At 48.3% G+C, this 280,623-nt stretch overlaps 7 protein-coding genes across 16 annotated transcripts; 3 read left to right on the forward strand and 4 right to left on the reverse strand.

Annotated features, from left to right (window-relative positions):
* Positions 1 to 21,230: 21,230 nt before the first annotated feature.
* Positions 21,231 to 66,094, forward strand: LOC149365030 (alkaline phosphatase-like). 2 transcript variants are annotated; one of them, XM_089575105.1, is made up of 8 exons: positions 21,232 to 21,744; positions 51,689 to 51,969; positions 52,337 to 52,511; positions 53,293 to 53,465; positions 54,591 to 54,765; positions 56,012 to 56,143; positions 61,521 to 61,811; positions 63,462 to 66,094. In XM_089575105.1, the coding sequence occupies exons 1-8, from the start codon at positions 21,687 to 21,689 to the stop codon at positions 63,752 to 63,754; spliced, it is 1,578 nt and encodes a 525-aa protein (XP_089431231.1). In that variant the 5' UTR covers positions 21,232 to 21,686; the 3' UTR covers positions 63,755 to 66,094. The 2 variants fall into 2 exon arrangements, with proteins under 2 accessions (XP_089431232.1, XP_089431231.1); XM_089575106.1 differs by lacking the exon at positions 56,012 to 56,143 and having other exon boundaries at positions 21,231 to 21,744.
* A 2,424-nt stretch (positions 66,095 to 68,518) lies between these two features.
* LOC149365031 (uncharacterized) lies at positions 68,519 to 188,494 on the reverse strand. 9 transcript variants are annotated; one of them, XM_089575115.1, is made up of 21 exons: positions 188,333 to 188,494; positions 182,266 to 182,327; positions 164,945 to 165,193; positions 162,360 to 162,617; positions 158,349 to 158,519; positions 156,815 to 157,030; positions 152,708 to 152,965; positions 151,208 to 151,378; positions 150,022 to 150,237; positions 109,641 to 109,955; positions 107,931 to 108,080; positions 106,670 to 106,785; positions 106,094 to 106,230; positions 100,937 to 100,976; positions 95,845 to 95,976; positions 92,998 to 93,117; positions 89,944 to 90,030; positions 88,951 to 89,058; positions 86,477 to 86,660; positions 80,691 to 80,990; positions 68,519 to 68,758 (listed from the first exon to the last, which is right to left on the reverse strand). In XM_089575115.1, exons 3-21 carry the CDS (start codon positions 165,083 to 165,085, stop codon positions 68,624 to 68,626), a joined length of 3,255 nt encoding a protein of 1,084 aa, XP_089431241.1. In that variant the 5' UTR covers positions 165,086 to 165,193; positions 182,266 to 182,327; positions 188,333 to 188,494; the 3' UTR covers positions 68,519 to 68,623. The 9 variants fall into 9 exon arrangements, with proteins under 9 accessions (XP_089431241.1, XP_089431237.1, XP_089431242.1 ...); XM_089575111.1 differs by lacking the exons at positions 182,266 to 182,327; positions 188,333 to 188,494 and adding exons at positions 166,100 to 166,214; positions 187,430 to 187,921; XM_089575116.1 differs by lacking the exon at positions 188,333 to 188,494 and adding an exon at positions 187,430 to 187,921.
* Positions 122,586 to 132,814, forward strand: LOC149365032 (monocarboxylate transporter 9-like). The gene is made up of 4 exons (XM_089570236.1): positions 122,586 to 122,816; positions 124,175 to 124,318; positions 126,369 to 127,439; positions 132,594 to 132,814. Exons 1-4 carry the CDS (start codon positions 122,627 to 122,629, stop codon positions 132,812 to 132,814), a joined length of 1,626 nt encoding a protein of 541 aa, XP_089426362.1. The 5' UTR covers positions 122,586 to 122,626.
* Positions 170,066 to 172,573, reverse strand: LOC149365033 (uncharacterized). Its single transcript, XM_089568775.1, has one exon. The coding sequence runs from the start codon at positions 172,571 to 172,573 to the stop codon at positions 170,066 to 170,068; it is 2,508 nt and encodes an 835-aa protein (XP_089424901.1).
* Positions 175,965 to 203,045, forward strand: LOC149365034 (uncharacterized). The gene is made up of 12 exons (XM_089568776.1): positions 175,965 to 176,089; positions 178,356 to 178,484; positions 179,832 to 179,885; positions 182,445 to 182,528; positions 185,440 to 185,528; positions 186,413 to 187,010; positions 191,090 to 191,258; positions 194,155 to 194,297; positions 196,176 to 196,305; positions 199,135 to 199,293; positions 199,847 to 199,978; positions 202,113 to 203,045. The coding sequence occupies exons 1-12, from the start codon at positions 175,965 to 175,967 to the stop codon at positions 202,293 to 202,295; spliced, it is 1,995 nt and encodes a 664-aa protein (XP_089424902.1). The 3' UTR covers positions 202,296 to 203,045.
* A 1,432-nt stretch (positions 203,046 to 204,477) lies between these two features.
* LOC149365035 (uncharacterized) lies at positions 204,478 to 225,811 on the reverse strand. Its single transcript, XM_089568777.1, has 10 exons — positions 225,725 to 225,811; positions 221,919 to 222,004; positions 217,759 to 217,827; positions 216,076 to 216,189; positions 214,728 to 214,900; positions 213,782 to 213,906; positions 212,130 to 212,211; positions 208,495 to 208,644; positions 205,953 to 206,048; positions 204,478 to 204,675 (listed from the first exon to the last, which is right to left on the reverse strand). The coding sequence occupies exons 1-10, from the start codon at positions 225,757 to 225,759 to the stop codon at positions 204,478 to 204,480; spliced, it is 1,128 nt and encodes a 375-aa protein (XP_089424903.1). The 5' UTR covers positions 225,760 to 225,811.
* A 26,897-nt stretch (positions 225,812 to 252,708) lies between these two features.
* On the reverse strand, positions 252,709 to 271,841 carry LOC149365036 (uncharacterized). Its single transcript, XM_089570237.1, has 7 exons — positions 271,820 to 271,841; positions 269,786 to 269,851; positions 267,148 to 267,281; positions 264,847 to 265,284; positions 260,587 to 260,670; positions 259,563 to 259,748; positions 252,709 to 253,198 (listed from the first exon to the last, which is right to left on the reverse strand). The coding sequence occupies exons 1-7, from the start codon at positions 271,839 to 271,841 to the stop codon at positions 252,965 to 252,967; spliced, it is 1,164 nt and encodes a 387-aa protein (XP_089426363.1). The 3' UTR covers positions 252,709 to 252,964.
* Between the last annotated feature and the right edge of the window lie 8,782 nt (positions 271,842 to 280,623).

The raw sequence follows: 280,623 nt of genomic DNA on the forward strand, positions 1-280,623 counted from the left end.
GTACACTTTTTAGGTGCCATTAAACATAGCCCGGTAGTGAATGTTGGCTGAACATTGGGCCATCTGCTCAAGCCAAGCCATTTTGCTGGATGGCTGGCTTTACGTCAGAGCTGAAGGTTGGCTTGACCTTTGAGGCCATCTTTAAGCTTAGCGGCATGGCATGAGACCATGGCCTGATCAATTGCCGACATAGTTTCGCCAATCTAGTGGGCTGCCGACCAGCAACAACTGAACGGCCGATGGTTGGCAGCCGGCCAGTGCCGCTTGGGTAAGCTCTACAAATTTTAAAAGTTGTATGCTATTGATATGTACGTCTGCTGATGCGTCCACTGAATCAAATTCCTTCTGGTAGACTGCGAAAGCTATGCAATTTAACCACATTATAACGAAGTCGACGGGGTCCCGCGATTTCTTCGCTATAGCGGTACGTAACCTTGTTTGCAACTGTCGCATACATTCGCATGCCTACGGGCTTACGTGGCACTGTATGTAGCAAGAATAACATAGCCAGCGTTTAGTGTACCTGCGATGTGCGCTGCGGGAACGTTTACGCGCACCGAGCGTCCACAACGTGGTCGAATATTTGTACACTAACCGGATATTTCAACCTTGCCAACGCGCGCCGCTGCCTGCTTGAAAACCTAGAAGACTGATCTCGTAGAAATAATGCTGTAGAGGAGAGGGAGAGACCTATTCAGAATGACCTTTTATAGGTGCTAAAGCCCATGTGGGCTGCTGTGAAAGAGAGCGCGCGGTGGCGATTTCTTCTGGAGTACCGAATCTGACCGGCTTCGCCGCACAGCTCACGTGCACGTGGAACAGGGCACTTCTCCACATGTCAGGACTGTCTTGTGACGAATGCGAATGCACACCAGACCGAGAACTGTGATGACGCTTGCCTTCAGGGATCAACCAAAATTGTTTTGCGCTTTCGCTTTCCGCCGCTTGGCCCTGCGGAACCAGCGGGAGATCAATTCCGTCAAACACACCAAGCGCACTGCCAAATAGTTCAAACACACGAGCATGCTGAGAAAACGGAAAGAAACCTGCACATGAAACAAGAGGAACACCGCACGCTCTCAGTGAGCCGTGTGCAGCGAGGAGATTTGAGATAACGGGGAAACTGCCAAGGTAGACATGTAGACTAGTAGCGTAGCTTGCATTGAAGTCCGTACCAAAAACATGGCGACTTATGGTTCGGAGCCCAATGACCCAATGTTGGCGGAGCCAGCCCCAGCCATCTTCGAAGAGTGTGGACAACTTAACAATGACGTCATAATGAAAAAAAAAACAGACCTAACGTCATAACCACGTGATGTTTGGCGCGAAGAAAAAATCGAACGACTCGAGTTTCAGCGCCACGCACAATATAAAGACGAATAAAAAAAGACACGACGAGCGCTTAATTTCAAGGCGTTAGCGTACAACAGGCCCAAGTCTTTGTTTTTTTGCTCGAGAGGTACATTCAGGTAAAAGTATAGTTATAGCTCCTTGTTTCAGAGCCGTTCTTGAGCACCCGAGTTTGCGAGCAATGGGTTGTGACAGAACTGTGTGCATTGAGTTTAGCTCGCATAAAAGGAGACACCAGTGCAAATTTTTAGCTAGATTCATAATTTATTAGTTGAAAACCACAACACACAAGGCTCGGAATAGTGTCGCAAGAAGTGGCTGAACTTACGCACGAGACAACTGAATTGAACTTCGCACGCGCAGAGAACGAGCTAGTTGCCCCGCTCTACTTTCCCGGTGAAACTAGGACTGCCTTTTAGAACACATGGAGAGCAGACATTTTCACAACAATGCAGAGTTATATGCTGACCGGATGAAACAAAATCAGCTCTAAGACCCCACCCACAACTCCCAAATTGGTCACTCCATCGTATAGGTCGACACCCTACCTTCGGGGAAACCAGGAAAAAAAAAAGTAGAGGTTGCAATGTCGCATATAGGTCGCCCAACGAAAGCTGAGGGAGCCGCCGCGGTGGCTCAATGGTTATGGCGTTCAGTTGCCGACCCGAAAGACGCGGGTTCGATCCCGGTCGCGGCAGTCGCATTTCGATGGAGGCGAAATGCTAGAGGCCTGCGTACTGTGCGATGTCAGTGCACACAAAAGAACCCCATGTGGCCTAAATTATCCGGAGCCCTCCACTACGGCATCCCTCATAGCCTAAGTCCTTTTGGGATGTAAGCCCAATAAAACCAAACCGAAAGCTCTGAGCTGCCAACATGCAGTTAAGGTGACCGGCACAGAGAATCACGCATCGCTGATGCAGCGGCACCTTAATTCTGTTATGCACCACCAGAGTGCGCCCAGTGGAAAGTAATGGTAGAGTTAAGCATATACAGTAACTCTTAAGTAATGGAGCATCAGAACGCGCGGGAGACAACGCGAGATGAAACCGCCTTCTTTTCTATTCGGCAGACAGCCAAAATGTCTCAGCGTCACAGGTGTCTTACATTAATAGAACATCCTCCTCTGAACGAAGGGCCCCCATAACCTCTCCAGTGACCAACGCTTTTCCCAGACGAAGAGTCCTCTTGTCGAAACGTTGGCTAAGCACCTTGAGGCTCCCCCATCTCTTGCTCAGTATTTTGTGTTTGCATGAATGGCAGCAATTTATTGTGTTCGTAATATCTTCAGCCCATCCAAAAAATTATATTCTTAAAATTCTCTAAAATTCGTGATGATTCCCTTTAGTTCCACGTTTAGACCAAAATATCCCTGAAAACACTCGGAGTGCGGTTATCATTGTGTAACGCGAGATTCAGCGATAGCTGTGGAGGTATTTTTATCTCGCGATATTTTCAGGTAAAGAATTTGTGAGCGGCATGCTATATGCACAGTTACGGACCATTCCTTTTATTTTTCAAACATAATCGCTCTTCAAGTAGCGCTTGTTCCCAGTGTTTGATAGTCACGAAGGAATGAATCCTTCTGAACTGAGAAGGGGCAGGAGATATGTTCGAAGTGTTGGAAGTGACGTCATGAGCAACGTCATTGCAACCCTCTCCCACGATGATCACCCTCCGTTACCAAGAACGGGAATCGCCAGCCGCATGGGTGGTTGCCATGGTTACGGTCCTCCGATTACGCCATCTATTACTACCACCACCACCACGAGGGGAAATTTCTCGAATGGAACACCACTGCTCATGGCCGCTCCTCCGCAACAACCACGTTGCGGTTCGCGGCCGTTATTAATGGCTTCTGGGCAAGATGGCCGCCAGAACCATGCGACTTCAGCCACGCTATTCTCGCTTTCTCCCAGACCGCGGTATCGTTAATTTCCACGAACTAGAGGGGGCGTGTCAGTGGGTCCACATGGCGGTGTTACAGATGCCTCTTTCTGGGGCTGGCTTAGGTAGAGTTGTGCTTATTTTGAAATTTCGCGATGAACTCGCGCTTGTTAGTGGGTGGCGGCAGCCTCATGACGTGATCGAAGGAGCCTAGTTTCTCGAGGGACGAAAGGAATGAAATAGAAAAGCACGAATTCGCTTTCTGTCAGGCCGGCGTGAAAGCAGAGCAGTAGACGGCCGACCCGCGCTTTGGAAATAGATTTAAAATTAGTGATGTCGACGATGAAGGCTCTCGTACAAATGGTTACCAAGAAATACTATAGTCGGATACAACTTAAGTGTGCAGTGAAGCTCCGCCCATATTCAGCCTTCGCGCACAGAATTCCTCCACGACGAAAAAGTAGTCCGCTGCTTAAACGTTTCTTGTTACGTTAACAAGAAGCTTATGACAAGAAAAAAAATTATGACCTCTAGAATTTTTATTCACGAATTGTTTGATATAGTCAAACATTAAAAAGCTGATTTCGTTTACAGTTGCGATTGGCCAGCGGAGTAATACAAGACGCCGCGGACCGCGGCCCAGTGTTAGCAACTGCTGTTTTTTAAAGTTGTATCCAAGGGCGTCCGCAGAATTTTTTGCAGGGGGGGGGGTGCCCATTGGTTGTTGGCGCCGGAGGGGGGGGGGGGGGGGGGCATGTTCGTAGCAAAAAGGCACTATTTGCGGTATGAATTTATTTATTTATATATAAATAAAAAATAAGTGAAATACACACATGAAATAAAAATTACAAACAGCAAATTAAAGTGTGGCTAGGAGAGATACATTGCAGTTTATCAACGAAGAAACAATTAAAATTAATAAAAAATCCAAAAATATACTGTCACTTCGTGGAGAAGAGTGCTCAGTATTGCTGCATACGGGTTCTCGACTCACCCGGATTGATGACCAGCACACAGCACAATATGGTCACAAACACGCAACTACAGTCACTCAGTCAGTCTTCCTTGAACAGCAACTGTAGACTCCACGGATTTTTCTGGGCGAATTGCGTGATTACACGGGTGATAAATTCATTTCTGTGCTTCATTACACGCTCTCGGTGCACACTCGTCACACACATTGATTGGAAAAACGGTTGAACGCGCACGTTGAAAACAAAAGATGTCTATACATACAACGAAAACTTATTTACAAGATAAATGCACGCTCGCAGCTTCATACACCTCGCTCCATCTTGCTCGCGCATCCGCACAGTCGAGCAACCGCACGCACACTGCTCGCCGCTCGTAGTTTTCTCGTCCACTGTCTTGGTTGTTCTCAGCTTCGTTGACAAACGGCCACTAAAAACACCGAAGCACAAATACAGAGGCGCGCACACGTGCAAGGGCTTACTTCCGTGCGACTTCCAAGGGGAAGGGACACTCGCCACTCCGGTAGGAAAATTTGTTTTGTGTGTTTTTATGGGGTTCAGAGCCCCAAAACGACTCAGGTTATGAGGAACGGAGTAGTACAGAGCTCCGGATAATGTCGACCACCTGGGTCTCTTTACCGGGCACTGACCTCGCACAGTACACGGGCGCTGTTGTCATTTGAGGCCCAGCCAGAGGTGACAGGCGAGCCAGGCAGGCGCCATCGGGCTGCGTTGACCAAAGGCGCTGGTTTTCGGAGAAGACGCAAGGGACGCTGGTGTGGGGGCGCCTCTGGAGACTGCGTCGCCGTGAACAAAAGATGCTAATCTCCTTTGCCGAAGATTCTGATAGCGGCGCTTCTACCGCACTGCGCTCTCCCGTGGATCGGAGGCACAGCGAGCGGCGGCGGCGCCAACTGATCGCCCGCTTGCCCATGAGCAGCCCGACAAAGCGGGGGTGGACACGGCTGATTTGTCTTTCCCTCCTGAAGAATTCATCGGTGGCCGGCATAACGAAGGCGAAAACAAGATGCGCTGTGCACTGTCTGCCTCCGTGTCGCTATCTGTCTAGAGATCAAAGAAACAGGCACCCATTTCAAGACGGCTTGAAACACATGCTCGCCGGTGCCGCTGTATGTCTGCAACAGGTCGGCCTTCAACAGAGCTAACGATGGCGTGGTTTGAAAACGGCATAAAGACGCGTGCCCGGACGCGGCATTTCGCAGATGTGACCCAAAGCGTGGAAGCGGAGCTGCTTTTACCCTTTTGGCTGAGCCCACCACGGCCCCTGGCGTGCGGCCATCACTCACGGTTCGAGGGAGTGATTTTCCAGGGGGGTGCAGCCGCCCCCCACTTGCCCCCCCCCCTCCGGACGCCCATGGTTGTATCCTACTATAGTAGCGCATTTTTTTTTCATTTACTTGCGTGGAAAAAAAATCTGAGAAGCCTGCAACTCTGTCACTTGAATTTTAGCTGATAAACCTGCACCCTTTTGAATTTTTCATGCTAATAAATGTTAACAACGTGTAACTTTGAGTGTTTATGTAGATTTAAAATCGCGTATACAGGTGGAAAGCGAAAACAATGAGGTCCGTTCAGCGCACCATTTTGTCGGGAAAATCAACCGGGCCTTTTGCTTTCAGTTAATTTTAAGCAGTGAATGGAATGCACGTAATCAATGTAAGACCATTACGACACAACTATTTTCGCCAAATTCTATTTCATTCGTATCATCCGCCCAGCTGGCTGGTTGATTCCAGTGGCAGTGAGGACATAGGGCAATAAGAAAGAGCAAAAAGAATCAGAACGAACTGGAATTCGAATTAAATCATATCGCCTCTCGCTCTCCGTGGACGACAAAGCGCCATATCACCAGACACGCATGACGTAATAAGGCCGGCAATTATAGAAACAGTCCGGTGCAAAATTCTTGCTCTTGAAATGCTCCCGTTAGTCACGTGTACCTAGCGGTGTTTGTTAAAGGGGCAGTCTACTGTCGCATACGAATATAAAAATGCTGCAGTGTATTATATTAGAACTCGCCTCATGGTGGCAATAACAAGCGTGGAACTCGTGGTTTAGGCAGGAATTTGTTTCCAAACAGCAAGAAGAAAAAAAATTCTGCTCTCAGTGGATGGTAGCGACACGCTATGTCCTCTCGTTGCGGCTAACATGGCAGACTCCTGAAATAAATGTGCTGCATTTCGTGATTATGTCCCAGCATCGTACATGCAGTTATTTTTGTCCATATAATTTAAGGCAGTGTACTTTTCACTCTTGCAATAAATTGCAGTGAATTTTATCGTTTAACCTTGCTTGATCACTCTTAAATGTTCTCGAAAAAAAAAATTCCACAGCCGACGCTGCCACTATTCTTAGCGGCACTGCCATCAGCAAAAGTGGTTGCTGACATCTGTGATAGATATTCAGAACCACCTTAGTGCTCTCAACTGAGCTTCAATAAAGCTTATGCATTCCGGTTAACATGTCACGCTTATATATTGCCATGTTGTTGTGAATTTCGTGAAAATCGACAATTGGAAAGGCTTTTTCTGCCTTTTCCTTCCTTCGTTGCACGGACGCTCGATAGTCACGACAACTACTACGCTCAGGCCGGGAACCTTTAACAGCTAGCTCTGAAAAATAAAGTCCATCTAAGTGATTGTCTGTGTTTTGTCAAACATGTGGACGTGAACCGATTCAAGTGGTTATGAACAGTTATCTAGTTGGTCCAGGAGCTAGAACGGAACCGTTTTCGCCGAATAAATTAGTTAATAGCACCGAAACTTTTTGTTTCGACACCCTGCCTCAAATTTTAAAGCAAAGACAGCTGCATGGCTTGCGCCGAGTGCATTGCCGCCACAGTGATCACATGCCACTTTTTCTTTGAGCCTCAGTGAGCTTTGCATAAAAAGAGAAAACTTTATTAAGCGTCCAAGCTAAGTCCTTATCTGTTGCTGAACGTTGGTCGGCAAGTTCCTTTAATCTTCGTAGGCCTAATTAATATACGTGAGCCATAAGCCGAAGAGCATTTTGAGATAGCTCGGGGATGATGCATAGATGACTAATTAAGCCGCGTGGATTCCCACAGGCTTGCCGAACTTGCTATCGCTGTTCCCCGCGCATCGAGACAAAGCGGCATTTCGTGATGCAGCTATGGGCCAAGTGAGGCGTGATTTCGCTTTCCCCAGAACGTGCAGCCTATAGCTGGCGCACGCGGAGTCCCATTTGAACGCTGGCACGCCGCGAACTCCTCGCATGTTCCCAAGGTGAAGCTGCAGAGTCATTCGATACTCCGCTAAAGCACGCACAAGAGGTTCGCAGGTACGCTGGGGCTGCGAACGCATGCGTACTACAACAATCGATCGTTGTCCGAGACTGCCAAAGCACGCCGTTCGCAGGGAAGGCGTAATCATCTCGGGCACCGCGCTCGTAATGTCGTGTGGACGCAGGGGTCTCGGCCAAGGTCGCAGTAGGAACGGTCTTGCTACAATGCCGCGTGGCTGCGCGTGCCACGTTGAGCGAGCGTAAATGCTGGCTGCGTATTACAGTGTGTACCTTCTGCGTCGGGTCCCGTGCTCTCGAGCCATCTTTCAAGAACGTGGCCACGGCCCTCAAGTGAACGCGGCCAGCGCTCCGCGCGGCTCGGGGACCTGCGCGAGCCGATAGAGATTCGTGATCGGCGCATTCACGCGCTCGCACATATAATCCGCGCTGTTGTTTCTACCCGCGCTTATATGGCGCGCCTCGCAGTCGTGACCCCTCCCTCCCCCTGGGGGTCAAATGTCACGAGGCGCGCGGGTCATCGACGTGCGCTTGGGTATCGAACGGCTCGTGTCGTCGTTACACAGTACTCGAACTTGTGCAAGGCCGCGAGTGTTTGTAGCTGGCTCTGTTCGAAAACAAAAGAATGGGTCACACGTGTCCGAGCTTTGAACAGACAGGCGTTTTCAGCGACAGGATAGAGATGCGTATGTCCTTAACCTACGCAGCCTGTCTGTGTGTACGGCCAGCTTTGGACTTGATTTCGGACAATGGCGTCATAGCAGAGGACGCTAGATCCGTTGATTTCATCGCAGACAAACACTGATATGTGACGTAAGGAAAGTGTAGTGGTGCTGCTGTCGCCGGGTCGAAGGAACAGATCGGGAATTCACGTAAACAAAACTTTGCATAGTAGTTTGATTTCACCGTGCAGCTGTGAGGTCGCCTCTTCGTTAAATGAAAGATCGTTTCATAGCGGATCTATTTTTAGGATATGTGCGTACTGGAGTCGCTCACCCTGGGCAGGGATACCGGGAGGGTGTGCGGCCCACAGAAATAAATGTAGAGAACGCTTTGCAAAATAGTATCCTAATTTCACAGGGCACATGTAAAGGCAGCCGTTCGTTAACATTTGCGAGTATTTTTTTGAGGTGGATGAAAAGTATTCAACATATTTCGAAATTCACATATTGTTAAAACACAACCAATATTGCGTGCTGTGATGCCGGACGTACCCGCCTGTCCGCCATAGTAGCTAGGCGCTCATTCAACTGCCGGTATTTCTATCAAAATCGGAACAGGTTCTTAACTGTGTACTCCGACGTGCTTCTGAGTGCGCTACATTTGCTAACAAATATAGTCGTCTATACTAGACAGCCTAGACAGCTCTATACATGGAAGGCCCCTGGCGCCGACAATACGTTCGGCAGCCTCCGGCGTCCACAAGCGCACACTATGCTTTCAAGCATGGTGCTGCAGATGCACGCACAAAAAAAAAAAAAAAACACAGTGAAGAATAGTATAAGGTGTGGGGCTTGATGTATGCAGGGAAATTCGGAGGGGCCTGAACACGACACACCCCTGTCCCAGTCCTGGAGCGAGATCAATCGGCTCCGTCTCGACCGAGGATCGAGTACGTACGAGGTCTTTGACCAATAGGCATATTCCAAGGTCAATTGAAATAGGTCGCGAAGCCGGAGCCTGAACCAGAACCAAGGGCTAGCGACATCAAATTAGTGGTGGAACTAAAGCGCCAAAATGAAATGAGTGGACAAACACGACTAGAAGAGGAAAATAATTTGGACATATTTTGTGTTTCAAAAGCATTCGAAAACAATTGCAGTGATTCCTTTTTAAAATGTTTTAGTTGTGTGCATTTTGTTAGAAAGTATAGCGCTTGCTATGTAAAAATTTTTATGACAGCGTTCGCTCAGAGCAGCGGCAATGGCAGCGGGACGATGCCAAGGTTGACGGTGCTCTGATGTCATATCCTTGTCATATCTTTTGACCATTCTGCTTGCTTTTGTTTGGAACTCGATTCTGCTAGCCCTACTTTTTCCTCGTTGCTTGTTGCTCGAGTTCTTGGTGTGCATCGTTCGTGTACAGTTTCCGCTTTTCCCTTTTGCCAGCGCTTCTGTGTAGTTTCGTTCGGTTGGGTGCGGTTCTGTCGCTTTTGCCCCAAAAGGGCATCGTCTGTGGCCATCGGGCCCCCGTACGCAAAAAAGAGGTGTGCGGTTGCACGATGTGCGAGCGATAACCTGTCTGGCGGCGTCACATTTCATCGCTTCAGCGCTACACCTGCGACATTCAGCGCGACACCTGAGGCGAGGACGAAGGAAAAAGGCACAACGAGAACTGACTACCTAAAAATAGCGTTGGTGGTCGGCACTCGTCGTGTCTTCTTTCTTCGTTCTCGTGTCGGGTGTCGCGCTCAAGCGTCGCGGCGTTCAGCAGTTTATTTTTCCCGCCAAGCAGCACGTGACGCTGACGTCACGAATATGACGTCACTAAAACACTTGACTTCAACGTCGCGTTTTTGTTTTAATTATGACGTCACTTTTTAGTTGTCCAAGCATTTCGAAGACTGCGCTGGCTGCGCACCATGAGTCGCCATGTTTTGAACGTATGGGCTTCTATGCAGCCTATATATATGCTACCATATTCCTTCTGCCCTTGGTCGTTGCAGAAGGTTTTCAGGAACGACTGGAGTCAGATTTGAAGGATCATCCGGCAGGGGAGAGTAATATCATTATCGTTAACAGTATTTAATGCTCAGTCCATACTGTTCTTCAAGCTGTGACTTGCAATAACTAATCTGAATGCTGACAAAATTAAGACAGGTTTAACGTGGCCACGGCTTGGGAACGGGGTTGGCGCTTGTACGATCATGCAGTTGTACCTATAAAATTCACGGATAAATGCGTTTAGAAGAAGACAGCGCATAAGGAAATAAATTGATTACGCTTGGCAAAAACACAAAAAGCGTTTAAATAAGAAAATCAACATTGAGCGCTAATTTAAGCGCAAAGCTCGTCGTTATTCTGTCTACGTGCAGAAAAAAAAAATAAAGTGAGAGACGAGAGAGAGGGTGGTACGGTGGAATAAACTTCTCAGGAATTTCGGCAGTGGTTCTGAGGGTGGTGGCCGTAGCGGTGGTGGTGCTGGTAGTCGTGGTTTTAAATGCAGACGGCATTATAGCCTTACATTGACCCTGCTTCCATTTTCTCCGCCTCTGTATCACAGGTCAGAAGAAATCTATATATATTCCACCACTGCCACAGAAGGTCACTATCCTCCAAAAGTTTCAAGAGTAGCCTTCCTTTCATGTCTTGTGACATTACAGCAGTAACTCCTTGCCTATCTCACACAGATAACCTATTGTTAATTGATGTCATTTTTTCATAATTGATGTCATTTTTTCAACTGAACTCGCCTTAGACGCCTTATCATGTAAAACTGCTCCTCGCAAGTAACACCACTCTATTTTAGCAGCATACGCTTCTTTGCTCGACGTCCGGCACCTTGTACCAGGGCTACATGTATCTCTCGTTGGATATAGAGGCTGCGCGTTCCTCAAGCTCCATTAAAAAAAAATAGAAAAGCAACGAAGCGCGACGTCGCCAGAGGCGAGGCCGGGTCGATAATGATCGGCACTTGTTTTGCCAGAACTGGTCGATGGAAAAGAGCAGAGTGTTGTTTTCAGAAAAAGGTCCTCCAGCCGTGTCTCGCATAGCACCCAGAGGCGCGATTAATATCACCCGTCGCCGTCTGTGCAAGGATGGGAGCCGGAATTACTTAAACGGGCGCGCCAGTCACGCACCGTGCAAACATGCGAGCTATACCAGAACCGCGTCACGGAAAGCGAGAGAGTGAAAGATGTACAGTCTAGCGCGATTTGAAGGTTATCGCGCGAGCGTCGACCAGCCTAGCCCTTTAGGCACCTAGCGGCCGACTTCGGAACAGGAAAAATCATGATTTCGCACTCTCCTCTTCCTCGTTCGCTGTTCCGTGCAACATGCTTCACCCCCGCGGCGAGATGACCACCCTTTCTCTCTATTCTAAGCTTTCCATTGGTTGTGATAAAGTGTGGACTTGTTTACCTCTCGTATCTTGCGAGCGATAACAAAATTTGTGGGAAAGATCTGGTAAAGCCAGTGCTTGGCACTTCTTGATTTGAACGACTTTGAAGTTAGAAAAATATAAAAAGGCAATATCGCCTCGTCATATTATCTTTGTCCACCAATAACATTCCGCGAAACATTTTTTCATGAGGGATATATAACTGCTGCAATGATCGATGCGATCCCAGACCACTTGTCGCAAGGAAAATGCCACGACGACTTACGTTAGAGGAGCGCCACGAAATTGTTTCATTGGGAAAGTTCATGTCCCAGCGAGAGTTATCCCGTAAGGTGAACCGTCCTCAGAAGACAGTCAACCGCATTCTTCGAGTGTTTCACCGGGAAAACCGCTTGGAAGATACCCCGCATCAAAGAAGACCCGGAAGAACAACTGCGGAGGAAGACGCGCTGATAATAGCTGCCGCCGTCCACGATCCATTCACGACCGCCAAGAAAATCAAAGAAGAACTTGGCCTTCGCCTAAGCCTTTTGTCTATCCGAAAGAGACTTAACGCTGCGGGTCTTAAAAGCCGCGTGGCTGCGAGAAAGCCACTTTTGACCAGCGGACATCGCAGGAAGCGTTTGGAATTTGCACATCGGCACGAAGCATGGAGCGCTGAGGAATGGCAACAGGTCATATTTAGGGACGAATCGACATTCTCTACCTGCTGGAACCAGCGACTTCGTGTTTGGAGAGTCGATGGCTGCCGGTGAGATTTACTTTTCTTGCATATCATTCCACAAGAACAGCGGTTTTAGGCCGACTCTTTAGTTTTATCAGTGAAGTCATCATCACCACCCATATTACGCCCACAGAAGGGTGAAGGCCTCTCCCGCAGTTAACTATGTCCTTTGCCAGCTGCGGCCACCGTATCCCCGCAAACTTCTTAACCTCATCCTTCAGGGACGTGAAGTTTCTTGGAGTAAACATAGACTGAGCAGCCGCACAAGCATCACCAAGCGCGGTTATTTATTCTCGGCTCGCTTCAATCAACTTCTTTTGCGGGTCCCGTTTGCTCCCTGAACGACTCTGTTTCTCTCTTCTAGTAAATTTAGCTGTGATTTTCTTTTGCAGAGCTCATTGCATCGTCTTTGATTTAAGGTGCAGCGCAGTAGTGGTGTGGTAACCACGTAAGAGAAAGACAGGCGTTATCATGGGAGGAGGCCGACAGGTCTATACAGGAGGAGTATGTGACCAGAGTTAGTTATGATGAGGGGCAGCGCGGAGAGTATACGGCTAGAGCAGAGGAATATGGCACGCTTCGTGTGTGGCGGCTGCTGTGAAATCCACCGCCCGAGGAGAGGCTTTAAGACCGGCATACTGTAGCGGAGTTTCAGTCGAAGTGCGAGTGTGCAAAACTAAAATAAGTGGTCTCTAGCTAGAAAATATGCATGTCGCTCTGAAATTTTTTACCTCAGTGTATCGCGAGCTGAAAATACCTTAGCAGCTAGCGCTCAGTCTCTCATTATATTGTGGTAACTGCCCTGTGCGTAATTCTGGTTATTAAATTCTAATCATCACTTTTATTGCAGCTATGAAGCTGAAAACGTCCGCGATGTCGGAGCAAGCGGGCGTGTCTCGGTCAATGTCTGGGGTGCAATAACTTACGCTGGTCTGGGTCCCCTCTTCCGCATCCCAGGGAGGCTCACGGCCGAAGTCTACAACGAGATCATCGACGCTGTTCTCCTTCCTTCCGCCGTGAACGGACCTTTGCCTGATGGATGTTTTTATTTCCAACACGACGGCTGCCCTGTTCACACTGCATCCTCAGTGCAAGAAAATCTCACCAAGTCTGCAGTTGCGCATCTCCTCTGGCCACCAGAAAGCGCCGATCTGAACATAATCGAAAATGTTTGGGGTTTAATGAAGGCACGGCTGGCTCGCTCGAACTTAACGCAGACACTCTGTGGGCAGCCGTTGAGAGGGATTGGAATGTCCTCCGACAGGACCAAGAACTTGCAGTTTCTGTTCGCTCCTATCCCGAAAAGGATAAAAGACGTGAAAGAAAGAATGGGCGCCGCGTTGAAGTATTAGGACCGAGGTCAAAGCGCTAAGCCTGTGATATTGCATAAGATGCATTAGTCTCGTTTGGAAGCCAATAAAGAAAGATTGAAATGAATTTGAGTCTAATCAACATTAATGGGTAAGCATCGATGACACAGCCATTTTCAGTGGTAGTTCATTGCTTAGCCCTCTCCGTATACGATGCCACTGATATCGAAAGTTAAGTGATTCTGTACACAACCATCACTGAAATTCGCAGCACCATTTAGAGTCCATAGTAGCCCGAACACACATCGGAACGGTTAGCGTTTATCGACATTCAAACGCCTTAGTGACTCTATCGTTCCTCGTCTGTCTCTTACTTATGACCCGCAGCTCCGGCTTGGCTGCCGCACACATTCTAATTTCGACCGCGTTGTCTGACCTCAGCCTCAGGGACCAGCTTGCACATGTGAATCCTTTCATCGATGATGATTTCGCTCTGCTTCGCACGTGTGTAACTGCAGAGCTTTGAAGGAAACAGCATAATTAAGACTATTTTTCTTATTTATGCACAAAATCTATCCATATTTAGCGCAGTTATGCAAATTTTTATGCTGCGTCCTTTCATATTCCGGTCGCTCATTGCGACAGTGATAATAAGATGGATCGGGCTGTAGTCAGAAATTCAAGAAAATCGTGATGCGCTCGACGACGTTATGCGCTCATGAGTTCTCGACGAACGCACATCTTCATTTTTAAAAAGTTTAGGGCATACCTGGCTACAATACTTCGTCATAGGGCAAATGGCGACGCGAAAGCAATGAAAAATAATAGAGATACCGCGCATTTTTTGCCCAAACTGGCGCTTTTACTTGCCGCGTGCTTCCACGTTTATCTTGTTTGGAGCCTTCGAAAAGAAAATAAAAAAAAACTGATAGCCCAGAGGAGGGAGTGACAGCTGCTGAAGGAACAGCAAAAAGAGTGAGGGAAGCTGGCCTGATACCTCCCTCGCTTCGGCAGAGAATTCTGGGCCATGGCGCTGTTCATGTTCTCGGCCGACGCTCGCGCGATAACCTTCAAATCGCGCTCGACTGTACGTGTGCGAAGCAGGTTGAGGAAGAACACGCATCCCTGTAGTGCCGATGTGTTCGAGCAAAGTGGGCACTCCCTGTTCTTGCAGGTAACGCTTGAAACCGCGTTCTACCATTTAAGATGCATCTTTATTATTTTTTTTCTGCGTTTATAAACAGCCATTCGGCACGCAGCGTTCGTTTACACTCCCGTGGCGTGTTATTGGAGAACTAAAAGCAAGCAGGAAAGGTCGACGACCGGAAACAGCTGGTAGAGGTACGCGTATAGGTTTTGCGGGAATTGTCAAGGAGCAAGAACAATAGTAACAGAAAGAATATTTATGGAGAGAGGAATATTGTGCAGGTGGCAGCAGCTTTCGGGCAGCGTTGAAATGAAGCATAGCCTGTCGTAACAAACTTGTTCCCTTTAAAACCTCCGCTTCATTCGACGTTTCTACAGGCTCAAAAGCTGTTTTTGCCGTATCTCTGCAGTTTTATTGAAGAGCAGCGGCAGTTGGGAACGCTTCGTTCCTCATGGTTTTGGGTCAACAGTGGGCTGCTGCATCAGCGCAGATGGAGTACCGTGTTTGCCCCGTTTTACGCCGTCGTCATTTGTTTGCATAGTGCTGAACATAAAAAGGTGGGCTGGCGGAGGGTATTTGAGTTAGAAAGAGACTCGAAATGCTGAGACCTAAGAGCAGCTGGAAAAGGAGGCTTTGCCAAAAGAGGGTGCACCACACAACGACGCAAGGTGCACTTACGGCTGTTATTCCTTCTGAATATAGATTCTGCGTTGCACACGCTCGAAGAAAATGAAAACTACCGATACAGACATATAAACACTGATAGATAATTGGTCTTGAGTTGTTTTTTCATAACACATATATGTATCAGGCTATTCTACAATAAGGAGCAATTTCGAGCAATAAACAGTTTTGAACACAGTTTGCGTCCCTGATTTTTTGTTTGTTTTGGCGTAGCAGTTAATGCCCGAAAATCCAAAACCGACTCGCCCAAAAGCTTGTCTTTATAATGTTAGAAACTGCACTTGAGAGGTGTCACTTCTTAGAGCGACACAGAGGTCTGGAGCAAGCGGAGAAATGAGATTCTGGGCGCAGTGTTCGAAGGAACCTACGTGTGCTTCCGACCACTTGGATGCATTGTGGGCAACGCAGTCTACCACGGGGGACCTGATCGGCATAATTTACTCTCCATTGCAGAGAGCGTGCATGACTCCGTGCGGCGTCTGAGAAGCAACGGACTGAGATGAAGTGAAACGAAGCGATATTAATAGAGAGAACACGCAATGCTGACGTGAAAAAGGAGGGAGATCGGAGATCACTGCGCTGCACAGCTAAGCAGTAGAGTGCAGTTGGCGGCTAACTTCACGCCTTGCCTCTTCTTTCTTTCTTTCTTTCTTTCTTTCTTTCTTTCTTTCTTTCTTTCTTTCTTTCTTTCTTTCTTTCTTTCTTTCTTTCTTTCTTTCTTTCTTTCTTTCTTTCTTTCTTTCTTTCTTTCTTTCTTTCTTTCTTTCTTTCTTTCTTTCTCTTTCTTTCTCTTTCTTTCTTTCTTTCTTTCTTTCTTTCTTTTTTATTTCTCTCTCTCTCCCTTTCTTTCTTTCTTTTTTTCTTTCTATACAAATCCCCTGTTCGCACACGCAGACTGCTGCAAAAAAGGAAAGACCTCAGGACGGGGTTGGCAAAAGCAATGCTGGCCTGTACCTTTGTGTATCGTACAGGCGTGGAGTTACGGCACACGAGACATCCGTTTTCGTGTCATCTTGTGAAAATTTTTTAATAAAAGATTCCGTGAATGTGGATGTTGGCAGTACTGGTGTAATTGGTGTATGCAAAAAATAATCAACACCACCCACAAGGCAGTGTGTCAAGAGAGTTGGGTTGCAGCAGTCAACCAGCATCACATGTGTTGGTTATGTGACTGCATATAAAACACCATTTTCTTATGCTCCAAACTCTTTGTTCGGTATTTAAAATGAGTGTTAAATTTTACTCAAGCAAAAACTTGGGGTGTCCGTGCAGAGCAGCGCGTATTCATAGGCTTTCATTAATGCAGACGGTTGATCTAGACTATCAAGCATGTTTACGTCGAACTGGTCCGGTAATCTCGGCGACGCGTTCTAATCTTCGTGCAGTAGATAGCCCGTCTGCCAAACGTGGGGCGGCACGGACGGGAACTTATTGGAAATGCATGTTTCTGCACTTGTTAAACCTGCCGATATTTATCTTATCCCGTTAAAGCATATAAGAGACGTGCCACGCTGCTGGCATGCCCATAGCAACAACGTCTTAAGCGAAGCGGCCTACTGTTCATTATCGTGCAATGTTTCGGGCTCTGCGGCTCGCACAAAGCTTTACATATGCATAACCGGTGAGTGGGATAAAGCCTGCGGACAGATTATGATGCGCACTGCTTCTCTTCAGGCACGCTCCATGTTGCACTGCCGTCTTCTTAATGCGACGCTTTGTGTGAAGCGGTTGGCTATAACGTCGAAGTTCGTTGTCAGACTTATACTGCATGTATAGGAGAGGTGCCCTGTATGCGCATGAGACAGGTGTCATATGCACATAGGACACCTGTCCTCTAAACACTGTGTACATTAATGGGAGACCTGAATTTCCTTTGCATGGCGATGGTACCGGGAACAGAGTCGTCTATCTTACTGCAGAAAAAGAGGAGAAGACAGCAGCAGAAGAAAGAGAGAGAGAGAGTATGGCGCTGCACCACTTTCGATAATTGCCGGTCTTGAGCGAAGAGAAGGCGGCGATAACAATCTCTTCCGGACACGCGTGCGCGCGCGCGTGCGGCGTCTCTCGGCGGTCCGGTTTTCCCAGGCATCCGTCGCGCTGCAGCGCTCTCAGCGCGTGCTCCGTCCAGGCCTGACCCCGCCTTCCAAGGGTGAACAGCGAGGGACGACCGTCGCGATAGCGGGTGCGACAGCCGCTGCCCACCTGACGGAATAATGACTGTGCGTGCATAGTACTCCAGCAGGACCCGGTTATCCCACCCTTTGCGCTACGCTCCAGTTCGCAGATAATCGAATGATGCGGGCCTTTAATTACTTCCCGAAAAAACAACTCTAGGGGGTTGAAAACGAAATCTCTACTTACTGTCCAGATGTGTGGGACGCTGAGTATACTATATGAGAGCCGCACTGTGGGTCCTAGAAGCAAACCCAACGGCCTGGGCTGGGCAGCGTCACTGGCAACAACTCTCTAAGCGCAGCGCTGGAAACACAGAACACACCCTATCGCTTTCTGAACCCTTTCAACAATTTGTCAAAGAAGTAAAAATGAAAGAAAAGTTACAACCGCTGACATGCCCTGCACACAGTATGCAAACCGTGCAAAAAAAAAAAATCTGACGTCAAACGCACGCCGCCAGCTCACTTCTACCGACAGGAAAGACTCACTTGACGTAGAATTGCACGTAGAATTGCACAAGTGCCCTTGCTTTGTACAGTCGCAGCCCTATGCACAAAGAACGATGCACTGCGCCAGTGCACGGCAGGTACGCCAGTACGCCACCTCGCAGTTTCACAACTCCTGTTCAGTCACTCGCTGCCTCTACTGGTAAAAAGCAAATGGCTAGCGCGACGACCAGTTCTTATAAAGAATCTCACTAGAATATATTTTCTCGCTTATCTCGTACAATTGTAGAATCATCTAAACTGATAGAAAGAAATGGCCGTTCGCGCCAAAAGAAACGAAACAGGTCTGTTCTTTGACGAACACACGGTAGCAGGGCCGGGCAGGGTGACGCTAGACTGACGACGAATCTTTAATCGCAGCAAAGGACCCCACAGCGAAAAACTACGCTTGCGCAAAGTGGTTATTTGAATTCCATAAAGCAAGAAAGAAAAAATAAATAAACACACAGACATGCAAATAAACTAACAAAAAGGCTACGACCTCACAACGGCCTGCCAGTGTACAAGTCGCCTTTTCTAGCTTATTATTATGATTTCTATACGTGGAACCTGTTAATAAAGCCGTCTTGCTTCTTTTGTTTGCTTGGTTGTGCGTGTTCCTTCGCTCTGAGGTCTATTGCTGTCAGGAAAAATTTGTTGTTAGACGAACATCGTACTGTGCATTGGTGCTCCCTCTGATAACGTGTGTTTTCCTTTTTTTTCGCTCTTAGTTTCTTTGTAAAGTTGTTCGTTTCGCTTCTTCTTAGCGAGCCGACAGAAGGCGGTGACTTCGCTCACTTTACATGTCAAGAGCGTGGTGAAATTCTTTCATCAGCGCCCTAATTGCCGCCCTCTTCCTCGACCGTAGTAATAAGATCATCTGCTTCCTGCCATAATTCTTCACGAAAGTTTGCCCTCACGAGTCTCGTTTCGGGTGCATGAGTAGCCACTTTACCGGAGCTACTGCGTTTTCCGGCGCGGAATTAAAGCGCGACCCGTGCACATTTCGCTATTTCTGTACGCAGCTCTTGCCTGAAAGGAAGACGGGCCGCCGAAACGTGCGCACTCACTGAGCACGACCCCGGTTCTGGCGCTGCTCGGCTACTCACTGCAGGAAGCGGGCCACGCCCACCGAAACATGTCACGGAACTTCCTCGCCTCACCCAACGTGCGCACACGCGCGCGCCCTGTGGAAACCGTGCTCGCAAGCGCTACCGCCGACTACCGCACGTGCATGCATGCGCTTTCATGCGACCAACGAGGAGGGAACGAATGGCTTCCTTCATTTTATTTCCCATCCCGATTGAAAGAAACCGTTGAGTCTCAGCGCACTGAACACGCAAGCGCGCGTAACACACAGGAAAAGTCGGCAAGTGAGTAGCCGCGTAATAACGGGAAAGCAAGAAGAGCTGTCGGAGCCCTCCTTCGCAAATAAACAGCCGGCGAGCCTGAAAGGAAACAACGAGATCGCGTCGTCTCTGCTGTTCGCGGCGCCCTTTCTTCTTTTTCTTCGGCCGCTGCCTTTGGCGAGAACGATTACCGCCACAACAGGGAAAGTGGAGTGACGGTCCTTTAATCCTTTCCTGTCGTCTGCTGTCCGTTCCTCGTGATGGCTTTGGTGAGTGTATGCTGGAGGCTAGTGTTAGATTTGCGAGAGAGAGCTGCATGACTTTGCACCGTACTTTTAAAGCTATGGGTCGTGTTCTAACCGGAAACAGTAGGTTTGGCTAGCTACTGACTGAGCTGTACCTTATTACCATTGTTGCTCAAAGTATACTCCTCGTCAAAATTCTTTAGGCCATAGTAGGATGTTCGATTTTATGGGCGTCCCAAACGACTCAGGGCTATAAGGAACGCTGTAGTGGACGGCTCCAGATGATTTCGACCACCCGGGGTTATTTAATGCGCAGTGATATTGTACCCAAGCAAACCAAAAACCTCTCAGAGACGTCTAGCTAGACGTCGCTGAGAGGTTTTTGGTTTGCTGGGACAGTACATGGGCCTCTAGCATTTCGCCTGCATCGAAATGTGACCGCCACGGCCGGCATTGAACCCGGCGTCTTTCGGGTCAGCATCCGGGCGCGCTAATCACTGAGCCACCGCGCTGGCACAGAACAATGCGAATGAGGGTTGAGGGGGGAGTCTCTTGCCGTCGTCTGGGCGAAGGACACGAGTTTGTTCACAGCCGCGTAGTGGAGCATTCAAGGCATCCGTCGAGACGTACATTTCAGTGAGGCAAGAAGACGCCTTGTCCTAACCTTTGAATTATTTTGGTCTTGAAAGGTACCGTAAGTGCTTAACTGCGTGGCTCAAAAGCAGACCATTTGGCCAAAAACTTTTGACCAAGACTGCACCCATAAGTACAGATATATTTAGATTTCGGCTGAATTTCGATGAAGGCGAAATTCTAGAGGCCCGTGTACTGTGCGATGTCAGTGCACGTTAAAGAGCCCCAGGTGGCCGAAATTTCCGGAGTCCTTCACTACGGCGTCCCTCATAGGCTGAGTTGCTTTGGGACGTTAAACCCCAATAAACCAAACCAAACATTATCTTATACTTAAATTGCTGGCTAAAGCTACAGGTGCCTTCAGATCAAAGACGGTGCTCGCTTGCGTAGCTATAGCTTAGGCGGGTCTTCCTGTCTTTTATCTTAGAGCTAATCTTAGACGCTGCTTCACAACTATGAATTTTTATACGCTAGGCTTCATCATGAGAGAGATAGCTTGGCTAGCCGCCCCCAGTTAGTGGCAAAAATAAGCATGCCGTAAACCATAGCGTTGTTAGAGCTGTGTGGGGCGCCTTGCTCGCAGTATCTCCGAGCGAAGGACGCAGACTGCAAGGAGTACACTGAATTAAAAGACAAGCCGTCACATCAGTGACATCGCTACGCCTTTCCTCCTCTCTCTGCCGGCACCTTTCTTCACCCGCTTTCGTGCGGCACTTTCAGCCGGGAAATGGTGAGAGACAAATTCGCGAAAAGGGAAAGGATATGGCGAGGAGACAAAGCGGGGCTGTAGTAGCCTACTTTTTTCCGGTGCGCCGGCGAGAGGCGTGTGTGCAGGGGTGCGCGCACGTTCTGTCTCTCCCTCTTCCTTCTCCCTCTCGTCACCTTGCGCGTCCTCTCTCCTCCCTTCCCGACCGCGTGCCAACCCGCACGAGCTTCTGCTTCTCGCCCCGCTCGTCGTCGGCAAAGCGGCGGCGGCGAAAGGTAGCTGGCACGTGCGCAAGAGGCAGTGCTTTCGCTGCCCGGCCGTGGACGCCAGACGTATCAATCACTCGCGTTCATCGCACGAGAGCTCACGGACCCGGCGTGAGTGGCTGTTCGTGCCAAGGCGCTCGTCTTTAGCGCTCAACGATTATCGTGTCACGGTGTCATGGAGCGGACCTTGGTCCTCGGTTCGACCCCCCAGCTCCCCGCTGCGCGCGTGACAGACGTTGCCGCGATTGGTGGCGAGAGTAAGCGTACCTGTGTCCCGTGACGAGTCGGCGACAGATTCATACGCGCTGTTCTCTTCCGATGAACCGAGCGTCGGTGGAGGTGTGGTTGCTGCGACAGCTTTGGATAGAAGGAGCGCACTTGGCCACTGAGGAAGACTGCGAGAAAGCGGCAGCATGAAGATCATCGGCGCTGTGTGTTTCGCCGCTTGCATCTGCGCGGCGGCGGGCTTCGGTGAGTGTTTGTTTTGATCGCCTTTTTTACGGCGTCAAGGCGTTTTGCTTTGTGACTTTGCTGGGTTAGGGCCAACTCAGGCCCTAAGCCGAAAGCTACGAGAAAACTTCCTTACTGCGTTTCCAGCAGAGAAGAAAAAGGTTCGACTTTGCTATCAAGTGATTTTCTTTTTAAGCTCGGGCTTTCATATTCGTACGACTTTTTTTGATGAAAGGAGGGAAGGCCCTTGCATACGCTCCTGTTATCTAACAATCATGTACTCAGTTTCCAAACTGTTCTATACGTTTTCTTGTGAGTTCGTTCTTATCACAAATGCGCCCGTAGTTTACGGAATTAACCCTTCTTCTATGGCGCGGAATTTCAGTAGCGAGCGAGCGCGATAATTGGTTGGAAAGGGTGTAGGTCCTATTTCGTGCTGCTGCCTACACGTGATGAGAAAGAGAGCGAAATAAAGGAGGATGTAAGCTGATTACCAAAGCCTGCAAGTGGTGTGGGCAGACGGTAGGCGGACACCGAATATTTCTTCGTGTACTTGCTTTAAACACTTTCTTCGGGCGTATTGTTCGACCACATTGATCTGAAGTGATTCATTCCTTCTGTTTCCGCTGCGATGCGCTGAGTTTCTGTAACGAGTAGTAGAACGGATCGTGAGTTAATTACGATAGGACGCCACTTATCGTAGAACTCCAAGGCTATGCCGATGCCGCCCGTGTGAAGTAGATTTACAGAGAAACGAGCAGCAACCAATTAGAAGGGAAGATATACAGAGGCGCCGAAGGGTGGAAACCAGAGATTTGCGGATCGAGGGGGTAGGACAACCCGATGGATGAAAGATTACCTGTGAGATGTTAGCTATTTGGACCGGTTGGTACGTTTTCTAAGCAGAAAAAGTGCAACGAACAGTGGAAAACCGAAGTGAAGACAATACAATCGCTGATGTGCTCATCGCCTTTATGTTTTAATTTTTGTCCCGTTCGTAGCGTTTAATCTACCACCCCGTAGTATTTAGCCGTGAAAGAAAATACGTATCGTTAGGGGTTCGCGTTTTGTTCAGATCACCAATCCGAACTCTCGATGGACTCGAGTAATTAAGACCCAATGGAAGCTTCGTTGTCTGAAGCCATAGGGATGACTACAGCTGCTTCCTGTCGTGGCCGGCTACATGCGTGCGCAGTGAGGGCCTTGACCGCCTCCCTTTGGCGTGCCGTTCTGCTGCTGACAGTTGTACGTACTAGGCGCTGTTACTTGGGAAAATACTGCAGCTGCGGGGAGCTCAGTGCTCGCGTCACATGCACTTACACGTACATTTCGTGCCGTTGAGTAGCCGAGCTGAATGGAGTCATCTTTCTGTGGCGCCGCGGAAAGCGCGCGGAGAGAGTTGAAACTAAAATGCACGCAACGTGACCCTTCGTTATGTATAGTGGAGACGGGGAGCTGCGTTCTCGCGCGTTGTTATGACACGCACTGTTGGAAGCGAAACATGCACTGTTTGGAAGGGTTTTAAGCGGCTTTGATTTCAGAAGCGATATTAAAAAAAAAAAAAACTGTGCTAAGATGACTGACACAGAAAATAAACAAAGGCGGACGCAGTGCGGTATCGCAACAAAAACTTAGAAGAGGCTTATGGAAGAAAGCGCTCACTGTGACGGGCGACTTTCTTCGTTTTCTGTTCATCATTTGCTCGGCAGCGTTCAGTACAAGGCTGGCTTCTTTCCTTCTCTCGCTCTCCACAGCGACCGTGTTACAGCCCACGGCGTTATAGTCACCGCTGCTTGCGTCTTTGCAACGTGCTTTTCTTGGCGCCGTTTCATTGGAGAAAAAAGAAAGCCCGGGAAAAAAAAAAAGAGAATGCGCGAGCAGTGACCACTTGGAGCCGGCGAGGAGAACTAAATATAACCGAAACTAACAACCCGCCGCCCTTCGCTCCTCGGGCCACGCGTAAACCTGTCGACAGCTGCTGTTAGAATGTCGACCGTGCACTTCGCTCGGGCGTCGGATAACGCGTGATTCACGCCGCTCACTTCGAGCTTTGCGCTTGGCAGTGGACGCGCCGCGAAAGCTCTCGTCGACTCGCAGATCGGCTCTGCTACTGCGGCGCCACTGAATTTTCTTCCACGCAGCACTGTACCGCAGCTGTTCTATGCCCCTACTTGTGCTGGGAACTTTCCTTATTTCTTTTTTTTTTCATTTCCGAGCGATCACGTGTTTGAGCGGCTTTGTGGTTAGAGAGGTAAGGCTTTTTAAAACTATCGGTTGTGGTCGAGTTCGCAGCGTACTGAAAGGCTCCCCCAGTGACGTCCAATCGTTTTGGTTGAGCGTCAACCGTGGCCACTTTGTTTCAGCGTATTTGCTCCTCATTGAGCCAGACTCTTGGCCGCCCTCCGCTATTATTTCCTTCTCGTGGTACCCACTCTGACACTATAATAGACCCCCTGTTGTAAGTTCTTTGCGTTACATACGCTGCCCATGTCCATTTCTTCTTGATTAGCTTCAGCTAAAATATGCTCGCGTTTCCCATCTAACCCAGGCTACCTTTTCTTTGTGTTGCTGCTATCGTTTTTCTTCCTATCGCCCAGCTGCGGTGAACGAAGCGCGATTTCAGGCTTTTTCGTTAGCCTCCAAGCAGTGCCCCATGCGTGGGTGCTAATAAGTTGCTTCGTTTCTGCAGTTTCCCAGGACATGAGTAACCTGCTGTTCGCGATTTGGTAGTGATAGTCAGGCCCAATCTCACCCTTTATTATTTCTCTTGCTGGTTTCTGTCCCAACCTGGAGTTTCCACGATTACTTGGCTTAAATAGTAGACTTCATAACTAATCCTGGTACCCTTATTATGACCTTATTGCGTTTCTCAGACGTTGCGAATTTGAGATTCCTTTAATGTATCTCCATTATTAAGCAGAAAAAGACCACCTTCTTCAACTCATGCTCTAAGTCCGGGGTAGGATCCGTTACTGTGCTTAAGTCGCTACGCGCTAAAGGCATTTGACCCGAAGGTCTTTACCGTAAAGGCCTTGACCACGAAGACTTTCACCCTAAAGGCCTTTTATCTAAGGGCCTTTGGCCTAAAACAGTTGACCTAAAGACCTTTACCACGAGGACCTTTCACCTAAAGGCCCTTACCCTGAATGCATTTACCTTGAAGGCCTCACCCAAGTCTACCCTTCAAGGCCTTCACCCAGGCGAAGGCCTGCCAGGTAGGTTGCCCACAACCCGGTGGGCACGTGAGCCGTGGGCCTCAGAGCAGGCTTCTGGGACGTGCGTATGCCCGAAATAGGAGAATGCGCCTAGTAATGCTGTCGCACCACAAATTTAACCGCCCTCCCCACGCTACTGCCCTGTGCTCTAGAATCAGCGAGAAAACAATTACTTCCCTCTTATTACTTTGAAATCACTGTTGCGCATTGCGCACAATGAAAGAATCCAGACAATCGGTGAGGCTCTTCACTACTTTTCCTGAAGTGGTGTCACATGACGAAGGATGTAAAAACAGCTGCGAAAGACGCGGTACATTTTATCGCTTGCTGAGGCACTGAATGCTCGAGTGATTTCATTTGGATTGGCCCCGCACCCTTATCGCTTCTGTTGCACCGCTCGAAGTCATTTCCTCGACACCTTGTCTGCGATTCACTGCTTCAGATAGCGCGGACATAAAAAAAAAAGGAATAAAGGAACACAATGCCGGCGCTCTTCCTTGGTCTTTGTTTGCTCTTGTGCTGTCTGGCGTGACAGATATGTGCACGTACCAACCAGTCCGACACATTTGTTTGCCTTTTCAGCCGGCGAAGGGCTCAGTGAGTTTGCTGAATGCAAACATGGTGGAAATTTCGCTAGCTTTCGCCGCCAATCGCCGGATGAGTGAACAATCATGTCAAGAAGTTCGGCTGCAGGGCAACCGGAGTGTACAAACACTGGCGGGCGCTGCGCTCAACGCAGCGAGAGACCCGAGTCGGAACAGAGTTAAGCGAGCAGCATGCGACACTAATTGTAAAAAAAATAAAAAATCTCGCGAAAGTGTAGTTCACTTTTATTTGTTCTGTGATAACCACTCCCCCCCCCCCCCCCCCTCCAAAAAAAAATCATAATGAAATCGGGTGACAGCAGCGGCTCGGCTAAAGACATAATGAAAAAAAAAACGATGATGAATTGAGAATAATTTTTATGAAATTGTTTTATTTTAACAGAGATCGATAATAAAAACTGACCAAGAGTTGAAGAAGAGGGAATGTTTTAAATGCAAAACAAAGGGCAACCTATCTTATTTCATATTTCATACCATCAACAGCAAAGTCCTGCTGATAAATGGAGACTAGTTTGTTGCCCCCGATGGTGTGCGGGCGTGCACAAAAAAAAAAAAAAAAAGCTTAGAAGGCTGGAATTAGGCAAACAGCTTTTCTAAGCCGCTTTCTGTAAGACAACTACTACCGTTCGCAATGCAAGCGGCATAATTGCATGTCTAATTTATCTTTTACTTTTCTGTTCTTTGAATATTTTCTGCGGCTTTCATTCTGAGTTTTCCGCAGTCCTTCCCAACGAAGAGCAGCATGTTGGGGGTTCAGAACGCTGCCTCTCGAGGAAGAGTTCATGTGATCTCTTCCCCGCCAATACCATCAAATAACGTTCGCACTTTGAGTAAACTAGTTTGATATTTATCCCGAAATAGTTCTATTTTATATTTTAAGAAAAACATGAGGCATTCTAGCTTTGTCACCGCATTTACACAGGCGACGCTGGGATCTTCAGGTTGCTACGGTTTCGAAGTTAAGTGAAATGAACCGGCAGTGGAAAACCCGAATGCCAAGTGCGTCAATTCTTCACGCGGAAAAACCACGTCGCGAGCATAGGGGAAGTCAAACAACGTTTGCTTTACGATAGCAACGCCCAGCCAGTCTTGCTTGGGCAGATACCAACCGTGCATTCACCGAACACGTGCCGTTGACAATGACTGTGCATGCGCAGGCGTGGCTCTGAGGTGGCAAACACGGCCGTCGCCTGATCTCCGGACGTTTCAACTCGGCATTCATTCGTTTGCGTAACTCTGCTGACGTTATGTTTGTGCTTGAGACCATCGCCTGCGAGATTACTTCTTTCGCAATATACTGCTTTAGCGCATTCCACTTCAGCTTTATCTTGTCTCAGGCGCTATCTGCATACCGTTGCCTGTAGCGTATAACGAGATTATAGCGCGTTGTTCAGCAGTGATCGATTGATGCGTATGTGGATAAGGGCCATATTTTAACGTGCGATACTTAGAACTATGCTTTCAGATATATTAATTTTCATATGTAACAGTGCTCAAGCTTCAACGCATTGTTCCTATCGCCCGCCCACATCCCCGAGCTCTTGTCTCTACTCGGAGTAGCCGGATTACCAGTGAGCTCAGGCCGACAAGCCGAAACACGTTTAAAGCCGGCGTCTGCGTCGTTAGCCTTGCGCGAAAATCTACTAAAAAATCCTCAGAAGAAACTTAAGTGGGCCACCTAGGTCATGTGGCCTTGTGACGTTATCACAAACTGTCTACCGTATTGTGAGCAAACTGCCCACCGTGGCAGGTGGTAGTTAAATCAATGATTGACCGCGAGAAGTTGCTTGGCGATAGCAGTCTGGGCCCCACAAGGTCCACCGGATGGCAACACCTGCCATCGCCAGTGCCGCACGCTTAATCGCTGCATCACTGCGCGAGGAGTGGTATGAGAACTCCCAGCGATCTATGAATGTGAAGTCGAGAATGACCATTTACGCATATGATGAGCACAGACCCGTTAACGCTACCGCGTTATACACTTAAGGTGGAGCTTAAATCATAACGTCATAATGACTCCATTATGACGTTATTCTTTCTGACCACCGGGGATTTTTTATGCGTGGTTGTTAATTTTGCGCAAGATATACGTCTACATTTATTAAAAGTGCAAAACCTTTTTCTTTTGTTTCTTTACACGGACCTGAAAGGAGAGGTTGGTACCTGGTAGCAGCGGCCGCTACACCTTTTTAGACAGGAAGAAATCACTAGAAATGACTGCGTAAAGCTCAACGAAACACAGCTTCAGCACAATCTCACAGGGCGCATGTCACTTTGCAGCAATGTTACGCAAGTAGAAATGGGTCGACATACGAAAGTAGGTTTGAAAACAAGTGAGAATGCTGGCCTTTACCTGTGGTGAAAAAAAACTACTACCAAGTCGCAAGCTTTTCTCTGTGCTTAGAAGCGAACTGAAATCGGCGGCCATATCTGCCCCGCCACTGTAGTGTGCAGTATAGGCTCTTAATGTGAGCAATAAGTGCGCTGGTTATGGATAATGCATGTCTTTTGAGAGAAAAATCTGCCTCATGACATTTTTTTTCAAACTTTTTTTTTTTTCGGACGGCCGAAGAAAGATAATGTTTACATCACGGGAGCGCGCAAAATTGGCCTCGGACAAGTACGTACCAGCGCTTTTTCTGGCTGATTTATACACGTCCCTCATGTTTGCAGTATAGCAGTTTTTCACAATGTAGGGGACGAGTATAACGTCATGCAGCCTATACACGTTCGCGTTACGGACGGGTACAAACAGCTTGTGGCTTTCAACGAATCAGTCAGCTGAAGATCAGTGCTCGGCCGTGTCTATCGTCCCTTTGTTCATGTCCGAATATTTGCGTTTCGGTAATGTCGGCTAAGCGGTAACTAACCCGATCAACCACCTTAGTGAATTTAAGTCTACAAGTTTTAAATCGGTGTTTAACGTGCCGAAGCGACATATCGTATTTGAGGGGCGCTCTTGTGGACGGCTCCTGAGTAATTAAGATCACATGCGGTTTTTTAAGGTGCGCTGCCTTCTCACAGCACACTGGCGCTTTGGTACGCGGGTGGGGTCGAACCCATGACCTTGGGGATCAGCAGCTGAACGCCAAAGCCACTGATCCGTAACGGCAGGTCAGTCTAACTATAATGTTACCGCACGCGCTGCAGATGGAAGTACTGATGTCTTTGTTCATTTGTTTCTATTAATGTTTGAACAGCTGAGATAACTACCATTGTATATTCGATATACCAGAGACCGCTTATCCTATAGACCACGAACTCTGATCCGACCGGGCGCTCTTCTTAAGCCACCATGATTACGCGGGAGTGTGAGGTGGATGGAGGCCTTGTCCCAAAGGAACAGGAAATTGTCGCCTTTGAGCATATTGAGCTGCGTCCGAAGTGGTCACGCTTGCAAAACTACTTGCGCTTGAATGCGTACTAGCGATTATCATTAAATCCTTGTGGGAGCCTACAAAATGTCGCTTTTTAGCACGGCACAGAGAAAAAGTGAAATAATAAAGCATCGTTTTGCACTTTCGAGGTCATGCGTGCAGAGTTCTGCGTATTGCAGCAGTTGGGCTGGCCTGTCAAACCGGTCTGTCTTTTCCCCTTGTTCGCAATTTCACTTATCGACGGAGGCTGGCGCCGTGCAGAGAGAGCAGCGCATTGTCTATCGCGCGAGCATCTTCATTCATTTCTTATGCCAGGATCGTCCGCGACAAACTGCGACCCTCCGGCACCGGTGGCTGGAAGCACGCTCTTCTGTTTTGCAGCCTCCCAACAGAAAGTAATGGAAAATTGTCAGGGCTTATATAACCACGGCGCCGACCGACTTAGTCTGCACTCGACCTTTCGTCTGTGCCAAGAGACTACTTCATAAATTTCGCGTGATTAGATCTCGGCTTCGGACGCCTTCGGTGCCAGCCGGGATGGTCTCTGTGGTTATACCTCTTATTTTTTTTTGCCAACCTGCGCTCGCATACTTCGATTACAACTAGGTCGATGTCACATTAATAGTCGTGAACGAAATGTGTCGAGTGTTGCGATCTGCATGGTAAAGCAGCTTTTCGCAACAAGCGTACAGGACAGGTGATATTCCACATTCCGAAGTCCTCCTGGTCTTCAGGTTGATTACAGCCCTAATGTCCATAAAAAAGGAAGCTCGAAACACAATCCGATTGCAAGGGGATGTTGTGTGTTGGGTTCGTTCCTTTTTCTGTAGATAAGGAGCCTAATAGTGCAAAAGTGCGATTTCCGTCGCTTTTACAGAGCACGCATCCAGGCTGAAGGGAGAGGGCGGGAATGGGGGGGGGGGGGAGGCTACGGGCCTCGCTTGCAGCATGGCTTATAACCACACGACCTCGGGATACAAAAGAACGCTTAGGGAACAGGTTTTATCATACTCGTCTCGAGCAAATCAACTGGAAAGGTGCGGGCGGCCACATTTGCCACCTCTGGCTACTAGAAAACACAAAGAAAACGCAATCGTGACACCGTATCGATCTCAGAGCAATAGTGAGGGTTGAACGCTCCAACTCGCTTAGCCTGGAAATTGCCACTTCGCTTCAGTTTCCTCTGATGCATCATTCTTCTGTTGTTTCGACAAGCTCATGACACTTAAACAGCTGCTTCGAACCCGGAATAAAAGGTTTAAGCCAATACCCTTGTCTGCATAGCTGCACTGCGTGACGCAGAAGAAACAAATATGCTGATGGCCCAGTAAACTCGTTATACAATAAAACTGCTCCGTTGAAACGTCGGACGGCGTTACAACGTGCGCTTGGCGTGTCACCGGGCGGTAATGCAAAGTTCGGAAGAGTGTCGTCAGATGGTGCACAATTTTTTTTTTTTTTTTATTATGAGAGCTGATGACCTCAAGGTAAATTCTACTGCCACCAGCGTCCGGGGCCGTATACCTTTCTCTTTCAGATGCAACGAATTCGATCCAGATGAGTGAGGTGGTTTTATATTTAAATAGCTTATTTTTTCACTTTTTTACCAGACCTGGAGAACAGCATGTGGGCTTAGATGAAACCAAGGTTGTGCTGAAAGCTATCCCCCGCTTTCCAAGCGCTACGCGACGCGAGCGCGCGCCACGCGTAAATATATTCGTCGCGAGCGCGTGACCTGCATAAGGAGCTGCAGCGCGGCCTTTAGTCCCATTGTTTCTCAGCGGCGCGCGTGGCTGAGCGCGTGCGACCCTCAGCTTCTTAATTTGCGCGCCTCCGGCGTGCACATATACGGCCGCCGATAGTACACGTACCGCGCATGCAGTCTTTGGAGACTTCGAAGACTGTAGAAAGATTTACCAAGGTCACTCGTTTCTCTCCGTTTCCACCGGTCGGTCTAATTCACTAGTTTAAGAGCGTACGTTGTTGGGCTAGTCGGTCAATCATGGTGAATACAAGGGGGGGTACTGCGCACAAAAAGACAAGGACAACAAAGACAACAATCTGCGCTTGTTGTGTTATCTTCTTGTCCTTGTCTTTTTGTGCGCAGTACCCCCCCTTCTAATTCACTAGCTCTGTCATTTTACTACGGTTGGTGAAAATGCCGACGTTATCTCTGAGTGCAGCCCCCACTTTTTAGAAGCACCACATCCCGACAGTAGACCATTAGATAAGGAGTTGTCTATCCACCAACCCAATAGCAGACTCCCTCGTCCATTCAGCCCGCTCATCCTCCACCCTCCAAAAGCACTACCAAACCTGCCATCCAGAAACTACACCTATACCACCAACGCGCCTACCTCCACCCTACGCAGGGTTCCCTTTCACTTGAGGAGTGAAAGCCAGCTGTTCCCTCCTCCCCACCTCTGGCCATCCTTTACTCACCTCCCCAACCTACTTCCGCCCACCCAGAAAAAGCATTCATAAGAGCAAAAGCATCAAAGTAATCATCTAGGGTACATACAACTGTATTATCGCAGCTTCTTTGCATCAGGATTCGCGATCGTCCTTTCAAACTTTTTTTCTTATGGGCTGAAAGCCTACCGGTAATAATTTAGTACCAAGTGCCCATTTTATTAACTTTCCGAATCCTTTCTTAAGCGTGCTAGAAGAATATGTTTTACATCATCATCGGAAATCGCATGCTTCTTGCAAATTGAAACGTGGCAACGCCTATATTGACTGATAAATTTACTCTTGGTCGACGAAAAGGGTTAGTTTCTTTCCGGTACGGTTCATCGAGTGGAGTTGCCATCTTTCCGTGCAGAGCATTCAGTGCTTGGTCCGTCCCATGCCGTGACAGCGATTCGTTTCGGGAGGCGCGTCGCATCCGTCAACCGGTAAGACGGCGTCGGCATAGATTCTTCGGCTACGTCCGTATCGCTTTCTCCGCCGGCGACGAGCTCCGCGATGTCTTCATCCTCCTGTCTGTACTGCCTCCGCTTCGGAGGTTAGGCTTCCGCGACCCATCGAGCTGGCTCAGTGGCTATGGTGTTCGCGGGTTAGATCCAGGCCGCACTTCGCAAAGCATGCTGCAAGCCAAAGTGGCTGAACATTCGGAGCTCACCACTACGGTAGGCTCTCGCATCGGTGCCCTAGTCGTTTGAGCATCCGCCTCGCATTCAGGGGCTGAGGGATCCGATCCCCAGTGCCGCCGGGAATATGCCCATCGGTTTGCAATGTGTATGCAAGCTTTCCCCTGCGCTGGTGCTCGGATTCTCTGCGGCGGAATGCTTACAAAAATGAGTCTCCGAGCGCACCTTCTGCAGCCCACAAATGCACTTTTTGATCAAACTGCAGTTGGGCCATTAGAATATAATGATCATCACCGCTATGGTATTCCTGTGCAACTTAAAACTCTGATAATTATTTATTCCACGACACGAGGTAGCTTATGCGGATGACATCGAAAAACAGCGATTTCGTAGGAGGCAGTTTCTAAGCAGGGAGGGAGTGTTCTATTTGTTGGATCTACACACGCTCACAGGGCCTCGATCCCGAACGCAGAAATGGCAGTACCGAAGTAACTGTGCCAAATCTAGTATTCAGCGCGCACGGAGCACTGATGCCCTCAGCTAGGCATTCGTAGTAAAAAAGTTTTATCACCGGGAAGTTGAGATCTCAGGCTATCTATAATAATAATAAAAAAAGATTGACAGGGCAGGAGTACGCTTATGTTCATTTGAAATGAAAGGAAACGGCTCTATGGACCGGCGCCAGCGGCTATCGTAACCACGACGTACTCATTGCGCCCAACCACGACGTGACTCATTACGCAATTGCGCACGGACTCTTTTATGCTTTAGTTTTGCGTAATAGTCTACATCCTTCTGTATGCCTCTAAAAAGATGCTTAAGGCCAAGAACAACTGCCCCTGGCAGGAGACCATAACAGAGGACATGCAAGGCCCTGAACGTACATCCACTTCTATTTAAATATGCGCGAAATGTATACGGTTATAGACTCTCATTCTACTACAGGCCGCCGCGGTGGCTCAGTGGTTATGGTGCTCGGCTGCTGACCCGAAAGACGCGGGTTCGATCTCGGCCGCGGCGGTTGAATTTCTTTGGAGGAGAAATTCTAGAGGCCCGTGTACTGTGCGATGTCAGTGCACGTTAAAGAACCCCAGGTGGTCGAAATTTCCGGAGCCCTCCACTACGGCGTCTCTCATAGCCTTAGTCGCTTTGGGACGTTAAACCCCATAAACCAACCAACCAACCAATCATTATACTACAAACAAAGAGACAAATGGAGTGAAAGTCGGTGTCGTGGTGTTCACAACGCCGAACAACCTAACAAGATATTGCGCACAAGCTAACCTGCCAAGGCAGCAGGCGAGAAATTCCGGCAGGAACCATGGTAAAGAAGAGAGAAAAAAAAGTCACTATTGCCACATTCTTGCATATCTCAACCTTGAAATAAAAGCTACAGGGCAAATGGGCACTTGTGTAAAATGGCAATGCACGAGACCAAGTCAAGCTTGCTAAAAAGTTCCCCGCGTAGACATTTCGTCAGCCATTCACCGCGCCGCACTTTCTACGCGTTCCTGTATCGCAGGTAAATAGCGATAAAAAAGTGCAGGCAAGATATCTGAGGCTTTTGTTGTACGTACTGAGGGCACGTGCATTTCTTACCCGAAGAGAACTTGCTACAGCTTCTGAGAGTGAAGTTTTCATCTGTCTTTTTTATTGTACTTGGGTATTTATTCCTTCAAGTCTGTTTCAGTACAAGTGATCACGAGATCAGCGCATTGCTTCTGTTCTGCTTTTCCGCCCCTGCGTCGTTTCTTTAGTGACGCTAGGTCTGCACCTATCGTGCATGGTCAAATGTTTAGGGGAATCCCCCAAGGTGGAGTAGATTTGTAATAAGGAAGTAATTGCTCATTGACGTCCACGCAGACGTCAATGAGCAATTACTTCCTTATTGCCTATCGTGCATCTTTATTTTCACAAACCAGAGCTTAAACGAAGCCGGAATTAGGCGTTTTGCTTTCGCTCTAATGCTTAGTATTTCGCAGGAGATGAGTATAGTGGCGAAAAGAAGGAGCCGCTTGCAAAACACGGCTGCAAAAAAATTGTTCTGCTCTTGGCGATATCAGGCAGTGTATTCTAATTAAAGCACCGACCGATAACTTTGGAACGTCTTTAAAAGAAAGGGGCCCCCACCTCACGGCCTTCAATTGTACACATATTTGGTGTTTTATGTCGCCCATCTTCTTTCGGGAACCACCGCTTACCCGTAACTTGACGGCTCACCATGCATACCAAGGAGACTGCTTTCAAAAGGAATTCGGCTATAAAAATACTGGATGAAAAAAATGAATATATTTTTTATACTGAAGTCTGCCACCGTCGGTGCAAACGTGTTCAAGGTTGCAGCGCACGTTACCTGCGGGTTTCACTCTCAGATGTGGTGGGTAGCTGCCTTTTACAGAATTGAATAATTGTCAATGCTGTCGCGAAAGACATCGCGTAGGCGGCGCCCGACTGCTCTGAGAATCTCCCGCGTAGCTTTCCCAGTAGAGAGCCGTCGCCAAATCTCCTCGCCCTAAAAGAGTCTGCCGCGGTGGGAACGACTTCCGCATGACGGCGCCGGATTTCCGCGACACACAATCTTACTCGCGAAGGCCGAAGACGTACGTCATCTCGATGTCTGCATAATACGCCATCGGTATGTCCCCTGGCGCAGCAGCTCCGAGTGACGTATCGGTGCGCCGGCAGCGGCTGTGCTGTTCTACTAACGGGACAGAGATTCCTCGCCGCTTGCGCAGTTGGTTGGCAGTCCTTGCCCGTGTGTTGTTGCTGCTGCTGCTGCTGCGGCGGCGGCGGCGACGCGACCGCGTTGTTGACCCTATTCCGATCGGGTGACCCCGCCGGCGCGCCTCGCAAAGACGCCGCCGCCGCTGCTGCGCCTTGTTTTCTGCGGCTCGACAGATTGCGACGTTACGAAAGCGCTTTCTCGACGTCGTCGCACCCGGCCGAACAAAACGGTCGCGCCTACGGTCCGTCGCGAGTACCGCCAGGAAGCCGACCGTCGCCATCGCAAACGACGCGCCTTTTGTTGTTGCCTCTGAAAGGGAGAACTCCTCGGGGCCGGCGACGCACGCACAAGATGTTTGCGCGAAAGCGAACGAGGCGGTGCCCCCGGTTTTGTTTGGGAATCAAGAGGACCACACGCGCGCGCATGCTGGCGTCGCGCGGATGTATATGGGTGGCGCGCCGACCGTGAGCACACAATCAGGCTCTCGATCGGGCACCGGACGCGCTGCGCTGTCTCGCTCGGTTTGTCCTGGCTTGTGGCTGCGCGGCCTCATGTTGCAACGGTGTTACGAAGTTCTCTTGTGCTATAAGCCGTGGCTTTCTTCCTTTCTTTCTTTCCTTCTTTCTTTCTTTCCTTCTCTCTTTCTTCCTTACTTTCTTCCCTTCTTTCTGTCTCTTTCTTCCTCTTTCTTTCTGTCTCTCTCTCTCTTTTCTTCTTCCTCTTCGTTTCCTTGTTTGTTTGCGTGGTCCGTCGCTGGCGGCCCACTTCTCGTCGACAATCTATTCACCTGCAGAAGGTGTGGAGCTGCAGTCTGTGGGAGACCGCTTCATAGAATGCGACACTATACAAAAGCGCTGGCTCTTGTCGAAATCACTAATAGTGCTGCTGGTGCTGAACGTTAATGCCATTCTTGTTAACGAACCATCGGCAGTGAACGAAGGAAATGACCGTGGGTGTGAATGTCGGCAACACCTCTTCCGCCGTCGTCAGTGTCACGCCATCTGATAACGTTGATGGGCAAGCATAAAGGTGCTCTGTGCGTGTTGCAGTGGGTATCTAGCTGTACATAGTGAGATAAAATTTTAACCACCAAAGGCCTAATCATTATTAGAGGAACTTGCTCCAGCAGAGGAGAGGGCAATAGGATCGTGCATTCTCGATGTTGGACACGCCAGTGCATGCTTCACAACCGGTGCTGCGCACCACGCACTGTACGCGCCATGTGAGCGATTCGCTCGGACATGTTTTCTGATAAGATTGAAACATAGAGAACATGCCAGAAAACTCCGATAGTTGCGCCGACCATGTATCGAATGTTCGAAATGTTGAGTATATTCCAACTGCCCCGCCGCGGTGGCTCAGTGGTTACGGCGCTCGGCTGCTGACCCGAAAGACGTGGGTTCAATCCCGGCCGCGGCGGCCGAATTTCGATGAAGGCGAAATTCTAGATGCCCGTGTACTGTGCGATGTCAGTGCACGTTAAGGAACCCCAGGTGGTCGAAATGTCCGGAGCCCTTCACTACGGCGTCCCTCATAGCCTGAGTTGCTTTGGGACGTCAAACCCCAATAAAGCGATAAACCAAACCAGTATATTCCACCTCAGATGTTTTAACCCAGGAACAGTGAGGCAAACTTCGTGACTGGGAAGGTATGAAACCATTCAAAAGCTTCCTGATCCTTCAACGGGGGTAACTGCAGCAGGGATGTATTCCACAGTTTCTGGAATCGCCGTCGTCTTCACACAAGCAATAGCATGTCTGTCATGAGAGCAAGTTCAGTGGCTTCACCCTCTCCTTAATCACGTGGTTCGGATGTTTGTCCCCTGAAAATGTCGTGTGAGGTCACGTGGTCCAGGGCACAGGAACGCAGGACTCAAGAGGGCGATGACTGTTGGAGGTTGGAATTACTGCTGCAAGGGAGGAACACCTGTCCTTGTGGCTAGCGGAGAACGCTTAGAATTGGACCCTGCTAAAGTTTCTTGAAGAGAATAGGCTCCACGACCTAGTTTAGCTTATCAACAACCTCTTCTCATGCCACGTGACAAGTCTTCGAATTAAAAAAAAAACAACATACCTGGACCTCTCGTGCATTACGTTGTGACTGCGCCAAGGAACAAGCGAACCCCACGCTGGTGCAGGATTTTCGTTTTAATGCGGTCGTTTTATCGGAGTGGTTACTGACCGCGGACGGCTTAATTATCAGTACTAGAGAAGCGCCGTTAGTGCTATTTTCAGAAATTCTACGTTATGTTTTCGTTTAGCAAGGCTATTTAGATTACGCCTGGAAGCGTAAAGCTTGTTGCTGGGCTCGTTGGCGCTGCAAGCTCGGATGATTTTTTGAACAGGCGCGTGGAAAACGAAAATACGAGGAGGAATTAACCACTTTAGTTTGGATGCATACTAAACATCCAGGTGCCATAGTTAGCTCTTGTGACCATCTTATGGTTATCGTTCCTCTTCTTTTCGCCATGTCCCTGCCGCACAAATAATTTTCGTACTAGAATAGTCATGCTGCAGTGCATGGCGAATTTATCGTTGTGTACGAGCAGTGATCGTGATCATGACAGCTGCAGGTAAAAAGCGCGTGACAACGTCACAAGGATTTCTGCTCTTGTTAGAAACACAGCAAAGCAAAAAGTAATGGCTGTCCGTCTGCGCCAACGTTGTCTGCGCTAAGCGGAAGTGGCACTTCACGGACAGTGGACACAATTGGGTCGCTGCACAAGGGCACAAAGAAAGAGCCAGGGGAACCGGTAATCGCGAGAAAGTTTTGGGACACGTTTTGTTGGCTTCGCCGTCTCGTGGCTGCTCACTGGAGCATGTCGGCTTCACTCAAACGTGGAAGGCTCCTGGAAGGCTTTCAATGGCCGGCGATTGCGATTTGACAGTCAATTGTACCGTGGTTCAGGGTGTATAGGTGGGTGAATAGTGGAATGTGGTTTTCTGTGGTATGCTCTTGTTGTAGTTGGCTTATTTTGGAATGTACTGTGGCTTAATTCGCTGTTTTCTTTTTTTCTTCGGGACTGCAGGTGTACATGCGCGGATACGGACGCTCTCAAAATTTACTAAAACTATGGCGGCCATTTTGTCAGGTTAGGCACAAACTGTCAACCGCGGCGGGGGTCAATTACTTTGATAACAATAACGATGGTAGTTGTGTAGCTTGTTGCCTAAATTTTGCCAACTGACTTCTTAATTAAAACAGTCTTGTGGCTAGTTCCAGTGATGAGTACGCAGCCCCGGACAAGACGACGCCATTTTAGCTTTTGAAACGCAGGAAAAGTCGTTCTCTAAAGTCCTGTTCTGCGAGGAAATCCCCTGCTTGTTTCTGCACAATACCAAACTGACATCCGCCTTGGTTGTCAGTTTGTTCGTGAAAGCACTTTCTGAAATTACTAAAAAAATTGTGGATGAAGTAGAATTCTACTTTATCCACATTATTTTTACGAATTTTTTAAAAAATGCACGGTGAAACACTCGGTATAGCACACAATCGTGTGTGCGTGTGTTTGAAACTTCATATCTGACTCTAGGAGTTTCACATCTGTCAAAGTAGCAGGAATAACCACAGCTCATTTTTTACTCAAGTGCACATTGCTCTCGAAAGAAAGAGAAAACACTGGGCGCATGCAAACAATTGCAAACATCGTTCTACGCAGTTGTATGTTGTAACTACCGTAAAGCGAAGACGCACGCTGAGGTCACTCGACTATAGTTCACTTACGCTGTTTTAAAACTGCGCTTGCTGATGTCTAGTTTCTTAGTGTTTCGTAGCGTATTTTCATCCCACCTCATAGAATAAACAGGCTATAAACAGGATCTTCTCCGATGAAGTGTGCAATAACTTTCGCGAGAACGCCGACACGTAGGGGGCAAATGCGTCACGGGGTTACGCGCTAAAGGCGGCTTTTTGTTTTAACCTATCCGCTTACCCAGCCAAGCACGCGAAGCGAAACCGAACAGCTGCTGACACAGTGCGGCGGGCAGGGTTTCGCAGGCGCTTGTTTGTTCGCTTAGCGCCTCGCCCATGCTCGTGGCACCCCGCACGTAAGCACGCCGCTGCCTGCTACACTGGTAACACGCGTATTCCGCGGCCGTACGAGGAACAGCAGTCTGCGAGAAGCCACGCAGCAATGCAGAAACGCTCGCCAACGCGACGCGAAGCGTGGCGGAACCCGTGGTGTTTCTCGTTCACCGTCCACTTCACCTCGCACAGAGTTGGTTCATGGTGAAAGTAACATGAAGACGGCGCGAGCAAAGGGGACAGAAAAGACACACTGGTCCTGTCGTTTGTGTCTCTTCTGTCCCCGGTGGTCGCGCCGTCTTCATATTACTTTCACAGCGAGAACGTGCGTGACAAGGTATGCGCTTTTCAACAGACTGAATGTACACGTAATCGTAATTCTAGAAACAGAACAGTAAAAGAGCTGTTGACTGCTAGCCACACAAACTGTTAGTCTCGCAGAGTGGGCCGGCCGTTTCTGTGCCCCAGCGACGCCTATTCAAAGAAACGCAATGCCAAGAGTGATAGAAAACGACATACGAATGAAAATGAAAATACACTGACAAATGACTGTTTCAGGTACATTTTCAAGATGACGAATTGCTTCCGCCATATTTACCTATTTTGTTTCTTTTGTTTTATGCGCTTTGTTCTTGCCACGTATGTCACGGCTGGTGCCCAGTACTCCTCTTTACTCATAATACATGGTAGTTCCGGTACCTGTCCTGTCGGTTGTCTCGTTTCTTTTTTTTTTGTTGTCTATTCGCGCAGACTCACTCCGCAAAGCTGTAAGTACGCATACAAAATTAGAAAAAAAAAAGTCAGAAAACAATACGACAAAAAATCAGCTGGTCACATTTTCACCCCAGGTGGTTGATGAGACGCGGGTAAACGCGGTAAAAGTGAAAACGTGCACGATTTTGTTTGTGCGGTGTACGTTATTTACTTTGTGGTAACATCATGCATCGCTTTCCAGAAGTGGTGATACATATATAAAAGGAGCGATACTTTTTGTGTTGAGTAAAACGTGCCGCTTCGAGCTACTACTTGGGCTACTACTTGTATAGCCTCCCGCCACACACGCACACGCACACGCACACGCGCGCGCGCGCGCGCACACACACACACACACACACACACACACACACACACACACGCACACGCACACGCACACGCACACGCGCACGCGCACGCGCACGCGCACGCGCACGCGCACGCGCACACGCGCACGCGCACGCGCACGCGCACGCGCACGCGCACGCGCACGCGCACGCGCACACGCACACGCGCACGCGCACACGCACACGCACACGCACGCACACACACACACACTTATTTTTTAAAACAAGAGTTTCGAAAGCTAATTTAATTTTAGTAACACATTTGTCATGTGGTGCATACGTCTGACTACCCCGTTTTATACGACGTCCTTTCTAGTTCAAGTAGCCTTCGTTTCTAGTAGCCTTCGGCGACCTTGAAATGAATGCGCACTTCCATGAATACGCGGCGAGCACCGAGCCAGCAGCGGGTCGAGCCTCCGCAGCAGCCGACGCGCAGTCTTTTCCGTCTTCCTCCAGAGCTACTCGTGTTTTATTAATACGTCTCTGTTCACTCTTAAACACTTCCTCGATCCAATGGAGCGAACGGGAGCGTACGTTATTGGAGCACGCGTAACATGCACGCGGCACTATTTGCATAGCTCGTAGCGCGCTTCAGCATACTCGACGGGCGTCTGCATTTCCAGGTTGGCGCGACGAAATGGGCGTGCCGCGATACGGGGGCGACTTTGCTTCATATTTGCGCTCCGGTCGACTGACGCCCGTTCACTGCTCTTGGATCGAAATCGGGGATCTGGGCGATCTTATCGAGTTTGTCCCATTTTCTCGCTCGGCGTCTGCTTCCATGCTTCTATTGTGGCCGCGGAAAAGCTCAAGGGCCTTCCATTACGTCGTTTTCACCCCGCTGTGGGAGTATAGAGCTATAGACGAGATGTTGATTAGCTCAACCTGCGCGATCCAGCCGGCTACCATTGTGTTTATTCCTCGTCGTTCTCGAGGCGTTTTTTACTTTTCCGGTCCCGTCTACTTGCAGACACGTACAAGCGCAAAAAAACACGGACAAAGAAGAGACTTGGACAACACGAGCGCTCGTGTTGTCCAAGTCTCTTCTCTGTCCGTGTTTTTTTGCGCTTGTACGTGTCTGCTATGAACCAACTAGCCCAAAAGTCTGTGCTCCCGTCTACTTGGAGCGGAAAAAGAGGGGCATATTTTTTGTCACTGAGAAGTGGTTTAGGCATAATGGGAACTGTGCAGAGGCAGAACGCTCGGCATCTGGTGATCGCAACGGAATCCGTTCAATGAAAGCGTATGCAGATACATTAATTCGCTCATTAGAAGAAAAGATTGGCTCTTCCTGTCGCGTCGTTTTCTCTTCTGACTTGCAGGATTACGCAGAATTAGAATAGAATTAGTGGCAAAATATCCGTATAACAGAAATATTTGCAACAGTATGATCGGCAGCACGCTGTACTAGCGTTATTGGCTGGTCCCGCGCTGCCTAGGTGTCCCCACTTGACTGCGACGGGCACAGTCTTAGGAGTAGAAAGGGTATGTCGGATCACATTACTCTGGATCGCATGGCTCTGGTATTGTCACAACATGCGGCACATGAGCTCATTACCACCGATGGCGTTTGGACGAGGCCCTGGTGTAAATTTGGACAGATGGCGTTCGAGAACATTGACATCAGGTGTCACTACTACTGGTCCTGCACACATTTTCAAGACGGGTACAATGGTTATTCAAGCATTGCTGTGTTCCCCGCCAGGAAAAACATGTCTGGAGCTAAGGGCAGATCCCACTCGTAGGTGCGGAAAGGGTCAGCCGGACGGCAAACAGGTTCATTTACAGCCACTCATAAACAGTATATATGATAAAAGCTTCTTGTATAAAAAACTTTTGCAACCTATTCTCTCCCGAGTCTCCGTAATCCCGCAAGTCCAAAGATGCGATTACGACGATGGAAAGAAGAGCCGATCTTTAACTGTTCAGCAGAAGTCGAATTGCCACGGTGTCCTGTACAACGCTGTACAACACTTTTTAAAAGATAATGAAATTTTCACAGGAGTTACATACAACACAAGAAAAGCAAAGGCCACAAAGTGGAAATATGCACCAATGAAAAAAATTGGAGGGCACACTTAAGCAGCTCACTGGGTTGTGAGCAAACTTACCACCGTGGAAGGTGGCAGTTAAATTAATGATTGGTCGCGAGAGTTGCTCGGGAAGAGCAACCTGGGTCGCACAAGCCCCACCGGTGGCAGCACCTGCCACCGCAGCGTAGTGGAGCATCGCTCAATCGCTGCACCACTGCTCCAGGGATCTACGAAAATAAAGTTGAGGATGACCAGTTGCGCATACATAGGCGTTAACCCATTACTGCTATTGCGTCATATACCCGTAAGCCGGAGCCTAAGTTGCTTTGCTACCGCACTGCGTGGTTTTGGTGTTCCAACAACAGCAAAAAAATCATCGCATCGACTTCAGCGTTTAAATCGCATTTATTTTGATGTAAAGCTTGTACTCATGGATCGCTACAGACACGAGCGTAGATTATAATTTTTATTTGTTGAATTTTTGGCTTACAGTGCAAGAGTAATCCACGGGGCTGCAGGCAAAAGGCGTTACGAAACACCTAAGGCCTGTCCTCCTAAAAAGAAAAATTCCAAGCGTCTGACAGCGGCAGCTTTTAACAAAAAGAAAGACTAGAATGTCAAACAACACTGGACACAATAATAATAATAATAATAATAATAAAACCAAAAAATTTCCGTACATGATGGTGCAGTGCGATCACAACAGCATACGAAACAATAGGCAGTGTTAAAAAAACTAGCATGCTATGCACGACTCGTTTAAACATGCAGTCACTTTGAGTCTCCAACACCATGGTGAGTAGCTTAATTTTAGTTAGACTTCCAAACAAAATTAAGACACTTTTTAAAGCAATTTTTGTTGTGAGTATACTACTTATTTTGCTTGCTTATCTCGGTTACAGCTCATCATCACGGAGATTAGTGGATAATAGGAAACTATAATCGCGTCCGCATTGATGGCAATTGCACTTGCCGTCGGCGAATGAACGGCCAAAACAGTCGTTGTACGCCTTTCGTAAGTTATTTCATCATGGCGCAGAATTTGGCTTTGTATACTGCTGGAGGTAGACCGAGATGGACAGTCTGGATACCATTGAGACGGAGCATAAATATCACAAGTTTAAGAATAACTACCCTGTTGACATGACTATGACATTCAACTAATAATAACGAGCACCCTTTGGAAAGCTCTTGCACAAAATCTCAAGGTAGAGAATCTGATGTTCATGATCTTGAGAAGAAAATGAAGTAGTAAGAAGAAAAACTTTGCATTCTTAGAATTGCTTCGGCATGTTGGAAGCTGAAATAAGGCCACGTTTTCCTCTCTTTCAGCGAAGGATACTGCGGCTAACCACATGACGTTGGTTGTCCATGCATAACCCGTTCAGGCCGGTCTCCAAGACATGGACAACTTTTCAGCCGTGTGCTGCCTCGCAGTTGCACTATGCAGTTGCACTGCCTCGCAGTTGCAGTTGCACACACTATGCTTGGGCTCAGAACAAAGCTAATGAATCCGTGTGCTTCCTGCACTGATACGCGTTCCGAGAACAGCAAGAGACGAGCAGAGTGGCCGTTCCTATGCTTTCCTCTTTCTGCCTGGTCGAACAAAATGATGCAATTTCTCTCAACCACAAAGTACCACATCTTCCGGTTTCGCCTCCTGGCCCGTCTCTAAGCTGTTTACACTGCGCTTGTTGTTCAAAAACATCTCATAATGAATCCTAAAAGGTAACGCACGTACGCACAGCTGTTATTAATTGAGCCACACAACATTTTTTATTTAACGGCGTAGCCGCTCAGCCATCGCAACGGGAGCGATAGCGAGGCGTCATCAATTGCTCAACCGTTTCTTTTTTCAGACGTCAGCAGCATCACTATGCAGGCAAATCGCTCGATGTGATAGCTAGAACGCCAGCCTCTCTGGCGATGAACAAAAAAAAAAAAATCCTCAAGGAGAGGACGGCATCACTTTGCGATACTCTTGATAGCCACTCAAAATGAGAGAATGTAACGAGAGAGAGAGAGAGAGAGAGAAACGTTTTTCCAACAAAAAGGCAGCGCAACCTTTCAGCCAACTTACTGGTTCCAGACAAGAGTTTCATTAATGTGATTCAAAGGGCGTATATGAAGTCTGAAAATTGCTGGCATTGTCAACGCAGGGGGGACACAATTTTAACGAAGGGGCAAACAAGACCAAGGACAGCCACCGTGGCGGCAGTCTAAAGAAAGACATTCTTTTGCTGCAAGGAGAAAGTGCAGATAATATCTCCCCAGCACAGCGCGGGTGTCAAGAAGGGCGTCCTCTTGGCGCGCTGACCTTGTTAGCATCTATGGCGGAGCCGCCTGACGGGGCATTATCAGATCCACGGCTTCTTGCGAAGCCAACAAGGACAACGGTATCAGACGGCTCGTTCTAAGACCAGCTTCGAGGACCGCGTGGACGCAGGGCTTGAACTCCGGTTCTCCGTTAAAACGGGTTCGTGTCCTGTTGTGCAGACCACTCTACGAATTAACGATGGGGCAAGTCAGGTATTGGCAAAGAAGGCCAGAACAGGCTTCGCACTGACCCCGAACGTCACCATTGGATGGAGAAAGAACAGGCAGCACACATAAGCAACGACATGTCCCAAACGCGGTGATAACACAGTCACCATATCTGGAAGTGCCTAGCCTTCGAAAACTTCAGACATCGTCATATGCAAGACTTTGCTTAGTGGAAGAAAAACCTGTAACATTGTTTGAACTTTAATGCGATAATATTAGATCTCGCGTCACACCAAAACCGCTTCGCCGTATGTGCAGCCGCCGTGGTGGCCCAGTGGTTATAACGCTCAGCTGTTGTCCCGAAAGACGCGGGCTCGATTCTGGCCGTAGCGGTCGCATTTCGATGCAGGCGAAATGCTAGAGGCCCGTGTACTGTGCGGTGTCAGTGCAAGTTAAAGAACCCCAGGTGGTCGAAATTTCCAGAGCCCTTCACTATACGGCGTCCTTCATAGCCTGAGTCGCTTTGGAACTTTAAAGCCCTATAAACCATAAACCGAAACCCTTGGTCAGATGTTGGGAAATTCCCTGGTTCCGAAATGGGACACTAGTTGGCCTATCCCCTACATTTAAGATGGCGAAGAAATCCGGACAAGGGCAGGTTATGGCTAGAAAAATTGTATATAACGGCAGCACGGTGGCGCGAGCGCCATTCGAAAGCCGCTCTCGGTCGAGAGAGGACGTGTCGCAGCGAGTTCAAGTCAGTTTGAACTCAAAGGATTGCTCAACTGGTCCCATAGTTCGTTTTTTTTTTTTTCATGGAGGTGTCACTCAGCCATTAAAGTGAGGGTCGGATATGCCCGCGATCAGAGCGCTCGCCGCCCTCGTTTTCTCCTGGAAACTGGCAGAGTAAGCTGTTAACTTTTTCATCGCACCCCGTAACACAGGATTGCGCATGCAAGCCCAGTGCACGCATAACAACGGAACCACGTAACGTATATTACGCGTTGTGCCGGCGATACGGATCTGGGCTGCACGCCCTTCGGCGCTGTTCCGGAAATCCGGAGATATTATGCGCGCTCCTTAAGAGCCGAGGCAGTATTGCACTCAATATGCGTTGTGTCAAGCAGGCTCTGAAGGAAGCGGGCCACCACACGCACTGGCCCTTATTATTTGTCATGGACGCTGGCGTTGCTTCGAGCAAGTTATTGGCGCACTTTGACGGGGAATGAAAGTGAAGGCGCGTGCTCAGTCGGAGGCGACAAAGGCGCTGCCGGTGTCTGTATGCGGCGGGGCCCGCGTGGCTGCCTTCCCGCTTGCCAGCGCTGCGGCGCACGTGGCCGCGAGCGTAGAATGTCAGCGACGCGCAGCCGAGCGTGCACGCCGAGGCTGGCGTTGACCGACATTCGAGCTCGTTCTCGCCCAGCTTATTACGAGCGACTTTCTCCGCCGGCGACGGGAGAGTGCAATTTCGCCGTTGGCTGCGCACGAGTGTGTTTACCCCTTCTCTCTCGTTCTGCGTGTCGCGTTAATTTTATTGAAGCGGGGCCCCGTGCGATTCACGCCAGTTTGGCGGGGAGCGAGACGAGGCATCCGGGCTGTCGGCGGGTACTGAGGGTGGTCGGAATTTTATGCATAGACCGCGAGGTGAACGCCGATGGACTTCCGTTGTTGTGCTTTTTGTTGGATCAACTGCTAGGTAGTGCGCTTGCGACTGCGTCATAACAGGACCAAGCAAGAAAATATAAGGCAAAGAATAAAAATAAAGATACGTGGTTTGGTTTGGTTTGGTTTATGGGGTTTAACGCCCAAAGCGACTCAGGCTATGAGAGACGCCGTAGTGGAGGGCTCCGGAAATTTCGACCACCTGGGGTTCTTTAACGTGCACTGACATCGCACAGTACAGGGGCCTCTAGAATTTCTCCTCCAAAGAAATTCTAGCCGCCGCGGCCGGGATCGAACCCGCGTCTTTTGGGACAGCAGCCGAGCACCATAACCGCTGAGCCACCGCGGCGTATTGCCCTTGGCATCAAGGGGACTCCGGATGAGGTAAAAAAAAAGAAACAAATAATCACTGTAATGGTAATGTGGTAAAACGGATTTCAACGACACTCAGGGTGATGCGAAATGCCAACGATGAGGGCCGGTGCTGTTCTCCTCATTGGTGGTGAAGGGTGGTGCACGAGGACGGCGGCGACGGCGGAATTTCGCCGCATAAGCCATGCTGAGTTACCCGCGCGAAAGGAAACTCGGCACAAGCCGGAATTAATCAGATGCATTTCTTCCGTTGAAACACCGTCCATCTTGTATATTTGCACCATTACGACAGATTTTTTGCCTTTCTTCAATCTGCCATATCTTGGACTCGCTACACTTTCCTCACGTCGTCGGATTGAGTGTTTGAACTTCTTGCACACGTTAATTTATTCAGCGAGACTTGAGACACGGGACAACTGCCTACATTTTTTAAGTTATCATTATTAAGGAGCTACCACGAACTAAACATTTAACCTTTTAGCCCTTGTACTGGCTTGTCCAAATAATATTTTTTCCCCGACCGCTATAAAAATTTGGAACTCCCTTCCTTGCCCTTGTCGTGTTCTGCTTTCGAAGTAATATTTATACTCTGCGATTTGTAGCTGACATGTTTTTACTGTGCACTTTTTTTCGCTTTCTTTATCTCATATGCTGCTGATTGCTGCCATTTGTGTGGGTATTTTTTTATCCCCTCCTGCCATAGCCTCAAGCGAGATGTAAAATTATGTAAAATAAATGGGCCACTTTCATGTCGTTAAATGGCGCTGTATTATTTCATTACGATCGTGCTTCAGTTCTCCAGCCAGAATAGAGTGGTAGGCTAGCCTTGACCACATCTTTTCCTCAAAGCCCTGGGATCAGTTGCCCGCTGCGAAAATCCCACTAACCGTTGCCATTCGGGTTAGTGGAAGCCGCTTTTCGATGGAGGCGATATGGGACAACGTGACTGTGCATGCACTTTATTGCGAAGTAAAGGAGCCTCAGGCGATCGAAACTATGATCCAGAACACTCCGCGACGGCACGCTCATAGCACACTTTCTTTTAGGCACCTGAAAACTAATTTACTGAAGACTCTGTGCATTTTAGAATTGACACAGAGTGAAGGCAACGATGGAAGGAGGGACAGTGCATTGAAATTTCTGCAACGCTCTACTCGCAACTAAACAGGCGCATGTACAAACTAGCTTAATTTGCCTCCTTTTGACAACCCCTTGATCTTGGACTGTACCTGTATATTCGTACTTTTGTTTTGTGTATTTGTCTGCTGTTCGCAGGATCGTTGGTAGCCAGAAACGTAAAACTGGCATAGAGCAATCCCTACTCGTATGTTAAAATTACCAAATTACTTCTGCTGCACACTCTGCAAGGTGTCCAGCCTTTTGGTGCACTTGTTAGTGTAAGTAAAAGTATTTTTCTGAGAGGTACCGCTTAGCCCTGCGCTGAGGAACGTTGTTTCTTAGATAAACGTTTCAAGGAATCAGCCCGGCACGGTGGAGTTCAATCCAAGTCAGGGCGCAATCACAGTGAGCATTCTCCCGAACGCTGTCATACGGCTGCAGAAAAAAATAAAAAAGAACTGTCACATTATGAGGGCTCTGATGGACGAAAAATTGGTCCAGGTCAGCGGCTAGAAACCTGAACCACCGCCACATCGGGGTAGTCGATCTGCCAGACTGTTTCCTGAAAAGCACTTTAGTTAAACGGATTGGAGTACTTTACTGTTCGCTTACAGATAAGCTGCTTTCAAATTCCCTCTGTCGCGTGGCAATCGTAGCCACTTTTCTTTATGCCTCAAACAAGGTCGGTTTACTTAATAGACCCGGTACAGGTGGTTCTCGTAGAATGCGTCAGTTTTTTTTTTTTTTACTGAGCTGTGAATTCGGCCTTTGATGCAGAGAATACAAGAACACTTATCGATCAAGAACTTTTGCTTTCATGGAGGACCAGCCCATTTCAAAGGACCAAGGCAGCTGGTCGCATACTCCGCCCGACCATCAAAGCGCAAATGATCCTACTGCATTCTATCGGGTCAAGCTGGAGGACTCTGATGTGCGTTTGCTAAACATGAGGCGGCTCCTCTTGCCCGACTCACTCGGCGACAGAGGGACACCGAGAGAGCAAAACCACGAGCGCGAGTTCAGCAGCAGAAACGCGGAAAGTGCTTCCCCGCTTGTCTGTCGTGCGCATTAAGGCACGACGACGCAAACTAAGTGGTCGCGGTCGTGCTGACGTTTTCCTTTTTTTTTTCTTCCTCTTTTGTGCCTCGCTGTCGCTTTAATTCGGAATTCCTTTTCTTATTCGTGTCTCGGGGACATTTTTGTCAATGACAAATTTGTGCCGCTCGCGGCAGTGCGTGCCACGGGTACAAAACATGCCCAGGCAGAACGTGCTTCTGCTTTCCTGCCTTTGGTGGTTTCCTTTTCTTTCATCTCGCAATCGCGGAAGCACTTCGTTCTTTCTTTTTCTCCTCCTTTCCATCCATAGCGACGCGCATGTATACTTTTGCGGCCGAGGAAGTAATTCTGAAACGCGGTCGCGATAACCTACCGGTTCCCGCTCGTTGCCTCCTGAGTGCGCTACGAGTGTGGTGGCGACAGGACGTGTCTCCATCTCCAAACACCGGAACGCGCGCTTGATGAAGCCTTGCGTCTTGTTGCTTGCTCAGGCGAAAATAGTTGCGCCGGCTGCGCATCAATGCACGCGATATCACGCAGGTACCGACGAGCAACAGGAACAATGACAACGACAGCAAACTGGCGATTATCGGTGGAGTACAATGAATAGGGCGTGAACATTGCGCGGATAATTATACTGTGTAATGTTTGCCTTCGAAGGGAAGGGCGGATTATTCAGACGCGTTATGGGGACGTTGCTAGGAACATGGATCATGACCGTGAACTGTTCAAGAAGTTTAGTGTAGCTGTACTGAGGGCATTAGGCAGTGAGTCAAGTGGGCTAGGACACTAGTCTTCAGTCCAATCGCCGTTAGCTATTTTTCTGCAAGCATGCAATGTTTTCTGTAGTGCCCGAGAGCGTCTGCGTCATCGGCTCAGTGCAGACCACAGCAATGTACGACCACTTTTATTCATGAACCCCGTCTTGTCGTTCTTCGATGCTCATGGCTCTCACTTGCAATGCAGCTAACGTCCCTCATTTACGCAGTACAACCGTTTCCTAGATTGCGCTAAAAATCTGTTGCGGAAGTTATATGGCGGCTCTACAGACAGAATAAAAATGAACCAAACTGAACTCAAACAACCAATGATCGGAGGCCAGGGAGGAACAAGAAAACAGTTATGACAAAGAAGGATTGAGGGTGGTTAGTAGGTTACGCTGTCCTCATTAGTGGGCTCATTAGTGGGCTCACTAACGAAGCAGCGAAAGGTAGTGAATTTACGCCTGGTTGGCGAGGTCACACGTCAGAGAAAACGGAGTGACCTCCGACGTCAATTTTGAAGCATCGCTGCTTGCCAGCCGACGGAATAGGCCGACAAGAATGCCGATAAGAGGGACGCATAGATCAACGGCACGTTTGGAAAATGGGGACTGCTACGTCCATATGAATTTTTTTTTCAAATGAGGCGTAAGTTGAGCCTTTAAATCTGAGTCCCCATTCAGGCAGCCAGTTTTCAGTTTCCTTTTTTTTTTTTCTGTAAATAACCGGCGCAGATAGCTGGCCCCCAGAAGGAAAACGATAGGCGCCTCATGAACGGCAGGACTCTTGCCTCTGTTCTCAGCAAAATATGTGACCAAGCTTGTTTTTATTAGTTGCTCTTTTGCATCCTCTTCTAAATTTAATCGCACGCTTTAATCGCGACGAGCTCGACGTCTTCCTGCTGGCAAGATTTTGTCTTTTCCTTACGGCGGGAAGAAACTGTGGCGCCCGCAGTCGCACAGAGACACCTCAGTTTTCGCCAAGCCTGCACCCTTGTCTCGGTGTTCCTGGATGCGTGGCAAGCCGTTCCGGTTGCGTCCGAAGCGTGAAACAGGACGGAACAAGCAGGTGTCTCTCGTCGCGGCACGTCTTTACCTTACGACCGGGTTAAAAACTTTTTCTTTCTTTTTTTTTCGCGTCTAAACGCCCGGAGAAACGGCACGCGGATATTCGCGAAGCGACCAAGCAGGAAAATGTTGCGGAGTAACAAGCAACAACGGTGGCCGTACAAGGTGGGGACGGTCGACTAGCGACTTTTCAGCGCTGTTGTTGATCTTTGCTTCGGAGGAAGTGTGGAAACACTGAAACACTTACGGTATTACCTGTCTATTTGCCTTTTATGCGGAACGTATTGAGACACGAACCGCTTTTTTTCCCGCGTCGTTCATAGAATGTACTGTAGCCTCCAGCGGGCCTTGACGGCTCGGCGGGTGGATCACGGGGGAAAAAAATTGGCCACTTTTTTAATTGTTTACAATAGAGAAATCTACACACGAATTGAACAGTGTTTTGCCGCGGAGATGAATATATAGCACCCCCACCGTGGTGGCTCAGTGGTTACGGCGCTCGGCTGCTGACCCGAAAGACGCGGGTTCGATCCCGGCTGCGGCGGCTGAATTTCGATGAAGGCGAAATTATAGAGGCCCGTGTGCTGTGCGATGTCAGTGCACGTTAAAGAACCCCAGGTGGTCGAAATTTCCGGAGCCCTTCACTACGGCGTCTCTCATAGCCTCAGTCGCTTTGGGACGTTAAACCCCACAAACCAAACCATGAATATATAGCAGCGTGAAATTCTCTACTGATCTGCAGTTTAACTCCAAGAAAGTGCTGCACGGAAAAGGTGCTTCAGTGTCTGTTCAAGTTCTGTGGGAGTACTATGTCTGCATTAACGTTGTATGTGAAGAAAAAGGGCAACAGTAAGACAGAACACAGGGTCAGGAAAGGTAAACACAACCGCTGATAGCGCTTGTGCGGTGCTGTGTTGATAGCGAACCAACTACCTCGAACACAAACAATTCTGCGATCACAGCACAATTTCTCCAACCAGCATGGACGCTTTTTTGTGGTTTCATACTTCTGCGGCGCCTATATATCTTTCGATCAGAGTGAAATACTTAGCAGTTGACAGTCCATCGAAGTGTCCATTGTTTGTGTCTCTCCTGTCTATGTCCCGCCGTTGAAGCTGCGCAAAAAATGCCAGTTGTTCTGGCAGGCGCAAAAATTGACTGTGATAAAGCAGTTAACCGAGCGGTAAACATTGTAATTGATTTTAATTTATCGAAATTGATTACGTAGTTAGTCGATCTATCATGTTTACTTGTTTTTTGTCTCTTCCATGCAGCGAACCCGACGGCGACGTCGTCAGAGAGTCCTCCCGTCCCCGACGGAGAGGACGATCCAGAGTTCTGGCGGCAGACGGGCCAGGACAGCGTCTCGCGCCTCCTGTCGTCGCCCGTGGTGGACGCGCCGGCGAAAAACGTGATCGTGTTCGTGGGGGACGGGATGGGCATTTCGACGGTGACTGCTTCGCGCATCTACCGCGCCCAGCAGCGGGACAGCGAGCAACCTGGCGAAGAGGGCAGCCTTTCCTTTGAGCGCTTCCCTTACACGGCGCTCCTTAAGGTATACACACGGAGTCTTGAAAGCGATGACACAGAATCGCGGATAGAGTGCCGCAGAGCTTGTAGGTTTTACCGAACTCGCATACTTTTCGCTCTTCCACGGGGCAATGAAATGAGAGCAGTAGTTCCATGCATCAAATGTTCTAGTTCATATTCCACACCCTATACTCTTCACTGAACTCTGGTTCTCCGTGCTCTTCACTACACCATTCCACTCTACACTCCCCGTTTCACTTCACTTCACTCCGCGTTTTGCTCTGCACTGCACACAACGGTTCACATGGAACTGTGAAAGACGGCGACGAGTCGTAGCCTTGGTTTACCGGAGGCACACATAGGTTTGACCTTGCTTTTTTCTCCTTGCGCAGACGTACGCGGTGGACCGGCAGGTGACGGACAGCGCGGCGTCGGCGACAGCGCTCTTTTGTGGCGCCAAGACCAAGATGGCGATGCTGGGCCTGTCGGCCAGGGCCAACGTGTCCGAGTGCGACTCGGCCGCTGGCAACGAGTTGCACTCCTTTATCAAGAGGGCCCAGGACAGGGGTAACGGTCGCACATACATACTAGACACGTCTCTGTTTCCATTCTTCGGCGTAGCGGTTTTTGGGGACAATAACCCATGCATTTCCTGTTTACGAGTCATCAGCAGTCTTCAAAAATGGTGGCACGAAAAACCAGCGCACTAGCTTGGGCTTTCTCTTGACTAAGATTCGTACCGAGCTTCCTCGCACGCACCAACATGACACTGTCTGAAGTGGTGAATCGGAGGGCAGGGAGAAACTGTCTTAAAATTGAGTTCAAACAAAGAACTCGAGAGCATGCTTCGCAGCAAGCGCGGACACTAAATGCCGCCCCCTCCCTTCCAAATCGCTGTACTTGCACCCAGTGCTTGTCTGAAGTTCGAGCTCAAAGTCGTGAAATTTTGTTGGCGGACTGGCTCACTTTGCCCCACTCAGTGTTCCCGCACCGAACAAAGAGCTCTGATTAAGCACGTCTGTACTTCCTCTGAACACCTAATGCGTGACATGACGTTTCGTGGAAAAGTTCTCTCTCGCTCTGAACGAAACGCCGCTTTTCTTGGTCTTTTCTTGCCGTTCCTTCGTTACCTGTCGAATGGGAAGCTGTGGATGTCGCCTAGAAAATGCAACGAAGGAAGGGCATGGGCCCGATTCAGAACTTTGTCCGTACGTCACGGAATTAGTCGATGTCGAAATTAGCTGCTGGCTTCCGTCAGAAAATTGCGACTGGCCAGCGCAGCACCGCTAACGAGGCCTCGACTGTTCCTCAAGTAATTTAACGGAGGGGGGCGCCCTTTTGCTTGCAGGCATGGCCACTGGCTTGGTTACCACCACGCGGGTGACGCACGCCACCCCGGCAGCCCTGTACGCGCACGCGGCTCACCGCGACTGGGAGATGGACTCCAAGATGCCCAAGCGCACACGCTGCAAGGACATCGCCCGCCAACTCGTCGAGGACGAGCCCGGAAAGAACCTTAATGTAAGCATTAGAAAGATGGGATGCGCTCATGAGACAATCCCAAGAAAGAAGACGGGACGGGCCCATTCCGTCTTCTTTCTTGTGATTGTCTCATGTGCGCATCCCATCTTTCTAAAGCAATATGAACCAACTTGCCCAACAACGCATTCTGCTTAATGTAAGCAGACGTGGTGGTACGATTCTGCCTCTGGAGCAGTAAAGATACGAGGCCTTTCTTCACGTACAGCGAGAGGCGCGCAGGGACTTCTGTACTGTGCAGACGTATGTATGGCGACCTGCTGCACTACGGTCCCGAGCACGGGTGGGATGAGCCCCTCGCCCCCGTTCCCTCGATTCACCCCTTTCACCCCAGTCCTTAAGTTATGGATCAGGGTGACTGCCCACAGCTAGTCAGTTACCGCAGTCTTCCTTTCTTCATAATTTACTCCAACCTATGGGCATCGAAACGCGGAAATTTTCAGGGGTTCATGGCGTCATATTAGTTGTTTGTTTGTGGCACCGGAAAACTGTTACTCCAGAACGCCGGAATCACATTATAATCTTGTGAGCAATCAGCATGCATATTTTCTATGTTTGCCTGGTGGCCAATGAAAATGTCCCACTTGTGGATATGAGATTCTGGTTTCTGGAGGGGGAAGAGCTCTGTAAAGCCACTGCTGCCACTTCTTCCTATAGCAGCTGAATCCGCGATTTACTGACTAAGTGTGGCACATCACCAAATACCCGAGGGGACACACAAATCTGGTCAGCTTCGCAGACGACGTTAAGTAACGGCTGAAAGAGCAGGAAGCGCATTTGTACCAGTGTGCTAGGCCCTTGGTTTGCAAACCGAGTAGGATGCGAGCAGAATGCGAGCACAGTGAAATACTCGTACTACTCGTACTTCGCATACTCTTTGGAAATTAGTTGAGGGCTGTGGGATTCCGTACTGTTCTTTGATCAACTGCATTGCGTTTTGAGGTCATTGTGGACGTTAGAAATATAGCGAAGTCTGACCGGGAGGTATCCGCCTTGTCTACAGCAGTATATAAAAGGTCATTTTAGAATTTTTACGCGCTGCTGACTCTGTTGTATCCTGTGCGTTGAAGAATTGCTTAGGATAGCCTGGTCCTGTGTTGCCCTCAGGTAATTCTGGGTGGCGGCCTGGCATACTTCAAGGACAAGCAGCGAGGTGGCGGCAAACGGAGCGATGGCCTCGATCTTGTCGACCAGTGGAAGAAGGACAAGAAGAATCGGAAGTTTGTCGGCTCTCGAGAGGAACTCTTGGCCATCGACACCAACAAGACCGAGTACCTGCTGGGTAAGGCAGCGCTGTCGAAACCCTACATAGCTGTGGTCATTACAGCGCCTACCTGCATCGGATACGGTTAAATGCGGCTTTTCCAAGCCGCCGCGGTGGCTCAGTTGTTGTGGCACTTGGCTACTGACCGGAAAGACGCGGGTTCGATCCCGGTCGCGGCGGCCGAATTTCGATGGAGACGAAATTCTAGAGGCCCGTGTACTGTGCGTTGTCAGTGCATGTTAAAGAATCCCAGGTGGTCGAAATTATCCGGAGCCCTTCGCTACGGCATCCCTCATAGCCTGAATCGCTTTGGAACGTTGAACCCCCTTAAACCGTAAGCCGCGGTCTTTTGCATTCACCTTGTTTAGAATGAGAACTGTTATGGACCCGTTTATGCAGGGCATGCAATATAAGCGTGATGATCTTGAGCAAATCATTTGTATGCAGCAATGGCGGATCCAGGTGGGGCGTGGATGGTGGATTTTTTAGGTGCGGTGGGTGTTGTTCTTCGAGTGGAGGCAATTACAACGCGTTTTGTGCACCTTGGAATCTCCCAAGAAGACTCTACAGCAGTTATTTGTAAGATGCAGAAAACAGCAGTGATTTGTAGCATGTTGAATCAACAAAAGTGTCAGAATCGGTTTTATCAGGTACATTAAAATAAGGTACTTATGAGGGAGAGTAGAAGAGCTCTGCGCATGTTAGCATATTGTACGAGATTCACTGTCCTGCTAGTGAAATCTCTCTCACAGCTTATGGGCAGTTATTGTCATATGGAATCGTGCACCGGTGCTGGTGACGTATTGTTGCTGATAATTTTAATGAGGGGTGAGAGTGAATAAATTTGCGAAGCACGTCTTTTATGTCAGAAATATTTCTTGTTAATAAATTTAAAAGAAATTAAAAACGTCAAATAAATGTTGCACTCAAAATGACGCAGGCACACAATTAAGAAACTGATAAAATGATGCAATATTAAAGGTACGAAAGGCTCACCGACATGCACTCGTTCCCACATCGCTCAGGAAGACAAGCGTCGACTCAAAAGCGGTTCGGTTGCTTCGTCTTCTGTACCCTGTGTACCTGAGAAACGGCGTTTAGGCAGCAACTGATCGAAACATTTCTTACGTGGGTATGCTACAACACAGTGCTAACTCGACTTCGATTATAATGGTCTGAAGTCTTAGAATGATCTGGAGAGCGCTCGAAGTGTGTGCAACGGCTTGCTGCCATGTCGCTGTCTCGTTCACATGCACCGGCGCAGGCCTTTTCTCGGGAGATCACATGTCGTACGAGCTGTACCGCCAGGAGAAGCAGCCCTCGCTGGTCGACATGGTGGTCATCGCCATTGAGATCCTGCGCAGGCGCGGCGACGGCTTCGCGCTCATGGTCGAAGGTGAGCGTCGATTAGCCTCTGTCGGCGCGCCTCCAGCATGCTGTGTGTGTGTGTGTTGCTTCCACGGTTTCGTATTCCAATGAACACAGGGCAGGGAAGATGGAATTAATGCGAGGTGAACATGGAGCAAGGGAAAATCCTCAATTCGTTAGTTAACGTTTCGACTAAATGACTTCAGTTTACCTGACAATAAATTCTATTGTCGAAACTTTGGCTAGCGGCCCGAGGCCTCTCTCCTGCCACCTCATTATGTGTTTTCACTTCTGAAAAAAAAAAAAAAAACTCCGTATACTTTAATGGTTTTGTCTTTTTTGTTTCCTGCTGAGCAGGACTGAGTCTCAACTAAGAGAATTTGCTATAGCCGCTTGCCGGTGTGCATCAACAGCATGAGTAAGGTCTTTCGCGCTTTTGATTCTTGTGCATACATTTATTACGACGCAATAATCCCTCTTAGGGAAACCGTGCGTCATGTCTCCTCTGAAAGTCAGAAGCGTCTGCTGAACAGGTGGTGAACATTAACATTTTTTTTCTTCTTTCGAATACATTCCGTAATGTTTGCCTGAAGGAATGCAGCTGCCCGTCTGTGAATACTGTCGGCCTCGTGAAGGTTGTGGGTATCATGCAAGCATCGAAAAATTATAGCTAGAGTTTCCTTCCGCGGATCCCTTTGAGGAAACGGCAGCTTCGACATTTCTCTGCTGAAATGAACATAGCGAGCGTGTCTTGAGCACCATATTTCAAGGCGGCTGTGGAAAATGTACTGAAGTGTACTCCTTATACCCAACAATTCTAGACAAAAACATTTTTTAACGAGAAACCGTTTATGAACGCATTCTTTTTTCATATAATTTAAGATTTCACTATGAGAATCAATACATTCTCAGATAACACAACGGCAGTCATGTATTTTTTTCTGTTAACGCTTTTGCTATCGTCAAAGGCGTTCCCCATTGGTTTTATATGGTAGTTTTAACTGTTCAATACGATCGATGCCCGCCGCGGTGGCTCAGTGGTTACGGCGCTCGGCTGCTGGCCCGAAAGACGCGGGTTCGATCCCGGCCACGGCGGCCGAATTTAGATGGAAGCGAAATTCTAGTGGCCCGTGTACTGTGCGATGTCAGTGCACGTTACTGAACCCCAGGTGGTCGAAATTTCCGGAGCCCTTCACTACGGCGTCCCTCATAGCCTGAGTCGCTTCGGGACGTTAAATTCCAATAAACCGATAAACCAATACGATCGATGGAAGCACTTTAAAAGGAATATTTGTCTACATATGAGAAAGATGGACCGTTGCCTTCAATATTTCAATAGCAGTGTCTTACAATTTTTCAGCTTTCAAAATTTTCGTCCCAGAATGTTGGACAAGTTTCTTCCCTAACGATTGCGCAACTTTTCTGAAATTAATGATCGTCGCCAGGAAGCACTCGCTTCGCAAAACAGCACTCGAAGCGGGCACCACACACAGCTGTGAACGTGAGATCGTTCCAACTTTTTCGATATTAAACTCAAGTCTGTTGCTTCCGCAGTTGCTTACTATTGCTAATGCTAAGCTTCTGCTCAGTGAGGATGGTCCCATCGCCTTCAGCCGGAAAGTCAAACACCATGCAGCGAAAGGGATGAATAAAACCGCTTACGGTGCGAGGCCCTGGGAAGAGAACCGGAAGCAAGCGATCATTCTCGTGGCGTGTGTTTTCGGATCTAGTCGCCTAACGGAGATCAGAGCGAGTGAAGAAACACTCGCTTTCTCTACTGCCGTATGTTTGTGTATGTTTTGGTCTGCGCGGCTTTGTAAACACCGACGGGCACACTTCAACGGAATGGGCATGCGGCTATACAGACGGGCCCATTGTTACTCGCTTTGGATGGACGAGCCTTCCCTTGTGTGCACGTGTATAGTCCGTGGCTGCTGTTTGCGCTGCCGGTGAGGCCGCGCAGAACAGGGCCGGCCATTACACGATGCGAAGGAACCTAGCGCTCGCGGAAATTACCCGGAAGGAGGCGGAGACGATAGCGTCGCTCGTCTGGGCATCTGCGGTCACTGTACTACACGCGCCTTGGGCCATGAAGGCGCTGAATTCGGAGGTGGACGCCGACGCGCTGAATGTTTTCGGAACGACCTTACGGAAAGCTGCTTGGAGAGTGTCGCTTTTGTGTGGTACAGTCTCTGAAGAGCTGCAAAGGGACCATGCGACTGCAGTGGCACAGTAGTAAAAGTGGCCGCTTTCCTGGCCCTTCTTTGAAACTCTGCTACTGCTTTCTAATGGAGTGCATATTGTTACCGCGCAAAACGACGCAGGACGAAGAGAGGAAAGCACAGGACAAGACGTGGAACTTCAAGTAAAGTTTACTACAGGAAAACCACATTTATACAGGAACCGTAATCACACCTGATAAACAGCCGAAACCATCAAATAACACAGGCACGTGGGCGCGCGTGGCACAAGTTAGCATCTAGATAGTTTAACTCTTTCTTAGATAAAGGTACCGAAGTGGAGCTGATGCAACGGTCATTTTCTTTTTTTATGCAGTAGGCTTCCGCCTACTGCATAAAAACCATCAACCACCAACTAGCCCGCCTTCACTTGTTACATGTGCTACTGCTTTCCTTTTTTCTTTTTTAGATTCCGCCTGCCCAACTCTTTCTACCGGAAAAATTCTACAGGCAACAACAGCGTATCCGTGTTTCTTGCTTTAGTATCACTTTCTGTCGACTCACGAAGGTTGTGAAACGAAAATGTCCGAAACACAGGGAGAGCGGATAGAATAGGTGAAGAATCGGCAGGCTGTCCTGAACGCAGTTTACATGGCGAAAGTGTGGATTTAAAAAGAGAATGCTCCTTATCGCTCCATTGTGCTTCCAGTCTGCGAGGGGCATGAGTGACTCTGAACAGACTCGCGTTGAGCTGAGGCATCTAAAGATCGGGAACACGAAGATGAGAAGCCGTCTGGGCTACTTTCGATATTTGCGCCGACTGCTTTCTTGCCCCGTTGCTGTCTCGTGTGACTGCACTGTTATGCCGTTAAAGAAGAGCTGTACAGTATCATGCTCTATATGCAAGTTCACTGCGTGCGGTAGCCACATGGCCACCTATCTAGTCTTTGCTTGTTATTAATGTATGCACCGATTGGTTTCGACGCGCTTTTGTTTTTTATTTTGTTTTACAAAGAAATATAACACGACACATGTTGCTTGTGCCATGGTGTATTCATCGGTTGCGTCTTTACATCTGTCAGAACCAACCTTGCGGCAGGTAAAGATCGCAGTAAGTCTTTTAGCAACCCATTCTTCGGTTGTCAAGGCATGCTCTGAGAATAATCTGAAGCACAGGAACTAGTAGCTAGCGACGTTTAGCGGCTGTATGCCGATGACCTGTATTCAGATATGGAGCAAAGCGCCTAATTGCCAAAGACACGCTGATGATACTGGAGGACTAGCGTCGCCCCCTTGCATTTAGAGAGGGCACTTGTTACGTGTCGCGTTCGGTGAACCACGTGTTCAGTGTCACGCAAAATAATTACAGCTCGGGTGATAGGCATATGAACTTAGTCGGATCAGCTGGACACATGAATATAGGCAACAGAAAAAAGAACAGCATAAGACTGAACTAGCAACTGAAGGACTTCTACGGAGCGACAGAACATGTGAAGGGTGTTGAAACCCATTAAAAAAAATCATGGCGGTTATTTAGTGTCAATTCAGTAGGTGAAGTCCCTTCGAAGCGCGCTACATGGTATATATTCGAGATTGTCAACTGCATTTTCAGTGAGCGGTATGAAAGAAAAGTTGACGTACAGGTGCCCCAAAAGTAATACGGAGCACGCGAGCGGTGGCCGAAATGGAAAAAACTGCTTGCCAGCGCGCTCTATCAGCAGATGCGCGGCAAAGAGCGAAGGGGCGTCGGCACATCCGGCTGGCCCACCTCGATAACTTGATGCTCGCGTTATCGCCTCAACGAGCGAAGCTGCGCTGCTACCATCCCTGCCCGCCAGGGGCGCTTTCAATACATCATGCAAGCGTTTGTTGTTTTTCCGCGCCGTGTAGAAAGTGGCGTTCGACAGGTTGAACTTTTTGCTTTTTAAGGAATGCCACCATTTTCAGCCTGCGAGACCGCCGTGGTCCACTCTTCGCTTCGCGGCGAGTTTGTGACAGTGAAAACTGAGCAAACTTCACGAAGGACACAAAAAGGGAAGACGAGACACAGACGCTGATATAACTATGGAACGTCTTACCCTGATCGTCTTCCCTTTCTGTGTTCGTCATGAAGTTCGCGCTGCTTTTATAGTGATGAACAAGCTCATCATGTGTTCGTCGAGTTTGTGCGCGAGCTATAGAATACTTCGGCCGTCGGTTTGGCAAGTGTGATCAACTTTTTCTTGGTTCAAGGAAGTGCATGAAAGAAAGAATAACATTCATGTGTTGCCTTCGTTGTTTTCATTATAAAGATAGGGGCTCAACAGTATAGCAACTGAACTAATTAAGGATCACTTCCCTTGGCACAAATTTGCTTTCTTAGAATGGAGGAAAAAAAGACAAACAAAAAGCGAGCTTGTCTCTGATTTAGTCGTCCCCTATCGGCTATATTTTGCAGACATGCAAAGGAGAAAACGGCATCAGGGTGGAAGCGATTAAAAAAACTACATCAAAAGGCACTTTTCATGCAAACTAAAAGTTTAATGACGGGCGAAGCTCCCGCTCACATTAATGACATCGACCATGCGTCGAGGAAGAGACTCGAATATTGAGTCGACGTATCCGGGTTGCTCTCGAAGGTTGTCCAGTGTAAGAAAGTGAATTAGTGTGGAAGAAAATGGTCTTGAATTTATCAGACAGCACATGCATGCTATTGTATTTTTTTTTGTTCGTCATGCGTTCCATAGAGCGAAGCAAAGTTGTCACCGCATTTTCCAAAACGTTGCTCGAGTGCTTATACTCGTGAGCGCACAAACTCGCAGCCATGTGTAGCACAAACTTCGGCTGCTCCACAGACAAAGATAATGCAGATCCTGACGAAGCATAAAGCGCACGGTGCCGATGGCAAACATTTCTGCGCGGCCCGGACGAACAACAAACCATGAGGTATTGAAAGCGCCACTGGCGGGCAGGGATGGTAGCAGCGCAGCTTCGCTCGTTGAGGCGATAACGCGAGCATCAAGTTATCGAGGTGGGCCAGCCGGATGTGCCGACGCCCCTTCGCTCTTTGCCGCGCATCTGCTGATAGAGCGCGCTGGCATGCAGTTTTTTCCATTTCGGCCACCGCTCGCGTGCTCCGTATTACTTTTGGGGCACCTGTACAAGCGTCAGCATGTAAACCGGACTGTTGCTTCGTAAATCAAAACGCTCCGCTAACCTCCGCCCACCGCGGACCGGCGCTCGCAGGCGGCCGCATCGACCACGGCCACCACGAGAACCGGGCGGCGCTGGCGCTGCGCGAGACGGCGGAGCTGAGCGACGCAGTGGCCGCCGCCCTCGAGATGGTGGACCTGCAGGAGACGCTGGTGCTGGTCACGGCGGACCACTCGCACTCGTTCACGCTCAACGGATACCCGGCCAGGGGCAACCCCATCCTGGGCGTCGCCGGACTGTCCGAGAAGGACGGCCTGCCCTACACCACCCTTTCCTACGCCAACGGGCCCTCGACTACCAAGCGCAGGGCTGATGCGAACACAGGTGTGGACACCGTGCTTCGTGAGGAGTGTGGAGTGGCGGGGCAGAATCTGCCGCTGTTTGGTCTAGGCACATGATCTTTATTCTGCAGTGACTGTAGGGCGAATACTTTTTTTTTCGTCCTTAGTTTCTGTTCATTCTCTGCTATGCTGCGCGTGGAAAGGCAAGGGTAGTAGCAAACAGTTGGCCTCAGAGAGGGCTGATTGTTGCATTTCTTGGGAGCTGTTCTGTTTTCTCAAACGCAAAATGACGAGAAAATATGTAGGCACGAAGGTATACTTGGTTGCTCATTTTCACATGCAATGGTCCCTTGTTTACACGCATGCACATGCATGGAGATACTTTCTTTAATGTCAGTTGTGGGTTACCAGCGGTTAGTGCAGAGTCATGGGTAGTTGACAGGTGCAGTTCTCGGTACTTTTTAGTGGTGCATTGGGTAAGATCATGTCACTTCTTCTTAGCTGCTGAAAGCAACGACTTCCCACCTCATTCATTCACTCTGAAGGCTTGTTAGCACAATTTCTGCACATGCCACAGTGGTTTCATATGTAACTTCACCTGAAGCTCCGGCATACTGGAAACCAGGGAAATAAGAGGGAACAAATGAATATGAAACCGGTGTTTTAGTTCCGCATGCGCAGTTGCCTGTAGGTTCACAACTACACTTCTTGGGCTACTGAAATGTTCGCGACTTGTCAAACTTCAGTATTACTTGATGCTGGGCTAGTTGGCCACTCATTCTTTAAAAATTAAAAACTGTAGGTCCCAATGGAGAGCGAACGTTGTCCATTGGGACAAATAGTCCGTTTTCCATCCTTGCAGCCAACGGTTGGTGTCAGTAAGACTGAAGTGGACGTGCTTGTTGCATCTCCCGAGTTCTAGCTATTAGGTGGCCGCGGTGGCGCAGTTATGCTGATCGGCTGTTGACTCGAAAGACGCGGGTTCGATCCCGGCCGCGGCGGCCACATTCATATTGAGGCGAAATGTTTAGAGGTCCCTGTACTGCGCGATTTCGGTGCACGTTAAAGAACCCGAGCTGGCCGAAATAACCCGGAGCCCTCCACTACGGTGTCCCTCATAGCCTGAGCCGCTATGGGACGTTAAAGACCACAAAACAAAACCAATTCTTGTTAGCCATGGACCTACTGTTATGTGTTCCCTGGCTCCCCCGAGCCCCTGGCCATATCCGATGTCAGCGGAAGGCGCTATAACATACAAACAACAAATAGCGGCACACTGCAAGAACACGAAAAACCGCACTATATTTCCTCAGCCGCGAACGTCACTCAGCACGAAACAAGCTCACAACCTCTGTGAAGTTCAGACTAACACACTCTTCACACACTTATGCTCTGTGCCTTCGGAAGGCGAGAAGCAGCTCACTACCAATTGTCTGAAGATCAGGGAAGACACTGAACGCCCGGTAACGCTGCCATCACAACCCTGTATTTTCCATACCCTCCTCCTGTCACCCGCAGGAGTGCTCGCCTTTATTCGTATAAGGACGATCACTAATACTATAGAATCTTAATTAAGGATGAACACTAATGGACGAAAAAGGCGCAAACGCTCTTTTTCGTGAGATCCTTATTCCCGTCTCAAATGACGTTCTCTTCCTCCCCGGCCTCACATTCGCCCCTCGGTATTTCGCAGAGGCTGTCGACTACCAGCAGGTGAGCGCCGTGCCCCTGCGACTGGAGACCCACGCGGGCGAGGACGTGGCGCTGTACGCCGCTGGCCCCATGGCACACGCGGTGCACGGTGTGCTCGAGCAGCACGCCGTGTCCCACTTCCTGGACTACGCCGCCTGCCTCGGAGACGGCGCCCTGCTCCTGTCGCGGTGCCTCGAACAGAGGGCCTCCGCGGCAGCACCACTGACGACGCAATCTGCCCGCGTAGTAGCTACGCTCCTGGCGCTGGCAGCGTCCCTAGCGGTGCTTCTTTAGGGACGGTATCTGCAACACACAGAGGCTGGGTACAAGTTCATTCAATGAAGCTACATTGAGGGTGCACTGGATACTCAGTGAGGGGCACTAAAAGGTACATTCTTGTTGAAAAGTTATTATGCCACATGGCTTGCCTTTCAAGGGTGTAAAAGAGAACTTAGTGTACCACTGAGCTCTGAATCGCTCTAAGGTGGGGAAAACCCTCGTCCTGACCAGCCAGTACAATTTTGTCTTCAGTGGGTGTTGTGAGTGCTGTATTCTGTGGCTTCATGATTTTTGACCAGAGCCGCACCTTTAAAGTCACTGTCGTAACCACAGGTACGCTAGATCGCATTCTTTTTAGACATAATGAATCAAATGCACGCAAACTGCGCAGAGAGTGAGAACCAGGCTTGTAATCAATACAACGAATTCCGGGACCTAATCTGCAGTCGTCTGATGCCACTTTAGCTATTTTGCAAAGAACCATTCTTCCATTTTATTCCCGAAGAACAGAACTGTTGTACAAAAACACAACTCAAGGGGAAATGTTATGGTGCACTTCATTTTGTACACTGCTGGTCGTGGCCCATAAAAAGGTTCTCACTCCCTGGAACTTTTAGAGCTTCAGGATTGGCACAGTACAAATGCCTATGTGGGTAGTAAAGCTCCATGCACTTCGCATGTTTTACTGAAGGCTATAAGAGGGCCACTAGTCTCCATAACATTACACGTGCATCCTATGCACTTTTTGCGCCATTCCAGCTGAACTGTAAACAGTGTAAATTTTTGAAATCGTCAAAATGCACCTATCAACCGGCTTGACTGTGCACTCATACATGGTAATGCGCAGCGCCTGTTATGTTCTGTTTCAATAAAATTGTGCTTGTTTGGTTTCAAGGCGGTAATGAATTTTTTTTTCTCGTTTTAGAACGTTGCTAAACGTCAAGCCATTCGATTTAATGTGTTGTAAAACTGCGGAATGGTACAACTGAATTATCAATGCTCATTCCCATTAACATGCTGGCTGACTCGGTCGTTCGCGTTGAAGACGCTACTAAAAAAATAAACTTGAAAAAGGCTGCAAAATTCAAATGTAAGAGTAAAAGAGAGTCGTGTGCATGTTCTAGCCTGAAGACATAAAAAATTTAAAAATGAAAAATGTGGCAGCTGAAGTTACTAAGAGCACCGTACAATAAACTCGTGCCTCCTTTGTTGCAGGGATTCCGTTCTGTGTGATATGATATGACTTATGCAGATTACCGTAGCAGCTTTGGACACCTTATGATACTATCACTGCAGTCCTTCAGTGCACAACTATCACTGCAGTCCTTCAGTACACAAACAGCGCTCGCAGTGAGTGAGTGAAAAAAAAAAGTTTACGGCGACGCAGTTATAGAAATGAAATCGTCAAACTGATCGTGATACAAGCTCTTTGCTGCCCTCGTAACGTCGCGGCTATCAAGTGGATGGTGGCTGCAGTAACTTCTGTTTTGTAAATGAACGAGAATTAGGCCGAATGTGAGTATGTTTGTGAAAGCGTAAGGCTTCGAAATGGCTGGTTACTTTCTGTATATGTAAAAACCAAAACAGCAACTACGGACGCTAACAAAGACAGGCAGGCTAGTTGTTGGCTTGTACTGGAATGCATATTGTGACCTCGCCTTGTACTGTCTCCTCTTCCCTACGTCCCTGTTTGTGCGTTTACAGTATGCGTATTGTGGATGCTACGCAGAACCACCTGGCGCTGTTAAGGCACACTACTTTGAGCAGTTTTGTTTTGTCCCTTTGGCATGTTACGAGCAAGTGCTTTGCTGTTGTCATGTGTGGATGTATGTTCACAAAACTAGTGAAATGTCATAAACTTTGCTATTCATGCTATTCCAGCTTATTACATGGTTAATGTTTCGATTTCACGAAGGCTCTCTTTAATTTAGGCATTGTTTCTTTCTTCTAATGGCTCATTAGAAAACAAAGGCGTGGAGTATTTAGAATTCACCCTTCCTCGCACCCGAGCTCAGTGCTGCCATATTTATGCAAGCACACTCATCTGTAATTAACCAGCTGATATCACACGCTGGCCTCGTGTAGATGGGGAAAGCGAGCAATGTGTTGCTTTCTAGAGGCGAGGTTGAGTGGTTTATGAAGAACATGTGCGTGTTTCATTCGGTACTGAGCATGTATGGCATTGTGCGTTTTGTTGAGCCTGTGTACATATTTGCTACCTTCAGAAATTTTGTCTTTCACGTATGCGTAAATCCGGCGAGCGAGTTATCTTTTACAAGACACATTAAGCTTGTTGGGCCGAATGTCTTCCGCCAGAACCTCCACGAAATAAAATATTCTACGCTGTTGTCGAAACTGCCTTGGCTTTTCAGGAAACTGTTTCGTCAGTGCACTTGGTGAGTTGCACCTCGAGCAAGTGTTGCAAGCAGTATTTTGCGATGTCATTATTCTAGCCATCATTATTAAAGTACAAAAATAAAATAAAAAATCAAGTTTCTTTGCAGCTATTTGGTGGTTGAGCTTTAAGTAGCTGCCTAATGAAAGTACACAAGACTTAATGACACTTCGCCGCCGCGGTGGCTCAGTGGTTATGGTGCTCGGCTGCTGACCCGAAAGACACGGGTTCGATCCCGGCCGTGGCGGTTGAATTTCTTTGGAGGAGAAATTCTAGAGGCCCGTGTACTGTGCGATGTCAGTGCACGTTAAAGAACCCCAGGTGGTCGAAATTTCCGGAGCCCTCCACTACGGCGTCTCTCATAGCCTTAGTCGCTTTGGGAAGTTAAAGCCCATAAACCAAACCAAACCAAACTTAATGAATTTTCCTGCCATCAGTGACATATGTTATGTGGGAAAAATTAAATTCGCTCCCTTCGTTCTAATCGGTAGCTCCGGTTGACATGTGGAAACTAGTATCCTCTATGTTGCATGTTAATTTCAGTCATGGATCTCCTCCGCCGAATTCTGAGGCATTCGTACGGTCTTGTAATGGTGGTTGCCGTGGTATTTGTTCCTTATGTTCTTTTTGAAGAAGAACTCGTAAATAACTGATTCTTCTATGACACAGGGAAGCCTATCAATTATCTCAATTTATGACAAAGCTGCCGCGGTGGTTCAGTGGTAATGGTGCTCGGCTGATGACCCAAAAGGCGCGGGTGCGATCCCGGCCGCGGCTGTCGCGTTTCGATGGAGGCGAAATACTACAGGCCCGTGTACTGTGCGATGTTAGTGCACGTTAAAGAACCCCAGACGGTCGAAATTTCCGGAGCCCTTCACTACGGCATCCCTCATAGCTTGAGCCGCTTTGGGACGTTAAACCCCATAAAACCTATCATTTTACGACGCTTATCACGAGGCGTCGCCCGTGTTGCACTGAGCGTGTGCCGATTATGGCTTCAGGCCTGTAGAAATGCCACAACAAGGGCGCAATATTGCGGCTCGAGGTTTTAAATGCAGCCATCGCAAATCAATGGAGGAAGCCAACAGTCACCCAAACGATAGAAAACACGGGGGAATTCTTCTATTCACGCGATAGCGTTAGAGGCCTTGCTGTCCAGAAAATCAGGAGTCGGCGTTGGTAGCGAAAAATCACGAGCATGGCTCCGGCAGATGGTCCCCAGAGGAGGAGCAACCTAGGAGGCAGGTGGGCCACCTAGGTTACGTGGCCTTGTGACGTCATCACAGTCTGCCCACCGGATAGTGAGCGAACTGCCGACCGTGGCAGGTGATTGACGATTGATCGCTAGGAGCATGCACCTGCCGCCGCAGGGCAGGGGAGCATCGCCAGGAGGGGTATGAGCACTCCCAGGGATCTATGAATGGTGTAGAATGACCTGAGGCATATATGGGAATTAGCCCTCTGCACTAACGTGTCATACCCTTCAGGCGGAGCTTGAAGTGTTACCTCCAGTTTTTGTTTCATTTGTGATGTCGATCAGTGTCAAATTATTCGCGTGATTATTCCACTGCTTAAAAATACGCAAGAAAAAAAACAAGCACACGCCGCCGGCGAGATCCGAATCCACGACCTCCCGATTTCACGGATTTGGATCCCACTGGCGGCACGTGGTTGTTTTTCTTCTACTTACTTATGAATTATCTTCGCGTTATGAAATAGTTACTCGATTTGACATTGATGAACACAAATAGAAACATTCCCTTCTGGTTTTGTACGTCAGAAAATAATTTCCCTATTCTTGTCTTCGCAAATTATGCAGCCTTCGACACGCTCACTGAAGCTTAACTGCACGCTGTAGTAAATAAAATTGTTTTATGCAAGGTATTTTTCAGGCGTGAGTGTGTTCAGGAAAGCTGCTGTTGATTTTCCCTTGTACAAAATTCAAAACAGCTTGCTTATGCGATGCTTGACAGCAAACAGCTGGATTTACAGAAATTGATATTCAGGTACCGCTCGTTACTTCACGGAAGGGAATGAAACCATGTCCACCTTTGGTATTTCTCATTCGCTTAACTCTGTAGAGTAGGCTCACATTTTCTTTGCATAACTGGTTCTTCAAAAATGAAATTACCTTGGCCAATCTCCCCGCGTGGGCATGTGCCATGTTTACTATGGAGAAGAAGACAGCAGGTCTTGAAGTTTTTGTTTTTTGCGTCTGCCTCTGCCTGAGCTAAAGCTGGATATGTGCCCTCCAGACGGGTCCCTTACCAAGTACTGCGCTGACTGTGCCGTGCGTATTTTAAAAGAAGTCCACCTAGGAACTTTATTTCATGCAAGCTCTCATGTTTTTCACGTGTTACGAGCTAAGATTATCACACCTGAAGTCACGTTTTTCGTTTTTTACTATAACGTCTTTAGCGGTATGAGACGAAAAATGAAGACACGAAAGACGAAGTCATGCCTGACTTCAGCTGTTGCTTTCTCGAGGATCAAAAGCCGCGGGCCATGTCACTGGAGGCCCACTCCGGGAATTCGTAGATGTTGAAGACCAAGGAGCCGATCGTGTGAATGGCAGCGATCTCGAACGTCACGCAGATAAGGTTCATGAAGAAGCCCGGGCCTATCTGTGTACAGAACGATATAGTGAGGAAATGCAGTGTAACTGTAGTATCACGACCTGAACGAAGCCTATAGTATATTCAGTAAAATAATACTGTGAAATCCGCGACGTCACGCTGCTATTTGGTGAGCTAATGGGCCGTTTGTTAGCAATTATTTGGCTGCATGCAGTCTTTTCTTGCAGACCACACTCCACATTATAACACTTGAAGAAATAAGGCTTTTAATGAGGAAGAAGTAAGCCATTTCACAAGGTTACCAGATTCATATGTCATGTGGCTAACCAGGCTGTACAAAGATGCCCTGACACAGCACATTTGTCCTTGTAATATTAACAGCTTCAATCGCCTGTTTTAAGCTCAGAAAGATCGAATAACGCACTCTTTCTCATAGGAGTTGCTCGCGTGTCTTTCGGGCCCAATTCCTGCAGGCGCTGGCGAAATATTAAGCTTCGTTGTAACGTGCAGGCATTGGAAACTTCGGATAAAAGTCGTCAATTTCCAGGATTTCATCACTGGTGACTCCTTGAAGGCAGAAATGTATACAACTAGGAGATCAGGAAAAAAGATTACAGCGCAATCGATTGGGATAATGTGGTAATTTCTGAATGCTTAAGGACCACAAAGCCGCGCTGAAGTACGCAGGGGCTTGTACAAAATTCAAAACTGCTTGCTTATGTGATTCAGTCATTCTTGCACAGAACTTTGAGGCTGTTCTGCCGCTAAGATTGGTTTTCGCACGGATTTATTTTTTGGCGGGAGTCCTGCATCCCTGGCAGCTTCCCTAAGCACCGCTGGTATCCGATAAATGTACAAAGAGGTCCGCTACCGGATGTTCGGATGTCCAATGGGTGCAGTTTGATCCCGAATAAGAACTGCGGACATCCCTGGGACCATCTAGTGCGAAAAAAAAAAGGTGGCCGTATGAACGTCCAACGTACATGGTGAATTTCAAAGGGGCGGATAAGGCTACTTTCACATCGTATCTTTTTGCCACGTGTCTTAGGCCATGTGATAAGCGGTGGACGTAGGGAATGACCGCATGCTTTTTCAAGTTCCCTTCAGCGGGGGGTGAACTGCCTTTGACCCGTTTCATTAACTTTATGCAGGACTGAACAACGACACTATCAGGATAGCCGGCGCTTACTAATCTGGAAACTCGGGCTTTGAAACTATCATTGAGAACATGTAGAAACGATTTCGCCAGGCTGGATCTGTATACGGACGTAGAAGCATAGCATTTGTTAGCGCTAAAGTTTGGAATATCATCCCATTCAGCATTAAGTCCATCTCGAACATTGCACCTGCTCTAAAAAAGTACAGCTATCAGAACAATACATCCCCCTCACTGTTGAATTGATTATTTTTTGCATTATATTAATTATTTGTTTTGTATGTTCAGCCTTGTTCAACTGCCGAGATTTATAACATGTTTGTAATGGATCCGAAACTAGCCACTGGCTAAGGATCCAGATGCCTCATTCACCGTGAACTTTGTATATTTTTTCTGTGTAATAAGCTCTTACTTACATACTTACATGAAATAGCTATTCCATTCTTCAAAAAAACCCCTACTCAGTTACAGCTCTGAACATTCGAAACTGGTGAAGAATGGAATAGCTATTTCATGTCTCAGATCCAGGCTGGCGAAATCGTGTTTACGTGTTCTCACTGATAGTTTCAAAGCCCAAGTTTCCAGATCAGTAAGCGCCGGCTACCCTGATAATGTCATTGTTCAGTCCTGCATAAAGTACATGGTGAAACTCGCAACCATCCTTTAAAACGTATTACTCAGCACGCATTCACAATAACAGGCAGAGTAGGCACTGACACAGCCATTCCAGTCTGGTTTTGACAGGATTGGAAGTTACATTCCTTGCGATCCGATGTTCTACGGTGGAAACAACGCGGCGCATTTAAGTTCGGAAAAAATATCGTTTTTACTGAGATAAATATTTATCCTCCCTAAACATGCCCATACGTTTAAGGAACTGAACATTTCACATGACCACATAAAAATTGTTCGAGAAAAAAAACTGACGGTTGATTTCCGTAGTTTATCCAAACGCGAATTAAGTGCGCTAACACTTCGGTTTTCACTTCGGTTCCGGTGTTTGGATCAATTATTGATTATTGGAAGTTGTTCGAATAGCGATAATAGGGAAATGGCCATATAGGCAGAATTGGTCATTACCTACTTTACATTTATAGACCCTTGGGAATCCTCATACCTCTCCTGGCGCAGTGGTTAAGCGATGCTCAACTGCCCTGCTTGTGAGACCCCGCCATCTGAGCCACCTGCCGTGATGGGCAGTATATGCATATATACACCCTCGTCATGACACGTCGCTATAGAGGAGGATGGCGCTGGTGAACGCTGTCAAGGTTCTGTCACACTGCCCATAAATACCTTCGAAAGCAGAATACCGCACAGTCGTCGCAGGAACTCAGTTGGTAGAGCACTGGACGCGAAATTCGGAGGTCGTGGGTTCGGATCGCACCGGCGGCATGTGGTTGTTTTTCTTGTGATTTTTAATAAATTATCTTAAAATAATTACCCTATTAATGTCCTACTGATGAACACCACAAATTTTAAAAAATCCCGTATGCTCCTTGCGCTCAGTGGCGGCTTGCGTCATGCATGTCATAACGAGCCCCTCTTATCCCTTCCCTTCCCTTGTTCCTACATGACCGATTTGTAAGTGCGCGCGACCTCCTGGTTTGTTTTGTGCAGTATGCGAAGGTAGTTTGTGTGCCGATTTTTGCATGAAAATTGACAGGTTGAAGTCCTTCCTAGGCTACTAGCGGAACCATTTTTTCGATTATTGCTACCCATGAAATTTGAATCCTCAGTGCATGTCGCACGAGGTGGAATTAGAGTAAACTAATGGCTTGTTTGGCAGTTGAAATTACTGTGAATGTCTTGGAAGCCTGCCGTTGTGAAATGCGCAGCACAGTGTGTATGCGAAACGAGTTAACTCGATCCTACCAGAACTGTGACGTGGCATATCGACGTCCTGACCTCTTGACTAGATGGACCGTTGCACACAGCAGATGCTGTCTGGTGTGCTTGTTGTGCTGCACATCCTCGGTGGTTATTATTGCGAAAGCAATACTGCTCGCAGTTTGAGCCCTTTAGCGTCGTCCCGGCGGTGTAACCACGTTTGACCTTTAGCATGACCTCCGCTGTGACGTCACGCCAGACGGAGAGAGACAGAGCCCCAACTCGTCTCGTCGCGGTCGTCCCAGCGTAACCACGGTGCGGCGAGCAGCAGCTGCGCGCCGCTGCCGCGAGGAGGCGCTCGCTATGATGACGTCACGCCAGACGGAGATATATCGGGCTCCGATCCGGCTCGTCGCAGTCGTCCCGGCGTAACCACGCTGTGCGTTTCAGCCAGGCCATGTCGTCCGACATGCACAAGGCAAGGCTGCAACGATTCACTCAAGCTAGGAAACGACGGCGGGCTGAAGAAACGGATGAAGTTGCTTTCGCAATTTCCGGGCTTAACCAAGCTGAGCCTCTGCTAATTTCTGTGTAAGACTTCGGTCTATCCGTTGGGCCTGTAACCATTGCAGGGCTCCGCGTTCTCAGACGTGAGTCGCAGACGGTCACCTGGAGCCCGTAGGCAAATCAGGTAGTTTGCGTAATGATCGTCCGTATGCTGCGTTTTGCTTGTTCCGGACTTCTTTGTGGCGACTCGTTACCATCTCGTTCGACACGGTCTTGGGTTTCATGTGAGAAGATGGGACTGGAAGTAGAGCCCTTGTTTGTCGGCTCATTAGCCGTTGAACCGGAGGCTTCAGTTGGTTGTCTCTGGGTGTGTTGCGACATTACAGTATAGCGCTTCGCTGAAGCTGACCTCACTGCGGCAACACTTCCAGTAGCCTCTTAGCTTCTTGAAAGCACGTTTCACCATACCATTTGATCGCGGCTGGTATGGGCTTGGAAATACTGAACGTGCAGGCTGGCCAGGAAGTCGCTGAATTCCGTACTGCTTACTTTCTGCGGTAGTCCATGCGTAGCAAATATGTCAGTGCATGCCGAAATGATAGTTGACGCAGTGCTCGTACGCAGCTCTTTCATTTCGAAAAAAAAAATAGTAGTCTACCACGATGAGGGAATGGCAATCTTCATGATGAAAAAGATCTACTCTCAACATTGAACAGGCCAGTGTCGCAATTTCACCGGTTATATTGGGACAAAACATTACTTCTCGGGCTCTGGTCTTCATTTTCTCTTGGCCTCTGTGCGCCGCATGAAGCAGGTTCACAACTTCCCTTCTTTTTGCCTTCAGTACAACAAGCTTGTTACTACTCAAGACCAACACTTCCTCGACGTGAATTTGTTCCCGGTGATTTAAGAACACCCTCAGCTCTTCAAGTACTTCATTTTTCGAGGCCCACCAGGACGTGCTGGCATAGTCATGCAGGGTCATTGTCATTTGCTTCGAGTATGGATTTCAGCTTGTAGAGGGATATTGGGAGGTATGTGAGGGCATTCACATAAAACTGCCCTTCTTCCTCCTTGAGTGTCAGCCGGCTGGGAAAACGTGACAGTGCATCTCCTATCAATGACGTTCTGCCTCGCTTGAACTGCGCTGTAATTGGATACTTTGATGTGCTAGGAGGTTTTTTGAAAATGGCCCCGAGTGGTCTGTGGTCCGACTCCACTGTGACGTCAGGCTGTCCGATATAATCGTGAAATTTCTTGCGGCTGTGAGCGATGGCTAATGCCCCTTTCTCAATTTGCGCACACTTTTATTGCTCGTCAGTGAGGGTTCGGGACTAGCACACAACTGGGTGTCCTTCTTGCAGTAGGACTGCTTCCACCCCGTGCTGGCTGGCATCCACGGACAATGTCACTGCCTTTAATTGCTTGAAGTAGGCCATGGAAGGGGGCTTCAGTCAGTGCTTGTCGCAGCGTTTCAAAGCTCTTCTGTTGGCGCTCAGTGCACTCCCAAGCGATTTCCTTGCGTAGCAGATCTCTCAGTGAGCTCTAATCGACCACATGCTCAGAAAGAACCTTGATAGAAAGTTTGACTACCAGGAACATTTGAAATAGCTTGCAGTTCGTCAGAATAAGGACAACTAGAATATCTTGCACGCGTTGGGGATCGATCTGAAGGCCTTGGGGTGTCGGAGCATGTCCCAGGTACCGCACTGCTTGCTGCAGGAAGCAGCATTTTTTCTTCACGTTCGACTTCAGGTTCATTCATCTGCAGCGTCCCAGCAAGATGGCGATGCTTTAGTCATGCTCCTCTTGCGTGGTGCCCCGTATTAGAACGCCATCCCTGACCACAGACACACTGTTCAGTCACTCCAAAACCACCAAAACTATGTGCGCGGCGTGCTGGAACTCTTCCGGAGCCGTCTAAATACGAAGGGTATTCGCAGGAATCTGTATCGAACATAAGATGTACACATTGTACATAAGTACGAGCTCTTGCGGTCCAAATTGGTTTGCCAAAATCCAGACGAAGCGTCTAGAGTCGAGAAGAGCTTCGCGTTGCTCAAGCCTGGCGTGTTTAGTACAGCCATCAACACAGGCATAGGAAACCGTTCGCGAAGCAGGGCTTTGTTCAATTCTGTTGAATAAAGGGAGTAAAGGCATTAGTAAACCTCGTCTTGCACCATGCGGTCCAATCCAGCTTTGACGCGATCCCTTGAAACGACAGGCATTCGCCTCGGAGGTCTCACTGCCGGTTGTGCTCCCGGTTTGAGCTTATTTTCATATTGGAGACCATAAAGGTTCCTTAGTAGAGCAGAGTGTTGGGCCAGTTGGTGCAGCGACGTATTCAGGAAAACTTCGCGCAGATTGACACAGGACGGGAGGGAGAAACACGCACACACACACACTAGCGCAAAGGTTCCCTAAGCCATGAACCACATCAGCAAATGATACAGCCGCTTCGTATAGTTCACAACTAACAGTAGCGATCCTCATAATAAGACAGTTTTTCAGACACGGATCTACTCAGTGATCGGTACGTCCATGCCACTCCCAGCGAAAGAAGGTGTGCACGTACGGCCGTGATATTTAAGTTTCAGCGCTATCTGCTCGCGAGCACGTCGTGTATGGCCAAGAAACGTGTTCAGCACGGCGCTGCATTTCCCTGTCGGGTCACCCGCTTTAGCATACTCTTTGCGGTGACAGAGCAGTCAGCTCCACTCTCACTTTTTCAACTGACAGGTTTGCCGTCAATCTAAACTTACGCGGACCATATATTTTCGCTCGACAGAGCTGGAATCTAAACTATTTGTAGAAAATGCATATTAGTCATCACTGTCGGCTTGATTATGCAATACGCATTTTTGGTCTGGCTCTCTGTTCCACTGCTCAGCCTGTTTCAGGCACGCTTTGGCGAAGTGGTCGTAACCGCCGCAATTCGTACAGCGTTTGCCCCCTCCCCTCATTACCCGCAGGGAATACGTGGTTGTTGTTTGTACCGAATCCACACATGGCGCAAACGGGCGTCGCACCGACGCGGTTAACGGCCGGTGGATGGCTTGAACCCTTCACACTTATCTTTCCACAGTATGTACGCTTGGCCTTGTTTTTAAGCACGGCACGTCGCAGCGGCTTTTTGTATGAAGGGTTGTCCGAGATCAATTTCTGCTGCAGAATCTTGTCTTTGATGCCTAGGATGATCGAACTTGAAAGCACGCGGTCTTCCAGAGTGCCAAGCTTGCAACGACCTGCCAACAGTCTCAGCTTGGTGAGTCATTCATTGAAAGTTTTGTCTTCTCTCTGGTCGCTTCTCTTTATCAAGCAGGACGTCAACGGCAGTGCGTTCGTCATCTGAACCAAATTGGAATGTTGCAGGCTTTTCATGCCTCTTCACCAATGGTCACCAAAAACGTGGCTGCTTGTACTGCTTTCGACTTGTCCGTGAGCATGATAGCAGCAGCGAAATGTTTAAATTAACTTCTCCAAACTCGCAATTTGGGCTACACATCCCCTCTAGTATCCAATGGCTTCGGCGGAGGACGGAGCGACGAAGCCATGGCGCTTTCAGGCTGGAAGGCATTGCGAGAGCTGCGTGCCCACACTTCCGTTGGCGGGCTTCAAAACGCTTCCATGCAAACAGACAGTGGAACAGTGGCGCTGGTCCTGTCGTGTAAGTTTCTCTTTTGCGCCCGTATTTCGAGCCGTTTTCTTTGTAAGTCTTGAACCAACTAAACCAAACTACAGTTCTTCTTGAACAAAAAGGCTTTACTGACAAACTTCTGGGTGTTTATAGACCCTACGCGATGGCGACACAGCTTCCGGTGTCGCTCAGTCGCTACAGATGGCTGTGCCATTGCGACTCTCATTACATCGCCAATGTTCCTTTATGTTCGGCTTCATGTTCTCCTCGGTTCTGGCGCTAAGATCACCTGAAGTGCGCCGACAACAAGAACTAAAAAAAATTTCATGCTTAAAAATGCTACTATGCTCTGCAATCTCAGTGATAGTGAAAGAACCGCAGGTAGTAGTCGAAATTAACCCAGAGTCTTCCACTATGGCTTCGCTCGTAGCCCGTGTTCAGCTCTGCGAACCCTGCACACCGTACCATAACATTCCATGTAACCTTCTCCTTTGTTCCGTCCTACACTGCGCTGTCACGTGCGACACGCAGCGGTGGCTCATGGCTGCTGATCCCAAACTCTCAGTCTAATCCCGGCGACCGCATTTCGATGGGGGCGAAAGAAAAAAACGCCCGATGTCTCAGTGCGATGTCAGAGCACGTTAACATTTCCGCGCCGAATGTGACGAATTCACGACACACCGTTTGCACTCCGTCTACCGGTTACTATATTGAGCTTGCACACAATGTTTGGTGTCAATATCTTCTCAGAGGCCAAATGTTTGGCGTCGCTGTGAGGAAGCTGTGCGAAGAAAAAAAGGGCGGGAATTCGCGACTTGAAGCCAGCGTCCCAGACGTCCCAGTCTAATTGCTGACAACTTCTGCGGAAATTAAAATTGTGAAGATATTTGTCGGACAAAAATTATCTACTGTCGTTGGGTTGGCCGTTCACTCAACTCGGACTAGAAGCAGGAAATGGGCCAAAATGCTCACTTTTTACAATTCACCACATACCGATTTCTTACAATGAAGCGCTAAGAAATTATTAATATTGCCTAGGGATACGTGCGAAGATTACCTAGCATAATGAGGAGCTTATGTTTTTTACTTTAATTGCTTCATAACTCGGGCATTAAAAGATTGAACACTATGTGGTTTAATCCGGAGCCCTTCACTACGGCGACTCTCATCGCCCATTTGCAGCTATGGGAAATTGAACCCCATGCACCACTGCGAAGTTCAGATGTGTACTGAGAGTACGAGGATTACTCCAGCTTTCTTTTCGGGATATTCACAACATTTGCATTTTTTAAGCGAGAGTTTAGCGATAGCGTGTCGCAGAAAAAGCGGCGTTGACCGGAGTGGAAAATTGGCTGTGGTTTAGCACTGGTTAAACCTGGAAGATTGCGAAAGCAACACCTGCGCGTGGCCATATATTGTTGCGTGAGCTACATTGCCCACGTTCTCGCAGTTTCGCGTGCTCTTGCACGACCATGCTGTGCATGCTCGAGGAGCAAGTGACGTCAATACGTACAGCTGGCGTGCCTCGCCGCAAGCGCTCGCCTTCCTTTCCTTAAAACGATCGGAGTGTAAAACGTTAACGCCAACGCCAATGAACACAATGATCGCCGATGGCCTTTGAATTCAGCGCCGCGTTTCTGGCAAGGTTAACGTCTGCAGCTCAATGTCTGCAGCTCACATCTCTTTCTCATCAGCCCACGTACCTATAAGCACGATTCAGGCGTCCACTGACCCTGGGAGCCATTACGCGTGCTTCCTTCCCATAAAGTGATCAGACGTGGTCAACGCCAAAGCCAATGAACACAACGAACGCCGACGGCCTATGGCTTCAGCGCCCCGTTTCTGGCGCAACGTTGCCAACGCATGCAGCGCACACCTGTCATTACCGCCACTTAGCTTAAAACATGGCTTATTCACCAAAATGAAGAATTGTCTGGCAAGAAGTTAGCAGATGCATTTAATGACTTTTTTGTGGAACTGAAAAGAAATGATTATGATGAAATGGCTTTGAATTACATAAGAAACAGGTGTGATCCACGGTGCACTTTAAGTCCTGTTACAGAGGCTGAAGTAGTGTCAGTATTTCTGGCATTAAATAACAGCGAAGTAGCGATGCTGACGGTATTAAGATTAAACCTGTGAAACATGTCCTCGGCATAATTGCACCCTATATCACACACATATTTAACCTTTGTCTAGCAAATGGCGTGTTTCCACAGAAGATGCTGACTGCAAAGGTAACAGTTGTCTACAAAAAGGGAGACAAAAATGACTTTGCAAACTATAGGCCATTGTCAATATTGCCTGTTTTCTCCAAAGGGTTTGAAAAAATAATTTTGTCCCGGATAAATAACTTCTGTAATAAGCATAATATAGTAACACCTTCACAGTTTGGATTTCGCAAAAATATGTCTACGGAACTTGCTTTGTGAGAACAAAAAGAACTCATTTTAAACTCTTTTGATGACAAATGCTTAGCTTTAGGAATATATGTAGATTTTTCAAAGGCCTTTGATCATCTTAACCACATGTTACTGCTTAAAAAGCTTCAAGTATATGGTTTCCGTGGCCAATCCTTAATACTTTTGAGCAGTTATCTTAAACATCGACAGCAGTATGTAGAATTAAGCGGTCACCGATCAGATGTCAAAGCTATCTTATCTGGTGTGTCCCAAGGCAGCATCTTGGGCCCATTCCTTTTTGATATATATGTGAATGACATAACACAAATAGACAAAGAAACAAAAAATGTAATATATGCAGACGACACCACCTTGCTTTTTTCCGGGTCATGCGCCTCATCTATGATTGCAAAAGCAAACACAACGCTTACTCAACTTGAAAAGTGGACAAGATTTAACGCCCTCAAGATTAATACCTCAAAAACTAAAGCCATTATTTTCCGCCTCAAGAACAAGAACATCCAAAATAATGATGGTATATTTCTTGATAATTTTAAAATAGATGTTGATAGCTCTTTGAAAATACTAGGTGTATTTTTCACTGAGAAAATGACTTGGGACGAGCCCACAAATTACATAGCATCTAAACTATCCCGTGTCATAGGAACAGTTTACGCTCACAAAAACATTCTCCCTGTAAATGTAAAAATGCTTCTGTATAATTCATTGTTCTGCTCGCATCTAAATTACTGTCACTTGGTATGGGGAAATACATCTTTCAGAAACCTCCGAAGATTACTTACCCGACAAAAAAGAATTCCTAGAATAGTATATAATGTAGCATATGACCACCCATCCAAACCACTTTTTGAGAAAGGGGACATAATGCCAATTAATGATTTATATGCATACTGCTTACTCTCTAAATACAAAACCGAAAATAAGAACAATACTCCTTTCATTGCCACACTGGTTTCATTATGCAAAAAACACGCATCGTACAAAACAAGAAGCAACGAAATATGGCACATTTATGCATACAGAACAGGTTATGGCAAACAGATGCTTAGGTATAGTCTACCTCACTATCTCAGCCTCTGCCATACCCACAACATGACTGTTGAGCACTAAAAAAAAAAGAGTTGCAAAAGTTTGTTTCAAATATATGTAACCGGGTGTAACTTTTGAATTTTAATTTCTGTAATTTTCTATATTTTTTTGTGGTTGTGATTTCGTAACTTCTGAACTGTAATTCCTGTAATTGTGTTTAAATTTATGTGATTAGAATTTTGCAATTTGTAATTTTTATGTAATTTTGTCTTTACGTTTGGTTTTGTACGCGTTACAAAGTGTTACAGTTGTGTCAAAAAATAGGTTCTGTTCATGCTTCCTTTATTTCTTTAGAATTACTGCTGGGTTTTTCTTTCTTTTTTTTTAAGCTTTGCTGGTATGCTGTTATGCTGTCTGCATATTCTTCCTGTACAACTTCTATTTTTGGTGAGGCGAGAGCTCGTCAAGCTACATCCCTAGCTTTTTCTCTCTGCCTCCCTCATCCTTGTGATGGAAAATAAAGGCATTATTATTAAAATATTATTATTAGGTGTCCACTGTTCCAAGAGGGCAGTTATGCGCCTTCCCTCTGGTTCAGGTGTCCACCGAGATGTGGGCACCTCGCCCTCACCTCACGCTACGCATAACAGAGCTACACTACTGCCAGTTTTCTACACACCACAAACCACGCAGATGGCGATGCGCAATCGCTAATGCGCATCAGAGAGGGAGAAAGAGAGAGAGGAAGACTGTTGGCGAGGCGATGGAGAGCGCGCGGCGGCGGCTGCGGCACCGGCGGCGGCCCCGGCCCGCCAGTTGTGCGCCGTGTGGCGTCTCCCGCTGGTCGCGCATGCGCAGCTTGGCCTTTCCAGAGCTCCACGAAATGGCTCGGCGACTAGCGTAGTGTTGCTTTCGCAACAAAATCGGCGAGCGAATAATCCAGGATAGGTCGGCTGGCATGGCAGCGCGGCGCAATTGATTGTTGTAGTGGTGCCAGCATGCGGCGGCCGCCGGAACCGAGACGCACCGCGAAGCGCCACTGGGCCAAAGCTCTAGCAGCCCCAGGAGCGGAGCCGCTGCTCGGCGTCGTCAGCATTCGCGCCGAGCTTGCGCAGTGACCTTGACAGAACGAATCAGTTTTCTCTGTTGGAAGCATCGCAACCAGACGCAGCCCGTGTTTGCAGCGCATTCTTTGTTTTCGCCTCGCACTGTTTTGAGTTATATAATTTTATGTTGTAGATCTGCGTTTTACTCCTGCTCTTAATACATGCAATTGTGATGCCCACTACATCTACAAACTATCGCGTCATACCCTTAATGTGAAGCTCGAGTGTCCCCCGAATTTTTCCTCTAGCGCCGAGGAGTAATCCGCCAGAAAGCGCGCGTGCGCAGACGCACCATATCTCCCGGAGACATGCGTCCCACGTGGTAGACGATGGCATTCGGTGGCGTCGAGGCGGGCAGCATGAATGCGAACGAGCATCCGATTGTGGTGGGGATGCCGAAGTAGAGCGGGTGCACACGCCGATGCATGGCTCCCTCGAGCACCACGGGCAACATGAACTTGGAGATGGCAGCGTTGCTTGTGAACTCGGTCATCACCGAGGCCGTGATGCACAGAAGCATGACCATCACAGTGTCCGGCACCGCGTCGAGGGCCTCCATGCCGACCACCATCAAGTCAGTGAGGCCAGACTTCTGCGCCACACCACGCCGCGGATGGCTGGTTAGCAGTTTTGCAGAAACGCTGTTGCTCAGCTTAGCCCGCAGCACCCTTCTCGGCAAACCGCACAAAATGCGTTTGAGCCACTGCTTTTACAGCGACTACTGTTAAGGCCACGTTTCGCTCTCATGCGGCGCAGTCGTCATTGGCGTTGTTGCATATGATGTTACAACAACGCGGCAAGTTTATACGGATAGAAGAATAAGCAACCGCGCGTCGCGCGGTGCGCCGTGCAGGGAGTGATGGAAGCCTACATAACACCCGTATCCCACCACTCTCGCCCACATCCGCCCACTCCCCTCCATACTCGAGGGGTCATATACATCTCACACCGCCTTGGGACAGAACGGTCTCATGATGCTGTCACATGACTCTAAATCACCGCTTGGCCGAGCTATGGCATGGGCACGGGCGTGGCGGCGGAGTACGGATGACGTCTGCTTCCATATTGCGCGTTACCACGCAGCCTTCATGCTTCAGCGGAGGCTACGCTCAAGTTTGGCTCTTCTGTAACAGCGACCGTGAATTTACCTTGCGCCGCCGTATATTGGGAACAACGACGGTTCCAGTCTTTTCGGTTTTCATCAATGGTACAAAAGCACTATTAGCCTCCTACCCCGCAAAATCCGCCTGTTTGCGTGATGAGACACGAAAGGAAAGGCGCACAACTGGCTCCCTGGGCCAGTGGACACCTCAATCGCGCTTTGGGGTAGGTGGCGGTGGTGACCGAGAGACGCGTGCTGCATGCGTTGGTGTTGACAACCTTCTGACAGAAACGTGGCCACCGCCCTTCGCTGGGATCAATAGCGTTTGCGTTAACAACGCTGTAGACTGTTGGAAAGGAACGACATTTAACTGGCTTCTGTGGTCAGTGGACACCTCAATCGCGCTTTGAAATACGTGACGATGGTGTCCACCTCCGAAAGCGTGCTTGCGCACATCATTCCGTGTCTAGTGCTAAACCGCCAGCCAATATTTTATTGTGAAAGCAATACTATACTCCGTCTCACAAGCTGTTTGCAGCACTACGAAAGGTACAGCTCTCTCGTCCAATCAGGATGGCGCGCACTACATTAGTGTGTTCCTACGCGCCTGTGGTTCGATCCACCTGATGTCCAGGTGGCTTCTTTCTACTATAGCAGGTGGCGCTTGATGTCTTTTTATTCTTTTTTTGGTTTGTTTTTGGACAGGCGGACGCCCGTTCAAAAGGGACTAGCCCCACTTTTTTTTTTTGTCGCAACCTGTTCTCATCAGTTCCTCTGTTGTCGCGTCGCAGTAAATTTCAGTAATCATGTCATGTGCATATAAATTTATTTACTCCAGCGTGCCGAGGCAGCCGAGTGTCGATGGTGGCGAAATGCAAAACAAGCCCATGTGCTACGCGAGAGGCAACGCCGCGTTCAACAACACTCGGCCCGCGTTCAACGTCTCCGTTGTCCACTTGTAAAGCGTTCGCTCGCTCACCTGCGTGAGTTTTGCCGTCCTCTTGATGAGCGCATTTGTACTCCAACTGCCCCCGCACTCGACGCGAAGCGCTTCAAGAACATTTAAAGCCACCTGCTTCGCCTGCTTGGGGAAACAGCGCACTGTCGGTGTAGAGCACACAGGAGACACAACAGACTCGACCGACGCCATGTTGGAAAGTGGCGACGGATCACTACCTCGCAGCAGGCCTCCGCAGAGCTGTGTCCGTACGGGCTTTGTCTGGTAATTTCACCAGTGATTGAAACACTCCCTACCATTTAAATATACCTGTCCAAATCATGTTTTTAGTTGCAATGCTTATTGTTTTGATTAATAGTCATACACTCCTCAAATATTCGAGGGACTATTTTCTGCGTTTCTGCAGCCCTGATTGGACGAGAGAGCTCTACCTTCCGTAGTACTGCAAACATCTTGTGAGACGAAGTATAGTTGCATTTTCAGCCCGTCGCGTAGCGAGGCCCGTAGCTACCATATTAGGATATTGGATTGGATTGGATTTGATTGCATTGGATGGGATTGGATTGGAATGGATTGGATTGTATAACCGATGCATCACCACAAGTCTAACCACAGGCACCACCACCAGCTACACTACCAGCTGAACCATGGCGTAGCTACAGATATTGCTTTCGCAATTACCGTGCTTAACCAAGCTAATCCACAGCCATTTTTTTTTTTTTTTGCGTACACACTTCACGGAGCACAAGAATGTCTCGTGCAGTTTAATAACATTTAGACTTTGCCAAGGCGAACTTAGCTTCGGAGGTTAAATTATTTTGAGCTTACTGTATGGCGGGATTGGAAGTAGTTATATCTGGGGACAAGCTTTGTTAGAGATTTCCTTGTTTACCTAGCGTTTGCTTAGCAATTCGCGGTCAAATGCCATTGCAGCCGCTTTTGGAAAGTGAGTTCTGTTTCAAAATTACATGAAATAGCCACCTGGCTGACACACACTTTAGAAACAAATCTAACGCCAGCCAAACTTTCAAAATTTCGCCCATCTTCTTTGGGTCCTGAATTTACATCTACAGGAATGTAGCTTTCTCATATTCTGATAGATTAACATACGTCACATATTTGACAGGCATGCAAAATATTTGTTGTTGGTGTTTTAATTCCTTTGAAAATCTAGCGAAATGGCTTTCTTTAAGCCTGGACATACATGTTGGCGGGAAGATATACTTCTGAATCTAAGGCCGGCGCTTTAAAGGGTATGAAAAGTAAGCTAGTTTGTTGACGAGAATGTAAACGTGAGGGGATTGGACGTACTATCGCGATGGAGAGAAGCACAAACAACGTGGAGCCTACGCGCTCCCCTGTTCGAATTTTTTTGGTCGCTATTTTACCTGGGTGGTAAGAAAAAGACCTTAGAGTCGTCCTAGAATGCATGGACGGCTCTAGCATCGTTTTTCTATCACAGAAGTAAAAGCGTGATGAAAAGAAATGCTAACCGCGGAGCGCCTAGGCTCCGCTCTGGTCGCATTTCTTTCCATCGCGATAATACGTGTATGTTAATGCGTCAGAATCTCAGAAATCTATATTTCTTTACAATAAATTCAGGCCTCAAATAAGGTCGCAGGAATCTTGAAAATCGGGCTTGGCTAAGATTCTTTGCTTAAGTGCGCTGTCATTTGGCTGGCTGTTTCATGCAATGGTAGTTAAAAAAGAAACTATATCGGAGCTAGCGTTCAGCCATTACGACATTGAATCCTCCCAATTAAGACACGGTTTATAACGAAATAATTGGCACAACGAAGGGAAAGGTATTTCCCTTGGAAGCTTCCATAGAAGCCCATATATTTGATATGTAGTTTTACGAGCTAATTTTCTCCTTCGAAGGGGTATAACGAACCTCCATTGATCCCACTGGCCACTTCGCGCTGAGTATGCCAATTTTTGGCGGAGGCCAACGATTCCATGCCGATTAAATGGGGCAAATCGAAATCACCGCGCTTAATTTTCTCTGTCTATAACCCTACAAAACAAACAGAAAAATTCAGGGGGCACTTCGTTGATCTAAGGTGCGGTGAGGAGAAAGCCTTAAGCGCGGTGTTGCTGCTTGAGTCACTGATGTAATGTTAAGCTTCGCCTCTAAGAGTGGAACGCTGCCAGGGAGTCCACAGAACGCCATCGCTCGTTCGGCACTACGCTACAGTGCTCTAGAATAACGAAAAAAGGTAAAAGAATGTTTGCTGCCCCGGCATCTACTATCACAGCTGGAAGCACCTGAGCTGGGGCAGCGAAATAAAGGATAGCAGGCAGTTTGTAGAAGTGAAAGGAAAGGGGTGAGGAGACAGTAGAAAGCACAGGGACTGTCAATAAATATTTTACATATCTACATGACCTTGCTCGTCGGTAAATTGGTTTTTGAGGAAAAGAAATGTATCTGTCTCGCATATCTCGGTGGACACCTGAACTTCGTCTTAAAGGAAGGGAGGAAGATGGGAGTGAACGAGACACCGTATCACTAGACGCGCCTTTGTTCATTCCAAACCATCGCGCTGGCATGGCGGAGTGGTTACCGTGCTCGTCTCGCACTCCGGAGACCCTGGTTCGATTCCCCAACTCGACCAATTTCCTACTCGGTTTTATTTTTTTATCTGGTCAGACTAGAAAGGTTAATTAGGTTAATTGGTCAATTAACAAATTAACTAAACTCAGTCCAACTTGGAGCATCAGTATACCATCCCTTTAATGGGTAGCATGGTTACTAGCCAAAGTACAATTGGCCCAGTTTGAACTTCGCGCACTGTCACGTCACGACCATTCCGACCAATTGAAAAGCGTGGCATTTCTGTCGACAACTACTGCTTACAACGATGAGGCATTAAAGGCTTCCGCCTTAAAACATCCCGCTCCAAACAGACCTGCATGGAGCATCTGGCCGGGCAATCCGTGAGCTTCAGCGCGTGGTTTGACGCTGGCGCGCCCCTCTCGCCGAGAATTGGATGCGCGGCCCGCCGCGCCTTGCTGCAGTTTCGGCATAGAGTTGCCAAGGCCAGTGCAGTTCCCCAGTTTCCCAAAGTTATCGCTGCGCGCGTCATATTACGAGTACGTTCTGTTTCTCTGGTTCCAGGGGCCGTTGAGTCTCAGTTTTCGTAGCAGGGCATGATGGTTAAAACCTTTTGGCCTTGCGTGACGAAATAATCGTCGCGCGCCCTCTTTTACAAGAGACCGTAACGGCTTTAGCACCTATAAAACGGAGCTAAATATTCTAAACGAGTCTCTCCCTTTCCTCTATAATATTACTTCACAAAACACCGTTTTATAGCGGTTAAACCCCATGCTGGCCACGGAAGAAACAGGCGCACGTTGGCAAAGTTGACATCTTCGGCTCTAGAGGCTCGTGTACTGTGCGATGTCAGTGCACGTTAAAGGACCCCAGGTGGTCGAAATTTCCGGAGCCCTTCACTACGGCGTCCCTCATAGCCTCAGTCGCTTTGGGACGTTAAATCCCCCAAAACCATGAAAAGCCTCTAGATACGTAGTGGGAACGCAAAAGTTCGCTCGTGAAGCGAAGCACAAAACGAAAACATCTTGCGCTTGTGCCGAGATAAGAGCAAAACCTTATGGGACAAGTTGCATTCTGAGTCGATACCGAAGCGCCCCCCACGTGGTCGGTCCGCGAACAACCGAGTGTGGAGAGACGGAGAGAAGAGGCGGAAGGGAGAGGAAGAGGAGAGAGCAAGTGCGTCATATCATTTCGTCGTTATTATTGGTTACCACATCATTGAGACATAAGCGGGATTACAGACTTGCAAATTAAATAATTAGATAGTAGCAACAAACTGCGCGGATACCGATTACCATCCTGTACGTGCATGTTTTTCATTCTTTATGAGGGATCGAAGCGCGGACCCTTTTCGATATTTTTTTCTTCGAAACATGAGGACAAAAATCCTCAATCCTCGTAAAGCACCCCTCGAATGAATTGAAACACAGCAGTGCACAGTGTGGCGATGCATGTGTGTCGTACCCTCGAGGCGTCGGCAATGGTCATGCCCCCGCAGATGAGCAGCACGACGCCCCAGTTGACGTGGTTGCACACGTCTTCCCAGCTGATGATGGCCTGCTCGGCCTGGCCGATCACGTTGCTCTCCCGGGGGATGATGAAGAGCAGCACCAGCATCACCACCATGGGCACGGAGGAACGGATCATCCTGGGCAGCGCCCGTTGTTCATTTGTAGCGCATACCGAAGGGTTACTGAGACACGGTTCACGTGACCTTCTCTGTCATCTGCGCTGAGAGTGCAGGCACATACGACACGGAGTGACGCGAACTAGAAGCGCGACGCTTGAAACGCGCGTGCGAAGGGCAAAATTTGTTGAGCCACGGCGCCGCAGGTAATCGCTTTTTGGAAATTCTAAGAAGTGATTTGTATATCACTAATCGCCCGCTGTAAATCTCTATTTGCAACTATGCGCCTAACATTAATAGTTCGACAGTTAACTATGAGAAATTAGCCTACGAGCTCAGTTGTTAACATGATTCACGTGTTTTCTTATTCCCGGAAACTCTGTTATTACAATGCTGCCGAAACCATGTCTACACCTAAAAAAGCCTAGTTTTAAATAGTGTTTAACATTCACCAAAGCAGCTTCTATCTTGTCAAAATATTCCATCAAGAGGTCTATTACGTCGTAAAACGAACATCCTAGAGAAAACAAAAATCTGGACGGACGATAATGCGTGCTGTGAACGTTACAAGGGCACAAAAAGGAACTAACAAGTTCGAGTTTCAGAAATGAAGAGCACTGGCGTGCCATACCGAAAAGTAATTAGTTGAGGTGGCTCTGTGTCTTGAACGTGGTTCCAATCAGAAATTGCTCGCTGCAGAATTTAGTTTTAAAACGTATTTTCTTTTCATGCATAGCACTTAATTCCACGGCAGTGATCTGAGCGTAGTCACGTTTGTGTAAGATTTAGAGTCCAGAAGGCCATGTAGGTCTTGATTATAAAATATTTAATGAAATAAACATAGGCGAAGCATTCTTCGTCGTAGTGATAGTTTGGGAAGAATCAATTTTGATTTCACAGCTGTAATACTCGTAGTACAGTTGGCGTGATCAGGTCTAAATGCTATTCCGCTTACATCGAATGAGGGGTGAGAGGCATTCGAGGCTGGGGTCCTGCATAGCGCCTGCATATGCTAATGTCAGAGTAGTGTTCTGTATATTTGTAATCTACGAGATTTTGATATATTAGCGAAATTTCATCTAACAACGACTGCGATTAGTGTTTCTGATTGAGCAATGGTCATCTTGTTTACGACAAGTTAAACGATGTAAGAACTTGTAGGCACTTGTACATTTTAGTAGGGTGAGGCGGATTAGACTCGAATGAGCAAGAAGTCGGAGGTAAGTTAGTGACAACCGCATTGCATTTCGTCTTTTCCAATTAGGGCCCATTAACCATTTATCGCACCACATGGTTATGGAGCATGATAGGCCTGAAGTAAATGAGTAGTCTTAGTACTTATTTCTCCATAAATTACACAATCAGCAATAGGGTCATCGCGGGACAGACGCGAAACTGAAGGTCTTTAATACAGGCTGGGAACAATTGAGGGCTGTACAAAGACCCTTGTTTTGCATTAGAGTTGACGCGAAGCGGGGAAGAATTCAGTTCGTCTGGCGCTAATAAGTAAACTCCGCATTCATGAGCGCACATTGCGACCCTAGTTAAGTGTGCTCAATTTAAGTTGCAGTCGACGCCGCTCATCAGTTGTTAGGCTGTATGTCGGGTGAAAGGTCGTAAGAGAGAATGCACCATGCCGGTCTTACATCCCTTGCTAATATCCTCGTTGAACCCAACGTAAGCTGCCATGAGCGATGTCTTTTTCACTGATTAGAAAAAAAAAAGGAATGCTTCACTCGTGCAGTCTGATTATAGTCGGAAATCACAGAATACCTGCCACGTTTGCATTTAGTAACCCATTCACGAATTGCGCCGCAAAAGATGGCGCTCTGAGCAGCTCTCCAAAATAGTCACTTTGTATAAGTTTCTAACTTTATCGAACTTTTTGTATCTTTTTGACAGCTTTTTGCTCACGATGACCGAATGAGTGCAAAGCTTCTTGTGCTTGACATGAAATTATTTGCAATTTTGATTCATATACGTTTTGCATCAATTTGAAATGAACGGCGACTCAACGACAACGGCACAAGACCAAGAAAAAGACAACGCGCAATAATTTGTCGTTCGCCGCCGTTAAATTCATCATGCACCAACTCGCTCCGCAGGACGTTACTCTGAAGCTTCTACCTGAGTACACTGATACGCGGCAAAAGGAGTCATTGCTTGCTTCTGAAGAGTTGCGGATCCTAAAAGAATAGACGGAGATGAGCTGCTAGACTTAGGTCTGCAAAATTTTTTGCCTGCATTAAAAAAAAAGGTAAGGCTGCAATACGCTGCCATATAGGAAATTCACACATGCAGTTGAGCGTACGAGCTGTATGGAAAGATGTCACTCCAGCCCGGCATGAAGTGCGGTTTTTGTGAGAACATGAGCAGGATCATCAGCGTCATCAGGAATGTCACCACCGACTCGGAGAAGCTGCAGGTGTAGCAAGAAAACAAGAAAGGATACCATTAATCATGATTCCTTAAATGAACAAATGCTGCTAAAACTCTGCTGCTTCGTTTCACCGTCAGCGCACACACGCGGGGCGGAGGGGATGAGAGGGTAATGCGCACTACCATGGCCTCTCAGTGCATATTAGCGCGGTCATGGTGGTAGGAGGTGAATATCCAACCGCTGGCGAGTGAGTTTGTGAGAACAGATAGACAGGCAGGCACAGACAGACAATCACAGGCAGAGGAACAGGCACAAAGATACAGGCAGGGTGACGCCGGAATTGGGACAGGCAGGTACAGCCAGACAAGCATGGACAGACAGGTACTGGCAGACAAGAAAAGCGCAGACAAAGAGACAGGCAAGCGGGCACAGGCAGAGTGACAAGCAGGCATAGACAGACAAACACGGACATACAGGTACAGGGATAGGCATGAAGGCAGGCAGAGACGGACGGACGAACGGGCGAGCGTGCGGGCGGGCACAGAACGACAGGCACCGACAGCGAGATAGGCAGGCAGGCATAGACAACAGACAGGAAGCAAGGACAGATCAGGCACAGAGAGGGAGGCAGACAAACAGGCAAGCACGGACACAGCGGCACGGAGAGATAGGTAGGCAGGCACAGACAGAAAAACCTACACATATAATGCAGTTATGCGATTATTTTGACTGCTTGTCGTCATTTCGGGAATAAAAAAGTAAATAAGCAAATAAATAAGCAAAACAATGGGCAACTTCCCATTATATTAGGGTTATGACATTTGACCTGGCGAATAACTACCAGCATGTAGTCTTCGAATCAACAATTGCATTTTCCGTTTTTCTCCTAACTGCGTAAAGATTCGGGCGAATTTCGGAACTCACGTGATGTGGCCGAGTTCTTCACAACGCTTGACAATTTCCTTCATGATCCGCTCCGCGTTCTCCTCGCTTACGTTTGCAGCCTTGCCGCTGAAATCGAACACATGGAACACCAGTTATCGGTTTACTTCGCGCTACGTTGACAGCAAATCATTAACATAAAATGACTCGCTGCATGGACTCGAGGGGCGCAGGTATTAAACGACGATCTCAAATCGACGAACTGCTCGTTCACATAAACCTCGCTGTAGTGAGTGAAGCCATAGTCAAGCTCGGCGCAACTATAGCAGAATCAGTGTCGAGCAGGGCACTGCGAGCACGCCACGGCGTCGTCCGACGTCAGAACTCACATCTGCCGCTGTCTTGGAGGCGCAACGGCGTCAGCACAAAGGACGTTCCCATTTCTGTTGTACCTTTCCGCCAGCCCGAATGCTTATGAGAGAATTCAGCCCGTTAGGACCACTCGAGTCGCGTTCATGCAAACGTCATGCAAAGGTGAAGAGAGACACCGGTGCTCGTGCGCCAAGCTTGCATCCTGTTACATTACCTGGATGAAAAAGACTTAAAACGATTTTTATGGAGGTTCCGACGACAGTGCGTAGCGTAATCTAGATCTTGGTTTTAGACTAAGTGCGGTATTCCCAATTACTTTCCATTCTTGATCGGACGCCGAAATTTAGCGACCAGTTTTTTTCGCTTAATTTGCTGAGTGCTTGGCATGAACAATGGCTCGAAATGACACGGTACACACTTCTTAATAAGTAAAGGTAAAAGCAAATGCAATGCTGTGGATCACAGTACCAGTACCGAAAAAATAAAACACGTTCGATAGATAATGAACAAAGTACTGCAGACTTCATGCGTTTTTACGCAGTCATACAAACGTAAACGCTAAGTAGCGAAGGAGTAATGCAGAAAAGAAAAAAAAGATTAAGAACGATCAATAGGTTGATTCGGAGGGAATGCGACACCATTCTTCTTTCGCTCGCCAGTCTATTCCAGGTCTCATTCTATTCCAATTATGATTCTGTTCCAGGTCTGAGTCCATTGTATTTCACTCACTATACTCCAGTTCTGACTACGCAACTCAGCAAAATGTGCTACATTGTTACCGCACCGGTGACCTAGTGGTTGAGCATCCGCCTCGCCCACAAGTGATAGAATGGGTACAAGCGTCCCCTGGCCTGGTGCTAGGCTTAATTAGGGTGAAATGCATGCGAAATGGGTCTTTGGCCCCACCTTGAGCATTACGAAAATACCTTCTGCCATGGCGCTCTTCGGCCGCAGATGCCCTCGCGACATAAAAATTGAGTATCATCACATTTTCAGTTCGCGCCAAGTTCTTTTACGTTGTTTCACAACATCGCACCGAACACGAACAAAAGCGCTCCCTTTTGCCCGTGTTTGGTGTGCACAGTGGTGGGGCTTGTGAGGCCCAACAATCCTCATTTTTGCACGTCGAGTACTTCGAGAGGCTGTATATTTTGGACTTAGGCCTGCTGTTGTGTGAGTCCTTTTCTTCCTAGTCATTTTCGCTTATGGTGAGTCCTTCTTCGTCCGGCATTTCCCTCCTCTCCTATACAAGTGGAGAGCGGGAGTTTGGTTTGATTTGGTTTGTGGGGTTTAACGTCCCAAAGCGACTCAGGCTACGAGGGACGCCGTAGTGGAGGGCTCCGGAAATTTCGACCACCTGGGGTTCTTTCCCGTGCACTGACATCGCACAGTACACGGGCCTCTAGAATTTCTCCTCCAAAGAAATTCCACCGCCGCGGCCGGGATCGAACCCGCGTCTTTCGGGTCAGCAGCCGAGCACCATAACCACTGAGCCACCGCGGCGGGAGAGGGGGAATTGGGCAAGGGAGAGGGGATTGGTTGACAGGTGGCAGGCGGAGAGGCGAATCCTCCTAACGTAGGCGCCGACGCTGCCGGACAGTTTTCGCTTTCATGGTCCTCCTAATTCTATGGTATTAAAAATCGCAGGATGGTTACGAGTGTGTAACGAAATGTATGAGCGTCAGCTGTGGTGCGACAGCAAATAATCTTTCACGGAAATGTTCAGTTTTTTTTTGTTTTTTTTTCTCACAAAGTAAGACAGCCGGTGGTGAATCTGGATTTGCCCAGGGTTGCAGTGATATTGATGTAACGAACTTTTATGGCGCAAGAGCAGCTTTTGCCAAATAGCCCCATATGGCACAAGATATTCGCGACTTTACAACGTGGGGCGAAAGACTCCCAAGCACTTCACTCCACATAAATCGAGCGCCAAGCCATGGGAAAGCTGGTACACACTATCACCAGTGGGTTCCTGGCGAAACGTGGATGGAACTCCGCACGTTACCGCTTGCGAAGCGGATGCTCAAACCACTAGACCTCCGCTGCGGTCCAACTGCTGTGATATCATGCAGTCGGTTGTGGACCAACCATCTTCCGCAGCCGAGACGGGCGCCGTAGCTACTAGGTACAGGTGCATTAATGCAGCTTCTGTTGGTAGTGTGGCGACACCCGCTGTCTAATCGGGAGACTCCGTTTTATTTCACATCCATAGCGCCGACCCCATACAATGGAAAGAGGGAGCTTCGAAAATTTGATTATAAATGAGACTTCGATGTCTGAAAAAAGTATTCGATGCTATAGTGCGCCAAAGACACGCAAATGCTGATTTTAGCCAAAATATTTTGATGTGCAGAAATAAGCCAATGCTCCAAAATAGAGGAGAGGTCTCGAGCCTACCAAATTAAACTGCATCGAGGCATTAGGCCACCCGCACCTTATCTGCCTCTTCCCCTCTCTCCCTCCTCTCTCTTAAAACAGAGAGGAAGATTTTGATTTCTTCACTTTGCCACCTGCCAACTGAGAGAGGTGGCAGGTGGCGCTGCGGACACCGACGCTGGCGCCGACGGCGCGAAACTGAGGAACGAGCTATTCGCTCTAAAATTTTAGACTGCGCGGCCACACGTAATCTTAACCTCTGGCAGAAAGTTCCCTGGCTCTCAACTGCTCGTGCTCGGGCAGCCTTTGAGAATGTAAGTGCTGAGGCGGCTCGTCAGTGAAACTTACAGGGCCTCTTGAAGAAGAAATCGCAGGTATAGCCAGGTAACAATGAGAAGGGCGAACATAATGGGGATGTTGTACACCATCCAAGTGACGAACGTCGGCTCGTGCGCTGTAGGGAAATGTCTGCAACGAAATGTCGAAAGCATGGTGACGGCAGCGCCCGCCTTCGCAAAACATTGAATGCAGGAACGCATTTAACATCTACAATGTGGGGTCCCCGTGTTCGTCCGTCCTTCCGTCTGGCAGTTCGCAATAGCATCGCTGATCAGCTGAAAGTTGCGAAGGTGATGGGCTTCGCGGAAAGGAAAGGCGCGTTAACTGCCAGGAAGTTATGACGGGATGAAAGGGCGTGGTAGCAGCTCAAGTAGTGCCCTGTCGCGATATATTCTACTGGCCATGAGACTTCGTAATTCTATGGTTCGGTAGTGATTCATCATTACGTTTTCAGAAACTTCAGCTATAATCGAAGCAAAGGGAAACACAATGCAAAGACATTTCCAGGATAACAGTGGACTTTTCACTCATTCAGCGGAACAGTTCTTCTGTAAGAAATCTTTACAGCGTTGTTTGACCTCTAGAAGCCGCCTTTGTCGGTAGCTAGGCGATGTGACATGAGCACGGCGCCATGTATTGCGGTCCAAAGAAGGCTGGGAGGGCAGCCGTGAGCCATTTCACTACATTGCCGCAGAGCAGATTCGGTACTGAGCTCTCACGCGAAAGAGCCGATCGACTGCTCAGATAGGTTGTAATTAACTCTGAACTCCTGAGCCACTAGCTTTCAAGCGCTACCGAATATTTTAGCCCCTCGCAATTACCTTGCCGTTTGTAAAACTTGGAAAACTGCTTTTATGTAGCTGACTTGCAAGTTTACAGTTAATGGAAAGGAACTGTACTGTTGAACTCATGAGAGCAAGCCTGACCTCTCGAAACCAATCTCGGGCGACGTGCGGTATTTTTTTTTCAGTGGTATTTCTTTTCATTTCTAGCACAGACACGACCACCCTATGGCAACTCTACCCTGGAGTGCACCGTCCGATGAATTCGGCCAAAATAGCGGAATTTCTACTGCAGGCCCGTACCATGATGTAGAGTACACTTCTCATAAGCCACGGATCCGCAGAGTCATACACACAGGCTACTGTCGTTATTTTCCACGCCTAGGAAGTCTGGAGAAACGCTTCTGGTTACACAGCTGCCACCACGAGCTACGTGGCGCTGAACACCCAAAATAGTCTGTTAGGGAAAAAGGGCAAAGAGATGTCACGATAATGAAGCATGGGGCATAATGGGGGTGCAATAAGTATGAAGTACTGAAAGGTATTTGGAAAGGAATAACGGTGCAGTGGCTCACTTTCGGTAATGCGCTTTTGTGCCTGAGGGAAGAAGTTCAGACGGGATGAGAAATAAATCAGAGAGCTGTTGGAAGATTAGCGCTAGGTGCCCACGGAGAAATCACAAAAGAGGCAGTACAGGGGGATATCGGCTGGGAATCGTTCGAAGCACGGGAAGCTCAGAGTAAAATATTGTATGAAAAACTCCTGAGCAAATTAGACGATAACAGGTGGGCAGATAAGGTATTTAAATACTTACACGGAAAGAGCGTTGACTGAGAGTGGCGGAAAATGACTAGGGAACTAACGAGTAATGTACTCAGAACATAAGGATAGAGGAATAACGAGCTTTAAACGATAGGCAAAAACGGAGAAAGTAAAAACTGGATTAATTCAGTGGAAGAGAAGCAGAGCGTAGAACTATCTCGAGATTGGAAAAGGCAGATCAGTAAGGAATCGTTCTATGATAATTCAAGAGGCAGTGCCCAACTCTTTGAAGCTAAATCATCTCATGGCCTCATCGGCGGTCGTCGACGGAATTTCGTCTAATGGGACAAGTAAGCCTTTCGCTTTAAAACATCCAGAGGGAACTAAGACTGCTTACGTGCTGTGAAGGTGAAATTATTGTGTCATAGTGAGCGTTCGACCTCGACGCAGGTTGCGCAGTGAGGAATGTAACGAAGACGCGCGTCCGAGCGCTGATTCCACAAACGCTGAATCCACAAAGGTCTGAGTGAAACACTCGGACACACGGTTCGAAAACCTGTCGCGAGCTAGCCTCCAACCTGATTAAGAGACGTATGCTATATGTAACAAGCAGTCGTGACACCACCCGCAAAGGTGTACAACGAATGACTGCGTCCAATTTTTATACGAAAATTGATTTTTGAGGAAAGGAAATGGCGCAGATACTGCCCCACATCTCGGTGGGCACCTCAACCATGCCTTAATGGAAGAGGGAAAGTGTCTGAGAAGGCATACAACTGAAAGAGCGTATGCCGTCGGTTCGAATCCCTGTCGCAAGCTTGCCTCTAACTTGACTGTCACGCCACCCGGGACGCTGTGCGAAAAACGTTTGCTCACAATTTTGATGCGAATGTAGTCGGAAATACTGACGCTACATTGAGGTCGGCTAGTGGCGGGTGTATATAGAGGAAACGACATGTATATGAGTATCCGAAATGCCAGTGCTCGGCTTGCTCTGTGCGTCCTACGGCCGCTAGATGACGTCACCCTAAACGCAGTATTAAACAGCGCGCTTGCAAAAGAAACACAGAACACAGCATTCGTGTTGTCCGTCTTCCTTGTCCCGTCTTTAGGGCTGTTTCTCAAGACAAATAAGGGCAATCAACAAAAGACAAAAGCACGTTGAATGTTTTGCTTGATGTTTCGGCAGTACGCGGAGTGGACAAACATTTGCGCGGGTGCACTGTTGTCCGCTTGCGGCACTCGAAGCAAGTGGGACACACATGGGTTCCGCTGTCCTACAACCTCGAAACACGGCAGCAGCAGCACTCACTTTTCCATCAGGGTAGTGAGCACCATGTTGGGCGGCGTGCCGATCAGGCTTCCCGTGCCGCCGATGTTGGAGGAGTACGCGATGGCCAGCAGCATCAACTTGCGCACGCGTTTCGCAGTGTCCTCGTCCAGCCTGCGAGCGACACTAGTTGCAATCTGTGCCCCGGTGCGCACACCATGTGCTCCAGAAAGGACTGTGCTACAATGCTTGGCAGTTTGGAAACTAACTACTCTTGCCACAACCATAAATCTGCGCAAGTAATTAGCGCAACTACACCCTTACAGATCAATCACAAAGACACATTTAGTCTCCGCGCGGTCACTAGGTGGCGCAGTTAGTCGCATTATGACGTCTAGGGGGCACGAGCCACCGCCCAATTTAAAGGGTTCAGCCCTATCCGTCCATCCGATGACGCAGGTACCTGTATTTTATTTTTTAACCCTTTTTAGCTTGAATGTTTCACTTTCAATGGTTCCGTTAAGCGCTAGCAGCTGTGAGCGGAATATGACAATCAGGGAAAATAGACTTGGTATTTTAGAGCAGCGTGAGGAGGATTCTGCTGATGTTTGGCGCGCTGTGTGATGGCTTCGGCTATAAATTTATGCTGTCTTCCCATAATAAAATCAATTTTAGTTTTATTAGCTCGAAGACTGCTTTCGGGATATTACATAAGGGTGACGTATACGTGAGTTGAGCAGACAAGAGTGGGAAAAGGAGAGGCTCGTTATTGCATACATATTAAAGCAGTCACTGAAACCAAGGGAGGCATAGGGAAATGTTTATGTTCTTTCTTTCTAAATTTGGGGTGTTCATCAATGGGGAATTAGTAGTGTATCTCATGAATGAAAGATAACTGATTAGAAAGTAAAAAAAAGCACATGCTGCCAATGGGATCAGAACCCACGACCTTCGTATGTTACGTATGGTGTCCTACCAACTGAGCTATGGCATTGTACGTAATTGAAGTCGTAAACACACACACGCACGCACGCACGCGCACGCACACACACACACGCACACACACACACACACACCCTCGCACTCACTCACTCTCTCTCTCACACACACACACACACGCACACACACACACACACACACACACACACACACACACACACACACACACACACACACACACACACACACACACACACACACACACACACACACACACACACACACACACACACACACGCACGCACGCACGCACGCGCGCACGCACGCACGCACACGCGCATTCACGCACTCTCGCACCCACACTCGCACTCGCACTCGCAATATATTTAAATATTGCAGAGCATCTCAAATGAAACACCCGACATACACCAGTTGGTAGTCAGCGCTGTCTTTGTGCGTTCATCTTCGTTGCGTTACTGGAAAGCCAAAACTTTAATGTAGTATCCATTTAAAGGAGGATAAATTAATGGTCGGGAAAGTTTTGGTGAGAATTCAAATATAGTTCTTTTGACTGGGCGTAATCTCCAGCTTCTGTCTAACGCGTCTTTGAATCTTGTAAAGCTGTAGACCTTAGAAATTTCAGTGTGCGCTAGGTCTCACCTCTGCTAAACTCCACACGAACACTCAGACTGCGTCCAGAGCAAGTCTTTACGCTCAAACAAACTTGTTTCGAAGGAATACAGGAGCGTAAAGCACGCCTTACGATACAAAATCGAGAGCTACTTGTGGAACCATGGACAGCGCCACGAAGCGGAGGACGCTACCGGAAGTCTGCGTGACGTATTTCGTATAGCGGCACACCCATTCCGTTAATTCGTCGCCTCCAGCAGCTAAGAGACGTCTTCTTGCGGGAACACTTGTCTTCCTGAATAGGTGACTCGGAAATACTGGCGCTTGAGAAACCAACGGCAGCTCCAATCTTTGAGATCGGACAGAAACGCAAGAGCCGACCCTCGGGGAACGTGGGGCGAATGACCAGTCCTTTCATTTTCCTGACAAACCTGCCGCGGTGTCTCAATGGGTATGACGTGCTGCTACTGACCCTAAGTAAGTGGAATCGAATTCCAACTGCACCACCCATGGAGGAAAAAAAACTTAGGAGGGAGCGTGACGTCACGCGGCCAGCGTTCGCAAGCCGAGTGTTTACGAAGCCGTTTTCTCCCTCAGTTTTTCGCTCTCCGAGTCTGTCCTTTATGTTTTGATTCTGGTATGTTTTAGTGTGCGCGTATGTGTGACCTGCGGCGCGGGCGTCTACAGCAAGGAGGTTGGTCTACACTCAGTCTGCCGCGCTAATCTGCGCATGCGCGCGCGCAGCGGGGCTAGATTTTACCGCACGTTATCACGTGGTGTGATCACGGGGGGGACACACTCTTTTTTCTTACTATATCTTTACTTGTCCAGACTAGGCTTCAAGGTTGTCGCCGGCCGCTCCCTCCTCAGTTTTTTTTTCATAGCACCACCTGCGCTTCGATGGAGACGAAATGGGAAAGACGGCTGCGGGCTGTGCGATGTCAGTGCACGTAAAGAACTCCAGGTGGTCGAATACGGAGCCCTCCACTGAGGCGCCTGTCATAACTCATGCGCTGCTTTGAAAGGACGTGAAACCCCGCACACCTTCATTTTCCTGGTGAGAACGACAGCTGATAGGCCAAGCTGGTACAACGCGCAGGTTTTCGCAGAAGCTGCCGGGCATAGTTTTTCAGTATTACTTGTCGGAAAAAAGAGGAAGCGGTGCCTATGCTGGTCCCTCTAAGAACGATACAGTTGCTGTGGAAGTACCGCGAAGTGCGCACTTCGTACACAGGTGTTGGTAGTGCTTGACCGAGAGCGAGAACTCGGCAACGCAGTTCTACTTTTGCCTATGTTTAGCTGATTGTTAATGTATCTAGCGATATATATTAAAAGGCAGAAATATTACCAGGGGCACTGAGGAACTTACATGCGAGTAGTGCGAAATCATTGTAGTTCTATTATATATATATATATATATATATATATATATATATATATATATATATATATATATATATATATATATATATATATATATATATATATATATATATCGTAATAATTTTAGTTGGTGCAGTTTTAAGTACTAGCACTGACTATTACTGGTTAATATTTCGAATTTTCCCGCCTTTGATGATGTCACATCCTTTCGACCAATCGCAAGTTTTGTAATAACGCAGCTACTTTTTGGGCAACGCCGGGTTTTCGTGTCGATGAGCCATTTGATGCTTTCGCGTCAACAGGATTCCTGCAGTGAGACGACTGAAATTTTCGAGCAGTTTCTCATGAAAGGCTGCATTATGTAGGAACAACTTGAAAGTTTTCACATGAAGATGAGGAGCTGTGCTACTGAGCTCAGGGATAATAGATTTAATTCATAGGCGTTGCAGGGATTCACCGAATTTCATGGTAGTAACCGTTTGGTATTAGACGTGCCTTGAAACTAACGAAGGGATACCTTGAGAGAGCAACATAATCAAAATTTCTGGTAATATATTATCCAATGCGGGTGAAATAAAGCGTTAACAGCTTTTGGCATTCCCACGGCAGATGGGTCGAAATGCGGGCCAGTTGGTACATTGTAAACGGAGAAAAAACCAGTCACACAAGACGACGGACAAGAAGAGTGTACACACCACAACGACTGGACTAACAACTGAAGTTTATTGGAAAATACATGGTCCGAGCAAGGCCAGGAGAGCATGCGCAACAGCATCATCACTAATCACTGCGCAAAAGAGACAAAGACAAGAAATCTAAACTATCGTGGACGACCTAAAAAAGCAAATTCTTTTTCAAGTAGGCGCACCGAAGTTATGCTCTTCTTGTCCGTCGTCTTGTGTGACTGGTTTTTTCTCCGTCCACGGCAGATGAACGTATGTAGCTCTAGTTTTTATCTGGGTGAGTGTATGCAACCCCACGAACGCACGAACGCCGGTTACTTTTTGCACACGCGGTATGCACATGCGCATCTTGCTTGCTCTCGCTGGAAGACAGTTGTTCCAAAGGTACAGTACATTTAAAACGAGGCCTGCCTGCTTCAGCAACATGTGCTATCGTGGGCAAAAGTAACTGACACCCCTCCAAGTTCCGAACAGTGCTGCACTGCATGCGGGCGCCATCTGACGGCGCACTATTTTTGTCCCCGATAGTACATTCCCGTTGGAATCTGACGCGATTGCGTCCATGCCGAACCACGTGATTACAAAATGTTCGGCCAGTCGTCTGCTCTAACCAAAATGCCTGTGCACCGCCAGATTCTTTCCGTACAACACAGTGGTAGGGTTTTAACGTAGCTACGCCGAGTCAACAGGGGAAGGCATGTGTTTAGCCCGGTTGGCTCATGGTTTTCCTTTGCTGGGTCGTCGGCACGTCTGGTTAAGCTGATCTGATCTGTTCGCGCCGCAGATGGAAGTTGATGTTGACGACGATGTGAAATAAAGAGTGCGAGAGTGTTGCGTTTTAACACGAGGTGTAACACGAGGTTTTAACACGAGGGCTGCGGAGATAGCGTAGGACTCTCGTGCAGTGGACAGCGAAGATGATCTGTTCGTGCAGCCTCGGGTTCGAAACCCAGTCGCGGCAACATTTGTTTTATTTCTGCACCCTGAAGGGCAGGGGCGCCAAAAGATTCTTGGTTGGGTTCGACCCTGTGAAGTAAGGCTTTCGCACAAAAATTTGCGAAGGGCGTGCTTTTCTGGTCTCGTCTAGAGAGCACTGCATCTTATCGAGATGTGGCCTTCGCCGCACGGGCAGAAAGCATAGCGTGAAACACACTTGCAAGATAGCTAAGTTGCACTGTGGCGTAAGCGCGTGATTTTCGTGGTAGCTACTGCCTGTCAAGAACGCGTACATGGCAAGGAACTTTGCATGCCACTCGGAATTGCCATTATCGAACTCGCCGCATTGGACTCAGAAATACACGCCAAGGTCTGAGCACTTAACTAAACTGCTAGGACTAACTGCGCCGCCATCGTGATTAATGATCGATAATCGACACAATGAAATCGGCTTTCGCGCCAACATATTATATACGCGGGCAGAAAATGCCTCTGATAATTTACAGCACAGATGAGCTCTCATGATAAAATAAATGTTAAAGATTCATGCACTGTTTATTTACCCGTGCTCCATACGGACGAAGCCGCTGACACGTGTTCGACCTGCGAAAAGAAAATTAGAGATACACCGGCAGACCTTCCTCTTCTCCACTCGAAAAAATGACAATGTTAACTGCAACTTCCAGTACCACGTGGTACCACAAGAAGAGATATGCAGAAATGACGCTTAAATTTATGTGGAACAGGAGCACTGCAGGAAGGAATGACCGCCTTCAACTGCTTTGAAAACCGCAGCGTTGTGCAATAGAGTGTGTAAGAAATGTCAAGAGGCTACAAAATGTATACGCAATGCTTGTGTTTAGAACGGAAGTTTAGTATGGCATTTTGGCGCAGCGTTGTGTGCTAGGTTGCAGACTGCGAAATCGACATAGCGTGTGAGTGAAAAGTCGGAGTGTACAATTAAGCTCCGCCTTAAGGGCATGACGCGATAGCATTAATGGGTTAATGCATGCGGAATTGTTCATAATCTACTTTGCATTCAAAAATTCCTGGGAGTCCCCATGCAACTCGCGGCGCCATGGTGCAGCGGTTGAGCGATACGCCACTGCCGTATACGATGGCGGGTGCTGCTTAGGTGGAGCTCGTGAGATCCAGGTTTCCCCTCCCGAGCAAACTCTCGTGACTAATCATTAACTTCCACCTGCCACAGTGGGCTGGTTGTGATGACGCCACAAGGTCACGTGACCTAGGAGGCGCACTTGGTTGCTTCTGCTGGAATTTCTTCGCTCACAGCGCCGACGACGTCGACAGATTTTCTGCAATACGGGGACCTTAACGCTATCGCGTTAAAATCATAAGCAGAGCCCGAGTTCGCGGGAAGTACGACGTCACGCGATGGGGACTGGGTTATCGGGCGTAAGCTGGGAATCCAGGAATGCATTGTCAGTAGATATCTGTTGAACATGCCATATTGGTCACCACAGTGCAACTTGAATGTACAGCCTTTGTCAAAAGTTTGGAGCCCAGGGGGTTTTCTTTTGAGCCACACTGTGTCGTTCTTAATGGATCTCTAGCGCTCCAAGTTTCCTGAACATGAGAAGATTTCTGGTACTGCCTCCTGCAATAGGTAGGACTTCCATGAATGCTCCTGGAGACCCAATATAAAGCTTAGAAGTGAACCCCCTGGGCTCTAAACTTTTGACAAAGACTGTACATATGGCGTTGCAGCCAAGAATTTCGCCTTGTTGGGCGGATCTTAGGGGCTGTTGGCGCCAATCCTTTTTCTGTATAATGTACGCTGGTATCAAACAAACGAGGAGGGTTGCGATGCAAAGACGCCTGCGGCTGGCCAATGCATTCGTAACCAGTCGAATCCTGTATTCGGCACCGTACCTCCACCTGCGCAAATGCGATGAGAACGCTTTCGAAGTGATTCTCCGAAAAATCTATAAGAGAGCTCTCGACCTCCCAATTGCAACATCCAACCAACGTCTCCTCGGCCTGGGGATGACGAACACCTTTGGGGAGCTGCGCGAGGCTCATCTCAGCAATCAGTACTTGCGGTTAAGCAAAACACGTGCGGGTAGACGCCTACTGACCCGCCTCCACATAAATTACAGAACCCAAGAGGAGAAGCGGGTATCCATACCCGAGGCCTGGCGCTTCGCACTAAAGGTTCGCCCCCTCCCCAATAACATGACAAAAGATGCCCATGATGGCCGCCGCCTCGCGCGAGCAGAGGCCATTTCCAAGCAGTATGGTGCTCGACCAGGGGTATTTTACACGGACGCGGCAGGTCCACACCATGGGGGTTGGTACACGGCTGCCGTTGTCCACCAAAACAACCCAGTTCAGGGCCTCACCTTCCGTGCCCCCAACATTACATTCGCGGAGGAAGTTGCTATCGCACTTGCAGCTGCGGATCCAGCGTCCCGAGTCATTATCACCGACTCAAGAGAAGCTTGCCGCAATTTTGAACAGGGCCAAATTCCAGATCGTGCTTTCCAAATTTTACACAGATGTGAGTACCGGGATTTCCCAACCCGGCGCACCATCATCTGGGCCCCAGCACATGCGGGGATAGAGGGAAATAAGGTAGCGGACACTACCGCCCGCGCGCTTGACCACCGGGCATCGCCTCTTTCGCCGCCTGATCCGGCTACTGATTTTAATCCGGCTATTACTTTTTGGGAGATCTCTCTCCTGTATCAAAACGCTCACGGCCGATACCCACCCCCCTGTAAAGGCCTCAAGAAGGCAGAGGAGCGTTGGCTACTTCGCCTCTACACCAACACGGTACTGTGCCCGGCAGTGCTCAAACATTTCAATTCGGCTTTTTCGGGCGAGTGTCCACACTGTGGGGAAGTGTTTGCGGACACGTGTCACATGGTGTGGGCATGCCCTGCCAATCCTGCTTTCCCACCCCACCCCCACCCCACCCGAGAGGACTGGGAGGCTGCCCTGCTCGGCTGCTCAACTCTCCAGGACCAACGAGCCCTGGTGGCAAGAGCCCGGGCAGCCGCGGCGGCCACAGGGGTCCCGGACTAGGGATCCCTCCTAGTGATTGTGAGGGCCGGGCCCTTCAGGCACGGTCCAAGCAATACCTCTGTATATAGTATAAATAAATGTTTTACACCACCACCACCACCGTTGAAGGACGGGATTTCTCTCTTCGTATTCGATGATATAGAAAGTTGCTTACTCGAATAAAACCTAGAGTACTAGCAGTATAAGAGGAAAGGACTGTAAAAGAAAGCGATGGGCGAGTTGTCGCTACTAAAGGGACATTGAGGAGAACAAGTAGAAAGTTGCGACAGTTGGAAGCTGTTCATGGTATATAAATGAGCGCAAAAGTAACGAAGACAAGCAAGAAGACCACAGGAGAGGCGGCGTCCTGTGGTAATCTTTCTGTGTCTTCGTTACTTTTGCGCCCACTTATATCTGGGCCCCAGCACATGCAGGGATAGAGGAAAATAAGGTAACGGACGCTACCGCCCGCGCGCTTAACCACCGGGCATCGCTTCTCTCGCTACCTGATCCGGCTACTGATTTCAATCCGGCTATTACTTTTCGGGAGATCACTCGCCTGTATCAAACCGCTCACGGCCGATACCCACCCCCCTGTAAAGGCCTCAAGAAGACGGAGGAGCGTTGCCTACTTCGCCTCTACACCAACATGGTACTGTGCCCGGCAGTGCTGAAACATTTTGAATTCGGCCTTTTCGGGCGAGTGTCCACACTGTGGGGAAGTGTTTGCGGACACGTGTCACATGGTGCGGGCATGCCCTACCAATCCTGCTTTCCCACCCCACCCCAACCTCGCCCGAGAGGACTGGGAGGCTGCCCTGCTCGGCTGCTTAGCTCTCCAGGACCAACGATCCCTGGTGACAAGAGCCCGGGCCACCGCGAAGGCCACAGGGGTCACGGACTAGGGATTACTCCTAGTGATTGTGAGGGCCGGGCCCTTCAGGCCCGGTCCAAGCAATACCTCTCTTGTAAATAATACAAATAAATGTTTTACACCACAACCGCCACCACTTATTCGGCATGAATATTGAGGAGAAATTGAAGTTGACTTGTATTGATTAGGTACGAGCGCGTAACCACGAAAAGACCACTCTTATGAAACAAAGCTCCTGGAAGGCAGAAAAATGGCTGAGGCTTAACTTGGTTAAGCCTGGAGAATGCGAAGCATCATCGTGTCGCGTAATTTGGAGGCGCACAACCACAGCGACGGCGCGAGGTGGGCCCCCATTTCTCCACTGTCGTGACGTCATCGTGTCACGTGGTGTGACGTCATGTATCACGTGATTTGGAGGCGCACAACCACAGCGACGGCGCGAGGTGGGCCCCCGTTTCTCCACTGTCGTGACGTCACCGTGTCACGTGGTGTGACGTCATGTATCACGTGATTTGGAGGCGCACAACCACAGCGACGGCGCGAGGTGGCCCCCCGTTTCTCCACTGTCGTGACGTCATCGTGTCACGTGGTGTGACGTCATGTATCACGTGATTTGGAGGCGCACAACCACAGCAACGGCGCGAGGTGGGCCCCCGTTTCTCTACTGTCGTGACGTCATCGTGTCACGTGGTGCGACGTCATGTATCACGTGATTTGGAGGCGCATAACCACGGTGAAGGGCTGAAGTGGTAGCTAAAGTAGTATGCTTCGCATAAAACTCTAAGGGGACGCTTAAGCTCTGCCTTAAGGGTATGACGCGACAGCGTTAAGGAGTGCCACGGTGGCTCAGTGGTTAAGACGCTTGGCTACTGAGCCAGAGTTCCCGGGTTCGAACCCGACCGCGCCAGCCGCGTTTCGATGGAAGCGAAACGCGAAGGCGCCCGTGTGCTGTGCGATGTCGCTGGCCGTTAAAGATCCCCAGGTGGTCAAAATTATTCCGGAGGATCCTGCACCACGGCACCTCTTTCTTCTTTCACTCCAACTTTCCTCCTTTCCCTTACGGCACGGTTCAGGTGTCCACCGAGATGTGAGGCAATTACTACGCCATTTCCTTTCCTCATAAACCAGTTTTCATTAAATGTCTACATACGCGAAATCGGTCATACCCAACTTTACAGTCATATGTATCTGGAAGTCCTCATACCACTCCTTGCGCAATGGTACAGCGGTTAAGGAATGCGTCAATACCCTGCGATGGCAGGTGCTGTCACCGGTCCCACTGTTTGGAACAGCCACCTGCTGGGTATTAGCGCATTGCTCAGCCACTGCATCGCTGCACCAGAAGGATTATGAAGACTTCCCGCGATCTATGACTGTAAAGTAGAGAATGACCAGTAATGCCCATATGAACATGTACGCAGAACCTAGGCGTCAGAGAAGTAGTACTTGCACTATAGTGATCTCTGACGCTCTCTCTCTCTCTATGTTTTGGTGAAAGGAAGAACAGTGTCCATGTCTCCAAAGTTATACGCAAAGAGGACGCAGGCCACCAAAGGTACTCATTAACACTATCGCGTGATGTCGTTGAGGCGTAGCTTAAGTATCCCCCCCCCCAAGTTTTTGGCCACGCCAACTTGGGCAGCATTCTTTCCAGTATGGCAGGGGAACCTGGCAGTTTTCTATCAAGACATAAGACGACTGACGCCGGTTAATACTGAGAAAGGATCCCACACGAAAGCCTTAAAAAAAAAAAAGGAGGACCGCAGACCTCGTGAAGGTGTCAGGTTGTGCGTGTCGCCTTTGGCGTAAATGCGCGTACCTTTCCGTGCTGAGGAGGCTGTTTCCCGCATGTGGTCCACGACGGTCATGACGACGGGACATACGATGGACGTGGCGGCAGTGTTCGGGATCCACATGGACATGAACATGGTGATGAACATGAAGCCGAACATCAGCCTGCGCTCGTAGGGGCACAGAGTTAGATCTCGCGCATATTATGACATGTACTAACTGTAATCGTTCGTGCAGAAGCCCGGGCATTGCAGTAGAGTCTTTTCTTATAATATTAATTGTCGTGGAAAACGAGTTATGCACTCTATTTGTCGGCTGCAACCAGAATGAACCCAAAATATAATTACGCATGCACTATGAGAAGCGTCTTACAGTCACTGGTTTAGGACGGAAAAAAGGGCGCTTTGTAAATTTCCGGTGGTTTAAGGAAAAGTACGGGTGCTTATAATTGATTTTGGGCTAACTGCGAACGCGAGAGCGCGAGCACGTGTTAACAGGCTCGAGCATCGTTTGGCGCGGAGAGCATGCCAGGTTTTGTTGTTCACGTTTCACAACATGCGTGCTCGATGAGCCACCGGCGAAAGGGAATGCGCTCTGCGCTCACCTATCGTTGCTGGTGCCAACCATGCGCAGTGCGTTGAGGGCTATTCGCTGGTCCAGATGCGTTACCTCCACGGCGGCCGCGAACACCAGGGAGCTGAAGATCACTACACCGATGTTCTGCGCAGATGCGAAGGGTGCAGTGCGATGTCCTGGACATGACTCACACTTTTGTGTTTCTACAAACGCATTCGCAGTTACAGAGACGGGAAAGCACCGAGGGACCACCGATTCAAAGCGCATTCCCTATGGTCGACGCTTTCAGTTGCTAACCGGTGGTGGCAAGCAGCTCTAAAATACAGCGGAGATACCGCGTCGCCAGGAATGAGACCGAGGGGCGCCTGCTTCGACATGGGACGGATGCCTGCGGCGCCCTTTCCAGTCGCTCAGATGAAATGAAAGACTAAATTATTTATTTATAAAGGGAGGCTCGAGGCCGTTTGTTGGGGAATTGGTTTGTTAAGGAAAGGAAAATAAGGGACCTATTAGATACATAGGGGGACGGCTCTGCCTTCCTGGCTTTACCGAGGGCCTGACATTTTGGACTGTAGCATCGAGGCTAACTTGATTGATTATAGCTGATCGCGCCTTTTAGTCAATCCGGTTAGAGTGGTAGGCAACGCTGCAGGGCACCCAGTCACTGCGAATCATGCGGCAAAACGCGGCGTCACCACAATATCCACAAAGCGGCCATTTTTTCCCATTGGTCAAGGGGGGGCGGTGCAAATGGGAGATATTTGAGACATTTAACATAGCGCATACCGCCGCCACCACCGCTTACCGCGTACGGGTTACCGCGCACCACCAGTGCGCACGCACTGATTGGCCTAGAGGCGGCAGGCGTGTGTGCAGTTGGCTGGGAAGTGGCGCCATGCGGCGCCCTCAGGAAGATCGGCGCATGCGCATTGCCGGCGTGTGGCACACAGTAGGCGGTAGAGGTGGCAGTACATGCTGCGTTGGAAAATCCCATTAGGGACTTTTAGTGACTATTGGGGACTTTTAGCATGGCACGTCCCGCCTGAACTACCGCGTACCTCGCGACGCCATTGCGCACCCGCTCACAGTTTCCGATGCGACAGGCGTCCGCGCAGCGTCATGCATTCTCTAACGAGGGGACCAAAACAAAAGGTCCGCCATGGCAGGGCGCCAGCGCGTTTATTTCACGCCGATAGTGACGGCCTTCTGGCAAGTGGAAGAGAAGGGAGGTGCCTGGGGACGCCTCTCGATCTGGGCGGAGCCCGAAGACGTAAACCAAAGTGGCTTACGTTGAAGTAGTTCTTGGCGGTGTCATCGGCGTCGAGCGTGCCCGTGAGAGGGAAGATGACCATGGGCAGCAATGCAGTGACTGGAAGCGGCAGGGCTTCGGTGGCCCAGTACGTGGCCATCATCAGCATGCAGTAGCCGCACCAGCTCGGCTGCACACCGGACATGACGCGCAAGAGTTGACGTCATCGTAGAAGCGGAGGAGGCAGTGACGAAGTGCCGAGAGACGTCTTGCCATCTACTCATCACAAATGCCTTTGAAAGTTTTAACCTGGCGCATTACACTAACGCGTACGGCGAGAGACGATGGGGTTCGGTCTTGGTTGTCGGCGGCACGACATTCTGTGAACTGATGCGAAAGCGCACCGCGCACCCATTAACGCGGCCTTGTAGCGAAGCACGAACAGTTTCTGGCGAAAAGTGGACGTTCAGGGGCGCAAATGGGACGCTGCCAATTTAAACATTTGCGTAAGTATATTCTCGTGTAAGGCCAGCTCCCCCTCCATTTCGCAGGAAGTAATTTTCGCGGGAAAAAAATGCGAAGAGCAGCTCCGTTTCACGAATGTGAAATGCGTATGTGAACGCGCGGCGCGTTCAGCGGTTAGCTACCGGACGGGGACAGCTGCCGCCAACTCACGGTATACAACCATGCCGACGGCGCGTCGTTCCGTTCATAGTCTGGCTGGAATCGTTTTCACACGAAAGCTTCGCCATGTTTGCAGCAATGCTTTCCCTCCGGTCGTCGTATCATCCCGTTTTTCGATGCCTATGTTTACGTATAATTCCCACGTCTCGTGCTATCTGTGGTAAATTATGTGCCACTTTAACACTTTAGTGACACTTTCTTCTAAAAGCTGCACCCCGTTAAGATCTTTAAAAAGAAACCTCGGCCCTTATACGAGTGTCCACCGTACACGGTGTATATGCAGAGGTTGGTGGATCTATGGAAAAAAATTGCCACTGGCTTAGCTCGGCTATGCCAGGATATACGTAGCGAAAGCTCACGGCGGCGTATTCACGGCGTTTTTAGCCAGTCGTTCGGCGCGTTGTTCCTGTTTCCTGGGCGATTCGTTTCCTCTTCTTCCCGTTCCGATGTCGATTTCAGGCCTCCTTCTGCTTAGCAGACTTGTCACCGTCCATACTGCAGCCTCAAGTGTGGTTGCGGCGCATGCGAACTTTCCTTTTCAATCCTCCGACATGTTGTCAGGCATGCGACACTGCTGGCGAAGCGAGCGGGGGCGTGCGCAACGACGAGGCAAGGGGCGGCTCCGCGGCGAGGCGCGTGGTGTGACGTCATGCCAGATGGCGCGGTGAGCGCCAGCTGCGGCGGTTGCTAGGCAACGGCTCATGGTTGGTCTCTGTGCCTCCACGGAGCACCGCCACAGCGAAATCGCGAGTTCGTGGCCAATGTAGCTTTCGCTACAAAAATTTTAAGAGTGCCAAAACGGTGTGTATATAGTACTACTCAGCACTATAATCAATATCGTTAAATTTTTTTTAGCAGAAAGATCAGGAAATTTATCATTTTCCTCACATTATATTTCATTTACTGCTTGGACAAATCAATGTCACATAAACAAAGTGGTGCCCATCCTCGACTCGACTACAATAATTGGTTCTATGTCCGCCTTGGCACAGTAGTCTGCGCCACGTGAGAGCCCTGAGCTCTCCGCTCAGTGATCCGAGCCACACAGTGCTCGATTCGAGCATACCTTGGAGCGGTAGTAGAGGGGAAGCGGCAGCAAGAGGACGGGCACCACCAGGACGAAGGCGATGCGTGCGCGCGTCAGCCGCTCCCGGTGGTCGTGCTGCAGAGCTCGCGCCATGGCGTTCATGGAGGTACGCAGCACGGCTTTGCCTGCCTTGGCCGTGTACAGCAACGCCCTGGGCGCTGAGCTCTCGACGGGGCCGCTGGTGACTGGGCCGCTCCCTATGGGGCCGCTTCCTATCGGACCGCTGCCGACCGAGGTGGGCAGCGCTGGCGATGTAGGGCCTACTGGCGGCGGCACCGGAGGACTCGTCGAGCCCTGCGTGGTGGATGGTGAGACCATGCGAAGTGTTGCAGGCCGATATTCGGTCTAATGGCTATGGTTGAGGACTAGTTGATGAGTCTTCCGTGATCGAAATCTATGAGCGTTACTGAAAGGTGACTCAGCGATGAGGTACAGCGTGGGAGGAACCGGGCACAAGTGATCTGGTTTACGGTTTACGGGGGTTTACCGTCCCAAAGCGACTCAGGCTATGAGGGACGCCGTAGAGAAGGGCTTCGGAAATTTCGACCGCCTGGGGTTCTTTAACGTGCACTGACATCGCACAGTACTCGGACCTCTAGAAATTTGCCTCCATCGAAATGTGACCGCCGCGGCCGGGATCGACCCCGCATATTTTCGGTCAGCAGCCGAGCGCCATAACCACTGAGCCACCGCGGCGGGGCCCGGACACAAGTGAGAGACACGGCTCGTCCATGTCTAGCTTGTGTCCTGTTTCTCACGCGCTGTATCTCATCGCTATGTCACACCAACTAGCCCAAAAATAGATACAGAGAGGGGGGAAAGACAGGGACGTTAACCAGAAAGGTTTCCATTGGGCTATCCTGCACTGGGGAAGCGAATAAGGGGATTAAAGAGGGAAAAGAGAAGGACCGGGAAACACAGTCACAATCTGTCAATCAAGGCAGTCTCTCGCAAAAAAACAAAACAGTGCCTTGTAAGTCTTGATGGCAGTCGACTATTGTGGCCACGGACCGAGGATCTTGGCCTCTGTGAAAGGGCGAGGATCAAGGCGTTCCAGAGCACAACGCTGCTTACGCCTTTCATTCACAAAGATAGGGCACTCACACAGGAGATGACAACTAGCCCAAACCGCCACCTTAGCTGGTAAGGCTCCGCTATGGTTCCAACAGCTCCAAGACAACAAAGACACAGGCAAGAAGGGACGGCACATGGGCTGTGTCGACAGCAGCAGTAGCATAGTAGTAGTAGTAGTGTCTTTGTTCCCTCGGCGTTGTATTGTACGTTTAAGCTAAGGTTTGGAGTGTGGCGAGAGGCTCCAGCGCGGCGGTGGTCTATCCCGGCATTCGCGCCACAATGCCGAAAGGTCGCGATCATAGACGAAAGAATAAGAGAAAAAATGACAGACGATTACGATAGTCGGTAATGCGAAATTGAGCGCAGCTCTTCATACGCCACCTGCCAGCGGTGGCAGGTGGCAGGTCACCCTCGGGCTAGTCAGCCTCCGGTATCTTTCCGTGGTTGTCCATTCTTCCGCTCTCGCCATGGCAGGAGGCGTTTCGCTCTGCTACTGCCCAAACTACTGCCAGCCAACATGCTAACTGTCGCACGCCGTAACACGCCACCTGACACCGCTGGCAGGTGGTTCGTAACGCTGCTCATGGTCTCCGAGATCACGCGCGCACTAGAAACGAGCGTGGGCAGGTGATCTCGGAGGCCATGCACTGCTAGTCACCCTTTGGGGTCTTCCCGTGGCAGCCACCTTCCATATAGCGTTTCGCTCTGCTGCTAGAACAAGCGATTATGCTGACGACGCCGACGACAACGCGGAACGCAGGAACGGGCGCCTAAAAGCTGTGCTCTAAAATATGGCGATCGATTTGCGTAGTCAGGTCAAATCCTAATAAGGTGCGCTAGCGTTGTGTGGCCACTGCTTTGGGTATCACAAAATGAACAAGGGAGGGGAAAACCTCAGGTTGCTTGAGCTTGGGTAGTATGTCGTCCGCCTGCCACCTATCGGGCTACCGCGTTGGCTCAGTGGTTATGGTGCTCGACTGCTGACCCGAAAGACTATAACACTCAATGTATGCGCAGGGCTCCCATCGGAATACTCGCATTTTTTTGCTGTTAAGGTATTTGCTGTCGTCAAAAACGTTCCCCATTGGTTTTGTAAGGCAGTCTTAACTACTCGTAGCGAGCAATAAAAAAACTTAAAGTAATCTGCCCTACAATTCTTTTTAAAACGCGATTAACCTCGGCATTGTGGTCCAACAAATTTTGACTATATCACGCCAAAATACACGCGCTTTCGAGGAGCATGCAGGCAAAGCAACGCCTCCAGTGCACGTAACTAGTCGAAATACCCAAAATTTTGTTGAGGTACACCACCATTAAGGGTAATCACGTTTTCGAAATTCTAAAAACTGATATGACTATCCCTAACGACCGGTTACAAATCCCTAATTGCAACCAGGTGCCTTAGGTTTTTAACTGTAATAGTTAAATGGTAAACATCAGAAATTAGTTAAGCGGGTAACTAGATAACATTATTCACCTGTTTTCTGATGTCCTAGAACGCCGGTATTATTGTGCCGCAGAAGCCGCTTTCATACCTCAAAAAGCCTGTTTTCAAAAATTTTCGTTCACCTTTGTTGAAACACCTGGTATATACATATATACACACAGACACGCCTTTGCAGGTTGTCCGCATCCCGATTGGTAGGTGTACAGCCTGCCACAAAGTAGGCTTGAGAAAAACAAACAAACACACAACAGCTATACGCTGGGAGTGACCACTAGCGCACTAAAAAGGCAGATATGAGAGGAGGAGGAGGAGAATCAGCCCGAAAACAGCTGCGCGCGGAAGGAGCCTTCCTGCTCCGGCAACGCAGCGTTTTCCAACAGCGCTAACTTCTGCGGATGTCCACGTGTCACGCAATATAGCATACTTCAGAACAGCTACTGTGTTCTGATTAGTTTTGCGGCAGACAGTTTTTTTACTGCGGCTCGCACGAAAGCGCCCTGTCGGATGTCTTGAGGCGGCATGCATTTCTACACAGCGTGAAGCCGGGCCGAGGAAGCAGGGGGATGAGGGACGGAGGATACGAGCGCCGACTCCCTGCGACTCGCAGTTCACTCACCCATTTCAGCATGCTTGAATGTAGCGTTGAAGAATCGCAGTGAGCAAAAGCAACGATCGGTGGCGAAAGGCCTTCCGCTTCTTCTTCTCAAGATGGGTCAGTGGAGATCGTGGCGCACGTGCCAGCTGACTCTTTCTTCTTTTTTTCGTCGCCATTCACTGCGGTGCGTGCTGCTACTAGTGGACAGCGGGAAGGTAGCGGATAGGGACAGGGGCAAAGAGCCACCCCCACGTTTAGACCCAGCAACAGGAATGTGCGCTCCGTCATACAAGACTGCTTTGCGGAATCCTAATCTTTACCTCTATTTCTTCGTTTTTTAGAGCCCATGATCACAATTCGTATCTTTTCTGACCTGCCCTCTTCCTTTTAAACCTGAAGTAGCATGCTAGGCCCATAACCATGCAAACCTCTCTTTTATTCATTAAAGTCTCTCTTTCTTCCTTTTAAACATTTCCCTCATTTAGTCGATCATCTGCGTGAAAAAAATTGAAGTTTTAAATAAACCTTCCTCCCGTTTTCAGTTTGATTATTCTAAAATGTATTCTAGCTGTGTCAAATAAAATCAAAATGTATTTCTCTTCGTACAGGGTACAAAAATGGAACAGCTGCAAAGAGCTACCGCTACCAGCTTCTTGCGAGGCTACTGCCCCAACTTATGGAAACAGCACGGGCACGATTTGAAAAGTCTGAATCCCCCCCCCCCCAAAAAAAAAAAGAAAGCACAAATGCATTTTGCAAGAAAAGAAACAGCGCTGGCAATTTCACACCAACAGAACGAAAATGAATACACTGATTGCAAAGTGTTGGCTCACTATATTCACACTGTTGCAATAATGGCATAAAAAAAACAGATTTTTCGAACATTTTTAGGCAGCCTAGAGATTTCAACAGACTCATGAACATAACTGGCAGATTATAAGTTAATGATTGAAGGGCATAGTTGTGCTGGATTGGTATGTGCGAGAACAGCTTTCTTCAATGTGGAGATATTGTGGTATAAATGATTGCTGTTTTTCACAGCTGTGCAACACGATGCAGTAAGTCGTTAATAGTAATAACAGTCAACCTTAATAACTCCTTATTTTTTGTGACATCTCCACTCGAGTTTTGGTGAACTACATTCGGTGGGTATGTGAGATTTCCGAATTGACGACAAAAACAAAACAAAAAAAACCACAGAGCTGACTGCAGACAATTTTGTCCAATGGAGACCCGCTCTGGAGGTGCTCTACTGAGGATTGGGGCTAAAAATCACGACGCTCCGTGGTTCAAAGAAAGGCGTAAGTTTTATGGTTTAAAAACCACTTATTTTACGAGCTAGCAGCTGTTTCCTTGCTAAGAGTTTATTCTCTTAATACTGGTTTATCGCCTAATTTTAGAGTAATTATAATCAGCATTGTGTTTGAAGAACTCCCTACGTGTTTTTGTAACGCGCATTTTTCGAAGCAAGCTCTGAATCGCGCACTGCAACTTCCTGTTTTTGCGTCAGGAGGGAAGCCTCGCCGCATGTTTCACAGCATGCATACCTTCATCGCTGCGACACATTCAGCAAAAAAAAAGAGAGAGATACATTGCCGTGCAGCTGTAGATGAAGGCAGCACTGAACTCAAAGCCAATTCTATAATTTAAGCTCGAGCTCTGCGTCAATAATTTTCTTGTTTTGATTCTCCATTGCCGACAGAGATTTCCTATGCCTGCGCGCTGTTACAGGTGTGCTGTTTGAATATGTCCTCGAAGAGGAAAAATAAAATCATTTCGGGCTCTGCTCACTGCCTCTGCAGTTTTCCTGTTTACCTTTCTCAGAGAGCTGTTGTGGTATGTTCCCTTTGAAGCTTTCTTTTCCTTTATGTCGCAGTAAAGAGAGGCCTCGTGTTTGGCATGGCTGACAGTCTGTTTATTTCCTTAATTTTAGCCTCGCTCGGCAATAATTGCGGTGGATGGATGATGCCACAGCCGGCAGCAGTGTTGGCGCAGAGACGGCAACCCAGCAGCGGCAGACGGAAGAGATCCCAGCCGCTGGTCGCTGCCGGATTCCGGGGAATGAGCCAGAAAAGGTGATACTCGGCTGAGACCTCTCACTTCCGGCGTTTGTCGACTGCCCGTCGAGCCAGGTAGGAATTACGGCTCGATTTGCTGCCAGGACACCGGTGTGATGAGAGAGATCTCGACCCGCTGTCATCAAAGCGAATGTCACAGATGAGCAATAGCAGGATGCGCGCTCGCTTGCAGAAAAAAAAAAGTGCTTCGGCCCGTCGGATTTTTTTTAGATAAGCAAGGTAAATGGACAGGCCGACTGCCTCGGACATGAAACAGAATGCCTTTATTCCGGCATACAACGGAACCAAGGCCACGGGTGAAAAGGCGAGGCGCTGGATGGTGCAACGCGCTTTAATAGCCACCTTATCAAAGGGCAAGGGGAGAGCGTGAACGAGGTGATGTCGGTCACGCGGTTTTTGTAACACTTGTCCGCCATACAAAACGGCCGCAGCTTTTAGTGCAGACGTTTCCCGCCGCAGCAGTCGAACCTAGTCACGTGGAACTCAACGTAATCTGCCGCTACCGAAGGCAAGGAATTTTCACTACCCGCTTTGTCTTTTCTCTTTAATATGTCTTTGACATTTGGCTAGTTGCACGACTCACTCGTTGAAAACGCTATTCTTGCTTGACTATACTGCGGTTATGTGCTCACCACAATCTCCTTTTAGTGAGTTGACCGGTATGAATGAAAAAACACAGGTTCCCCAAGACAGGTTCCTACGATAATACAGTCGTGCGTCGTTAATATCGACAAGTTGGATCCCGTGCGAATGTGTCCCTAAATCGATTCCTTCGTATTAACGAATCATGAAGGAAAACAAAGAAATATACTCAATCGGAAAAGACACTTTGCCATTGACGTCTTCTTCTGGGCACAATGTGAGCACGGAAACTAGGCAAAATCCTGCGAATTTCCAAGGCATTACTATCATCTGTCTTCTCTCTTAAATGACGTGGTGCATTTTGAAATACCTAGTGGTGTATGAGACATGTCACGGCGCCTCATGGCGTGGTCACGTATCTCCAACTACGAATGGTCGCATACATCGAACACTTACAGTAGTGAACAAAAAACTGTGATGTTTCAGTTTTTCGATGCAAAAGTCTTTTACCGCACTAGAACTTGCGCGAGACCTTTAGGGGAACGCAATGTCAAAATGTTTGACAGTGGAACCAATATTTATCGCCATTTAAGCCGCAGTTTGTTCGAAATGCAAATTTATTGAAGATGTGCTTTCAAGACTCCAATTTCAAGAACGTCTTTTCGCAATTACCTAAACACGTCAGTACTTCACATGCAAGCGTTCTGCGTTGGTCACTGGTTAACAACGTCGAGGCATGCCTGTGTTTCCCCACAACGAAAACAGCGCAAACTTCACATAGGACGCAGAAAGGGGAGACGAGACACAGGCGTTGACTAACAACTGAAATTTTATTGCGCTGACACATCGGTATACTCGAGGCATCAAAAACAACAAGAAGGATAAGACATGAATCACAGACAATCGCAGCAGGAAACGAGCAGGAAGTCATGGCTGCAGAGCTATCGAAAGGAAACGAAATTCCTTATCCAGAAGTGCCACGGATGGGGTGCTGACACAGCGGTCTTTTAGGCTCGCGATTTTTTTGGCTTCGCGTGATTTGATCACTGCACATGCTCAGCGCGCTCGTGTCATTCCAGTGAGGGGTGCATTTACCATCGCGGCAATGAATTCGATGGCCTGAGATTCGTGTGCTTGCATTGCAGTTGTGTTCTGACAGTCTTTTGTTAAAGGGCAGCTGCAGCACTTTTTTGAGAATTTCGCGATACTCAAGGATTCAGATCTATGTAGGCTGTAGGTAAAGCATGTCAAATGTTTTTGCACTAGCATTTAAAATAGTGACGTAATCGACGATTGAAATTTGCGCTTCTCCTCAATGCATTAGAGGAGTGCAGAAAAACTCAGCGTGACGCCACGGAAGGTATGATTTCAAATTACCGCTGTCGATAGCGACACCCTGCCCTGACGCGTTAGACGATGCAAAACAACTCTCGGTAGGGTTCACCGTTGGTGGCATTGGTTTTTTTTTTCCTTCAAAGCGGGCGCTTGTGCGTTGGAAATGTACCGATACCTTCAATGACGTCATCATGCGCCCCCCTCCACTTGGAGTTGTGCGCTGCGGAGAAGCTCGAAGGGCGTCCGGATTTTAATCGGCGATTACGTCACTATTTCAAGTGCTAGCCCAAAAAGACTTCGCGTACTTTACCTGCAAGTTTCACACATTCGACCCTCTTAAGCTCGCTGATTTCTAAAACCTATGAAGTTTCCCTTTAAGGCATCTGCCGGTTTGTCCTACGTAAGCATGACCACAAGACAAGAGAATTGAGTAGATTACGCATTGAGCACAGGAAACAAACCGATCACGATGATTCGTACTACAGCCAACGTATCTGCGACCCATCTGATTTACACGCTTGCACAGGCTTGACAGACGATCTGGGGCTGAAAATACTACGTGCGAAAATACTTACGTGCGAAATCGTTGAAGCTGCCTACATCTCAGGGCTTAAGGAAGGTTGCGTAAGCACCCCTTCTATCTCACTATCGGAAAAAGAAATCACCTTTCTCTCTGGTTTCATCTGATTTTATCTGGTTTTTAGGGGCACACATCACGTGCTGGATTTTCGTTCTAGCCATGTTAATGGTTGGCGCTCACCCTTCGCATCGCTAACCTTTCCACCGTCTTCTGGTCTCCTCATGCTTTTAGCAAAATTCGCGCCTTCAACCCTGTTTTTTTTAATTTTCCATCTTTTTTGTCATTCGCGCACACTCAACCCTGTTTTTTCCCATTTGCCCTTTTTTTCCGCATGTCATTCATTCTTCATTTCATGGAACTCATTGTATAGTGTGATTCTTGTTATCTTTTGATGCCGTGTACATCGTGTGGGTCCCAGTTCGATCGAGCACCGCCTTGTTTACTCCCCCTGGTGGGCTTTTACCCGGTGTGTGTAGATAAGTGGTGGTTCAGTTTTTGTTCAATTAAAAGTTGGAAGTTCAGCCCTCTGTACTATCCTCTCCTCCTTCCTGTTTTGTGTTCGCGCTGCTGATACATATGAGTTTTTGAAGCTCTCGCGGAGAATGTCATTGTCGACAATGTGGTGGGTCAAACCTCCTAATGAATCTCTACATCTTCAAAACTGGCAAAGCCACTGACTAGACTAACGTGAAATCTATTCATAGCTGGTAGTGTTTTATCTGAGACATGCGGTCGCGGATAATAGTCGTTTGAATAGTCTCGGATGGTTATGTTACGTGCGCCTCGCGCTCCGCCCATCGCTGATGCAAATATGTGGTAATAGATGATGCACAAAATATGTCACTTGAAAATGACAGCAAGTTAATAATTTAAATAAGACGGAAAACGAGCGCATTGGGAAGCGCCCGGGGCGAAAATGAAAAACGAACTGAAGGCAAACAGTTACGCCCCCAATAACCCCGGATGGATTTAAAGGGCATTATTCCCTCAAAATATACTGACAAAAACAAATAGGTATTTCATTTGCGGGGTGTTTTGAATTGATAGGGAAAATTTAATTTTCAACATACAGTACTGGATAAAAAGATATGATCATATCTTTTCGTCTACTACTGTATGTACTCAGATCATGAAAAATTGCCGAATACGACTTTCCACGCAGCAAAAGCTCCAAAGAGAATTCATTCACGACCATTCATGCGATTTCGCAAAAAGATAAGCGCGTCGACCGGGCAACTTGGTAATGCAAAGCATAAAACCACACAAAAAAAGGCCACCATTCAGGCATCCACTCTTTTGCACTGCCTTTTCGCTGGTTTGCAGCCTTAAAAATATAAGACACGAATGATCTCATTACAGGAGACAGGATTTTGTTCACACCGCTGTCCATAGTAACGCGACAAAAAATAATGGGCTTCAAAGCATCATGTGCATTTTCACCCCCAACGTTGCCCGGACAGGAAGTTGCCATGCTAAAGAGGCGAAAATAGATTGAAAAAATTTTGTTCTTGGGAAAATTTTCCGTAATTCGAGTCTTCCATAATTTCAGCACTGAAATGCAGTTGCTATTACTCCTCCTGCCGGTATAATATGCCTGGTTCTATCAGAACAAGACAAGGTCCTTTCGCATACACCATGATTTCGTAACATGTCTTGGCCATTCGACAATCGCTTTAAAAACATGAACTGCACCGTGGATTCACTAAATAGAATCTCTTCATGCCTGCAGCTATTTCACGTCGTTCTTTGTCGGATGATTTCTTGGGCGCGCACACGTCCATCCTGAGGTGATTCTTTCTGGACTTCTGAACCTCTCCCAGATCTTGGCATGCACAGTCTTGCACGATTTAGTTGCTATCGCGTTCGTTTCGGCCAAAACAGATCAATAATTTTTTTCTGGAGTGGTGGTCAGTGTCGCTTCACCTGCAATAAAAATGACAGCACAGGAGAGAGCAAGCTTCGGCTGGCTAAACTCAAGTAACCCCTCCCTGACTTCTTGCGAAAATGAACCACATCAGAACTGTTCAGTCCGAACAGCTTCATTCTAAAGTGTTCATTTCAAAATCGCATTAGGCTGTACTTTTTTAGGCTTTAAAGCGCTTTGCATGTCTTTCCTTTTCTGTCGTCCTTGTCCTTTTGAGCGCTTTCACTGTCAAGATGGAAAACCAACTCGTCCACTCAATTCCATTATTCTGTACACTAGCTCCGGCGCGCATGCACCGAATGCAGCAAATCCTACGGCGGCAGCGCAAGGTGTACAATTGACACAAGCACGGAGCTGCCTGGAACCGGGAGTTTATTGCGCTTTCATAACCGCGCTGGCTGCATGAGGCGTCCGCGATCCCAACAATTTCTCTTGGATAGTGCTATTCTGTGAGAAATATTGTGGTAATAAAGGATGGGAGTGCGGAAGGGGAATCTCGAACAAACCGAAGGTGTCTGATGTTCCCAAACATAATTCGAAGTGGACTCGCTCAACCAGATGGCAACGGAGCAGCGGGAAAACCGATACGGCACGCCGCCGACATCCGATAGCGTAGCGGCCGGATTCTGAACTGCGTGCGCAAGCCGAGCGTGCTTGGGCGTGTCGACGTCTTCTCTGCCGGGCTGCCGCAGTACGCTGAAGGAGGTCCGTAACTACGCCAGTTGGACACGACCAAGGGGCGGCAAACAAGCAGTAGGAGCGCGCCACAACATGGTTCCTCACACGAGGGGCAAGAAGGAAAGCGCCTGCTCCCTCCGTTTTGTACGGCACGCCTCGCAACCGCCACAAATTAGGACCTTTCCGATTTGCGCTCCCTGAGCGTCGCCACAGTGCTCGCTGGACTGTTGTGTGGGCCTGGCACTGTAAAATTAAACATAGAATGCCTGTAAAGGTTATGCTTTATTTTAAAACGCGTCAAAACAAACCACACACTTCGAGTTTCGTGCAAATTGCTGTTACGACACAACTCTTCAGCGAGACCCACTCCAGATTCCTGTCGGATTCCTTTCAAGCGGAATTCCCTGTACTGCAAAGTCAGTCAGCAAAGTTAAGCGCTTTAAAGCAGCAGCTAGTCTTAAATGACCTGTGGTACATGGACTGATATTCTTTAGAGGGTGCTTGGAGTCTCTAAATCTCATTCCATGCCGACGGTTCCCTCACTATACTATGTGCAACTCCTGGCGTAGCACCTAACATTTCGCAAGCTCGCCACCTGAGTACATTCTCGAGTAGCGGTGTGAGCGTTGCTGCGCACATGGATTTGGTCTTCCACATGGCAAATTTGTTTTGTTACAGGATATTTCCTGAACACATATAGAACACCTGCGCAGTGTTTTTTATTTATCTGTGAATACGATGTTTTGTGGATCATGTGCCTTATATGTTTCTCTTCTCTTGATCCTGCATGTGTGATCGTTTACGCATCCTTGATCTTTCTTTTTTTATTTGTATTTTTTCACCAGGAAATTTTCCTCGCACACGTGCTTCTGGGGCTACACATATTTCCTAGAAACAGTTGAAAGAGCTTTTTGCCGCGTTTGCGCTTGATGGTGTGTGTGGCGATGAGGCGCCGCTGCTTCAAACTGAATCTACGTGTAGGATTCTTAACGGATTTGCGCGTCCTAAAGCTTCACTCTTGGCTACTAGCCACCTCGCAATTGAAAGCTCCAAGTCAATGTCGACCGCCTTCGGTTCTCTAACATAGGCTTCAGAATTTCTGCTCGCGGACTCTTTTTCATTTCGCCTACATCGCGATCGGTAACCACAGCCACACTCGAACTCGCGGGCTAGTAGTGTCCATCAGCCGAACACTGTATCCTCTGATCTCACTGAAATTTCTTAAGCCAGTTCATAGACTGTCTGTTGAAATTGTCGTTGCGGTTATCGACTGTTGTGACGCAACAGAGATGCCTCGCTTCTGAGGAAGCGCCAAAATAAAAGGCTATGGAATGTGTCTCCCTAATAGTAACCACAAGCAAGCTTATTGGGTGTTTGATTCATTTGGCCATCAGTACCTAGCTTTATAAAAGATCATCATATGCCAGACCGAGACAGATGGGTAAACCCAAGAGATCGAAATTATGTGCTTAAAAAGAATTCAAAAGAATTCAGTCAGTATGTGCCATGCAGGTATGGCAGTTTCTAAGCAAGTACACTATTCGCGTTCCCATAGGTAGTGTTGATGGAGGCACCATTACTATAAAAAAATAACGCGACAAATCAGACGGGAACAGTTGGAAATGTTAAAGCTTCGCCATAGGCTAGTAACCTGTTCTTGCAAAGTCTCACTCATGCTTGACTTAGCTTCTGTAGCAGAATGCGTCGGCGACTGCGACAGGATCCTGCTGCTCGCGGCGGCCCTGTTACTTACCGGTGCCTTCCGGCGTTGTTATTTTTTTATACGGCTTTCTCTGTACCGGCAGCAGATGGTGCTGAGCTAGGGGCCTTAAAATGCAATCGTCTGCGTCCTACTTTCCGCAACGAGGACAGCGAAATACAACGACTGAGACACACAGGCTTAGAAGATCCACAAGGAACCAAGTGCGACAAACATTTCACGCCCACATGTGATTTGCCAGTGAGGTTTGAATGTGTTCAACTTGGTCCGCTTAAAGCACAACGTAAACAAATACACCGTAGCTTGTTTCCGGAGAGATGCAAGAAAAAAAAAAAAGCAAAGAAAAGATTGTTGCTCGTGCGTGTCATTTTTTTACGCGCGCTCTTCTTGCCATTGATAAAAAAGAACTATTGTTCCTACCATCTTTTATTCCTTCCTGCCCAACATATAACCCCTAGGGATGTCCAACACAAATACCCGCGCAGATAACGTAGCTCTATCTCTGTGTGGGCCTCGCCACATATATGACAAGACTGGTTCTTTGGATCTCTGTTTCCATCCCGCCACAGAAATTTTAACTTCAATTAATTATAAAGAAAAAAAAACTGCCGACGATTACGTTACTTCCTAATGCGAAATCTGAGCGCAGCACATCAGCTGTTTCAGCTCTTCGATAGATTGAGGCAAAGAATTCGAGCAAGACATGTGTGTACAATTACGGACAACTTGTTATTTTTCACACATATTCTTCCTCAAGAAACACTCCGCTAACAGTTCTTGACTGTCATGAAGGAAGCTTTGTGAACGGAGAAATATATGGATATATGCTCGACTTGTTGCATCAATGCGTGGTTCTCAAAGAAGAGGTCTATGCAAGTATTTCGCGAGGTTGTCACAGCCGTAGCAGGCACTCGTGCAGGTCTGAGGAAGAGCCCGGCCACTGCCGAGGAGGATGCCTCCGGCCTTGGTGCAGGACCGCTGCTGGGGCGTCCCCCTGGTGGCCGCATTCTCCGCCTTCCTCGTGTTCCTTGCCTCGTCCAGCTCGGGTGTGCTGTACGTGTTCTTCATGGATGAGTTTGGTGTGAACCACGAAATGGCCGCCTGGCCCCAGTCCACATACGTGGTGGTCTCGTACTCCATAGGTGAGAGGCCGCATCGACTCCTGCCCCTCAAGTTGGATTAGGTTGCGACGAGGTGTCACTTGCGATGATTCTATATCGCCCTACCTTCAGCAGTGGGGAGCAGCAAGGCGTCAGAGGGAGCAATGAATATATGGAGTAACTGCAGGCACTCAGGAAAGCCTCTGACCTGCACTAGGCTAAATTCTACGCATAATTATGGTGATGATGATGATATTGGAGCTGTAGGAGGATGACAAGAAATGCCATTAATTCTCATCGCAGTATTATGGGGGCGTCTTCTTGCGCACTTTGGTAGATCTTAATTCTCTTAAAGGGGCACTGTTGGAGCTCTAGCGCAACTAGCTTTCTATTTTTGCACCTCCGTCGAATGATAAAAAATCAGTACATAAAAAAAAAAACTGCGGGGTTCCTTAGTGTAATTATGGATACATATTGTGCCAGGGCAAGAAATAGGCCCTTTTGAACAATTGCGCGTTTCGTACGAACATGCATTCACTATTGCTTAATATCGTCAGTGCCACTGTCTGTGACGTAGCAGTCTTGGAAGAAAAGACAGTAGAACTTCTTGCTAATTCTGTACACGTGGTCTAACCACCGCATGTATTTTTTGCTTTGTTCCAGGGAAATAAGTTGCCAAAGAACACTTCGAATTTTTAATGGATGCACTAGAATCTCAGTTCGGCACCCGGAATGCCTGCAGGCTTGCACGATGATCAGAATAGTGAGTGAGGTGAAACAAAATATGCGATAACAGAAAGAACATTTAGGGATACAGGGATACTGCGCACCCTGCTTTTACACTGCCGGCACGTCAGTAAGGCTATTTTCAGCTCACAAACCTGCAAAAATGCAGACAGAGGTTCAGCCGCTCGAGACTTTTTAGCCCGGGAGAGTGAAAGCGCCAAAACTGAATTAAACAAAGAAATCAGCTTCGAGCCAGGATTGAGGGTTTGAGGTCAAAATGATGTTGGGTTCGCTATTGGTTGACTCCGGCATTCTAAGGATAAAGAGTATACTCTCACCAAAAACAGAGCTTATATAAGTCAGCAAAGGCAAAAACAAATCCCCCCCCCCCCCCCCCCCCCCCTGGCCGATTTCGCAAGTAAACTGCGTGCGTCGACATCGAATTTTAGGCGTGGCAACCAGGGGCTATTCTTTGCTAAGTACTTCAAAGCGGCAAAACGTTTTATTTATTTATTTATTTATTTATTTATTTATTTATTTATTTATTTATTTATTTGCTGCAGGACAAACGTTAACGTTGCCAGGAAGAGCCAGAGAGTCAATTTTTACTAAGAGTAACAATTGGACGGAGTTGTCACCTGTGGCCCTTAAAGTCCGCCCCGTGGTCTATTCAGGCTTGGTGCAAAGCGTCCTCCACCAGAGGCTGCCCCTCTACCACATCACCCTGTTCGGTGTGGCCCTCACGGGCGCCGGTCTGGTGGCGTCCGCCTTTGCGCCGGACATCCTGTGGATGGCAGTGCTGTACGGTGGTGTGTACGGTGGGTATGCTTTATCAGCTTGCGCCTAATCACCTGCAGTCTGTTACGAAGCGCTGGCGCATATGTTTGTCCATTAAAGGTAAGCGTCAAGGTGCCATGAGATTTAGCTCTCCCGGTAAGAAAAAAAAAAGGCAATCATGCAACAGAAGGGCAGGTTGTGGTCTCAGTAACCCAACTATGCCGCATTAAGCAAAAAATAAAAAATAAAAAATTAAAGAAACATTACTTGCCCTAGCACAGGTGCATGAGCCAGTGCACTTCAAGTTTCAAAATTTAACAATGACTGAAAGCTCCTTTTTTGCTTATGAAATTATCAGGATTAATGGAATTAAAATGCAGGAGGAATTTTTGGCTTCTTGGTACATATTGATCCAATGTAGCCCGCTTGAGGCGGACGCACGCATACTCTACAATGAACTCTGTAAAATTATAAAGCTCTTCGTAGTGCTCATCCATGGATTTGAAAAATTTACTGTGTTTTTGTTTAATGCACGCAGTGAAGTAGTGTTCGGCAACGACAGATATCCTGTAAAGCACAGAAACGGGGAGTATACGTAGCTCGCCCTCAACCATATTACTTAGGGCGTTGGGGGCCCGTCAGGCTTTTTCCTACACGCATGGTCATTAGAGGCTACACTATGTCGAAGAAACCGCGCACGTCCTGCTAATTACCGGTTCAAAATTCGTTATACCTCAGTCTATCTAAAGCCTCCGCCACGACTGCATCAAATGGCGCGTTTATTGTGGAACTAAGAGTACAGGAAAGTACACTGCGCTCAAGATAAGGATTATCTTTGTAGGGTGTGCTACTTTCTTTTTTTTTCTTGACTGCAGCATTGTCTGTTTATTCTTTGGGCCTGACAAGGTTTCGGACAGCTGCTATTTCTCCGCTTCTACTCTTGAATATGCGTCTGTAAGACGTGGTCCGTTAGAAAATTTGGCTGGCAACTCTGGACAGGTAGTTCCGTCCAACACCAACGTAGTATTCTTAATCGAGCAGTGTGGAAGTAAAGATGCGTTTGAGGCTGTCGAGAAGTTTTGTGTAGTTGTAGTCGGTAGCGTTGTAAGTCTTGGAAGAGAAAGAGGTCATTTTTTGGCAGCTTTATCGCAATGTGAGCAGCTAAAAAAAAAAAAACAAAAAAACATGCGATTCGTGTTCGCTACAGTAATCATGGGGTGTGAGGGGGCGAACTGAAGTTGAGGCCCATAGTCGCCGAAATGAGCAGTCGGGATGTCATGCCGCTACAGATTTCACACCTTCGAGTGATACGAGGCCTCCTGTTGTGTTTTGCTGTCGCTGTCGTAAGCGTGGCTTTCAAGGATTAAAATATTTTCGTTGATTGTCGATAGGGGGTTCTCAACCACCTTTCGTAAAAGCTTCCGTTTGCTTCGTCTCTGCCACTTTTTTCTCCTCTCGGCACTGCTAGAGAGGGGAAAGTGAAAGCAGGAAGGGAGAAAGAAGCGCCGTAATAGAGGGCTCCGGATTAATTTCGAATACCTGATGTTCCTTAACGTGAGCTGACATCGCACAGCATACAGGTGTCTTATACGTTTCGCCTCCATCAAAACGCGGCCGCCGCGGCCGTGATTGGGACCCTATACCTCTGAGCGAGGTAGAGGTGCACACCAAAAGTCAGAAAGTTACTACGCCTCTCGATTCCTCGTAACCAATTTTTTGCCGCAAGGTTTTTTCGGGAGCGTCGTGCACGTCTCATTATCTCTCACTTGAGGAAAACAGTGGTTCAGTTATGGTGAAAGGGGTAGAAAATAAACAAAGACAACCTTCTTGAAGAAACTTGACTTCCTGGGCCAATTCGTGGGAACTCAGCACGTAAAAAAGCCAGCGCGAAACGCGCACAATTTAGGATACCTGCATAGGTTCTTGTGTGGTTCTCTTTATTGGCACACTTCCTACTGCTTTTCTTAGTTGACTCCGTTTATTTCACTCGTCCTTGCAGTTATTTTGCTTGCTTTTTCCCGGCTCAAGCTTCTGTTTCTGCAATCATACACAATTAATTAACGCGCGCACCACACGTTGCCCTTTACCCAGGATCCGGAGCCGGAATCTCAATGATCAGCCTGTCGCTCTACATCCTGCTCTACTTCGACAAGTACCGCGGCACAGGCACTGCATTCAAGTACGTCGGATGGGCCGCGTCAGGAGTCGTGGGTCCCACCTTGCTCGCCTTCATGGCCGAAACCTACGGCTCCCAGGGTTGCCTGCTTCTCGTGGGTGCGATGGTGATGCATGCGATACCCCTGGCCATGCTACTGGGCGACCCGCGTCCTGTGTCAGTTCCGGCTTGCTGCCTCAAAGCATCGTTGAATGACGGCGTGCAGCAGCAAAGCCCAAATGGGCCGCACCATCAAACAAATGGCGAGCTGCCCCCTTCGAAGTCTCTGCTTATGAGTGGTCTGACGAACCAGTGCTACGCGACAAAAGATGAGTCGAAGAAGGAGTCTTCGGCGAAAGAGGATGCGACTGCACAGCGCAACACTAAACAACAGGAGGGGATCGGGGCCGTGACAAAACGTTCTGAGTCTAAATACTGCGAACCGAATCACTGCGACAGCGCGGCAGCGCCCAAGCCACGCGATGCTTACCATCGGGACGCCAAGATGATGATGGTCGATGCTCCTAGCCTGCTCTCTCACTACGCGGCGCTCTTCCGGTCGCCGCTGTTTTACATGCTGCTGCTGCCCTTCATCACGACTGATTTGACGACAGCGATGCTGGACACGACCATCGTGGAGTACGGAATCGACAAGGGTGCAGCCACGCTGAAGGGCTCCAAGCAGCTGCAGACGTTCTCGGCGTTGGGCCAGCTGGTCGGCCGCATCGTGGTACCCTTCGTCTCGGACAAGATCGAGCACAGTCGCTGCCCGTTCACGGCCGCCAGCTTCGCAGTGGTCTCGGCCTGTCTCTTCCTCCTTTCCCGATTTCAAGACTACGCGTCAGTCGCAGTTCTGACGGCTGCGGTCGGCGTGTGCGAAGGATACCTCATGTGCATCAAGGGTGTACTCATCGGAGACTACCTGGGCGCTGAGGCCCTGGCCGCAGTCTGTGGAATCATGGGAGTGGCCATGGCTCCCATCCTCCTCAGCTCGCCTGCAGTCATAGGTAATCCGGCGAGACTTACTCTGAACTCAGTCTGGCGGAGGATGGAATCGTCCGCGAACAGTCGAGTATAGCCCCTGTGGGGTTTATCGCTGGCTAGATGCAGGGCACTAACGGTGTCCTGGTGCACCGCAGAGCTCTTTAGTTCTCTATTTTTAACAAAATTATCGCAAGAATCATCAACTAGATATACAACCTCTGGACATAGTACACAATTATTAAGAAATTGTATAATATCGAGCAGCAGAAAGTAGTTTCTTTATGAAATAGTTTGTGCGCGTGCGCGGGGAGGGGAGGCATTGTTAATATGTATCTGCAGCGCTCAGTGCGCGATAAACGCCATTGGAACACGGGATTCGGATACCTTCCGCGCGCTTATAGATTTCTCGCCTGCTCCAGCTTGGGCGCCATGTGGCAACGACCAGCGTAACGAGAACTCATAGGCTAGGAAGTTTCAAAATAGGCGCTGATCTTGCACACACCTTTATTTCCACGCCTTCTTCAAATACTGCAAGAGAAATGCTGGGAGTAACGATGGTGCATAAAATGACAATAATCACGGGAATAATCAATGGAAACAGTGCATGCGTATCGAGTGCGTAGAAAGTTATTGTAGCGTAAAGCTACACTACGTGGGTCAGAGCCGAGTTTCGCGTGAGTGTGCGGCGCCCGTTATGCGCATGCGCGAGAGCCACGTGAGAGCCGCGTGATGTCACGAGAGGCGCAGGCATGGACGCAGGTGCGTCGCCTCCTCGCCACAGCCGGCGCGCGCTCCTCGCCGCCGCCGCCGGCGTGCGCTCCTCTGCCACATGTGACCTTTAGCCGGAGCCGTGTTTACGACAGTTGCGCCGCGCGCTACTGCGCATGCGCGACGACGGTGTGCCGCGAGTATATAATGCGCTCGTCTGAGAAAAGACGGTCGCGCTCGACGTGCAAGCTAAGGAGAGTCGAGCCGCTGTAAAACGGCGCAGAAGACTGGGAAATTTAAATTCTTCCGATCCCGAGGTTGTCGCCTGGCAGTTGGCCGTCGAGCAGCGGAAGAGCGGTCGAGCCAAGGCGAAACGTGCGGCCGAAACACCGGAGCGCTTTACGCTACGTATATCCAGGCATAGCAGAGCTAAGCCACTGCCAATTTTTTCGTCTTAATAACTTAGTTGAGGAAATGACGTTAGGTGCCGTAGACATCCGCTTGTAGTACTTCTGCAGAAAAATTCTCATAAATGTATCGCTCCAAGCTGCCTGTGTATATTGTGCTGGCGTGGACGTTTTGAATGACTTTCAACTCGCGCTGTACTATTGTTCACCACACGTTCATTCAAAACTTCTACGCCATTGTTCTGGGTGCACAGAGAACTGAGTTGGAAAGGTTTCATTATTAAACAACGCAAAAGAGAACGGATCGTCAAATGACTCATGGTTTCTTGAAATTTGATTCTCTTCATGTGCGTACTGCTCCTTCTGGAATGAAAATTCTTGTGAAAACTGTTTTCACAAGTCTTTTGAGGCACTTCATAGTGCTATGGAGAGCGCGGAAAGCGCACCTGCAAGTTACATAAGCAAGTTATGCACAAGTATCTGCACACTAAATGTGTACGGAACAGGAAGCCTGCACAAGAACGAAAAAAGAAAAGGCAATGCTGGCGGTGTGTACTCCAAAAGATTACCCACCACATACATGCGTTTATAACTCTCGACGGTGAACTACTCCGGTTGAAGTTCAAAACAAAGACGTCATTTAAACTACGTTGTATGTGAGCAGAACCGAAAACTGGGCGAGATGGCGAACATTTAGCTTATTTGAACAGTGCGAAGAAACGAGTGTTAAGCAAGAAACACGTCATCGCTTCGTTTGTGCACGCGTTTCTTGTTTGCCAGTCGTTTCTTCGCGCTGTTCGGATATGCTGTACGTTGTACGCGGACCAAAACGTGGGCTATTTCTCATCTCATGGGAACTTGCCTCCCGGCTCCTGAGGATATTGGCGCTTGGAGACTCGGCGCGAAGCTGATCGTGCCGTATCCATTGAGAAGTTCAGCGCAGTTTCCATCGCTAATCGTGACATTTTTGCAATGTATGAGCCAACTCGTTCCAGTGGCATTGCGCTTTTTTATTGAACTGAATAAATTTGAACTGAACTGAATGGAATTTAATCTCACCAGAACAGTTGGAAATATTTTGAAAGGAAATGGAAGGATTTTGATTAATGTTGGCTGGTGGTCGTGTCACGCTTCTGGTTTGGGAAGCTGTACAGTGTTAGGGTGCCTGCCATTTCCGCTGTATGTATTGCCGTGAGAAAAAGTAATAGACCCTTGCCAGCGCGTGCCGAACCATGCTATAGTGTACTAGAATATGGGGTAGTGTGTTCAGGGAGGACTCGCGGCTGTCGCTGTTCATGTCGAAAGCCACGAGATGGCGCCACCAGAGCATGGGCTGTCACTGCATGCACTCCTCCCGATACGCGGCGGTGCGTTCTGTACATCGCACAGAGTATTTTTGGTCCTTTCAAAAGCCAACACTTCAATAACGTGTCCTGTAAATGTTTGTCATTGTACATGCACGACAAATAAAATTAAATGCGATAGGACAAGTCCCACACGGAAGAAAAAAAAAAGAGCAGTAACTAGCAGACGACCGCAAAACAGCCAAAATTGCGGAAAAGCAGCTCCAAATTCTTTTCCAGTAGCTGCATTGTGTACAGGCGCACAGGACTTACAGCGGGTACTGCTGCCGAAGAAAGTTTGAACACAAGGGTAATGAACAAACTATTGTGCATACTGCTGCGAGCAGGAAACGCGACCTCGAAATCGTGACCAATTCATGATCAGACGGCCGCGGTGGCATACTTATGAATATCGTCTGATTTTCGCATGCAGTTTTTCCTTTTCGCCCTGCCTCTCGCGACTGTTTGATGCCCTTGACAAAAAAATGACAAGTAGCTCGGGTTATTGGGAAGCAACATCGGCTCGGCGTCCGGCGTCAACTCTGGTCTCCCGCGTGGTATGCGGACTCCTCCGTTTATAACGTGAACGTAATCTCTGAGAATGCACGATGGCTCGAAGTGCAGTTTTCATACCGAGTAGGTTTCATCCAGGGTCTTGTCTTTCTGGTGCAAATTCCGCTCCCAGATCTTCCTGCGCGCTTCATCTTTTGGAACAGCGAAAAGCGAGGCTGCTCACCCTTAGTGCAATAGTAGCCTGTTGTGCACACAGGTGTAAAGCAGTGCCGTTGCCGCCGACGATTCGGCATTTCTTCACTGTCGGACGGCCAGCGGCAATTATAGCACGAGAAAGTAATCACATGAAAAACTTTCTGTGAGCCGCGTACCACGCAACCGCGTCAATGCACGCGTACGCGTCACTGACTAGCAGACGACAACGAAAAGTGCGCCTTTTCCCGACAGCCCATGATACAGCAGCGCCGCCGCACTTTCGACGCGCGCCGCGACACGCCAATGCATGGTGAGCGGCGGCGCCTGAACACACTACCCCATATTCTAGTACACTATAACCATGCCGTACTGCATGCAGGCCCCATCTGACGAAGAATTCCTCGTGTCCAGATCGGCTCACCCGGAATTCTTCAATTGGGAAAAAAATTCGCTGTGGCTTAGCTTGGTTAAGCCCGGCAATTGCGAAAGCAATATCCGTACCTACGCCATGGTTCAGCTGGTAGAGTAGATGGTGGTGGTGCATGTGGTTAGACTTGTGGTGATGCATCGGTTATACAATCCAATCCAATGCAATTTAAATCAAATCCAATCCATTCCAATCCAATCCATTCCAATGTAATCTAATCTAATGTAATCTAATCTAATCTAATCCAATCCAGTCCAGTCCAGACCAATCCAATCCAATCTAATCCAATCTAATGCAATCAAGGTCAAATGAAGGTCAATGGTGGTCACCACCGCGGCACGGCAAAGGCGTGAAAGTGCAAGTAGTATTGCTTTCGCAATAAAATCTGCTGGCCGCCAGAGAACTCCTGGTGTGGCCGCCTCGGCCACAGGAATTCTCTGTCAGGTGGAGCCAGTCCAACTCAAACCACCCTTACTGCTTGCCCGCCTCCATCATTATACCTGGCTCCGTCATCACTCGCATTAAACGTGAGCGGAGGGGTTTGTTGCAGGACCTTGTCATCGACATTTCCCGTCCTATCTCTTCTAGACCTGTCCTCCTATCTAATCCGGACCTGCCCCGACACGGCCGGCCTCCGCGGCCGCTACCCTTCTGCCCTCCTTATTCGGATATACGAAGACTGGACCGCCCCAGTGGCGACGCCAAGGGCAACCTCAGTGCCCTGCTGGACTTCGCTTCGGAATCCGGCGTCCTAACTCTCACCTACACCTCCCACGCCCCGCTTAGTCCTCAGGTCATTCTTGTCAATGAAAACTGATGATTGAATGAATCAATTATTCGTCAGGTGGCGCCTGCATGCAATAATACATGGTTCGGCACGCACTAGCAGGGGCCGCTTAATTTTGCTCACGACAGTGCGTATAGTACACATTTTCAGGAGCCGTAGCCCTGATTAATTTTGGCCTTAATTGACACCTTCTTAACGCGTTCGAATTAGAGTATGTGCAAGCGGGAACGACGGCCACCGTCTGCCAGTAGCCAGTGGAGGGGCTACGAACGAACTTAGTATGCTACCTCGGATATAAGGAATCTTGGTATGACATATCGGATATAACGAACTTGAGTGTGTATACCTCGGAGGTAACGAGCTTTCGTGTTTGCCTCGGATATAACGAACCTACGTGTGCCACTTTGGACATCACAGACTTTCATATCTGTACTTTGGATGTAAAGAACTTAGTGTGTTGACCTCGGATAAAGCGAATTTAAGTGTACCGCCTCGAATATACCTAACTTGAGCGTATCACCCTCGGATATAACGAACGTTTGGCCGCTAACGCATTGAAACGATCCGCCGAGGATCACCCGAGTTTTTTATGACCAACTGTATATATGCCGCCTCTTCCTTTTTCCCTTTCTCATTTCAATTCGTTGCCTGAAAGTAATGATGATAAGCTCTTCCTTCTCCACCCAACTGTAAATGAACATAAATTGCAATTGACAAAGTCAGGCGACATTAACACGAGAGGTCTCTAATGTATGCACGCCTGCACTTTTCGACCATCTTCCATTTCCTCTCGGCAGGCTTCTTCCGGGACAAGCAGGGCTCCTACGACCAGTTCTACTGGATGCTGGCCGCTGTCAACCTCCTCGCGGCCTCCCTGGTCTGCTTGGTCGTGGTAGGCGACAAACTCCGCAGGAAAGCGTGGGACGTTGAAAAGGAGAACTGCAAACCGGGAAGAGGGGTGGTCGGAGTCGCCTACGGGACTGAAAGGCGCTCTTCGAAGAATTTTATGTCACCCTGATGACGGGTACTGCCACAACGTTCTTTAACCGGAGGCCTTCCGTCCGGTTGCGCGGGCAAGATAGAGACTCTGAAAGTGATCGTGAGACGTATCGGCCGTGACGCTGTGAAAACCTCGTGAAAACGTGAGGAGCGACAGTGACCAAGAGGAAGAGCTAAAATTTAAGGTGTTCTTGTAATTTTTGCGCCTATTGTTGCTCAACGAATGGCGTGATACATTGTCTCCTGATGAATCCTGATCCTCATCTGAGCTACCCTGAGTGTCCCATTGAGAAAACAAAAGCTGACAACGATACAGAATGCTGATTATATTGCAACATGAGCAGAGTTTGTCAAAAATTTTTTATCAATGTTATTGGTCAATTCGCTCTCGCCCTACCATAAGCTTGCCGTCCCGGTTAGCTGAGTTGGTAGAGCGACTGCTCCGGCGAAACGGTGGTCTCGGGTTCGAACCCCGGACCATTTAATTGCGAAGTTTCCGAGAAAGCTGAATAGCTTTCCTTTGTAGCCGTATGGCCGCGCTTGGGTGGATGGCAATAACTAATTACTCCCTTATTAATGATGAGCAGAAATGGCGGGAATAGAATTATTTCACGTTTTTATTCTACACATTGGAGATAAATCACCTTCTAAGCGCATCGTTGATTTAGGCATTCTTAACAGGCCAAAACAACACTTTGGTTCATGAGCCGTGCTGTACAAGAGGGTCCCTGATCAATTTTAACTGCCTTCGTCTGCATCTTGTTTTCGCATCCTTGGAAAGTGGGCTGTAGATACAGGAGAAGAGTCATTTGCGGCGATTACACACCATGACCTTTAATAATCCAGTAAAGCTTTATGCTACTGAGCCAGAATCCTTTTCACCCGAATGCAAATTTTGCAGGCAAAAAGCAGACAGATTTGTACCATATGGTAGGTGCCCGCCAGGCTATTAGTGCCTTATACAGTATAGAACAGCCGACGTGGGGAGGTTGGGAGGCAGCCCTGTCCAGCTCGGTCCTCGAGGAAGATCAAACCCTCGTTGAAAGAGCCAGGGCGGCGGTCTAACCCGACAGAATCGGTCGGTTGGTTTATGGGGTTTAACGTCCAAAAGCGACTAAGGCTATGAGAGACGCCGTAGTGGAGGGCTCCGGAAATTTCGACCACCTGGGGTTCTTTAACGTGCACTGACATCGCACAGTACACCCACCAGAATCCCGGACTAAGCATTTGACCAACATTCTCCTAATTCCTCTTCTCTTTTACCTGTTAATAAGACGTTTCATAGTGCCCGTCATTCGTATTGTAATTCTATCAAGATTCAACCGCCACGGCCGATGTCGAAGGAGCGAAGCCATGCTTAGCGGCTGAACGCCTCCCACAGTAAGCCTGAAGAACACATCACGAGATAGCTGGTTTTCCATCACACGAAAACAGCGCAAACTACACAAAGGACGCAGAAAGGGGAGACGAGACACAGGCGCTGTGTCACAGACACAGATACAGACACAGCGCCTGTGTCTGGTCTCCCCTTTCTGCGTCCTTTGAGTAGTTTGCGCTGTTTTCGTGTCGCAGTAAGCCACCAAGCCACGTGTGGCCGTGGCTGGATTATGGCTCATCTATCCACATTATCCTCACCAAACAGCCGTGACTATAGGCAGCACAGACCTATAGCGCAGGCGCAGGCCAGTGGAGCATCGCTTAACCGCTGCACCACAGCGCCACGAGTGGTATCAGGACTCCCAACGATCTCCCTTCCTCCCTCCCCTTTCTATCTCTCCATTCGTCCCCCTTCCCACGTGTAGGGTAGCATAATGGGCGTCGTCTAGTTAACTTTCTTGCGTTTCCATTCAACATTCTCTCTCTCCCAACGATCTATTAATGTAAAGTAGAGAATGACAAATTCCGCATAAATGGGTATTAACCCTAAGCTATCGCGTCATACCCTTAAGCCGGAGCTTAAGTCCGGTCCACCGGTTTTGGAAGCCTTGACCTTGAAAGCTGAGCCTAAAACTAAAACTGGCGTGCTAGCGCACCCACTAATTTGCATTTGACCTAACCGAGCTAAATAGTCAGCCCTATTCTTGACCCGCCTATCCACACCACCTAGCCCCACTTCCTATCCTCAGAAACGCAACCCAACCACCTCTGCCCTTGAGAAAAATTCTGTCACTTGTGTGAAGCCTAGGCTTTGAGTAAAAAGTAAAATCATAGTAATCAAGTCAAATCCAAACGCTATCGCAGCTTTCTCGCACCAGGTTTCACGATCGTATTGCCAGTTCTTTTTAAAGACTCGGAACACAAGGCAGGGGGACATCTTGAAAATATACGTGATTTTTTCACGCTCCATCAGCTGGCCGAATAAAATGCAGCAGTAGAAACTATCGTGTTGCAACAAAAAAAAAAGGAGACATTCTACTAAAGAAAGTTAAATAAGCACGCTAGCGCCCAAAAGCTACTGGCTCTATCTGAGGTATCGACATTGTTGCATGCCCTGACTTCTATGTTTAAACTGCTTAGAGCGTGAGGTCATATCCTGCGTGTTCTCGTCGCGTACTTCTTAATGAGGCTCTTCAGGGGGTAGCAGTTAGAAGATACAGAAAGACGTACAGTGAAAGATGTGGTCTTTTTAAAATGACACAGTACTTCATTATCGTTCGATGCACAGCATGACGCGACAGAATCTACATAGACTGTCATACTGGCTTTCATGCTGGGTTGTTTTGCGCAACACTTACTGGGAAGTAGCACAGCATATGCAGCATCTACAGTACAAAAGCTGACTTAGATGCAAAACAAGAAGATCTGAACAAATATCGCTTCTGGTACGGAAAAATATACCTCATAACAAAACTGCATTAAGAAAATTTAGAATGTCTGAAGATGATCTAAGTAAACCTGCCAAATTTTACCCCAGAGTAATCATCAGTGACAAATTTGTTCGTACCGTTAGAACGCTGGTAAGACGGCAGCCATGCTGATTAGTTTAGCTCGGCACCCATTAAAACTTCGAATGAAACGTAAAAAGCAATGCGATGGGGCCAATTTCATGAACAAAGCTTACTCATAAAGGAAGTAGTGTGTAAGACGAGTGCATGCGTTATTTCGTTTGGAACGAGGACTAAGCAAGATGTGGATCAGCAGCTAGGTGAGAAATGTATCGCTAATAATTTAGACGTTTGAGAAATCGTGCAACTCAATAAAACTGCTGGCAGTCCCGAAAGCCCGGAAGGACAATTCTGTCGGCGTGTTTGTGTACATAAGGCTACGACGATGTACAGAGGCGTGTCTTTCGTTTTGTACTCTTAGTTTAAAGCTCGAAACTTCATCGGTGTTTAATGACTGGTAACTTCCAATTCACAACAAACTAACGGTTCTAACTGACGTCCGAAGAAGACGTTAATACTGCCAGGCACACAACTCGAAGTCATCCTGGGTTGTCATCGCAGGGATGACGACGACGCCGATGACACACATGGCCTCTATGAAACTTCACGCAGAGAGCTTGCGGTAAAGTATAGAAAAAAAGAAAAAGACGAGGATGACTCCGATACATGAGAGCAATAGACGCGATGCTAGATTCTGTTGTTAAGGTCCCTCCTGCCAGATTTTTCGTTTACGGCGGTGAACTTGGAGTACCTTCGACATCCTGCCGGAGCGGTCTTCCTCACACTGCCTAGCCTCATCGCTAACCGTTGCGTTAGGGCGCGTCCGTTGATTCGCTGGACGCTTGCTTCGAAGTATCAGTGCAGTCCGGCTGCTCCACCTCATCGCGCGAACTGGGCGCCTCCGTGGCGCTCGAGAGAGGCGCGCCGCTCGCGTAGCCCGAGTACATGGTGAAGAAGTCGGAGTAGCCCGGCGCGTACGTGGTGGGCCGCTCCTGGTAGGACACCGACACGGTCGGAACGTACGGCGCCTGGAAGGGCACTGGCGCAGCGGGGCACCAAGGCGGGCTGTGCCTGCGCCCCTGGTGCGCCGCACGAGCCGAGGGACCGGCTGCGGAGGGTGAGGCGCCTGGCGGCGAGCGGCCAGGGCTGCCGAACGGCGAAGGTGTTCCGCTATGCGTAGGCGTGAACGGAGCCGACGGGTGCCCGGACTGTTCGTCGGCGCTCGAGAAGTAGTCGGCGGCGTTTTTCGTCAGGCTGACCGGAAACCAGCCGTTGTCGTTGATCTCGGGCGGAACGAAGGGCAGCTCGGTCGGTAGTTTCTTCGAGGACTGAGCGTGTGACGATCGTTCGGACGGCAAGATTGTGCCCACCTTGGCCGATTGCTGTGCTTTGTAGCGGGGCTCAGACTTCTCTGCCGGCAGCTTATTAACGTGATCTCGAGAGGTCCCGCAGTCTTTCAGGAAATTCTGTAGTGGTAGGGCCCTCTCTCGAGTCGGGAGAGGTTCTGACGGCATTGTCGTAGGCAGAGTGCCTTGAGGTACGAGACGCGCTTGGCTGTCTGTAATATAGGAACCTGCGGCAGGCTTGGGTGTCACAGTAGGCTTAGCTTGCTGGCTGTTCGGCACTATGCTGGAAACACTGCCTGCGTTCCATGGCACGGCGAAGGATGGCGGCGCAGACGCTACCGGTAACTTGGGAGCGCCCTGCAGCAGCCATATATGCATAGGCTGTGTTGACCTTGGCCATAAGAACATTGAAATTATGCGAACACTCTTCTGTGTGCATTCCTCCTCTTCCGTTACAACACACTAAGCGAACGCGAAACAATGGCAGCAATCGGTCATGTTTGGTGCTGGACACAATCCTACACGGCAAGCAATGAGCGTAGTTCAGAAGCATGGGCTATTTTTTGTTACCCACATTTTTCACTTTCACAACGAAGTGTTAGGCATATAATTCGATGGCAGGACAAATACCAGGCATTTTTCTGGCCCTCGGCCAACTTAGTGCGACATGAGACGGCATTTTCTCCAATTCGTATTATGTGGATGCCGTTGAGCCATTTTATAAAAAGGCTAGGTTAACCAGTTCACGACCTAATACTACGTCGCAGGTAGTCCTGAAGAGCAAGATGCAGAACGGTTCTGTGACCACACCGTTAAGGGCCTTTACGACACGAACGCTAAGACTGCACATTAAGTGACTGAGAACTCAACCCTTGAAAACTCATTCCATTTAGCGCTGTTGAAGTAGCCCTGTCGTAATTATATTCACGCTTTTTTGACACAATAAGCAAGCTGGTTCTTGTGTACGACGAGCTGGTGATTGGAGTAATTTCTTCGTGTCAGTGACCAGGCCGCTCGGCCACTGATTTCGGGGACCCGGATCAGGGCTACTCCTGTTGTTTTGTGTTCGTGCTTGTCTGTTCGCGCTGCTTATATTTGTCATGCATTCTGACCAACAAGCCCCAATTAAGAGTCTAGTTTTTCTTAACCGGCTTCAAACCCGGCCGCGGTGGTCAGTTTCGATGGAGGAAAATTGGAAAATTGCTTTTGGGGAAAGGAAATGGCGCAATATGTGTCTCACATATCTCGGTGGCCACCTGAACTGCCCGTAAGGTGAGGGATAAAAAAATTGGCTGTGGTTTAGCTCTGGTTAAACCTGGTAGGTAGAGAGAGACGCCGAATTCGGCACTTCGTCTTCGACCGTTGCGGATTCACTGTCGGAAGCTAAGCGAGCTCGTCTAGTCTTCATTACGACGCTTATCGAGTCGGTTGGTTGGTTGGTTTATGGGGTTTAACGTCCCAAAGCGACTAAGGCTATGAGAGACGCCGTAGTGGAGGGATCCGGAAATTTGGACCACCTGGGGTTCTTTAACGTGCACTAACATCGCACAGTACACGGGCCTCCAGAATTTCTCCTCCAAAGAAATTCTAGCCGCCACGGCCGGGATCGAACCCGCGTCTTTCGGGACAGCAGCCGAGCACCGTAACCGCTGAGCCACCGCGGCGGCTTTATCGAGACGTTTGAAGCATTGGGCTACTGGAACGTTACCGATATCCTGGAAGACAGCCGAGGTTCGGTTCATTCCGAAGCCGAACAAACCCCTTAAACTGGATAATCTAAGGCCGATATTGCTGACCTCGTGTTTTGGGAAACTCATAGAGAGGGTCATCAACACGAGACTGAGTAGATACTTAGAAGATAACAACCTCCTACCTAACACTCAATTCGGCTTTCACCCTCACCTATCAACACAGGACGCCCTATTGTATTTGTACAATTTGAGACACCTCCCAAGTCACAGACGAGGGCCATCCTGGCACTAGATTTGAAAGGAGCGTTCGATAACGTTCTACATAAAAATATCCTGCAAAGCCTCGCCGATACCAACTGTGGCGCAAGAACCTACAACTATATCAAAAACTTCTTATCAGCCAGGCAAGCCACTATAAACTTCGGTGGAATAAAATCAGATCCCATCACTCTAGGCCCGAGGGTAACTCCGCAAGGGGCGGTACTGTCACCCCTCTTGTTCAACTTGGCTATGAAAGATCTACCAGGCCTTCTTTCCGAAATTCCCGGCATCAAACACACATTGTATGCGGATGATATCACTGTCTGGTGCAACTCGGGGAGTGACGCCGAGATCGAGGAGCGTCTTCAAGCAGCAGCGGACACGGTGGCCCGGTACGCCAGAGAGAGAGGCCTCCAGTGTGCGCCGGAAAAGTCCGAGTTGCTAATTCTGAAGAACCCGAGGACACCCCTAGCGCAGAACATCTCGGTGTATATAGAGAGACACCCAGTACAGAAACCCACGGAGATCAAGATCCTAGGGCAGTATATCCCGCAGGGGCGACAGAACACCACCACAATGAAGAAGCTTACAACATCCACCGAGCAAATCCTCCGGATGATACATCGTATCCGAAATAAACACCATGGCATGAAGGAAAGGGACACCATCCGCTTAGTGCAAGCTTTCGTGATCTCGCGGATAATGTACGGGACGGCATTCCTTAACCTCTCCAGGTCGGAAATTGAAAAGTTGGAGACACTCATCAGGAAAGCCTACAAGACGGCACTGGGGCTACCGAACTCCACGCCAACGGCCAAGCTCATGGCTCTAGGAGTACATAACACCCTCAAAGAGATGTGGGAACCACAATGGCTCTCACAACTCAATAGGCTCGCACTTACAACACCCGGCAGAGAACTAGTTGGTTTCCCTCTTGATCTCGGCTTAGGGAAATTTAGTTAATGATGATTGTTATAGGATTCTTGACGTCTTGCAGATTCGTTTTGCTCAATCACATTGCAAGAGGACACTTTAGGAGAGGTTAACTTTTATAACAATTAAAAGCACAACGGAGGATACAAGCAAGGAGAAAACATATTTACAATTGACTGGCTCGCAGTTCTAGGTGACGAAACCAGCCCTCGGTCCTGCCGAAGCAGCTGGTTTTAAAACCAATGTCCCCGCCCTCGGTGGGAGAATAACCAATCAAGTACTATACAAACATCCACCCAATAACTTATTGGGGAAAGGAAAATACCACAAATCAGCAGTTGGGGAAAGAATAACACAACCAATGAATGATTGGGGAAAGAAGGTAACTCATCGCGACACTGTACACATATGCACACTTTCCACCATCACGATTTCGGATAATTATGCTTTCCCGCTGCGAGCTTCGCGAACACTCGCTTTCCCAACGTCCGGTTGCCGCCAAGTTCGAGGAACGCCATTTCAACTCATCCGTTTCTCGTCGGCGCTCCTCATGCCTGCAGCTAGCGTGACAATATGTCAAAGCATGCCGCTGCAGACATGGTACAAAGAAACACGCACTGTGGCGCGGGTCAGCCTCGCCGTACACACGTGCACACAGGATGCCGCCTAACGACTGAGTCCATGAGGGGAGTTTGACGTCTCCTGTAATCCCCCGCCATTCGGCGCCCCCTCTTCTCCCGCCGGGTTGACTGACCCCTTCCTGTGTGGTTGTGCGGAGGGCCCAAGAAAAAGGGACTTAATGGGCATTCCCATAAAGCGACCGGATGCAGCAAAACATACAGCACCGCGAACTTCACTCCTCCCAACCAAGAATGTCACACGGACACTAGTTGTCAGTGGGACATTAAAGTTCAGCCACGGTGTCCAACAACAAAAGTACACACGCACGCACGCACACGTACGCACGCACGCACACGTACGTCGGCTGTCCGGTCAGCCCACCAACACGCACACATGCGCCGGCTGTTCGGTCAGTACACCAGCACGCACACATGCGCGCACACAGCGGATATTTCAACCCGCACACACAAGGCTGAAGACCAATCTGCACATTCCAGAATTCACCATGTCAGATCGTTGCCCTAAACTGGCAGAAATTACTTCTAGCCGCCTACATCTCGGAACAAAACTTTCTTTTGGGCTTTGTCCAGAAGACTGGTCCAAAATTCCGAATTATCCGGGACAACGCCGGTTCCAAAGGCTGCCGCCACCGTCGGAGCAATAGAGCTCACCTGCTCCCCGCGGGCTACGAAGATTGCTGCTGCCCTCGCGTCTGCATTCTCCACTTCTTTCAATTTTACAGTTCGCTCAGGCCTCTCATCGGCTACTTCGCATGCAGTTTTGCAACGAGATTCAAGTAGCCCTAGCTCTTCGTACAACTGCCCGCCGACGTACGCTTCAAAGCAAATCATGCCTTCGAGCCTTCTTTTCTCACAGTTGACTCCACCAGCTTGCTTGCGCACTTCTGGCGATGAAACAGACTGTCTCTCCTCCACGCTGATACCCACAGGGACAGGCGCATTATCCGAATCCTGCAATTCCTTATCAGCTTCGAAAACCATTGCAGTGATCAAACGCGCATTCCTTCCTTCCTCGGCATCAAATGCAGCCTCATCGCTCGTTGTTAGCTCACAATCTGCTGCAAAAACTTTTGCAGCTACCGAATTGGCCTCAAGCTCTACCGGCGTCTTAGGTTTGTCTCGAATTTTGAAATGTTCTTCAAAATCAGCTCGCTCTGTTTCTTCATGCAGCCGCTCTTTTTCTGGCTGCTCTAGCAGCGAGTGCGTCTCAGGTGTTACCAGCTTCTGTACACCTTCCGCTACATGGGCTGTCAGTGCGCAGGGTGTCAGCTCCGGCTGGCTACCCACCTCATCTTTGAGAGCTAGCTTCCCGCCGCCTGCAAAGAGCGTTCCCGCTGTTGGCGCCTGCTCTACCTCTTCGCCGAGCGTTACTGCGGCCTCGGAGTTAGCGCCAACCTGCTCTGGCACAATGCTTAACTCTTTTTCACGAGCAATACACTCATGTGCCTCTTGGGTCTGCTCTGAGAGGCAGTGCTTCACAGGGTTGACTAACGCCCCTATGCCCTCAGCCATCTCTCCTGGCACGGCACACACGGTTGGGCCCTGCTGCCTAACCGCTGCAGCTTTCACACCTATAGCCATTGGCCCACAGGTAATTCTCAATACGGGAACATGCTGTTCTCGCTTCGATTTCGGACAGTCAATCATTAGATGCCCAAATTGCATGCAGTCAAAACATTGAACTGCTGCAAATAACATCCCGCTATCGGCTTTCGTTCCCTGCCCTACTTTCAACTGCATCTGTGCAAGTTTTGTTTTTTCTTGCTCAATTTGAAGTTTCAACTTCTCAATCTCAAGCAGCTTTTCTGCCTCCTCAATCTCCAAACGTAGCATCTTGCCCTCCCAATTATACCGAACGGCAGCCATCTCCAATTTCCGTGCTATCATTTATAGCACGAAAACACTACACCGACATGGTGAATTCGGAGGAAGCAGAAAGGTCTCCTACCTCGCAGGTTGCTTTCCTCTGCCACGGTAATCTCGTCGCCCTGAGTGACGACAGCGGGCTCCTTGATGCGGATGAGTTGAGTTGAGCCCCGGCTCTCACAGCAGCTCGCTGACTTGTCCTGCCTCGTTTGACTTGCTGGTCGCCTGGTTCTTCTCTTGAACCTCAACGCGGACGCCTGGTTCCTTCCGCAGCTCACGAATTTGGCACCTCCACGACACGTCGGTCGCCTGGCTCCTTCAGCTTCTCGCTGACTTGAGCCTCCTACGTCCCGTTGACATTAACCAGCAGTCTCATGAAGCTTTCAACGTCGCTCTATGACGCTGACGTTCCTCCTTTAGGACGTACCGCTCTGCAGCTTGTCCACCGACTTGATCCTCCGCCCCTCCGTCAGATACCTCGAGCAGGAAGACGTAGCAAATCCTGCCGACTGCGCAGCCAGTTGGTTTCCCTCTTGATCTCGGCTTAGGGAAATTTAGTTAATGATGATTGTTATAGGATTCTTGACGTCTTGCAGATTCGTTTTGCTCAATCACATTGCAAGAGGACACTTTAGGAGAGGTTAACTTTTATAACAATTAAAAGCACAACGGAGGATACAAGCAAGGAGAAAACATATTTACAATTGACTGGCTCGCAGTTCTAGGTGACGAAACCAGCCCTCGGTCCTGCCGAAGCAGCTGGTTTTAAAACCAATGTCCCCGCCCTCGGTGGGAGAATAACCAATCAAGTACTATACAAACATCCACCCAATAACTTATTGGGGAAAGGAAAATACCACAAATCAGCAGTTGGGGAAAGAATAACACAACCAATGAATGATTGGGGAAAGAAGGTAACTCATCGCGACACTGTACACATATGCACACTTTCCACCATCACGATTTCGGATAATTATGCTTTCCCGCTGCGAGCTTCGCGAACACTCGCTTTCCCAACGTCCGGTTGCCGCCAAGTTCGAGGAACGCCATTTCAACTCATCCGTTTCTCGTCGGCGCTCCTCATGCCTGCAGCTAGCGTGACAATATGTCAAAGCATGCCGCTGCAGACATGGTACAAAGAAACACGCACTGTGGCGCGGGTCAGCCTCGCCGTACACACGTGCACACAGGATGCCGCCTAACGACTGAGTCCATGAGGGGAGTTTGACGTCTCCTGTAATCCCCCGCCATTCGGCGCCCCCTCTTCTCCCGCCGGGTTGACTGACCCCTTCCTGTGTGGTTGTGCGGAGGGCCCAAGAAAAAGGGACTTAATGGGCATTCCCATAAAGCGACCGGATGCAGCAAAACATACAGCACCGCGAACTTCACTGAACTGCTCGAGAAGATCCATGTTAATCAGCCCTATACAATTGACCAAAGGGAAGAGGTCCCACGCGATGTGAGAAGACGCATCAACGTGCACCCCATTCCGCGGAATATGCATCCCGCATATAACATAGAGAGGAGGAAGGCAAGAGGGGAAGCCCTGCAGAAGAAATGGGACAAGCAGACTAACACCCTTTACGTGGACGCAGCAGGACCACAGAATGGAGTCATGACTATTGTAGTCTCAACGCCTTCAGGGTCGATGGTGAACTGCGCCTCGGTGAAAACATCTAACCCCACTCACGCAGAGGAGGCAGCTATTGCATTAGCTGTAGCATCTAACCCCAACGCCGTTGTGCTCACTGATTCCCAGAACGCCTGTCGCAACTTCAATTACGGATTAATTCATAAGTCAGGGTTGTCATTGCTGACTAAGCATCCACCCAACCAAGCCTCAATCATCTGGTTTCCCGGTCACCTGGAACTACCAGGAGGAAACGAAGCCGCTCACAGGCATGCCCGAGCTCTTCTATACCGGGCGTCTCCCCCTGATGACCATGAAGGGTGCCGTGACCTGATAGGTTTAGCAGTGCATGCTGACAATCTTGCGCCATACAGAACAGCCAGAAAGGAGTACCCAAAACCACACAAATCCCTCAATAAGTTAGAAGAGAACACCCTTAGGAGACTACAAACCAACACATACCCAACACCAGCTAAATTACACCTGTGGTACCCTACACTATACTCTCCGCAGTGCCCACACTGTGGAGAGGTAGCTAACCTATAGCATATGGTGTGGGCATGCCAATTTAATCCCTTACTTGACCCCATTCCGAACCCCTCGGAGGAGCAGTGGGAGGCTATTCTGCTCAGCGATGATCCTGACCGTCAGCACTGGCTGGTGGGGAGGGCCACCGCAGCAGCAGCAGCCAATGGACTACCGGACTAGGCGGCCCACCCACATGTTCTGAAAATACTGAATAAATAAAGATGTTTTCAATCAATCAATCAATGACGCGCTTTTCTTCGGTCTCTTTGGCACGCTATCTCCTCATTGTTTCGTTCCGATGCCGAAGTCTGGTTTCTTTCAACCTAGCCGACTCATCGCTCTCGACAACGGCTCCCCTGCCGCTGCTGCTGCTGCTGCTGCGACTGAGAGAAGGATGAAAAGGAAAATGCACGGGCCTGCCGACTGGCTCAAGCGGAGCTACCACCACTGCCCCGTGCAGATAGAATAGAGTGAAAATATAATAGGAAAGAGTGAAAGAGAGAAAAGACGCGCGTCGCAACAACCACGTCCGCCGAAGCGGACGCTGGCTGAAAAAAAACAGATAAGCGGCCATAGCTACCACAGTGCGACACCACCTCTCCCTCTACTACTCATGCGCACAACTGGCGAGGCGAGCGGCGTCGGCTCCACGACGAGCGCAACGGCGGAGTGATGTCATGCAAGATAGCGCGCAAAGCGGTGACGCCCGCCAGCTGCGACGGTTGCTAGGCAACGGCTCAAGGTCGGTGCGACCACGGCCGAGGTACAACCACGGCGAAAGTGCGACTTTGCTGAAGAGGCGAAGCGGTTGGCGTAGTGTAGCTCTCTCTACGAAAGGCATTTAAAGAAAGGAAAAGGGGCCGTAGTGGAGGTCTCCGGAATAATTTCGACTAGTGGGGATCTTTAACGCGCACTGACATCGCACAGCAGACGGGCGCATTTTGCGTTTCGCCTCCATCGAAACGCGGCCGCCGCGGTCGGGTTCGAACCCTGGTACTCCGGATCAGTAGCCGAGCGCTCTAACCACTGAGCCACCGCGGCGGGTCAGTTTCCATGGAGGCGAAAAGCAAAACGCAAGAAGCGCCCGTGTGCTGTGCGATGTCAGAGCATGTAAAGGTCCCCAGGTGGCCTAAATGAATTGGTTTTTGAAGAAACGAAGGGCGCAGTAACTGTCTCATTTCTTGGTGAACACTTCAAACCCGCCGTGAGGGAAAGGAGGATGATGGGAGTGAAAGAAGGTAGCGAGAAAGAGGTGCTGTAGTGAACGGCTCCGGAATAATTTCGACCACCTGGAGATCATCAAGAGCAGATGGGGCCATTTTGCGTTTTGCCTCCATCGAAATGTAACCGCCGCGGTCGGGTTCGAACCCGGGTGCTACGGGTCAGTAGCCGAATGCCTTCCTTCTCTGTTTCTTCTTTCACTCCCCCCTCCATTCCTTCCCCACGACGAGGTTGAGGTGTCCACCGTGAAGAGATCAGCTACTGCGCTTTTCCTTTCATCAAAGCATATTTCTTCGTGTCACCGAATTGAAATGGCGACTTGCGCGGGGTGGCTCAGTGGTGGTGGTGGAAAACATTTATGTACGGATACACTTAAAGATGTTATGCATGAGCTGGCCCAGGGGGGCCAGCCGTTACAAATACCAGGTGGAGATTCCAGTTCTGGACCCCAGTGCCGTCGGCCGCCGCCCGCGCTCGCGCGACCAAGGCCCGTTGGGCCTGCAGGCCAGAGCAGCCGAGCAGGGTCTCCTCCCAGCCCTCCCGGGTTGGGTTGGGATAAGGGGGGATAGCAGGGTTGGAGGGGCAGGCCCGCCCCATGTGGTAGATGTACGAAGACTTCTCCGCGGACTGCGGACAGCTGCCCGAGAGAGAAGGGTCGAAGTGTTTGAGAGCTGCCGCGCAAAGCAAAGTATTCGTATACAGGCGAAGCAGAAGCCGCTCCTCCGCCTTTGAGAGACATCTACACGGGCGGGGATAAAGACCGCGGCCAGAATGATAAAGTAAAACAATGTCTTTGAAGGAGTAAGCTAGAGTGAATTCGAGTTCCTGATCGTCGGGGTCGGAGGGGACCGTCCGCTGAGAGAGCGCGCGGGCGGCGGTGTCAGCTGCCTCATTTCCCTCAAGGCCTATGTGAGCAGGAGCCCGAACGATACGCCGGTGAGTGGGGTCCCCGGTGTAGACGCTGTTTTGGAGAATGCGGTAGGCTAGGTACGCTACCCAGCTCTGCTCGACGTTCCGACAGGCCCCTCGCGAGTCGGAAATAATTGTTTTTGAAGTGGGATCAGATGCAGCCAACGCAATGGCGACCTCCTCCGCGTGTGTTATGTCACTGGCTCGGAAAGTAAGGCCGCTCATTGTTTTGGATTGGTGGTCGACTGCGATCGTGTACCATCCCCCATGGTGGGGGCCGGAGGCATCCACGTAGAATACGCCAGGTTTCGATCCATAGTGGCGGGCCAGGGCTTCCGCCCGCGCCAGGTGCCGGCCATTATGGTCCTCACGGTTCATGCTCGCGGGAAGAGGGCGCACGTGGAGGACGCATCTCCACTGGGATGAAATACGTACGCACTCTTCCATGAGAGTGGTGTGTTGGATGTGTAGTCGGGCAAGGAGGCAGCGACCCGACGATGTCTTCAAGAGACGTGTGTATTGGTTGGTCAAGTGGACCTCCCGAAATGTGTTCACCATGCCCAGCCCCAGGGAGCGCTTGTTGAAGGTGTTCGCGGGGAGATAAGGAGCCCGCTCAATAATTTTGCGGAGGATGACTTCGAGTGAATCCTCGTCTTGCTTCCACAGGTGGAGGTATGGAGTCGAATATAGAATTCGACTGGTTACAAATGCATGCGCCAGCCTCAAGGCGTCCTTACATCGTATCCCCCCCCCCGCGCTTGTTAGAAACCCGGCGGACCAAGCGGCCCACCTAGTCCCCCACCTGACGTAGTTTGGCCAATGTTGTTTCTGACCGTCTGTCTTGATGAATAAAGAACCTCAGTATCCGGCCTCGATATTTTCAGAAATTGGAACTGTGTCAAGAGACAATGAAATTTTGGCTGTGGACTTTGGTAAGGGGCGTATGTGCACAAATTCAGACTTTTCGGTGGAGGACTGGAGGCCGCAGCGGCAAGCATAACAGTCCACTTTGGTCGCCGCCTCCTGCAGGTTGGCCTCAATGTCTCCGAGGGAACCGTGTGTGGCCCACAGGGTGATGTCATCGGCGTACAGCGCATGCTGCACAACCAGTGACAGCGCCCAGCTGGGCCGGTAGGTGCATCATAGCCAGATTGAATAACAGGGGAGAGAGCACCGCGCCCTGTGGTGTACCCCTGGTTCCTAAATGAAAAGGGCCATGCTCCTTATCCTGGATTCGAATGAAAGATTGTCTGTCGGTCAAAAATTGCCGAATGTATTGAAAGGCGTTTCTGCCGCAGTTAGTTTGAGAAAGATGGGTAAGAATGATCTCGTGGGCAACGTTGTCGAATGTTCCCTTCAAATCTAAGGCGAGTACGACCTTGTCATTGTGTGGGCATTCGACGGGGTCGAGGACAGCCCGATTGAGTTGTAGCAGGACATCCTGTGCAGATCAGTGTCGGCGAATCCCGAACATGCAGTCTGCAAACAGGTGTTTGGATTCTATGAACTCGGACAACCTGTCGAGTAACATCATCTCCATGAATTTGCCCACACAGGAAGTCAGAGAGATGGGGTGGAGGTTGTCCGTGTTGATGGCCTTGCCAACTTTAGGAATGAAGGTGACCAGGATGGTCTTCCAGTGGATGGGGAGTGGTACTTCCCCAAGCCAGATTCAGTGCGGTAGCTCAGCAGTTATGAGGGCTCGGCTACTGAGCCGGAGTTCACGGGTTCGAACCTGGCCGCGGCAGACGCGTTTCGATGGAGGCGAAACGCAAAAAAAAAAGGCGCCCGTGAGCTGTGCAATGTCAGTCCATGGTCTAAATTATTCCGAAGCCCTCCTCTACGGCCCCTATTTCTCTCTTTCTCCTTGTACTCCCACCTTCCTCCCTTCCCTTACGGTCTCGTTCCGGCGTCCACCGAGATGAGAGGCAATTACTGCGCCATCTGCTTTCCTCAAAAACCAAAAGACATAAGGCATATGACAAGTCTGCGGACGAGTTACTCTTGTGGGCGTACATGATGCCTCGGTGACATGCAGATGCTGCTCCGCAGGTGTAATAAAACGGCAAGAGAGTTTGCCGAAGTTAACTATAATCAAAGAAGAGGGCAGGATCTCATCAGACAACTTGAACTCTAAGTTTAAAAGAAGATATCAGATTATTATATTTTGGTATATTGTTTCGGTTGTTGGTGTTGGCGGACGGAGCAATTTGTAGATTTTCCTTCTTCCTGAGGTTCTCGGCAGAAAGTTCTCGCCTGTGCAACTCTCTCGTCGCGGTATACTTCGTCGCTCTGGTTACGCTTCCAAAAATTTGTCTTAGCATCTCGCCCAGACATCAATATCTGAGATGGTACCAATTGCTGGTCCTTTCTCCTCTTTTGTCTTGCATTTCGTTCTATTATTAACCCAACCCTCTCTGAATAAACTAGGTCAATACACTCACGGCAAACTTTTCAACATTCCCAGTGTGAGAAGAACTGCGCTTTCTATATTTCTTTGATTTTCTTGATAGCCGTGGGTTTTCGCGCCTTCGCAGCTAGCTGAGAAACGCCACCTGAGTGCTATACATGTTAAACAATTGCTGCCGCAGTAGGCTTGATATATTATCAAAAAGCAGTATAAATGGGTAGTATGAAGAATCTTACACTTAGCCTTAGTAATCTTGAATCCTCGTGGCTGCTTTGATCGCGTTTTATTCCTTGCCACGTGTTAGTCGTGCCATGAAGCTTCAGAACTAAACTGCTGTCAATAATAAACCGAAACCCTTACTATCACCACCATCACAATCACGACCTAAGAAACATGTACCTGGCATTGCAGCTCATGGAGAAAAGACCAGAAATGGTCCACGTTGTAACCGAAAGTTACCTCTATGCTTCCCTTACTATCCTTACTATCACCACCATCACAAATACGAAGTAAGGAGCATGTGCCTGGTATTGCACCTCACGGAGAAAAGACCAGAGATGGTCCATGCTGTAACCGAAAGTGGAGTAGCAGGCAGCAGGACCATGTTACCACCGGCCGACCTCTCCTCCTTTCCTCTCATTAAAATTGCTTTCTCTCTCTCTCTCTACCTCTATTAGACCCAGAATTTCCTTTTTCAGGCCACTTTTCCTTGCATCAGCTTGAAAATCCCTTTCAATTCGAGAAAATTGAGTCAACTCCGCTTCTTCAAATTCCATAAATTTCTGCCAAAATTCCCTCTAGTTCTTATTCCCTGTAAAAGACAAAATTCCCCTAGTGCTACACCACTGGAAAATATTGACCTGTAAGAAAAAAAAACCAGACATGGTATAGTGCCACGTGCACACCTCAGTCTTGGCTGCACCGGGAAGTGAGAGCGGCCGCTCCGCGGGCGTCCAGCGCTGCACCACGGTGTCCGCCAGGCTGCTCGGCCTCTGCCTGCGACGCGCGAAGTCCTCGTCCGTTTCACGGTCGATGACAAGCAGCTCCACGCTGGCAGGGTCCTCCTTGATACGGTTGACTACGTCTCGGTAGCTCAGGCCCTCGACATCGTACCCATTCACCTGCGGAGACAGTTAACAACATGGCTGCTATAGCACTTTCCGCTGTACATCTCTATCTCCTCTCTATTACTTACGAACTCACCAGCCCGCCTCATGCCATTTCACCTCTTTTTTTTTGGTTTGCTCTCTTCCTCTGCGCTTCGCTATCCTTACTCTAGAAAGCGGATATGATGAAATCACAACTTTCAATGCTCACCTCTGCACACTCATTTCACGCCCCGTCACTAATGTCTTGGACACGGCCAGCCTATCAGTTACAAGTCACATCCTTCCTGCTCCGTTCCGGGCACTTTACGGCTGAATGACCTAAGCCTGACTCATACCTTGTCTGTGTCATCCCGTCTGGACGCCTTCGCAAACACGGTTGATGACACATTTCCTGATGCCAGGTAGATTACAGATGCCAGGTAGATTACTTGTTGACAGGTAGATTACTCAGATCAACACCTGCAGTAATTATTAAAGTTTGCTTCTTCCTATTCATATCCTGTGGTTTTCACTTCTCCAGATGCCAGCGTGCAGGTCGGCGACCTATCCTTAGCAAAAGGCATCCTGTCAGAAATTTCAACTTCTTTTGCTCAGGATCTCATTGCAGCTGAGATCTTTAAGTTTTCGTCAGCAGTTAGCGACTCTTTTGTTATGTTGGAAAAATGTACCAACTTTCTGCAAATTAGGCTGGTTTGCGGCCTCTCACTGTGTTAATCTAAACGCGCCAAGCTCGCGGGAGTCTCTATATAGACGCGCACAGCTTAGGAACCTTGATTGTAGGTGCTGCCTGCAGCAAAAGTCTACACTCACGCCGGTGCACAAATGCGCTTCGGGCACCGTACCATTAGCTTGTTTTGTCACCACAGCAGTTGCTACGAGGTAGGCACGATGGGTGAAGGTATGGTGGGTGAAGTTAAACAATGGACAAAGTTCCGTCGCCTGAAGAACAGTGCATCCCAAGAGCTGCGACCAGTTCACGTACCTCGACTATCCTGTCCCTCTTCCGCAGGCCGCCGAGGTGGGCGGGACCCCCGATGTCGACGTGGGCAATGAAGTGCCCCGTCCGCCTCCTGTCGGGAGTCATAGCGAACCCGTAGCCGTCGAAGTTGGGCCACTTGACCAGGTGACAGAGGCGTAGACCCTCGGTTGGATCCTGCATGGCCATGAAAGCAAAGGCAGCGGAATATCTCAAGAAGGAGAGAGATGCGTTCTTCGTGAGCGTGGCATTGTATTCCAGATGACACAACACAAGCAATTCGGTACAAGCACTTCTAGCTCCATTGGCTGCCATTACGCAGCGCATGACATTGAATGTTAAAACAATAATGCGATGACATCATCCGTTACATAACAAAGAAAGAGAATGACCAAGTGACTGCCATTAAAACTCTCTAGATCGCTAGGCTTAGCGGCACTGGCTAAGCGCCGTCCCTAATTCCCGGTAATGACGACGACGAAAAACAACCAGCACATGCACACATAAGGCGGTGCTCACAAGGTCTAGATTAGGCCTTTGTCCCTAAGAAAAGGAGGCTGTGTATGTATGACTCGAACATATAACCACTGGCCCATGCACAAACCGCCATCAACTTCAGATTTGCTAACGCTGACGGGAAGCTTCAAAACGAAATATATACTTAAAAACACTCAACATCAGTGGCTGTGCGCCTGAAACTGCAAGTAATCATGCTGCATGTATTCTTGCTGTCTTATTTTTTACGATCACTCGCCGCTGCGACTCTGGTATTGAGGCGTCATGGTGATACTGAATAAGCTTTTATGTTCAGACCTTGCCACACTAAATGCTCTAGTATGCGTCGAAATCTGAAGACCCGGGAGATCAGGAAGTTTTCAACAAAGATACAGCGGCGTACGGGGGCGCTTCATCATCATGAGATGGCAATGCGATAGCGTTAGATCTTCTTCTTGCATGAGGAGCTAAGGTTGCAGGCTTAAAACATTTTTGCGAAAGCTGACTAGCATTATCTGATTGGCCCTCCACCTCCGACGGTAGCCACCCTCCCGGGTTGTTCCCCTGGCAACCACACTCAGGTGCGCATTCCTTCGCCCGCGTCACAACCCTCTCCGTGCACGGTAGCCACCTTCTGTGGTTCTTCCCGTGGCAGCCACCTTCCGGCCTCTCCCTCCACTCCTCGACAAGTGGAGAGGGATTTATGTCTCTCCGCTTATCCACCTGTCATGGCACCTGCCAACCATGACAGGTTGCAGGCTATTTTTGCTTAGTCATTCTTAGTGATTTGCATTTTCGCTCAGTCATTCATAGTCATTTTTGGCTTTGGGTGCTTCCCGCGGCACCCCCTTCCGTCCTGTCCCTCCTCTCCCCTGCAAATGGGGACTTTGCCACGTGCCATTCGTGGCAGGCGGTATGGTGGCAATTACGAACAACACTACGCCGGACACACTTTCTTCCGGTGGGGCTTGTAATGCTAACGCATTAAAAGCGATAGTGGCAGACTCTTACAAGAGGAGTCATGGCCCCTGAGGAAGCCACGCTCATGGACGCCAGACTGCTGCTCCCTGAGTGCATGTGTGGTCTGACGCCGCGTGGCGCCGAGAAAACTGGCACTTGGTCGCTGCGGCCCAAGAAGCTTGGCTCCCTGTACTCGATCAGGGTGCCGTCTTCGGCCACGTAGTGATGCCGCTCACTGGACGCTGTTATTTCACGTTCCGCGACGTTGGGTCCCGGTGCCGCGGTGCGCTCCAGTCTGGCTCTGGCCGCCTGTGTGGATTGAATGGCTATTGTCGGAAAAATTAAACCTCTGCACAAAACCGGAAACCGCGATTAAACCTCTGCACAAAACCGGAAAAAAAGCACACATCGAGAATTACCGACCCATATCTCTAACTTCCACGTCATGTAAAATTTTAGAACATATAATTCATAAACATATATTAGGTTTCTTGGAACAGCACAAAGTACTTACCGATTTTCAGCATGGCTTCAGGCGTGGGTTTTCCACAAGTACACAGTTAGTTGAAACTGTGCATGACTTTGCTCAGTCGATTAACCAGGGAAAACAAACAGACGCAATATTCATGGATTTCCGTAAAGCATTCGATAAGGTGTCACATAACAAACTAATTCATAAATTAAGTTATTACATTAAAAACGACAGGATACTTGCATGGATTAAAGCTTATCTCTCGAACAGATGTCAGTTCGTCACTCTGAACAATATTTCTTCTAGCAGTGTCCGGGTTATGTCTAGCGTCCCCCAGGGATCTGTTTTGGGACCACTCTTATTTCTGTTGTTTATTAATGACATTGTGGCAGATATTTCAGTTCGCGTGAGGCTGTACGCGGATGACTGTGTCCTGTATCAAATGGTGTCTTCAGTTGACCACCAGGTGCGTCTAAATAATGACCTAGCGAAGGTGGTTGCGTGGTGCAACAAATGGCAGATGTGCATTAATTTTGAAAAAACCGTGTTCATGAAAATTACAAACAAGAAAATGCCTCTTCATTTTGTGTACGGTACTAACAGCATATCATTATTAGAAGTGACAGAGTATAAATATTTGGGCCTATGGATTACTAACAACCTTTCGTGGTCAAAACACATAGACGCTGTAGTAGCAAACTCAATGCGGAAACTATTTTTCTTGAGGCGCTCCCTAAAGTCATCCCCATCTAGTGTTCGTCTATTGGCGTACAATTCCCTCATCCGTCCGTTACTAGAATATGCCGTAATCATTTGGGACCCTTTCACGTTAACAAACATTCAGAAATTAGAGCGAATACAGCATAAAGTAGCTAGATTTGTTTTTAACTCATATGGCCGTGCATCTGTAAGTGAGCTCGTGAGGCGAAGTGGGTTACGCCCCGTCACTGAGCGCAATCGTGTTTGTCGATTAAAGTTTTTTTTCCAGCTTATAAAAGGACATTATAAAGTTGATACCTCTAATTATTTTTCTTACTCCTCAGGTTATAACACGAGACAAAGGCATGCACTAACAATCACCCCTTTGAACGCGCGAAATAACTGCTTTAAATATTCTTTTTTTCCGAGGACAATTACTGATTGGAACAAACTTAATAGCGAGACTGTTAATCAAAATTCTTTACTTCTGTTTGAAAAGTGCCTGTAAATGTTGTGAATTTGTGTGTGTTTATATGCTTGTATTTTGTTTTGTCCCACCCTGCTATGATCTGTACAAGATCGCAGTATCTATAAATAAATAAATAAATAAATAAATAAATAAATAAATAAATAAATAAATAAATAAATAAATAAATAAATAAATAAATAAATAAATAAATAAATAAATAAATAAATAAATAAATAAATAAATAAATAAATAAATAAATAAATAAATAAATAAATAAATAAATAAATAAATAAATAAATAAATAAATAAATAAATAAATAAATAAATAAATAAATAAATAAATGCGAAAGGGTGGGTGCAAGCGAATAAAAAGGGGAAACAAATGTCGACAAGAGCCATTTTTCCGGTCCATAAGAATCACCTGATGGGGAAGTGTTGCACCGCCGGTCGAAATGGTAAAGCACAAGGTTTGCGACCTTCTCGCTTAAAGCCCCGTCCTTCTGCGCTTATTCTAGAGCTGTGTGTCGTGTCAGGACTTTAAATGATATTAAAAAATTCTTTCTCGGCATAGTAGTATTAAAGTCAGTGTTGTAACCGTTACCGAAAAAAAGTAACTAGATACGTTACTCGTTACGCTATAAAAAAAACAGAACGCGTTACCGCCCTACGTTACCTACAAAAAAGGTAACGCGTTACCGTTACCGTTACCGAAAAAAAGTATTGCACGTTACTTTGCCGTTACTCCATGTCCATAAATTTTAATCAGTGTGCCTTCGCTGTAACTGTAACCGGTAACTCGTCTTCTCTGCAAGGCTTGTTTTCCAACCAAAAGGTCTGAAACCCAGACGACAGGCTCATATTCTTCAAGCGAATGAAACCTCCGGATGGTCGCACTCTGCTTGCAACAGAGGCTAGGCAGAAAAAGGAGGGAGGCCGTCCTTTGTCACAGTGCTGTGGGGAGTGCGTTGTTCCTTGTTCTGGTTAGGGGAGAACGGATGGGGGGGGGTGGGGGGGGGGGGGGGTGTATGAATATGACGGGAGGAAGTTGGAGCGACAGTGTTGTTGAGCAGAAAATTTTTAGAAAGTTTAGCATGAGGTAGCTTACTACTGGCGGCACGGGAACAAAGGCCCATTTCCTTCTACAGCCGGTTGACTGCAATACCCTTTTCTGTGCTGTACCATTGTACTCTTTCGACGGCTTTCTTCGGGCCATCTTGAAGTAAACTGGCGACATTCGTGAGTTTACTCAGAAGAGGGAACTGCTTGCACAAAGAATGCGAGAGTGTCGCTCGCCTGGGAACGAGACCTTTTGGTTCGAAAACAAGCTTACGGAGAAACTGACTTACAGATTTCTGCAAATGGTCCATTGGTGGCTCGGCATGCGTCCACTCTTTAGAGAGTTATGTGTGTGAGTGGTTTAGGGGTGAAGACAAGTGTGTGAATGCTTGTTCGTGCTTTTTTTTTTCTTAGTTGAGTGCGTCGTCAAGGGCAGGTGTTTTCTCGCATGCATGCGAGCCGCAACTAGGGTCGTCGAGAGCGCCTGTAGATTTTGTTTATTTGCAACATTATTTTCGGCGTTTTTTTTCCTCAAAAAGAGGCCGCGGCGGAAAATTGAAATAAAAAGTAACTAGTAACGTGACACGTCACGTTACCGGAAAATTTTAACGTAAGTACGTTACCCGCTACAGTTCCGAAATGGTAACGAGTACGTTACTAAGTTACTGAAGAAAGTAACGCGTTACCGGTAACGCCGTTACTTGTAGCGCGTTACTGACAATACTGATTACAGTGTAGTGTTAAAGCTGGCTGACATTTCAAAGGTTCGGCTGCTGATCACAAGGCCATGGGTTTGATCCTGGCCGCGGCGGACGTATTTCGATGCTGGCCAAATAAAAAGACACGTGCGCTACGCGATGTGAGCACCCGTCAAGGAAGCCTAGGCGATAAATTAATCCGGAGCCCTCTGCTAAGGCGCCCCTCGTGGCTCACGTGTCGCTTCATGACGTTAACCTCAACGCCTCCTATTAAGACATAGCGGCGTCGCTGTTCGGAATAAGCGCGAATGGTTCTGACAGTTTGCTTGGCTAGCGCTTCTGAAGTTTCTGTCCCATTTATTTCACGCTGGTAGACTCGGCGGCATGCGAAGAAAACAACGCTCCGCATTCATGCATCTCGGGCAGCACTCGCTGTCCTGCTTGCCTCCTATATAGCACTTGTCCGTCGAAATAGTGGTGGTGACGGCGAACAATTCATTTGACCGAGTGCAGTTACGGTACTTCGTGAAGGAGGTCGCAACAAGTGTTTCGCTTTTACCTGCTTTCCTGGCAAGGCAAGCGGAGCACATGGAGCGACACAAGGCGAGCATCTGCCCCCTGTGTCCTTATTGCTTGCAGTGCGGTGTTCCCTTTACCAGAAATACCAAAAGTAAACTGTCCCAAACTGCCGCTTGAGATGCGTATGCTGAGAGATTCCGCAGCAGGAGAGAAAAAAAAAGAAAAGAAAAGTGTGTGGGTGTGACCTGCTGGCTGGCTGTTCCAATGGTCGCCCGCGGAGGTCGCGCTGGCGTCCAGCGTCGCAGCACGCCGTCCGCCTGGCCACTGGGCTTCTCCCTGCGGCTGGCGAACGCCTCGTCCGTCTCCTGGTCTATGACCAGCAGGTCTACCTGGTGCGGCTCTTGCTCGATGCGTTTCATCACCTCGCGGTAGGTCTTGCCCTGCACCGGCATCCCGTTCACCTGCTCGCACAAGCACCCAAGCATGTGTTTGTCTGTAGTTATTCATTTACACTAAAGGCCCGGAGCACGACATTACACGGGGGGATGTTTCAAAGGAAGCAGCAACATGATAAGGAAAAGAAATGATAGAAAAGGTACAGTAGGCAAAGTTGAGTTAACATTTCGGCACAAGAGCGAAATCAAGAACTGTGCAAATGCGCTGGTACACGAAGCAAACTCAGGCATTGTTCAACATAGCACAGAACATAAGCGACGCAACAATGTAACGGCTGAAATGTAATGGAGTTCATAACAAGCACAGGAATCAAGCACTACATTAGTCTGCTGTGGGCGTTGACAGCATGTACTGTTAGTTGGAAAACAAAAAGGCAGTTTGGTTGCAGAGAGAAAAATGTGAAGTTTATAAAGACAAAAACAGCGTGGGCCTCTCTCAAATACCTAAGAATATCCTTATGATTCCAAGAGCATGGCGAAAAGCGCTCTTGGGCTTACCTTTTGCGATTCAGATTACAGTGTCTGTTCGCCTCTTAATGATGAAAAGAACAACACAGGAGAGCGAGAGAAGTCACTAGAATAGCATCTCACCGATAAGCCGCGCCCAAAGCTGCAACAGTACTGTTACAAAAGAAAAAAAAACAGACGCAAAAGCTTTGAATTTCAATGAATGAACGAACGGAGGCAGGAAGAGAGGAAGGAAGCTGCAGAGCAGTTTTTGCAAAACACAGGCCTGTAGAGTAATGAAGGCGACAACCACAGTCTTTGTAACCATCATCATCATCTGTCTGACTACGCCCACTGCAGGGCATAGGCCTCTCCAATGTCTCTCCAGTTAACCCTTTAATGTAATGTAATGTAATATAAAGCCATATAATAAAATAAACGAAAATTGAAGAAAAAAACACACGGCCATGAAAATCAGCTAGGATAAAATGTCCATCAGTGAATCGGTCTTATTTTTAGCTGCCTTGAGGAATAAGCAGTGGCGGCTAGATAGCTAAGGTGAAACCGGGAATAATGCGTACTTATCGGACAAACCGCATCCAAACTGATGGGTTGCGGATACACTGACGTCATTATTTATATATTTAAACATTGTGCATGACATTCAGTGGGCCAAATGTTTCACTATTCAGAAATATTTTTTGTACAAGAAATGCAGCAGCCAAACAGTCTGCTCAAGCTGCTGAAGCTTAGAGCATAGCTATCTGTATGTGTCTAATTCAGCGATAGTCACCCATTAGCAGCTAGGCGTCCAGATAGAGGGTTGGCAGCCTTCACCACCTAACGACATTGTCTCTCCGAAATCAACCGCACGTGCCTCAATGAGCCTGTCCTCTTCTCGCAGGCCACCGAGTTCGCCGGGGCTGCCGGGGGCCACGTTTGCGATGTAGTACCTCCAGCGTTCCTCGCCGGTCACCACGTTGAAGCCGTATCCGTCGAAGTTTGGCCACTTGCGCAGGTAGCACAGACGGAGCCCGCCGGCAAGCTCCTGCGAGCCCAAGACAACAACGGCGCCCACTTGACGCCATCTGAGCGCGAAGGAGCGCTGATCCACTGGCGGTATTCTACTAGAGGGCATAAATGCCTTTTATAGGCTAGCATGTCAAAGAATGGGCAATCCACGTCGAAGCTCAATTGAATGGCAATCAGAAGCGCCCATGTCATAGGTTACATTGCCACGTATACAGAGCGTACTGTGCACTCCTCGGCGCGGGGAGGAGGATAGGTTATGCATGCTTTCCAGCAGAGCATGGAAGGAGAGGATGATGGAGATTAGAGAAAAGTGACAAACGAAGAAGATCGCGTAAATAACATACGTGAGCTGCTATGGATGCCCCGGCAAGAGGAAAGGCTGCAGAGGGAAGGCGTGCTAATACGTACAGCTCGTGGTTTTCTGTCCAAGCCCACCAAAATAAGAAGACAGAATAAACGATATCTGGGTAGGTTTAAATGAAGATAAAGAAGGATAGGAAGAAGTTGTAGGCGATAAGCATCAGCGCAAGGGGTGCAATTCGGAGGAATGCATTTTTGCAGTAGTTACACAGGGAATATCGCAGGTGTATCGGCAGGTCTTGCAGAGCTTCGGCTACGAATGAGATGCACTGGTTTTAGTTTAGTTTATTTTAGTATAGTTTAGTTTAGTTTATGGGGTTTACGTCCCAAAGCGACTCAGGCTATGAGAGACTCCGTAGCGGAGGACTCCGGAAATTTCGACCACCTGGGGTTCTTTAACGTGCTCTGACATCGTACAATACACGGGCCTTAGCATTTCGCCTCCATAGAAATTCAACCGCAGCGGCCGGAATAAAATCCGCGTCTTTCGGGTCAGCAGCCGAGCACCATAACCACTGAGCCACCGCGGCGGCTTTTCGGAACAAGATCAAAGGTGACAGAGCCCGATGCTCTGACAAATTTGAACTCCGGCTATGAGCTGGCGCGCATAGTCGTCAAGGAATGAAGTGCAATAATTTTATAACATGGCTTTCACGGAATTCTGCCTCATGGTGTGCGTATACATAGTGCTATAGACGTTCAAGAATATGAGAAAAGGATAACGAATGATAGATTTGTATGAACATGTTCTTTCAGTTAAAACCGTGCTGCTAGAAGATATCACCGAGCGCCAGAGACACTGAAGGTTGAGCACTCGAAATATTGCACTTGATTTCAATTTAATTTGTATTCAGTTTTATTTAGTCTACATTTGTATTGCCAGACGGAAGCTACCGCGATTGAGAAAATTGTAATTCTCGTAATTTCGAAGCTCATTTTGTAAGCACTGCACACAGCTAACATAATGTTTAGCATGGCCAGAGATCAGTAGTACTTGAATAATTTAGGAAACCACGGGTGCTATCGAGAGTGAATGTACCATTTCCGCAGTCATGCAGGGCATGGCTTCGCACTGCAGGTTGAACAGCTCCTACGCGGAGGTCTGGAATGTGCTACAAGCGGGACCATGGCTTCCTATAGTCTTTCAGTACCCATCAATACGCCCTCAAAACGCCGTCACGCCTCCGCGCTTGGCGACCGCATGAGGGCGCCACGTAAACCGGATTAATATGCTTTCCGCGTGCGCGTGAGCTTAATCTTAAAAAAGCACCTATCGGGTAGACGTTAGTTACCGCTGTTGTAATTTTTTTCGGTGGTGTTTTTGGCATGACCACGGTGTTCTTGCGGGCTAGTGCACGACTGAAGTGTGCTAAAATGTCGCTGCTTCCGTTTCTCTGTGCAAGTCAGATGAAAGATGAGAATAAAAAATTCAGGGGGCACTTTGACTGTCTAAAGTGGGTAAAGGCGGAAGCGTTTTCCGCACCACCTTCGCTATTTCTGTGGCACTGGTGACGTCACATATAATTGAATACTAATTACTAAGTGGTGACAAAACACTAATTAATGGTTAATTACTGATTAATGCCTGAATACTAATTAACTGCTAATTAATGACGCTTAAGCTTGGCCTTTAGGAGTGGAACGCGACAGCGCGTTGTAGCGCTGCCAGGGAGTCCACGGAACGCCACCAGCCGTTCGGCGCGATGCCTTGCCCTTTGAACGCAACGCTTTTTGCGGAAAGGAAATGGCGCAGTAATTCTCTGTCATCTCGGTGGACACCTGAACCGCACCGTAGAGGAAGGGAGGAAGTGGGAGTGAAAGAAGATAGATAAAGAGGAGCCGTAATGAAGAAAATGAAAATTGTATTTGAGGAAAGGAAATTACGCAGTAACTGTCTCACAAAATTCAGGGGGGCACTTTTTTCACCTAAAGTGTGGTCACTGATGTGTTAAGATGTTAAGCTTCGCCCCTAAGAGTGGAACGCGACAGCGTCTTGCAACGCTGCCAAGGAGTCCATAGAACGTCATCGCCCATTCGGTTCTACGCCTCGCTCGTCGGTAAATTGGTTTTTGAGGAAAGGAAATGTATCTGTCTCTCATTTGTCGGTGGACACCTAAACCTCGCCGGAAGGGAATGGAGGAGGATGAGAGTGAGTGAAGACACCGTATTCACTAGACGCGCCTTTGTTCATTCCAAACCATCGAGCTGGCATGGCGGAGTGGATAGCATGCTCGTCTCTCACGCCGACGACCGGGGTTCGATTCCTGAGCTCGACCAATTTCTTAATTGGTTTTATTTATTTATATTGCCTGACTAGTAAAGCTAATTAGGCTAATTGGGTAGTTAAGCAATTAACTTAGCTCAGTCCCACTTACTTGGAGCATCACTATACGATCCCTTCAATTGGTTGCATGGTTACTAGCCAAAGTACAATTGGCCCCGTTTGAAATTCGCGCACTGTGACGTCACGACCATTTGCACCAATTGAAAAGCGTGACATTTTCTGTCGACAACTGCTGCTTACAACGATGAGACATTAAAGGCTTCCGCCTTAAAACTGCAGGGTTACTCTTCCACGATGTCCTATCCGACAAAGAATCGCAAGAAACAGGTTCCTGCTAATCGGCAAAGTGATGGGACATCGAACCCCTCACGGCAGTTGTTGTTTGTCTTCTACATTTTCAGAGATTTTGACGAAGAAACACTGGCAGAGAATCCAGTTCTTCCAAGACCACTTACAATATCGGTGGATCATGCAGTTTTCAGCTGCCTGTGCTTGAAAACTATGGTGGTGGTGAAAAACATTTATGGGCAATTAAATTTTTACAGAAAGGTGATTGGGGTAGGACCCTATTGGCCCTTTCCCCTCACAGTACTATGCAAGTGCGAAGACTGTCACAGCGAGAAACGCCGACGAAAAATGATGAAGCTTTAGCTGCGTGTATTTTTTTTTAAGCTTCCTCTGGTAAGCTACACATTCAGCACCACCAACAGACATGGTGAACGTTGGTATTTTGACGAAGTCACCCCTGAGGAAGCACTCGACGCTCTGAAGGTAAATAATTTTCTTATGCATTCACTTCTTCAAATCCCAAATTAAACGTCGTGCGGCATGCTGTACTCCCGTTTTGCGCACCAGGTTGCTTTGCAACAGCGCCGTCGCCTGGACTTGCGCCCACATGTGCGAGCGTAGCTTTTAATATTCAGCCATTTATAGTGAGCAGCGAATAAAAAAAAACAAATTTTGCCCCCCCCCCCCCCCCCCCCCCCCTTCTGCCTAATCACTGCATTTCCGACGACGAAAACACTCGGTACCACACTCAAAAACAAAAGCGGGTTCTCATGCCGGCTATACGCGGAAGACCACAATGAGCGACGGGGAGCCCTGTTTCGGCCTGCGGGGCCGCCTTGTACTAGCGCCAAGGGCGACGCTCGGTGTTCTCTCTTCTCGGTCGCCGGACACTGAAAGAATATAGCAGGCACTGGCAGGACTCACAGCTGGAGTCAGGCAGCCCGAGGATGAACCGCTGCTTGAGGACTTGTTTCTGGCCTTGCCGGATTTGCTCGGCGGCGACGCATTGGCGCTGCTTATGCGGATGATGTTGGGCAGGCCGCCATGGACGTCGATGTCGTGCTCCTCGTACCAGGCCGCGGTGTCGCAGTCCACCACCAGAAGACGAGCCTCGTGGGGTATCGCCTTGACGCGCTGCACGACGTCCTGGTGCACGGCGCCCCTCAAGCTCTTTCCGTTCACCTGCAGCCCAGAATCGTGTAGGCAGCTGCGCTTCCAGATGCCCGCCGCTCTTGCGGACAGTATTTGGAAGAAGCATCAGCTATCCGCGGTGCGCAAGAGTATTTGGGATGCACTTTGCTGCTGTAAACTGATTGTTAGAGTAAAGCGATGATCTTTTTAACTCCGGAATTCTTGCAATTTGACACGCCCCTTCTGGGGATGTAAGGGCTGCCTTTTAATACGTCAATTTTAGAAGCAAGTGAATAAAGGGTTGTTTGCCAACAGGTTTTGATTGTTTATCTCGGAGTGTACCTTTGTCTGCATGTCAGGTTCGAGACGCACATACGAGGTCAGTTAGAAAAGTATCCGACTTTATTTTTTTTTTTTGCGAACACCTGATGGATATGAAACAAGCGCGCTTGCATCAGATGACCTTGAACCTTCCTGCGCATGCACGATTTTTTTCCCGCCTGCCGATAGCGTCAGTCGCTGTGACGCAGCGTTTGAGTGAGGCAGTGCGCAGTGCTCTCGTCGGTTTTTTATTGCAAGGAAAATGGCGGAGTGACAGGAGCAGCGCTACTCCCTCAAATTTTGCCAGAAACTGGGCGACAGCCAAGTGGAAACCATTCGAAATATTCAGACGGCTTTCGGTGACGATGATATCAGCAGCACACAGATTAAGCAGTGTTACAACCGGTTTAAACACGGCCGCACATGGGTGGAGAGAGAGCCACGCTCCGGTCGGCCATCAACATGCCGAAATGACCAGGTCACTGCGAAGTGAACGCTGTGATGATGCGGGACTGTCGTGTGACTATCCGAGAAATTGAGGAAGAGGTGGACATGAGCAATTTCTCCGCACATTCTATTATCACCGAAGATTTGGCCATGGAGAGAGTTGCGGCGAAATTCGTGCCGAAGCTGCTCACGGTGGAGCAAAAACAGCTTCGTGTTGAAGTCTCACAGGACATGCTGGATTGCGCAAACAGTGATCCCGACTTCATCAACATCATAATAACTGGTGACGAGTCTTGGGTGTACAGGTACGACCCGGAAATCAGATCCCAGTAGTCACAGGGGAAGCATTCCACGTCACCAAGACTTAAGAAGGCCCGCCAAGTGCGCAGCAATGTGAATGTGATGCTGACTGCTTTCTTTGACACCCTCTGTGTGGCAGACCACGAGTACGCACTCCACAGGGTCAAACAATGACCAAAGAGTACTACAGGGATGTCCTCCGTTGCCTACGTGAGGTTGTGCGGCGCAAGAACCCGGAGTTGAGGTCAACAGGAAAGTGGCGCATCCATCCCGACAATGCTCCTGCACATTCCTCGCACTTGATTCAAACTTTTTTGGCGAAAAACCAGACTCGTGTAGTTCAACAGACTCCTTACTCTCATGATATGGCCCCTGCGATTTCTGGCTGGTTCCCAAAATCAAAAGGCCATTGAAAGGAGCGCGATTTCAGACACGGAAGAATATTATGGCTGCAACGACAGCTGAGCTAAACTCCATTCCGAAAGGGGCCTTTTCGGAATACTTCCCACAATGGCAGCCCCGCCGGGAGAAGTGTGTGGAGTCCCAAGTAGACTACTTTGAAGGTGACTATGTTTGCAACACTCCAGTTATGCAAGTCTTTTTTTTACGGCCAAAGGTCGGATACTTTTCTAACAGACCTCGTATTGTAATACTTCTGGTTAAGTCAGGGGAAGTGAAACCCGTGAGTGATATTCCTTTGCTGCAGCCGTGGCGCGCCAAGCAATCCAGCCTTCAAGTGTTAGAGCGCTGAAGTGTTGATTCGTATCGGGATGAAGGTACAGCCTTTGTCAAAAGTTTAGAGCCCAGGGGGTTTGCTTCTAAGCACTATTGTGGCGCTCCTGCAGCACTTGTGGAAGTCCTACGCATCGGAGGGAGCAGGACCAAAAATCTCCTTACCTTCAGGAAATTTGGGATGCTGACGTCGCATTACGAGCAAAGCAATGCCGCCCAGAAGCAAACCCCGTGGGCTCTAAACTTCTGACAAAGGCTGTACATAATTACCACTCGAATGTAATTACCGGCCACAGAGAGGCAAGCACATTCGATGAAGAGACGAAAGTCAGAGCATTAAGCCCTACGTACTAGAAGAGCGCCTCAAAAGGAAACTAAGTATGTTTTTATGCATTGTTCGTTTGATTCTGAAACTTAGTATTCAGTACATCTGGGTTCTTTTCGCCGTATTTCGCTCAAGTTAGAATGAGACTTTTTTTGTTTTTCTTCAAGAATAGCGTATGGCGTCTCTTCTCCGCACGCTCGAACTGCTTAGACCACGCTGGCACTCTGCCGGCGTGTGGGAGTGTGCTGCGCACCTCAACGATGATGTCATTGGGTCGAAGCCCAGCATCCTCCGCCGGGCTTCCCGGTTCCACTGCGAGCACGTACGGCAGGCTGCGCTGCTTGACTGCGAGCAATTTGAAGCCGTAGCCGTCGTAGTCGGGCCTCTGGACCATGTGGCAGAGCCTGGCTGCCGGAGCGCCCTCTGGCAGAACGACCACACCGGATGGAGCAGCGGTTGGATCGGCCGACTTGTCCGAGCCAGTCGGCACGCAGTCCTTTTTCTGTAAACAGGAATAGGCCGGATGTACTGTCTAGATTATTTTCAAATAAAATGAATGATTGACATTATGTAATCATTCCAAAGGGGTAATGCACTGTCCCTGGATTCGTAACTGGGTTTGTTAGCTCGTTACAACATGGGTCCCTGAAAGAGTTTTCGCTAAACGCGACATTCCCATGGTACAGTGCCATTGCACCAGTCACACACATATCCTCTATTGTAGTACTTTCTAAACGTGGCAGCCTTCTAATACACCATGATTAATCACTGCAATGACTGTAACAGGGCCCACCCTCGCAACGATTCGGCTTACGCATCTGCAGGGTTAGACCCGACAGCCAACAGTTTTTATTCTTCTTCTTAATAGGTATTGCTTACCTTGAATACATTCAAGCATCTTAATCTCGATCCACTTCCTCGGTTTAGCCAACCTATTGTACTGGTGCAGGGAAAACAGAAGTTCCTGTTCGCAGTGTGTTGCGACAACGCAAGTAGACGAATGAGATCGGGGAAACATCGTGTTCAGTCAATTCGAACGAAATGGCCGTTCACATGCACTTGAACACTGAGGGTGGTTGACCATGTTTCCGTTAATGGCAATCGCGCTCTCTTTTGACAACGCTAGTAGAGCTTCTGAAATCGTAGGTATAATGTCGCACCTAAACAGATCGGCCTTTGAATACTGGCGGCGAAAAATAACATTTCGTGTCTCAAGGTTTTACAAATAGCGTAAAATTTTAAAAACGAACTGCTGCGTCCATCACGACACTTAGAAGTGCACGTAGTACCTCCGCCGTTCCACCGCGGCAGCCAGCCTCGCGCATCGGTAAATTCTAGGTACCCGCCCACAGCTGCGCTGCTTCCTCTTTGCTGTGTAATGCAAAGTTTGTGGCCGCCGACTCCTCACCTGATCGGCTGCCGGAGAAGAGAGCTTCATTCCACCGGGTAGCACAGGGCCTGAACTCAAAACGAGCTCGGTTCTTCTTCTTCGTCCGCCTCGCGCTGTGTCAGAGATTTTCCTTCTTCTCCACAGTAAACATAGCACATACCCACGCGGAGGGATTGGCCAAGGTACGGTGGTGAATGCCAACGAAGTATATGTGCGGAAGAAAAAAAAAACTAAGTAGAATAGTAGAATGACTGAAATTAGAAAATATATTAATTGGTGAAATTTTTTAATCAATTAAGCAAATTAGATATACCAGGAATAGAATAAAATGCGCTTTTTGGACATGCAGTGGAATTTTATATGGGGTTAACAGGATAAGCGACCAGTTGCAATAATGTAATCATGAAGGTTGCCGCAAATAGTGCTTAACGAGAATCCCGTGGCGCTCGCACCAAACAAGATTTTCCTGGTCCTCGTTCTTTTTCCTCTGGCACAGCCACCGATGCCGGGTGTCTACCCCCATTGATGAGTAATAATCTTTGCTGTCGCTGCTGCTGCTTCTGCGGCTGTGGTTGTCTTCCCTGTTGTCCCCTTGGGAATTGTAAGCCTAATAGAACGTTTGAACACAGCCTTAGCGTTAAATGCCACCTCAACAACATTTGTTGGAACTCACTCTGAGCATGTGTACGCCGCAAATGAGCAGCGAATACCATGTTGCACTAAAAATAGTCATCATCATCATCAGCCTGACTATGCCCATTTTAGAGCAAAGGCCTCTCCCATATCTCTTCAATTAACCCTGTCCTTTGCCAGTTGCGGCCAGCGCATACCCACAAACTTAATCTCATCCGCCCACCTAACTTTCTGCCGCCCCCTGCTACGCTTTCCTTCTCTTGGAATCCACTCCGTTACCCTTAAAGGTGCACTGAAGAGGATTCTGAACTTGTCTTTTTGCCGCGGGAACTCGATCTACACGTTCCTAGCATTCTTAGAAACTGCAACTTATTGCCCTGTATGGCCGATTTCCCTAATTAAATAGAATTAACGTCCGGCTCCCGCCTCTTTTTTTTTAATTCTGCCTCGTACGATGGGCGGAGTCGACCAACGCGTGAAGTTCCTTTCAGCCAGCTCCGTGGAGGCTTTGCTTTCGCTTTATTTTGTTTTTTAGGTTTCCATGAATAAATAGTTTCATTCGCAGATAATATAGCCGCAAAATAAGCCCGCAGAAATAAAAATACGCGCGGACTATTTGCTACCACGGACTACTACGTATTACTCCGCCGATGGCAAAGTGGCAAGCCGCCACGGGACTGGGTGAAAGGCACTCCACACGCGTTGGTCGACTCCGCCCACCGTACGAGGCAGAATTAAAAAAAAAAAGGGCGGGAGCCGGACGTTAATTCGATTTAATTAGGGAAATCGGCCACACAGGGCAATAAGTCGCAGTTTCTAAGAATGGTAGGAACGTGTAGATCGAGTTCCCGCGGCAAAAAGACAAGTTCAGATTCCTCTTCAGTGCACCTTTAAGGACCAGCCGTTATCTTGCCTTCGCATTACATGCCCTGCCCAAGCCCATTTCTTCCTCTTGATTTCGACTATGATGTCACTAACCCGCATTTGTTTCCTCACCCACTCCGCCCGCTTCCATCTCTTAGCGTTGCACCTATGATTTTTCTTTCCATAGCTCGCCGCGTTGTCCTTAACTTAAGCTCAACCCTCTTTGTTAGCCTCCACGTTTCTGCCCCATAGGTGAGTACCGGTAGGATACAGCTGTTATATACTTTTCTCTTCAGGGATATTGGTAAGCTACCATTCATGATCTGAGAGAACCTGCCATATGCGCTCTACCCCATTCTTATTCTTCTAGTTATTTCCCTCTCATGATCCGGATCTGCGGTCACTACCTGCCCTAAGTAGACATATTCTCCTACTACTTCCAGCACCTCGCTACCAATTGCGAACTGCTGTTCCCTTGCTAGGCTGTTGAACATTACTTTGGTTTTCTGCATGTTAATTCTTAGCCCCACCGTTATGCTGTGCCTGTCTAACTCTAGAAAGAGTAACAATAGAAAAATGGGCGGGCTTCGCATGAGACACGTGCAGAAAGCCGCCAGCCGCCGGCGACGCCATTTTCCAAGCTCCACTAGCTTACCCTAGGCAGGTGGCCATCGATGAGGAACCTGAACAATCCCGACAGTTTTCGGACGTAGCGCCTGTCAGGAACGAACCAACAACTTCGAACAATCGCGACCAACAGAGCAGAGGTAGCAGTGGCAGACATGGTGGTATAGCGTCGTCTGCTAGTATGCTGCTCGGGAATAGCACACTAGCGCCCCTGATAGCAGTAGACACTTCCGGCCTCGCACCGCCTGGGGGCGCGCCGGAGCTGTTCTAGCGGGGATGTGGCATAAGGTTAGAATTGTAGGAAACCGTAGGTAAAGATGATGGCGAATCTTAATGAGAATTGCCAACACAGTAAACAAAAAAATAATAAAGAAAGAAAAGCTGAGCACGGTGGCAATTGCCACCACCCAGTTTCAAAGGGGGCGCTCCTATCCATCCATCCATCCGTCCAGCGGGCGCGCTGGATCGTGTCATCCATCGGGGTCCTGCACTAGGACTCCGGCCGTCATAGACGGCTATAACTAACCCTAAATAAATGTTTGTACCACCTACTTCTACTGTTGTTTATGACGGGGGCAGTACCATGTGTCGTGTGTCATATACCTGCTTGTCTCTTGTGGTGATGGTAATGACCTATACCCTTGCCCGTTGCGTCAGTTTGAGGATGTGTTGGATGTTTGAGGATGTGTTGTACCTGGATCATTCCTAACCTAATCCTCCAACCAGACTTTGACGCCCCCGGCTACGTCTGCTTTCGCGTGACACACGTACTCTGTTACCCTAAGTAGCCATGCGTTACTTCCTCCGTTTTACATGCCATGGCATTCCTTAATTTCTCAATTTCAACTAAGGTATCATTAACTCGCATTTGTTTCCTGACCGACTCGGTTCTCTTCATCGCTTTTAACCAGATTTTATTCTCGCACCACTTGCTATTCGCTGAATTCTGCTCATGACGTGCGACCAGCCTATGGATGTGAACCTGCGCAGGCCCTCTCAGTGAACAATGTGCTGTCACCTTTCGGCGGCGACCTAAAACTTGCTTCACCACAACTGCCACAGTGCTCAGTTGTTCACCCGACTGCCACAAGGGATCTGACACGTGGCAGATCAGCATATCGGATGTCGATGCTTGCATTCACTAGGATGATGCATCCTGTCCATCACTGAAGTACCAGCAGACGAAACAGCTTGTGGGACTCTGTCGTGGCTATCGTATCAGTATAAAGAAGATATAGAAGCATATCATTGAGGCTTAAACCTTTAGTCGATGTGTTTCGCCTGGTAGTAATAAAGATGCATTCCCAGCTCCAAGAAAGCCCACTGCAACGGCCAGGACTTCTAATTGAAATAACGGGCCATACTTTATGTTCAAGCAACGAAGGTTGCTGCCCTTCGTATCACAAACAATGCAATGATGTTTGCATTCGGCCTGCGTACTTTATACGTCAAAGGGTAGAATGCGGCATGATTACTTATTCACCTTTGTGAAAGTGGTGTTCAGAAATAAAATGTGTGCCCTAGCGCGCCCGCGTTCAATTTTGTTTTTCACCCAAACACCAAGTGTGGAAATTCTTAGAAAGCAAAAAAAAAATAGAAATCTGGCAGTTCTTTGGCAGGAAAAAAGAAAGCAGTCAGATTCGAATTTATAGAATTTATCTCAGGTACACGTTTATGGTTGTTCAGGCATTTAAGAGGTTGCGACGCAGTATTTGAGCACAAACATTGTCTCAGAGACAGCGACAGATGGGCCTGGTTTAATCGTGAGAAAAAAATACGCAAATGCGAATTCTCCAACGCTTAAGCCACCAGTCGGGACTACTCAGGCCAAAGACAAGAAACTCGACGTCACAGGCATCATCAGACGTCTCCAGCGCCATTCTGATCCCTGATCACCTCCTTAAGCTCTCGAAGCCGTGCAGAAACGTCAGCCGCCATGGCCGCTGGAGGGAGGCCCCCACAGTCCTTGGTCGTGAAGCACTTGGGCAGCTGCTGGATGACGGCGGAGAGCCCGAGGTAAGACACCGAGTAGGCTCGCACATCAACGCCACAACGCGTGCGCATTCGCGAGATGGCCTGCTTGACGAGCGTCGTCATCTTGGCCCACAGCGAGCAGAGCACGGCCTCGAAGGCTTCGGCCTCCAGGTTGACACTCAGCGCGGTAACGCAGGCCATGACGCTGCGTAGGAGGCCGTCCACGTCTGCTTCCTGCGCCAAGGTGGTCTGCGCGCGAAGGACCTTCTCCAGCCGCAGTTCGACCTCCGGTAGGAGTCGACGCACGATATAGTCCAGAAGGCGCTGCTTAGAAGCACTGACGAGGTTCAGGGCGTTTCGGACTCTGATGTCAACATCCGCGAACCGGGACAGACCCTGGCTGGAGCAGAGATAGCGGTCGACGATTTTCGCACGTATCTGCTCGACGTACCTGTAGACCGCCATCAGGTCATTCACAGCAACGCAGTGTCTGGCAGGTATTGCACCGCTGCCCATGCCTTCGCTGCAGCTTTCTTGGTCGATCTTGTTCTCGATTGCTGCAGCATAAGCTGATACCCACACCCGCACGCTGTCGATGAACGCGAAGCTACACGCGTTCTCTGCCCAGTCCAAGATTATCCAAAGCTTGACGACGTTGGCGTCCACAGCCTCTGCCACCTTCATGAACGAGGAGCTGTACTTCACGTTTGTGTCAGAGGGTAGAAGGTCATCATTTGTCACGAAGCCTACAACCGCTGCACTCGCCCGCGATGCCAGCTGAAACCAGCGGTCAACGGCTCTTGGCCCGAACCACTCTCGGAACCTGTGGATGCGTAGACCTTCGGCATCGACATCGAGCACGAGGAATATGCCTTCAAGAAAATTCTTGATCACAGAGAATGCTTCGATTGAGGCCAGGGTCTTTTCTTTTTCTTCAGGTACTGAAGCAACAACATCATCGACCTGTCGAAGAACCCATGGCCGGAGACTGCATACAAGGAAATCATCCAGCTCCTTGATGACGATGTTGGTGTACGTCTCGTTCCAGGACTGTTGAAACAGGCGGTTAGCCTTCTGGTGGTGGCTCCTAATCTCATGGAGCGTGGAAGCGATGACAGAAAGCGTGGCCTTTTCATCCCATGATTGGGCCAGTTTATCATACCACTGCTTCTCGTTCTTCTGCAGTGCGGTTCGAGCAGACTCTACAATGGGTAGAGAGCTCATGACTTCCATCAGTGCACACACTGACAGGGCACCAGAGAGGTCCGTTGTGTGCAGCTCGAATTCCAAGTAATAATGGTCATGGAGGTTCGCCAGCTGGGTGTTTATGTGGTTCGACAAACCCTGCATAAGTCGGTCAAGAGCGTCGCTGACGAAATCGTGCCTCTTGTTGCCCATTTCCATCTGAAGCTCTTTCAGGAGTAGATACATTACCACATAACTTATCTGCGTGTTGACTTTCATCCGGTGCTCGGTGACCGCTTGCAAGTAGCAGCACTGGGCTTCCACGTCTTGCATGTTGTTCTGCAACGCGTGCTGACGAAGCAGTGTTAGGCCACGCCTGCCCACACAGTCTGACCACATGGTCCAGCGAGCTACGTTGTCTTCCGCAGTGTTCTCGACATTGTGCTCTAGGAATATGAAACTTAGCGCGTAGTGCTCGCGTATCCTCTCCAAGACGCTAACGTCAGCGGTCGCTACGGTGTGGAAGGTGACGGAAAGTTGGACCTTGCTGTCCACGCTGCGACCAGTGGAGTCCACGAGACCGTACCACTCCTCCACGCCGACGCAGGGTATCTCTTGCAGCGGCTTCGAGAGTCGGCCTACGACCATCAGCGTCGATTCAGGTTTGAAGTAGTAGCTGAGCAGTTGTCTCAGGGACGCAAGAAATTCTCTCGGTGATCTAGGGCGAGCGAGCTTTCTTACAGCGCCCCAAACGTTTTGTGGATCTCTGGCCAGCAGTTCGAGGACTAGACTGCTCGACGACGGATCCAGAACTTCTACGGAGAACTCCGCCGTGGAATCTGGGAACCACTTGCGCTTCGATGCCTCCGTAGTCTTGCCGTCACCCTCATCCGCCCAAAGTCGACAATGAGCATACCGCTGATAGCTAGAGTCAAAGAGTCCCTCGGCATCCAGCAGCCTCACGCGAAAGTGGAACCGCATTTCTTCGCCGTCGCCGTCGGCCTTCTTACCGTCTTGGAGCTGTTGTGTGCAGGCTGTGTACACGTCTTCGCCGAAGACCTCCCGAACGAACGTCATCATCTGGACACGGGAGGCATTGTACGGCCTGGCCTGCTTTCCGACGCTCCTCTGGACGGTTCGCAGGCACTGCAGGCACAACTCCTGCCTGCGGCTCCGCCTGAGCACATTGCGGAACGGGCTCTGCTCCATCGGCCCTCGACACGCCAGCTCACGTTAGGCCCACTGCGCTGCACCGAAATTTGTTCGTTCGCAGGAACGTCACGTGAGCGAAGACGACGGAGTGATGATGATGATGTCCTTGCCTCACACGGGACTGTTTTCTTCTTCCTTAACCTGCTGCTAAAAAGCGCGCAGTTTATAGTATATATATCTGAAAAAGGTATTGATTGCTAGTTTGCCCGTACTACATTGCACCAGCAGTAATGATTACTTCTAAACAGGTTGTAGACCATGACAAAACACTAACGGAAGTGGGCGGTGGTCTAACATAGGCATGGAAATGAAACAGGACGTGGTGGTGTTATTTTCTTTGTTTTCGCATTCGAGAATTCTTGAACATTTTTTGCTTTATTGCATTGCCTCCTCTTTCTTCACGGACTGTCTGCGACAGATGGATAAAGTCTGGTGGACAACGCGCACGACCTTGTGAAGAGGTTTAATTTGCCTTATAGTGTAGCAAGCGACGTTGAAAGGTTGCATCGCCTTCCTTCCGAACACAATGTGGCTGTAGTTTTGATCCGTTCTGTCAAACGATCTGTGAAAAAAGACTGTTTTTCAAAATGAAAAGCACGCGACAAAGACACTTGATTTTTCGGTAATCTGACCGCACTGAACAACAATAGGTTCTATGGCTCACGGAGGGCTCAAGAAATGAATAACTACTTTGTCTGGTCGAGGGAAGAAAGTTAGAGCATGAGCCGTCAGGATCACTTGCGAGGGGGACTTTAACAAGCTCGTGGCTACGGTGATGCGCAGTATGCTTCCTTTCTTATCGCATACTTTTATTTACACGTTTTATTTTTCATGGGGCTTACAATTAGCGAAACTGATTTCCGCTTTGTCACTTGAGCTGTAAGAGCGTGAAAAATAAAACCGAAGAAGTTGAAGCTGAAATACGTAAACTGCACTTCAGTTTTGACCTTGTGCTTTCAAAGTAACGTGGTTTAGTTCAAATTCAGATATCATACGTTTAGCTGGCTACGAACCGACCTCGAACTTTTCCTAGTCCTACCTTCCACCACCTCATCCACCCAACTGTGCATCCTTCCTCAGATTGTAGTTTATGCAATAACCTTGACCACAACATGTGTTCATCACCCCCCACCAAAATCCCTGAATATTAATTCAAAGGAGCCGCACTTTCCGCAGGACGCAGAGCCGCGAGGCCATTTGCTGGCTCAGAGATGCTCAGGGAGAGTGCCTGAAAAAGTGTGCCAGGGTAGATTTATTTGAAGGTTTCCTTTTCAGCGTCATTAGAGCACTTGTCCATGTAGATGGTGCCGGAATGTTTCCTTGGCTGGATAGGAACAAAATCGGAGGACAGACACTTAGGCTCCGCCTTGAGGGTATGACGCGATAGCTTTAATTTATAAATGCCCATATATGCGGAATTGATCATTCTCTACTTTACATTCATAGATCCCTGGGAGTCCCCATACCACTGGCGCAGTAGTGAAGCGGTTAAGCGATGAGCCACTGCCCTGCGATGGCAGGTGTCGCTATGGATGGAGCTTGTGAGACTCAGGTTATTCTTCCGAAGCGGCCACTCGGGCCTAATCGTTAATTTGACTGCCACATGCCACAGTGGAGTTTGCTCACAATCCCGTGGGCAGATTGCGATGACGCTGCGTGGCTACGTGACCTAGGATGACGTGACGTGAACTAGGACGATTTTTCGACCATGGCGGGTTGCGCGAGGCGGAGCAGAATGTTGAGCCGCAGGTTGGCCATTGGACAGTGTGGCGATCTGGGCCGCCCTACCCGTGCCGACTTTCGCTTACAATGCTGACGCCGACGAAGACGACGACGCGGGATTCTGTGCAGAACGGAAGCCTTAACGCTCTCGCGTTAAAGTGGCTTGGTTTGGTTTGGTTTTTTGTGGGGTTTAACGTCCCAAAGCGACTAAGGCTATGAGAGACGCCGTAGTGAAGGGCTCCGGAAATTTCGACCACCTGGGGTTCTTTAACGTGCACTGACATCGCACAGTACACGGGCCTCTAGAATTTCTCCTCCAAAGAAATTCTAGCCGCCGCGGCCGGGAGCGAACCCGCGTCTTTTGGGTCAGCAGCCGAGCACCATAGCCACTGAGCCACCGCAGTGGCAATATTTCTTTCTCTCTCTCGCATACTTCGCGATTGTAGCTGAGAAGGCCGTGGGGATGGCCTCAGCCGTTCAGAAGTTGGCGTTGTTGCAAGCTACAAGTGGGATTAGCCTTACGGATGCTCCCTGAAATTCCTCCAGCGTCCACAAATCAAACACAAATCAGGCACATACCCGAGTCCTGATCGGTCTGCATTGCTATGCACAGATTCACCCATAATAACCAATAATCAACTCCTGCTGTCACCATTTGGAGCCCAGATAAGAGTCCTGGAGGAACTTTAACAGAAGGCGTGAAGCCTCCTATCTCCATTACTGTTTTCCGCGCGGCTATACAATGTCCTGAAGGAAACTGGGAGGTGCTCATGTCTTCATGGAAGCAATTCTCTATTTCCCGCCTACGGGAGTCCTTCCTTTAACTTCGGATGCATGCTGTCGTAACAGGAAGTAAAGAAAACGGCATTTTTAAAAAAACTTGGAGGACACTTTTTTTTTAATGCGATGTCAATTGCCTCAGGGCATAAAACGGTATGTAATGATAGATGAGGATGCCTAAATAAATTAGTAAAGGTTGGAGGACACTTAATTACCATTAGCTGTGACAATGATGTGGCATAAGAAGCTTGTTGTGAGCTCCCATGCATGACCAGACATACCACATAAGTGGAGAGGGAGATTCCCCTCTCTCCACCCTTCCACCTGCCATCGAGGCAGCTGACAGGTCGCAGGTGGCAAAGTATGACGCCGCCGGTGGGCGTGGGGCCTGGAGGCTCTTATGATATTGCATAATATTGTAATATAACTGCGTACGAGCTATTTGTCACAAAGGCACGCAACCCCCCTCTTGCGCCTTCCCCCCACACAGCTTTTCTCCTTTGGGAGAGCAACAACAACACGATCAGCTCACGTATCCCGCTGCTACCTAATCTTGCTCCTCAAGAGCCTCTTACTCACGTGTTCACTTAGACGCTGCTATAGTCAGTAGTCCAAGCTTTGTTCGGCGTTTCTTCTTTTGTTCTGATAACAGGACAGTAGTTTTCATTTTTTTTCTTCATCATATTACGATCATCATCATCAGTCGTTCGTCCTGCTGGGCACGCGCTGAGTTCACGAGTAGAAGAAGTTTTCGAAGCGCCCGAGCTACGTTCCCGTGCGCTTCGCTCCGAGTCCTGCCCGAAAGGTTACAGCGTTGGTGGCCCTCAGTGCACTGCTAACCACGCCTCCATGCCTCAACACGGCGGTGGGCATCCCCCACACTACCATGGCGGAGGGCATCGCGCGCACCCCGGACAGGGGCACTACCCTCGCCGCAGTCATCCCTACAGCAAAATGGGTAAGCTGTTCAGATGCGGCCTATGTCTTCAGCTCTGCGCCCCCTCCTCACGCGTACGTGCCTCCGCCCGCTAATTAAGTTTTTCCACATCTCGTCATTTCCTACAACTCTGGCTCAGTGGCTACGGCGCTTTGCTCCTCAGCATGATTTATAGAAAACCTTGTTGTTCTAACGGGAGCTCCCACAAAAGCACATGCATTCTGTCGAGGCTATAGCATCTACTTATCTATATAACTGTCTCACATATCTCGGTGGACACACGTCAAAATTCAGGGGGCACTTTTTTGACCTAAAGTGTGGTCACTGATGTGTAGTTAAGATGTTAAGCTTCACCTCTAAGAGTGGAACGCGACAGCGTCTTGCAACGCTGCCAGGGAGTCCATAGAACGCCATCGTCCATTCGGTTCTACGCCTCGCTCGTCGGTAAATTGGTTTTTGAGGAAAGGAAACGTATCTCTCTCTCTATCTCATATCTCGGTGGACCCCTAAACCTCGCCGGAAGGAAAGGCAGGAAGATGAGAGTGAGCGAAAAGACCGTATTCACTAGACGCGCCTTTGTTCATTCCGAACCATCGAGCCAGGCAATAAAGAAAGAAAAAAGCTGACATGGCGGAGTGGATAGCATGCTCGTCTCGCACGCCGAAGACTGGGGTTCGATTCCCGAGCTCGACCAATTTCCTACTCGTTTTATTTATTTATATGGCCTGACTAGAAAAGTTAATTAGGCTAATTGGATAATTAAGCAATTAACTAAGCTCAGTCCCACTTACTTGGAGCCTCACTATACGATCCCTTCAATTGGTTGCATGGTTACTAGCTGAAGTACAATTGGCCCCGTTTGAAATTCGCGCACTGGGACGTCACGACCGCTTCGACCAATTGAAAAGCGTGGCATTTCTGTCGACAACTGCTGCTTACAACGATGAGACATTAAAGGCTTTCGCCTTAAAAAGAATAGCGTCTATAAAAGACTCTACACTAGTTTTAAGGTGAAAGCCTTTAATGTCTCATCGTTGTAAGCAGCAGTTGTCGACTAGAAATGTCACGCTTTTTAATTGGTCGAAGCGGTCGTGACGTCACAGTGCGCGAATTTCAAACGGGGCCAATTGTACTTCGGCTAGTAACCATGCAACCAATTGAAGGGATCGTATAGTGAGACTCCAAGTAAGTGGGACTGAGCTTAGTTAATTGCTTAATTATCCAATTAGCCTAATTAACTTTTCTAGTCAGGCCATATGAAAAAAATTACGAGGAACTTTAGCAGCTAAAGTGGTGAAAGGCGAAAGCCTGAGTGCTGCATTCTGCTACGGGGTTGTTCACTGCACATTTTGTTGGTGCATTAATTAACTGCGAATTAATGACGCTTAAGCTTCGCCTTTAGGAGTGGAACGCGACAGCGTGTTGTAGCGCTGCCACAGAGTCCAAGGAACGCCACCACCCGTTCGGCGCGATGCGTTGCCCTTTGAACGCAACGCTTTTTGAGGAAAGGAAATGGGGCTGTAATTCTCTGTCATCTCGGTGGACACCTGAGCCGCACCGTACAGAAAGGGAGGAAGTGTGAGTTAAAGAAGAAAGAGGGGCCGTAATGAAGAAAATGAAAATTGTATTTGAGGAAAGGAAATTACGCATTAACTGTCTCATATATCTCAAAGAGGGGCCGTAATGAAGAAAATGAAAATTGTATTTGAGGAAAGAAAATTACGCATTAACTGTCTCACATATCTCAGTAGACACTTACTGCGTGATTTCCTTTCCTCAAATGCAATTTTCATTTTCTGCATTACGGGCACTCTGTCTTCTTTCACTCCCACTTCCTCCCTTCCTCTACGGTGCGGTTCAGGTGCCCACCGAACTGACACAGAATTACTGCGCCATTTCCTTTCCTCAAAAAGCGTTGCGTTCAAAGGGCAAGGCATCGCGCCGAACGGGTGGTGGCGTTCCGTGGACTCCCTGGCAGCGCTACAACACGCTGTCGCGTTCCACTCCTAAAGGCGAAGCTTAAGCATCATTAATTAGCAGTTAATTAGTATTCAGGCATTAATCAATAATTAACCATTAATCAGTGCCAAAGAGGCAGCCAAAGTGGTGCGGAAAGCGCTTTCGCCTCTACGCACTTTAGTGCCCCCTGAATTGTTTTCTCTTCTCCTGCTCCTTTTTTTCTAGGCCCAACTGGCCGAGAGTTCAAAATATCCACGCTACCCCGCACTACCAAGAAAGCACTAAGCCCGATAGAAGCGAAGCGTAACGCCGATTTTTGAGCACAGTGTCATAAGCGTGCATTCTCCATTCCTTCACTCCGCGTTGCCTTTGCTACCGCAGGCGACGCCGCGTACATGACTGCGGCTTCCACCACAGCTATATCGTCGGCCGAAGGCGGTACACCGATGTCATCCGGCCCCACGCCGAGCTCGACAGTGTTATCGACGACGGGGGAGAGCAGCCCCACGCGTGAGTAGTTGCTGCTGCTTTCGTTAGTATTAATTGCAGAATCTTGCAGACTATTATTGCTGAGACAAACGGGGAGGTCTAAACACAGAGAAAAAAAAAACGTTGACAAAAATAATCACTGCAGGCCCAAACAGTACCTGAAGGCAAAATATTTTGTACACATATTACTAACATGTAACGGTCAGGAAAAAGTAAATTACGGTAAAGTTCATATGTAGAATCGATTAAATCGACTGCGGTGTTATTGCGGTCCAAGCGCCTTCGACGCATTGCTTGTCGAGTTCATAAGTTCACAGGGTGTCATTTCTCTCGGGGCCTCCTAGCATGGCTTAACCGCAAACTCCTTTACTCAGAGGCAGATACGCCTATTTATACCGGTTTTTCTTTCAACAGTTAGGAAATCCCAGCAATTTGGCAAAAAAAGAACGAAAATTTCGGTTTCCGGAATTCTCGGAACATCGTTGAAAATTTCCCATTTAGCTTAATACGACTCCTGAAGTTCTCCAAAAAAGGACAAATTCTTCAAATGGAACATCGCGGTCCCCTATAGATGACATCCTTACTTGCTTCAGGATGAATACGGGAATTCTAGTTTACTGCATGCTACTCCAACACCCTTGACCTCGGAAGAACTGTCATAAATGTCCTCTGCGTTAAAGGCAGAGAGAGAGTAGCGGAAAGGCATTCTCTACAATACGTCCTCCCACTGCTCAGGCGTATGGTTTTGTATGCCAGCGATGTTTGGACTCTTTTGACACGCCCATGGCATGTGGTAAAGGGTAGTTATTTCTGCTTCAAAACCCGCAGTTGCTCTCGAGTAGGGCGGTGTACATTTTATTAATGTGGCAAAAGTTGTGGAATGCTTGACATATTTCTTGATGGCTCATTCGTGCATAGAAATTTAACAGTATGTACATCTTAAGGGCCAAACGTTTTGCGCGCTATTTCGCACGCAAATCTTATCCGTGTTCTTTTATGTAAACGTATCCCCTCACGCTGCAAGCCATGTACGCGGGGGACAAATGAAAATTGTTTCCACTTTTTGCCTGAGCAACCCTCATCATTTTCTGATTAAAATAAAACATGATTGAATAATTGATTTATTGATTGAATGTACTGGTTTCAAGCCATGTGATGGTTACTTCGTTTTCTTTCATTAGCGATTTATGAAGTAGGGCTCTACTCGTTGGCTATGACTGTATTGTTGTATGTCATAAAATGAGAGTAGAAGAAGAGCTTTCTCGGGCTTGCGAACCGCGTCGAAAGTGCATCAGCTCGCAGAGCAACGTTCGCGCTTTTCAAAATTAACACCTTTAAGTTTTTAATCATTCACACGCTTCCTCGCAGATGCCTCATCGGTGGCGGCCGCGGAGCGCCAGCCATTAGGCAAGGAACCCGAAGGTGAGACGGAGCCACTGCGGCTGCTGCAACAGTTCCACGTGCTCTTTTCGATATTCCACAGTACTGGTGGTGAAAAATTCACACGGAGACCTAATTTCGCTATGTATTGGCAGTTCAATGGTATCAGCAGCTGTTAACGGCTTGTGTAATGGCAGTTCAATAGTATTAGCAGCTGTTAATGGCTTTACCAGAAGTGACGTCTATTCCGGTCTGGTGGCGTCACTTCTCTCCAGCTAATCAGCCAATGGGAATGCTCCGGTCTAGTGACGTGACTTTCCTCCAGCCAATCAGTGAATTTAGCCTCCGACGAGACATTTTCTTCCTGATGAGAGTTCTAATGTCATCGCATTCATAAGAAAGTGCACTAGGCTTCACGGTGTAGAAATTTGTGTGGGTAGCGGCAGTCCTCTCATTAAAACAAGGTTCTGACCTTTGACTGTTTCTCGTGTGGTCGCATAATTTTATTGTAGCGCTGAAGCAAAACTTTCACACGAAAAAGGCTTGCGCCGTGGATGTCGGCGTAGATCTGGTGGATACACTGATACATGCTGCGAAATTGGTAGCACTACGTAGTACTCCACGTCTTGTTTGTCTTATGTTCGAAAGTTTTCTTTCATTTTAGATTCTTCTCTTTCAAGAAGTACATCATGGAGAAAAAAAAATGTGTATTAGCATACCATCATTGATTTCTTCTTTTTGTATAATTTAAAGGTATTCAATCCTAAAGAGATGTGGCGTGCCCATATTTCATCTGCTAATGTTAGAGTGAAAGGTTAATGACGCATCGGTACAATGTCTTCGGTCGAAAAGTACAATAGCTCGATTATTAATACCTTGTCTTTTCTCTTTACAGCGCAAGTGTAAGCATTTTACTTCTTTACGAATCTCAGTATCATGCTTTGCAGATTACATAAAAGAGTTTCAGTTGCAGTATAATTATTAAAAGTGTCTCTGGAACATACAGTAAGATATATTTCAAGCCTGCGCAGAGATAAAGTAATTAAATAATTTGCTGACTAATTGCAGAACAAAAACAAATATTATTATTAAGTTCTGTTTCCAATGGTTACTTTGGTGCTACTGGGGCAAGGCTGGTGTGATGTACTATCAGCGTCAAATGAAATGCGAACAAAACACCTGAAACGCGAGCACAAAAAATCAAGCATATTAGAGGCTGGAGGTGAAATACAGGCGTGGGCTATTAACATTTCAGAAGAGCGGTCTTTTCGGCTTCGATGGGAAAATCAACTGCTCATGTATTTTGCCTCCATAGCATAATATCTGCGAGTTTTGCTGTTCGCGTTTCAATTGGCTTGTTCGCGTTTCAATTGACGCTGATAGTACGTGGCAAGTAAGGCTTTTATTTTATAAAAGGAATTGGCACCCTGAGGGTGGCTACAATAACGTAAACACACTACCGCACTTTGGTGCCAAGGCTATTTAGATTATCACAGCCTTCGCCATTGTTTCCTTATGTTGTTACGTCGAAGAAATCTCCTGTGAATATGTTGAAGTGTTGGCTTGTACACTTGGTGTGAGGGAGCATTTTCAAATTTTCTGAAGTGCTGTTCAACAAGCGAGCACCTGATATTGTCACACTTGATATGGGCTTCCTGTTAATAGATGCATCAAATTTATTGCGTGCAGCTAGGATCAACATAATGCTATTAATTTTTTTTTAAATGAGTTAGCACATCTTCCAAACACCGCTGGCTGCAATGCGGTCACGATATATGGGTCTACGAACGGGGGGGGGGGGGGGGGGGGGGGGGGGGGGGGCAATAAATTTTTCCTGTGTAAATACAGCGCCCATTACTTCTGCGCTGGCTTAGCGGTGCCTTGAGACTGATTCCCAGACGGGGGCTTTTTTAATGTACTCTTCTAACGGACGTAGAATGAAATGTTCATTTTTTGGTGTAATAAAAAATTGATGGCTGATCATAGCATTTGAAGAGCCAAATCCCCGTTAGCAGTTTTTGGTTTTACGTTACCACCTCCTTTCGACTGCGTCTTTAAATCTGATTTCGTGCTCACATTTTCGTTGCGCTGCCACATCCGATTCTGGAGGGTGTGGGAAGCTTCGGACACAAAGGCAGCAGAACTTTCGGCCAATGAGAGCTATACTGCTACTAACGCAGCGAACCCACCATCCTGAACACGGTTTAGCCGATGCTAAGTGATAGTTGTACAGCCTGGGAAGAATAGTTCGATCATAATTTTTTCTGTGGTAATGAAGCTTATAAAAGAAAACCGAAGTCCTTAACTTGGCCTTAATTTTTGCCTTTAAAGCTCGCACATTTGGCAGTGTCTGCTTAGCAGCACCGCCGGGACGGAACAGTTAAGGTGTTAATAGAGTGTCGTCACGGAGGAGCTGCCTTACCTTCCCACAGTGACTCAATCGGATTTGCCGTCTGCGGCTCAGCTCGATGGTCAGGCCGCGTTCTAACGTGGGAAAAAGGCAAAAATCCACTTTCATGCTGGTTTTTTTGGTGGACAGTTGTAGCATAGCGTAAAAAAATGGGCACTTTTTATACGGTGTCAGGTGCTTTGTCAATTTAGGTCGCAGGTGCAGTTCTCTGAAGGACTTTTGTATTTCAGCCCTGCAACACAGTACGCCCAGCAACCCGCAGATTTTGCCTCATGGTGAGTGATACATATTTCATTACTAATCTTATTGGACGCCTCCACTGCGTAAAGAAAGGAATAGAAAGGCTTCGTGCAAAGCACTCATTAAGGCCTACCCGACGCTTCGAGGTCGGCTCAGCTCCTTCCGAGAGGCCGGCTTGTTGCTCGAGCCCACTAGCATGCCGACTAGCATGTTTGGATTTCAACCAGGGCTTTCCACACAGGACGTCTTCTTCCAGCTAAAACATCACATTCTCGACTCACAGATCTCCGACACTAAAGCTATTCTAGGGGTGGATCTCACTAAGGCATTTGATAGCGTTACACACTCGGCTATCCTAGAAAACCTTACTACCCTGGGAGTCGGTGCCAGGATGTACAACTACATCCGAGACTTCCTCAGGCACCGCAAAGCCACGCTTACCTTCGGCGACCAAAGCCTACCAGGGATCACGCTGGGAGTACGAAGTACACCACAGGGAGCCGTCCTCACCCCTATTTTATTCAACGTAGCACTTCTCCACCTACCTCAACAGCTAGCTCAAATTCCCGACATCCATTTCAGCCTCTACGCCGACGACATCACTGTCTGGGCAAACCATGGCAGTGATGCCGAAACAGAACAACACCTACAATTGGCACTAACCACCATCGACGCATATGTACGGGAGCGTGGCCTGACCTGCTCCTCTTCAAAATCGGAGCTCTTTCTCTACCGGCCCAAGCAACACGATTCAGTTAATGCACCCATCTCCCTCACCCTAGGTACTCATCCCATCCAACTAGTACACAAAATCCGCGTGCTAGGCGTAGTTCTCAAATCCCACGGTGCGCACGGAAAAGTCATAAAGACACTTCAAACACACGCTCAACACACCACTCGACTGATTCGCCGCATAGCGAACCTCAGGGCTGGCCTACGCGAGCGAAACACGACTCACCTCACCCAGGCTTACATCATAAGCCGCACCACATATGCCCTTCCATACCTACCCCTCAAACAGAAGGAGAGAGACCGGGTAAATGCGCTCCTACGTAGTTGCACGCGAACGGATCTACGTCTCCCCCCCAGCACATCCAACGAGCTCAAAGAAGCTACCTTTACGGCACAAATATACCGTCTATCCAACTCAGAGGCTGGTCGTACTTTATTGTCCCAGTTGAGCCTGACCCCAATTATAGAGCCTACCGAGGGGGTCCCCCTTTCTGCTACCCTCCGCTCTAACCTCAACGTAACCCCCATCCCCAAAAACATGCACCCTGAGCGAGACAGGGAACGCAGAGTAGCAAAGGCTCGGGCCCTCCACAAACAGTATAGCGAGGACCATGAGGTGGTCTACGTGGACGTAGCGGAATATACGACAGGTTCCCTCATGGCCCTGGCGGTAGCCGACAATAGTGCAAAGCATCTAAACTCCAGCTCAATCATTACCAATTCGACCACAGAGGCAGAAGAGGCAGCCATCGCGCTTTCTCTCATTTCTACATCTGCCGCAAAAATTATCTCCGATTCCAAATCTACCATTTTAAGTTATGCCAAGGGCTAAATATCCAGCACCGCTGCTCGTTTACTACGTGTCTGACAGCCCCGGCGCCTCATAACCCTCATCTGGACGCCAGCACATTCTGGCCTCTCTGGCAACGAGGAGGCTCATTCCCTAGCCCGAGGTCTCACATCCGGGCTGGAGTCGAGCCCCCTCTACGAGCCTCGGAGCGCCTGCTCTCCTTCCGTGATATATTCTCGTACTACCGAGACAAACGGAGGGAATACGCACCCCCAGCTCCATCCCTCACCATAGCGCAGGCTGCACATTGGCGACAACTACAAACCCGGACTGCTCCATACCCAATAATACTGCTGCATGCCCGATACCCAGACCGATTCCCGTCATCATGCAAACTTTGCGGCAAACCAGGACACTTCTTACACACCCTCCTCACATGCCCCACCTTCCCTCATCCCCCATCACCAACCGTGGCGGAGTCTTACTGGGAGTCTCTTCTGACCAGCTCGTCCGCTCAAGACCAGCGCCGGGTCATCTCCAGCGCTCACAGAAGGATTGCGCTCCACGGGCTATCCTTCGCGTTTTAAGGGTGCCTCCTCCTCACATTGAGGAGGCATCCAAGTGCCACCCCCACGATTTACATCATTGGCAATAAACGTTTCCACCACCACCACCAGCTCCTTCTGAGGAGAACGATATTGGTACGATCTCAATCTCTGCGCGGTGCGCGCGCGCGCGCGCGCGCGCGGACGCACACACACACACACACACACACACACACACACACACACACACACACACACACACACACACACACACACACACACACACACACACACACACACACACACACACACACACACACACGCGCACACACACGCACGCACACACACGCACACACACGCACACACACGCACATGCGCAGGTTCATGCGCACACACAGGCACACACGCGCGCGTGCACACACACGCGCACACGCACACACACGCACACACACGCACACACACGCACACACACGCACATGCGCAGGTTCATGCGCACACACAGGCACACACGCGCGCGTGCACACACACGCGCACACGCACACACACACGCACACACACGCACACACACGCACATACGCACACACGCACATGCGGAGGTTCATGCGCACACACAGGCACACACGCGCGCGTGCACACACGCGCACACGCACACACACACGCACATGCGCAGGTTCATGCGCACACACAGGCACACACGCGCGCGTGCACACACACACGCACACACACACACGCACACGCACACACGGTACGTGATTAGGCGGGCCATGCAGTAGGCTCTCGGTGTCGAATAGGGCGGGAGGTCGGCGGGAGAACTGCAAACAGCATCGAAAAAGAAGTTAATTCATTTGATTCGCACGATGCCTTCGGGTTTCCGCGCAGGCAAGTCAAAGGCGTCCTGTGTCTCCTGTTCGGCTTCCTCGTCGCTCTGCTGGCGGCGCTGTGCTACGCCCTGTTCAATTTCCTCACAGGTGAGCGCCAACAGCCATTTCGGTGTGTGCCGGAACTGTACAGAACACTGCGTAGGGTTTCGTTCGGGGCCTAATCAGGGAGTGTCGCTTGACTGCCTTAAAAGGTGCCATGAAGACGTCCAATTGAAACTCAAGAAAGTCATTTTAATCCATCTATCCGCAAAGATGTCGAATAGTATTTAATCAAGCTAAAACAAAATCTAACAGAACCCTAAAGAATCCACGAAATATTCCAGGAAGGGTGCCTTCCAACTATATTGGCACAAGAGCATTTCTTCCAGTGGTGCTCGGAGACCTCCACGGATACAAAAGTTGTGATGGCCGTCAAGCACTCACTCGATTCTAAAGCATGAGCTCTGGGGCCAGTTACTGGTACTGCCACTGCGTATGGGTTCAGTCCCGTTTTCAATAGAAAACGAAACAGACTTCAAACCCAGCAGCGGCGTTGAAAGTAGGTAGAAAAGCTTGCAGCCATCTGCTCTCCTTAGTCTCCTTAGACACACAATATAGCTGTTCAAACGCAGGCCATTCTTTACAGCAGAGCGCTCCACGACTGAAATCATATCTCCCCCTGTTCTGGAAATGCAGCACCTGATTATTATCGCTCCGGTCTCTAAGGCGATTTCACGCAAAATATAGAACAGTGTAGCTCAAGCATATTTTATATTGTACCGAGATCGAAATTAAAATCAACGGGACGTGTTTCGTCGTGAACTCTTTCCGTTTACAAGTAAACTAGATTTGGATTTTGCTGTCATGTGAGGGGAAGTTCCTGCATTTTGATATTTACAGCGGTACCCGATCCAACGCATGTGGGTACAACAGCCACCGTCGAATCGATCAACACTGAGACAACCAGCACTGAGGCCACCACCGTGTTCCCTGACCCTCCTACGATCAGGACAAGTTATCTTCCACCCCACCCACCAAGTCGTGCTCCTACTACTGGGACGCTTCCGACCATGATGACTGCGACGCCAGTGGTAGTGTTCACCACAGAAACTCGTTGCACTTCTGCCCCTACTTCGAGAACACAACCGACCGCAGCTCCAACGACTCGGACGACAGCAGCGACACTTGCAACTGCGGCCACCACCATGGCCCCGACCACCAGCACTATGAGTTCGGGAACCAGGACCACGTCCAGAACCAGAGCCAGTACCGCAACCAGTGCCGGAACCAGGACCACCACCAGATCCACAACCAGATCCACTACCAGCACCACAGCCAGTACCACAGCCAGTACCAGAGCCAGTGCCCCAGCCAGTACCCCAGCCAGTACCCCAGCCAGTACCCCAGCCAGTACCGCGGCCAGTACCGCGGCCAGTACCGCAGCCAGTACCGCAGCCAGTGTCACCACCAGGGCCACCGCTACGGTCCCATCCACGTCTACAACCGTGACCACGACCTTTACGACTGGGGCGGCCTCCACCACATCTGCTATTACGACTGGAGGCGCACCTGCCCCACCAACTACACCCCGTACGTTCATCATGCTTCGCGGCTCGAGCTGAATACCGAAAGCTTTATTTTTAACATGAAGACAGCACAAAGAAAAAAACGATGAGCTGCACGCATCTCTACATTTCGCATTCGTTGTATTTTTTTTTCTTAAGCGTCACTATCAACTTTGCCAAGTCTGCAGACAGCATGTCCACTTTTTGTTTCTAGTTAAGAATCAAAGCCAAGGCCTATTATCATTATACATTGCAAAAGAGGACTAGTAGTTACTTATAAACGGAGCTCTCCTCATTCTTCATTCCTTTTAACACGTGCAGCACAGCGAAAAGGTACCTTTCTCTTGGTTAACCTATCCGCTTTTCGTTTTGCTTCCCCCTGTATCTCTCTCTCTCTCTCATCGGCCAGCAATTCCAAGAAGGCAAACTAACTGCATCGCTTACCCAAGAGAAGGTCCCCTGAGAGCTTAGCTGCCAGTGACTGACTTCGCGGCAAAATATCACCAGGCACTCGCTGCCTACACCAAAGGAAGAGTCACCTCCACTGAGTCACCTCCACCTATGTTCCTCCTTCCCGCAGCGCCTGGCGGGTACCCAATGGGCAAGGCTCCGCTGTTCTGCACGTACGGCGTCCATCAGCAGGACTACGACGCGATCAGCATCGACGCCTGCGACTACGCGTTCGTGCCCTTCTACGTGCAGGGCGGAGACACGTTCGTCGACGACAGCAGCGCGTTCGTGCAGAGGCTGATCGCCAAGGCAGCGGCCTCGACAAAGACCGCCTACGCCATCAGCGTTGCCTTCGGGCAAGTCTATTCCCACTCGCACTCCGCGTGCCCCCTACGACTGTGAGGCCGCATTCGCGACGCGCGGCGAGATTAAAATTAGTTCGCACGTATCCTCATGTCGTCTTCTCCTATGCGTACTAACGCGTGCGGCAGGCGGACCGCCCCACCGCAGTCAACCTGCAGGCACATGTTTCGTCGATGGAATCCACTCATTTATCAGGTCAGCAGTCACTCAAGCGTGCGCAATCCAGCTGCTTCTGCAGAACAGACAACACTGTGACATCCATGGCGTGGTATCCTAAATTTCGCTGTAGACACTACCTTAACACTAAAAATTCGCAGGAACATCTAATTACATTGTGCTGGAAATGCGAATGCATTAGAAGCTGTTGATGCCTCTACTACGAGTTTTGAGTCATTCTTTCCTGGCTGTGTCTGCGGACCCCTAAACGTCTGTCCGCTCGCAACTGGTCATATCCTCGGTCTAGAGGTGGCGACACGGGCGCATTCAAAAATGATTTAAACATATAGTTCCTTCTGGTCTGGTGGCATCACTTACGGTGCGTGGCGGTGTTGCTGCTTGTGTCACTGATGTGTGGTTAAGATGTTAAGCTTCGCCTCTAAGAGTGAAACGCGACAGCGTCTTGCAACGCTGCCAGGGAGTCCACAGAACGCCATCGCCCGTTCGGTTCTACGCCTTGCTCGTCGGTAAATTGGTTTTTTGAGGAAAGGAAATGTATCTGTCTCGCATACCTCGGTGGACACCTGAACCTCGCTGTAACGGGAAGGGAGGAAGATGGGAGTGAACGAAGACACCGTATTCACTAGATGCGCCTTTGTTCATTCCAAACCTGCGAGCTGTGTATCAATATTTTGCTGAGTGTGTCCTGAAAATTTACGATGTGTTAAAAGACCGAGGTTTTGACGAAGAAATTGTATCCCTTTTCCAGAATCTATCCCAACTGAAGAAGTTGGAATGGTCGCTGGAAGCGAGGAGTGCTGTAGCCATGTAAATAGTCACATATGTTGTAATGCACTGTATACCCACGCCTTTGAAGGCAATAAAGAAAAAAAAAAGCTGGCATGGCTGAGTGGTTAGCATGCTCGTCTCGCACTCCGGAGACCCGGGTTCGATTCCCGAACATGACCAATTTCCTTCTCGTTTTTGTTTATTTATCTGGCCTGATTAGAAAGGGTATTTAGGCTAATTGGGGACTTAAGCAATTAACTAAACTCATTCCCACTTACTTGGAGCATCACTATACGATCCCTTTAATTGGTTGCATGGTTACTAGCCAAAGTACAATTGGCCCCGTTTGAAATTCGCGCACTGTGACGTCACGACCGTTTCGACCAATTGAAAAGCGTGACATTTCTGTCGACAACTCCTGCTTACAACGATGAGGCATTATAGGCTTTCGCCTTAAAAAACGCACAAACGCAGTGTTTCACGCAGCATCCTAACTTCGCTCGCCTCCTCTCGCTATCGCCTCCCCAGTTGCAGCGAACTCTAAATTTGCCTCCCGCAGCATTGAGTCCCCCCCCCCCCCCACCCTCCCCCGCAGAAAAAAAAGTTAGTAACCTGCACTGCGTGGTCATCGCGTGGCAGACGGGCCCGCCTTGACAAAGCCCCCCTGATGCCAAGTGTGTCTCAAAACCTCAAAAGTAGACCGCAGCGAGCCCTCATACCACTACTGGCGCAGCAGTTAAGCAATGCTCCAATGCACCGGCAGGTGGCTCTTTCAAACACAGCCACCGGTGGGGATTGAGAGACACAGGTACAATGCGAGAAGGAATAGCTCCCGCGTGGCTCATTTTTGCACGGATAGTCATTAGGGAGGCTGTATATTTTGCACGTAGGCCTGCAGTTGTCTGAATCATTTTATTTTAAGCCATTTTCATTTTTGCTGAGTCATTCTTGGTCCGGTACCTCCCTCCTCTCCCCTACAAATTGAAACGAGCAAGCATAGATGGGGACTGTTGAAAGGTGGCAGGTGGAGAGAAGGGAAATCCCCCTAAACACCACCTGGGCACCTGGACGCTTTGCGCACACGCCGACGCCGCCGGACGGTTCTCGCCTTCACGGCCCTCCTAATGCTATGGCATGAAAACAGGGCAACAGATGAGGTCGAAGGAACGGACAGCAGCCAAAGTTGCCGCTATCAATCAGTTGACATTCAAAGTTAACGTAAGAGCTCGGCTGCTGACCAGAAAGGCGCACGTCCGATCCCAGCCGTGGTGGTTGCATTTCGATGGAGGCGAAATGCTAGAGGTCCATGTACTGTTCGATGTCAGTGCGCGTTAAAGAACTCCAGATGGTCGAAATTATCCTAGGCCCTCAACTGTGGTCTCTCCCATGGCGTGAGTTGCATTTAGGCTAAACCCATAAACCAAACTAACCAGCAGCTTCAAAGTCCAAGAACTCTTCGGAGAAGAGCTGTTTTCCCGCCATACGAGCCGGCGCTCTGCAGGTGGCAGAGGCTAAAGATGTAGGTTGTTCTAAGTACTCACTGGACGCCGTTTCTAAAACTCGCTTGAAGAGCTCCAGTCGCCAACCATTGTGAGATGCAGCGCAAGTACCGCCGGAACCTCTATACAACTAATATTGATTACAATGGATACTTGAGCGCAAAAAGACAAGCACACGTGAGGAAGGCCACATAGGTCGCCCCTCAATATTTAGCAAGTGTGCTCTGTCTCACAAATCCGACAACACCTCCACGAGGGTTCCTGCTCTGCGCAATGAATCTCGGCGCTTCATTGGCATGGGTCGACCCTTATGGTGAACTCTGACCTGCTGTGCGGAGGGTCAGAGTTCGCCGAGTGGACTCTGACCTAGGAGTGGACTCTGCGTTCACTCCTGGAGTCAAGGGCTCCTGAATATTCAGACCACAGGCCTCACCTTCGGCACGCCCCTTCTGCCTTCTCCAGGCAAGAAAGTGAAAACCAGGCATTATTCAGCACCTAGACTCCAACTGCTGAGCCTGGCCTTGCCCTGTGCGGGCCCGCAATCCCTGACAGTTTACCGCACTAGTCTTCGGGATCGCGTCCTGCTGGAATTCCTGCGAAAACAACAAAAATATGAATCTACCTTTTCATTTCACGCCGCATGGCGTTCAAATGCATACAAAACACACTTTAGGACGACGAATAACGAAGCCATGATATGTGAAGAGGGAGTTCCTAAAGCATTTTTCGCGCTCGGATAACTTCAGGGTGAAGGTAGTTCCATTCATATCAAGTGCCTCCTTACAGAGGTGGCCTACAGGGATGGAACTTGCTTCCGCCGGACAAGTGATATGCCGTTCCTTTACAGAAACCATTCGGCCGCATTGGTCGACATAAAGAGCGCCAGTGGTCGAGCCAAGGTCGAGCAATACTGGACGACGCAGAAGATATACCACTACGCCGTCTTCGACATATACTTCTTGCCAGGTCGCGGAGACCCCGTTGTTGGTCTCAAAGAAGCGTTCGACCTGCTCAAGGTGAGGTGACATGGGCGGAGTATTGGTGTTAGGCACAGCACTGTATCCTGCAAGCTTTATTTCACTTTTGTCGCGAAGGACAAAGCAGTCTCATACGTCCATTGTGGTACTGCTAAATAAAAACACGTAGTTTTTGTAGTCAAGCTTTTCATGTCCTTAATAGATAGTGTCCTCTTTATAATTAAATAGAGCGCTTATGTTATGACTTACAGCAAGACACCACGAAAAGGTCTAAACGAAGCGTACTATAGTCACAGGTCTCTTAACTGCACCCGTACTGACTGTAAACTGACCGTAATTCATGAATCCTCAAGGTAACATATGAACAAACTGAGAGGTCACGAACGGGTATAAATGCGGTAGTTTTCACACGCATATATCCAGTAAGAGTCAGGACTTTAAGGGAAAACTACTAAAGATATAGGATCAAAACAATAATGCAGGAAGTACCTGGAAGAAAAAAGTGTGCATTTTGTGCGAGCATAATGACTAATCGACACCCACTCAGTTTTCATAACGTGTCTTTCAAGGCCGGGTCTTCCTAGACGCGAACATCATAGACAGTACCGTATTAAAAAATCTGCCATCTTTAAACAGTCTGTTAAAGCGTCAATAATGAAAGTTAAATATAAATCCATGTTGAGCGCGTCTCTATATGCCGTGCCACGTGCTGTCTAGAATACGCGAATTATATACTATCGCTCTCTTCATGCAAGGGCTCCTTTTAAAAGAGTTAGTTCTCCGTAAAATGCTGGGAGCCTCGTTCCAGCGCATGTATTTAGCACAATCTAACCCCTTTTGGCCGCTGTAAAAACCAAGGAAAACGTGAAAGGAGTTTTAAGTGTGTCTAGCAGAGACGTGCTGCAAAATTTCTCTCCTAGCCTGAACTCAGGTTCAGTGATGCCTTCCTGTAAGCTGACCTAGGTGAACAGAAGTTAGTCGTGAAGAAGTGAAATGTAGACATGTGACTCCATGAACGCCGTTGTCATGAAAGTGCTGGCTTGCCTCGAAATTGATTAGAATTTTCTTTTAATGTGCTTCCACCATGCATGACCGAACGATGTGTTCGGTCTGCACAAGGTGTTGTCAAAGACCTATTTCTCAAGCATTTCACCCAGTACAAGCCGAACACCAGGCCATTAAAAAGCTTGTGTTCATTGAAAGATCAGTGAGCAGCTGACGACAAAGGGGATCTGGACCCACGCCTTACGCCCACGAACGACGCATGCTCACATCCCTAGGCCACTGCTTGGTTGCCACAGTGTTCAGCTGGTCCGCCTAGGGTGATGGCAATTAGACACTTTTGTTTCATATTGTGAATTTTCGTGACGCCGCAATATTGTTCCGAAAGAGCACATCTTCGCCTGCCTCTGCCATGAGCTAACTAAATGCAATTGTCAGGTGCAGGACTATTTCAGGCAAACGTTTAGAAGCTTCGTGTACACTCGCCGTCAAAAGCAAATGGAAGGCGACATTGTCAAAAAAATTTTAATTTTGTTAAATCTAAAGCATAATGGTCCATGCTTGTTGGTACACAGTGCAATTCGCCCAATCCCAATTAGGCTGCACATATATATTCAAGGATGCATGAATTTGAGGGGCACTGAATAAATTTGTTCGTTAATATTGGCTTCCATTTACTTCTGACGGCATCTGCACATACTAGAAAGAGAGACAAATGGTCCTACCGTAGTACCACACATTGCATGACAGCGGCGAACTAACTTCAATACCTGTTTAGATGCCCAACACGCACCAAATTTGAACGGTTAGATTGCGTTTACACAGCACGCTGATCACAAACAGCAAAACGATCTGAAATTCTTCACTGTCTACACAGAAGCCATAAACCGAAGGGTGTGCTCCGCAGTTCCCTGTGTGATCTGCATATTGTATGTGTCTGATCAACGCTGCACGAGAGGCAGAGAGGCAGTTGAAATTTTTCTTCGCTTCTATGTTCCGGAAACTTGTGCGGGCACCTCTACATGAGAGATATTGCTTGTTTATGTATTTCTGCCATTGCTCACTGTAGTTGCTTGTAGCCACGGTGAACGCCTCCACGGCGACACTGCCTATAGTTCCGCGAGTAAACTACTTGTCAGCCGCTCGAGCAGCCGAGATTACGGCTACGGCCACCTGATCGGTGTGGCCATATGTTAGTGAGAAGCGCTAACTGGCCACGTTAGGGTCCTTCGCTGAACCACCTGTATATCTTTCACCATGATCAATTGTATTTACGTCAGGTTTACAACCGTTACCAGCATCTTAAGAAACGTACCCCACGGTTCATTTTTTAATGCGTGAGCATTAGAGGGAGCCTGTCGCGGAGAAACTAGCATGAAGAAGTGAAGCCCTGAAGGTCATGTGACCTTGTGGCGCCATCACAACCTGCCCGACGGGTTGCGAACAAACTGCACACCGTGGCAGGTGGCAGTTAAATTAACGATTTGTCCGGAGAGGTTGCGCGGGAAGAGCAACCTTAGTCGCACAAGCCCCACCGATAGCAGCACCTGCCATCGCTGGGCAGTGGTGCCTCGCTTAACCATTGCACCACTGCACCGGGAGCGGTATGAGGACTTCCAGGGATCTATGAATGTTAAATAGGGAATGACTGATGTCGCGGCATTAAAACAAGGTGGGAACGAAAACGCCAAGAACGAAAAATAAAAGAAATCAAAAAAGAAATCGGTGTGTGGTCAGCATGTGCCCAGTTCGTTATGCGACCCTTCGTGTCGTCTGAGCGAGCGCCATTGAGTTTTTATAATAGCGTGCGCTTCACTTCACCTCAGGAAAACGCACGTTCAGTTGTGCGGGCGAGGTTTCTCCTTTACCTCAACCTGTTATCTGTCCTGGCAGGGATCTGCTTAAAAGAAGTTTTTTATCAATAACCTTGCAGGAGTTCCGGGCAGTGCAGACGGACCTCAAGTCGAACCACCCCAGTGTACAGGGAGCTCCCCAGCGTGGCTTCGTTGTTGCGGGCATCTATTTCCACCCGAGCAGCTATGCAGACGTCCTCCCTGCGTTTGAATCCGAGCTCCGGTAAGCTTCCGAGGATGTGCGCGCTTGACTTTCATTCACGGCAACCTTCGGTGAATTTTGGCTCATAGGGTGTCTCAAAATTCATCACAGGGACCATGACATACGCCAATATCCCAGAGTGCTTCATCTTGCACAGTAATACCGAGAAGTGCGAACTCCATATTTGGATTGGCCATTGTTTGGCCCCGCACATCGATTCGATCCCGAAAACATGCCTGAAAGAAAGAAAAAAAAGAAGCTTGCAGGGGCACTTAACACTGCTTACGTGTGGGAATGTGAAAGCATTACTGTCCCTGTGTGCACTGACACCCGTCCACACACACGGCGTGCGCGCACGCATATACCATCACCCGGAACGCTGTACGACGAACGGTTACATAGCAATTTTGATACAAATATTGGTTTTTCAGGAAAGAAAATGGCGCATTAAAGAGTCCGGGAAGGCATACAGTGAAAGGTCCATATTTCGTCGGTTCGAATTCCTGTCGCAAGCTACCCTTCAACTTGACGAGCACATGTAAGCTATGTGTAACGAGAAATCGTATGACGCCGCCGGAACGCTGCGTGACAAACGGTTGAGTCAGAGTTTTGGTACCAATGTTGTCGGGAAAACTGGCACCACATGGAGGTCGCCAGTGGCAAGTATATATCGATCATGGCCTCCGAGATCATCCGTGCGGGGGCGGCTGGTGCTCTCGGAGGCTTAGTATATACGAATTACATGTGTAGGATTCTCTGAAGGGGCGGCGCTCAGCTTGCAGTGTGCGTCATACGGCCGCTTGATGATGTCAACCTATTTTGCTTTACACCCCTCGAATTTTATGTGCAATGTGCGAGTACATAGACGCACACACATACTCCCGCCGGCGTTTCTGGTAAGGGTGCGTAATGTATTCGTATTAAAATGAAAATGAAAAATGAAGAGGCGCAGTAATTATATCACTCTCGGTGAGCGCCTGAACTCCAAGTTGTTTTATTGAGCCACACCGTGGATGGAGGAGGAGGAGGAAAAACATTGTTAAAGTGAAGGGAAGTTGGGCTAGCTTATGGGTGGTGTTCTCTTCAAGGGCTGCATCGGCTTGAGCTGCCCTGCGGACCTGGGGTCGACGTGACCTTGTGCAGAGAGAAAGAGACGCAGCAGTGGAGAACTCCAGTTTATTATCGACATGCGGGATTCTTGCATTTCGCCTTTATGGACATGCGCTGACCATTGCGTGGCGATTAAGTTATTTTAATTGAGCGCTTCTCACCACCTCAGTATTTCAGTATTTCGCCATCTGTGTACGTGGGCTGGATGGCAGTCGATGTGCCATCCAGCCCCCTAGTGGAGATCAGTTGTTTGAACCTCTCGTGCATGCTGGCATTTTGTCATTGTGCAAACCAAGCGAGGTGTACTCGCTAAGCCTAGCAGGTTTGTAAACCTAGAAGCAATGTGCCGGGTTTGTCGCTAAAATTTTGTGGTGCCGGCATCTTAATACAAGGCAAGAGCTTCGTGCGCCTTTCGTTTGCTGAGAAGGGGAGAAACACTGTAGCGCCAACGAAGATTCGGTGCCGACGCGAGCGCCGCCAGCCTCGCCGGGTGCCGCCATGTTGCCGCAAAGAAAGGTGACTTGTGCAAAGTGTGCCTTGGGTTATGCGCGCGCGCGATTCGACGCCGCACACTTCTTGGGGACCTTACAGTCCTAAAAAAAATTGTGATAAGGTACTAAGTGCAGCTGTTACTAACGTAGACTGCTTTTTACAGCCTGTTTACTGAATATTCACTGCCCTCTTCAACGTAGTTAGTAAATGTCGGCCGTTCCTACCTTTTTACTACCTATGGTCATGCGTTAGTACCTGGTTAATAACCCTTCCTTCACGTACACGCTGCTGCTGCAGCAACTTCTCGGTGGACGGCCTGCTGCCTTACACTCACCTGCCGGTGGACGAGTACCAAGCTGGCCTCAACTGCACCATCACAGGGGGCGCTCCCTACTCAGTCACCAGTGCCGTCAACGTGTTGGGCATGGTAAGCATCAGCTGCGACGAAAGCTGCTACCATCGAGAACGATTCGTTCGGTTTCCTGGAAATGCGCAGGCCATAAACGAACACCGAAAATTTTATTGGTGCGTGCTAGCCGTCATTTTATGAAGGTGATTTGTGGAGTAATGAATTTCCAAACGATAGCCATGTGATGAACTTTACTGCTCGCTCTCTTTTGTATGTAATGGAGACGGCCCTACCTGCTTCGATTTCGTGTCCGGCGTTTTTCAGCGCTGAGCTGTTTCATAGGAACCCTGACTGACTGGTAGAAAGGTCTACCTATAGTAGAATGCAACTTAAAAAAAACAGCGGTTGGCACCAATGGGTCATGTGATCCGCGGTGTGTTTTATTACTCCGCTAAAGAATCACAACCACAAACGAAATCAGGCTTTTAATGTTTAGTTATATAAAGTCCGAGGAATCTACGTTCTCGAGCTCGTAATTTTGTCTGGTGGTCAGTTTCTTGTTTAGGGAACAAGAAATGGCAAACAACAGACTCTTTTGTCGTGAACGAATTCTGTGCGCCTGGCCACATTAGGGCGGAGCTTCACTGCAGACTTAAGTTGTATGCGACTATAGAAACGCCAGACTCGAAAAAAAAAAATCTTGGGAGGACATTTAAGTTTACCTTAAGAGTGCTACACGATAGTGTTCCTTAGTGGCGTACCGGTACCATCCCGGCTTGCGACCTAAGGGACAGGATATAGCTTGAGTCCTTTAAACGATTACGAAAAAGCCTCCCCCTCATCACTAATGTATCGCTGGTAGCCCTAAGGGTCAATTGTTTTTAAGCAAAATAGCTTGGCTCGCCAGCCGCAGTGTGCAGGCTTCACATACTATAAGACTGCACTGGCACGGCGCCTGACATGAGCGACGCGCTGCGCGTCGCGTATTGCTATCTCGTTGTCGTTTTCGACGCCGTAGCGATGCTGTAATGGGTGTGTCGTAATGTGTGTGACGAATTAAAACAGAGCTATATAGACAGAGTACACTTTTCTAATGTTAAAACCATAGTTTTCCTGAAAAGAGAGCTTTTATCAGCCAGGATAAGGCCAAAAAAAAAAGCGGTTACCGCCGGCATAGGCCACTTTCTCACCGACTGCGGTGGTCTCAAAGGTGCTGCTCAACGCGTATCTCTAAGGATAGACCCCACGTTCCTTCTTGGCCTTGGTAACTGAGTGTACGATGCATTCTCATCAACGTCACAAGTTTCAACCGAGGGGCGGACGAAAAAAAACTCAATTTTTAACACCAAAATTTCCCAGCAGTAAGTCCTCCTCTTGCTGTGAACAAAACACGACAGAGCTGCTGAAAGCCTAACAATCGAGTCTTTGCTGAGAGCGAAAATTGAGCCAGGTTGTCCCCAGGGCCCGACTGACGGCGGTTGTGGTTCAGATATTTGCTGCGCGATTATCGTAAAAGTAATCGTCAAGTGAGGTCAGCTGGAGCACCTTCAATTACCTCTACACGACAGACTATAGATGATGCTTAGCAGACTTTGCTGCCAAGTCGGCAAAAGTGTAAGGTTCGCTTCGAAATAAATTCAACGGCAGTAACGCGCCGACGGACGACGCGACTATTTCGCGTTGTCACGAGGTTGACGGCATCTTATTTGTGTCAGGCGCGCTTTACTGAAACACAATGACGAAAACGGAGACATTTCCACATTAAGAGACTTCACCTGTTGATTAGCTGTACGCTTTCCTTTATATATATATATATTTATCAAAACAACTAATAATAATAATAAACCCATCGCTGGACACGGATGGGTACAACCGTCCCACGGCCCGGCGCCGGGCTTTATTATTTATTAGAAGTGCGCGCATGGAAGAGGCCTCGCAAGCTCCACTGCGCCCTTTCGTGGGAATGCCCAGCTTCGAACGCCTCAGCCTGCAAAGATGGTTCGTGTTACTGTGTTCATATGAGGGCTCAGGTTCAAGTTAGTGCGCTCTAAACAACGTGTCTAAACAGACGTGCGGGTCATAGGTGTAAGCGGTCTTTCGAAAGTTCACTTCAGAGTATCGCTGCACTCTTTTGACTGCTGCAGGTTTCCATCTCCAGTTGTGTGAATTTGCGAGAGAAGAACAACATGTCAGTGGGAAATTATTTCCTATCAAACCACAGCTAACGATTAAATATTCGCGTTACACACTCGTAACCGTTCGGTGATATTTTTTGTGGCCTTAAACGCAATGACTGTCATGTTTCTCAGTTTTAAGGCGAAAGCCTTTAATGGCTCATACTGCCGTCCGTTAACAAAGCGTGCCACACGCGTTTAACTCTAAAACTAGAAAAGATAGATGGAAACCAATGGTTGCATCAGATAGGAGGAAAAAATTAACCCAGAAGCCATGTTTGATGACTGTGGGTTAATTATTTAATTGATTGTAGGCAAAAATGTCTAAAATGCGTCGAAATAGCGCGGACGTCGATACAGCCACGGGAACGGTGTGACGTCAGATCCACCGGAAGTCGTCATGGCATAGTGCAAATTGTCACAGAATGGTCGGAAAGACGTCGGATTTGTGTCAAATTAGATGAAGAAATGTATAATTAAGCGTAATTAACCCTTAATATCCCCGAAAGATGTACAATTTTGGTATCGATATAGCCACGGGAACGGTGTGACGTCGCATCCACCGGAAGTCGTCATGGCATAATGTCCTCGGCTTTCGCCTCTGAACACTTTAGTTGCCCAAGTGTCCACGCAATTTTTTTCCGCCGTTATATGGCGACCGGAAGCTCGCAGTCTAGTAATTGTTACAGCACTTCCTGCAACACTGTCTTTCGTTTGCTACTTTCATTTACAGGTGCGGATCATGAGGGACATAAGCAGACTCACTGCAGTCAATAAACCATCTGTGGCCGTGTCCGTTTCGCTGTGCACACGTCTCTACATGCCGGTGCGAACTCCGGCACTGGGCGCGGCGTGCGCGAGCCACATGCGTCGGCCGAACACCACGGCTGCTGTGAGTAACCGGAAGCTGGTGAAAGGAAAGCCTCGTGACGAACCCAAAGGCGCACAGTTCTCAAGAGTCCTTTCCTGTAGCAGGCACTTTCTGCCGGACCATCACTGCGCTTTTGCACACCAATGGAATTTTTGAGAGATAATTCAGTGGCAGTAACCGTAATGCTCACCTAGTGCCATTTACATTACAAGACAACAATAGAACGAGAGCAATTCATCTGTGGCTTCAATGCAAAATAAACGGCGGTAGTTGCCGGTTGATCTCGGCTTTTTCAAATCAGTTTTTATCCTTCTCCGAGCAGGTGTCGAACCCTGTGAATCATATTCGTTCCCAGAAATGCCAACAAAAGGGCAGTTTAGCCAGTAGCTTTGTTGTAAGCTGGGATTTTTACTGCGCCCCTTATAACTGCGTATATGTTGTGTCCGGCAATGCATTATCTTTTCCTCCACAATTGAAAAATGTGAATGCGGCCATTTTTCGATGGCAACACATCAGCAACAGCCTAATAAATTGCGTAAGTGGACGCAGTGAGGCCATGTTTTTCTCCTTTCAGTTCTGCAATGACCCCATGGCGCTGTACAACAGGCCGACCATTCGGAGAGTGGATCGTGTAGCAGTTGCTTTTTCTCGGGGAGCTCCGAGATTGGTGACGACCTTTGATACCAACGACACCATTAGCGCCAAGGTAAAGCTCTCTGGAAGGTGTTTGTTTGTCTTCTAATTGCGTTTGTGTGCTAAAATTCAGCCTGGAAGGCTTCTGAATGATGCGCGAAGCATGTAGGTTAGTTTAATGCCGGAAAATGTACGCGATTCGTGGTGACTTGAGGGCAGCGAAGCGCAGTGTGCCAAGTACGAGGCATTTGTGCCGCGTCTCATAATGGCGATTACGGGGCCCTGTACTCGTATCTCGTTTCCTCGCACCGGCTCTATTCTAGCTTGCCAGTTTACTGCTACGATGCATAAGAGGCCGCACGGTCAGACCGTGAGCGAACGCTGCCCATACGTCTGCTAGTATACTAGTCACCTGTTTCTTTTATTACTATATTAACCAGTAAGGCCTCTAACTTATAACCGTCATGAACTAGTCTCAACAGACAAATGTGGTATGCCATACATAACCGTATGCAAATCAAACGGAAGTAGCAACTATCTTCTAAGGCCGCAACCCTGCATGCGTGCCACTTTTAAAACACCACGTGTTAGAAATCACGGCTCCTTGTTGTGCTGCAAAGTGGCGATAGTTGAGTGACAACCTCTGCTCATTAAGTGAAACAGGTGGTCGAAATTTCTGGAGCCCTTCACTACAGCGTCCCTCATAGCCTAAGTCGCTTTGGGACGTTAAGCCTCCATAAAACCATACTCATTCTCTAAGAAAGATCACTTCTTCAAAGCGATGCTCTCTAGTGCGATGTTTTGCTGCGCGAAAAAGCGGTCATTAAATCATGTTGCAGAAACCCCGGGGTGACGATCCGTCGAGCTTAAAATAATGATTTTGCGACATCACCATACGGTCGTGACCCGAGATGAGCAAATCACAGCGCTTTCCTTGAGCGTGGACGGATCCAATCAGCGGCCGCACTTCAAAGCACTGCAAAGCGACTGTCAGCGGCAGGCAGATCGACTTCGCGAGATAGGCTGTCGGTACTTGGCTGCGCTCATCGGCTTAATAGATTTGAGTTATTATACTTTCTTATGCTCTCATTAAAACGCACTCTTGTGCGTGGCGCCCGTGCATGTGCGTAGTTCTAAACCAACACTTTGTAGGCATACGCAACCGTTTCCGGGCTCCGAGTGCCATGAGAGATAAAGATGCGCCGCCATAGCAACCTTAAATAACACAGATGACGTGGACACATGAATAAGAACGGGACACAAACGCTTGAACGTAAATAGCAAACTCTAAATACTAAACGGTTGAGAATGAATACGGGTGACTGCTTCATATTTATACGCGCAAGAGTCGGAATGGTTTGGAAAGATAACCGCGGTGCTCTGGAAGCATTGTCTGCGAACGGCTGCATGCAAGCTAGTTGATGTCAACGTTTGAAGCTTGGAGATCTTCCCCAGCTCTAAACACCTAGAGTGTGGACGCAGGACCCACGACCGAGACTCACACTTTAATACAGCTGGCCAGCAACCGTGCGTCTAAAGTTGTTTGACTACATTTTAAATGCGCAACAGGCTTAATTTTATAGGCTGAGACTGACCTAAGCACACAGACAAAAGAGTATGCTCGTACACTCAGGACACTGATAATAAATTGGAGTTGTCCTGTATCGATATATTACCACGCGCTGCTGTCACAAAAAATGGTCAAATAACGAAATATGGGCGTCTCCATCACCGGTCGATTTCATAAGTAAAGATGCGTCGACGCGTCTTTTTGGGAGCAGATCCGAAAGTCTGGGCCACCATTTATTTCAAAGGGCAATCACGCAGTCTATTCTTGGTGTAGAAGTCAACAGTTAGAGCCGCGGGTACTGAGAAAACATTTAAATCCAAATTTTTTGGTGAAAAAATTGTATTTTTCAAAAGAACAAAGCTCAGCATATTCATAAAGAGTCATAGAATCGATTGTTAGCGGGGAGAAAAAATGTATAAAATCGTCCTCAATTTTCCTTTGAGATGGTTGTGTTCGAAATCTACTTCGCTGTGAAATATTCAACCATGCTTCCTCCCATAAGAATCCTTGTCGGCCCTCGCATCTGTTGTGGCAAAGGCTGAAAACAGGACGGGGAATATTTTTTTAAAAGTCATCTTAGATGAGGAGTCGGAGCTTTGCAATAATCTTGCACCACTGCTCCTGCCTTATTTTCCAGTACTGCATGGTCAGACAGGACTACCAAGACGTCGGCCTGGCTTTGTTCGAAGTTGAGTGTGAAGACTGGAAGCATATGTGCAACCACACCATGTCCCTATCGGGCGCGGACAGGTTTCGGGACGTCACCACCTACTTTGCCAGTTTGGCGAACGTCTCCTCTAGTAGCCTAATTTGCATGTGACCAAAAGAATTACGCGCGCGATGCCTGTCGGCGAGCCCTTGGTGCTACGAAAAACTGATATTGCTCTACGGACTTACGGAATTATGGACTGGTGCTGTCGTGAAAAGTTTGGTGTATACATTTTCATGTAGTATGTTACAAAGACGCAGGGTTTCTTGCGCATGGTATAACTCAGATTTATCTTAACTCTCGAGGCTTAAGCAAAGCGCGTAGAAGTGGATTAGTTTGCTTGTACATTTCTTTCTTTTCCTGCTCCTTTTCTTTTGGGGCGGAGGCAGAGAAGGCGGAAGGGCGGAACAAAATGTGTTTTCCAAAGCTTATTTTTTCACCGTACCTCGGCGTTGTTATGCTGACTGCGCCTTCAATGGAGAACGCGACAAAAAGATGCCTACCTTTCCTTATTAGTTGAGTTTTGCATAACTTATGCTGCTACATTATGGAAAGGAAGATACATTACGGTTCGTTGTGGATTCGTTTAGTTTGCACGGCTGCGATATTACTTTCCAGGTTATTAACGGTTATCTTTGTTATCGCCCCTTTGTCCCTCTTCTGAAGAAGGGAAACTGCAGCGTGCTGCGGTTGATTGATGCCGAGGATGTGCAGCCTGATAGCTTTCGAATGGAAGGAGGAACAGCTTTTGTTTTTTGGTCATGCTTGCCTTCTCGTCTTGTTGCGCTAGTTAAGGGACTAGTTAAGTTATGCTTCATGCCAGCTACTCATGTATATTCGAAAGCACGCATGCCCCACTCGAACTTGGCATGCCTCCATGTGAACTGTGCAATCTTTGCGAAACCGGACATTATTTGCGCCCTTGCGCAGTTACCCTGCTATAAAAGTCGCAGCTTATCCGTCTGCTTGAGAAGACAACGAGCGTTCAACTGTACGCAGCGACATTTAGCGACACAGCGACATTTAGAAGCAATGCATGTTCGCCGAGTTGCACAGTGAATAAACGTGCACCTCTCAGAAGTGTCACTTGGAGTGCTTTCTACCGGGCGGCGACCTTCCGGCAGCGCAGTCATGCTGAAGGACCTTTCTGTAGTTCTTCTGTGTGAAGAATGCTGCAGTTACAACTCATACTAGCCCTTCATGCAGTAGATTGCAATAAATTATTACAAAACACGCGCACCACAGAGGATCCTTAATACCACCTCCCCCCCCCCCCCCCCCCCCCCCCCCCCCCCTTTTTTTTTTGCAACTGACAGCTACGGAAGATAGAGTAAGGACCCCTCGTATTCTGGGATCCTTGCACCCCCGTCACTGCTGCTTGAAGACTTCTAAATTAGCTCAGCATGTTTTTCTTACCCTATTCTCTTACAGAGCGTCACCATAATGAAATCGTCTTTTTGGCTGCTGGACCTTTCACTGCACTGTAAAGCTTCTCTAATATGTGCCGTAGATTTATCAGTACAATGCCTCTTTTTTTTCAGCCACCATCAGAATTTGCGGCATAAAGCTTCTCTACTATGTGTGTCGCAGATTTACGAATGGAATGCCTCATATTTTTTTTCGGCCACCATCAGATATAATCCAGGAAGGACTAATTGGCGCACCCAGTTTTTTGTTTTTTTTTTAGCCCACTCAAAATGCTATTGTGTACACGTCAACAGTCGGCTGCGCCAGAGCGTGTGTGGTCGGCCTGTCGGACTGACTGCAGCGCCGAGGCTATGGAAACGACCGGGCAGACGACATGCTGCCAAGCAAGCTCATCTAATGTGGCATAGCGCGCCACTATCCTGCCTGTATAGCATGTCCAGGCCTCGCGCAATAAAGCGATTTTGTTACATAATTTGCTGGGGTAGCCTGCAGTGCGGCTGCACATAGGATTGCTAAAGGTAGCACACCTCGTCAGAAACACTCGTTCAGAATTATTTCGCGCTTCAAGCATATGCCTTGTGCGTCGTTTTCTGTGTGTCCTGTGCAGTGTGGGTGCTACACAGGCTCCGGCATGAATAGCCAGCTCGTCCAATTTTCCGTACACGAATACGGCACAGTTGTAACACAATGTCGCCGCACCTGGGTGTAGCGCTGCTGTTCGAATAAAAGTGCACCGCATGTTACCTCTGAAGGGCGGAGGAACCCCTGGAGGTGTTTCTTTTCAAACTCCTATTTTCCTATAGCGGACACGCAGTTTTTGGCGCAGACATGCGAAGTCAGCGCATCGCTTCAGCAAATGCAGTGGTCAAAAGCGTTTAATTTTTATTGGCTCTGGCTGCAAAGATTTGGTTTCGCTTCTCGCTTTCCTGGGGCCTTTCCTGTAGAAGTTTTCCAACATGAACTTGGGACACTTGGTATCGTTACCCGGTAGGTACAGGTCGATGTCGAAGAAGGCGATGTTGAATTTCCACGAAATGGTGGACTCGTTGTTAGAGCCTACAAACTACAGAATATAGAGAACATAAGTAGTCACTCTAGACTGACGCGCATTGCATACAAGAGTTCAGGAGACAAAATTATGCGAAAAAAATTCATTCGTTACGACAAGAGGGATAATATCCATATTGAGAGCGTCCTATGTCGGGAACAGAGGGTGTTTTACCTCGCGACGCAAGCGTATAGGTATGTCCTGTTTACTATGAGGAGGGTTCTAGCGATAAAAAACAATTCATATTAGAACCTTGTTATGAGCGGCATTGTAACGGCATTGCAGAGGTAATATTCCAAGTTCGCTACGCCGAAAACCTATTTTACAATAACGAGAAATTGAAAATTGCAGTTAAAAGCCTACAACTCCGCACGTGATTCCAGAATATATGTATTAAACTTGGGGGGGTGTACAGTATTTGTCAAAAGTAACCAGTCTGCAAGTTTTTCTTCTCAGTCATGTATTAAAGCTATTATGCCAGCCCTCAAGCTCTAAATCTCTTTGTGGTAAGAAAAACCCCTGCTCTCACCTTCAAAGATTTTTTGATATTTAGGGAAGCTGTGAGTACTCCGTTATACGAATGAGAAGCAAAGCATGGAGCCTGGTTACTTTTGACAAAGACTGTACATTAACGATTAGAGACTTAAAAACGTACAGCACAAGGAACAACAGAAAAAAAACCCAAAACATTTAGACAGGCCCTTTCACATGATTGAAAAAGCAGTATTTGATGCACCATACACACCACCACTCGGCAGTCTGTTCCATTCTATAATGGTCTTGGAGGAAAAGGCATTCTAAACTGCCTCTAAGACTGTGAATTTCGTGAATTCGTTACAAAAACTGGATCTTTAAACAGTTCAGTTTTTGTAACGAATTCACGAAATTCAGTCTTGGTATGAATTTATTGACCGGTTGTTGCACATATTTTTTTTTTGTGTTCAACACAAAAACCTGAATGATGAATGGCCTAAAAAAAATTTTGCTCTCAATTTCTTTCGGGGGCATGCCGAGAGATTCTCATTTCAGCACTTCTTTTGTACCTGACGCACTGTATTCAGCCCCGCTCACATTATATTTACCGCGTGCTACTGACGAATCCAAAAGCGAGCGCGCGTATTTAAGAACCGACCTAACGTAAGCCTTTTAAAGAATATTGCGACATGATAAAGGAAAAGTGCTAGCATATGGGGGCAGAAATGTTACACACAAAGTTTAGCATTCCCTTCCATATCGCAAAGGAAGGAAATTAGCTGTACATAGACAGACAGCTGCGGGGCGTCTTCACTTACCAGCGCCTGGGCTGTGGCATTTGTGTTGCACATGTAGACAGCGTCGCCCTTTACAGCAATGCCTTTGTCATCGGCGAACGACAAGTCCTCGCAATTCTGGTGGTCCAATAAAAACGAAAACGAGTGAGGCGAATTGGCACCATTATTAAAGGTGTACAGACGCAAAGTTTTTGGATGTCCCTCTTTTTCTTTTTTGCCTCGAAAGAGGCCTACGGGATAGTAATGATAAAAATGAGCTCGAAACACTAATGCACAGCGTTAATAAATAATTAGAAATGATTTTGTATCCCTACTTTCGGTTTCGGTCGGTGCCAGCTGTGGAGTGTACCTTGACGCCATGTCGACCTGCCGACCTTAGCTACCACATTATGCTGACGTCGGCGTCGCCGGAAAACTCTGGTTGTTCCTGTGAACAACCACTGAATTCGGAGACGTCAAAAAATAATCCAGGCAAGTGCACCTTGACGTCACTCGATACGGGCGTAAATGCTGAGTGGCTACTCGTGCAACATTCAAAATGATAATGTGTTCCACTCAACTTCTGCGACTGAAACCTGCTGCAAAGCACCTTCTTACTCCCATGAAACAAATAATATCGCTTGTGTCCGTTCGAAATTTTGTGTCTGTACCCCTTTAAAGGGCAACTGCAGCACTTTTTTGAGAATTTTGCGATATTCAAGGATTCAAATCTATATAGGCTGTAGGTAAAGCATGCCAAGTGTTTTTGCACTAGCATTTTAAAAAATGACGTAATCGACGATTGAATTTTGTGCTTCTCCTCAATGGACCGGAGGAGTGCAGGGAAGTTTAGCGTGACGTCACGGAAGGTACGATTTCAAATTACCGCTGTCGTCAGCCACACCCTGCCCTGACTCGTTAGAGGCTGCCAAACAACTCTCGGCAGGGCCTTCGGTGGCGTGGGGTTTTTTTTCCTTCAAAGCAGGCGTTTGTGCGTTGAAAATGTACCGATACCTTCGATGACGTCATCATGCGCCCCCACTTGGCGTTGTGCGCTGCGGAGAAGCTTGAAGGGCGTCCGGATTTTAATCGGCGATTACTTCACTATTTCAAGTGCTAGCCAAAAAATACTTCGCATGCTTTAACAGCAAGTTTCACACATTCGACCCTCTTAAGCTTGTTTATTTCTAAAACCTATGCAGTTTCCCTTTAAGCAGCGTAAATACTACTGGGATCGACAGTGAAAGGTCGCCTACAGGGAGTGACTTCTGAGCACATTCTCGGAACGTCGTCAAGGGACATCATGTACGCAATGCGTTTGTTACAGACGACACCATCGCTGCATCATCACTCTAAAATCTCGGACGCCGCAGTACATGAAAGTTTGAGAGTGATTTTAATTGTAGGCATTTTTGTTAGCCTCCACCCTTCAGATATATATACTAGAATTCTGGCGAGATACAACTATTACATACCTCCCACTTGAATATTTTCCCAGCTACCTTTAATTGCCTGAAATTGCCTGCCACATGCACTCGAGCCCGTTCTTATTCTTCTTGTTGTTTACCTCAAGGTCTGAGTTAGCGGCCACTCCTTCGCTTGTAGATATATGTACTCATTCTCGCTCCCAATACCTCATCACATAGCGTAAAATTTCGAGCAATATAACACAAAACTTTTGTGAGAAAGCCGTGGCAACAACTGCTCTGCAATTTCCGGATGTCCAAGTTGAGAATTCTCATCAGGAAACTGCGATATGTCCAACGACGCCTGAAGGTTTTCATGGCCAAGAATATGACGCATTTTCTGTTTGGTTACAGGGCAAAAAAACTGCGTAAACTTTCTTCGCACAAACCCCTGAGTGCTCAGTCATAATGCGCTACATTTTCATTAACAAGAGGGCTCGCATGCAAGTGAATACACGTGGACTTAGGAAAAAAAGCAGTGCGTAAGCCTGCTGTTCGTTAATAAAGATTTATTTATTTATTTATTTATTTATTTATTTATTTATTTATTTATTTATTTATTTATTTATTTATTTATTTATTTATTTATTTATTTATTTATTTATTTATTTATTTATTTATTTATTTATTTATTTCACGTTCCTTCATGGCCCTTGGAGGGCATTAGAGAAGGCAGTGAGCGGTTACAAATTCGTACAGAATATATACACAACGGGTTATTTAAAACAATAGCTAACGCGTGTATTTAGCAGCATCATTACACAAGATTTCGAAGTGAAGAGAATACAAAGTAAACAATATTGCAAAAAGTATGAAGCGCGAAAAAACTTTAGGTTTGAGAAATAAAAGTACACAAAGTAGTGTTAAGGCATAAGGTCATTTAGGAATACTCATAACACAGGCTATAATACAAAGCAATAACAACACAGTTAGCAACAGTAAGCGGCAAAAATAACGAAAATGCATTTTTAAAATTGGCGAAATCGCTGTATACAGGATAGCAACGTGAAAATAAATAAAATGACCATTAGCTGTACTCAAAGCGCAGCTTGCAGCTTTCGTGTCGACAAACGTAGTGAGCCTCTCGAAGGTGTCTCGGTGCACTGCAGTATGCGTACCTTGTCTGAGCGGATAAGCGCCTCCGATTTTGTGCAAGGGTCTCCAATGTTGGTTTTAGCCTTGTCCTTGGGCGTAAACTTCATGATGGCGATGCTAGTGGAGATGGCCACAGAGCTGTTGATGCCAGCAGCAAGGTTTTCGTAATTTTCCTAAAACCATCAGAAAAACGATGGACCGACTCGTTGGAGCAATTCTCTGAAAGAGCTCGTAGGAATATAATGTTAGCTAGCGTCGCTTCCTCCGAAATCGCTCCTATGTTTTAATAAATGTGCCAGTCGAAAGACATCTCTCGCATTATCGAGACATATGTTAGAAGGGGCTTAAAAAATAAAAATAAAAGTGCCCTTCCTGCACCGCCAGATGGCACAACGGGCTGCTTTAGCAAGACAAAGGAAACTTGTTTCTGTTGGCTAGCAGACAATTTACTGCTATCGCACGCACAGAAAAAAAGAAATTCTCCAATGATTGGTTCTACCTACCGGCAATCACCGCCGACTGACTACAAAAAAAAAATGTATAAGTTAGCGCAAACTCCAAGAACCAAAACGGTTAACTTCCTGGTGCACTGCCGTGATTGCATTCATGCAATAAAGACACTCAGAGAGATGAGTGTGCATGGCAGCACCAATAAATATTTCACTCCTTTCACGCTCAGTGAGGTGGTTGCAATGAATGCTCATTTGAACACAGTGCTGACCCATTCAGGATCCACCGCAGCGGTGGTCTAATGATCTGAGCATCCGCCTCGCGTGCGGGAGATGCGGGGTTCGATCCCCAGTGCCGCTGGAGGTCCCCAGTGATGTAATGAATACGAGCTTTCCCTTTGCCTGGTGCTCGCCTTCTTTAGAAATGTGTCTTTGTTCCCACCTTGAGAAGATGAAAAACACCGTGTGCCATGGCGCTGTTTCGCCACTGATGCCCTTGCGCCACAAAAATTCATCATCGCCATCATTTTGGACCCATGCAGGAGTGGATAAAGTCCGTTAGCTGAATGTTAGCGCGTGAATATTGTGTGAAACGTAACTAGTATACGCAGGATAATTGCTACCTCACCTCTGAGTGAGGGACAAAACCGTTTTGCTGTGCAGTCTTCTTTTAGAAAACCCCACGCATTTCGCACAGCGCTGGCCATCCTGTACGCTACTCGGCTTCGGAACTTCCAGCATTTCGGTCCGTTATTGTGGCATACACCGCTGGGCCCACCCGAGGTCGGCTATTCTGGCCGCGAGCTGAGCCACAGGCCGAGACGAGGTGACTCAGTTAGCGCTCACGGCGGTGCAGCTACACAAAGTGAGAAAAACTGATCCAGTCTGAGCCTCTAGACACGTGGCAGCAACTTCCAGTGGGTGAGAAAGTTGCGTCAGCGCTCTTCTGGTACTATTAAGAAAGCACGCAGTGCAATGCTACACTGCTTAACCGATGCGGTAAGGCCGCCGTCGATTCACAGCGGTTCGGAGAAACACGCGAGAACGAGGCCATGAATACGGCAAGTTAGTGAAAACTTTGTTTCGAAAGCAACACTACGCTAGTCGCCGAGCCATTTCGCGGAACTCTGGAAAGGCCAAGCGGCGCATGCGCGAGGGATGACGTCGCACGGCGCACAGCTGGCGCGCCGGGGCCGCCGCCGGAGCCGCCGCCGCCGCGCGCTCTCCATCGCCTCGCCGACAGTCTCCCTCTCTCTCATGCGCAGTAGCGATTGCGCATCGCCACCTGCGTGGTTTGTGGTGTATATAAAATTGGTAGTGGCTTAGCTCTGTCCTCGCTTCGGCGAGCGCGGCTTCGGCCGCTTATCTGATTTTTTCAGCAGCGTCCGCTCCGGCGGACGCAGTTGTTGCTGCGACGCGCGTCTTTTCTTTCCTTTTTCTCTTTCCTCTGATCTCTTACCTCTCCTCTATCTGCACGTGGCAGCGGTGGTGGCTTGGCTCGAGCCAGTAGCAGGCCCGTGCAATTTCCTTTTCATCCTTCTCCCAGTCACAACAACAACATAGCTCTGCTATGCCCGGATATACGTAGCGTGAAGTGAGTGCGAGATGTCCACATCTCGGTGGACACCTGAACCAGAGGGGAAGGCGCATAACTGCCCTCTTGGAACAGTGGACATCTCAACCATGCTTTAAGCTAAGCGGCGGTAGTGATAGGTGTGCGCTGCATGCGTTGGCATTGGCAACGTTGTGCCAGAAACGTGGCGCTGAAGCCATAGGCCGTCGGCGTTCGTTGTGTTCGTTGGCGTTGTCGTTAACCGCGTTTTACATTCCGATCATTTTAAGGAAAGTAAGTGCGCATAATGGCTCCCTGGGTCAGTGGACGCCTGAATCGGGCCTATAGGTACGTGGGGTGATGAGAGAGAGAAATGAGCTGCAGGCATTGACAAGGTTGTGCCAGAAACGCAGCGCTGAAGCCATAGGCCATCGGCGTTCATTGTGTTCGTTGGCGTTGTCAACGTTTTACACTAAGACCATTTTAAGGAAAGAAAGGTGAGCGCGTGGCGAGGCACGCCAGCTGTGCGGAGTGACGTCACTTGCTCCTCGCGCATGCGCAGTATGGTCGAGCAAGAGCACGCGAAACGGCGAGACTGTGGGCAATGTAGCTCACGCAACAATATATGGCTACGCGCAGATGTTCCTTTCACAATCCTCCAGGTTTAACCAGACCTAAACAACAGCCAATTTTTTTCCAACTCGAAGAAAGAAAAAATATGAAAAACGAGATTTAATCCTGGTCAATATCGCATTACACAGTCGGCATAATCACCATCAGTACAGTTGGACCTAGCACACAAAAATGCTTTTACCAATGATTTCCAATTTCAAAGTGGTTATTAAACTCAAACATGGAGTCATAGCTTAAACAGCTCAGAGACATCTGACGAAATAGCACAATAAAAAAGCGCTTACGCTGCGTGCTTTGTGCTTCGACCTGCGTCCCTGCTCTATTCAAACTTGGAATCACTAAGAACTTGACCAAATGGCAGCTTTAATTACGGAATCCCAGCGTTGGTAAACAACTAGGAAAGACTTTATACCGATATTCGTATAAAATTTACGCATATGTGGTTAAGGTAATTAGATTTATTTTCTTAGAATAGAGAAAAACACTTTTGCCACGTGCTTACGAGACGCACTTGATAATTTGTTTATTTTATTTACACAGTACTGCAGGCCACAAAAGCCTAAGCAGGAGTGGGATACAATGCAGTAGATCAGCGTTACAAAATACTAAATGTGGGGTTCTGTAAAAGCGACGATAGAACACAAAAATAAAAAAAGGACACGGCCTCGACAAATGAGAAAAAAAATGTTATTGTTCAAAAAGTGAACAACACATCAGCGTGCCGCGCTTAAAAAAAAATACAACACCGATAGATCTTGATCCCGTAGAAAGTGCATAAAAGTGATCGAGAAAAAACGCCCTCGACAGAAGAATGGCGGTCAGTCACTGCAAATACCTTGCAAAGGGCGATAGGACGTGCATCTGTTGTATTTCTCTTTTATTTGAGTTTTTTTTTGTACATGGCAGTGATGAGTACTTAAAAATCCATACATGATTAAATAACGATAGAGCAATCCCAATCAAATACAATCAATCAATCAATCAAACAATCAATCAATCAGTATATGACGCCCACGGTTCTTACCTTTGAGATCATAAGTTCGTTAATGCCAATTTTACACAGAGCGTCCGGTAGCTTGTGGGTTTGAAACAAGATCAGGGCGCCCCTGTGGAAACAACCGAAAATGGTAAGCTGTGGGCAGGTTTACCTTTCTTTGCTATGCGGGATTTCAAACTAGCTTGTGTGGATACAGACATATGTCATAGTGTCATAGAGTGGGATGTCATAGACATACTATGACATCCCACTCCCATCACCTGTTTTCGTTTATCCATCTCGTCCAACTAAGAATTTTTTCAACTGTTTTAACCTTCCAATTGTTAACAATGAGTGCGGTAAAAGAACTGTTGCCTATGCCGCTGCCAAAATTTGGAACTGACTACCTGCAAACTTAAAAATCGTTCATTTATCAATCGCCGAAATAAAAAAAAATTTTCGGAGCAACCAATATTCGACTCCATTATAAAGTAGTGGTTTTCCTACATGTATATCACTTTTTGTTTTCGTAACTATTGTATAATTTCTTGTGCAATTCGCTTTTCTTTCTATATAAAACTACTACATAGCTGTTGTACTACATGAATTTGATGTATAATACTGAGTTAATGAAATGAAATCTTTATTTGCCATCAAATACAGATGGGGGGATTGTAGAAAAAAAGCTGTCCTTGGACAGCTTGACGGGTCCACAATCCCTTATTTTGGCAGAGTGGCGGCATCTACATTTTTACTAGCCGTGTCAATAAAACTGATTTGATTTGATTTGATTTGAAACCGCGCACTCCTTCTCCCATGGGAAGCCCCCCTGTCTGGCACAGCCGTGGACGACCAGCGTGACCTGATCACCCGAACCAGCCAAGGTAATGACGGCAAATGGGGCCCGGGAATCAGGACTCCTATCAGGCACCGAAGCGTGGCCTTGTGGTAGAGCATCCGCCTCGCATTCGGGAGGTGCTGGGTTCGATCCCCAGTGCCGCCGGCTACCCACCGGTTTCTGTAATGGGTACAAGATTTCCCCCGGTCTGGTGCTCGGCTCTTCTAGGGTGAGATGCTTGGGAAAAGGGTCTTAGACCGAAGTTGCCTTGATGGGTCAGAGATAAGTTCCCCTGCCAAGCAACCATAAGTCCGCCTCGTGCGGCATAAGCCCAATTTGTGGCCCTTTTTTTCGCTTTGTCCACACGACTCTCTGCCCACAGTGACGGGATTTGAAGGCGCAGGCTCCTTTCCCAAGCAATGTAGCCCTAGTAAGCCGAGCACCAGGCCGGGCCATAGCTTGTACCCATTTTGAGAAAACCGGTGGGTACCCTGCCGGTGGCGGGAGTCGAACCCACCACCTCCCGAAGCCGAGGCGGGCGCTCTGCGACGAGGCCACGGCTGCGGCCTTCCTCGAACACCAATATATAATAAAAGTTTCCCCCTTTCCTTGAAAGGAAAGTATTATTGGCCCTCAGTACGAAGTATGAGTATGCTCTGTGGACGTACGAAGACCCAGTGCACTGTGACGTCACTCGTTCGGGCTTGCGCACGAAGAATGCCGTAGTCGAACATGCTGCATATTTCCTCTGCCGAGACTGTTGCGATATGTTACTTCATTACCACATCGCTGTCCCGACTGCCCCAGGACTGCGACAACGTCACTTCTAAAGCGAAATACAGGATCTGCGTTGACAACCTACTTTGATATGCTATCCAGTTTCTCTCCATTCTCCGGCGTGGCATCGGCATCCTTAGGGTTTATCCTGATGCCGATAATGACCAGTTCGGGCTTTTGGTAGCTGTTCTTGATCTTACTGAAAGCGTCCTAGAAAAATAAAGAAATCAGTCCCCACTTTTCTTGCACAGTTTTTTTGCACAGTTTTAAAAATTGACTTTTCTAGAGATTTGCTTTTCCTATGCTGTTTCAACGCGATGACACATGTCACTAGCGCTACAGACGAGGATCTGTTACAGGCCAAGAATGAGAGATATACCACTAACTAGACCACATCTCGTAGCCCTGTTATCACGATTCATCGTATTCATACAAGCGAATCAGCACAGCTATCAGCACCATGTTCTAAACAGTTTAATTCGCTTCGCGTAATTACAGCACCACTGCATGCCATTCGAGAACACTTCACAACACTGCAGCGTGCCAGAGCTTCAGTCTTCACGCGACGTTTATCACATTTGCGGTCGGTTTGTAAGAACGCTATATTTTGCGATTGTGCCACACTGTTTCGACACAGACAGGCGGAACATGCTAATAGCTCTTGCTACTTAATAAGAGGTAATCGCTGGCACTGGCAGGTGCATAATTTTTTAAGTTTGGTTCAAAATTTTCAGACGTATCGACGCCTAATGTCCTCACCGACACCACTTAAACAAAAAAAAATTGAATAAATATTGTAAGCCGCTTTCAGAAAATTTCATGCAACAAAACAAGTGGCGGTGATAGTTGGTTCATTGTTGTTTTGAAGGACAGAAACACAATGTCCTACGAAAGACAAACATGGAACACACGTCGTGCGGCCGATTTTCTAGTATTTCTGTGTTCATCTCTTGTGGCACTGTATTTACATGATTTAAACTCATTAGTTGAGGTAGTTTTAACGCGTTTTCTGAAACTTTATCCGCACAGACCTGAATTTCCTTCGTTTTGGTAGCGACGTCGGAGAAGTCGTCCTTAATGTCGACGTCTAGAACTGCGTACTTAGTGCCCACCCAGGAGCTGAGCTTCCCGAAATCTGCAGTTTTGGCAGCTTCCGTGTTGAATCCGACGACAACTTTCACACCGCGTAAGTCGAAAGAAACCTCTGGAGAAAAAAAAAAGCATGTGCTATTCTCAAGCAGCAAACCTTTTTTTCTGCATGTTTGATTTCAAGATGGTTTTAAGAAGCTTCATTCTGTCTAAGTTTCCTTCAGCTCAGAAAAAAAATATCAGGTGCCGTACGTTCGGACCACGCTCAATACAATATAGAATTTGGATACAAAATTTAAGTCATCGTGTTCTCAGCAGCCAGCGCATTCCAGTACAAATGTTTCGCGTTACTGCTAGCAAGCTAGTATTTGAAAATAGCGCACCCTGAAAGTGCGACTTCAAGTCAGGATCCACCAACTCCTGGTCTCATTTTCTGACAGATGTTGCGGAAAATACAGGAACACGTCTGGTGGACAAAAAAAAATAATTTTTTCTGGGCTTTCGAGTTGGTTCTAAGCTTCCAGTTTGGACTTTCACACAACTCGGAATAGTTATAAAAAACGTACCAAATACGAATTGTTACTTGCTGGCGACGTACCGTTTTCTCACATTTCAGAGACGCTAAGAAAATTTTGACATTGGTTTTGTATTGGATGCATTAGCTAGCTAAATGTGGAGGTAATGATTTTTTTCACTCCTTCAGAATTAGGGCACGAAATGGTTATATATTCAGTGGCGTTGGGTGAAAGCGTGCTTCTTTGCACGGCCCTATTTTGAACCCGCTGATAATTACATTCGACAGTATTACAGTTATGGACCTGGCAACCTCGACACATGGCGTGAGGTCTGGCGATTGATTATGATGGACAGGTTCACTTGCGTTAGTGAACACTTTCAAAACGCGGCGGAATTTGGCTTTGAGGTTGCCATCTGCATTTTCCTATGGGTAGCGCTGCAGCTGGATGTTCAAAAAAATAACTTGGGCCAGCTATGGTCCTTCATTATGCCGGGAAATCTCTGTACAATTTTGTACAACTTAGTTTCGGGCTTTTGTCTTCACAGCATAGTGGTCATCGCGGCCAGATTTTACAAGAATTGCATAGGCGCCGAGCAATCGCAGCGTAGACCATTCCTTGTTTCAGGTGCGAAAGATGAAAGGTGACCCATGTGACAATTGTGTTCGCTTCAAATCCTTCAAAAACAGCGCTTCTGGCTTGAATCTACGTGTTCCTCCTACAGCAACGGCGCCAAGCCAGGCCCCTCGCCCCCAAGGCCCGTGATTGTACATACTGGGATCAAACTTAGCAATGGGCGGGTAGTATACGAGGTAGTTGCACGGAGTGTAAAGAACGTCTTCTGACGCGGCATAGGCCGGCGTCTCCGTAGTGACGCAGATGAGAAGGGCTGAAATAAAGTGTAAAATCGAAACGTTAGAGCAGAAATAGCGTTAATATGAGAGCTTTTCATTTTTGCGCACCTTTTATAACAAGTACGGACATTTTACAGCAAGCAGAAATGTGCTAGGAAGTTTCCGTTTCCATCCATCCGCTGGGGCGAAAAGATGGCCACGGACGTGCCGCTACCCTACGCTGCGCCATTCTCATATATGTGTGCCACCCCCATCCATAGATAGATGGCGTAAGCGCAGAAGGCTAATTATTCAAATTCTCGCTCCCCTCCTCCCTCGTCTTCTCCCCGGCCCTGATGGGGTGTAGGCGACCCAGATAGCCCTCTAATAAGAACGTCTCACCTTATTGTTGCCTAGTGCGCTGCTAGCGTTATCGCCACCGCGGGGCGCTAGGCCAGCCCGTGTTGCTCGCGCATGCGCAGTTTGTGGAACGGTTTAGCTTGCGCTGATACGTTGCCACTAATGCTACCGCACTGATACTGACTACGACCGCGTATGCACGAGATACCCATGCGTACACTGCGCCTCACGGTAAGCGGTACACCATAACTGAGTGCTTGTAGAGTTTGAGCATAGCGGATACTGCCAGCGTCGCCACTTATCCCGAACAGCAAGCCGCAGGCTGCCAATGCACATGCGCACATAGCCCCGACGCGGCAGGCGCGCACGCAGCTGGCCTAAACCTGGTGCCCGAGGCCTATCTGCGCGTGCGCATTGGCGATTAGCGGTAATCGGTAGCGCTAGCGGTTTACTATGCTCTGTTGGCCAGTGTGTAGACTTGAGTTTGCGCTTGCGACATACGAGGGCGACAGTCTTCATTAGAGACAGACCATCATGTAGTGCTATTGCTGTTAGAAGAAGCGGACTGTGTGAAGCGTGAAACGCCTCCTCGTACTACTGCAAACGGTCCTTATATTCTCGTAACGACAAGGGGAGGGGGGAAAGCAACTATACTATCGCGACATATTTTGGGAGCTTTTTATTTTATTTTCCTCTGGGTAGGTGGGCTAGCAGTGTCTTTGATAATTGTTACAGCCGCGGTTTTGAGAAATTAATTGGCACAAACTGTTAAAAAGGCCCACGGTCCTACCGATGGTTTCTCCTATCGTTAGTATTTTCCTTCAATTTCATTACACCGCAAATCTACTGTAGGCCACGGACGCCAATAGTAGATATCCGCCATTAAAATATCAGTCTCTTAGTCTCCCGCCAACGTTTCCATATCTTTACCTGAAAGGCTTGCCCTTTTCTGTTGACATCACTTTTGTGCTCAAAGCTAGAAATGAACGCGAAGTGTGGCGCCTACTAGTGTGGTACCGATGATCAGCCGATGATGCGACATCGCTCGAAAGTTTTTATATCTCATGTGACAGTGTGCTAGCACAATAGCTGTCCAGTGGGCATGTCTAACCGACCGACCGTCCGGTCGACTGGAGGATCCGCCTGTTGATCAGGTTGCTGAAGCTGCCACAAAGAACTGTTTCCTTCCATCAGTGCTAGTTGTGAAATACACACTTTGCGTCGGGGGCTAATCTTCAAAAGCAAAGCATTCTTTCTGCACTTACGAACTACGCCAAGGTCATTGTTGTCATCGCTGGGTACGATTTCAGGACCCGGCTCATCCTCTTTGCTTTCTGCGAGAAAGCGTACAAGACATAAAGGTGGTTTCAGCACATTTAAAGCGCAGTCGTCACATAATCACGAGAGAAAGCATTCGAGGACTGTTACCTTTCGCGTATAGTTGATCGAAGATATAGATAAATTACTGAGTAATTAGTCATTAGCGTCCATGCGACCACAGCCATACCGCTATATTCAAAGGAAAGCTTTACAACTTTCTCGGAAGCTTCGCAGTCAGGAAAATTTATGCTTTTTAGGGGATCGAACACGAGACCACCACCTATCCGGGCAGTCGTTCAACGAACTAAGCTAAGCACGGCGGCTAGCAGATGGAAGGATGAGGCCGAATTATCTACTCAAAGCACGAACGGTGTGAGTCCAACTTCGGACAAGGATCAGGTACTGCAAACTCAGTATCAGACATCTTTTCAGTCACTCAACTAGAATTGAATTGAATCCAAACTTTATTTCACAAATGTCCATACAGTCTTTAGAATGAGCCACAGGCCAAAAGCTAAAGAAAATAGCTTGAAAATGCCTGTGGCTCATCTAAGAGCCATTATAAAATAATAAATAAAATAAACACATACATACAACGGTGGCAGGTCGCATAGGAGCACACTATAGAAAGAATTTATAATGTTTACGGTTGAACGGATTGCTACACAGAGAAGAGTTTGAAACTAGAAAAAACAATTAAAACTGAAAAATGCATTTGAAAGTTATACACTGCTGGGTTGATGACAAATGGGAAAAGGACACCGATACATACACAAACTACAATATATGAAAAGAAGTTGAAAAGAAAGAATGTCGCTTGAGCCACTCATTCAAGATCTGCTTAAGACCTGTATGAGAAGGTGCGTGATGAGAGCGGTTCTGATAAATAGAGGAAGACCAATCACCGCTCAAAATGTCTAAACAGGTGAGGGGCTGTGAGATTGATTCTAGGCCATGCTACTCCTTCGGTGAGCTCCGTGCTTCCATTACCGTCTTTGTTTATTTTGCGGCTATTTATCACGTGAGCATCCAGTTAGTTTCTTTTGAGCCTACACAACTGCCACAAGCAGTGTTTTTTTCTTAATACTCATATGTCAGATTACTTGCTCTTGTTAAATACAGCATAGTTCTTTGAAGCTTAGTGAGCGCTGCGCAGCTATACGCGCTAACCTTTCTTCAGCGTTAAATCTCATACGACAGCGAAGTCCCAGCGTGATTTTCCCTTGGAGATAAGCACGTTATCGTTTTACAGTTAGACCTCGCTATAGCGAACTAGTTATAACGAAATAACACCGATCGCTTGGAAGCTCCCGCAGAAACCCATGTATTTCATATCTCGTTTTTATTGAGCAACTTTTTCTTACAGCAGGAAATAACTACACTGGCCACCTCGCACCGAGTATGTCGATTTGTAACAGCGCGCAACACACCCGAACCCATACGAACAGGCAAACTGAAATCACCGCGCATACTTGCTCTGTCGAGCACCGCACAAAAGATGGGGAAAACTTATCCCGCCACAAGCTGGGCCTGCACTGAGCTTTTGTCTGGGCTTGGATTTTTTTTTTTTTTTTTTTGGGGGGGGGGGGCAGGAGGAGGGGGGGCTGGGGGAGGGGAGTATTAGGTTTAACGTCCCAAAGCGACTGAGACTACGAGGTCATTGGAGTTTCTCCATTCTCCGAACTCCTCGCAGCAGACGGCCCGCTGTGAGTGCGCTCTGTGTCTCTGGTTCCATGTGCAGTTTAGTTTGTGTTTTTCTCACCATCGTCACATGGTTCAAACCTTTTGGCAATGCGCTTGTGTGCTTGATGGTATAGACCGCCGCGGTGGCTCAGTGGTTATGGTGCACGGCTGCTGACCCGAAAGACGAGGGTTCGATCCCGGCCGCGGCGGTTGAATTTCTTTGGAGGAGAAATTCTAGAGGCCCGTGTACTGTGCGATGTCAGTGCACGTTAAAGAACCCCAGGTGGTCGAAATTTCCGGAGCCCTCCACTACGGCGTCTCTCATAGCCATAGTCGTTTTGGGACGTTAAACCCCATAACCAACCAACCTTGATGGTATCGGCACTCCCGTTTTCACAGGGCCAGGCGGCATAAAATATGGGCGAAAAATAATCTCCGTTGACCAGAAGGCGGCGATCATCAATGCATTTTGGCCTGGCGAATGCATTATCTACAAGACCGACCAGCTATGCGGTGAACTGCGGTATCGCGCGTGCACTTGAGCTGCGCGGCGAAGCCAACTGATCAGATACTCGCGAAGAAATAGCCACCACGCGCCCCTATTAGTTTTAAACACATATTAAAAAATAAATTCGGCAGACACGCTTAAGACTGCATACGCGTGAGAATGCGAAAGCATTAACTGCTGAGTCATGCTACGTTGCAGAATGACTGAGTCATGATTCATGACTATGACTCAGAGGCATGACTAAGCATAACGTTTGTACAAACTCTACTGATCTTAAATTATGCTACTTGTAAAGTGCTGAGTCATACTACGTTGCAGAATGATTACGAGTCATGACTGCGCATACTTTGTACAAACTATTATACAGCTTATCTTGCGTTGATTGTGAAGTGCCGAGTCCCGCTATGTTGCAGAATGATTATGAGTCATGACTCATGACTACGACTACGCGTCATGACTAGACATACTTTGTACAAACTCTATACAACTTCACTACGTCACCCGTAAGTGCCGAGTCGTGATACGTTTCCGTACGACTATGACTACGAGTTATGACTTCCATAGGTCATAGTACGTTACGCTCCATCATTCATGACTATACATGTGTTGTGACATCGTACACCTTCGTTCTGACATCCTCCGTATTTCGTGACATAGACGGCGGACGCCGGCTCTTGTGCTAAAGGGGTATATAATTCTTTCGCATTAAAAATATTCTGAATAAGTCTCGCCTGGTCCTCTACGACATTACTCCTCCAAGTCCGTTTTCTGAATACTGAAGTCCACGCGGGCCACGGAAGATATGGGTGCGCATTTGCAAAGCTGACTTATTCAGTTGGTGTACGTGTATTCGACCCCGTGGTGTTCGCCCGGGGGTAGTGTTGAAGGCTTCTGCGACGCACATCGGCGGCACTCTAAGCAATCGCTATTTTGTCCTTGGTATACACAGTTGCAGGCAAGCCCGTTAACAAGCGGCAGTTGCCACCAAGGTCGCGTACCACTCTAACGAAGCCACGGGTATGACAAAGAAATCGCGCGGCCATTTCGACTTCCTTATAACGAGGTTCAACTGCAATTATTCATTCAGTTTAACAGCACGCGAAGATCATGCCCCCGGCAAAATTTAATTAGCACACCTTGACATGGCCAGGCAGTGCAGAAAGCTGTCTGGCGTGCCAACTGCTACGTCACCAGCTACTCAACAAATCTATTACCGCCCACGTAAGCTTTCAGTTCAGGACTTGACGCGTGCATTACATCGGAATACGGAAATCTCCCATGGGATTGTCCGTATTGTTAAATAGAATAATAACAATCAATAGCGGACATAAACTATCAAAAAAGGTGCCGCATTTTCAAAGGCTTACTCATTCCAACAGCATATTACATTTTAAAAATATCTCCAAATAAACGCGCTGGCAAATTTGACAAAACTTGGCAACAAGTTTAGTTGAGATGGTAGAATTCTTAAGCAAAGAGGAGGTGACACGTTTCACCAGTGTATGCTTCCATTACTTGGGAAAGCATCGAAAGGTTCTGTTCAGAATGTTTACAATGTTGTGCATAGCGCTAGGCACCACAGGAAGACCAGTAGAGAGCGTTACTTAACCTTCGCTAACGCATTACTGGCGACGTTATATACAACCGAGCCTAAGTGAACGCGCCTTGACGGAACACCCTTCGGCATACGCGTGACCGCGCCCATTGCAGCCTTTTACTTGAAAACAACGGAGAAGGCAGCCAAAGCCTGAGAAAACTAAAATAGTTGTCCAAATGGCAACCACTGCAGGGATGTTATCTTTCTTTTTGCAGCGACGTGTACTTCGCTCTTTCCCTCATTTTTTTTTCCTTTCAGTGCGAAAGGAAACAATTTATTTTGCACGAAAGCCGCGGAAAAGTGGTGAGTGTACATACTGAGCGCCAGAAAATAAGCTCCAAAAGCGCAGACAACCGACAGCAGCACCACCATGAGGACCACCTTCATTGTGTTGGCCGTGATTCTGCGAGGGGAAACAATGAAAAGTTAGTTTATGTGTAGACATTGTGCCACCGAAATATAACCCACAACCCGTGATATTGCCTGCACTATTGCGCCAGAGTCAGCTTCAAACACAGTGGGTTGGGCTTCGCAATGGCATCAGCAGCATCGCACCCCTTTCTCGCAGCACAGCAGCTCAGCAAGCAATCCAAAATGGATCCCGAATTGGTGTCTCAGCGCCTGTGCCCACAGTTCTCCATGCGCGGATACTTATTGAGCAGTCTCGCGTAAGGCCGAGTCTTTTAGCTGGCAGATACTTGTGCCACGTTTGCGCTCCGAAGGGCTCGATATTTCCATTTTATGGGAAAAACACACAACCTACTAGAAAAAAAAACACCATTATCTGGAGGCTAATGTCTTAAGTTGCGAAACCAGGAAAAATAAAACTGCCAAAGGCATTCTTTGGCCAAGTTAGAATGCATTTTTCACTGACAGAAATCTCTTCTTTGGCTCGCGTTGCAGGCATCCGGGCAAAACTCCCTTCCGCGACAAGCCGTAGCGGCAAGGGCATGATCACTGCACATGCGCATATCGCATCTGAGATGCCTGCAAATACTCATCCTGGTGAAGCCCGTTCTCAATTCAGCTGCGATAATTAATGGAACTATCAAATCTTTGGCGCGGACAAATACATTCTTTCCGCCTAACGTTCACTTCACTCCATGTCTGACCAAATTTCCATTGAAAATGGTCCTCCGGCTGTTTACACTACAGCGGATTTCTTAGTGGAGCGTTGCAACACGCCGTATACGGCTCATTTGCAGTAGCGCTTTCGCCTGCTGAAGTTAAAAGCACACAGCACAGCTCGCTTGGGTGTTTCAGCTATCAGCCAGCCCACGCCGTCGAATCTACCAGAATTCTATTGCCCGGCTGCTCAGCAGTCGGGTTCCTTCCCCCCACCCTCTCTATCCATCACCACCTGGCTCGACTGGCTTGGCGCTGAAGGGGAAGAACAACAGCGGCTTCTGGTCGCCCAGGCGGTCGAAATGCTCGGCCTGTAAATTATGGTCGATTAAAAGTCTTTTACTACTACTACAAGGCACTTCGCATCTGCTCGGTGGCTAGACATTTGAAGTCTCATAAGAACGCTGAAAAGAATCTTCATTCGATTGCTCGGCGGGCAGCGGTGTGCTCCAAGAAAGGCTTTCGTTGTCTGTCTTCGCCTCCAAAAGCACATCCCTACTCTATGAGAAACGTCAGTGGAGAAGAGCACACTGCTTTAGGCCCCTTCGAGTCTTCAAACACACAGTGCATAGTGAACAGACGCTTTTGCTTTTCCTCCCCATAAGAACTTGGCCAGTGCGGCCATGAGTTCAGCCCGCGAAATCTTGCTGACAACAAAAAAAAAAAAAAGAAATGTTATTGAAAGGGATTTGTGGGTGTTTCAACATTTAGACTTCGCGGGACACAAAAAAAAATGATTAAAAACCTAGAGGTAACGCGGCGAGTGCCTGCAACCCTTATCACTCAGCTCTCGGACCTTAGGGGCGGTTTTCACGGACAGCATCATCGTTTAAAAAGCAGAGTGGGTTGACCAGCCTTATCTCTTCTTTTTCTATTTGCCAAACCAATTTTTTCAAGTGTTAATGAGATTTGAGTGCCTTTGCCGTCCACTTCTTTACTTTTGTAGCAGGAGACTGCTCGCAGACAGGCGGAAATTGCTCTCTTCAGCTGCGGCGGGAACGGACCCGGCCGAAGGCCCGGCCGCGCCGGGCTGGGCCTCATGTCGAGCTTGTAGGGCCGGGCCCGGGCTTGGAGCCGCGAGCCTGGGCCGGGCTCAGGTTTCGTATCTTGGGCTCGGGACGAGCTCGGATCTCACAATGCGGCTCGTGCAGAGCTCTAGTCCCAATAACATACGGTGGTATCTAATTATCCCATAGCCCTTAATAACTCACCCATCTTCACCTCACCAAGGACTTTGCTACCAGACACCCCTCCGGTATTATCCGTGCACCCTATTCGTCGCAGCGTACACTCAGAAGGACACCCAGTGCGCAGGAAAGCCAGAGCCAAGCGCCTTCCTTTAAACCTACCGATGAAAAGCAAGATGCGGTCGGGAAGGACTCACTTGCAGAGACAATGGGAGCGCCGCTAATGGCTGTGAAGCCAATGATAAAGTTTTTTTTTTTCATTGTCATTCCGCAACTTGGCCATGTGCGCCTGTTTTAAGAAAAGTTTTGGTGTTCTATGATAGCACTCTGTCGTGCTTATCGCCTAACTGTCGCATCAGGCCACAGCAAAACATGGGCAACTGCCAGCACTGTTAGTGATGAAGGCAGTACTTACGGGCTGATTGGTTTTTCAATGTCACTGTGAAGGAGAAGGCGTGATGTTAGTGTATACACACACAGACCGTTCCCAGTGTTGTTAGAATGGCGAAGGCAGGACTTACGGCGGGGATTCCAGTTTATCTCTACATTTTATTTTAGCAAAACACTTGCGAACCGCTCTCAGTGTTGTTGGAATGGGAGAGAGAGGACTACCGCCTTGGGTGACTTTTTGTCAGCGCAGTAAAGGACGAATCCGTTATTTTGGTGCGGAGGAAGAAGGAAAAAACACTGGTGAGCAAAGATTGCACCGCCACATTAAGCAATTACTGTGTGCTAACTTACTAACCCATTGGAAGCAAACACTTGTGCGTTATTCTTCACTTATGTTTCCTCATTATAATTCAAGGTGCCAGACTTCAGCATAAAAATGACAACAGCGCTTACGCCAGCATTAGTAGTAGGCCAGAACAAAAACAGCAAGACCGAAAAAGACCATTGCTTGGTTCTTGGTCATATAGTCAGTCAAGGCCGCTCTTCACAGGCGCAACTGAGATACTGAAGTACACAAAAGTTCCCAACGTATGCTCCTACAACTGTCTGAAGAATCAGCTTACATTTGCATTTACATCCCAGGTAGCTAATTTCGTACAATGAGAATAGTGAACACCGACTTTTTATTTTTGAAACAAACACCAAGAAGTCAGAATCAGCCTGTTTTTTTCTGACAAACACTATATCTATTTTAACCAAGCTTTTAATCAAGCTTAGCTCTGTTTTCTCTTCGTTATACTTTCCATAAATATGGATATACAAAGCAGTCATGATTGTTAAAAGCCTGAAGAACAAAACCGAAGCAGTATGATGCTAAAATTCTGCCTTGTTAAGCACATAGTCAACTTCCTTGCGGCACGAAACGAAGAAGCTACCCTGTTCATTAATGCCTGGCTTTGCGAGTGATGTCACTATAATTATGCACTTTCTTGGCAGTGGCCACGCAATATTTTTTTTGTCTGAAAGTCAGCGCAAGAAATATCCTATAAAAGAATTGTCACTCCTTGATTCCAAAGCTGTCGACCTGGAAAAAAAGAACTAGAGTGCTCAGGAGTATGGGATAGCACATCGCCCGTTATCCTCGGAAGAGCATGCTGAAGCCTGGAAAATTCAGACTCAAAAGTCACCAATCTTAGGAGCACGTCCGTGCAAACATTCTTGCGTCGTTACTGTAATCGCCATTAAAAACGAAGAATTGTACTTGCCCGTAAATTTCTAAAGCGCTTGACGTCACGATCGCGTATTCTAGCGCATAAGCACACAAGGAAAGAAGAAAACTAGGCGCTTTTAGCTTGGCAGAATCTGTGAGGGACGTTCAAATAAAATGCAGTTTCTCTTTTTTTTCTTGCCCCTAAACTTACTCCGGAGAAGACGAGGCTTCCTTTGCAGCGGTCATCTGGCTTTCCTTTGCAGCGACCAGCTGGCTTTCCTTTGGAGCCTCTGCGATGAAAATGTGGTTTGTGGCGGTAAACTTCCCCCAAACCGCATGCGAGCTACGACAGACGAAGCAGTAGGAAAGCTCGGACTAATTTCGAGCACCTCGGGTTCGTTAATGTGTTAAAGAATGCAGCGCGAAAAGACACGGACAAACGAAGAAGTGGACAGGACTGGCGCTGTCCTGTCCATTTCTTCGTTTGTCCTTGTATTTTCGCGCTGCATTCTTTAACCATGATCACTGACCAACAAGCCCAAACAGCCACTTTCGTTAATGCGTACTGACATCGCACAGCACACGGGTGTGTTGGTCTTCCACCCGCACCAAAATGCGAGCTCTCGGCCGGGGATTCGATCCCGTAACATCAAGCTCAGCTGCCGAACATCAAAGGTTATAAGCCACCGTGGCTTGAGAATACAAAAACTAGCTATGGGATGGAAACGCGATACACTATCAGAAAAACTGCCGACGATTACGTTACTTCCTAATGCGAAATTTGAGCGCAGCTCATCGGCTGTTTCAGCTTTTCGATAGATTGAGGCAAATAATTCGAGCAAGACATGCATGTACAATTACAGACAACTTGTTCTTTTTCACACACATTCCTTCTTCAAGAAACACTTCACTAACAGTTCTTGATTGTTATGAAGGAAGCTTTGTGGACGGAGAAATAGATGGGTATATGCTCGACTTGCTGCACCAATGCCTGATTCTCAAAGATGAGGTCTGCGCAAGTATTTCGCGAGGTTGTCATAGCTGTTGGAGCCGTTACGAGCGAGAGGAACGGGATGTTCTCCCGCATAAGTGGTAACAAATTCTCGCATGTCTATCTACATTAAAGTCCCCACCCTGCCACCCTGGCAGGTGGCAGCGTTTCTGGCACAACGTTGTCAATGCCAAAGCATGCAGCGCACATCTGTCACTATCACCACGTCGCTTAAAGCACGATTGAGGTGTCCACTGTTCCAAGAGGGTAGTTATGCGTCTTCCCTCTGGTTCAGGTGTCCACCGAGATGTGTAAGACAGATACTGCGCCATTTACTTTCCTCAAAAACCAATTTACCAATTTTTTACCTAAGTGCTACGCTCTAAAAATAGCGCCAGCGGGAATTAAAACTGGAGCTGTTTTATCAGTCATGGACAGGAAGAAACGCCGTTAAATAGACTTGGCACGGCGAGAGCTCTACACCTCAACAGCCACTTAGCCGTCGCGGTGGCTCAGTGGTTGTGGCGCTCGGCTGCTAACCCGAAAGACGCGGCCTCTATACCGCCGCTATGGTCGAATTTAGAGGCCCGTATACAGTGTGATGTCAGTGCACGTTAAAAGACGCCAGGTGGTCTAAATTATCCTTAGGCCTCCACTACGGAGTTCCCTTATAGTTAATGTGTCGCTTTAGTATGTTAAATGGATGCTGAGCATCATTTTGAGTGCATTGAATCAGGGGGGGGGGGGGGGGGGGGGTATTTGAAAACACTTGTATGATTAACATAATACACCCCAATAAATTTATTGCAAATTATTTTAATGTGTTTAAAGATTATACAGTCACAATCTAATTTAATTGTAACTGAAGATTGCAGTGTTTGGACATCAGCATTAATACTAGTACATACGAATATCGCCTTGGACAGGTCCCTCAAGAACCCCAGAATAGGCATCTATCAGCCGTCGCTACCACCGCTTCGCATACGTTTGCACCAGCGTTACAGTGGATGGCGTTACCGAACTCCACAACGAAGTTCTTGAATCTTCGTATCACTGGTTGCGCAGCCCAGCGTCTTCACACGTTGACTAAACGAACACGCCGAACGGCGCGTTCGATAACGAGGAGGCTCGTGCAGCATTACCTAGCTACAGCTGTCTCCCTCTTCGCAGGTGAGCGCTGAGGCATGAACTTAATCCGACGAGCACTTACAGGGGCACTAAGAGTTCCTCTGCTACCTCGCACTTGTAAATCGAGGTTTTCAAAACAAAACCATTCGGGCAAGCTTGTCAGCAGAGGTGTCAGGCTTTTAAGGCGAAAGCCTTTAATGCCCCATCGTTGCCGACGGAAGGTTATCAGCAAAAGCTCGTCAGCAGAGGTGTACCGCTTTTTACGGATGTCCACCGAGATATGTGAGATAGTTACTGCGTAATTTCCTTTCCTCAAATACAATTTTCATTTTCTTCATTACCGCCCCTCTTCCTCTTTCTTCTTTCACTCCCACTTCCTCCCTTCCTCTACACTGCCACCACCCCACAGTACCTTGCCGCCCTCATCCAGCGCCACATGGCGACAATTACAGACAGGCTGTTTTATTTCCCCCCACCGTCTCTCATGCTTTCATCCCACCTTTCCTCCTTATTGTACCACCTGTTGCGTGCCCACATCCACACTTTCCCACTACCTTTGGGAATGTCCTTCCCCAAAGGCACTACCCCCCATCCCCAATCCCACTCATTCTTCCTGGGAGGCTGCTTTACGGACCGCTCAGCCCGCCAGCCAGAAGTGGCTAGTGGATCGGGCTTTACGTGAAGCACAAGCCCGTGGACTCCTGGGCCAGTAGGAGACCACCGTGGAAGATTTTTTTTTTTGTAATAAAGTTGTTTTCCTCCATCGATCCATCCAGATGCGAGCGCCTCCACGCGTCATCAAACTGGAGGCCGTCTAAAGGTCAAACGTGACTACCGCCGGGACCACGCTGAAGGCTTAAAACCTAGCATTCGCAATAAAATAAAACTGAGTAGGAAATTGGTCGAGTTGGGTAATCGAACCAGGGTCTCCGAAGTTTGAGACAAGCACGCTAACCACTCCGCCATGCCAGCTCGATGGTTTGGAATGAACAAAGGCGCGTCTAGAGAATACGGTGTCTTCGTTCACTCCCATCTTCCTCCCTTTTCTTACGGCGAGGTTCAGGTGTTCACTGAGATATGCGAGACAGATACATTTCCTTTCCTCAAAAAAGATTTTACCGACGAGCAAGGTGCAGAGCCGAACTGGCGATGGCGTTCTGTGGACTCCCTGGCAGCGTTGCAAGACGCTGTCCCGTTCCACTCCTAGAGGCGAAGCTTAACATATTAATCACACATCAATGACACAAGCAGCAACACTTAAGGCTTTCGCCTCATCACACTTTAGGTCAACCAAGTGCCCCCCTGAATTTTTTTTGTACTGCAAGGGCCAGCGCAAGATGATATGCATTTCGTGGGTGTTGTATTGTATCGTTGGTGTAGTACATTATCACACAGCATTACGCACACAGCACTACGCTGCAAATGCCGCAATAAAGGGCGAAAATCTCCGGATTTCTTTCTTTCGTCGGTAAGAAAATTTTTCCTAAGAGCCCCATAATAAGACTACTAACGCCAACTCGTACCTCGAAATACAAATACAATGAAGTGGCACAGGATAACATCCCAGCGGTACCCACGGCAAGGGAGCACGCTGCCGAGTACCGAGACAGAAATGCTGCCGCAAGAACTTTGATTTTAATTTACATGGCGACCCCGCAAGCCTCACCGGTCGTACCAGTCAAGAAATCGCGGGCCCTCTGGAGTCTCATCATGTACCCAGGGCAATTTTCAGACAAATGCGCAAATTGCTAACTGAGGGCCACCTTGGACCACAATGTCCTCATGCCCCCCGGCAGGGACGAGGTATAAATACGAAAGAGGAACGGGAGACCTTACTACTGAGCTCCGACCCGGCGACTCAGCTACAACTCGTCCGACTGGCCGAGGCCGCCGCCGAGAGTCAAAACCGTTCGGCCGTCGTCTAGGCGGATAGCCCTCTCGCTACCCTCTGTCTGTTGGACATGAAAAGTTTTCCTATCCTATCCACGCTCACCTGCCATCGTCTAGCTGTTCTTTCGTCTTGTGCTGTAACGGTCGTCGACAAACTGGCAGTCGTTGTTGTTGTTGTTGTCCTCTAGATAAAGGCACGTACCCACTGCGGCAGTCGCTCGGTACCTTCGAATCACGAGACCGAGAGAACAACTTCAGCTTCTCCCGTTTCGGCCTCAGCTCAGGCCGAAGCTGCCACTGTCGCTGCCGCTGCCGCACATTTCTAAATTTTTGAAGCGTAGGGACTGTTCATTATCATCCTATTGTGGTTTCTTACACGCAAATCAACAAATTGTAAGTACCTCTCCACGCCTTATTTTATTATTTGAAAAGGTTTTAGGCGCAAAAAACAGACAGACACATAGGTCTAAAACCTTTTCAAATATGAACCAAAACTAACTAGCCCAGCAGCAAGTGCTCTTATTTTATTAGTTTGGTTTGGTTTATTGGGGTTTAACCTCCCGCAGCGACTCAGGCTATGGGGGACGCCGTAGTGAAGGGCTCCGGAAATTTCGACCACCCGGGGTTCTTTAACGTGCACTAACATCGCACAGTACACGGGCCTCTAGAATTTCGCCTCCATCGAAACGCGACAGCCGCGGCCAGGATCGAACCCGCGTCTTTCGGGTCAGCAGCCGAGCGCCGTAACCACTGAGCCACTGCGGCGGGGCTTATTTTATTAGAGCATTTATTTCGAACCGAGGTTCGCCACTGTTGCCGGGTGCTCCCAACAGGCTTTCCAGTGGTGTTACGATAAATTGGAATTCGCTGATTGTGCCTTTGTTTTATTTTACCAGGTTTTATTTATGTTGGCTGCGTAGTAAATTATGCCGTTTTTAAAACGAGCTGCCGCAAACGAAAGTTTTATTTCATTTGTTTCAAAGGTAAATGTAGAGTTTCGGAAAGAGCTGTGGTACTCCTTGCAAAGCGCCTACTCGCCCTACACCGTCCGTGAACCCACCATACACAGCCCAGACCACTCGCGGTAGCTCCGAACGCTAAGAACCTCGGAATCATAATTTAGCAATATGAGCATGCCTTCTAGGAAGTTCGTCATCTCCGTGAATGCTTCGACCTGCGATTCCGCGTTAGGACGTTGCGGAAAAGGCTGTGCTACATGGAATCTGTCCACACCGGCTCGAGTTAGGCCCAGTGTGGTGCGCCGGGTTCATGTTATGATATAACATGATTTATATTTTATTAGAGATAAATAAAGGCTCACTTAGGGACGAAGGTCGAGCGTTCACAGAAAGGTAGCCTACGAAGATTGTGCAACAAAATGTGCAGCTGTAAATAGAATTAAAAAATAAATGCCCTCCTGGGTTGGCCGGTGCCGGTGTTTTCTGTGATGCAATCTGAATGTTACACAGGAAGAAAAAAACAAGTGGATCGAAGGACCATCTAAGAAGACAATGATTAGCGGTCTGATTGCCATTTTTAATGATGGAGAAGAAGAAGAAGAAGAAAAAAATTGGAGTCTTATCAAGGTTAAGCCCACTGGATGCGAAGCATGTCCTTAGCGTTTGGAGGCATCTTGACCGCATACACGCCCGGCGCAAAGACGTGGTGGTGGTGGAAAACATTTATTTACAGATAAACTTCGGGAGGTGAGGTATGAGCTGACCCAAAGGGGGCCAGCCCTCACAAGTACTAGGTGGAGGTCCCTAGTTCGGGACCCCAGTGGCGTCGGCCGCTGCCCGGGCTCGCGCGACCAGGGCCCGATGGGCCTGCAGGTCAGAGCAGCCGAGCAGGGTCGCCTCCCAGTCCTCCCAGGTTGGGTTGGGGTGAGGGGGGATAGCAGGGTTGGAGGGGCAGGCCCACACCATGTGGTAGATGTCCGAAGACTTCTCCAAAGACGCTGGCGCGGTTGCGGGCACAGACACTGACGCGACGGCGGGCGCGCGCCGCCTCATCCCTGGTGTGACGTCACATATCACGTGATGCAGCGATGGTGGCGCCGCCGCCGCGTCGCGCGCGACGGCGCGAACCGAAGCGTGGAGGCCTCCGCCGGGCGACGTCCGACGGCACGATATGAGGCCCCATCTGCAGCCGGTGTGACGTCATCACGTGACGTCACATCATGTGATCTCACTTCAAGGTCAATGGTGGCCACCGCCGGGAGGCGACCGACGGCGCGATACGAGGCCCCATCTGCAGCCGGTGTGACGTCATCACGTGACGTCATGTCACGTGACCTACTTTAAGGTCACTTGAAGGTCAATGGTGGCCACCGCCGGGCGTCGCGCGAAGGCCCGAAACGTACGTTAATATGCTTCGCATAATAAACAGGAGTTATATGTTTCGTGAGGTAAATAAGAAGAAAGAAGAAGTTATGCCGCTGTACCTTGGCCAATCCCTCATGTGGGCATGTCCCATGTTTTAAGAAGGAGAAGAAGAACTGAGGCAGTCTGTGAGAGACAAATATAGCGAATGAGAGCGAATATAGCATATTTATTACAATGCGCCACAAAGAAGCAGCCAGAATCATGGCTGAGTTTCTCGAGGCAATATGCTCGGTTCTGGCGGGAGGGTGAGTGCGAATCCTGTTGGGAGTTGTCGGCACCTGGATGGTTCTTAGCGCATCATACTAGTTCCCATCACGTCCGTGATCCCATCACGCCCGTGTCCTGTCCTCGCGCCTCTTGAGTTTTCTTCTTCAATCCCTTTGAAAATATTTTATTCCTTTAATTGCTGTTATGAACCAACTCGCCCAGACGAAAGTGCTTATTACGTCCGTAACCATTAGGCGACGGGATGACGGCATACCACCCTCGCTTCCACGGCGGCGGGTCCTAAATGTGCCGTCGCTGGTTCTACATTGTCCCTCCGAAGGGGGCGAAAGTAGGCTGCAGCCAAGTTCAGCTGACCGAACGGCAGCTGTGCGCTCGTTAAACAAAAGAGCCGCACTTGACAGACCTCGCAATTTTTTTTTCTATTCAAATTTCCCTCTTATCTACATTTTAGTGATTTTTTGCCCTTTACGCCCTAATGGAATGGCACTGCTATAAGTTACGGGACGAACAAAACATTGCCTTCCATTCAAAATTCTGTCCCTCATGTAAGCTACAGGTCAAAGCAAGTATCACAGTATACGCACATAAAGGACACACTTCTCACTGCCAGCTGCCACTGAATGTACGAAGAGAGAATACGCAGCTCGGCAGGAGTGCAGAAATTCATATTCTGTCCGACATCGAAGCGCTCCTCGACTGAGAGCTCCCAATGGAATGGGAGCCAATCACTTCGAAATAATTTCTCCTCACCGCCAAAAAAATTAGCAGACGGGTTAGTATGGCTAAGCGCGGAAAATTGTGCAGTCACAGTGGGCACTAAAAGGTCCTTACGAGCTGTTAATGCGAAAGCATGCTGTGACCTAAAAGCCTTCACACTACATGCCTTAGCATTAAGCCATTTGACCTAAAGGCATTTACCCTGAAGGCATTCCCTTGTAAGCCTTCACTCAGGTGCACCCTTCACCCAGGCGAAGGCATGGCGTATTTACGTAACCCGGTGGGCAGGTACGTAGGCCGCGTGCCACAAAGCAGGCTTCAGGGACGCATGTTAGTAGGCACTACGCACGTACGCGCCAAATCGGAAAATGCGCTTAGTAGTACGTGCTACTGCACTAAAAGCTTCAACCGCATAACAAAGGCCGAGCTATGTCAAACTTTTAACATATTTGAAGACGCGAATCTAGAAGATTTTGAGTAAGCCAGATCAACAGATAGCTGTCATACTTAGAGAACAGAGCATGAAACTCTCTTAGAGAATCGCTCTTTGCGCGAGAACACTTGCCCCAGGCAGAAAATCGAACACGCCGTAATAATCTGCAACGCTTTCAGTCGTGCGTGCTGCCTACCATTGATCCATCATCTTCCATCACTTCCGGTCTGAAGACGAACCCTGGCATCCAAAAGAAATTTGGCCCTCTGTCGGCAGCACCAAGATGAACGAGGATATTACAAAAACATTTCTAGTCTGGGGACTACATAGGATTTTGTAATGCACCTGTGCCTGACGAAACAAGGCCAGAACTCATTTGACACAGCACATTTAGAAGCATTGTCGTCCCCGTTTTGCATCACCCGCTCATATTATTCTTGGTCGCCATGACAACAAGGGTCTAGTCGGAAAGTTACCTAGGAATAATGTTAAGCCCTGCACAGACATCCTCTGCTCTGCTCTGCTCTAGGCAGCAGCAAGCAAAAATGCGCGCCGAATTGTATCTACTCCTGTCGGCAGTTTGCTGCCCCTTCCTTGAACTCGTACGTAGTACTCAGGAACGAGGGCTGTCGGACAATTTAAACAACGTGATAAAAAAGGATTACCAGGTCTACGTCATCCACAACTGCAAGCGCTTTCCACTAGAGGTTACAAAGCAGATCGCCGTCCCCTATTCTACTTGGAATTCATCCGGAATGCAGCGGCTTCTTGACAACGTAAACACATTGCAAGGCTTTAAAGCAGACTTCCTGGTCGCCTGTTGGGAGCCATCTTTCGGGCATTTGCTGACCTTCGTCCAGAGCTACGACATGCCTTTCTTACACGTGCGGTGGATATTCTTGACGGAACAAGAAGTCCCGTCTGAGGCGTATATGTTGAAGACGCTCCAAAGCATCGGCTGCTACGGTGTGTTTGTGGCCGCCTCTTCATCTTACGTTGCCTTGGACACGTACGCCAACTGCTCCAACGGAGTCCGTCGTTTCTTAGGTCGCAGTGACCAGGCGTTCGAGGACAGGTCGCTCACCAACCTCACCCTCCTGAGTATGAAAGAAGCCAACAGCCACAGAAACCAAGGGGCACAGGGGATTTTTTTTTTTTTTTTTTTTTTTAATTCATTTATTTATTTTGTGGTGTTGATCAATTTAGAATATTACTGAACATGTCATCGCTTAAAGCTAATTGATTAGAAAAGCAGAAGAAAAAACAACCACTGCCGCCGGTGGGATCCGAACCCACGACCTCCGAATTACGCGTCCGGTGCTCTACCTCTGAGCTACGGCGACGGCTGTCAAATCTTCTGCTTTCGGGGGTATTTATGTTTACAAGTAACCTAACCTTGAGAGTGTTCATCAGCGCCACCCACGTTCATAAGCGGCGGACGTAGAACATCCTAAGTAACCGCAGGTAGTGACGTAGAACGTCATCGAACGGAGAGGGTGGAAGCTGCGTGAGAACCCTCTTATGCTTCCTATGGAGTCAAGGCTGCCAGAACCGAGGCCCTCGCTAAGCAATTAAGCAAACAAGGGAAGGGGAATGAGGGGCTCGTTATAAATATGAAAGAAGCCAACAGCCACAGAAACCAAGGGGCACAGGGGATTTTTTTTTTTTTTTTTTAAATTCATTTATTTATTTTGTGGTGTTGATCAATTTAGAATATTACTGAACATGTCATCGCTTAAAGCTAATTGATTAGAAAAGCAGAAGAAAAAACAACCACTGCCGCCGGTGGGATCCGAACCCACGACCTCCGAATTACGCGTCCGGTGCTCTACCTCTGAGCTACGGCGACGGCTGTCAAATCTTCTGCTTTCGGGGGTATTTATGTTTACAAGTAACCTAACCTTGAGAGTGTTCATCAGCGCCACCCACGTTCATAAGCGGCGGACGTAGAACATCCTAAGTAACCGCAGGTAGTGACGTAGAACGTCATCGAACGGAGAGGGTGGAAGCTGCGTGAGAACCCTCTTATGCTTCCTATGGAGTCAAGGCTGCCAGAACCGAGGCCCTCGCTAAGCAATTAAGCAAACAAGGGAAGGGGAATGAGGGGCTCGTTATAAATATGAAAGAAGCCAACAGCCACAGAAACCAAGGGGCACAGGGGATTTTTTTTTTTTTTTTTTTAAATTCATTTATTTATTTTGTGGTGTTGATCAATTTAGAATATTACTGAACATGTCATCGCTTAAAGCTAATTGATTAGAAAAGCAGAAGAAAAAACAACCACTGCCGCCGGTGGGATCCGAACCCACGACCTCCGAATTACGCGTCCGGTGCTCTACCTCTGAGCTACGGCGACGGCTGTCAAATCTTCTGCTTTCGGGGGTATTTATGTTTACAAGTAACCTAACCTTGAGAGTGTTCATCAGCGCCACCCACGTTCATAAGCGGCGGACGTAGAACATCCTAAGTAACCGCAGGTAGTGACGTAGAACGTCATCGAACGGAGAGGGTGGAAGCTGCGTGAGAACCCTCTTATGCTTCCTATGGAGTCAAGGCTGCCAGAACCGAGGCCCTCGCTAAGCAATTAAGCAAACAAGGGAAGGGGAATGAGGGGCTCGTTATAAATATGAAAGAAGCCAACAGCCACAGAAACCAAGGGGCACAGGGGATTTTTTTTTTTTTTTTTAAATTCATTTATTTATTTTGTGGTGTTGATCAATTTAGAATATTACTGAACATGTCATCGCTTAAAGCTAATTGATTAGAAAAGCAGAAGAAAAAACAACCACTGCCGCCGGTGGGATCCGAACCCACGACCTCCGAATTACGCGTCCGGTGCTCTACCTCTGAGCTACGGCGACGGCTGTCAAATCTTCTGCTTTCGGGGGTATTTATGTTTACAAGTAACCTAACCTTGAGAGTGTTCATCAGCGCCACCCACGTTCATAAGCGGCGGACGTAGAACATCCTAAGTAACCGCAGGTAGTGACGTAGAACGTCATCGAACGGAGAGGGTGGAAGCTGCGTGAGAACCCTCTTATGCTTCCTATGGAGTCAAGGCTGCCAGAACCGAGGCCCTCGCTAAGCAATTAAGCAAACAAGGGAAGGGGAATGAGGGGCTCGTTATAAATATGAAAGAAGCCAACAGCCACAGAAACCAAGGGGCACAGGGGATTTTTTTTTTTTTTTTTTTAAATTCATTTATTTATTTTGTGGTGTTGATCAATTTAGAATATTACTGAACATGTCATCGCTTAAAGCTAATTGATTAGAAAAGCAGAAGAAAAAACAACCACTGCCGCCGGTGGGATCCGAACCCACGACCTCCGAATTACGCGTCCGGTGCTCTACCTCTGAGCTACGGCGACGGCTGTCAAATCTTCTGCTTTCGGGGGTATTTATGTTTACAAGTAACCTAACCTTGAGAGTGTTCATCAGCGCCACCCACGTTCATAAGCGGCGGACGTAGAACATCCTAAGTAACCGCAGGTAGTGACGTAGAACGTCATCGAACGGAGAGGGTGGAAGCTGCGTGAGAACCCTCTTATGCTTCCTATGGAGTCAAGGCTGCCAGAACCGAGGCCCTCGCTAAGCAATTAAGCAAACAAGGTACGTTAACGAGAACAGCGTGCCGACCATCAAGGATTTCAGAAACCGACGGCTGGAGCCGCAGACAACTATTGTTGAAAGCATCATTCGCAAAAGCAACGCTGTTGAATCCACTACGGGATGTTTCGACAAGTTTGGACGCGGTGACAAAAACTTCCTGTTCACTGGTGCCGTCGGTGCGGTTCAAAGAAAGGAGAAGGATCTGGGAAGCTTCGAAATATATCTGACAGAGAGGATCTGGTACGGCCTCGGTATCGCCGGAGTGGCCCGCTACGACTCCTTGACATTCCTGTCCCCTGTGCCGAAGGTAATCACCGACTTGACCATCATCGGCAGGCCATTTACGCTACCTCTGTGGACTGCCGTGTGGGCATCTCTGGGCATATATCTGCTCCTCGTCGTAGTAATTATCAAGACACTCTCCACTGGCAGCGCAGACAAGATCCCTGACGTTCAGGGGGAATGTGTGAAACTATTCTTCTACTTCTCCTCGGCTCTAGTCAACCACGCTCCATATGTACGGCTCCCGAGACACAGCAGCGCCAGGATCCTCGTAGCGTTCTGGTTCATTTTCGCGACTATCATCTCTGCCGGATTCACGGGCATGCTCAAGTCTTACACAAATTTTCCGCCAAAGACGCACCCGATCAAGACGCTGGAGCAGCTTTCCGACGCCCTAGAGCAGAAGAGAGTCAAGCTGTGCATCAAGAACAACCACTACTATCGCGATATCCTATCGTCCCACCTTTTGAGCCGCTCTAGCGTTTTGAAGGAGCACCTGGAGGAGAGCCTGTTCAAAATCGGTTGCCAGACGACAATGTGCTGCCTGGAAAAGGTCGCCAAGGGCACACACGTTTTCGTCACAAACCGAGAAGAGGCGCGCTTTCACACGGGCAAGGCGTACAAGGGCGCAGTGCGAGCTAAGGAGGATTTTTTCTTGGTGCACGTCGTCCTGATTGCTCCCAAGGCATCTCCGTACACCAGGGCGTTCTCCGAGCTCTCCCAAAGGCTGATGGAAACAGGAGTGTCCCCCCTCGCTCTGAGGCTAGTGCGGGGGCAAAACGCGTGCAGAAGCAGGTTCCGCAAGACAACGTCTCGCCGGCGCCAACAGGGCTGCTGCCGCCCTCTTCGGCTCAAGGACCTGTACGGACTTCTCGTAGTGTGGGCAATTGGTCTGACGCTTGGGCTGCTGACGGTTTCATGCGAAATTGCATGGAAGGCACTGAGCGAGACGAAGCTTCGCAAGGAAAACGAGGCAGTGACTAAAAAGCGCTGTAATGGAAAAAATGAAAAGCCTTCGCTCGGCGAAGTCATTAACCCGGACAAGTCAACATCCCTTGTAATATTTGGTTGTCACAAAAGAGAGAGCTCAGGCCAGATTGTCAAGCCGAAAGAACGCCGTGTTTTCGTGTCGCTAAAGCGGTTATCTCCTAATGTTTTGTGATCAAGATCACTAAAATTGTCCTCGTGTATTTGCAGTGTGTATTTTCTTTTCATGTTCTAGTAAACGCAGAAATGCAGGCTATAAATAATTTCTAAGGAGTGAGGTAAAGGTTGACTCGTATATACCCAAGACCTGCCAGCTTTAGCAAATGCTGTGCTATCTAGTCTATGTGTAGCGTTATCACCGTTGTTATCTTCATCTTCCTCATATTTTTCGAAAGTTAACAAAAATGCTAACTTAATATAGGCCCCGCTTTTTTTTTAACAAAGGGAGGGGAAGAGGAGATTACACATGCTGGTATGAAATGCATGCAATTTTTTCGTTAATGTTGCAAGAGTTGCACAGTTAATGACTTCTCAGCAGGCTCACGAAAGCAGTTTGTCGTCTGTCCCGCGTGACCACTCGTTTCTCACCGTCAGACACTAAGCGAAAGCAACATCGTTCCTGCACAAATTGTCCCTGCCGAGTTAGTTATACAAAACTAGTGACAGGTGCACGACAGAGTAGGTCAGAGATGTAGTGGCTACAGCGAGCAACGCCGAAGGTACGTTTTTTTTTGGATCATGGTTTCTGGAACTGCGTTCACTGCTTGACTGAGCAAGCATAATAACTGTGCATAATTTATTAACCTCAGCTTCACAACATCAATTAATTCATTTGTCACGTGGGCACATGAATAAACAAGACAGGCGGAAGCCATGGAAGCGGTTGCTGTTACAGGTTCCCACACAAGGAGGACCTAGAGTACGTCAGGGATGCCGTAGGTGTTCCTTGCTCTTCAAAAGTGCGCTCGCATGATTCATCGTGTGGAGCGTAGACACCTACGAGATGGCGGCCACCAGCCGGGCCACAGAGTCTGCGTCGCTGTGTTAACCGACGCGGTCATATGGGATCCACACAGCTTCTATTCGTTGCAAGCCGCGAGATGACTTCTCTGGCAGAGTGCGAAGTTGCCAGTCATGCGTCTCACAGCTGCCAGTCAGTATATAGGCGAAGTGCCTGAGGACAGCCGATACAAAAAACAGACGTCAGACGCGAGATGCTGCAATGATGCCGTCTGGTGGGCTTACATCGCGTCGACTTTTTCCACTCCCGCACGCTCTTTACGATAGATACCCAGCTCATCTGTTAAAATGAGGGGAATTATTACGTGGGAAGCGGATACGTTACGCCCTGATCATCGACCGTTGCTTGAGTCCGTGGCGCTATTTTCTTCTCACTCACTGCTGCATCATCATGGAGAACCCTTATAAAAATCGTCTATACATTTCTAAAGATTTTTATAGACTCCTTTTGTCTATAGATAGTCTATAGACCATCTAAAGACTAAAGTCTATAATTTTCTTAATTGCCGGTTTTCTATAAACGGTCTATAGACTATCTTAGACTAAAGTCTCCCTTGTAAACATGGTTTATAGAGTTTCTGTAAATTTTTTACGGACTCAACAGCCCTCCTTTAGACTTTCCTTTTGTCTATATGCAGCCTCTAGACCATCTATAGACAAGTCTACAATTGTCTTAATTGCCTTTTGTCTATAGACGGTCTATAGACTATCTAGAGACAAATTTATAACAGCCTTAGTTATCCTTTGTTTACACACGGTCTGTAGATACCTATAGAGCAAAGTCTATAACCACCTTAATTTCCTTTCATCTATAGACTGTTCATAGACTATTTATGGACTAAAGTCTATAACTGCCTTAATTTCCTCTCGTCTATAGAGAGTCTATAGACAATCTATAGACTTTATATTCATATGTCTATAAACGGTCTATAGACTATCTATAGACTAAACTCTATAACTGTCTTAACTTTCGTCTATAGACGGTCTATAGACTACCTATAGATTACAGATAGTCTGTAGACTATAGATAGGCTACTGTCTATAGACCAGTCTATAACAATCCAGATTTTATCTGACAATCCCTACACTGCCTTTCTTCTAAGGCCAGAAACAATGTCAATCTCTTTTTGCCCTGCATGCTGAGGGGAACTACATCGTGTGACCGCAACTGTGGCTAGAGTCCTCCACCTCCTTCGCTGTTAAAGGAAATAAAAAATATTGTGTGAGGACAATATAACGCCCTCCTGTGTATTGTTTTCAGAAGCCTTGAAAAAGTTCATTTTCATTATACCGTGACGTATATTGTGAATACCGTTCAATAATATTCAATGCTAACAGGTAAAGCAAGGAAAGGCAACCGTTCCTGATGTATGTGTGCCTGCAAACTGTACTGCATGAAAAGAATACGCTCTCCCTTAAAGGAATCGCTCGGGGCAATTCCAAAGAACCCAAAGAGCTGCACGCCCTCTCCCCTGTCGTTGCACACGTATGGATTCGTCCATCCCTGTCATCCGAGCCGTTGGCCGCCGCCGCTGGCTTACGAGCACTTCGTTTTGAAAGCTGAGAAAGGACGCCTCAACAAGAGATGGCTTACATTTCGTTCCGAGAGGCTCTTTAATGAACCCCACACACGCGTGCACTAATTTCTCGAATAGCATTTGCGTGAGAGGCAAAGTATGCGTTTCTGATCTCATACTGCTACATTACGAAAGTGTCAACGTAACTCGGCACTTATTTGCGCCACAAATGCAATTCAGCTAGCGCTGCGTTATTATAGCTGCGCCTGTTGATGAAGACGTTGTTTCATTGAGATAGTTCCTACTTCGAGCGCGTTCGTTGCTTTCGCCGATTTTTCTAGCAGCGTTAGGTTAGGGCACCTGCATGCAAGAACCACCTCTTTATTGCTTCATTAGGATTGCACTTGAAGGAAAAACTAAACGAATTTCAGATGATATTTTATTGCGACAGTAATGCGCATGTTGTCTCAAGCTCGCGACTGCTTTTGAAATTGCGCAGCTGTAGCCACTATATGCTGTTTAAAATTTTTCTGAATAATGAGCGCGGCATGGAAGCGGTGCAACCCGCTTGTTTTTAAGAGCGCGCGCTTATGTATGAGGGTGTTGTTCTATCTTTGTGCTTCAAGTTATGGGCGCAAAACTGTGTTGGACTGGTTTGCGCCTGCCTGGTAGGTTTTGCGTGACTTGTGCCCGTTTGAGTATCGGCTTGCGTACCAGGCTTCACGCAATATGCTGCAATATTCTCCTTTCTGGATCCCTGTGTAAGGAGCACTGAATGTGTATTTTATGGGGGTGGCACTCTCAACAGCTCGTAGCGAATCAGTGCGGATAGGTGGCACAATTATTGGAAGCCTTCTGTTGAAATTAATGTAAAAGAAGTATTTCCAGTAGGTGTTCAGTGTAGAGGTGGTGTGCTGCAGGGATTATGGGTCTTTATGAAAACCACTTAGAATTTGTCATGCGTATTTACTGATCGAATTAATGAAGCTGCGGCACGATGGCTCAGTGGTTATCGTGTTAGGCTGGTGACCTGAAAGATGCAAGTTCGATCCCGGCCTAGGCGGTCGTATAGAGGCGAAATGCTGGAGGCCTGTGTACTATGAGATGTCATTGCACGGAAAAAACCGCAGGTGGTCTCAATTATCCGCAGCCTTTCACTACAGCGTCACTTATAGCCTGAGTCACCGTGGGTCATTCAACCCCACAAAACTAAACCAAACGATCAAGATCACCTTTCTAGAATGCGATAGCCAGGATATGCCTTGCAGTGTGAAGCTCATGAGAAGAGATGGAGTGGATTTTTTGTTTTCAGTTCCCCTAATATTATTTGTTCCTTTGCGCTGTATAGGTCAACATGCCCGGATGATTGATTGCAGACAACAGGTCGCAATATTGCTCTGAGGAAACTAGTCATACCGTTACTTCAACATTTATCTGTATGATGTGGTGCCCTCTTATGGTGCATGTAATGCATATTCGATTCCAGCCTGGATAGCTTGGAAATAAACTAAATTTGTAAGTATATTCATCGTCATGTCGTTTGTGAAGACTGGGTGGTAACCTTTTTCAACGGTTGTAAACGGTCTATAGGCAGTCTATGGGCAATGGTATGCGGAAGGTTTAGTAGATAGAGGTCTATAGACTTTCTATAGACAGAAATCTACAGGAAGCGTAAGGCCATAAGTCTATAGATGGTCTACAGACTGCCTATAGACCTGTATCTATTAGACTATCAAAAGACATTTGTCTATAGACTGTCTATAGAGAGAAATTTGCAGGAAGTGTATTGCCATAAGACTATAGATCGTTTGTAGACCTGTGTCTATTAGATTTTCAGTAGACATTTGTCTATAGACAATAGTCTACTAAAGGTGTATGGCCATAAATCTATAGACTAGACTATATGATTTGTCTATAGACAGTCTATGGTCAGTCTAAAGAAATTTTTGTTTGGGAACTGCATGAACGGGCTCCTCGCAGTTACGTGTGCATTGCAAGGAAGTTCTCCCGTACCGAACACGATGCAGCGATCTCTCGAGGCGCACAGCGCAAGCATTCAAAGAAATGCGAACTGCGCATTCGTGATTTCGTGTTGCAGCGCGCTGCGTACAACGAACGGCGTGCAGCGTACGTGAGCACCGTGTCCTGACACACTGGGCTTGAGGGAGATGCTGCAACGCGGTACTGTTGTGGGCTTACAACGTGATTTTTAACTGCGTTCTTCAAGAGAGCACGCACAGCGAAAGAAAAAAATTACGGCTCATTCTACACCGAATGACCGAGAGTTTGCGCTCGACTGTACAGATTTGTATACAAAAAAATCGTAGTCTATCGTGAAGCTCAGACACAGAATAGGGCACAGTACTGCAAAAAAGTATCTTCGATACTCATAACCTAAAAAATTGTATTTCCGATACCGATACAACATAAAGAGCCGATATTTGTTTCAGATACAGGTACTCGATACTGTATCGTCGACACTGCGATACACCACTGAAATCGCCAGTATTATTAAAACTGGTAACATAAGTAGGTAACTTAAATTTCGCCGCGGTTCCTGAAAATTTGAGGACATTCGATACAGCGCACTGTTTCTGAAAGAGCTGAAATGAGTCCAGATGTACATTTATTTAAGCCCCAGTTTCTTTTAGCTCCAATGTTGGCGCAGCTGAAGCGTTCTGTGACCATCCTGCATACGAATAAAGATGAAACTTTTTCTGATGCCTTTAATTTGTTACTGCAGTATTTACCGGATTGCCTGTGGTAAATGATGCAAGCTCTGTGCGCTTGGGAAAAGTCGAGCAGGTTGTGTTTAACAGGCGCTCGAAGTTGAACATTCTACATTAACCCTTTCGGCCCTGGATTTTTTATTTCGGCCGTAGATTTTATTGTTTCGCGTTTCTACAATGCCTAAAGCCCCATAACCACGCAGTAAAAATTTAAAGCTTATGGTGCGAGTATTAATTGATTTACAGCTATGGTGTCAAAATCGGACATCAGGGCTCAATGGGTTAAAAAGTATAAATGAAGCAACGAAAATACAAAGGTTAAAAGTTGTATCAGGTACAATATAACTTGCTAAGTGTTATTTAGACATTACATTTACTTGAAATGGTTAAATAACGGCACTTTCTCAAACCGCCAGTACAAAATAACCCCGCGATGTGGCCGTGTTATACACGAAGCAAATGAAAAAGCTTCTCTGTGACAAATGCCTCTCTAAATAAAAAAAAAAGCCTCTCTGCTGGGATACGGTAGCAGCAGCTAGCAAAGAACAGGGTTAATTGGAGATACATCGGAGTGCCATTTCTCTGCAGTGGGCGTGGTCAGGTTGATGATGATACAGCAGATATGCCCGCTGGCTTGTGTTTGGTGCAAGGTGCCTTGAAGCATAGCCACGTCGACTCGAATATCTTGGAGGCAGTTAATAAACTCAGGTTCCACTAGCGCTTCCTGGGAACTACGCCTTCTTGTAGCGCTTGCTTCTACAAAAATTGCGTCAGCTTATGTATTTGCCGCTGTCGGCGACGATGACCCCATTGAACCGTGTGCAGAAGAGTGCATGACCTTCATTTTGCTGGCAAAGTGAGCAACAGCTTGTCCTGTATACGCCTGAGCATGAAGGTGGAAGTTTTCCATTTACGTTGGCAACCACCGCAGTTTCGGCGAGGGGTGAAAAACGGCAGCTTCTTTTGCACTGGGTTTTGTCTGCAAAAGATAGTCGAACCTGCAGGTAAAACAATCTGTAACCCCCGAAAGCAAAAGATTGGACAGCCGTCGCCGTAGCTCAGTCGGTAGAGCACCGCACGCGAAATGTGGAGATCGTGGCTTCGGATTCGGCCGTGAGACAACTGGACTCTCGCCCTCTCTCTGAAGACACTCTCCTAGGCGACAGGGCGAAACGTGCTGATTGGTGGTGTGTGACGAAGGCCGTGTTCAAGTTTTTATGTGAAACAGGCGTGGATACCTGTCTGCGACCGCCTATGCACTACCTACACGGTTTACACAGTTTACACATTTTACGGTCTGCCATGCGTGAGAGTGCACACTTGTGTGTTCATGGAGCCCTTACTCCAGTATGTGTTAATGACATGCGTCGGTGTGTGTTTTCAAGACATGAATTTCACGTGCGTCTACTCACCGCAATGCGAGTGCCAGCCAGTGTGTGTGCGTGTGCGGACATCACCCTTGAAACTCATTGTATTATGCCGTCATCAACCTTCATTCGTACTTTCCCTTTCCTCCCCTTCCCGTTCCCCTGTGTGGAGTAGCAGGCCAGGGCCATGTTACCACCGGCTCACCTCTCCTCATTTTCCTCTTATTAAAATTCTCTCCTCCTTGCATGGGTTCGGATCCGACCGGCAACATTAGATTTTTTTCTGTTGTTTAATCAGTTATCTTTAACATTTGCTCTATTAACCTCCCACTGATGAACGCCACAAATTAAAAAAAAAATCCCCTATACTTCTTGGTTTCGGTGACTGTTCGCTTCCGTCAAACACACACACACCTCGGCAGGTTGCCCATAACCTGGTGGGCTGGCGGGCAGGTTGCCACAACGCTGTCTTCAGACAGACAGACAAACGAACAAACAACGGCTGAATGCGGGGAATGGCCACTATAAGTGCTAACGCACTAAAAAGAGCAAACAAGACAGAAAAATGGACCGCGTTCATCTATGTACGTAGCGCGCTGTTCAGCACACCCGTAGAAGGCGACGACGTGACAATTTTCTTAGCCTTCGACGAGCAGGTGCAGCGCGGTGAGCGCATCTGCTCCTCAGCTAGCCATCTGAACCTCCACAACGGGGGCGGCCGCCTCGTCCACCCGGTCGGCCAGCCATCGGTGAGTCTACAGCTTGTCTGACATTCGGAGGTCGTGGGTTCGGATCCCACCGGCGGCAGGTGGTTGTTTTTTCTTCTGCTTTTCTAATCAGTTATCTTTAAAAAAACGATAACATATTCAGTAATATTCTAAATTGATCAACACCACAAAATAAATAACTTAAAAAAAAAATCCCCTGTGCCCCTTGGTTTCTGTGGCTGTTGGCTTCTGTCATATTTATAACGAGCCCCTCATCCCCTTCCCTTGTTTGCTTAATTGCGTAGCGAGGGCCTCGATTCTGGCAGCCTTGACGCCTTAGGAAGCATAAGAGGGTTCTCACGCAGCTTCCACCCTCTCCGTTCGATGACGTTCTACGTCACACCTGCGGTAACTCAGGACGTTCTACGTCCGCCGCTTGTGAACGTGGGTGGCGCTGATGAACACTCTCAAGGTTAGGTTACTTGTAAACATAAATGCCCCCGAAAGCAGAAGAATTGACAGCCGTCGCCGTAGCTCAGAGGTAGAGCACCGGACGCGTAATTCGGAGGTCGTGGGTTCGGATCCCACCGGCGGCAGGTGGTTGTTTTTTCTTCTGCTTTTCTAATCAGTAATCTTTAAAAAAACGATAACATATTCAGTAATATTCTAAATTGATCAACACCACAAAATAAATAACTTAAAAAAAAATCCCCTGTGCCCCTTGGTTTCTGTGGCTGTTGGCTTCTGTCATTCTCCCAAAAGGTGTGACTGAAACGGGAGGGGAGGCCTGCCACGGACATGTACACACGGACGGACGCCGACTCGTTCAAAAGCTCGCCTTCGCACTTCCATAACCTCTCACACGCCCTCGAATGCAACATGCGCAATATCGAACGCAAACAACCGCTGTACGAAGCTTCAAGCACGTATATGTCAGGGGGAACCCCCATCCGTAATGCTCCATCACTCTAGGGGTGAATGAGAAATGTGTCGCCTAAAGCAAAGAGCTAGCACGAACTTCAGCACCACTCAAGAGAATGGGGCCAAAAGAAAGGAACAAACGGAAGTCCGCACTGCACCTTCCTGCTACAAAAACAGCTTATCACTATTGACACGAAGTATGTTCTTCCAGTAACTCGGCCATTCCTCGTGTTTACAAAAGTTGGTCGCCATAGCAACACCGTTCTCGGTGATAAATTCTCCGCGAACGCACATATTCACATGAAGGCCTTCTTTGCTCAAGGCAGCGCGCGAGAATGCATAACGAAAGGCTAGCGCTCTTGGTTATGGTATGTTGCGCGTTAATGACGCTTGTCCGGAGTTCTTGGAAACAAAATGTAGTGGACAACTTAAGTGGCGTGGTCAGAAAGGATTATCAGGTCAACGTCATACACAACTGCCAACATTCCCCGCACGAAGTAATCAGGCAGATTCCTGTTCCTTTCGCGATATGGAATTCATCCGGAATGCAGCGGCTCCTACGCAACGTTAACACTTTACAAGGCCATAAGGTAGACTTTCTCGTCGCGTGTTGGGAACCATCCTTCGGACACCTGCTGGCCTTAGTCCACAGCTACGAGATGCCTTTTCTACATGTGCGCTGGATATTCCTGGCGAGAGATGTCCCGACGGAGTCATACATGTCGAAGACCCTTCAAAGCGTCGGCTGCTATGGTGTTTTTGTGGCAGCCTCTTCATCTTACGTCGCATTAGACACCTACTCCAATTGTTCCCACGGAGTACGTCGTTTCTCTGGTCCCGGGGACAAGGCCTTCGAGGAAAGGTCCCTCGTGAACCTTACCAGTCTCAGAATCGTCAACGAGAACAGCGTGGAAACCGTCAAAGACTTCAGGAATACAAGGCTAGAACCGCAAACGACCATCGCAGAGAGTATCACTCGAAAGAGCTACGCTACTGTATCTACAACAGGTCATTTCAAGTTCGGGCGCATGAACGAAAACTACCTTTTCTCTGGCGCTGTTGGAGCAGTTCAAAAGAAACAGAAGGATTTGGGGATCTTCGAAATATACCTGACTGAAAAGATCTGGTACGGCCTCGGTATCGCCGGAGTCGCCCGCTACGACTCCTTGACATTCCTCTCTCCGCTGCCACCGGCGATCACCGACTTGACCATCATTGGTAGGCCGTTCAGCCGAGCCCTGTGGTCAGCCGTATGGGCCTCTCTAGGTGTATATCTCCTCCTCCTCGTGACGATTATGACCATGCACTCGGCTACAGCGGTCGACAAGGCTCGTGACATTTTGGAGGAATCCATAGACTTGTTCTTCTACTTGTCCTCTGCTCTCGTCAACCACGCTCCGGACGTGCGACTCTCGAGGCACAACAGCGCGAGGATTCTCGTGGCGTTCTGGTTCATGTTCGCTGTCATCATCTCGGCAGGATTCATCGGTGTACTCACGTCATACACGAACTTCCCGCCCAAAGCTCGTCCGATCACGGCGTTGAAGCAGCTGTCTCACGCTCTTGAACGAAACAGCATCAAGCTGTGCATCAAGAACAACCGCTATTTCCGCGATATCTTGTCCGCCCACCTGCTGAAATGCTCCCGCGTGCTCAAAGAGCACTTTGAAGAGAACCTGCGCGAGAGCAGTTGCCAGACGACCACATGCTGCCTCAAAAAGGTCGCCCAAGGCACGCACGTCTTCGTCACGAACAGGCAAGAAGCCCGTTTCCATGCGGGCAAGAAGTTCAAGGGTGCCATAAGAGCCGAAGAGAACTTCTTCTTAGTCCACGTCGTCCTGATAGCACCCAAAGCGTCGCCCTACATGACAGCCTTCGCCCAGTTGTCTCGAAGGCTCATAGAAACCGGAGTGTCGCCGCTAGCCTTGAAGCTAACGCGGAAGAAGAACTCGATTAGAACGAAGTCCCAGAAGAAAAGGTCTCACCGGCGCCACCACGGCTGCAACCCTGCTCTTCAGCTCAAGGACTTGTACGGACTTCTTGTGGTGTGGGCATTCGGTCTTACGTTCGGGCTCTTGACATTGTTCTGTGAGCTTGGGTGGAAGGCATTCTGCGGGACAACGCGAAGAAATAAAAACAAGACAAGTACCAAAAAACGCCCGCGCGTAAAGAAAAAACGACATTCGCTTTGCGAAGTGGTCGGCCCACACGTGCGCACTGTTTCCCAAATGTTTGGGTTTCCTAACCCAGTTTTCCCACAGCAGATCATCGTGCGCAAACAACGACGTGTGTTTGTGTCGCTTGGAAAGCCGCCTCTTTAAGGCTTGACCCCCAAAAAGTGCGATCTCACTAAATTTCACTATAGTGCCTGTTTTTCACAGTGTACGCTAGCAAGCGACTGCAACGAAGGGCTGCATCCACAGCAAGCTTTACACACGTGCTCCCGCTTGTTGTAAACACGTGCTCTGTTCAATGGTTATCATTCGTCGGGCCCCTGCAATAGTGACCGTGCAAATAAGACATTGCGACACCAGTATTATCACACGATATGTAGTAGTATAATAAACGATATCAGGAGATTAAGCAAGGTTTCTACGCCATAGTTCCGCTTGCTCCTTGAAGGGCAAACAGAACCCGCGTTCGGCCTTTTTTAGAACTTTGTTTTGACGCTGACCTTCGAATGCATGTATCTCGCCCTGACCTCTGCGCCATTCTCGCATCATGAGTGCTTTTCACTCCATACAGTCAGCTAGAAGACACTGGCGCAGTCCTCGAATTATATTTCAGATTTTAGTTCAGTCGATCTTCCGGGAAAAGTACGCAAGTACCGAGGCTCACCAACAAGCATTCTTCGCCGCCTACTGAGCCCACGGCCGCGAGATCGAATCCAGGCCGCGACGGCCGCATTTTTGGATAGGGGCGAAGCGAAAAAACCACCCGTGTCAATGCACGCTAAAGAACTTTGGCGGCGAATGACTGATCAGCATCCCGCCATTAGGCACTTCTTATTCTCAACGTATGTGCAGTTTAAATTTTTACAACGAAATACAGACGAAAAATTAGGGGGCAGTTAAGCTCCGCATTAAGTGTGTAACGCGACAGCGGCTATTTGCTGCTTTCTTTCCTAATTCGTGTGTTTCTAACTGAGCACAGTCATTAGCACACATCAGTAGGTATACGCGACTACGTGACACATAAGGTGTCCCTTTAACCAAATAAAAACGAACGTTCTTCAGTGGCCTAGAGGCAGCGTGTCTGACCCATAACCGGTTACCCCAATTTTCTTTTCAGCGTATATGATTTGATTTAATTCTTTATATGTCATAATGAGATTTCAGACAAGCTACGACCGCATTATCGCAATTTAATTTCATTTCACTTCATTTCATTTATTTCACGTACTGAAAGGACATGAGGGGGCGAGAGAAAAAAGCTGCCTTACGGGCAGCTTGACAAGCTCGCACCCCCTGTTACATATATGGACAAGGGCAGACACAGTACATGCGCGAAACATTAGGAAATTACATATTTTGTAAAGCCATTAGAGTAATTAGATAACAATTATTATCAAAACACATGACAATCTATAAATACTGTAATAACATGCAAATTTGACAAACCAGAGAGTGGCAATTTTCCATTGCCATGTAAAAAAATGTCGACATAATACACACCATTTTCACACACACATATACACATCAACTGCATTCATCAGAATTCATATACCATAAATAAAATCAACTCTACAAGACGTCAAGGTTTCTAATATGTTCATGCATTGTATGGCCTTTATTAAGATTATTTAACAGTCTTGGAATTACATTACACAACATTTGCATTCCATAGTTCGTTCGTGATAAGGAAACTTCCCAGAGTTCTGTGTGTCGTGTGTGATATGGGTGAATGTTGTGACCTATGTTTGCTAACTGCAAGAGGAAGTTACTTTGTTTTTTATCTTTCACTAGGTCCTTGCATAAACAGAAATCATAATAGTGTTCCATGTTTACTAAGTTAAGTTCTTTAAGAAGTGCAATAGATGAACATATTGGAGGTGAGTTTGTAATAATTCTTACAATTTTCTTTTGAACGCGACCAAGTTTAGCAATATTTTTACATGTACTATTTCCCCACACGAGAAAAGAGTAACGTACAGTGGACATGAAAAGTGTGTGGTATAGCAAAAGTCTGACGTTAAATGGAGGTACGTCGCGATGGCGATAAAGCAAACCTGTGGTGCGAGCTAGTTTAGTTGTTATGAAGTCGAATTGCAAGTCCCACAGCATGTGCTCGGAAAATATAATTCGTAGAGTTTTGAAGTTACTCACTATATCTATGGGTTTTCCATTTAAGGAGAGATAACGGCCTTGTTCCAGTTTCTTACCTTTTGATCTGAAAACTACAGCTTTTGTTTTCTTAATATTAATTCATGTCTTAATCACTTACATTCCACAACTTAACGTGTGACGCCACGACCATTTCGACCAATCGGTATTTTCTCGACACGCCAACAACTACGGTGGTTTATCCACTGAACGGGAGAAATTTCTGAATGCGCAGGCGAAGCACACACGCAAGGGTGAAAATAGTGCGGTTCTGCGCTCGCCGACCTTTCCTGGGTTTCGTGAAAAGCCCCAATGGGCGCAGGTGGCTGCAGTGCGCTGCCGTCGGCCGGGCTTGCATCGCGTCGACTTCCTCATCGCGTCGACTTTACAAGCCCTGACTGTCGGGCGTGGCTTAAGTGCATAGAGCTGTTTCTTTCTCTCTCTCTCTCTCTCTCTCTCTCTCTCTCTCTCTCTCTCGTTTACGGCAAGACGCGAGTCTTGACACAGTTGCGCGCGCTTAACGAAAAAGATTCTCCTGACAGTTTCGTGCGCTATAGAAGAAAGAATCTCTCATATAGAGCACAATGCAGCGAACCGCCGCGGCGTATAACGCAAAAGTGCGAACTCCGATTCTGAAGTTTTGTGTTTGCAGAACTCTGCGTCAAATGCACGACGTGCAGAATGTGCCACGTATCGAGCCACTATGGGCGTCAGCGATACGCTGCAATATGGTGGTCGGATGTGTTTGCATCGCGATCGTAAATTGCGCTTTTCATTAGAGCATGCGGAGCCAAAGATAAAAAATTATGTGACAGGTAGAGAGAGAGACAAAAACAAGTAATCAACGGGATCCTTGCAGCGGCGTATGCGTTACCATTAGAGTCCACGGGTCGTTTGAATCTCCAATACTCGGCTTCAGCTGCCAGACGACGCTGCCTGTCGATCGTCTTCACTCTCCGCTTGCCATTTCTGACGCTTTTGCCACCGCAGTGACGTCCCTGCTGAGTTGACTGGCGGGATCCGCAGCAAGCCACAGCCGCTCCCTTCTAAAGCCCGCTTCGCATCCGGTGATTTTAGTCCGCCAACGCTGTGACTTCCGTCGGTCTGCGACAGTATGTATAAGGCGTCGGTGTGCCCGCTCTGTGGTTGAGCATGGGAGCGCTGTGTCGTGCGACGTGAGGTCACATAAAAGGATTTGCCGCGATGGAAGCAAAACTGTTCATTTAATCGCAGCATACGAAATATTGCCTTGCATTTAAAAGCACGCATTATAACATCAACCCATTCTGTGTCACGTCACTCGCGTTTAATCATGCGTTGCCTATACAAACATCAAGCAACTCTGCGTGTTGCTCGGACCGCATTCTCTGGGTACGCGTTGCATGTGAAAGCACTGTCCGAAAATCGCACTGTGTCATCAAAGACTGCGCCGACTATTTTGGTTCTAGTCGCAGCATGTGAAACGGGCCTAAACTGCTGAAGCTGAACTCGTCCTGCTCGGCGGGCTTCTGCATCAACGTCCGAAGGAGCAGAATCCATCACTAGTCCCCTCCCTGTCGGTGCCAGTTTAAATTGGCATCGTCCATTGACACAAGACAACGGCCTCGGAGACGAAGGGAGGTTATTGTAGGCCTGACCGGTTCAAAGAGTGAAGCAGAACTGAAAGATCAGGCACCCACCCCAGATGTGTTACAGAGCGTGTGTGTCCTCCCACCCTCTCCACGTCTGAGACTGGCCACCGCGGCTCCTTCTCTCCACGTGGTAACTAGCGACAATTCTGAACGACCGCACTGTGCTCTCTTCTACTCTCCTCTATACACTATACACCGCAGCCTCAAACTGACACTACCGGACAGATACTGCGAACATGACAGTAGTAATGACAACGCATTAAAAAGCTCTTTTGCATTCTAGGTCCGCATCGATGGTTCAAGAGCATACTTTGAGGCTGCAGATCGGCGAAGCGGTGGTGTGGTCACCCAACGTGTGCGTGATTTTGGCCACCAAACTCAGCCACAGTCTTAGTCACCGTACGCCAAGAGGGACTAGAAAAAACCCGAAACAAGACAGCAAGGAAGAAACAGGCAAAACAGTAACATTCCAAACAAAGAAATTGGTCGTGTTTATCAACACGTAAAAGGCTGTTCGGAAAAAGCTATAGAGACGGCGGAACTCGAAGAAGCAATCATGTGACCCAGAAAGGAACGACGCCTTGGGAGCTAGGTGAAGAGTTGCAGGAATCGGTGGGAGGACACGACGCGGGAATTTTCTTGGCCTTCGACAAGCAGGTGCAGCGTGGTTAGCGCCCCGGCGAACACCACCATGGCCGCGGCGAGGATCTGCGCCGAGTCCAGCAGGTCCGGGTCCACGAAGGCGCTCTCCAGCACCATGGCGCACACGATATTGGCCACGATGCGCACCAGGAGGATCACCCACGTGTGCTCGCGACGAACCTGCGCCGCCCGACGGCCGTTGTCCCGTTATCTCAAAATAAAGATAAGCTACCCGGGTGGAGCCCTTAGTCAGGGTCCCTTTGGCGGCGGCCGCCCTGTCTGTCCGGTCGGCCGGCCAGTGAAAGTCTATGGGGTGACACATGAGCTAAGCCACTATCCCCCAAGAATAATGAGTGGGACTGGCCTGGCATTGCCAGACCACGTGAACGAGGCAGGAAAAGGATAAGCAGAGGGTCAACAAACGGGTAAATGTAGCAGCAGAGTAGCAGTGTATCTAGGGGCTGCGCAACTGCATTGAAGACCTCTCTAACCTGGTCATCTCTTGAATAAATAAGCCAGTCAAAGCACGAAGGACAGAGAAGAGACGACGCACGTCCAGCGACTGGAACTAACAACTGCGCTTTATTCAAACAATCCGTCTCCCTGGAAATCCAGCCGAGCATGCGCAGCATAATCACCGAAGGCATCATAAACAACGATTGTTGGGAACACAAAGCGCCAGGGCCGGTGCGAAAGGAAACTTAGTTTCTTCTGCATCAAGGAGATAGACATCATGCTGATGCAGTTATCCCGTTGCATGCTGATGTGATAGCTTCGAGAATTTCTCGCTCTACCTTGCCCTTGCCTTGAACAAGAAGACTGACATTGGAAAACAGCGAGTAACAGCCGCATTCTCGGCAATGGTAAGGCAGGTTTGCACCCTCAGTAGGGTTCAAGGAGTTGTGGTGCTCTCTTTGAACCCCACTGACGGAGCAAACCTGCCTCGTCAATGCCGGGAATATGGACTGCTACCACTCTTTTCCAAAGTTAGTCTTCTTGGCAGAGGCAGGGGCAAGGTGTAGCGCGAAATTCTCGAAGCTTATCACATCAGCATGCAAAGGGATAACTGCATCAGCACGACGTCTATCTCTCTGATGCAGAAGGAATTAAGTTTCTTTTCGCACTGGCGCTAGCGCCTTGGTTATCTCCCAACCATCGTTGTTTATGTTGTCGTGGTTGTTGTGCAACGCATTCTCGGCTGGATTTCCTGGGAGACGGATTTGTTTCAGTAAAGCACTATTGTTAGTTTCAGTCGCTGTGTGTGCCTCGTCTCTTCTCTGTCCTTCGTGTTCTGACTGGTTTATTTATTCAAAACTATGTACCAACTGACCCAGATTGCAACTCTCCTCAATGCACTCCTCCACGGTGCTCTTCTGTGATCTCCTCATTGCTCGCTGGACGACTTCGCTGCCAGGAGGTCCTTGGGCGCTGCATTCTAGCTCACTGGAAGCTGTACCGCCAGGTGTACACAGCAGACAATCGAACAATATGACAGCGCCCATGTTGGAAACGTCTATAAAGATAATTGTTTGCCGAAGAGTTCAGATCGGGTGTGAAGAAGCGTCACGTGGAATCTACCTTGGACCATTCTGGCTACACTGCGGAGACAGGAAATAAGGCTCATGTGGACATGGCAGAAATGCAAGCGACGTTCCAGTTCCGCCGTGTAGTTTCGAATAAAGGCTCCTCGAGTTAATACTGAATTATTCTGCTTTCTGTTTACGTTTATGCGTGTGTGCAAGTGGTAGGTTCTTTCAGAGTTTTTAGCTTTTTGATTACTCACTTTATCCCATCACACGCATTACTTGAGAATAGCTTCGGTTCCATGCCCTCAATGCAGTGGAGATACATAGAGAAAATGTGAAGGCCCTCGACGTAGAAAAGCCCATAGTTCTGAGAATCACTATTATAGTAACCCCAAGAGCGTAAATCTTTTCACGTTGTTCTTTCTTCCTATCTGACGAAGATGTAAACAAAACGCTGTCGCCGCAGGTTACATTAAAGGTAACATTTTGTCATCAGCAAGACCCAATGTTACAATTGAACAAAAGTTCTTAAAGGATTAAGACCACTTGTCTTGCAAGACCACAAAGCTTGAGCCAGTAAAAAAGCTGGCGCCAAACAGACAAATGCCGTTATTCACCAGATATTTGGAAACATTTGACGAAGCCCTCCAGAACGCGTACTCTTCACTTTTTTTAACACGACGTGTCTTTACTACCATTCTGAAGTAGACAGTAGGTAATCGCGGTGGGGATTGCCTCCACTATTTAGAACAGGCATAAGCCCACGATCGGCCGGCACAAAAGAAGGCGTGCCTCACTGAGAAGGCCGCCGTAATCAAAGCGGGGGCCCCACAACTACGAGGTCGGCGCCTTACCATTTCCGCTGTGACTGCGACAAGCTGGTAGAGTGAAAAACATTGAATTGGTACAACATCGTACGGGCTGCGAAATTTGTTTATGGGGCCAAACTACCACCGAACAGCTTTGATTATTTGTTAAATTAAAAAAATATTTAATTTGCATGCATCATTTTAGAGCGCGTGCGACTGTTTCATCCCGAACGCTTACTATAGCGGTGAAAGGGTAGCGATCTAGCTGCATCGTGTGTCCCAGAAAGCTACGTTAGAGCGGTTCATCGTAGCAGCTCCCTCGTTGACAATGCGCATCTGTTATTTAGGACGTTTGACTTTTGATTATATTTCTCACCCAGACAAAAAGACTAGCCAGCGGCTAAGGTGTCCAAGAGTACTCTGCTTATGTCCTGTATCACATGATGCAAATTAATACCATCCATTCTTTAAAAAAAAAATGCGACCACAGCATAACGCCGCCGCGTTAAGCGCTTCCCAACGGCAGCAAAGTTTAATTGAAAGTTACAGCGTCAATTACGCCTTTGTACACATCCAATTTCTTCTGCTTCCGAATGATCCCCAAATCAGTCGCTGTTTCATGCTATACACACATTATGTTAGTGCCAGGGCTATACCGTGCGAAATAGATTTTAGCCTCATTTCTTATTAATCGTCCCAGACCACTACACTGCTCTATACCACGCATTTCGTAGCGCTATACGGCCACTTCCAACATATTCAAGACGACAAATGGCCATGGTGTCATGTCGCACTTGTCAGAAAGCCAGTGGTGCCGCTCAAACACCCACCGACAAACCCAACGAGGTATTTTTCATGCGTATCTGCTGCGCAAAGCAGGTTATTAAGAGGAAAGAACACGTAGTACACTCGGACGGACGGCCGACAGGCAGCTAGACACTGCAGCGGAGCAGCATTCGTCCTTGTGTGCGCATGATTTGTTGTAAACGTCGTTTCTTCGCGGTGCTGTTATAATTCGAAAAAACCTCGTGCAAAAAGTTCCTCTTAAAATACAGCAGTAACCCGCCATTCGCACAAGGCTAAGGCATGCGTATCGAACGCAAACAGCCTCGCGTACTAAGCTTCAAGCATCGACATTACAAGCACCGCCCATCCGTCATGATTCATCACTGCAGGCCTGAGCGAGACATTTGTCGCCTATCAAAAATCTAGCACGCACTTCAGCAGCACTCAAAAGAACGCGGGAATAATGGCGCCAAAAGAAAGGGGGCAAGACGGAAGCCCGTAATGCACCTTCCTGCTACAACAATGGCCGACCACACAGAGCCCGTTCTGCCCGGGCCTCAGTTTTCCTCGTGTTTACATAAGTCTTCATCGCCATAGCAACGGCGCTTGTGTTGAAAGTTTTCTTCCGGGAACGCGTATAAACGATGGCAGACCACCTCAGCACAAGGCAGCGCGCGAGGATGCATACTAGAAGCCTTCCGCTCTTGGTGATGATATTTTGCGCCTTGATGACGCTTGTCTGCAGCTCTTGGAAATACAGGGTTTTGGAAGATTTAAGCGGAGTGATTGAGAAGGATCATAGAGTCAACGTCATTCACAACTGTCAGCATTCCCCGCACGAGGTAATCAGGCAGATTCCTGTCCCATTTTCGATCTGGAATTCATCCGGAATACAGCGGCTCCTACAAAACGTTAACACCTTACAAGGCCATAAGGTAGACTTTCTCGTCGCGTGTTGGGAACCGTCCTTCGGACACCTGCTGGCCTTAGTCCACAGCTACGAGATGCCTTTTCTACATGTGCGCTGGATATTCCTGGCGAGAGAAGTCCCGACGGAGTCATACATGACGAAGACCCTTCAAAGCGTCGGCTGCTATGGTGTTTTTGTGGCAGCCTCTTCATCTTACGTCGCATTAGACACCTACTCCAATTGTTCCCACGGAGTACGTCGTTTCTCTGGTCCCGGGGACAAGGCTTTCGAGCAAAGGTCCCTCGTGAACCTAACCATTCTTAGAATCGTCAACGAGAACAGCGTGGAAACCGTCAAAGACTTCAGGAATACACGCCTAGAACCGCAAACGACCATCGCAGAGAGCATTATTCGCATGAGCAGTGCTACAGTATCTACAACAGGCCACTTCAGAAAGTTCGGACGCATCAACGAAAACTTCCTTTTCACTGGCGCTGTCGGCGCAGTTCAAAAGAAGCAGAAGGATTTGGGGACCTTCGAAATATACCTGACAGAAGCAATCTGGTACGGCCTCGGTATCGCCGGAGCCGCCCGCTACGACTCCTTGACATTCCTCTCTCCGCTGCCGATGGCGATCACCGACTTGACCATCATTGGTAGGCCGTTCAGCCGAGCTCTGTGGGCAGCCGTATGGGCCTCTCTAGGTGTATATCTCCTCCTCCTCGTGACGATAATGACCACGCACTCGGCTACAGCGGTCGACAAGGCTCGTGACATTTCGGAGGAATCCATTGACTTGTTCTTCTACTTGTCCTCTGCGCTCGTCAACCACGCTCCGAACGTACGACTGTCGAGGCACAGCAGCGCGAGGATTCTCGTCGCGTTCTGGTTCATATTCGCTGTCATCATCTCGGCGGGATTCATCGGTGTACTCACGTCATACACGAACTTCCCGCCAAAAGCTCGCCCGATCACGACGTTGGAGCAGCTGTCTCACGCTCTTGAGCGAAACAGCGTCAAGCTGTGCATCAGGAACAACCGCTATTTCCGCGATATCTTGTCCGCCCACCTGCTGAAACACTCCCGCGTGCTCATAGAGCACTTTGAAGAGAACCTGCGTGAGAGCAGTTGCCAGACTACCACGTGCTGTCTCAAAAAAGTTAACAAAGGCACGCACGTCTTCGTTACAAACCGGGAAGAAGCTCGCTTTCACGCAGGCAATGCATTCAAGGGTGTAGTAAGGGCCGAAGAGGACTTCTTCTTAGTTCATGTAGTCCTGATTGCTCCCAAGGCGTCGCCCTACATGGGAGCCTTCGCCCAGTTGTCCCGAAGGCTCACAGAAACCGGAGTGTCGACGCTAGCCTTGAAGCTAACGCGGGTACAGAACGCCATTAGAACAAAGTTCCAGGAGGGAGCTACTTGCCGCCGTCACCACGGCTGCTACCATGCTCTTCAGCTCAAGGACCTGTACGGACTTCTTGTGGTGTGGACATTTGGACTTATGCTCGGGCTCTTCACACTGTTCTGCGAGTTTGGGTGGAAGGCATCCCGCGGGACAAGGCTTCACAAGAAAAGCAAGAAAGCAACCATGAAACGCCGCTGCGGACAGAAGAAAACAGATCCGCTCTGCGGAATGGTCCACCCACACAAGTACACTGCTGTCGCAATGTTTGGCTTTCCTAACCCAAGTTGTTCGGAGGGGGTTATCGAACGCAGGCAACGTCGGGTTTTTGTGTCTATTCTAAAGACGCGTCCTTAAGTCGTCACATCAGGAAAGGCGCACTAATTTGCCACCATGATTGCACTAATTTGCCTATAGTAGGATACAATCTAAAAAAAACAGCACTTCGTACAACTGGGCCACGGTCCGCAGCGTCCTGTATTTCTTCTCTGGCCAGTCAGAACAGTGAACAAAATCAGTTTTTAATGTTTGACTGTATTAAATAGGCCAGGTATCAATATTCCTAGAGCAAAATTTTTTTTCTTGCCACTGCCTTCTTGTCTAGGTAAAAAGAAAAGTTTTAGCAACCGACTACTTTTTTGTAGTAGAATTCTGTGCGGTGGTATTGAATGTTGTCAGAGCTTCACCGCATGCTACAGTTGCATCCGACTTCTTTTAACTGTGTATCTTAAGGAGCGCAGATATAGTTGGTCAGAAAAATTTTTCAAGACTTATAAGAAGAGTTAAATTGTCAGGAAATTAAACTTGCCGTCTTTTAGCGTCCAGTTGAAGGCAATTCTTCTAAGAAGTTCGAAGAAGTTCTTCTACATTAGTTTAAAGCAAGTGTCCTTGACATTTGCAGAGTCATTGTCAGGTGTCGGTTAATATACGCTTTGTCGCCTGTGATGTATGTCCTCGAAAGGCAAGAATTAAATCTCAACCTACTGCCCCTCTCGGGCAGAAGTTTATCGGAGAAAATTCAGTGATTGGCGTTCGGGGTCTCTCTGGCCATCGGCAACCAGACGCCAGGAACCGGTTGCCGTCGGCGCAGAATCTGCGCTGGGCGCCTCACCTGTCTGGCGAGTGAGATGTGGGACACGTAGGACAGATAGACGACGAACAGCAGTTCGGAGACCTCCGGGCCGCTGCGGACGATGTTGAAGGTGCCCGCCAGTGATCCAGCCACAAAGGAGACCACCATCATCACGCAGGACAAATGGAACAGCACCACGACACGCGTCACGCCAGGCATGTTCACCTGGCCACGGTAACGCCACAGTAAGTGTCTGGTGACAAAACCGCCGCGCTAAAGTAGATGCCACTTCCAAGTCATTGCCCTCATACCGCGAATGTTTATCCAGTCGTTCATTACCAAAAAAGGACAGCGTCCATTGATCAGCATCGAGAAGCAGACATGCAAGAATGATCGAACGGAAACAAATATGTACTCGATTTTTTGTTGTTTGCCTATATCCATAAGCATTGCGAATGCTGTCGTTAATCGGCTGTTGAAGTTGAGGTCGAGGGATCGAATCCCGGTCATAGCGGCCGCTTATCGATCGGGGCGATGTGCAAAAACCGCCCGTGTCAGTGCACGCTGAATAACTTTAGTGTCTCGGAGTCAACGTACAGTCTTGGTCAAAAGCCTTCGCTCCTCATGGTATGCTTCTAAAACGCGTGGGATAGCATTCAAGGCACTCTTAAAGACTGAAGGGCCTGAAGTTTAGTTTTACGGGTGCCCTGAATATTCCCCTACACGGCTCAAAACCTAGCCCTTGTGCGTGAAGACTTTTGACGGGGTGAGTACGTGCAGCTTAACCCGCACCGCCCATGTCATACCTACAAATAAAAAAAGGTTCATATCAGAGTAGCCGATTCACTGTAGACAAAAGCACAGGGCGCACCCATTTAGGACACTTACCGAATCACAATATTCACCATCAACGCAGGGCTTGAGACGCGCGTATGACTTTCATTCAGCGGCACTGTATCTGAATCACATAAGCTCGCCGCAGTTTGTGTGCTTAGTTTCAGCTTTTGTGAAGCACAAAAAGCGCGTTTTTCGCAGCAACAAATTCTCGCGTGTATAGGCTCACCTTGAAGGCGTTCTCGACGCCTACGAGTAGCGTGGACACGACGCCGCACGAACCGCCGATGATCATTTCGCGGTGAAGCGTGTTCTGAAAGGAGTCGAGGTGGAAACCAATGAATAATGGTCCAGCGAGGCAAGACAACGCAAAAACTTCAAATCAAATCAAATCAAATTTATTTTCCAACAAGTGGATGGTCACCTGGGCTAAAAGCTGTACAAACAGCTTGACAAACGCCCAGGAAACCAGTACACAACATAGCAGGAGCGAACAGAAAATTCCAGAAGTTCATTAAAAAGTGTTATACAATGCATACGTCACTGTAGCACAAGATGAAAACAAAACAAAAATTGATCAATAATAAAATCAATGGAAAAAGCTCAGCAAGGCAGAAAGTTTGTAAATGTGAGTATAATATTTAAAGTAAGAACACGTGTATGAATAGATTATATTTGCACGAAGTGGGTTCTCAATTGCTTAGGACTAAAACCAACAGTGTCTTTATATTTGTTGAGAAAAACGGGAAGATTATGAGTCAAGGATTGTAATTTGTAGTCTGTTCTAAAATGTGGTAGGGACCATGTGTCAGTGCATCTAGTGTTTACTATTGCAGTGCGGTGTTTAAGAGTTTTACCAAGAAATTATCCATACCTGCCGAACCGAAATAAGTTAATTGTACCAAGCAATGTTCATAAATATTATCCACACGGATCACATTAAGTGATGTTATTATGGGTTGAATATTTGACGTTGGTTCTAAGTTTACGATGAGACGAATAATTTTTCTTTGCAAGACAAGAAGCTATTCCTGCCCTTGAGCCAGCGTCGGTAGAATGCATTTCATCACGCCTGGATACCTATAAGCAAGGTCAACGAAACACTGCGGAACAAATTTCTTCAAAATTTCATTTCTTCTTCCAACTATCAGGGTATGGAACTGACTACATGGTGCTATTGCTACTGTCATATCGGGCCATTCATTTGTGCATATGTTGAATTGATTGACCTTGGCGTATTCAGATTGTTCGGTCAACCACCTGCATCTATACTATGCCTTGTACAATCTCCCCCTCTCCACCCCTCATGGTAATGCCGTACTGCCCTGTGGTACACTTTATTATAAATGAATAAATACACTGGGTTAATATGCAGATATTTCCAGATTTCGGGGCAACAACAAAGGAAAAATTGAGTACGAAATACTAACTAACAAAAAAAGTGTTCTAAGCGATGAAACAGAAAGAATAATCTCTACTAGTCCGACGACAACGCTTTCTATGCATACAACGGGCTACACGAAGGTGAGGATGGTGACCGCCCGCTTCGTGCAAAAGAGTACCAACGAATATTGATTGACTGGAGGCCGCTATGGATATAGGTGAGAGGAACTACCACCTCGGAAACGCTGCTTTCTCAAACACAAGGAATCATGAAACTTAACACAACCACACTCGCTAAACGAACGGGTCGGTGTGGATCGAAGCAGTTCATTACAGCATGGATTTAGCGATTCATGGAAAATACCCATTATTCGAATTCCAAGACGGATGCGCTCACCAAGAGAGGGAAAACTGGCATTGTTTATGTGGAGCCGAAGAGCAAACGCACTTTACTCGGTCGCGCCGCCCTTATAAAAATGGTCTATAGACAGTCTATAGACTTCTTATTGACTCTATTGACTTCCTATAGATATTGCTTTTTGTCTATTCATAGTCTATACACAGTCTAGACAGTCTATAGACAAAAGTCTACTAAAAGTATATGGCCATAAATCTATAGATGGTCTATAGATTGTCTATGGCATTTGCCTATAGACCGTGTGTAGACTTTATAGACAGAAGTCTATAGACGCTCTATAGACTGTCTAAAACTTTTTTTGTAAGGACGGAGACCGTGGAATGACGTCATTTCAGCTGGTGTTACTCTGAGAGTAATCCTTTACGCTGGAGCATGTCTTACAAGTAGCGCGCAAACGCGATTGTGTGAACGTGAAATATTCCTAGCTTTGATTCATACGGGGTGTTAAAAATTGGGCTGTTAGGATTTTTTAAAGCAAACAATGATCAGTAAACGAAAGCTGCGACGCAAGCAGGTTGTGTAACCAGGCGGACACAAAGCGAAATGAAAATCGTCGTCAACCTCATAATTGACTAAAATCAAATAATAAGCTTTTTATCCACTGCAGCTGTGAGCATGGTTATACTGCCAACTCAGAGGCGGCCGCATCCCTAGATAACCCGCCGCGGTGGCTCAGTGGTTATGGCGCTCGACTGCTGGCCCGAAACACGCGCGTTTGATACCGGCCGCGGCGGCGGAATTTCGATGGAGGCGAAATTCTAGAGGCCCGTGTAATGTGTGATGTCAGTGCATGTTAAAGAACCCCAGGTGGTCGAAATTTCCGGAGCCCTCCACTACGGCGTCCCTCATAGCCTGAGTCGCTTTGGGACGTTAAACCCCAATAAACCAAACCAAGCATCCCTAGATAACTCCATTTGGTAGAATACTCGCAATGCACGTGTTCGTAGATAATCGCTTCTAAAGTTTATACTCAGTCGTTGTAATTGCACATGCAAGGCAGTATCGATCGGTGCTAAACTACTCCAGGCACGACGCACCTGTTTGTATGGCGTTTCTTGTGCTAACGGTGTAGAGCGATCGGAGAAGCTGTTAGCTGTTTTTCTCTTTCGCTTGCGGCTATCAAAATGAAAGAAACGCCTCACGCAACAGCAACATCACTCCAGGGAAGGGCTGCGTGCAAAAACAGCTTTCTTGTATACTCCAATCATTTCTTTCTTTTTTCTTTAACCAGGAAAGTCTCATTTTAAACACCCAGCGCTTTGATTGTGTGCCCTCTCCTTTCTTGTCTGTCGTCGATTCGCGCTGTTCCGTAGCAATGTACGCGGTATAAGTATAAATGATTGGCGTCACGTGCCAATCGTGATAGTATGTTTCTGTGCTTCACAGTATAGATTCATTACGCGCTGTTACATCCTCCGACCAGATCTTAGATATCAATGGATTGAAATCTGAACCATAAATCTAAGCGCAGAATGTTTTCATGTGTTAAAGCTAGCCTGTTTGGATCAGTTGAGTGTCGTGAATAAATTACGAACTCCGTCTTTTATGTTAAACTTTCGGTCCTCCGCTCCAAACCGCGCTGGCCGCTTGCACTGCCCCCGCGGGCCATTTTCCTTATGTATTTTCTTAATTTAGTCTGTGTCGAAAGGTGTCTTCGCGCGCGTAAAAGGAGGCCAGCCTTTACATTTCAAGCTGCCAAAATTTCACGGAATCAGTCCCAGCTGAACGATCGGCTTTTCTTCGGGCGCGTGTTAGTGATACGATCAATATGAGTTTAACTGTAGGGCACGTATACTTTCAATCGAATGTCAAGTTGAAATAACCCGCGTCACTTCCCCAAGCGTCAAACAGCAGCGCCAACAACTCATCAACGTAGTACATCGTATTAAATGCGTACGCACGTTGGCACCGGCTACGACTATCGTCTCGACATAGCACTAGCGTTGAACGTCTGCCGCTATCAGTACACAGAAATGCGCAGCCAGAAAATTCGTAAATACTTAGATTCAAATTGGATCTTGTGTATAGTGCTGCACCGTGTGTCTTGATCTCGCTGTTTGAAGCTTCACAGCGCAAAAGAAATCCTATGGCGGACTAGTAACGCCAGTTGTAGCTGTGCGTTACCCGTCATCTGCATTTCTTTGAGGTGTGACCGTTGTAACGCTATCCTACTTCGTCTGTTGTTGTTTTTTTCTTGTTGTTGAATTAGTGGGCTTACACGCACACATGGAAGCTCTACACAATCTCAACGCCAAGCGGCCTGAAACCTAGAGCATTCTCCATGAACCTCCACGCCTCCTTGAGTTTTACATCTCCAGCACATAGCTAATACCACTGCGTGTTTACTCAGTCAATGAAGTGAATACCCGAGTGTGCTTGTAATACGTGCTATTACACGCTAGCCATAGACAAGATAAGTGCTGAACAAAAGAGACGTTTATTTTTCGGCCGTTGAATACATAGCGGCTACAAATGTTGTTGCTTGTTAGAGTGCTGTGCATTCGTTGCTTCGGTGACGCGTTTAACGACGTTCTATCTTCGCACAGTACACACCTCGTACTTTTGTTTATTGCAATACGTGTTCAACGGTACCAAGCCACAGGGCTAAATATCTATTCCCTTCTCCTCCACCGTATAATAAGCGCCGACTGACCAGTCAGTCGACCGGCTGCGCTAGTTGGTTCCCACCTGGAAGCCGAGCGCCGGCGGCTTGACCACCAGCACGATGGCCATCACGCACGAGGCGAGCACGGGCACCAGGACCCAGTGGCAGGGCCGGCGGCGCACGGCCACCATCGTGAACCAGGTGGTCATGGGTGTGATGGCAGCCACCACGGTGGCCTCGACCACAGACATGAACTGCACGGCCATGTAGCCGAGGATGTAAGCGAGCGTGGTGAGCACCGCGCTGACACCGAGTCGCTTCTGGGCCGAGGCCGGCCCGAACGGCTGCAGCGTGTCCGAGAGGGTGGGCATCACGCTCACCAGGATGCCCGTGCCCACGAAGAAGACGCACTCGGCCGAGCTGATGTTGTCGTGCCGCTTGATGGTGATCTTGATGAGCGCCAGCGCGATGCTCGAGATGCACGCGATGATGAGCGCCACCGAAAGGGACGACGCGCGGCCCTGCACGAAGCGCCGACGAGCGAGACGCTGTATAGAGCTCGCCAGCCTCTCTTCACACTGCCCCCCCCCCCCCCCCCCCTCCCCTCAGTCTTGTGCGCGAAGCCACCCTGTTACGCCTTATTAGCGGGTTAGGTAAGAAACGACAGTTGAGTACATTTCAGCTGAAATCGAAAAAAAATATTCATGGGCAGAGCATTTAATGCAAAGGGAATATAACCGATGGTCCGTTAGGGTAAAGAAATGAATTCCCAGAGACGGCAAGCCTACTGGGGGGCGGCAGAAAGTCGGGCGGGCGGATGAGATTGCGGGGATGGGGTGGTCGCAGCTGGCACAGGAAAGAGTTAATTGTTAGGATATGGAAGGGGCCTTTGTTCTGCAGTAGACGCACTAAACATGACGACCGCGATGATGACACGTCGTATAGATCAACCAGAAAAAAAATTGGGGGACCTTAAATTACATTAAGTATTCAGAATGCGATAGCATTAAAGTCTGAAACCCGCTTGGCCTGCTTCTCCACCTTCGTCACTGCTGCTCGCCGCTCGAGGAGATTTCCCACTACGATAGAGACACCCGGTGTTGATTCTGATCTCATTTATTTATTTTATTTTTATTTATTATTAGTACCTCAAATGCCCCTTGGTGTGGGGTATTACATGAGGGATGGGCATAATGTTCAAGTGAAGAGTGGTTCGATGGCAGTCTTGAAGGAATGTGGGTCGGAGTGGTGCACAGCGTCGACAGGCAGTTTGTTCCAGTCCCGAGCGGTCTGAACAAAAAACGAACGAAGATGGGCTGTGGTCCGTGCTGGGGGCGGATAGACGGCTTTAGGATGGCTGGTGCGGCTTGACTGTCGATGAAGTGGTAAGATTGCTGAAACATTGAGTGGCGTATTATAGAACTTGTGAAAAAGGCACAAGTTCCAACCTGATGCGCGGAGCTGTCTAGGCATGTCTGCACACAACCAAGCGCACCTGCCAAGTGACGCCAAACCCGCCACCATGCTCGGCCATGGAACATGACCAGACCAGCTGCAAATTCTGTCACGTCATGTGGCCTCGTGGCGTCACACACTCCGTCGTCCAGCGAATTTTATGACAGACGCTGCCCGACGTCGGTGCCATTATCTTTCAGACGATGGTCACGGATTCCTTTTCGGTCTTGACGCCACGAGTTTGAATCGAGTGGCAGAAAAAAATGGTTTTCCGGTGAGATAAACTTCAACATAACCGGAAAGAGCCGTAAAATCGATTTTAGCTAAGAACAAAAATTAGATACAGTTGCCTTCAGTTCCCTGTAAGTCGGCTTTTACAAAATTTCCCTTGAAAACTACATCTGTGCACCTGCACCTTCCGTCTAGGGGAGCAATGCGTGTATGTACAATTTAAAATAAGGTGTTCGTGGCATTATGACAAGTATGTAGACAACGAGCGCATACAGTACGGATACACTAATGTATGCAAGAACCATTAAAACAATATTATTTTCCGATACTCTGAACGGCGCAGTTTCGGCTACTTTTTTGTTATGCAGTGCTCTAGATGGCAACGGGACGTTTGCGGCATCGCCATCTCAGGTCGTGGTTTGAACGTCGTAATGCTTTCTTGGTTGCGCATTTCATCCTCTCACCGAATAGCCAGTCCGGTGTTGCACGTGAAACCCATACAGCAACACTTGACGTACTCAGCCGTACGTACTTTTAATCGCAGGGTTTAGCACAGTAAACACAGTAAACACCGTAAACAGAGCATTAAAAAATCCTCCGCTCTTACTGGCACCCAAGTGCGCCCTGACGTCATATCTTGAAACAAGGATCAGTGCGTGTAATGCGTGCATGAACACCATGCACGCTTGCACGCGTACCTGTACTGCGTGCGCGTGCAGCATGCGCAGGTGCTGCACGTCGCCGAAGCTCAGGTGGGCCGGGTCCGAGGTCGGGATAGCAAACATGGGCGCCGTGGTCACCACCTCTTGCGTGGCATCCGGCGTCATCGTCTCTGCGTGCAAGTTCGCGCGCGAGTTCACGCACGTGTGTGTTCAAAGTGCTGTTTGAGACGCCCTGGTAGCCTTTGCGTGCAGCCGAAGTAGTGACCGAGACGTGCTGCATGGAAGATTTTCATCTCGCATGTAGTGTGCCTTCGTTGTCGCGAAATCTGAAAGCGTCTGCGAAACAGTCATTCTCAAAGCAAGGGGTATTTGCCAGTGATCCAAGGGGTATTTGCCAGTATTTATAGTGATCTTTGCGCGGATTAACTGTGAAATTCACTGGCTAAGGTTTAATCCAAAGGCCAGTAGGGTTAGTCTTGAGTCTGAATTACGCTCTTCTGCAAAAGCTATTCTGTTTAGTCGAAAAGCTGAGAAAAACGTGCACAACAAAGCACGAAAGGAAACATGTGGACTGTGCAGAAGGGGTCGTGTATTCCCTGCCTCTGTCATGCGGTAAATGCTGTGTAGGCCAGACCGGCCAGTGTGTAAATGAGAGACTCAGGGAACATAACAAAAATCTGGAGAACCGTAAAGGAAACCTTGCCGAACTCTGTTTGCAGTGCGGGCCGGTGTCATCCCGTGTTTAAAGAATGCAAGGTCATAAGCCGGAACAAAGAGCAACTTATAAGCGAGATTGATGAAGCCAGAAACATAAGAAAATTGAAAGAAAGTTGTGTTAGCGTTTCTTTTATATCGCTCCCAGAGAAAGAGCTCGCTTTTCTTGAAGTCGATAAACAACGTTAAGCAGGTTGTTTTGCTTCTGACTTGCGGAGCGATAACCGGTCTGGTATTTCTGCTTTTTCTAGCACCCACCGTGTATAAAAGGCGGTGCACGCAATGAATAAAGACTAGTTGAAACTTAGCGCAAGTGTTGTCTTCTTCATGTTCGTCCTCGTTTGCAAATGCTAAAAGTTTTGTCATGATATACCAACTCGCCCAAACAGCCACTCTATTTAAATAAACTACGTTTGTATGAAAAAATAGCGTAGAGTTACAGTATCCGCTTTTTCGTCGAGAAAGTAAAAAAAGCAAATCGTGTGGGAGGTGAAAAAAACAAGGACCCGAAGCTTCTTTCGTTCATCTAAAACATGAAGATTAGAATTAAGGAGCTTACCTTGTGGGGCTCTACGGCACCTTTTTAGCTATTTAAACTGCATGCGCTCTTCCTGTCAGCTAGGTGCGTGAAAATACAGCGCAACTGCGCATGAGCGAACTGCTGCTTGCGAGATGTGGCATGTGATCGCTACCAACGTTACTAGATTGGTCGCTACGGCGATGACTTGATAAGGGCGGCGGGTCAGGAGCGCTGCTGGGTGCGGTCCCGCTATCAGCGGACAGCACGAGCTGTCGGCATGTGTACAGGCGTACGTAATATTAAAGGGAACACGGGAGCGCGTGGCCTCCGCGCTTCGCGAAGCGCTGCCGCCGGGAGCCGATGAAAATGGGTGGCACCAAGCGCATGCGCACAAAGAGCAACCGGCCATACTTACTGGGCACACGTCTTTGCCGCCGATTCTCGCAGCGCTTCGCGAAGGCGGCCACATGCTCCTGTGTTGCTTCTACCTGTACACGGACAATGGTGCGGCACCTTACCAGGATGAAGACAGAACATGAAAGCTGCATCCCTGAATATGGTTGGTTTATTGGTTTATTGGGGTTTAACGTCCCCAGGCGACTCAGGCTATGAGAGAAGCCGTAGTGGAGGGCTCCGGAAATTTGGCGTGAGTGGCTGCTACGCGTACAACCTGGTTTCTTGCACCGCTCCTAGCTCTATATGTGCCGCTTCGTCCCATTCGCGTGTCAGTGTGTTCTGCCGCGCACAGGTGTTAGCACCCATTCGGTTGTAGCCATAGCACTGCGCTCTCGAGAGCCTTGACCGCATGCTCAGCTCCGTCGCTACGTTCCATGTTGTGCCCCATTGAAAGCGTTTGGTTTCGTTCGGAATGAACCGGCGTTTTTTATGCTGACTGCGGAAGCGTCACTCGTTGGGCGAGACCATGGTTCGCGGATCCCGCTCCCCGTAATGCCTGAATCTTTGCAGAACTGCTATCCTGTGATATTAAATTTCAAAAGTAGTTTACTACGCTCGCTCTACTATAGGCTAAAGCAATATTTTCTGCTATTTGCTACATGTAGCTGCCACCTTAAGAGTGCGGCAATGCCAATGGCCAAATAACGCCCGAGAACTAAATGCTACCGTGTTATTTAAAGGTTGCTCACTAATGAAAATGATGCAGTACAATAATAAACAGGGAAGAAAATAGTTATATTCCGGCCCTTGAGTGTTCACTCAACAAGGGGGCGAATCAGTAAAGATTCTTCTTCCTGTTAGGTCTTTTGCACATTTGCCGTTGGTAGCTACCAGCTGCGACGTCAGGCCTGACAGCTACCAGCTAGGTGGAAGGAAAGAAACAACGCCATTCGCCGGCTTTTCTATCCACAGCAGGACCAACTAGTGCCAAAGTGCCGAAAGAATGACTGAGGAGAAGAATACGGCCTCTATTCGTGTACTTACTCTCAATATCTTGGCCAGAAAACGACACCACGCGGTGCGGTGGCTTTCGGGCGCTGCCTTCGGGAACTGCAACGAGAAACATTAGATTTAGTGCGGCGCATGATTTTACATTAATTACATGAGAAAGCACGACAATGGAAAAGTCAAGATTATTCGCGCAAGAAAGGCGCCTTTGAAATAGTGCTAAATGAGCTCCGCCCGAAGCCTGCTCCTTCTCATCGCCAAAGCGATAGAGTCGAGTGAATTTTTGTTTTTCAAATGCCGCAGCTTAGCGCCGATTCAAGCCGCAGGGCGATGAAGCAAGTCATGACCGATATAGCTCAGGTCCGCCTAAATCCACTCTGTTTTCCACCTGTGTCAATGACCACCGTAACGTTAACGCGCAGCTATTCCTCATTTCGCTTAGCAAAACATTTTAGCTTATCGTTGTCACGCTGTAGCGCTTGACCCTCATGTTTTGCAGAAAGCTAGGAATACGCGAGTATTCTGCATGTGCTGTCGATTATCGACGCTATAGAGCTCATGGCCGCGGTATCAGCATGCGAAGACAAACGAAGCTTGCCGAATCTCATTCTCGACACGCCTAACTCACCGAGTCACCAAAATTCTGAATTTGCAAGATGACAAGACATGCACAACATTGGCCCTAAGCTTCTCTATCAAGGGCACTATCTGTATTCCCGGACAGACCGCGACAACTTGTACCCGTTTCGCAATCAATGGACAAAAGAAAGTAACCAGTAATACGTCAGCCGGAAAGGACATGGAACGAGGTAACCAACGTTCTCTAAAAGATCAGGAGAGTGAGTCAGTAGCTTATTTCTGTGAGCAAAAAGTTCAGTAGACGCTAAAGGTCCGCCTTGTGCAGTGGCGCCGAAAGCTACGTAGCGTCGTCAGGATCCTCACTAACAGGTTCGCAAGGCACTCCATTAGCCGCAAAACAAACAAACAGTAAACTGCACGAACGTGCAAGACAAGGATGTATACTCCATTTCAGTAGTTCCTTGCAGCGTTGCCGAATATATACGAAGCACGCAGAGGCGAAGTTTTTGTGACGCGGAATGTAGCACCAGTACAAACGTTTCCCTCTTCGATTGCAGAATCATGGTAGGTACAAGTGGCATTTGGCGTTGGTAGGCTTCTATGTGCGCAAACAAAACAAAATTTTATGCGATTTAGCATTAACGTTTCAAGATAAATTTTCGCTGAATAGCACTAAAATAGAACACTAGTTTCCTAGTCTCTTGCGTGTATTCCATTAACAGTGATATAAAAATGCATCGTTCAATGCATATTACAGCTCAGAGTTTGGCCATCATTCGAATACATCTGTCGCAAGTGGCAATTAAAATGATCATTAGATACCCGCAGCACAGTGGACGACTGTGGGAGGTTTTCGCAAAAAATGTCGTCTGCTGTTGCTTTCATGTAGAATATCACGGGACTCGTCTCGTACGGTAGCTTTGACAAGTTCCGGCTTTCACACCTATCGTATCGACACGGACGTTTTCATCTCAGCTACATTGTTATTTAGCGTTGGTAGAAGCACTCGGTAGAAAACGCCAGTATTACGCGGGTGTTGTAGACGCAGTTGCTTTATGTATTTGTCCAATAGCGTCATTTCTGCAGACTCCGCGTCGGTTACAGTCTTCGTCGTCAGCTCGCGGTGTTTGAGCAAATAGCGAGGCGCTGAGGAACATTTTTATGGTCAATGCGCTCTCCTAATTGGTCCAGGAGTTCGGAAGCTACCACGGTGCTGCAATTAAGTGTCGCGGTGGATTACAGCGCGACCGCGAAACTGCAACGCGCTTCGCTGCCTGCACTGTTTGCAACTCGTACTGCACGATTGTATGCGCATACAATAAACAAGTGAATAAATCTGACATCCCTCGAAACGCAGCGACTCTACCTGGGGACTGACCTTAATCTTTGATTCCATGCAGCTTTTAAGTTTTGTCCTTGATCAAGCAGAAAAATGCTGAACACTAAACTGAAGCGGTTTGAGCTTATGCGAAGACTTTCAAGAGGTCGTACCAAATGCCGGAATGCTGTCCATCGTTGGAAGGGGGAAACAAGTTGACGTCCGAAACGACAATCGCCAGCCGGAGGGCGTCCGCTTCTTCCTCTTCTTTCGTTGCCTCTGGATGGCAAAGCACCCAGCCCGAGAGGGCCGTAAGCCGAGAGATTTTTTTTTATTGTTCCTTCCCTTTTTCTTGTTTAGAAAAAAGCTACGGCACCTGTAAGAACTTATGCACCTTCGTGAATGTTTTTTATGACCAAGCGGACGGAAACTGTGCGCGAAATTATATCTGTCATTCAACAACCAACTGCAGCTCGTGGTGCAGTTACTGACATCCCGAGCTTAATTAAAGGGATTAATCACTCATTAGCATCAACCTGAGCGCAGCCGGACCAGGATGATTTTATCTTTAACTGCGAAGCTTCTAACAATGTATAGCCTCCCTTGTAACCGAATGGCTTCCCTCATGTAGATGCTAATGACTAACTACTCCCTTAATACAAGACTACACTACACCGCGGCGGAAGTTTCGTATTAACGTGAGACTAACACCGTTCCCACTTCGAGTTGCTGATCAATTAGGCCTCGCCCTGCCGCCTACTAGTCGTCCTGGCTAGCTTAGTTCGTAGAGTAACTACACCGGACAGGAACGGACAGTAACGCCGACGAGGGACGCTGTAGTGGACGGCTCCGGATTAATTGAAGTCACCTGGAGTTATTTAACGTGTCCTGACATCGCACAGCACACAGGCACCTTTTGCGTTCCACCTCAGCCGAAACGCGATCTCCGTGGCCAGGACTGAACCCAAGTCCACAGGCTCAATATCCGAGTACTCTAAACAACTGAGCCCCCGCGGCGGTTCATGGAGAATGAACAAGACTTCTGCAATGAAAAGACGTGCAGGCTAGACTGGAACTCGTCAGAGTTTCAAACTGACCTGTTTGACTATCCAAAGTAAACTGTAAATATCCACCAAGCAACCTGAACAGCGAGCGCGTGGCGAGAACGCGCGTACAAAGGTTGATGCACCGGCTATAGCATGGTGTTTAGGGGATTATGTAGCCAACCTTCCCGTCAGTGGGACACCGTTCGTCTTGGAGCTGTCCCGTATTGTCAACGACCGCGCCATAAACGCCCGCATTCGTTGCAACATTTTGAATAATGCTCCGCGGCGTGAGGGTGATTCGGTATATGCCAAGTCGATCGCTAGAAACTCTCACTGCGATCTATGTGTTTGGACAATCTAACCAGAAATGACGTAGCAGCGGCAGATTACCATCAATTGCGCCGTGCAGCTACTAGAACATAACCGATATACAAAAGAAAGCCTCGTCTGTGGTTGGTTCCTGTTCTCGCTCCGTCATTTCAGATTGGGTTGTCCAACCATGTACTTCAGAGATTCCATGGTGCTGGCCTCTATTATCGGTCAACGCTTCAAAAAAAGTAAAACTTTTAGGCGATCCTTGGTGGATCGTTTGAGTGCGTTAGCAGCCAGGCGTTCTTTATATAAAAGGTTGACACACTATAAGTTCGTTATATCCGAGGTTGTACTCTTAGGTTCGTTATCATCAACAGCAGCAACAGCAGCAGCCTAACTACGTCCACTGCCAAAGGGAGTTTCATTTCGGTGCAAATAAAAGTTTTGGTGATGATGATGTCTGCTTTCTCACACACCTGCTGACCAGAGCATGAAAACAAACAACGGCATGGCTAGTCCCAGCAGCTCGGATTTTTATGAATCTAATTCCAATGAGGACGTCGACTTTTTTTTTTTTGATCCCACGATCGCACGCTAATATCGCCTTCGCGGGTTCGCGTGAGGATGTGAAGCATTTTGCAAAATGCCAGTAAGCATGGCTAGTTCGGCAATACGTTGACAAAAACTAACAGAATAAGTGGCGGTTCGCAGCAAATGCGGCTCGCTGGTGCGTCAACTGCGCTCACGTGGCTGCGGCTGTGGCTGTTCCCCGCTCATCGTATGTCACTATACTTTGGTATGACGTCACTAAAACTTTGGTTACTCTACCAGCGTAGCGACGTCGGCGTTAATCGCGCTTGCGATGGGTCTAGATCGTGACAGTGAGCATTTAGGTAATCTTTAGAACCAAATTAATATATTTTTTAAACGTTTCTTGTGTCCAACACCTGGCCTGAGTGCCCTTGCGTAAGAAGGAATCTTTCAAGGACGAGCGGTTATCTTGCCTTCGCATTACACGTCCTACCCAAGCCCATTTCTTCCTCTTGATGTCGACTAGGATGTCATTAACCCGTGTTTGTTCCCTCACCCACTCCGACCGCTTCCGATCTGTTAACATTACACCTATCATTTTTCTTTCCATAGCTCGCTGCGTTGTCCTTTACGTTAGCCTCCACGTTTCTGCCCCATAGGTGACTACCGGCGAGATACGGCTGTTGTATACTTTTCTGATGAGGGACATTGGTAAACTGTCATTCATGATCTGAGATAACCTGCCATATGCACTTCCCCCCATTCTAATTCTTCTAGTTATTTCCCTCTCATGACCTGAGTAGACGTATTCTATTACCACTTCCAGCAACTCGGATTGTGAACTGCTGTTCTTTTGGGAGACTGTTGAACATTTCTTTGGTTTTCTGCATGTTAAATTTAAGACCTACCCTTCTGCTCTGCCTGTATAACTCATTGAAAACATTTGCATCTCATCTCCAAGGCAATGTCATCAGCGAATCGCAAACTATTAGATATTCTCCATTAACTCTTATCCTCAGCAGCTACCAAACCAGGCCTCGGGACACCTCCTGTAAAGGGGTGGTCAGGACCGTCAGGTTCGTTATATCCGAGGTCAAGACGCTAAGTTCATTATATCCGAAATCCGCACAGTGAAGTTCGTTATATCAGAGGTTAACACGCGAAATCTCGTTACATCCGAGATGGCATGCGTAGGTTCGTTGTATCCGAGGTTAACACATGAAAGGTTAACACACGATTGGATCTGCTGTTGCTCCCGGTCTTAGATCAATGCCATGCGTCGGTGATTCCTTTACGATAGAGTAGAATGTCATATGACCTCAAAATTGTGTAGTTTTCGCAAAGGTATCTCCACTGTGAAAGTATTCTCTTTGCAACAAAGGAAGACGCGACACCTTAAACTTTCGATTCCCTTTTCAGCAATCCTAAATTCCTAATTAGAACATTTCATGCATTCTCAAAGGTTTGACTAACCAGCCTCAGTTCATTACGCTATTACTAAAACGAAAAATGTGTTTTCGTTAGTGGCACCGGCCTCGCACGCGCTCTTGTCCCGCCCGGCCGCACCCTACCACGGCACGTGCGCAGCCGGCGTCCGGTAAAGCGGTGTGTATACATCTTCGCTAATACGTCTCCGCTATGCTCAGAGCCTCTAATAATGCTTGTTTTACTACGGCCCCTTGTAAATTCTCTAAGTCGCTGATTCATATTACGTTACCTGGTGTCAATAATCGATTTGTTTATTTTTACATACTCCCAAAGAGATGTTGGAGGTTGGACACCCCGCTGGCACCACTTCGACCTCTTGCTTCAACATCATATACTATTCGGCCTCCCCCACGGTGATACTACGCTGTTGTGCCGCCTGTGGCTGGGAGCGGCGTTCACAAACGCCTATTCCAATCTCATCGCAATGGCAGACACTCCAGCGTGTGACCAGTGCGGTTGTGATGAAACGATCGGACACCTCCTCTGTGACTGCCCTCGTTTTGAGCGAGAGCGCGGTTTCCTGATTGCTACTCTATACCGCTTGGACTCGCGTCCTCTAACAGAGTCCAACATTCTGAGGCCTTTTCAGTTTTCAGTGCGCGCCCTCTGTCCCCGTGACATAGTGGCCGCTGGACACTTAGAAAACTCATTTCATTGCCGCTCTTTTTCCTTTTTTCCCCTTTGTTCCCCTCCCCAAGTACAGGGTAGCCAACTGAGCATCGCCTGGTTAACCTCCCTGCCTTTCCGTCCATTTCTCTCTCTCTCTCTCATCATTTGAAGACGTATTGCATGCATACTGGTACGGTGGCTTTTCGCAGCCTCGTGTCTAGCACATTACGGTGTCGGACGCTGCTGAAGTCTTGCGCCACTTTCAACACAGCACTAGACATCTGGCTTGATTCCCTTAATTATTTCTCACTAAATGCCAGTAAGTGAGTATTCCATTCTTGTTTTTCATGTTGCTCCTCCAGTGTCCGTATCCCTCTCGCACCTCCAAGAACCAATCATCCAGGTTGATTTCCTGAAGTACATGGGAGTTTTACACGATGCATCTTTAAGCTAACGACCTCGTATCGAGCACTTCGAGCGTAAAGGAGACACTCAGCGATGTGTTTCCCTCAGCTATGTGTTCTTTATGGAATGAACCTGACACCTTGGAGCATTTCCTCCTGGGACGGCAGCGGTGGCCTAGTGGTTCGAGCATCCGTCTCGCATGCAGGAGGTGCGGGGTTCGATCTCCAGCGCCGCCGGGCATCCACCGGTGATACTAGGGGTACAAGCTTCCCCTGGCCTGGTGCTCGGCTTATATAGGGTGAAATGCTTGGGAAATGGGTATTTGACCCCACCTTGAGCAAACGAAAATACCTTGTGCCGTGGCGCTCTTTGGCCACAGATGCCATTGCGCCCTAGAAATTCATCATTATCGTCATCATTTCCTCCTTCACTGTCACCGATTCACTCACCCCCCCCCCCCCCCCCTCCCAAAATTCCTTTCCAAAATTTAAGGCTCTCTCCGACAGTACGAAATTTACTTTCATTTGGCGATACCCAAATCCACGGGACAGTTCGCCCCGCTGTACACAAGTTCATTTCTGCCTCTGGGATTCCCTGCTAAGGCACCGGTCACGCTGTCTTTTTTACTTCTCTCCAACCATCTTTTCCTTGTTCGTCGTATATTCAGGGTTTGTGTGTGTGTGTGTGTGTGGGGGGGGGGGGGGGGGGGGGAATCGTTGCTCCTTTTTTTGTTTTCGCTTTGCCTTTGCCGTGATTCCTCGTGCGGTAAATCCTCTTCGTGGATATGTGCCAATCTCCAGGGGCAAACACCGCAACGGCGACATGCGTGCGGAAGCAATGAGAGCTTCCTCAGAGTGCAAAGGACAAAAGGTCTCCGGCCACTCAAAGGCGTGATAAACTTGAACAGTGATGACACGAAACATGTGCGATAGTTTGGATATTATGCGACTGCATATAAAGGAGCCGCCATGAAGTGTGCTGTCGTTGCTAAGAGCCCAGCTGCAGCTGCAGCCATGTGGAATTCATTCGGCTTTGGAGGAGGTCCACATCCATGTGCGACGCACGTTGTCCAGAACGGGCTTCAGTGCAATCATATGTTGCGTCATCCAGGCTAATTCAGATTCCCCCTTTTTTTTCCTTTTATAGACAAAGTAGGAAAACGTCCGATGTGGGTGGTAATGGTTAGACGTGCTCATCCCAGAGAGTGCCTGACTCGCGTATGTAAGCAAGCAGTTTTTTCCATGCAGTTATGCAACGCATTTTACGTTATGCAAGTGCCCCAACCCCAAACTGCCCCAAGTGCAGTGTTTTGTTTCTAAAGACACAATGCAGCTTTTGCTAATCGACGTGAGACCCATTCCACCTTAGGTAGTCCATAGCGTGGGCTGTGGCGTCGCCCTCTATACACACACACTACGCAGCGATGCGCCGCGATCAAAGCACTCAGCGGTAATCGAAGAGGTCCACCCAACAACAATACCCAGCAAATGCGAGCAGGGCGGCAAACGGAACTCGCATTAGCAATATTTTGGCGCGCCTCTACATGGACGCTTTGTCTTCTGCTCTTTGTTCTGACACGAGGTGCCTATAATTCGAACACTTCAGGTGGTTTTGTTTTTAGGCGTTTTAATTTCGTCGCTTCTCATCTCCCTTGCCTGGTCGCTATGGCAACAACAAGCTACGACGTTACAAACTGAGTGGTTTCCTTCGAGAAAAACGGATAGCAAGTTGAGCTTCTTACGTATGGGGCTGTCTGCAATATGAGCCATAAATACATTATTCTGTGTACAAGCTTCTTTTGGTGGGTTCACCTCTCAGGAAAAGGCTTCGGAGAGGACAATCTATTCAACAACTTAAACATCACCGTAAACAAAGACAACAACCTCAACGTTGTGTCCAACTGCGGCCGGTTCCCAGTAGAAATACTGAAGCAACTCACCTTTTCTTTCACAACCTGGGACGGCTCTGAGGTGGACCATATCCTGAAGATGGCTAACAAGCTTCGCGGCTACAAGTCGGACGTGTTGGTCGTTTGTTGGAAGCCCACTTTGGGACACTTACACGCGCTCGTCAAGAGCTTCCAAGTGCCCAACATGCACCTGCGCTGGATTTACCTCACGGACAAGTGGAATGCCACGTTGCCTGAAAAGGCGATGTCCAAGATTTTTCAGCGTGTCGGATGCCGCGCAGTCATTGTGACCACCAGCGCAGCTTACGTGCCTCTGGACACTTACGCCGGGTGCTCTAGCGGTGTCCGCGCCTTAACGGGTCCTGGTGACAACCCGTTTGAGGACAGGTCCTTGGAAAACCTGACAACGCTGAGAAATGTATGGGAGAGCAACCTGCGAACGCGCAAAGACTGGAGGAAATCATATCTCGAACCTCAGAGCACAATCGTACGAAATATACTGCGCAAGAGTGGAGCTTCCATTTCTGACGGCGAAGATTTCGAGAGATTCGGGTCGGCAAACGAGCACAGCTTGTTCACTGGCGCTGTGGGTGCTATCCAGACCAAGCAGCGAGATCTGGGAAGCTTCGAGATCTACCTATCAGAGACCATCTGGCACGCTGTCGATGTCGCAGGACAGGTTCGATACGACGCCCTGACGTTTCTCTCGCCACTGCCCACCGCTATCACGGACCTGGCTATCATAGGAAGGCCTTTCACGCTTTCCCTGTGGATATCTGTGTGGGCCTCGCTCGGCATCTACCTGGTCCTCTTAGTAGCGATAATCATGACACACAACGACACTGAGCAGCCACCGGAAACATCTGAAGAGGCGGTCGATTTGTTCTTCTACTTGTGTTCGGCGCTCACAAACCACGTTCCGGCCGTGCGACTTCCGAAGCGCAGCAGCGCCCGAATCCTCGTAGGCTTCTGGTTCCTCTTCGCCATTGTTATGTCAGCGGGCTTCACGGCCATGCTCACATCCTACACATATTTCCCGCCCAAGACGCGCCCCATAAAGACTCTCGAGCAGCTCTCCAGTGCCGTGGACAGCGGCAGCATCAAGTTGTGTAGCGTCAGCAACCGCTACATCCGCGAAGTTGTCATCTACCACTTGAGTCGCAAGTCAGGGGTTCTCAGGGAGCGCCTGGAAGACGCGCTTCAAGGCGTACAATGCGGGGACGCGCTCTGCTGCCTGGCGAAGGTGGCCGCGGGCACGCATGTCTTTTTCACCAACAGGGAGGAGGCCCGCCTTCACACAGGAAGGACATTTCGTGGTGCCGTGCGCGCCGACGAAGACTTCGTACTCGTCCACGTGGTCATGATTGCGCCCAGGTCGTCGCCTTACGCCAGGGCCTTCGCGCAGGTTTCACAGCGGTTCATCGAGACCGGCGTTTCGGCCTTCTCCCTCAAGCTGCAGAAGTTCCGCCACATCAGAAGCACCGCGACCTGGAAGGCAAAAGTTAATCGCGGAAAGCAGGGCTACTTCCGCGTGCTGCAACTGAAGGATCTGTATGGGATTTTCGTCGTTTGTGGTTTCGGACTGGCGCTGGCGCTCTGCGTGCTGCTCTGCGAAGTCGCGCGCGGAACACTGCGGAAGTCGCAGGTTGGAAAGTCGGGAACGCGAAAGGCCATGGCTGATCGTAAGAAAAAGGGAGAAATAACCAGTTCGCAAAGCAGGGTGAGCAGCGGGATTGAGATGTATTCGCCTTTGTTATTTTTCGGATTTCCCAAAGAAGCATCCTCAAAACGTGCAAAGAGCATAGGTAAAGGACCGCATCGAGTCTACGTGGCAGTCGGCAAAAGGTGGTTCGGGAAACCGGACCCAGGGCTGGGAAAGAAGGAAAAGTTGTAACCGCCGAGTTTTCGCGTTTTTTATGCAATGAACCGTTTGTCCGGCAGCACTTAAAGCTATAAATTAAAAATTATTTTGTAGCACTTGCGCGAGTGTGGAGATGCGACGATCGGAAAATTTCATAAGTTTCGCGTGCGCGTTAGTTAACTCGCACTTGCACTGCACCATGCCACTATCGAGGTGCATGAGCTTAGTGATGTTCCATTAGGGTAATTTTCCCTTTTCCGCGAAATTGTTGGTCTAAAAATAGGCCTAAAGAAAAAAGTAAACCTTCACACAAGCTTTCAGGAAATTTGAAGAGTCAAAAGGCATATAAGGGAATTCTTTTCCGCTGAACATAATATCAGCCAATGATAAAAATGATGGCCAGGTCAAGGTGCAAACCGATCTACAAACGCATAAAAAAAAGGGGGGGAGAGGACGGTGCACTCAATGCCAGTGCGTCAAACCATTCTTTAAGGCCACGATCGGACCTTCTTACCTTAGAGAAAATTTTAATAGAAGAACTAACATTTTATCGTAGTGAAGGGCTTTCAACCACCTGGAGATCTTTAGCGTGCACTGACTTTATACAGTACACGTACTTGTAGAATTTCGCCTCTATCCCCACCTAAAAGAGAGTATGTCTAATAAAGACTGCATCGAAGCGAAAATAAAGATTCTCTGACGCTAATACCATGACACAGGTCTTCATTTCAACCACATGTAGTACCTTATCTTTTGAGAACGCAGTAATACGGACATGCAGAGCATAAGGCCTCTACACCTACTGCAGCTCCATCT

The sequence above is a fragment of the Amblyomma mixtum genome, chromosome 2, assembly GCF_055824585.1.
Source record: "Amblyomma mixtum isolate Tamu chromosome 2, ASM5582458v1, whole genome shotgun sequence".
NCBI lineage: Eukaryota > Metazoa > Arthropoda > Arachnida > Ixodida > Ixodidae > Amblyomma > Amblyomma mixtum.

Coding starts and splice junctions, on each gene's coding strand:
- LOC149365030 (XM_089575105.1), top strand. CDS start 21,687: ATGAAGATCATCGGCGCTGTGTGTTTCGCCGCTTGCATCTGCGCGGCG. Junction 51,970..52,336: donor CTTACACGGCGCTCCTTAAG/GTATACACACGG, acceptor CTCCTTGCGCAG/ACGTACGCGGTGGACCGGCA. Junction 53,466..54,590: donor AGCCCGGAAAGAACCTTAAT/GTAAGCATTAGA, acceptor TGTTGCCCTCAG/GTAATTCTGGGTGGCGGCCT.
- LOC149365032 (XM_089570236.1), top strand. CDS start 122,627: ATGCCTCCGGCCTTGGTGCAGGACCGCTGCTGGGGCGTCCCCCTGGTG. Junction 122,817..124,174: donor GGTGGTCTCGTACTCCATAG/GTGAGAGGCCGC, acceptor TGGTCTATTCAG/GCTTGGTGCAAAGCGTCCTC. Junction 127,440..132,593: donor CAGCTCGCCTGCAGTCATAG/GTAATCCGGCGA, acceptor TCCTCTCGGCAG/GCTTCTTCCGGGACAAGCAG.
- LOC149365031 (XM_089575111.1), bottom strand. CDS start 166,129: ATGAAGCTCTCTTCTCCGGCAGCCGATCAG. Junction 151,379..152,707: donor CAGGGGCCATGACTCCTCTT/GTAAGAGTCTGC, acceptor ATGGCCATGCAG/GATCCAACCGAGGGTCTACG. Junction 68,759..80,690: donor GCATGTCTCCGGGAGATATG/GTGCGTCTGCGC, acceptor TTCTGTACACAG/ATAGGCCCGGGCTTCTTCAT.
- LOC149365033 (XM_089568775.1), bottom strand. CDS start 172,573: ATGGAGCAGAGCCCGTTCCGCAATGTGCTCAGGCGGAGCCGCAGGCAG.
- LOC149365034 (XM_089568776.1), top strand. CDS start 175,965: ATGGCGGAGGGCATCGCGCGCACCCCGGACAGGGGCACTACCCTCGCC. Junction 179,886..182,444: donor ATTAGGCAAGGAACCCGAAG/GTGAGACGGAGC, acceptor TTGTCAATTTAG/GTCGCAGGTGCAGTTCTCTG. Junction 191,259..194,154: donor AAGCGTTCGACCTGCTCAAG/GTGAGGTGACAT, acceptor ATAACCTTGCAG/GAGTTCCGGGCAGTGCAGAC.
- LOC149365035 (XM_089568777.1), bottom strand. CDS start 225,759: ATGACCGCTGCAAAGGAAGCCTCGTCTTCTCCGGA. Junction 217,828..221,918: donor AGCTTATTTTCTGGCGCTCA/GTATGTACACTC, acceptor GCTTTCTCGCAG/AAAGCAAAGAGGATGAGCCG. Junction 212,212..213,781: donor AAACTGGATAGCATATCAAA/GTAGGTTGTCAA, acceptor TTGTTTCCACAG/GGGCGCCCTGATCTTGTTTC.
- LOC149365036 (XM_089570237.1), bottom strand. CDS start 271,841: ATGGACAGCATTCCGGCATTTG. Junction 267,282..269,785: donor TTCTGGCCAAGATATTGAGA/GTAAGTACACGA, acceptor ACTTGCACGCAG/AGACGATGACGCCGGATGCC. Junction 253,199..259,562: donor ACATCTCACTCGCCAGACAG/GTGAGGCGCCCA, acceptor CGGGCGGCGCAG/GTTCGTCGCGAGCACACGTG.